The sequence below is a fragment of the Rhea pennata genome, chromosome 22 (assembly GCF_028389875.1).
Source record: "Rhea pennata isolate bPtePen1 chromosome 22, bPtePen1.pri, whole genome shotgun sequence".
In the NCBI taxonomy this organism is placed as follows: Eukaryota; Metazoa; Chordata; class Aves; order Rheiformes; family Rheidae; genus Rhea; species Rhea pennata.
In genome coordinates, this window is record NC_084684.1 from 3,638,236 (window position 1) to 3,843,666 (window position 205,431).

A 205,431-nucleotide genomic window follows, 5' to 3' on the forward strand; every position below is an offset into this window, starting at 1 on the left:
CACCTTGGCCTGTGCTGGGTTTGGTGAAGTGTGGACGCCTCTTGAGAAGGGTGGCTGCCTCCAGGAAGCGTGGTAGCCGGCTCAGCCTCCCGCTCAGTTCCCGGTTCAGGAATGAGCGTGGTGTGCCCTGATTTGAAGGGCGCCATCCGGTCCGAGCAGGCAGGAGTGGGGCCTCTTGGCCTGATCTCTGTTGCCACGCACGTTAGGGCGACAGGAACCCCTTTTGCAGGCCTCCGTTTTTCCCTCTGAAGAAAGCAGTAGCCAGGACACATGAGGGTGAGCTGAGGACAGAGTTAGAGCCTTCAGCTTGAATTTCAGTGCTTTTGTCATTTTAATCCAGGCCCTCCTCGTGTTGTTTTAACATCATTTTTCTTGTGTGAGTAATTTTTTAAGGGTAAGTAAAGTTTTCTCAGGCTGTGCATTCACAACTTAGCTGGATGGGAGTGTGTTCTCGGATATGTGCTGGGTGTGAATTAAAAACATTGATGTCTAGTCTACAAGAAAGGCCTACTCTACATGCTCTACCAACAAAAGTGCTTCTGTCCTTCAGGTGAAATATTTTATTCAGTTGCGTTCTCTATGGCTTGTGCTGCCTCATCATGCTCATATCTCACTACTTCCTAGCAGTGCATGAGGGAACATGACAGATACTTGCTTTCTGCGTCTTTGCACCCCACAGAGAACTGTGCTGTGTTTACACAAGCTGCAGACATACCACCCCAGTCTGGAAATCAGAGGACCCTGAGCAGAAGGGGGAACCATTCAGAAAGCTGGATTTGAGAGAGAAATTTCCGTATTTAACCAAGAGTTTTGGACAGCTGACTTAGAGAACAATCTAATAATGAGTTTGGATGTTATTATTGCTGGTTGCTGAATGATAAATAGCAGGAAAGGTGGCTTATAATTTCAGTCTGTGGAAATTTATTTGAAATATGTAGTTCAATACAGCAAATGTCTTATGGGCAGTAAGCTTGCAGCAAGCAGGCTCCCCAAGGGCAGCAACCACTGCTACAGCTACATGCTGCAGCAGCTAAAGAAAGACTGGGAGACCTGTTTGGAGATGGAGAGACATGTGGAACCTGAGCTACCAATGAACTTGTGCACCTGAACTAGGAATGTATCCCCGTTGGCTTGCTAAATGTTCAGGTGAGCAGCAAATGGTGAAAATAGGAACCAACACTGTATGAAGTCCCACTGGCAACAGCAAATGCTGGTAAAGAAAACAATAAGGGGGGAAAGGGAATGATGGTGATGTCCAAGTTTCTTTGTTTCTTTTTGGATTGTTTCCACTGTCATGCTTTATAGTTAAAAAAATTAAAGAGCAAAAGTGAGAGACATTTTGGTTAGAACTAAAAAGTTCTTCAAAAGATGTAGTTCAAAACAGATCCTGAGCAGAGGGCAGTTGAGCCTCCAGGGGCAAGAAGAAAACATCTGTACTGGCTGCTTCACAGCTACTGGCAGATGAGGAAAGTTGTGTCAGACTCTGCTTCTGTAAAGAAGATTTATTATTGAATTTGCCAGTACTTTTAAACCATTGCATAGATTTGGTGAGGAACAAAGCAGTATTTTGGTGGTCATCGGAGTGAAGTTTGGTATGTCCAGAACTGGAAAAATCCTGTTGGGATTGCTTCACTGATGGCCATACTGCTCCTTTCTTATTCTTTCTGTGTTTCAGGCCCACTTTTATGATGGATGCAGATGCCAGTGCTTATGGTTTGGGGGCAGTGTTGACACAAGAACACAAAGGACTTGTGGGGGTGGTGCCTTATTACAACACTAAATTAGCTAGAGAGAGATTACTGCACCACTTAAAAGGAACTCCTGCAATGGTTAAATCTATAGAAACATTTTCATCTAGTGTTCAACACGGAAGTAAAATTGCTTTAGGTTGATGACAGGAAGACGCTGCATAAATAGTTAAGCACACATCATTTGCAATTTTCTAAATTATTTTATTTCTATCTAGAACAGGCTGCGTAAGGTGTCATTACTTTCTGTTCTATCTGGTTTAGGAGCCATGCGTTCAGCAGCCTTTACTGGGACCCAGGGTGGCAAAGAGCAGACTGGGGCTGAACAGGGGCTTTGTGCAGGCAAACTTCGGAGGGCAGGGACAAAAAAAGTGGAGGGCTGTAGGGTACATAAGCTTGAAGAACGGGGCTCCAAAGCAAGTGTGGAGAGAGCTTTGGGGTAAAGCGTGGTTCGGAAGGAGGCTCGAAGCTGTCGTCAGAGTTTCTACGGTGCTGGAGTCGTGCCGCGTGCAGGGAGAAGGCAGGCCTGGGAGCGCACTGGCAGTTAGCAAGACTGCCGCCAAACACCCGCCTCGCACCCAGCTGCCCTCCTAACTCGGACAGCCCCACAGTGCTCCAGAATTAGCTAACTTCCAAGTGAAAGGAAGACCATTCAACCTGTATCCAGCACTTTGATGACAGAAATGCAGAAAAGTGAACAAGGAGAAAATAATAATAGGTAAATGCAATTAAAAATAACAATTCAATTTTAATTAAAGGGCCCTATTCTCCCAATGCTGCATTCTTAAGGAATGCCTCATAAGCGAAAGAATCCATAGCTTGCAACCTGCTCTTTTATACTTTTATACCAGAGGCTGGAATATTTACTTTTAGAAGTACATGGCTTTTAATCTGACAGTGTCTCTCTAGCTCATGAATTCAAGAAGTTTGGTCTTTTCACTTTCAGCAATTTATAAATACTTGCCACAGTTATTCTAACAATTTCACGTAGTTCTATTTACTTAAATTATCCCATTTTCTTCTCCATTTACTGCTTTCTTATTGTGAGCAGGTAAAAATAAATAACTGCAGAATCACAAATACCAAACAATATTCAAATATGCAAAAGCCCAGATTCTGCAAAGACACAGACACTTTAAACACTCTTCAGTATTTCGACAGAAAATTTTCGACAGTCTCTTCACTATAAATTCAGCCTGATTTGCAAAAGTTCATTCTTTACAGGGACCTAAATATTTAACTAAATAGACTGACATTGCTAAACTTGTGTCTTCAAAATTCCTGAGTCAGGCCCCCTGCCAGCTGCCAAACTACAGGATTTTCTCCAAAGATATTAAAAATCAATTTCGCTGAAAGTTTCTTGCTTGTCCTCTGGCTCCTGAGGCTTTTGGAAACAGTGGGCCACATTTGCAAGCTTTCTTGTGTAAACACAAGCGCTAGAAACATGTCATTCCAGGAGCTGGGGATCAAAGAAGAACACCAAATATTAGAAGACTCACAATAAAAGCTCAAGAGTTGGCAGCAGTCCGGCAAACACTCATGTATATGAGTCACTTTTACTCACATGAGTAGTCGCATTGAAATCAGAGGTATTACTCTATTATTATTAATTATTATTATTATTTATTTGTGTGGCAATAGCACGTAGGAGCTGTGATCATGGAGCAGGGCCCATTGCGCAAGGCACTTACAAGCCTTGAACAAAACCGTGGTTTCTGCCCCAAAGACCTTACAGTGTAAGCTCCAGACAAGAGGCAACTGGTGGAGACAGACGCAGACAGGGAAGCGCGAGGAAACGGCGCGACGCTCCTGCAAGGGGTGCTGCGTGGGCGTGCTGACGCACAGCTCCCTGCTCCACAGGAGTAAAGTTATTCACGAGTTTGCAGGTTTGCGCAGCTTGGGCCCAGGGCCCAAACCCTGCGAGCCGACGCCTTCACCCGCGTGCGGTCCCACGGGCGCAGTTCAGGCGCCCGCAAGGCTGCAGGCAGCACCCGGGGCCGTGAGCGGGGTGCGCGGGAGAGCGGGGGCTCTCCGTCCCTGCAGACGCAGCCGGGGACGAAAGGGTCTCGCCGGGACTGTTTGGCAGAGCGAGGCCACAGAGCGCACACGCCTAATTATAATATGTATATGAATTGGCTTAGTGCGATGGTAGAGAAAAGACAGAGCTGAAGAGAAGTAGTAGTTTCTTAATACACAAATATAATACAGGACGGTTAGAAATTCAGATGCGTGCAAATATAGGGGAACCCTTGGCTCGGACCCGGCGGAGGGACCCCAGAGCTGACCCAGTCCATGCGGTCGGCTCGCTTGCCAGTCCCCTGAAGTTCCCTAGCATCCAGACCTGCAAAAGTTTGTCGTATGGACAGATGCTAGCGGAGGAAGTGCTATGCACTGGCAAACCATAAAATACTGTCATAGTTGTTTACGCAGTGAGAGAGTAGTTCTAAACTAGAGTGAAATACAGACCAAGAATATAAGCAAAAAAGTAGCCAACTTTATAAGTTTGTAAAATGGGAACTAAACATTACACCTAAGGAAATCAGCTGGAGAATAAAGAAATAAATGCAGGGTAGTTATTCATGATCTCAGTTTAATCTCAGGAAACTAAGGTGAGCAGAGGTCATCAGGTTGCAAAGTAGAAATTTTTATAAAACTTGCAGCGCCTTGCTGGGAAGGAGGACAGGTTGCGCAGAGAGACAGCCTGGCCCGGAGGCAGGCCAGGAACTAGGAAGTTGCCCACGCTGTCTGGGAACCGGGGACACTTTTTTCCCTTGCCAGGGCAGGGCGATCCGGTCCGGGTTTTGCGCGTGCCCTCCCGTGCCTGGACGCCGTGCGTGCTTGGAGACCGAGTCCGTTCCGTGCCCGCGTCCCTGGCTCTGCCGCTGCCCCCTTCCCCTCCCCAGGCGAGCCGGGGGCAGGCGGTGGCCGCGCTCCAGTCCGGGTTTTGCGCGCCGCCTGCCCTCCTGTTAGAAATAGGAAAATTCAATAATCAAAGCAAAGGGGAGCGCGAGGAGGAAAAATCCGGGATCAGGGCAAGTTTGATGGCGCATGCGCGCTGCAGCCTCCATCCCAAACGCACACACATTTCCCTTGACTTGGAAAGTCACCCAAAGCAGCCCCAAGTGCAGGTAAGCCCGGCCGCCGCCGCCCGGCCGCCCCGGCGCTGCCGGCAGGTGGGCGCCGCCCGCCCGCGCCCCGCGCCCCGCGCCCCGCGCCGTGCCCAGCGCCGTGCCCGCCCGCGGCGGCGGCGGCGGCGGCGGTGCCCGCGGCGGCGGAGCCGGGGCCGGGGCCGGGCCGGGCCGGGCCGGGGCGGGCAGGCGGCGCCCGGCAATTCCCAGGAGTTTTTGCGGGAGCCGGGAAGGGGGTGCCGGGCAGCACGTGCTCCCGCTTCCCGCCGGGCGCAGGTAACCGCTGCCGCCGCGCCGCCCCCGGGGTCCCGGCGCGCCCGGGCGGCGGCACCGGCGGGCGGCGGCGCGGGCACGAAGTTGGGCGGGCGGCGGCGGGGGCGCCCGGCGGGCCGGGCCGGGCCGGGAAGTTTCTGCAAAGTGGTCGGGGCCGGCGGCGCGCCGCGCCGCGCCGCTCCGCAGCGGGGCCGGGGCCGGGGCCGGGGCCGGTGCCCGGCCCGCGGGCGAAGCAGCAGGTTATTTTTACCCGGTGGCATTTGCAGAATGCGCAGCTGATTTGCCCTCCGGAGCCAGGAAGCCCCCCCGTCCCCTGCTCTGCCCCCGGGCCGCTCTGCCGTGCGCGCCGCGGGCCGGGGCTCCCGGGCGCCGCTGCCCATGTTTGGCGGCCCCGCGGCCGCGGAACAGGTGTCCGCGCCGTCACTCAGCGCCGCGGCGCCGACAAAAAAGGAGCGGAGCGGCGCGGCGCGGCGCGGCCCCGGGCGCCGCTGCCCCGCGGAGCGGAGCGGGCGCGGGGCGCTGCGCTGCGCTGCGCGGGGGCCCGGCCGGCGGCGCGGCGCGGGGCGCTGCGCGGGGCCGCGCTGCCTGCGCCCGCCCGGGGAAACTTGGCGGCGGCGGCGGCGGCGCGGGAGCAGCTCTCGCTGCCGCAGCTTGGCCGGCGGCTCGGGGCTCGCCCGTGCCCGGCGCGGCGCGGTGCGCTGCGCTGCGCGGCCGGCCCGGGCGCCGCGCTCCGCGTGCGCCCCTGGCTGCGCGGCGCCCCTGCGCTCGCCTGGCGCTGCCGCCTCGTTAGCCACCCTGAAGGCGGCTTGGGAGAGTTTATGGGGGAATATTGCTGAACTTAAGTAATCAAGTTTCCAGATCTTATGCCTCCTGTTTAATTTATTAGACTAGTTATTTATTCTGTTGATGATAATCTGTTGCTGGTTTCTATGGAGATGTTAAACTGATCTCTTTCAGAAATCAAACTCCATATGCACTAAAACGTTTAAAGGAGCAGTGTCCCCTTTTGTTTTCAGACTTTGTACCTTTTCAGTGCTTTTATTGGGCTCCTGTATATTTTATATCTTAAAGTCTGAAGTTGAAGCTTTGTGTGAGACAGAGCTTATTATGGCTAACAGAAAGTCAGGGCTTTGATCCTTTTTTTTGCATCATCATTTAAAACAGATCATTTTTTCCCCCCTCATCACACAAGATAGCAGAACCCTTTCAAGATCAAAGAGTCCAGCTAAAAACTATTGTTTTAAAAAAATAGAAAAAAGCCTGTTAAATTAGGGGGATGTTTCCTTAATCTGCTTATTTTGTTCTAAAGATCTTTTTTTAGCAGTAAAAACAACAACAACAACAGAAACTTGTAGCAACTATATTGTTATTTTTATGCCTCTCAAGTCTTTTTAAGGCTAAAATAGGTTCAAAGTCAAATATCTCTAAAGATAAAGTGCTTGTTAGGGTGCTTTTATTACTTGGTTTCTAAATGTGGAAGGTCAGAATCCAGAAAGCTATTGCATTAGAGAAGGTTTTAATAGTCTTTGTCTCATCTTAATGAGAGAGAAAAATCTAAAAAACATGTTCACTGCAACATTTGTCAATTATTTTAAAGATCAGTATCTGCATATGACTCAATTTTCATTATTTCTTAACTTATCAATTGTATTGCTACCTTCGGTTTGGTGTGATACTACTTTTAAAAAAAGTAATTGAGGTGAGAAAAGAGAATTTTTTTTAGGCTTAAAATTTGAGAACTTATAGTAAGCTCATATGTTGATCAGGCTGATCACACTACAAAACAAATATGTTGTTTTGCTCTTTTTCTGGAGAAAAGTTAAAGGTTTGCAAAGAAACTGCTACCAACACAATGCATTTTTAACGCAGTAAAAATCCTTGTACTTTCTCGTAGTATATCTTCAAAATGTTCCGACTCCCTAGAACAGAGACCTCTTTCCTCTCGGCGCGCTTCTACACTAGTCTTAAAAATAAAAGAATAAACCTGGAGGATAATAGTGCTTGTGGCTGGTATAACTCATAGATGTATGTGTGTCTCTCTGTATATACATATAAATATATATGCACAAATATACACATGTATATACATATATACGTGTGCGTGTATGTGTATATTAAAAAAAAAAAGTGTGGGCTATAATCAATTCATACTAGATTCTATGTTTTTTTCTTCTTGTTAATTTTTCTCTCTCTTTTTTTGTGTGTGTGATCCCTAGTGCAGGGGTTCATTTTAAAATATTTGTTAAAAAATCTTTTGTTTATTTGTTTGGTTTGAATTGCAAACAAAATTGACTCTGACAAGTAAAAAGAGGAGGGGGGAAAAAAGAAACACTATGGCTTTAAACTCAGGAGTTTGCATATTCTCCTTGTATCTTTCCCCTTTGCTAATTATTGTGTTGTTTTCAGAGCAAATATGTCATATCCATGGCGACCAGGCAGGTTTATTGTCTTTCAGAAGCAATAGCTCACATAAGTAATTAATGACTTCTTTTTTTTTCCTCTGGCTTAGGTTAAACAGATCATTCAAGGAAAGTCATATCTCTCTCTCCCCCTCTCTCTCTCTTTTTTTTTTAGCCCAGTGACATAAGAACATGAGTTAGAACAAGAAAATACTTTAACCAAGAAGTCAACAGCTTATTTTTCCTCATTTCTTTTTAAAAGCTCCAAGTGTCAGCTTTCCACACACATGACGTTGTCATTCTTGCAGTTTCAGAGTGAAGCCTGGTACAGGGAAAAGCCACTGAAAGCTGCAGTTCGGTTGGTGGTTGTGCAGCTGGGCAAAGTGTGTGCGTGTGTGTCTCTGCGTGTGTATATGTGTGGCGAGGTATTATTATTTTTGCTTAAGGGTTTTGCTGTGTGCTGGGAAACACATTTCCCCCAGTATTCTTCCCCCCCCCCCGCAGCCATCATTCTATCTGTATTAAAATCAGTGTTAAAATAAAGGTGTGTTTTTGTATCTTACAGATTGTAATTCAAACAGTTTCCAGGAAAGAATTAGTAATTCAATTTTATATACAGCATATATACACACATGCTTGAGCTCCACCCAAAACAATCAAGCTAACTGGAAAAAAAAACTTATTTCCTTTTTCTTTTCAAGCCCAAGCAAACTTGCACAGTGACTTTCAAAAGCCTATTACAAATAGACCCCCTTTTTTGCCAAGAGTTTGCTGCAGGTATGAATCTTGTCCTTTCCCTTTCCAACTCTGTTTCTTCCTATTAAACCAGAATTTGCTATCTGCCCAAGCCAGGGACTGGTTACCCCCTGTGATTTACTGAGGCGGTGATTTTCTTCCCCCGCCCACCGGCACCTTCACCCCTGTTTTGTTTTTGCTAATTTCATTTTCAGAAGGATTTATACACAGTCCAGCTATATAAATTCCTCGTGAGATAAAAGCGCTGCGCACTTCCATAAACAAAAGCTTTCACTTGCATCTTGTATTCTCTTTTTCTTAAAACAGAATGGGAAAAAAACCTAAAATACAAAACCTCAACCCATTTGATTGAAGCAGGTATCATAAATGTATTCTGGTAATGATTCGGTGTTCCACAATGCTGCTACTTTAACTTTTTAAATCTGTTTTCTTTCTGGTTTGTAACATTAATCAAAGAACCGCTTCCTTCCAATTTTTCCACAGACTGGGGCTAATTAGAACCACTCGAATCATATTCTGTAAATTCCATGTGGATGTTCCTTTAGGTTTCAAGAACGCAAATGCTTCAGGTTCAGTCTGACTAGGCACTCTTAGGGTTATTTTTGTTAATGTTTCTGTCTCTAAAACCAATACACGGTTTCTCTCCATCTATGCGAAACAGATGTGGGGGTTCACACGTTGGGGTGCACAGGAAATAGGCATTACAAGTTAGAGGGGGGGAAAAGCCAAGAAGGAAAGAGATTTTGCAGTGTAGTTTCCAAAGAGCACCAGAGAAACCCCGAAGTAATGCGAAGCTGAGGATTCAACAGACTTGATAATTGAGCCCTTAACCTCCTGATGTCTATATCAGAAAAAGAGAGTCTAGCAGAGGGAGACAAAGAATAAAAGCAAATACTGGGGAGGAGGAAGCTGGGGAGATGACTGAAATATTGAAATACAGTCCGGTGTACGTATAAATCTCTATATTATGTTTCCTTAGGCTCTGTTTTCCCCTTGTGCAAAACATAGCTGGTTTAAAGGTGGCTTTGGGAGAACCCTGATGTTTCGAATGCAGCTGCGAGCCTGGTGTTTCTGTGGCGTGAACAGATCTAACTTGGAGAGACTTTTCTCAGAATTGGTGTTAATGCTTCTTCTCTTCTCCTCCTTTTTTGAAGGACTGACGAGTGATTTTTTTTTTTTGTTCTTTATGGAAAGTTAAATAGCTAGAAGTTGGGAGTTTTCAGCTTGTGACTATTAGGCTGTGCTAAAGGGATTTGAATCAAACCACTTTGAGCACCCGGCAGGGCGACTGCTTCCACGCTGTGCCACAGTATTTCTCCTCTATATATTTGTGTGCCTAAATAGGGCATCCAGGAATTAGGGGTGAGCGGGCTTGCGAGCGAGATCTTAAAGTTAACTTGCTTTCGGTGTATAAGACAGCAGCTTCAAAGAAAAGCATGAGCGCATCGTAAATTTTGCTAAAATTAATCAACCGTTTAAGAGCTCCACATTAACGAGGTTTTCCAGGCAAGCAGCTTTCTTCTCCTCGTCTTCGTCGTCGTCTTCTTTCTCGTTCAAAGTCCAAGAGGGTTGGGGTAGAGGGGGGAGAATGTAAGTGAAAAGAGGAGGGGGTGGAATTTGAGTAGAAATAATAAAAACAAAAAAGGCTGGATTTGTAGAGTATAAATCCTCGTGTGTCCTTGATCCATATTGTCAGTTTTTTTTTTTTTTTTGGTCGGATTTGTCCTGTGTGCCTTTGACGGAAAAGGCACGTAGAGAGAGAGAGAGAGAGAGAGAGAGAGAGAGCGACAGAGGGGGAGAGAGAGACGTGTCACTGCTTTGGAGCTCATTATCATTCTTAATAAGTCTTAAGGAATAAAGAGGAGCATTGAGTGTAAATGCTGGGTAATCCTAACACTCCTCAAGGTGAGAGGAGTCTCGAGGACACAGAGAAAGAGAGCGAGGAGGAGGGGGCTGGTGCAGGGGCAGGAGAGGAGACGTGCATGAAAGTGGTTTTAAGGAAGACGGCCGTGGGTTAGTAGGACTTGTGGCTCCTGGGCACTTCGGTTTTGTTCTGCAGGCCTATGCCGGGGAAAGTTGTCTCCAAGTTTGCATCCCAGAGACGGTAGGGAACACAGCTGGACCTTGAGGCTGAAATATTGGCCTCTAATGGCAATATTCTGTGCCAGACTTTGGTTGCAGAAACAAGCCTGCTGTCGTATTTTCTTCAGCCCGCGCTGAAGGGTCTGCGCTCCCGAGGCGGAGAGCTGGCCCTGGGACGCGTTACTGAACTGGGTGCTTTGCCAGGCCTCCAGGTTGGTTCCCCTTTCCTCAGCTCGGGGTGATGCCTAGCTGGCTTCTGGACCTGTGCACCCTTTTCTTTGCTCCGTTTCAGGATGTCACAAGTCCTCCTCTTTCTCTGAATTTCCTAAAGGATCTCCTCCCCATACCTTTCCTTGCGAGGGGAGGATGCATCCCGAGCGCACAGCTTCGGACACTAGGTGGCTTAAAGTATAGGAATGGTTCTTTAAGCCAGCTGCGAAAGAGACGTTCATTCACTCTTTCTGGTGGGCTCCTTTATTCAAACTTCAGGCTGGCAGCAAAACGTGGAGATGCCCGTGAATCCATTCTGGATTCAGATATTATATTATCTCCTTGGCTGGGCAGCGTGTTTGTGATCGCGTTGGAGGATTTGAGCCTGTATGGACATAAGAAAGAAGAAGTCGCTGATGAAGTGAATTCAGGGGCTAGGCTGCTTGCTCTGATGATAAGGAGTCAGGAACCTGCTTGTACTGCTAGTCCTTCTCTCTCCTGGCAGAACTCACCATACTCCTTTTATAGGGGGGTGCTTGTTGCTATTGGGAAAACATTTCAGGGTTGGCAGAGCTCTTCTTGTGCTGCTGATGTGTAATGGAGGATGCTGAGTCCTGAGTGATGCCCCCTCCTCGTTCTTTCTGGTCTCTTATCTCAAGTCCACTTACAGGCAGACCTAAAGAGCTGGGTAGAATGGCCCATGCATTTTTGTTCCTCCCATAGTCTATGCTGTCTCTCTGGTTCAGCTCATAGCTCCTGGCTGAAGCATGAGCTCAACCTTTTAAATGACTCCATGTAGCTTGGAGCAGGTCAGAGGGAGTTGTGGATGCTGAGTTTTGGTCAGCTGGCATGGTGAAGAAGCAAAATACAGTGAGATAGAGGTCTTGCTAAATGCTGATTTTCTGGGTCCAGGTGCTTGGCTTCAAGGTTAAGTGTTATGTTGTTAATATTATTAGGTATTAAGTTATTAGAAGCAGAACTGTGGGGCTTGCATGTACTTGGCAGAGAACTACTAAGAAACCGTATTAGGGCTGAGTTCGTACTGGTTTCTCTGATAGTGTCCTTCCAGCATGCCTCCACCCTGAGCTGGAAGGAGCAGCAGGGAACCTGAAAGCAGTTGTGGTAGATCATCTGTCTTCTGAACTCTTTGCTGAGACTGCTAATAAGTTGTAGCGAGGCGCGATGGACGCTTGTAGTGAGGGATCCACCTGCAGCCCCTTGCGCTCCTTCTGCCCAGGCCGTTGATGAGGTATCGGCTAATACCTTTCCCGTGTGATTGAGCTGGTCTAGAATAGGACCCAGAGGTGCAAGAGTTTGCATTCCCAGGACGAGCTCTAGAGCCATCCACCTGCTGAGGCTCTGTGTGTAAATGCTGTAGTAAAAGGGTCTGCGTTTGCAGAACTGTTAATTGTTCTGGGCCTTTGGTTCGTTGCCTGTGTGGATGTTTTGGGGTAGTTTTCACTCCAGAAGTGATCCTGTTTTTGTTCTGCCACCCATGATGCTATTTCGAAATAAAATGAGTTGCTTCCAAATCCTGAGCCAGAAGACCTGTCATTTCAGTATGACGATACGACAAGTCACCTCAGAGTTGGTCTCTGAGGCTGGTCCTGATCCTTCTGCATGCAAAGTCAGCAAGCAAGGTAGGCCCTAGTGGTGGGAGATGGCTGCTGAGAGGAAGCGTAGCTTTGCAGATACTAGCATTCGCTGGCCTTGGGAAGCAGGGGGGTAAATAAACTCCAGGGGTGTTGGGGGGACTTTTTAGTTTTGAATACCACTTGAAAGGATAGTTTAAACTGGAACTGGTAGGCTTAGCAGGCGGCTCCTTGTGCCCACCCCAGGGGGAAGGAGTACTTGGAAGTTTGCAAAGGGCCCAATTTTACTTGTGTACTAAAACATGTTGTGTAATGTCACTCAGGAGAGGCCTGGGTAAATCCTTGGGCAACAAGGGCTGAGAGCATGACCCTGACACACGTTTGCTCAGTGGGCTAGGAGAAGAGTTGACTGGTCGATGTTTCCTGAAAGTACAAAGGAGTCTGGTTCTGGTCATGACTTTGACTTGACAGTATGGATTACAGTTGACTCTCAAGTGGAAATAGGTTTATTGCTTCCTGATTTTGCTTCTGCTAGCAAAGGGACCAGGGCTTTTTATTCCTAAGTGGTATATCTGCCAGCTCTACACCTTTCCCAGTGTGGCTAGGTAGGGCTTCTGAATCACAAGGCGTGAGGGTAAGCGGCATAAAAGCAAACTGGGCTGTGTGATGGAGGCGTGTGGCTCCCAGGGTTCTCGCTCGAGCCCTGCTCGGCCCATCCCCACGCCAGTGAGAGCGAGGGTTGCCTGCTTGCTGCACGGTCGGGCTGGCAAAACAGCTCCCGGCCTGGCTGCCTCCCGGCGGTGGCTGTGTCTGCAGAGCAGCCTCCCCGTAGGGCTGCCGGTGACGCCCCCTCCCTCCACGGTGCCTCAGGCTGGCCCAGCTGTATACCGAGGGAGCAGTGTCCTTTCACGCTGGTGAGCCAGCAAAATCTCTCCCAGGGGTTACTGTAACCTCTCAGCAGCAAACAGGCATTCGGAGATAAAGTCTTGGTGCCGAGCTAAGGGCCAGTAGGGCAGATATGAAACGCGGCAGGTTTATGAAAGAGAAGGTATATGAAATGCAGCCTGCATCTCCCATTTCACTGCACTATGCCAAAACACACAGTTTCTTATTTCAGTCACTGTGATCTTTCAAGGAGGTTAATTTCCATGACGAACTCCGGGCCACGTGCTTGGAGGATTTATCTAATTAGACTGACACTTTTCTTTTTTAAAAAAGAAAATTAAGCTGCACCTTGGAGGACTTAAGTATTTTAAACTGTAGGAGCGGCAGCAGGCGGTGTGATCCCCTGCTCACAGAGCAGGAGGAGAGGAAATTTCCCCTTTTCCAGTCTCCTGTGTAAGACTTCGCCAAAGGTCCCCATTTACTTAATTTTCTTACATGGGGGTTGGATACTAAAAGAGTCTTTTATCCTGCCTGAGTGAGTCCCTAAAGCCTCAGCTGGCTCTTTAACTCATGTAAACTATTGATGTTCTGGGCTGTTACGTATTCAGGACAGAGTGGAGGGTAAAGGGGAGACCTGTTAATGCTCCTCAGGCGTGTCCTAGATAAACTGCATCTGTCCAGGATGGGGAATTGAGTGTCTGTGGCTGTGTAATGGCTGAGGTACGTATACGGTCCCTCTCATCATGCTTGAGCACCTCGTGCCCGTGCGTGTATGTACCTTTGAAGCTGCTGCGACTGTCCTTGTCTGTGTTCACAAGGAAAATTGAGTCCTGCTCTCAAGCAGTCCCATGAGGGCTCCTTAACCCCTGGTCAAGCCTCTGTGCAGTTTGAGCAGATTTGGGCTTCCCCCTGAACATGCCTTTCAGACGAGAGCTGAGACTGTGCTGTAATGAAAATAGAGGATTTTAGGCTGAGGCAGTTAGGCAGGCAAGCCCGGTGCTTCCTCTGGCTCGATAGCTTTCACACTTGCAGGCACAGCAAATGATGCTGGTTTTATTCCCATCAGAGGGCTCCTGGCGTCCTGGCTTATACGCGCTGCCTGCAGTTGCCCGTTACTTGGCAGGCTCCTCGCACCGTTGTCTGTGAGTCCGGGTTCGCATCGCTTCACGTCCGATACTGCTCCAGCTGCTTGCCCTTGCAAAGGGAATTGAAGGAAGGCACTGGATTTCCTGCCCCAAACTCCAGCAGCTCAGACTGGGTTTGCTTGCAGCCGGGCTGGATTGGGGTGGCATTTCTGGGCTCTGGACACTGCTGCACATGGGAGACAGTAGTGGGGGCATGGCGGGAGAGGAGAGTCTCCGTGCAAGATGTGCCAGCAGTAGGAGCACCCTTGCTAAGTCTGGCCGTACTTTATGGGGTCCTGTGGGGCTGTTCATGTCGGTAGACTCTGCCCAGAGTGAGAGAGACTACTACAGCCTTGTCCAAAGAGATGGTCATTGGCTGTGCTACTGTCCCTGGCCAGGAATCCATGGAGGATTGAAATTTGCCTTTGGTGAGGAAGGGAACAAAAAGGATGTTTCCATTCCTGCTCTCAGCCTCATCTCTCTCCCGCCTCCCTGCCTTTTCTAGTGCAAAAGAAAAAAAAGAAAGAAAAATAATAAAATCTACCAGGCGCTCAAAGGTCTAACCAATAAGAGCCCTGTTGGCTGGGGAGCGATCGTTCTGGCTTGGTCAGCCATCCCTAACAAGTTACGGGTTGTATAAACTCCCAGCTTACAGCTGTAAATTTACTCAATTTTGAATACAGCCACAAGCTGGCTCAGCAGGATCTGAAACCGTCTGCTCCAGTAGTCATGGTATGCTTGAAATTCACAGCTTCTGGGGGCCCAGCTTTGAACGCAAGCAGCTACGGAGGGCCAGAGCCCGGACCCGATCTCACATAGCCCTCCCCTGCGCTGAATTAGAAGGGATCTCACCAGTACAGGGTCGTGCATTAATTTATCCTTGCTTAGATTTAGCTCCCCTGTGTTAGGTGAATGGGCCCTTCATCTGCGTAGCTGCAGATCCACTGCCCCATTCCTGTTTCTCCCAGGCCAGGCTGTTCCCATCACCTCAACGCAGGGAGCTTGATGGGGGCAATGGAGACTTGCATACAAAAAGCTTCCAACAACTGTCGTTGCTGGATCATGTACCACGCGGACAGGATTTGGTCCATTCGCAGTCCAAGGCCGTTTCCTGCAGGGTCTGCTCAGTCCTGTGCTGATTTGGAGTCGCTGGGTGTTTCCTCGAGTGACCGAGAGCAGAAACCTTACTCTGACTTCAGGGATGGTTGTTGCAGAAGGGACCGATCTCTCTGAACACCTGTAGTGTTGCAACGTGTGATACTCCTAGAAAGCTGAACTTTTGGCTTGTCGACACCGATTCCTGCTGCAAATAGAAGTGCATTATTTGCACTGAGTGAGAATTTAGCCCAAGTATGCAATTAAATTTTGATCACCTCCTAAACGTTCAGAAATTGGACTATTATCAGCATTAGGCAGAAGCAATAGGAGGGAAAAGTAGTATCCCTTCCTGTTTCTGATCCCAGCTCTTCTCTTATTGCTTCCTATCCTTCATCATGTTTTTGATGGGGAAGTATTTGTCTAAGACAATTTCTTTTATCTCAGACTGAGGCATGGGAGTATGGCCATATTGCTACCACTGACACCTTAGCTTTGAGCAATACTGATGTGATATTTTCTGCTTGCTGGAACAGCCTTGGAAGGTAGGGATGACTTGAGGAACAGCCAACCCCAGACCACGACTCCCGAGCTCAATGTGCCCCTGGCAGCCTCTGCCCTGGGCTGCGGTCTGGCTGTCCGAACCAGCTTGCCGTCCTCTTCCTGGAGCAGGCAGGGTGCCTGGCTCAGGCTCCTGCAGGGGCAAGTGCTGTCTCTAAGCAGAGGAGAGAACCTGTGGGGATAACGCGGCTCTGAACATGGTGAGCGGTCACTTCTGATCTTGATTTCCTACCAAAAATGGGTAGATGCAAACAAGCGGTTTGAGAGGTTTGCTCTTTCCTCTCCGCCTTCCTTCCTCCTCTCCCCTGTGGTGTTACGCTTGCTTTGGCTCCCAGAGGGTTAAGGTGACTCATGCCCCTCTCACCAGATCTGCTGGCAGGAACGCTTCATACCAGCCTCTAATTGGTGGTGTTTGCTCTGCACTTTCTCGCTCTGGTTTTGATGAAAACATTTAACCGGGAGCTTAGTGTGCAGAGGCTCCCAGCTGACAGCCGCCGCACTGTCTTTACCAAGTTGTCCTTGCTGTGTAAATTCAGCAGCCTGGCTTAGGGGGAGCAAGGGAGGACGAATGTACACGGCTTTGCAGCCCTCTGCCACGCTCCTTGGGCTGCTCTTACTGGCTGTAAGGCTGTAATCGTTAGGCTCCAGGCCCTTATCTGCTCTGGTCCTCAGCTGCCCTTCTATACCTGGACATCCAACAGTGTTGGAAGCCAGTTTCGAGCCTTGGGCTAGACTGCACAGCTGGGGAGAGGGCTCTGGTCCTACCTGTGACTGTAAGGACAGCTTGCTAGGGCCGGTCGCAGACCACCGAGCAGCGATGCTGACTGTTTTTCCCTGGAGGACAGGCTCCAACAGGCTTCAGGCTGAGACCAGCTCTGTGATGTGGAGATGACCTGCTCGTTCCTTCCTGTGGTGCTTGGAGGTTTGTGGAGGGTTTCCCCATGCAGTCTTGCCTTGCAGCTGCTTCAAGGACTAAGCTGCTAGTGTATAAGCTCTTTTAATGGGCTTCACCATTAAGAAACTTCACCTCATTTTCGTTTTTGCCAAGCAAGTGGCAGAGAAGTTGCCATGTCCTTATGGAGACAGTCTTGAGAGCCAGCATGTCCAAGCTTCTCTGTTACTATGTTACCAGAACCCTTAGGCAGCAGCAGAGCTGAAACAGCCCCTGGGGGAATAGATGCCAGTTTATCTGTGTTGCTGCTGGAAAACACATTCAAATTTCTGCCCAAATAGGAGATTGTGACATGCAAGAAATTCATCTGAGCCCATTGGGGCTGCCACTGCCCTGATACTTCCTTACTTTTTCTTTCCTTATCTCTGGTGATCTACCCTATGAACAGCAAAACAAATCCAGATGGCAAAATGTATAAACCAGAAAATCTGGATTCTCTGTTCCTGGAAAAGCATGATTCCTTGTTCTCAGCCGCCTCCGTGTGTCATAGGGTCTGCCATGAAATGATGCCAGAACTGTTGAAAGAGGCCAGGGCTATGTCTGCCTTAAGGAAGCTTAGCAGCAGCGTGACACCCTGCACAAGTGTGGATTCCCGAAGGAGATGTGCTGCGTTGGCAGGTTCGACCAACACAGACGTTTGCCCTTTCTAGGTCCACCTGAGCACCTTGCCTCGTTCTGCTGAACTGACTATGCTCACGGAGGGGAAATTTCCTGACCCAAAGTATTGATGGTCTGGAACCAAAGACACATGTCTTGTTTGCAACCAAAAAGAGCCGGGCCAAGGCCCTGCTCCCTGCTGCGTACTCTCCGTTACCAGCCTGGAGAACGGGGAGTGAGCGGGTGTAGGCTGACAGTGCGACTGAGCGCGACCAAAGTGCATTGTAAAATAAACAAACTGCCGGTGCTCCAGCTCCCCCAAATGCACCATTGAGTAGCAGGGTCTACAGCGTGCTTTTGAATGTGCTCTGAGCAAGTACCCGCGTGGGGCACCGTTTAATTTGCAGCCAGAAATGGGTTAACGATTATCTGTGTTGTGGTGTTGCCTTGAAGCCCCTGGTCCAGTCTGTTGTGCTTAGAGCCGTAAGAGTGATACGAGCTCCCTGCCTCTAAGAGCTTCCAGTCTGCAGGGAAGGAACCCAGTTATAGGACTAACTGTGTGTGGGTCTGACTTGTGTCATGAAATCAGAAAACATAGGCCTGGATGGAGAGCTCAAGAAAGCATCTGGGCCTTCCCCTCCCACGAGGAAGGGTTGTAACTGTCTTTATTATGACCTTCACAGTCTTTTACAGTCTTCAGGGAGAAGCACATCCAGCCGTTTCTATGTTATGGCCTTTCCTCCTGAAATTTCTTAGGTGAAGATCTTTGTACCAAGATTTTATTTGATTTCTGTGCACCTTTTCTCACTACAAGAATCTTTTATTGCCCCTCATGCTTTGGGGCTGGCAGGGTTTGCAGTGGTGCTGCTGGCGTTTCACTGCATTTAGCAAAGCAGCAGCTTGGCTTCCTTTACCCCATCAGCAGCCAGTGCTTTAGTGTCTTGGTGTGAGTCAGATGCTGGAATTATGCTTACCCAACAATACCTTTTGTCCTTTACCTAAAACTCTTAGCCAAGAAAAAGTGAAAAAAAGGGGAGGGAGATAAAATTCTGCATTTAGTTGTCCTTTCATCACAGGTGGTGCCAGTTGATTTTTGCTTTATTTATACAGGGCGGGGAGAAAAGAAAAAGAAAACAAGGTGGAACTCGGACAAGGCCCAGGAAATGTTTGAGCCTGACAACAAACTTCCTTTTGTTTGGGGGGAGGGAGGAAGAGAACAGAAAAGAAGGGGCAGAAGACCAGCTGAAACCAACTACAACTTGATGCTCTTGCTCAGGTTTCTTCTTCCTATTCTTCTGGGTTTTTTGTTTTGTTTTGTTTTACTCAGGCAACTTGTGATAATTTTGTTTGAACTAGGGCCCTTGCATGCTGCCTTCTAGAAGGAGGATGGATGAAAGGTTTCCAGTGCACACATTTGTGATTTGGATGAGGAGGATTAATCGTTTGTTGTAGGGGTATCTGGTAGACTGATGCTTTGCATGAATGGGTCATCTTGGTAGGTAGAGGGGAAGGATGAAGGGCCCCTGCTTTTCAAGAGGAAAGACAAATCAGCTGTTTACAGGATAGGAGTGTGAATCATGGATTAAAATGAGGAAACTGGAAGACTTTTGGATAAGAAGAGGACCTTGAAGGCAGCTGTCAGGAATACTGCCTTGGGAACTCCTGAGTTTCCTAGCACCACCGTGTGCTAGGAAATACATCTCCCAGTCACAGAAACCTCTGTGAGCAGCATCTTCTTGTTGGCACAAAATCTCTGAAAGTTTCTGTGCATGTGAGATGAGGCTTCTTCAGTGATCTCCTGAGCCAGTGTTCCTCAGCCTGCCACAGAGGAGGTGTAGGGTGCCAGTCATCTAGGCTTTTGCTCTGTACAAAGAGATGGATCACCTGGAGCACTGCTCATCACGTCCTAAGACCAGCATTCGAAGTAGGAGCTCCTGCCACGTCAGTAGTAGCTATTAGTGGGCTGTTACCTGAATGTTGTGCTGGGGACCTTGCTGAATCCCCTGCAGTGCTCCTTCTTTCAGACCTCCTGGTGTGAAAGCTCTGGCGGGGGTGTACTGCAGCAGGGTGGTTACAGCCAGTTGCTTGGTGCTTGTACTGGGTACAACCAGGGCCACACAGTGCTCCTGCGCAGCTGGAAATGCTGTTAGAGTGGTTCGAGGCCTCCTCCTGCCAGACAGGTGGCCACGACTCTGCTGGCCGCTGGCAGTCTGTATGTTGGATAGTCAGTACAGCCAGGCTGGGCTTCAGAGCCACTCAAGACAACTGTTTTTCTCAGGAGATGCTTTTGTTTGGGATGCTGGGTGATACCTTCTCAACATGTCCTTTACTGCGCCTTAGCTGTTGACTGCATTAAGTGTTGCAGTGCTCCTGTAATGCCGGAATAGCTGGAGAGTGAGTGGGTTGGGATGGCAGGCTGTCGAGTCTTGGCCAGGATGAAAAGAAATTATACACTGCTTAATTCAGCTCTTGTTATCTCGTTTGGGCATCGCAAAGTGCTGTATCAAAATTAGTGAACGAAGTTGTGAGTATTACGTGTCAGGCAGAAGCTGGCCACGCTCTCCAAAGAGTGATTAAACGTTTTGACTTGGCTTGTAAGAGGGGAGATGTCCAATATTCAGCACGTGAAAAGGAAGAAAGAAGAGCAGAGAATTGATGTTGCTGTGTGGAGCTGGACTGCTGCTGTCTGATGCTCTGCTTTCCCGCGGTGTCTTACTGAAGCCTTGCCGTTCTTCTGATAATGGCCAAAAGCACTGACCTGCCCAGTATATTAAGGAAAAAAAAAAATCCCGAGATGCTGCTAATTATAGCTTTTCCCCTGGTGCTGGGGAAGTGGATACCCTGCATTGCACTTCCCGGGATTTGTGTCCTTAGCATGGTTTCTTTCCAGCACAGGTGCTCTCTGACTTTCATCAGCTGGTCGTGGCACGGCTCTTTGCTGAGCATGCTGCTGAATCTGTGGGTCCAGGACAGGTCCTGGTTAAGCAAGTCGAGAGCAGATTTGGTATTTAGCGAGTCCCAGGAGAACACTGCCACTACCAACTATGCTCTTGCAGATTTACGCTGGGAGCCACTACGCTGTTCAGACTCCGGTGCTCAGTCTTTGCCTTAGTTTTTGTATCTGTACAATGGAGATAATAAAACTTGTCTGCAGTGCTGCTTGTAGCTGAGAATTAAGGAATGGTTTCAAGTGCCGGATGAAAGGCAACTGTGGAACACAGGCTGTATTTTTACTGCTGGTGTATTAGTTTGGAGTTTAGAAACGGGGGCCTGCGTGAGACTAGCGGAGGAAAGGTGAACCCGCTTGCTGCCGCGGCTCTCCGGAGACGCTCCGGGGGAGCTTGCCCGGGCCCCTGGGGAAGAGGCCGGCACCGGGGCACGGCAGCAGGAGCGGCGGTGGCGAGCAAGCGGCTTTCCTACCGTCTGTTCCAAACGCAGGAAAGACTGTGGGGAACGATTTCAAAGCCACCACTATGGAGATTAAGGGGATGAGAATGTAAATCTCAAGTAAAAAGGTAATTGAATGTAATAGCAAACACTGCTCGGTCTATGTTAATTTTAGCTCTTCCCCTGGATACAAGGCGCTGTATTAGTGTTTTATTACCATTTTGTTTGCACTAATAAAATAGTAAAATTTATTTCAAGGAAGTTGAAGGATGGTTTTACAATGCAAATTTGAAGAAATTGGACTTTTCATTTACGCCACTGCTATTTTAAACCCTGAAGGGTGTAAATTAGCCTCTTGTGCCTGGGTGAAATCCACTGCTTCCATGAGCAGGGGGAGGATTTGATGTGGGGGAGAAAAGAACAAAACCAAATCATCTGAATATTTCAGAGAGAGATATCTGATGCGGAGAGAAAAAGCACTGACTGCCTGGGCCCACTGGGAGGAAGGGCTGGAGCAGAGTGGGGAGAGCTGTTTGCAGAGCAGCTCTCCGCTGATGACCTGCTGCAGCTTCTGTGCGAGCCAAGAAGGGGCCGGACGGGGCAGAAGATGTGCCAGCGGGTGCCGAGTTTGTGCCCGAGGCTGGCTGTGTATTGACCGCTGATCAGAGGGGCGCCGGTAAGCAGGGTCCGCTCATTAACAGCTGCTCTCCCGGTGGCAGATAGTTCCTAGAAGCGTGCGGGCTTCGGGCAGCTCTTACTTTCCAGCCCAAGGAGCCCCACGTCTCCTGTTGCCTGCACTTCTCCCTTCCTCTTGCTTCTGTCTCCGTTCCCCAGCGCAGCCGTGTGCGGCCTGCCCTGGTTCGCTGCTGAGTCACGGCACTGCCAGCGAAGGCTCCTCTAGCCCAAGAGTCGGGTTTAACGACCGCCTCCTGCAGTCTCCTGCTCTTCTGATCCCAGTTTTGCCACTGCTTGGCCTTGAGGTAAATGATGCTATAAAGGACAAAACTGCACAGAATTGGGTCCAGAGAGTGCTGTTTGGTTCCAAAGGCCGTGCGCTGAGTTGGCCGCCTGCCCCTGGGAGGCAGGTGTCTCAGGGCATGGAAGCACCCAAAGGTTAGCAGCTCTCAGAGTTTTCTGAGTTTCTCTAATGGGCCTGAAAATCTTGCAGGGTAACTTTGGGGGCTTCATTCTCCTTGTGTGCAAATCGAGGCTGAGGAGAGGAGGTGTAACATCACTTTTTTTTCAAATCCAGGAGGTCCCAATCTGGTTAAGGCTCTGAATTACTATTTTTTAATCATGTTCACCTTGCACATCAATCTTCAGGCGGCTTTAGCATGAAGGGAACTGTGCTGGGTTTCTCCTATATAGGTGGATTAACATAGTTTTCTGAATCTTCAGTGAAATTCTGCCTTTCTGTGTTTTCCTGAGGTCTTCTAGCACTGTGTGGCAGGATAGGTTGCTTTCTGGAACAAGTCTGTGTATTTATCATATGTTTCCCCTACCACATCAGACGTCTGCACACTGGCCGAGGTACTGATCTTGGTGTGAAGGCCTCGGAGGATCCTTTTCCCTCAGATACAGAGGGGAGCGATGGCTCCCCAAACATTCCTTGTTCCGAGGCATTTTCTGCCCACAAGCGGTAGTGATTTTGCTGCCGGCGCAGGCGCGCTGCTGGGGGCAGCTCCTTCGGCAGGCTGCCGTGGCCAGCACGCTCGTTCGGTGTCTGGTCTCCTGGTCTAGCTGCTGCCCTGCGTTCTTGGCAACGTGGTACAGAGTGAGCTGGAGAGGAAAAACTAGCTCTGTCTATCTGATCGTACAGACAGGTAGATCTCCCAGCTCTCCTCTGGATTATGAGTGTCATCTATTTGCCTTGTCCTCAAGACGCCTTTCGGGACAGAAACCAGGGTTACCCCGTGAGCAGGCAGGACGGCACTCTGGGTTAGTTGCATTTATGGTTCTGTTGGCAGCAAATCTGCTGGGGAAGTCGAGGCCAGGTTCTAGGACCTATGCTCTTACCGCTATACATCATCTCCTAGTGTCATTAACGAAGGCAGCAAAAGTTTGTAAACCCTCTCGCAGCTTCAGCCTCTAGCACAAAGCCACTAGCCGGTGGTGGTATCAAGCAGCCCGCTTAAGCTCCCTATCCTTCTCCTTCGGTGGATGTAGCAGAGGCTTAGCCAAGACTGAGGGCGTTACCAAAGAAAGCAAAGACTTATTTTTGGCATTGAAATGGTTTCCTATTCCAGACGAGTCTGGGGAGCAGTGCGGTTGTGTACCCAAGGATTTAAGCAGTGCATTAAGCAGAGGGGTTACACTCCGGGTGGATTTCAATCAAAAACTATAATTACATCAAATAGCAAACGGAAATGGAAAAAGAGGATTACCAACTCGACCCTGAGCACTGTTGGCTGCTGAACTGGCTCCATTATTCACACCCCCTCTCTTGCCTGGGGTGGGGTGTGTGTGTGTGTGTAGGCAGTCAGGCCCCCCCCTCCATTTTCCATTTCCTTCATCCGTTTGATGAAGTCAGAGTCCCGGTGTTGGTATCAGTGCTTGGAGGAAGTCTGGAATTTGCATGACTTGGATTTGGGACTTTGCAGGGCAGGTTTGATCTCCCTGCACTGCTCTTCCTGGCTCCAGGCAGGAGGCAGCCGTGGGAACCCCCATGCCCACAAGCTTTCTCTCTTTTTCTGTTGTGTTATCAGTCTAGTGTTTTGGACTCATCCTGGTTCACGGTTCATCATGATTCTCAAGGAAAGTGGAAAGCCCAAGTTTGGAAATGGGAAATGCTGTTTAACCTGGAGAGCTAGGTTGGTGTTTAAAATCCTTCTCAAGTTAAGAGCGCTGTTCTGTGGCCTGCAGTCCCGGCACGGGCGGGGAGGCTGAGGCTGGCTCCCTGCGGGTGGGCATCTGCGCTCTGGGGACGCCTTCTGCCCCCGCGCTGGGCAGGCACCGAGCGTGGCAGCAGGCATCAGCTCTGCTCGGCTTTTCTCAGACTTAGGGCTAAGGTACTTTGTCTAGTTTGAGGCTTGGTTTGGGAGACTCTAGCTTTAACACCGTTTCTGCATGTTTATGTATGTCAGTGTTGGTTTGGTTGTCTCTTGTTTTGGTTCTTTAAGCCCAGGTACATAGGCATCCCTTATCTCCCGAAGGAGACTGCCTTGCTCGGTGTGACTGCTCGCCAGCCCTTTCCGGGACTAGCGCTTCCTGCACGCTTACACCCAGAGCCTGAGGCTCCAGGGTTTGCTCTTTGGGCCAGGGTGGCTTCCCACAGTATTTTGAGCTACACCGTCAATTCTAATTTGTCACTTCTGCCATCGGGCGCTGCCGTACCTGTCACCTGCCTTCTGGTCTTTGTCCGCCTCTTGCTCCATGTGTCCTGCTCTCCCAGGCCCTCCTCATTTCTCTCTTTCTTCCTGTCATTGGCAATTTTTGTCTCTGCGTGCCTGTCGCACACCTGAGGTTAGGAGGGTGCATGACGAGCACGTTGAGGTGGCTGGAAGTGTCTACCAGACCAGGAGGACAAGGTGTCAAATCCCCCAGTGCCTTCTCGGGCCTGCTTTCTCAGACGGTTTCCAGCTGCCTGTTCCCAGGTTTCATAGCCCTTCTCTGTTCACGCTCAGCGGGCCGGACGGTGGGCTGGAGCTGTGCGCCTGTTAACTCGAGCTGCGGCAGAGCGCTGCACGGTGCGTTGCTGTTACGGCAGTCTGCTATACCCTGACCAAAGTTGTTGCCCCTTCTTCACCCGTCGCAGGCTCAGGATGGAGGCAGTCCGGTCCACGGAGGAGAACCCTCGAGCTGGTCGGCTGCACTGGGGAGACACGAGGCTCATCCGTGGTCTGGCAAGAAGCACAGGAAAGGGACATGAGCCTTTCCAAATCCTGGATAGTGGCCGATCTGTCCAGGGTGAGACTGCCAGCTTCCAGCCTCTGAATCAGAAGCATTTTAAAAGGCAGCCAGGGGGTGATCTGCTATATTAGCCTCGCGCCTGGCGTTGTCTTGTGCTTCAGCGCGGCATAGTGATAACGGTCGGAGCAGCCGCCTGGGAATCCTCGGCCTCCGGTGACCGTCATTTTGGGTCGGCTTGGGCCGATTCTCTCATTTGGCTTGTAAACCAGGAGCTACCGAGTCGCTTTCTTGCAGCGCTTGCCCGGGCCGCCTCCGAGGACGCAGGGTCGGACTGCGGCCTGCGCAGGCTGGGCTCTGTCCGAGTGACTGCGCAGCGCTTCCCTCCCGTGGCAGAGGCCCGGAGGCCTTGCCCAGACAGGTGAGGTGGCACTGCCAGTTGCCTGCAGATAGTCACGGGAGCTCTTGGGGCTGCTCTGCTTTTGTTTCGTAGTTTACGAGTGCCCCTGAGCCGGTGTCCCGCGGGCGGGAGGCGGCTTCCGCCGGCGGCGGGCCCGGCCGCGGCGCTCCTGGCCGCCGGAGGGGAGGGAAGGGGCCGCGCTGCCCTCGCCGCCGCGCTGGGCCGCGCCTCGCCCTTGTGAGCGGAGGGTGATGTTCGGTTCGTACGAGACAGGTCTTTGATTTCTTAATACAATGCAGCGGACTGCAAAAAAAATGCTATCCAAATGTAACTTTCATTGAAGATCGTTTCATTTTATACGTTAAAGAAACACAGTCTTAGTTAAAAACCGAAATCCCTTTTAGCAGGAAAGAGTAGGAATAGTGTTACTGATTAGACCAAACTTTTCTTTATTATACAGATGAGGAAGAACTTTCAAGACAAAACCGTGACTGAGACGGTTTCCCATTTATTGTTTTCTTGTGCATTTTATTGACTTCCATTTTAAATTTAATTTAGGCTTTCTCTGCAATATTTAGATTCCAGATATAATGGCTTTGAGGGCTAGTTTGGAAACCAACTGGTTCTGTCACTGTCCAGACAAGGTACATTGGGAAAAATAAATGATGAGAAATAAATTATATAAGAAAATCTAAAATTTACCTTAAATTCAAATTTAATTTGTTACCTAGAGTAGCAAATGTAAAAATCCAAATTTATACCAGATACCAAAAGGGACGGAATTGCCCCACTCTGTCCCGGCTCTGGGTGCCGCTGAGTCCTGCTCCTGCAGGCATTACTGAGCTGGAGCCAGTGACCTGCCCAAGCGTTTGCGTGTGTGTGTCTTTTCTAGTCCAGGACCTTCGTGGTTTTCATGGTCCATCTGTGACCCTTCTTCTGTTTCCTTTTTTCCTTTCCCAACATTATTTGGGAAATGACAACCCCTTCCTGTTCTCCTGTCCTTGTATGAACTACAGTTACCTTTCATCAAATGGTACAATCTCAGTATACATGAAATGAAAGGTTTGATTTTGAAGGGATGTCGTTTGCAGGTGCGGAAAAGTAGAGATAGAGGGTGGAGCTGAAAAAGAAGAGCAGCCTGTCGAGATCTGGGCGCCCGTTTCGGGGAGGTGTTTAACAGTTAGCGCTCCCGCTGAAGCCTCTGCCAGCTGCCGGCGCTCCGGAGGAGCAGGGCCGCGCTGTTGCGCAGAGCCGCGGGCACGTGCGGTCCTGGCTTCCCGAGACGGACGCGGCTGTCTGGGTGCGCCGGGTCGCCTGTACAACGCAGCAGGTCCCGTGGGCTTTGGTGGGCCAGCTCGGAGAGCGAGGCGCTGCCTCTCGGGAGGAGGAAGGGTGTTAGGCTGTAGCCCCCGGAGAGCAGAAATGCTGGCAGGAGGCATCTCACCTCGGGCAAGTGATCTTCATGGGTTACTAGTTTTATCAGCAGTACATCCTTTTATACAGAGAGAAGGAAGAGGGGAGAGAAAATCCATCCAGCTCTGCTGATTCAGGGGAGTAAAGAGGTAGAATTCATTAGGAAAAAAATGTTTACAGCACAGCTTTAGTCAGAGGTTCTTCCATTTTAGCATTCTATTTTTTTATTATAGATTATTTGAAAGACAAAGCAAATAGTAGGGGCGTCTTTGTTTTTTTTTCATTGCAGTTTAATTGCATGACTTATTATATGATGTAACTTCTGGAAATGCCTGTGGTAGTTGCTTGGAAAATGATTTTTGATTTTTTTTATGTTTCAATCTTTGGTGCAAGAGTGTTAAACCTCAAAGAAGTATTCAAACCTGCATGTGGAGAAGAAGCACACATGCACATATGCATGTATGAAAAAAAATATGCATACGTGTACACATATATAGAGAGAGGGGGAATAGGTCTTGGTTCATGGAAAAAAAGGAGTTGAAACTGCTGTGAGAGTAGAATCTTCTTTATTCTAAAGCTCTTCCACTACATCACTAAGGCAGAGACTAAGGGCCTTAAAATTAGTATAACTATAATTTATATCCACCTTAAGGACAGTCTTTGCCTCCTGATCAGTAATGGAGCTTTAAATATAAATGGATCCTCATCTTGAAAACACTCAAATATATTCTTTACTCACATGAAGAGTCAAGGAAGGGTTTGTGTAAGGAAAGTAGGGCATTTGCATAAGTACTCACAGCATCAAACAACAGAGAATTTGTACTGCTTAGACAGCATCAGTCACATTAAAATCATACTGCTTTAATAGTTCATAAAAATTACAATGAAAACACTGAAACTGTAATAGATGTTGCTGTCTGTATTGGTATCGATTTCATAATTTGCATTGTCTTAATCTTGGGTGGGTGAAGATTAAGAATCTCCACGTAGAGGTGTGTGTGCGCAATCAGCAGGTAGCGTCGTAAGCTGTCCTCAGCCTGAAGATGGTGATTTGAGGGCAGTACGTTTCCTCTGGAAACCTAGCTTCTGGAAAACAAAAGATCTTTACAGAGAAAATTCTTGAAAGAAAAACATCCGTTCAGCAACGAAGTGGGGGACAAAATACCTCAAACAAATTTTCCAAACTTTATTTGCAGTGCAAACTTTGTTGGCAGTAACATGACAGCAAAGAGACCTCCAAGTACACGAGTGAAACTGTTTTTTTTCCCCACTGTCCAGCAGCCAAAAGCCCGAAGGAAATCTAGTGCCTCAGGATTGAAAAAATGGAGAAGGTAGAAGATGTGTTGGGATTCTGTAATCTAAAGCCTCTTACATATAAAACATTTAATACCTATTTAACCTGAGATGTGATAGTTAAAATGATAGAAAGCCTGCATGGAAGCAATTATTTTGGGCTCAATTTAAATCAATTAGTAACAAGTTTCTACAAAATACAAATAAACACCTAAGAGAGAGAGCTTTGCATTAAACCAATACAAGTTTGTATGAGGTAACTTTTTACACACACCTTTAAAAAATGCCTGTGAAATGCATTAATCAAGTAAGAGAAACAGAACATAAGGCAGTTCTCTCCACAGAGCATTTGTGAACTAAGATCAACATATTCCTAAAATGAGGATGAAAAAATTGGCCCTAGTCACCGTCAGCTATACTTGAAGCAGAGTTGAACTTCACCAAAACAAGCAGCAGTTCACTCAGAGAGAGGGGAAGGAACCGTATCTAAAACTGCCCCAGCAAATGGTGGCGCTGAACTTCTGCCGTTACGTGGGAGAAATCCCTGAGCAGGCCCTTCTCGCTTCCCGTGGTTTGGCTGCCCAGCAGCTGGGGCTGCTTTTCACGAGAGTGGTGTGATGAGCATGTCCCAGTGCGTGCTGCTGCGCCCAGGTCGCGCGGCTGCTTCCTAACGCAGGTACGTACAGGTTCCTGAAAAGGCACGCGCTTTTTTCCCCGCTTTTCACATTTGAAAAAATTGTCCCTCCAATTTTGATTTTGTGGAGAATTTTTCATTTTTTGTTACTATACGTAGTTTATATGTTTGTGTTGTCTGTAAAGTTTGGTTTTGACTGTAAGTCGTTATCTAGCCCATACGGAAGAGGAGGTAGGTCTAGAACTGACCTCTAGGCAATTTCGTCCACCGGGCATTTGAAATGCCTTTGGGGGCTTGTGTGCAGAGGTGGCGGAGGCAGGCCGGCTGCCTGGCTTAGCTGGAGCAGGCTGCTTCTGTTCTTACAGGCCGTCTGGGTGGCGAGGGTTTCTCGGAGCCGTCCGGTCCGGTAACGCCAGCGTGGTCCTGAGCGATCCCCTGCTGAGCAGCGCCCCTGCTGTAGGGTGTCGTCTTTGAAAAAAGAACAAAATGCAAGTAAAAAATCCACCGGTGTTTAAATGTGAGAAGCCGTTTCCCGTCAGACTGAGAAGTTTATTTAGCAAAGAAGGGGATAACCTAGTGGCTAGAACATAGAAATTTTACCTTCTTCCTGCTTTTACTGAAATGCTGTTTGAGTTCACTCAGGTTACTTTAACTCCTTGTTTTCTCAACCTTACTATGAAGTGGGGAATTCCCCTGTGCCATGTCATGCATTAAAACTGTAGGTTTTACTCTTTGGGCAGCAGATATCTGTGTATACGTGGTGATTTTAGGTCAGAGATCTGAGAATGTTTGAGTTACCATGTACTTACTCATTTTTCAGTAAAATAACTCTGGCTTTTAAAACTAACAAAAGCAATTAGTTCACTCTGGGGACCAATAGGTGGAAACATACTATTTTAAGGAATGGATTTGGTTGTGCAGCTCTCGGAGGCTTTATATTAGGTTAGGGTACTTCTGCTGCAAGCGGGGCCTGTTGCCTGTGGGTGTTGTCTGTGCTCTGGGATGGCGGTCGCAGCAGGCTCGAAGTACGGCACATCACTTAGTGTGAGCACATGCATGAAGCAGACCTATAATGCATAATTATTGCAAGTAACTAGAATACTGCGTATGCACTTCTAAAATTGGCTGAGTTAATAAAATGTGCTCATTGCTCCCCGAGGATATCAAGGGACTGGATAATATCACCAGTTCAAAGCAGGGGCGAGCTGGTAGTGCCTGCAGAAGCTGCGCTGCGTCCCCGTGCGCTTTGCCCGAGTTCGAGTAGGCAGGTGTCTATAGCAGCACAGGGCCTACTTTGCTGGCAGTTTGATTAAAAAAGGAGGATGGCTGTATGGCTGCGGTACCGACGTGGAGCCTGGGAGACCGCAGCGCTATTCTGCTTGGAGATTCCTATATAAGGTTAAAGCTTAAAGCTGCTCACCTGTATCCTCTGCATTCATAGCAAGTCAGTCACCTTCTCTATGTATGGAAGCAAGCAATTAGTTTGAACATTGTACTGTATTTTTTAAAACAAAGATTATTTCCGTGTTTCCAGGAGAAAGGGGAGGTGGCGGTGTTTGGCTACTCTCTTGCTGGCTGTTCCACTGGTTAAAGGGATTCAGGGTGCCAATCCGTATTTTTCACCAGGACTGAAGCCACTTTGTAGCCTCCCTTGGGGGGCAGAATATCCCCAACGTACCTGCGCAGTCTCAAGCAAAATGATAATATGAGGTTGCCGCTTGCACCTCTGGGTGAGCAGAGGCTTCCTGGCTTTTTCAGCTTACGCCTTCAGGCTGAACACTTTTTAGCAGGGGGGCTTTTGTGGGTGTCACTGCTCCCACGTGTAGAAAACTGGTGGTTTCTGGCTGGGCTTGGTGCAGGGTCCTGCCTCTCCACGGCACATGGGAAGCGCCTGGTCAGGCGCTTGTATTTTTGCTGCCTTAGCTGCTGTTATAAATTCCTCACTCTGGCCTTTCACTTCTGATATTTTTCTTTCGGCCAAATCAAAGACGGTTTTGTTACCTCCGGCTCCCTGCGGACGTGGCAGCTTCAGGCAGTGAAATATGCTCCAGCCTTTAGAGAGAGGACAGGGGACCCGCTGCTGGGAATCTGAGGTGGAGCAGGCTTCCAGGAACAGGACGAAGGCTTTTGCCTTCGTTTCAGGGCTAGCTGCACCCGTGTGCATGTGCAGAAACAACAAACCTGCTAGTGCGTGCTGGAAGAGGAGGTAAAGGTGCTTGAAAGTGCTGTGGGATTTATAATGCGGAATAAAAACCACACAGCAGCATGTGGAGGCTGGCACTGAGACACCCTCACTCCCCCCTGCCACTGCCCACTTGAGGAAGCAAGGTCAGCACAGCTTCTGAATTAATGTATGCTGTAGTAAAGTAGACGAAGTGGGGAGCCGTTGTGGTATTTGTGCCTAACAGGAATAAAGCGAGCTGGGTGGGGTTGTGCATGGTTCCCCTGGGACGACAAGTGCAGAGGCAGAATCCCTCTCCAACATGGCTATTTTAAGCTAGAAGCAAGCGTACGCGCTAGGATCCTGGAGCTGTAGCTGGACGGTTTCCCACACGGTGCTGAACAGAACTCCTGTGATGAGGGCCAGAAGTTCAGACCCCTGTCCCTGCGGTGGAAACCATTCAGAAGCTTGCGCGTACCCGTTGCCCTTACACTGAGACCCAGCTGACAGACCCCGGTGCGCAGTGGGGGCCGGAGGGGAGCACTTTGCTGGAGTCGGAGGGGAGCTGTGAGGAGTTTGCTCCTGTAGCTGCTAACATTTGGTGTTTGGAAATGGAGAATCATGAGCCTGGCCTGAGCTAGACCCACGCGGTGCTTGCGAGGAGTTCTCTTCTTCCCCCATAAATGACTGACCTCCCTGGCAAGCAGTGATGCATCCACCTGGGACAGGAGGAGAGCCAAGTCCAACTTGACTGAGAGGATCAGAGAATTGCTGTGGAGGGTAGAAATAACTCTTCAGATCCTGCTGCATGATCATCCCGCTCCCCCAAGGGCCTGGTTGAGGGCCATAGGATTTGTTTCGGAGCTGAGAAGCTGCAGTGATGCTGGGGAGGTTCCCTGAGGCTGCTGGGTCAGGGCCCTTCACGCTCTGTAAGAACTTCCCTCTTCCACACACGTAGGCATGAAACTGCAGCTCAAAGAGCTGCTGTTTGAAGTCGAAGGGGAGGGCGGGAGTTTATCCTGGAGGGACTACCCCCGTCAGCAGCCTTGGGCGGGTGGAGGGGGAATCTGGCCGGCGAGCAGGCAAGTGCACACAGAAATGATGCTGGAAGCCAAGGCTAGTCCTGCTGATGTGGCCCTTTCTCCTGCAGCGGATCATAAAATATGGCTCAAATTTTCATTACGGGCTCTATTGATTATCTTTTGGGACAGATGAATTATAGGGAACATTAAATTAAAAAAAAAAGGGGGAAATATTTGAACGAGTTTGGGAGGTCGATGCCAGAAAGGCTGACGCACCAAGCCTTACCGGCACTCGCCTGCTTTGTGAGCCTGCTGGGCCCCGGGTCCCCGGAGGAGCTTCCCATGGTCCGCCCTCGGGAAGGGCCTGCCCCCCGGTCTCTGCTGGCTGCTGTGAGCAAGCAGTGCGCTCTGCCGTGACCATGGGCGATGGTCAGGGACAGCCAGACGGGGCACCCGTCTGCTGTTCCTGGGCCCTGCCTGGTGGCACGTGTTCTGGGCGGGCTGTGGTGCGGCCCTGGGGAGCCTCCAGTTAAACAGTCTGATGATGGGCAAGTGGAGATAACTTGGCCATCTGCTGTCCACTAGCTTGAGCTTCTCAAATGAAAGGAGAAAACAGGGGTCTGTGAATGGGGAAAGGCTGGGTCGTTGCATTGGGGGAGAGGGTCTGATCCGGCCTAAAGATTTGTGTGGAAGCCAGTGGACTGTCCCCTTTTTAGCTGGGTTTGACCGTGTGTTCTGGGAAGGTGGCCCTCTGGCAGAATAGAGGGGGGAGACGACACACTTCTCACTTCCGTTATGCTTCTCACTCCTTTATTTCTGTGGTAAGATGGACCTGCAGACCCTCTGCCCCAAGCTCTCGGAGCTGCTGACAGGTGAGCCTGTTTTCTCTTTGGCTGGATGAAGCTTGTCTTGACAAGGAGAGATTAGTCTCTGGGGTGAATAACAAAAGCAGTGATGGGCTCCGAAAGGTTTCCCTCCTTCCCTGCACCAAGAGAAACATCACTGCCCTCATAGCCCTTGCTCTGGACTGCACAGTCTCAGCCTCACCTGAGGACAACTGTGTGCCAATACCAGTGTGATCCTTAGCTGTGGCCTGGACTGCTGACATCTACAGTGTGGGGGGAGGCTGGATTAACACATGAGCTGGGAGATGGGGGCTGTTTTCTATGGCTGTTTTATGCTGTGTATCCCATGCCTCTAAGGATGGCTCTTCTGGACGGGTGTAGTAGCCTTGCTTTGGTCTCGGTGAATGGTGCTGAAATGGGGAGAAGTCAAGAAAGCTACAGGAGTACCAGCTGCTTTGGTCAAATCCTTTGTACCTTGAGGGGTTGGCACTCTGCTCTCCAGGGTTCACTGGGTGCTGGAGTTCATACTTGGTGGGGTGCGTGGTCAGGGACCTTTGTCACAAAGTAAGAGAAGCAACAGGTTCAAATCATGTCCCTGTCCTGCAGCGGACTGCAGTCAGAGCAGGGGAAGAAGTGTCTGGCTTCTGGCTTGCCACAGCCAGCTTTGATTTTGAGGATAACCTGGAGCTTTATTAGTTCTTTGGACTCCCTTTACGCTCCCTGTGCAGGTTCGGCCCTTCCAGGTTGTATCAGGGCCGCGATGTTCTGGGTCAGGCTGCAGGGCACGTGTGGCAGGGCTCTGTCCTCTGCTGGCTGCGCGGACTCTGGATTTGGGTGGAGGAGGAGAGGGCTGGAAGGCCAGCAGTGAGTTTACCCTCGTTCCAGGACTGAATTCCCCCAGTGTGGGTGAAATCCTGCAACAGGGAACATCCGTAATACTGGCGGCGTGCTTTCTGCAGCCGGCAGCGGGAAATCAGTGGTGTAACCTCTTTTAAAGGAACCGGCATTTGGAGTGCTCTTTCCTTTCCCGGTGGTAATGGCAGGAGCATCCAGGGGCTGACGCTCAGGGGAGCTCGATGGCTTTAAAGTCCCTTCTTCTCTCTCCGTTTCTGGGTTGGCTTCTGGCGATCAGGCCAGTGCTCCGGAGGAATTCACTGTTTTCTTTCCTGGGATTGAGAAGAATGCAGCCGGGGTCCCTCCCCAGGCACCCGCCTTCACACGCCACCTCGCCAGACAGCCACCCCCCTCCCGGACACTTGCCTGCATCCCGCCGCGGGGTCCCGCGTGGCCTGGTCCCTGCGCCTGCCGCCTGGGGAGACACCGGTCCTCCCCGGCCGCCGGCCCCGGCCTCCGTGCCGGCCGCGGCTTTCCCTCCAGCCCGGGCTGAGCGTGCGGGGCGTCCTCGCTGCGTCGCAGGCGTTGGCGTGTGTGTTGTGGTGGTGCCTTTTCTTCCGCCACGGGCACAGGCTCGCGATTCTCCGGTCATACGGCCCTTTGGCAGGGAGTTTCGCCGGCGCAGCCTGCGCGTGCCGGGCGGGCGCCCCTGTGTCGCTGGGGCAGAGCCGACTCTGGCCGCTGCCGGCTCGGACGAGCGCGAGGCCGTCGGCGCGTTGCCGGCTGGCTGCGTGCAGAGCGCCTCGTGTGCTCGCCGCTGCCTTCGTGCGACGCTTCGCCCGAAGCCGGCATTGCTGAAGCGTGGGCGTTCGTCCCGGCGCGTTGGTGGTGCGGGTGCCGGGGCGCGGGCCGCCTTTCTGAGCGCTTCCTCGCCGATGCCTGCTGATTTCACCGGCCTGCCGCAAGGCTTTGGCTGCGCTGGGCAAGTGCAAAAAGGTGCTGGCTGCCCGGGCACCCGGCCTCGCCGCCGCCACGCACCCTCGCCGTGCCAGCTGCCTCCCTGCGCGCAACTGGTTTTTGGCAAACGGCTGCGTAAACTCCTCCGACAACTAAACTGGAGAGAAAAAGCCCCAAAACCGAGAGAACGTGCAGTCTGGAGTGAGGCAGCCAACAGGCTGGAGCGACTCCCCCAGGGAGCTCTGTCCCCCCAGGTTTGGGAGCAGCCCGCGCGCCGGCGCCGGGCGGACGGGGCTGCAGCCCCTGCTGCACTTGCTGGGCTTCGTTTGGGGAGGCGCCGAGGCTGCTCCAACCCACCAGGCTGCAGTGAGCTCGCAAACACCGAGGAAAAGGTCATGTTATTCACTTTTATTTTTTCAAAGCTGCAAACATCTCTCTCTCTGGGAGGGGAGGCAGCACAGATGCCAGCTCTGATTAATTTAAATATTTACCAATCCCATTTTTTTTAATTGTGTATGTTTGCGCTCTGTTTGTGTCCCATAAAATACCTGGTGTTTTGGGCGTACCCAGTTTGCCGGGTGCATGAGATCACACTGAAAAAATGCAGTGAAAAACATTTTCATGCCACGACACATCAAATAGGATTTTGAATTAAGATGAGGATTTTTTTTTCCTTTTTTTAATCTCCGAAGTTTGGGTGAAAGGCTTTTTTAAAATTTCTTTTAAAAATTCTTATATTTCACTAAGAAGAAGAACTGCTACGGAAGTGTAGACGTTCCTTCTGCACCGTCTCGCTGTGCCAGTCGGGGCGGGTAGCTGCTCGTGCTGGTCAAAGCGGGTCGGCCGCAGGGCGCGTTCGTGCGCCCTGCTCCGGCCGACGGCCTGGCGCAGCGGGTGGGCAGCGGGCCGGGGCGGGAGCGGCGGCAGCCCGGAGCTGGGGGCGAGAGGAGGCAGCTCCTCGGCGCCCGGCTCGCTCGGAGGCAGGCGCGGGGGCGCCGCTCGGGGCGGCGCGTGCTGCCGGAGCCGCCGGGGCGCGAGGCCCGCTCTGGCGGGGGCGGGTTGGCCGTAGCGGCTGGTGCTCCTGCGGGAGGGTTCGAGCAGCGGAAGCACTGCTGACGGTCACCCCGGCTCCTCGTCGTCGTCTTCCACGCCGCTGGCTCAGCCTGTGGCCCCAGAGCTGCCCCGTGTGCAGGGGAGCGTCTCCGGAGCGAGCGTGGCGGCGCTGCGAGCCGGATCCGGGCGCCCCCGGCTCTGCCGGCGGTGTGCCGGCCGGGCAGAGCTTGCCTCGAAGCGCAGGTCTGTTGCTGGGGCTTTTCGTTTCCCCGTGCCTGTGAAGTCGCGTGGCTCCCGCTTCCCCAGGCTGAGGAGCGGGCCTTGAGACTCGGCACGGGGAGAGGCTTCGGGGCCGGGGAGCGGCCCCGCGGCGCGAGCGGGGCTCCCGGGCAGCGGGAAGTGGGCGCTGGGTGGGCAGGTAGCCGGGTGTGAGCTCCGGGGCGCCGCGGGCGCAGCCTGCGGGCTGCTCGCGGCGGCTGCGTCCGCGCTGGAGGGGGGTTGCGCTGGTCAGTGCGAGTGCCCCGTTCCTGCATGGCGCTGGGGAGAGGAGAGGGAGGGAGAAGGTCTGGGGAGGGCAGCAGCTGTCCTTGCCCGGGCCGTGAGCCAGAATCTGAAATTGGACCTGTTACTTTTGAGGAATGTAGGGCAGCGGAGGGGATGCGCGAGTGTGCACGGGGCTGTTGCTTTAGCGTCCTAGGAAAACGGCAGCGCGTAGGATGGCAAGGAGCGGTAATTACCCCACTGCTTCAGCTCCACCGCTGCACTCTTTGATCACTTATTACTTTTCTATTCTTTCTGCTTCTTGCTGTAATTGTTACAAAATCTCTCAGCTTTGGGAGGGGTCCAGGACTCCAGGGCCCAATTGCATCTGCCCTGATTCAGAAAGTGGGTCATGCTGCTTGGTCTGGGAAGAAGATACTCATCTTGCTTAGCATGATATTTATTAGGAGATAGGGAAGGGAATGCAACCGTGCTGTTGCCTAGAAAATTGCTCTGGGGGGGATAGTGAAGGGCTTGTGAGGGCAGAGCACCCTGTGCCTGCTGAAGCCGTGCCGCGTTCTCTGCGCCCGGGCGGCCTGTTCCCTCACGGGAGCTGGGCTTCGGGGACCGGCAGGGCCGCGGCGGGGCTGCGCACTCAGCGCTCCAGAGCACCGGTGATGGGCTCTTCACCTTCCTGCGAGTGGAGCGGGTGGGGGCGTGCGGAGGGGGAGACCCGGCTTGGTTTGATCCTGGCGACACCCGCCGTCACAGCAGCGAGCAGGGGCCTGCCCTGGTTTGGCTTCGCTGCTGGGCCGGTGACCGGCTCTGCTCTGCGCCCCTCCACGTGCGCTCCTAACTCTCGTGGCTGCCCTGAAGGGCAGCAGCTCCCCACTAGCAGCAGCTGGAAAACCTCGATCCAAAGCCCAGAGTCGCTTGCTCTGGGCTGAAGCGCTCTCACTAAATAACAGAGAGGAGGAAACTCGGCAGAAGCAGCAGCTGACGGTACCTAGCGCGGCTCCAGCAGGGTCTCGTGCTGGGGACTCTGCCGCAGACCGCCCTCCTCCGGGGGGAGAGGGGGGGTAGGAAAGCTCAGCTGATCCCGCCAGTCTGGCCGGGCCTGTGCTGCTGCTTGCTGAGAAATCACCCTCCGGATCAGCCGAAGGAAGAACTGGCAACTCCGGTAACTTGGAGGGCCGGATCCTCAACTAGTTTAAGTTGGCATGACTTCACTGAAGGCACCGAAAGCGTGCTGTTTTACACCCAGTGAGGATCTGGTCCAGTCTCTCCTACGAGAAGATGGCGAAGGGGGCATGAAGCGGTGGTTGATAGAGCCCACCTGCAGCGCGCGGGGACTTCGGAGCTGTCCGGCCCGGGGAGCGGGCGGCATTTCCTCACGGCTCGCGCGGCTCCGACTTGCTGCGGCCAAGGGGAGAGCGAGAGCGCGGCGCCCCGGGAGCTCTCTGGGGAGAGCGCAGTCCCTCCCGCTCGTGCCTTTCTGGCGGCGGAGTGGGGAAGGCGTCGAGGCCCATTCGGCTTGTTGTGAGCGCTGCGGGGGCTCGTCCTCGCGGGCGCGCTCGGGCTGCCCCGCTCTCCTTCGCGTGCAGCACCGCTGGTGTCCGCTGTGGCAGGGCTGCTGCCCCCGATGCGGGCCCGGGCCGCGGGCCGCGGGCTGCGGGCTGCGGGCTGGGTCTGCCGCCCTCCCCGCGCCGCTGCGCTGGGGCAGGAGGGAGAGCAGCAGCGTCGAGCTGCGCCGTTCGACAGCGCGGAGCACGCGCCGGCGGGCCATGGGGGGGCAGGCCCCGTGACGGGGCCGGATCCCCACGTCGCTCCCGCGCGGGCGGCGTTACGGGCCGTGGTGAGGACGTGGGGACGGCCCTGTGTGTTTGCGGAGGAGGCTGTTGGCTGCAGCGCGGGGCTCTGGGAGCTGCGGCGATACCCTGAATTGCCTCCAGCTGCCCGGCACGCACTCACATCCTGGGTGGGACTGAGCAGCTCTTCCAGCAACTCCCCGTGCAACAGTCCAGGACCGGAAGTGAAGAAGGGGTAAAATATCCAGCTGAAACTGCTGTAGGGTATAATTACCTGGGCTGGAGCCTGGCCAGGACACCAGGCATCCTGCACTGTCTGCTGGCATCCAGAGCGCCCGGTGTTACGGCAGAGGTGGCCGGCACCAAGGAGCGGTGGTGCAGGTGCGAGAGCAGGGCCCGCTCCCCGGCGGCTGCCTCCGCTGCCCTTCAGCGTGACGGCTTCCGAAGTTGCTTGGTGCTCGTTTCCGTGGCTGGTCTGTGCACGTACCGGGGTGCCAGGGTGCTCGCGGGAAACTGCAGTCTGTGGATGGATGGCCCAGTCCTAATGCTTATTTGAATGCACCTACTTTTCCATTTAAAAGAAGAGGGGAAAAAAAGCTTAAAACAAAAAGAAAATCAACAAGGAAAAAAAAAACAAAGGAAATTGACTTCCCAAAAATTACACGAAGCTAACACTGGAGGCCTGGCACAGATCCATCGCAGCCAGGAAACTCGGCGTTAACCAGCGCGCTCCCACGGCTGCCGGGAGGGGCTGCGCCCTGGCAGCCCGGGCCGAAGCCGGGGCCATCGGGGGCTCCGGGGCGCCGCGGCCGGCGTTGGCACGCGCCCCGAGGCCCGCAGAAAGCGGCGCTGAGTGCACGCGCGGCTTTGGGCTCCGGGGAGAGGGTTGATACCAGCCTCGTGGTGCTGAGATCTGACGGCTGATAGCGGCGCCTGGCCAGGGCCCTTCTCCCCCATGGAGGGCTGTCCCCGTGGGCTCTGTTGGCGGAGCGAGGCTGGAGCGACGGAGCAGGTGCCGGCAGGCCGCTTCTGAGGAAGCCTGTGAGTTTGAGCCCTGCCTCAGGTTGCAAGTGAGGATGAGGTTGACGCTTCTTCGTTCCCACTTGCGTGGGGCGCAGCGGGACATAAATCATTGCGATAGACGGCTTGGGTTCACTTGGCGTTAGGGCAGAAGGGGGACGTCGCGGGCTGGGCCGGGCGCCGGCGGAGGGCCGCGTGGGTCCCCGGAGGAGGCCTGGAGCAGCAGCCGTGGCTGCTGGGGCGGGTCAGAGGCGACCGGAGCTGGTGGCGCCGGGAGCCTTGCAAAACACCTGCTGCACTCTCCTCGCCTCAGGCCGGTGCCGTCGGAGCCCTCGTTTCGCCCGGCGGGCTGGGAAGAAGAAAGAAACGGGCTCCGGTACCTAGGGCTGCAGAGACTTGGCACCGCTGACGGAGCGGGACAGAGGTCCGGCCCCGCTTGTGCTGCTCCCCGGCCCGGCGGCTCGCCAGCCTGCTTCTGCTGGGAGTCTTTGCAGCTTTGGCGTACTGCAGGCAGAGGGCTTCGTGTCGCACCTTTGATAGTGGCTGATTTCAGGGGTTGGGGGAGGTAGGGATGTGTTAAGGCTGAAAATATTTACAGGTTTTGAAGTTGAAACGCAAACAGGAAAAGCCCTTTAAAAAGTGAGTGTAGTGGATATTCAAAACAGGGATTGCCATGGAAACGCCACAATATTTGCTTAAATTGACACAAAGGTTGCTGGTTGCAGGCTTCTGACTTCTTTGGCTCCATTTTCTTTGGCCCGGCACCTATCACAAATTGATCTCGACAGCCTTCTTTTGTTTTGCTTCTTTTATTTTTGTCTGATGGAAATTAAAAAAACAACAAAAAAACCTCCACTCTAGAAATCCCACCTCCCAGAAGAGTTCAGAGCTTCTGAGCTTCTGTCAAATGTTCAAGCTAGGACGTTTTTTAATTTTGTAAGTAAAGTAAAAGTTCTTGTTTTTTTAATCTGGTGTATTTATCCATTTCCTCCAACACGGGAAATGGAAGGGAATTGTCTTAACTGACTTTGGAGAGTGGAGAGAAGGGTGAAACCTGTTGCAAAGGTGGCAGTATGCATCCAAGAAGAACAGGAAGGGAGGTGGGACTTGCGTTGTCCAGCTCTTGGATTGAAATTTGAGAGATTTCAGTTCCTGGTTCTGCCACTGATTTGCCAAGTGACTTTTAACAAGTCACTTAATTACTGTGTGCCTCAGTAAGCTGGAAATAATAATTCTTCCTTTGCCTCGTCTGCTTATATTTGTACTGTCTTTGGGACTTTCGTGTGTAGGTGTACGAGGTCAGCGATAGAGCTCTGTTCTACTGGGGGCTGTAATACAAGCACAAGCGAGTGATCCCCCCGCAAAGGAGGGGTGGCATCGCAATCTTGGGTGTGCGAAATGCTCTGCTGGCGACGGAGGGCAGCTCTTTGTGAGAAGTGGTGTAGTACTGCAGCCTACTGCCTCTGTTCTCATTGCCCTGGACTTTTCTCGGGTTAGCGTGTGGCCCACTGCATGGTCACCGAGGGGGTTTGTACCTTGACATTTGAGTTGTTAGTAGCACAGATGGCAGAAAAGGAGATCGAGATGCAGTGTGTTTGGCAAGCTCTGGAGCTCCTTGCCTTGTGGGCTGCTGCGTGTGACCAAGGGCTGAGGTCTGTGGGTGGCTGTGGCATCTGAGGCCAGCGTCACTGCTTGTGCTCGTGATTCACCTGGGCTCTTGTAGTGCTCTGTAAGTAATATCCATTTCCTTTCGAACCTCTCCTCAGGGCAAAGAGACTTCACCAAGTGAAGGGAACCCATCAGATTCATACTGTCTTCACCTGAGACCATCTCCAAAACAAAGATCCTGACTTCTCTCCTGGCTCTGTACATTGGAATGGACCTTGAAACCTGTGACTTCTCAATACAAGGTACTAGGTTTTGTTCTGTAATCAGTCCCTCAGCTCTCAAGTAGGGCTGGACTGATTTTGGCTCCCCAGAGTATCTAGAAGACAATGTTTGGGTCATGGATGCATGGTGGGTTATTGGTTTGTCTTGGGCTGGCTCACAAGTAGGACTGGGTCTGTATCATGTCCCTGGCTTTGCTGCCAATTTCAGCACCTCCTGGACACAGCAAAGTGTTGGTTTGATTAGCTCCCCCTCTTAGTCACCTTTTTCAAAACAGGCTAGTGTGCAGTGTTAGCGATTAGCTAAGTGGTACGCCGGAACAGGCGGGCAGGGGAGTCCCCTGGGTGAGTACCGAGTGGGGCAGTTTCTGATTGCCTCGTCTCACAAGAGAATAGGAGTTTTAGGATGTCTGTGGTCATGGTGGGAAATTCAGCACGGTTGTGAGGGGGTGGGACTCTGTGTTTCTAAAAGCCATTTTACTTTCTTCACTGCTTGACTCCCATCACAGCTTCTCTACAAAGAAAGGTATGGCACAGCATGGCCTAGGAGAGAGCAGTTATAGGATAACAGTGGTATAATCTCTCTCTTCTTGATGGTTTGGGGGGTTGGGAAGAACCTGGTGGCACTGCCATACCGCATCGGGTAGGAGGAGCTGAGGATCCTGGCAGTGCCTGGGCTGTGTGTGATGATGTTATGTCTAATCTGTAGGAGGTGGAGGTTTTGTTAGGGAGTAGCTCCATACTGTGTTGACACCATTAAATGATGATGATGTCTGAATAAAGATCAGCATCCTGAAGTGCCTGAAGGGCACCATGTTGCTCTGACTTTTGCTGCCTCTGTGCCACAAATGATGCTGTGGCAAAGCAACGTATCCAAAGCTGTTCTGAGTTACAGATACAGCTGAGACAGGGCCGTGCTAGTGCAGCTTGAAAATCTGAACTAGAAGAACCAGGGTGGAGGGATGGTATTGGCTCGAGAAGAGGGAAGAAGAGGATAGTCATGGGGCTGAGATGCTAGTCTAGGGCTTCAGCTATCACTGACCATCCCTGGCCGTGTGCGGGGCGGGGGGGAATTTACTCATGTTCTGGTGCCTTACCTTAAAGAGCAACAGCCGTGAATCTCTAAGGCTCAGCAGGGCTTAGTTCTTACCTCGTGCTCAGAACCTGCAGAACTGACTGCTTTCAGTAAACCTGGCAGTAAAGTGTGCTTCAGGATGGGATATGGGTGAGCTGTGCCTTCCCACACCTTCCCAGTGCTGAAACTCCTCCAGGGTCTGGCATGCTTTATTTGGAGAGGCTCGTTTTGAACTATTAACGAAGGGAACTCTGGCCTTTATCCCTGGGTGAGCTGCAGTAATGCCTGCGTGCCCTCTCCGAGCAGCGGCAAGCGCCCTCCTGGGGCTCCAGGGGTGAGAGGGCTTGCCTAATCCGAGCTCTGCTGACGGGAGTACGCTGCTGCGGTGAGAGGGAGCCTTGAGATTTTACCAAGTAAGATTTACCTCAGATTTGACTGGGGCAGGTGAAGCTGCCGCCACACACCCTTATGTTTATCTCCAGAGGCACAAAATCGAGCGGGAAAAGCTCTGCTGAGGAAGCTGCTATGTAGGCTTTGGGTCCATTTTTCCAGCAGAGGGACCTTTTCCAGTGATGCCTCTCATAGCTTTCTGCTCGTGCGACTTCTGGCACTGAAGCCCTGGATGTCTGTCTGGCATGGACCTGGAATGAGCAGTGCCTCTGAGACAGGCAGGAGGAGGAGACTGGCACATCAGGAATGCCTTAAGTGCTTGCAGATCTGTAACCCCTTTCTGATGTTTGTCTTCTCCTCCTAGCACCTACGGGGTTCTTTGTCTGTACAGTGTCCTTTAGGGGCTGTTTTCTAAGGGACAGAAGCTCGTTAGAGACGATTGAAATATTTCCTTTGGCTCCAGTGCCGTCCTGAGGTTCTCTTGGTTTTACAAGCATCCCTTCAGTGAAAGGAGATGCCTCTAGCCTTTGAGGCATGTGGCCTTGTGATCGCTCGTGCTCTGGACTAGGAATCCCTGTGCTCCAGCACAGCCAGCCCTGGAGCAGCTTGTACGGTTTCCACTTTGAGAACAAGCTCAGTTTACCTTGGGCTACGGAGGCTGCCTGCACGGTCTCAGAGCCCATCCCTGGGCTGTGATTGTAGTTTCACTTTCTGTTTATAAGCACAAGCAGACTGTTTAGTCCTAGAGCTGTAAAAGCTGGAGGGATTTTTCTTGTTCAGTTGATGAACAGTTTGGGTATTGTGCTGTGCAGAAAAAAAGTCTAGATAAGTATGTGGGAAATTATCAGAAATACCTGCTTTATTTTTGTTTGAATTTGCAAATATTTCCCCATGCTTCAGTCCTGAAGTAAACCTAAGTTTGGGGGCAACCATGGCTGACTGTGCTATTTTGCCAGGCTCCTTGGGATCACTGTGCAGGCACGGCTGCGAGTGAAGGGAGGTGGGAACGCTGCCTTCCTCAGAAGCGCGGCCGGGCCCAGCCCAGCAGCCCCTGGCGGCTCACAGTCCGAGCTGGGCTGGGGAATATGAAGCAGCCTTGCAAAATCGTTGTGGAAATTTACCCGCCTATGTACGAAATCAACTTGCCTGCCTTTGCCAGGAGGAGTTTAGCTTGCCCATTAAAATATACATCTACTTATGTATTACTTGTTCTGTGAGAGAAAATTTTCCCAGGCAGTTACAAAACTCAGTCTAGACTGTAACGTGTGGCATCTGGTGGTAACATGCCATATACATATATCTGAATACAATATCTACTGTATCATCCTGGTTGGGAGTTAATAGCACATATCTGGATTACAGCGAGATCTTTCCATTTTCAGCACGCTCTCGCTGGATGAAAGCTTGGCCTCGTTCCTGCCTGCACTGGTCTGAATGGGCTCCGCTCTGCCTGCTTCCATCCTGATGAAGCAGGGCAGGTATTTCCATAATGCCTGTTCTGACCTGTGGCCCCGCGGTCCACCTAGGCTGGAGGCAATAGTTCTCGGGCAGAGCTCTTCCGGTATGGCTGAACGGGGGAGAGGGGAGATATTAAAAGCCTGTCTGGGATAAGAGCAGGGTTGTCACATCCATCTGCTCGGGCCCTGACGAGCAGCTGATCCATATTGTTAACATATTGCCTGCCATATGGGCTAGCTCAGCTCTCCAGGAACGCTTGGGAGACCTGACCTCTAGTGTGACAAGATGTGAGCATGAAGGACGGGTTGACAACAGCCCTTGGGTCTTGGAGTGTGAAACCATGTTTCAGCCACTTCCACTGCCTTTCCCTGCTCTCACTCATGCGCTGTTTTTCCCTGCGTCTCTCCCTCGCTCCTCTCTCTCTGAGGGTTTTTTCCTCCCTCCTCTGTTTTCCGCATCCCTGGTCTGTGCTAGATCAATGACCTTCACTCATAACCAGAGTGGACAGTTCTGACTCCCTCCCCCGGGCCTTCGATCAGATGTTTGGTTGGCGGCTGTGGAAAGCTGAATGGGGGGAAGTCAAAGGAGGGGAAGGACGATCATGTGCTCAGCAGGTCTGATAACCATCCTTAGCATATCTGGTCCTGGAATGGGACTGAGGCCAGATCCAGTAAGGTCCTTAGCACCTCCTATTTGTTTGGGTGATGAGGGATGCTAGTGTGGCATCCTGATTGAAGGCCCGGTCCAGCTGAGGAATCTGAGCAGGTTGAAAGGGCTCAAAGTTTCAGGGGAGGGCCCCGATGCCCACATTCAGAGGAACTTTTATAAGGCTCTTGAGTGGCACACGGTGACTGTGGTTTGAACCTGAAGTTAAGCACAGCCGCAAGCCCTTCAGAACCCCTCTGCTGTGTCAGGCCGCTAGTGATTTTGCACCTACAGCCGTCAGCATGAAGGGGAGCTAGTTGTCTAAGGGCAAAAGCTGGGCAGAGGTTTCCAGGTAATGAGGCAGTCATCTGGGCAGGAATCTGCCCAGTTGCTGAAGGAGCTGAGTGCAGGCAGCTGTAGCGTGGGGAGATGCTCGCACAGAGCTCACGAAGAGCAGCTTAGTCCTGAAGAAGCCAGGTGCTTAGGCAAGTGCCAACAGTTGCCTGGCGGACTGTCGCCTAGCAGAGCCAGCCTGCTCCCAAAACTCACGTGGAAGAAGGATGTTCAGCACTGCAGGGAACAGGGCTGGACCAGGCCTGCATTAATTCATACCTTACTTTCCCGGCTGCCCTCAGTCGTTCCTCGGAGCTTACGGTGCTCCCAGTCTCCTAGAGCCTCTGGTGATGATGATGGCCGTTTCTTGCTCGAGGCTTCTGCCTTCACATGTCAACTTTATGGAGGTGAAATCCTGGCACTACTAAAACAAGCATGAGTTTGCTATAAACCGCATTGGAGTCATGGAGGCAGGATTTCAGCGTTGGTTCCTCAGAAGAGATTCTCTTTCCCAGTGTATGTGGCCCACCAGCATTGTCAGAACCGACTCCTCAAGGCAGGACTTGTTTGTCGCTTAGTCTCCCCAAGTAAGGATTGCCTTTCTTCTTCTTCTTCTTTTTTTTCCTTTTCTTCTTTTTTTTTTCTTTTTTTTTTGGTGGGGTAAATGCCTGCCTTGTGAAAGTCAGTATTGTCAAAAGTCTGTCATTTCACCCTATTGCTCTTCATAAAGATTTTAGACTGTTTTAGGAGCTTTATCACTCTCCTTCCCCTATACTTGCAATTGCAATGAACATTAATCGTGTTTATTTGGACAGAAAGGAGCCCACTGAGGTATTGCAAAATAAAACAGTGATGAATCTTGGTTTATTTACTCAAGCTTCAGTGATGTAACAAACCTGATTTTATGCTAATAATGACTCAGAAGCAGAGCTGGGAGGAGAAGCCTGATCTCCTGATTTCTTTAACCATCTGACAGTATTTCTTCCTTCTCTCACTAGATCCAGTGGCAATTCTCTCAGATGTGATGCAGGCAGTGATATCAGGGCACCCGCATAAAACAGCTCCCTGAAAGAGCAGATTAATAGCGCTCAGCTAGTTTGCAAGGTTCCGCTAGACATTTAGGAACGTGTTCAAGTCTAAGAAGTTCAGAAACGTTTCTGGTCTCGGCTAGGGAGATGGTACGTGGGGACGTCGGGCGCTCAGTAAGCTGTCCGGCGTGAGCCAGCAGGGACGCTGACCTGCCGGAGCGCCGCAGGAAAGCACTTGGAGCAATCAGTGCTAAGTATGCACATGAGTGTTCGAGGCAAATGCATGTTCAAAATGCAGTTCTTGGAAATCTGTTGATAAAAACAAAAAATTTGAAAAATGAACAAATACCGTAAGGTAAATGTGCCCTCTTCTCTGACGTCTTCCACTGGGGCTTCATTCCAGAGCTAGTTTTCAGCTCTGGACAGTACTGGAAGTAAGGCTTATCTCACTACTTGAGTTTTAGCATATTGCTTCTGACAAATTATGTATTAGTGCTGGGCTTTTTTGTTGTTGCTGCAGTTATATATTAACTATTGAAAGCCACAGGTAAGCCATCTGCTGATGTAAAGCAGCAAGGCTGCATTTTCAGCCAGCAGAACTATCCTGCTTTTTTGCCACGGCAGTTTATGATGTATCCCAGTGTCTATCCTGTGATTCTTGCTGAGTTTGTCTTAGCTGTACATTAATAGGACATAGAGAAAAGAGGAGAGGACAAAGTAAGGTGGCTTTGAAAGTAAAATGAGGAAACAATATTGCTAGCCTTGTTTTTTCAAAAGTCAAAAACTAGTCCCTCTCCCAGTTAAAAATCTCGGTAATACCAAGGTTTCTGTGTGTTTAGGGTGCACACAGATCACATGTCAGGTTGCTCTGCCCTGTTACTGGGCGAGCAAAGGGAGCAGAGGGAGGGATAGCACTATATATATATATTGTCGTACAAAACAAAAATCTTACGTAACTTCCAAGATCGCAGGCTTTAAGAAAAACACCGAGCATTGCAAGGTTCACAAGAGCTGGCACATGGAGGCAATTCCTACCTGATTACTGTGTCCCTGAAGTGTGCTGACCTAGAGAGCAGCCTACTCAGGAAGCCGGTTGCCATCCTCCCTCGTCGGGGCTAGCTAGAACAGAGCTGAACTCAGCTGTCCCGAAGGCCGGGAGGGTTTTTGCAGGCTTGTTTTACCGGGGGCCGTTCGGCACCGGAGCGCTGTGAGTCCTCTCCCGAGCTCGCCGGGTGGTGCAGGGGGGCAGTCCCCTCCCTTGGACCTGGGTACCCAGGCAGGGCCTGGGCAGGGCAAGGGGACAGCTGGCTTTACCCTGTCCTCTCCTAGCCACTTCTTGCTTATTCCCCTGTGCCACCTTTTATGGGTTCACCAGAAAGGAAAGGAGATTTCTCTTTCCCTTGTTTGCTTCACTCCATTACTCCCATCTGTTCATCCAGGCCCTCGGTCCCTTTGTTTTTCAGAGTCCTGCAGATCTGAGCTCTCTGTTTGCTCTCTGGGATGCTCGTACGAACAAGGCTGGTGCGGGAGGGAGGTCTGGTTCACAGGCCAGCGCGAGGGCTGAGGGGAACATGCCTCTTCAAATTAATCAGTTTTCTCCTCCAGAAATGCTAATGGGGGAAAAGCAATTAAAGCAGCCTGTTTTTTATTAAGTAATCTGTGTTAAGAGCTTGTAATGAAGTTTAGTGCCGTTGTGACTCGATATTTCAGCTTCATCGGTCTGAGCCAAAACAATCCAAAGTGGGAAGGGAGTGAGGAGGTGAGCTGCTCCGCGGCGGCGGTGCTCCCGGCCTCGTGCTGAAGGTAGCTGTTGCGAGCTTGCCCGTATAACGCGTGCGAGACCCTTCGCTCCCGTTCTGGCCCAGAGGGCTGGGCTGCGTTTGCAAGGGGCTTTGAAACCTGCACACCCAAACTGCCTGGCTTCCTCTGGTGGAAGGTGCCTGCTCTGGGGTGGGCGCAACCGTGGCCCCTTGTCGTAGCCTTCGCCTCGGCTTGTTCTTGGGTGGTTGCGAAGGCTGAGTTTTCCGCAGGGAGCAATGTGTGGAAGAGAAACGGCGAGGGGCGGAGAGGAGCAATGAGACCGACCGACGGAGCGCGCGTCTGCCTCCGAACAGGTTCCTGAAGTTTTTCCAATATTTGGAAAAGTTCTAAGTGCCGCAGAGCAGGGGGAGCGGTGCCCGCCGTTCCCGGCCTGCGCGCCGCCAGGCCGGCGCTCCCTCCCCTCTCCGCGCAGCGCCCGGGGGCAGAGTGGCCGTCGGCCGGGGCCGTGCAGCAGCAGCGGCTGCGGCAGTGTCCGGTCTCCTGCGCCCACCCCCGGGGAAGGCGAGGGGAAAAAGGGACAATGTCCCTTTAAACAACTACATGCCAAGCCTTTGCCATCCTGTTTTATCTGAAGTCCAACCGCATGTTGTTCCAGGGCCGATCCGCTTTAGCTAATTAATAATCTGACAGGAGCCACCCAAGGGATTAGCTGCTGAGACGAGCTAGACCAAACCCCCAGCAAATGAGCCCCGCACTCCCTGGGGACTCGGAGGTGACTTTGGGGGGCAGGGGCTGCACCACGTGCAGAAGGGTGACGAGGCCCTGAAGGGGATTTATGGCATCGTGGAGGGTGAAGGGGGAGGCAAGGGGTTACAATTTATGAGATGTAAACTAATAAATCAGTTAGTTGAGGAGGGGAGAAGGGGAGCACCAAATTAAAAGATAACGTCTTAAAGGAGCAGTGTGAATTTATGGTGCTGCCTGTGGCAGGGGACCGACGGGACCCCGGGCAGCTTCCCAGTGCAGGCCAGTTGGAGCTGCCGCTGTGCTGGGCCTGACTGCTTGGGAGAGACGAAGGAGGCAGCAAGCCAAAAGAAAAAAGGGTGCTGGTGGGGAGGGAGGGAAGGGAAATACGTCTTTGCACAGGTTATGCAAACAGCCGATGGGCTGTTTTTGTGGCAGAGGCAGTTAGTTGAAGGAGGGCGTGAGGCCACCTCGCTGTGGTCCCGTGCCGTGGCCGGGACGGTGTGGTGGGTGGTGGCGCCTGGTGAGCCTCAGCGCTCGGCCCCGTAGGGGTAGGCTTGGAGCCGCCTTCGGCACCCTGCTGGCTCTGCTGCTGGTGTCCCGCTTGCGGCCTTTCCCGAAGGAGCGTGTGCAGGTCTAGCTGGAGAGGGTGGACTCGGAGAGCCCCCGAGACTCCCAGTTAAGCTCTGTTCTCGTGAAGGCAGCGTGGCATCAGCAGTGCCTCTCCTGCTGGTGTTTGCGGCGCTCAGCCTCGCTCTCTGGCCAGAACTCCGGGCAGGGCACTGAGGAGCAGCAGCGCTCTCTGAGAGCCGGCTGGGGGGGGCAGGCAGCAGTGGAAAGGCCGGGCTGTGAGGTGGCCTGTCTGCGCAGGGTGTCCTGTACGTGTGTCCCTGCTCCTCGCAGGCCCTGCAGCGACGGAAGCAGCCTGCGTTTTGCGACCTTCCCCACGCGCTCTGTCCTTAGACCCCTCTGATGCCCCGGCTGAAGTCCAGGCACTGCATGGGCTAGAAACTGGGTCTGGTGTAATGGTCCTGACCTGAATCGTTCACGAGTTGTCTGAGATGGGGCAGGGACCCCAGTTCCTGCTGAGATCTGTGGGAAGCTCCTGGCTGTCGTTTGCTCACCTCTTTGTTTCCCTATCTGTTCAGTGAGATTAGCGGAGTGGGTCTACTTGGAGCAAGACGAGTTGCTATTAGCAGAGCTGTCTGAAGACAGAAAGTGATATATTTTCCTCTCCTAATTTGCCTCTTAAGAGATTCTTCAGGCAGGTAACGGCTGGATTTGGAGTTTGCTCCTGAGGCAAGTGTTTGATTTTGCGCTGGAGGCTTGCAGAGGTCTGGGCTTCACTGCTGGGGAAGGACCACTTTGAATTCTCTTCTGGTCCTCATTTTGGGAGCTCAGTGCCTTGGGCATCGATTTTCCCCTGCCTCTTGCACTGACCATTCTGCCTGTTGCCTTTCCAGACGGGTCTCTTCGATGCCTTGCAGCCTCTCCCGGGCAGAGGTTCCTCTGAATGCGTGCCCAGACCTCAGCTCTCTCTAGGGGCTGCTGTAACGCAAACAGTAACACAAGGTGGGATTTCCAAAAGCCTTCTTAGGGAGATTTGTAGTCCCTGCCCCATGACGGTGCTAGACACAAGCTAGTGGATAGAGACCTGTGTGAGCAGTCCCAGTGCAAGTCTCTGAACCCTTGCCAACGGCCGAGATTTTGGTATTGTTCCCTGCAAGAGCAGGAGACTTTTTTCCCACTATTCCTCCGTGCCCACTTAGCCTGCGTTAGACCCAGGGCAGCGTGGCCCCCTTCCTGCTCCAGGCCCGGGAGCAGGGCTGTGGCTGCGGAGCAGCAGGCGGCCCAAGGAGCTGGGGCGAGCTGCTCCTGCCTGCCCGCCCTCGCCCCGCGGCACCCCGGAGCCCGGGCCGGCCCGGCCCTGCGGCCAGCCCCGTGCGAGCCGCCAGCAGCTCCGCGGCGGTCGCTGGGGAACGCCTCTTTGCCGGAGGGGTCATGGGCGCGGGTGGGAGCTGCCCGGGGCAGCCTAGCACGGAGCCTGCACACTGCTCTTCCAGTGGGGCGACTGCATTAAGCAAACAAGGCTCATCGGACTACTTCTTTTACATATCTCCATCTAGAGAGCTACCTTGCAGCTTGCTGGGTCGCCAGCGTAGACACGCTGGCCGTCGGCTGCTTCTTGCTGGGATCTGAAAAGGCAGGGAGTTGAGGGGGCAGCGGTCCTCTCTTGCTGGAATCGAACTGTGATGCTGAGCCACCGTCCTTTCCGAGCAGCTTTGGTAGGCGCTAGCTGAGACCTGGGCTCCCAGCGTGGTGTTCAGCAGTGCGAAACCTCTCTCTGCCCTCCTGCGGGGTGCCGGGGCTGCACCGTCCCGTGCCGTCCCGCCGCCCCTGCTCGCGCCGCCGCGCTCCTGCAGAGTCCTGCGGTGGGAGCGTGCGGGGAGGCTCTGCCGGAGGCTGGCAGTCGCGCCGTCGCAGCCTCTCGTACACACAGCCGCGGTTTGGCCTCCCTCCTGCAAAGCTGCCAGTGGCCCGCGCTGCCTCCTGACCAACATCATTAGTGCGGGTATTTATATTTCATTAACAACATTAAGCCAAAATGGTATTAAAAGCAACGCCAATGATAAATAGCTTATTAATAAAGAGGGAACCGGCTGCACCACGCGCAAATTCAATCCCTTCCTAAATGTGTCTCCTACCACTAAAACCAGCCATTTAACTCCTGCTATCCCGGAGGAAATTGAAGGCTGCTTTCAGGGAAGCTGGGAAGCAGATAAAAGCAGGGAATGGGGGGATAGAGCATAGTGCAGTCTGGTTCTCATTGGGGCAGCTGACTGGGCTACAAAGAGGGTGTAGAGCTCTCCAAGTGCCTCTTCCATCCGGGTGGGATGCTTTCGGTTCCCAGTGTGTTTCTAGTGTAATTGCTGTTGTTCTGAAACAGCAATAGTATAGAGAGCGCGAAATTAAAAAGCAGAGAGGTTTAAGATCCTCTCTGTGAGGTGGATGTCTGCCTTTGATTTTTTCATACCCTCTGCCCTGTTCCCCCTCTGCACATCCGCACACGTCTGCCAGGCTCAGGCAGTACCGTCCACAGCTGCCACCAGCCCAGACTCCCTCACCTGCACCAAACCCAGTCTCTCCCAGTGATCTCTGAGGACAGCCCTGTCCTCGTTCTTCCCTGGGTGTTTATTCTGAGGATTAAGAACGTTAAAAATGTGGCTTTTCTTGTAAGCTTGTCAGTCAGCTTTTTATTTTTATTTTTTGTTTTTGATTGCCCCCAACTTTGTATACTCTGAAATGACTTTCCATGCTCCTGCCCCACCCTAAGTACAAAGGCTCTTTTATTGCTCTTCCTGCTCCTTCTTTCAGCAGCAAATTAATTGCTTCAGAAACTTGAATGACTTTGGAGTCCGAGGCCCCCTCTCAAACCACCTCTGGGTTTCTCAGGGTAGAGGTTCCCCTCTCAGCACGACGTGTGGAGGACGTGGTGGAGAGCTCTGGCCATGCTTGCTCCTGCTCCTGCCATGCAGTGTGAGTGGCTGCCTCCTTTGCATGCAAACACACTCCCCTGTCCCCACGGTCTCCCAGCTCACCAACATCCAGTGCACGTCGGCAGCTTGTGCACCCTGCACTGCACACGCCGAGCACGTACTCTCCCGTGGGCACCCTGCAGACAGCAGCTGTGGGTGCTGGGCATGCCTGCTCCCTGCGTCGGTGTGTCATGAAAGCAGCTCCCAGATACAGGGGCAACTTTCCCGGCCAGCCCAAGCGGACAGCTGGCCATGCTCACGTGGGTTGCTCTGACTGCGTGCACCTCGATGACTGTAGGCGCAACGCGCCGGCTTTGCGGCGTCCCTGCTACGGGTCGGGTTGCTCAGTTTTCAGCTTGTGTCGTGCCAGGGCTTTGTATGAACGAGCAGAGCTCGCCGGGCAGCGAGACCTCTTCCTTAGCCTGGCTGTGCCTGGATGGCAGGCCTGGCCTGTGGCCAGCACGACACTGGGCATCGCTTTCTGCCCTTAGGTTCCGTGCTCTAGAGCGTACGTCTGTTCGCATGCGAGCGTGGCAGCAGCGTGGATTGCGTATCACCCAGATAGCACATCTGAGAGTTGTGTGTTCTTGTGTGTCTGTCAGGAGGGGGCACAGGTGGTGAAGGAGGCAGGAGTTTACCAGTGAACCAGAAGGGCCAAGGTGAGTACAAAGGCAAAAAGAGGAAATTTCCCCTCTGAAAAAGTGAAATATTGAAGTGCCTAGAGCCCAGAAGGGACTTTGAGGTCTGTACCTCGGGGAGCAGAGGAGGTCTGGGAAGCTGAGGGCAGTGGGGATGTCATGGCATAGTCTGCTGGGGCCTGGCAGTCTTGCTGTTCCTTTGGGATTGGAGGTGATGCCAGTGGAACCAAAACGGGGCTTGGATCCAGTCCCCCTGACCACAAGTGAAACTGGTTTAGTGGCTTCATTCCGGTTCCCTGTTTGACATAGCTAAGCTGGGAAGTCCTGGTCTGGAGTAGCAAGCTGCTGTGGGTCCAGACTGAGGTGGGCTGACAGAAATGGGTAGGAGCAACCCACGGGAGAAAGGGTGGTGAGCAGGTGGAAGGTGTCCTGGCAGAGTCGGGCAAGGGAGAAAGCTTGTCAGAACCTGTCTATTCCAGGCCCAGCTTATCCTAGCAAGGTCTGTCCTTTACTCACATGAGCATTAAGACACTCAGATATTCAAAGCAGGGAGGGGAGGGGGAGTGAAGGGAGAGAAAGCAGGCATCAAGATAATGATGATTTCCCCAGAGCCGTGTAGGGAACTCGGAGACTGATATCCAGCAGCATCTCTTCCGTCTCGCTTTTGCCACAGCATAGGGGATAAACAACAACAAAAAAGCCTGGGTGCTGCTCGCCTTCGCTAGTGCTGCCGCGCCTGGGGGCATCCCCTCCTGGCACCGCAGGGACCCCTCTTGCTGGCTCACGAGGGAGGGTTGGCTGCACTCGCACCCGTTTTCCTGGAGGCTTGGGAGGGCTCGGAGAGGGAAGAGGCAGCGCAGGAGCTGGGTGCAGCACTGTGCGGCTGTCTTGGCTGTGCACGGACATGGAGGGCCCAAGGGAGCCGGCAGTCTCAGGGTGCTGAGAGTTGCCCGGTGCCGGGCAATGGGAGGCTGGTCTCGAAGGTGGTGGAAAGATGGAGCAGGTCGGACGGAAACACCGCTGCACCCGTTGTAACTGTGGGCTCGTGAGGGGTTCTAAGGAAAAGCCCTTGGGATATATGTCCCAGAGGGATTCCTGGAAGTAGCTCCGTGGGAGCGTTGTTAAACTCTCTTGTCCCCGGAGAAGACCACTCTGCAAGCCTCACCCCCCCGCCTCGTGCAAGCTGTTTTGCATCGTTGCCTCTCTGAAGGATGGTGCCAAGGCTTCTTGGGACTGAAGTGATGAAACTGGTCTTTGCCCTTAGTCCTTCTCTCTTCCTCTGCTTTCTTTTAATGCTTGCTAAAGGGTCTCTGTTACCTAGAGGTTGCTTTTGCTTGCCAGATCTCAGGCGCTTTCTCTCCTGGGAATTACAAAACGTGGATGTGAGGACTTGAGTCCCACTTCTTTCACTGCAGAGAAGACTAGTCTCTGTATAAGAAACTCTTGGGTGGAAGGGAGCATAAGCTTCGCCCATCTGCTGAGGCATATGTTTCATAGGAAGTTCTTACGTGCTCCTGTTGGGAGGGCCCTGTCTGTTGGGAAGGAGATTATTGTGGAAGCCGTCTAGCGTCGGCTCTGTGTCTGCGGGATGAGCGATGGGAGCCGTGTCGTGTTTCGTACCCTGGCAATGTGAGAGCAGGTACATCTGAACTGGCGGTCTGTCGCTGGAGGGTGGCTGCTCGAGGGAGGCGCAGCCGTGTTGCAGGGGGTGGGAGCTGATCTGTTCTCCCAACTCCCAAACTATTGCGCCTAGTCTCCATCCCCAGCGATTTTGCAGACTCCACGAGCCGCCTGTTCCACTGCAGCTCTCTCTATGGAGCGCCTTCCCTTGAAAGGAATTTTAATCAAACTTGACTGAGGAGTGCTGAAAAACATGAGGAAGTAATTAGAAATATGAATTTACAGCCTTCTGGAGTACCTCCCTCTCCTTCTCTCTCTCCACGTAATGCCTGTGTTTACCCGTGTTTCCCTACCAGTCACATTCTTCAAGCCCTCCTCCACTTTACTACTTTTGTCCAAACCTGCCATGGCAGATTTGTGACCCTCATTGCTGCTTCAGAGGGAAAGGAAAAGGTAGAGCCAGTTGTGGAAGAAAACAGTGGACCTCCCTTTCTTCTGGGAGGTAGTAAGTGAGCCAAGTGGAGGACAGTCCCAGGAGGAAGCTGCAGGTTCCCTGAAGGAAGCTGGATGGAACAGCCTCCCAAATTGCCTGTGATTTCCCAGCGAGATAGGCCCCAGGGGCAGGGGGAGGCTGGAGCGGGGTGAAATCAGCCTGGAAATTAGGATGGGCTGGAAGCTGCCTCCAGAAGGTGATGTTCTCCGCTTTAGGCCGTTCACGAGGGTCTCTCTTGGTTTTCACATGTGCAGCTCTCATTCTGGGAAGACTCAGAGCTTGGCTGAGTGCAGGATCTGAAACCAGCTGCCAAGGAAGGGCTGGTCACACGTTCTAGCACCATCGACTCTTTCTCCCCGATTCCAGCTTGTGTGACCTTCTCTTTCTATTCCGTGTGTGCATGCTAAGAGTCTGAGGGTCATCTGAATAGAAAAGAGTTTTCAGGTGCCATTACGGGACGCACATCAGTGATTTTAAGACCTTTGCAGAAGGGAGAGCGAGGAGAATTGCACAGGTGAGACTTCAAACCCGATCCAGTTGCCTAGGGCAGGAGTTAAGGGGCAAAGTGTGAACTGTGTTGGGGGTAGCAGGAGAGGTGAAATACTCAGACCCTTCCCCTTCTCTCATCTTTACCTTGTTTTCTTCTTAAAGCAGTACAAGAAATCACTGATGAGTTACCTGGGAACTTGGCTCTGTGTAATAAATGCCAGCCTGCGTCGAGATTAGGGAGGGCTCTGAATTTGCTGGTGGAATTTATCAGAAGTGGGTAAATTAGATGCTTTGTCTGGATGATCCTTCAGTGGATTAAAGAACAAGCTCCTAACCTGTCGCCCTTTTTTTTTTCTGTTTTTCTTAAGAGGGCTAGGCCCTAGGGACAATTCATTTCCCTGGGCCCAAAGGGTCTGCAGAACCAGCTGTCTCGGTGCAGATGGGGGAAGGCGATGCCCCATGTCCCCGACAGGCGTCTGGCGTGGGGCTGAAGTGGAGGGGCCGAAGCCCCTGGGGGTTGCTCGGTGAGTGGTTCAAAGCTGAGTTTCGCCGCCTGGGGCTCTGCGAAGCAAAAGAAAACCGACCCCAAACTCTTTTCCCAAATTTGCTATCAAACAAGCTGCTCTTCCAGTCTAACCCTGGGCTGTTTGGTGGTGAAAGAGAAGGGGGAGTATCATAAGTACTCCCTCGGGATCCCCTCTTACGCTCTCGTTTTCCTGTAACTAGTTTGGTTTTTGGCTAATTAAAGACTCTGAGCAGTTTTCAGCCTGTGGGGCTTCTTTTATTTGGTTCCTCAGCAATTAACTTTTTTACTGAACAAAGTTTTGATGGAGTTGGGTAGGATCTGGGGCCCATGTCTTGCATTTAGATTTTAAAATCCTTTCTCCTTAGTCCTGCAAGGCCACGTGCTTTCCTGTCCTTTTAGAGGCCCAGCACAACCTTTTCTGCCTCCACTGACTTTCCTCTCAGCCTCATCCTCTGCCTTGATGCTTTCGGCTCTCCCTTTGCTCTCGGCGAGCTCCTCAGCGCTCTCCACCTTCTTCTGCAGAGGAGAGCAGGACCCAGGAGCCTTTTAGCCCCATCTTCAGTGGGCCTAAGAGCTCTGCTCGTAGCAAGGTTCAAAGGCTTCACGCTGCGCGGCGGTTTTCCCGCAGCCTGGCCCTGCGGGGTTGGGGGTGCAGGACAAGCCGGTCCGCGAGCCGCGGTGCCCGTCCTGCTCCGGGGTTTCCGGTGTCGATGGGCTCAGCTCCCTCCTTGCCGGCTGCCTCAGCCTCAGCGTGCCTCCTGCTGCGCTCCCCTCGGGAAGCGCCTTCTGCCCGCGGTTCGCTGGGCGGAGGTTGCCCCTGCCTGGGAGCCCCGCGCCCGGCGGCCGAGCTCCGGCCGGGCAGCGCCTGCCGGAAGCACTTGTTGTTCTCGGGGCCGGGGCCTTTTCGTCTTGTTTTCCCCGAGAGCTGTTTCCGCGGCTGCTGCACGGCAGCTCTCGGTAAGGAGCGTGGGCACCACCGTCCCCAGGCTGGTTTCGCCCTCCCTCGTGCCCGCCACGCGCTGCTGGTGGCGCGCGGGCCGGGCCCGGGCCGGTGCCGTGCGCGAGCCGTGGCCTGCTGTGCAAACGCGCCTGCGTGGCGTGCACGCACCCGCACCCGCACCCGCAGGCGCGGGCCGGGGCCGCCGGGCACGCTGCCCCGCGCGCCGCCGAGCCTCTGCCGGCCGGCCGGGCTGCCCTGCGCCTCCGGCAGCAGCTCTCCGCCTGCAGGCACCTCTGCAAACTTCTTTTTAGAAGGGAAAATGACAGCTGTTTGCTTCCAGGAAAAAAAAAAAAAAAGGCAAATGAAACACAAGTTAAAAGCCCAAGCCACCATGCTGCGAACTTTCTGTCATCTGTGGAAAATACCCAACCTCGTCCCCAAGCGCTGGAGGTCTGAGACAGTCGGAGTGCAGGAGGGAGAGGAACCGTGGTTTCCAAGGACTGATTAGATGGCATGCCAAGTGTATTAAATTTTGCAGACATTTTAACAGCAATATGCTAGATAGTTGGGTGTCCCCTGAGGCTGCTGGGTTTTTTATATCCTTCACAGAAGGTCAAAGCCCTCTTCTGCCTGCGCCCTCCCTCCCTGGCGGCTCTCGCGCGCTCTCCCTTTCCTGTCGCTCGACGTCCCTTTCTCTCTCCGCCACCGTCCCTCTTGCCCGTCCTCTCTCTCCTCTTTGTGCACTCTCGTCTTCTCGTTCGCTCTGTGCACGTCAGAGAGAAGACCGGTCGCTCGCCGGCGAGTGGAAACGCGCGCTCGCCGCGGCCTCCGCACGCGGAGGTGGGCATGCTCACGGTTTCCCCTCTCGGCTCCACGCTTTGGTTTGGGGAAAATATGTTTTCCTCCCTTCGCTCCCCAAACATCAGTACTCCCCCCCCTTTTGTATTTTTATAGCGAAAAAAAGGGCAGGAAAAGAATCCATCTGGCCCATGAATAATTGAAATGGCTCAACTCTGTTCCTGTTGCTGTTGTTTGCTCTCGGTTCCTCCTCCCCCCCGCCCCGCGTAGCTCCCCCCGGGGCCGGCAGGCGAGGGGGAGCTATCCGGGAGCAGGGGCGCGGGGGTGCCGCGGGAGCCGGCTCCTCCGCAGGCCCTTCCCAGGAGAGCGCGCGGTGCCGCTCGGCGCGGCCGGCCCGCGAGCCGTTCCGGCGCGGCGCGCGGCGAGCGCGGCAGGGCAGAGCCTGGCGCCTCGCGCTCTGCCCACGGCATCGTCTTTCCCTGCTCGCCGCGGCGCCCGCCCGTGGGGCATCCCGTCCGACAGGCGCTCTGCAGGGAGCGTCCCCGGGTTCGGCCCGCTCCCCGGCCGAGGAAGGTGAGAGCAGCCCTGAGGCGCGGCGGTGAAACTGCTCGGCAGCGGGCTGCCACCGATGCCTCCTGCCTCGCGGCGTCGGGCCGGTCCGCGGCTTGCGCCGGCGTTCCCCGGCTCGGCCCGGGAATGTCGAGCCTGCCGCCTTTCCCGAGCGCGGAGCCGGCCCCGCGCAGCCCGCTGCCGGCGTCCGGCGCGCAGCGATCGCCGTCGCTGTAAAGCCAGTCGGGGCAAACCCGAGGAAGGTGAGGGCGTTCGGCGTGGATGAGGGCGGCTCTCGGGGTGACGGCCCGCTCCGCGTTCCTCCCCAGCGGGCGCCTTCCCGCCTCCTCCGCCCGGGCTCCGCCGCTCCTTGCCGCCTTCGGGAAGGAGGAGCTGGCGTGAGCTGCGTCCCGGCCGCGCTGGCCGGCCGCCCGGCGAGCGGCCGCTCTGAGGGGCGTCCCGGCTGCGGGCGCCGGGCTGCTGCTCGCAGGCGGCGGCGCGCGGCCCGGCGCGGCCCTGCGCGCCGCTGGCGGCAGCCTGCGCTCGGCCTCTCTCTTGTGGTTTGGGTGAGAGGTGTGTGTTTATCAAGCCGCCTGCGTGTGTTTCTGCGCCTGCAGAAAGCGTCTGCCTCGCTCTGCGTGCGTTTTCCCTCGTGTGGGGCCGGCGTGGGAGCTGGGCTCGGGTCTGAGCGACCCGTGGGCGCCGGCGGGACGCGCTCTGCGCTGCGCGCGGTTCCGTGCGCGGCGTCCGTGGTGTTTCCCAGCCCCGGGGGGTCTGCCGTTCGGAGCGGTGCGGTTTGGCGAGGCCCGCGCGGCCGGGGGGCGCTCAGTGAACGTGCGTGTACAAACTTCCCGCAGGGACGCCAAGGCGACGGCAGCAGAGCAGCCGGGGAGGGGAGCTTGCGGCGGGGCTCGGGGCGCGAGCGTCGCCGTGACGGTGCTTCTGGAGCCCGAGCGGTCCGCGTCCGGGAAGACGCTCTCAAATGGAGAGCAGATCTCTTCTTCTGTTTAATCTTTGTTTCAGTAAAACAGAAAAAGGGCAAAAGGGGAAAATATCTCAGGTGGCGCTCAAGTCAGGTTCGTTTGCATGTATGTTTATAGAGAGGTCTTATGTAAAGACTCCTACACACAGTATAAAAGTTGCACGTAAAATCATTGGCAGCCCAACACTTGGCACAAATAATCAGATACTTGTATCTAAGAAAACTGGTTTGATGGGGAAATCGCTCGCTTCTGTGCAGATTTCCATTTGAAGGCAAGTTTCGCTGCCTGGGTTTGTTTTTTCTGACACTAAAGCCTAGGGGTTGGCACCGACGGAGCACCGTCGCCGGGCACAGCTGCGGAAGCGAGCCGTGCCGGAAGGCCTCGGAGCTGAGCGGGAGGGCAGCGAGGCCCCGGCTCGGGCGGCATCACGGCGGGCGGCTGAGCGCCACCAAAGCGCCGTGAAGCCCGAGTAGCAGAAGCGTTATCCTGGGGGAGCCTTTGGGCCCCGCTCCCCCCCGTGCCGCTGCACGAAGCCTGGCCTCGGCCCCGTGGCGGCAGCGAGGGCGCCGCGGGCGAGCGCGCCGGCGGTGGCGGCAGCGCCGGGCCGGGCGGCTGGCGGCACCGGCTGGGCCGAGCGGGGCCACGGCCGCCTGCTTCGCGGCCCGGTAAAACACGTGTGAGCGTCTGCTTCAAGTTTCTCGGGGTTACACGAAGGCAGTTGTTCAGACTTGGGCAATTTCACATCTTAAGACTTTAAAATAAATAACAGTTTCCAGCGAGAAGTTGGTAAGTGCAGAGACTTTTCATTTAGAAAATACCCAGATGAAATATTTGGTTTAAGAAAAATAGGGATTTCTTTTTGTAAATGAACAATTACGTGAAATTACTGTGCATTTGGGACGAGTTTGACTATTACTTCACTTTTTTATCTCAACGAGTTTTTGTAAAAATGTGATTCTGCTTGAGTGGAAAGATTTTTATCTAATATATGAAAAACTTCAATCAGTTTATATGCCTGTAGACTTTCATAATCGTCCTGACATAATCTAGCATTGCATCTGTTGATTTCTGGAGCTTTTTCGTTCGTTTAACTGAACCAAGCACCGTTTGAGAAGGCTGCGATGGGCACTTCCCGGGAAGGCTGGAGTCCCGCAGCAGTGGGCTCGCTCTCCGAGCGGCTGCAGCGCCCAGACACACGGCTTTAATCACGGGTGGGGCTGTGCACCCCGCACGGCTGAGCTGGGGGACGGCCCAGCGCTGCGGTGGGGCGCAGGCATCGCTCCGGGTGCGTGTGCATCGCTCCGGGCGTGTGCACACAGCTCCCGGTGCGCGTGCATCGCTCTATGTGCGTGTGCATTGCTCCGGGTGCACGTGCATTGCTCCGGGTGCGTGTGCATCGCTCTATGTGCGTGTGCATCGCTCCGGGTGCACGTGCATCACTCCGGGCGTGTGCACACCTCCCGGTGCGCGTGCATCGCTCTATGTGCGTGTGCATCGCTCCGGGTGCACGTGCATCGCTCCGGGCGTGTGCACACAGCTCCCGGTGCGCGTGCATCGCTCTATGTGCGTGTGCATCACTCCGAGTGCACGTGCATCGCTCCGGGCGTGTGCACACAGCTCCCGGTGCGCGTGCATCGCTCTATGTGCGTGTGCATCGCTCCGAGTGCACGTGCATCGCTCCGGGCGTGTGCACCCAGCTCCCGGTGCGCGTGCATCGCTCTATGTGCGTGTGCATCGCTCCGAGTGCACGTGCATCGCTCCGGGCGTGTGCACACAGCTCCCGGTGCGCGTGCATCGCTCTATGTGTGTGTACATCGCTCCGAGTGCACGTGCATCGCTCCGGGCGTGTGCACACAGCTCCCGGTGCACGTGCATCGCTCTATGTGCGTGTGCATCGCTCCGAGTGCACGTGCATCGCTCCGGGCGTGTGCACCCAGCTCCCGGTGCACGTGCGTCGCTCTATGTGCGTGTGCATCGCTCCGGGTGCGTGTGCATCGCTCCGGGCATGTGCACACTGCTCCCGGTGCACGTGCATCGCTCTATGTGCGTGTGCATCGCTCCGGGTGCACGTGCATCGCTCTGGGCGTGTGCACACAGCTCCCGGTGCACGTGCATCGCTCTATGTGCGTGTGCATCGCTCCGAGTGCACGTGCATCGCTCCGGGCGTGTGCACCCAGCTCCCGGTGCACGTGCGTCGCTCTATGTGCGTGTGCATCGCTCCGGGTGCGTGTGCATCGCTCCGGGCATGTGCACACTGCTCCCGGTGCACGTGCATCGCTCTATGTGCGTGTGCATCGCTCCGGGTGCACGTGCATTGCTCCGGGTGCGTGTGCATCACTCTATGTGTGTGTGCATCGCCCCGGGTGCACGTGCATCGCTCTGGGCGTGTGCACACTGCTCCCGGTGCGTGTGCATCGCTCCAGGCTTGTGCACGCTGCTCCAGGTGCGTGTGCATTGCTCCTGGTGTGTGTGCATTGCTCCAAGTGTGTGCACACTGCTCCTGGTGTGTGTGCATCGCTCCGGGAGCATGTGCATCGCTGCAGGTGTGTGCACACTGCTCCCAGTGCGTGTGCACTGCTCCAGGTGCGTGTGCATCACTCCAAGTGTGTGCACACTGCTCCCGGTGCGCGTGCCTCGCTCTGGGTGCTCTCTGCGTGCTCGGAAGGGCAGTGTCCCTCGGGAAGGCGAGTGTAACCCAGCAGGCAGTAACATCCCTGTGGACGCGGCGGCCTTAGCTCCGCGCCGGGTTCACACGGAGGTGGGGGGGAGCCTGCCAGTGAGCTTAGGGCAGCTGCTCCATCAGCTTTAACAGCTACTTAAAAAAAAAAAAAAAAAAAAGAAAAATTAATTCACAGTCCTCCCAGAAGAGGAACAAGATCTTGGTAATTGGCACCTGGAAATGTCAGTCAGATTTCTCCTCCTCATCTCCAGCACTTTGATGGTGTGTTTGCTGCTGGATGTGACTTTAACAAAAAGTTAAAGAAATTAAAAAATAAATAAAATAATTTTTTAAAAAACCTTCCTTCATGCATATGGAGTTTTTTGGAAAAAAAAAGGTATTTTAATGCTTTCTATTAAATTGGGACTAAAAGTGGTGTCTTAATTTGCATTCATTAGCATATTTGCATATAGATCACTGAAATGGTGGAAGAGGAGAAGAGCCTATAAATGAAAATTCTTTTAAAGACACAGGCCTCCTTTTAGTTACTCCCAGGCTCGCTCCCCCTGTGCAGATCTCCGCGTGACCACTGCGTGCCCGGCGTTGGCGGCGGGGAGCGGGCCGCGGCGGGCGGGCGGGCGGGGGGCCGCGGCGCGGCGCTGCCCCGCTCCCCCCGCCGCTGCCGGCGGCTCGCTCCGCTGCGCCGGGTGTGGGAGAGCGAAGGCGGGGGCCGTGCACGGCCGGGGACAGGGCAAAGAAGTTGCTTGACTAGTTAGTCCTGCGGGCAATATGCGCTCGGGAGCGAGCGCCGTCCGTGCGGAAGGTGCCGGTCGCGCTCCGCTGCCTTGGCTCTCTTCCTACCCGCTCTCCCTGGGGTCTCGCTCGTAAAGGGTCTTTCTGCGGGGGGGAGCAGCTGTAACTTCTCCCCGGAGTTCCCGCTGATGTATTTAGAGCGAGTTGTAACGCTCGTGGGAAGTTGCTCTCCTCCACAAACCGCCGTGCTCGTGTTTCGCTGCGGCGCGGGGTGCGGCGCCGCTGCGTGCGGGCGCTCTCGGCCGAGCCCCCGGGGACGCGCCGCGGGCTGCCGCCTCGTCCCCGGCGGCGGGGGTCCGGGGACCCGTTACCTCGGGTAGAGGCCGTAGGGGGGAGGAACCGGTAATGAGGACGCCCCGGGGGCTGAAAGAGGGGAGCGGCGTGCGCTGGGGGATGCAGCGGGTCGGACTCGGCTCCGCAGCCTGGCTCTCGCCGGGCCACGGCTCGCCGCGGGCACGCTGCGCGCCGAAGTTCCCCGGCGGTCGGGAGAAACAACGCGGAGAGGACGCAGTCCGCCGAGGCGGGGGCGGCAGCCGGGGCCGCCGGTCGCGCGGTTCCACGCGGCTGCGGGTCGGGGCTGGTTGCGCAGCCCGTGCAACGAGCTCCGCGGGAGCCAGCCGGGCCGGCGCGGCGCGGCGCCCAGCAGCGAGCGGGGGATCACCCGCGCTGGGTTGTCGCCGAGGGGCCCGAGGCCCCGCTCGCCTCCGTCCCCCCGCGCCTCCCTTGAGCTCTCGCCGCGGCCGGCGGGGCGTCGGGAGGCCGGTGAGGCTCGGCGGGCTCCTCCAGGCTCCGGGCGCGCGGGGCGGCCGCAGCGGGGCCGCGCGCGGCTCGGGAAGCCCTATCGACCCGGCGAGGGGCGGGCGCCCGCTGGCCGCCGCGCGCTTCCCCGGCCCCGGGAGGCGAGGGGGAGCGGCGGGTGCGGGAGGGCCGGGGCAGCCAGCGCTCCACCGCTAATGAAAATCGGAAACCGATTGAGCGGCACAAGGTGCCCAGGCAGCAGGTTGTGGAAATGAGGAGGGGAAGGGGGAGGGCTGGGGGCTAATGGAAGCTTCTGCGAAGCGGATGTCGTATTGATTGCTGTGTGTCTATATTTATATATTATCAAGTATATAAACTTCAGCAGATGTATGGCGCATAGATAAATAAAATGCATGCTGAAAAATTAATGAAATGTACATGCAAATCCACCGCCATCGATCACGCCGGCTGCCAGGGCCAGAGGGCTTTTTACTTTTAGGCTTTTTCCTTCCTTTCTCTCGTATGCTCTCCCTCCTTCCCCTCCCAAAGGAAAAGAAATCTCCCCCACTTGAGAAATTCCTCAGCCCGGGCCCGGATGAAGTGTGGCAGGATTCCGGGAGAATTGGGGCGTTGTGTCTGCGCAGCGCCGCTGCCGCCTGCGAGCTTCCCGGGCAGGGCAAAGCGGCAAGGCAGCGGCGGCAAGCAGCGCTGGCGCCGGGCTTCCCCGGGAGGTGCCCGAGCGGCCGGCCCGGCGCGGGGTGGCGGAGTCTCGGTAGGCCCAGGCTGAGCCGGAGAGCGTTTTGTAAGTGCGGAGGAGCTGTGCCGGCCGTGCGCCAGGGCCCGTGCGCAGCGGGAGGGCTGTCGGAGGGGCGCGCGGCCGGGCCGGGGCGCGCACCGCCGCGTGGGCCTCGCACCTGCCCGCGGCCTGCGAGGCGGCCGCGGCGCGGAAGGGCTCCGGCAGCCCGTTCCTTGGCGGCAGGCGCGGACCGCCGGCGTCTCCCTTTGCCCTGGGGCGGCAGGCAGGCCGGGGGGGGAGCTGCCCCGCTCCTGCCGCCCGCGCTTGCCCGGCCGTGCGGCCCGGGGCGGCTGCGGGTGCGCCCCGGCTCCCCCGGCCGGGCTTGCTCCAGGGTCCCCCGGCTCTGCGGAAAGCAGAGCCGGTCGCCGGGATTTCAGGGCAGGAAACGGAGGACGCTGGGTGGCGGGCTGGGCTCCGCCGTGTCCTTTCCTGGCAGATACGTCCCTCCCTTCCTGGAGAGCACGCTTGTCCCTACGCTCGCTCCCCCCGCGGCGAGCTGCAGCGGGCCGAGCCGGCCCGGCGAAGCCGCCGGCTCTGTGCGGAGCCACGTGGTGCCTGGCGCAGGCCCGTCCCCGAGGAGAAGCCAGCGGCTTCCCGTGCCGGGCGGCGCGCAGGCGAGCGCAGCGTCCCGCTCCTCAGCGCCGGGTCGCAGCCGGACTCGGGAACTGCTCTACCTGTCCGCGGGCCGTGACCGCCCGCTCGGATCCCCGGGAGCCGAGCGGAGCGGCTGCGGGGGGGTGGATGCGGCTCCCGCCCGCGCCCCGCTCCCCGGGGCTGCCAGGCTGCTCCGCGCAGGCTGGCGCGGGATATTTTTAGATGCTCTTGTTACAGTTGTTGTTGTTTGCTGGTAGCCGCGTCCCAGGGCGAGTGGCAAAGCTCAGCGCTCGCCGAGGGTCACCGAGAGTTTAATAGAGCAGCCACCCCGCGCCTTGGCGGCGCAGCTGGCGAGCTGCTCGCAGCTTGATGGCCGGCTGGCTCCCGCCCGCGCCGGGCCGCCGGGGGGGAGGCGGCAGCCGGCTCGGGGCCGCCGTAGAGCGGCCGGCTGCGGCGGGCCGCGGGCTGCCGGGGCGCGAGGATCGCGAGCCGCCCCGCCGGGGCCGGCGCCTCGTCCTGCCCGCCGAGGGGCCGCAGCGGGGCCGCGCGGTGCCGGCCTCGCTCCCCTCCGCGGCTTCCTCCGAAGGCGCGGAGGGGAGGCTGAGGGAGACTTCGGGTGACAGGTGGAAAGGAGAAGAAAACCCCCTGGAAGATGAGCAGCAAGGCAGCGCGTTTTTCCCTTTGCCACTTTTTCATTTCCCCCCCTTCTGCGTCTTCCTCCCGGTGTTTCCAGGAGACTCTCTCGTCGGCTCAGAAAGCTGCGTAGGCCCGTGGCGGCTCAACCTTTCCCTCTCCCCGAGCCCCGGTCTAATCAACCCCTATAATTTATGCAGAAAATATGATTTATATTTAATTTCACCACACTTGCATTGTTAATTTGAGATGTAATTAACCCGTCGCTATGACAACTAATTTCGTGATGCCGTAAATTACCGCCGTCTTTTCATCAAAATTCAGTTACTTTGGCTCCTGTGTGCAATGTACTGATGCAATTAGGTTGCTAAGGGCAACCCAAAAGTGTTCGATTTCTTTTGTGTATCTGCAGTGGGGTAGAAGCTCTGGTGCGTTATCCCAAAGTCCCGTTTTCTTTGGTGAGGAGCGGGGCAGACGGGTCCGTGGAGGAATGCGCGCGAGGGAGGCGGCGCGGCGTGTCCCGCGCCGCGTTCCCTGCGCCGGCCGCGCCACCGCGCGCTCTTTCTCTCTCTAATTGTTTGAGCAGAGCCGGGCTCCTGGTGGCGCAGGACCCTCCGTGCGCGTCTTGAGCCGGGGCTGCCTGTCTCCTCCCTCCCTCTCGCCCAGGCTTTCCGCCGGGACGGTTTGGGGGGAAACGGGGCAGCGAGGGGAGGCTCTCGCTGCCGCTGTCATCCTGAGCGCCAGGAATGAGCCTCGGTCCTTCCCAAAGAGTTTGGGTCCCTCTGAATTTGCGTGTGCGCGCAGAGAGAACTTGTTTATATAGATCTTCCCCCCCCGCCTTCTTTATTTAAAACAAAAACCCTCTGTGTTGCTTTTGTCACGTTAATTCCCATTTTGCCAACACCAGGGGCCCAGGCAGACGAGTTACCAAGGAACACAAAATTTTAATTAGTGTATTTTAATCATTCAGGCTTTCCGAGCTAATCCACATACCCTAGAGAATTCCCGAGATGCAGCACTGCTCTGCTTTACCATTTATTGTTGAGTCTATTATAATTACTGTTAGCAGGTGGGGACTGGGAGATGTTTATTATGAGTTTTTCATCTTTAGTATAATTACCGAAAAAACAAAATAAAAAGATGTCGGCGCATTTTGTTTTCCTAGAGGTTTTTTTTGGTATTTTTCCCGCTTCTTGCAGGCAGGTGCTCACCAATTAGTGCCTCTTTCTCTCTTTTTTTATTTTGTTGCTCACTGACTCGCCTTTTACTTTTCCAGGACGGAAACCAGAAGCCAGTGGCTCCTGGCTGGCGTGAGCTTACCCTGTTTCAGGCGAGGGATTACGCTGGGGCAGAGCTAGAGCCGCCGAGGAGCGAGCGGCCGGGCGCTGCGGGTGGGCAGGGCGTGCAGAGGAGGGACGGCGCCCTTGGCGCCAGGGGGCCTGTGTTCTGCTGCCCTGAAGCTGTTTCTCGAGCAGGCCGGTTTTGAGAGTGGGAGAGGGGTCGGGGCAGAGCGCTCGTGTGCGGGTGCGTGTGCAAGAGCCGGCGCTGCGCGTGTGCGGAAGGGGAGGTGGGCGCAAGCGCGCGCTCTCGCGGTCGCTCCTCTGGGTCTCTACAAGGGTGCGGGCGTAGTTGCATGGCGCGTACGGACCCTGGCGCGGCCCTGGAGCTTTGGGGCCTGGAGACTGTTTGACGTGGCGAGTGGAGCGGGGCGAATCCCTGAGCTCGGGCTCGGGTGAGCCCGGCCGCGGCAGGGAGATCGCTTCCTTTCGGAGCCAGACTTCTCTGTGTGATCCTTGGAAGTCCGGCGGCTTCTTCCGAACGGCAGCTCGTGGCAGGGTGGGGAGCCTCCGCGGGTGCCTTCCGCGCCCGGCCACGAGGCAGTTGCCTCCTCCCAGCCCCAGCGCCCGGGGAGGGGAGAGGGGGCGCAGCCCAGGCGGCAGGCGGGTGCTTCCCTGCACCCGCCGGCTGCGGGCTGCGCAGAGCGAAGGTGAGGCGGTCCGAGGGCTTCGGTTCCCCATTCCGTGCCGTATAGCTAACACTTTTGGGGTCTATAATCCACGGAGTTCTCCGTGTTTGATCCCAGCTTGAGTTTCAAACGGACTCTTAAATGCCCAAGCAAAGCTTGGCTCAGCGTCTTGGAGAGCTGAGTGTCGGCTGCTCCCACGTCTGCTGCATGCATTGGCCTCGTTCGGGTGTCTGCTCTCGTACGGCTTCAGGAACGGGCTTGTTGCAGGCTGTCTGGGCGCCGGCCGGCCCCGGCCTCTGCAGAACGGGCTCCTCCGCTCGCCTGCCGGGCTCCGATAGCCTAAGCGAGAGCTGCTTGGGGTGCAGCGCTCAGACGGCGCTTGCAGCTCTGCGTGTGTGTATTTAAACCTCTCCTTTCCATATCCAAATCTGGAGTTTGTTAGGCATCCCCAAGCCAAATTTCACCTGTTTGGGGGCGTCTCTGGGAAAAAGCCGTGCTGATAAGGCAGCTCTAGTCGAGGACGCTTGAGAGCTATGCCACGCACTCACTGCCTCTCTGTCTGATGTCTGAAACAGAGCAATGAGCCCCTTCTCCAACTTACACTCCAACGGCTGAGTACAAACATTTTCTTCTCCTTGATGACGATTTTCAAGTTTTCCTGGAAAATTCCACATCTCTGCACAAGGCCAGGGCTTGGCTGGGGTGAGACCGAGCAGGATTAATTAATAAGCTCAGGAGCTTACAGAGGAACGCTGTGATATAGCTGTCGCCTCCGTGAGAAGTGGCCCGGGAGTGAGAGGAGCTCTCCCGCCCGGCCCTGCTCGCTTCGGGGCTCCTCGTGCGCTCGGGCTCCGGCCCAGCGCCCGGGAGCCCCCCGGGGCCCGGCTCCCCGGCGCGAGGGCCAGCTCCTGGGCCGCGCTGGCGGCTGCCCCGCTCCTCCGTCGCCTTGCCTGCCCGCTCCGAGCCACCTCCCTCCTCCTCCGCTGCGGCCCGGACGCCGGGGCGAAGCCGCTGTGCTCCCGCGCCCGCCGCCGGCCCGTGCGCCCCGGCCGCCCCCGCGGCGCCCCGCTGGGCGGCACCGGCTGCGCGCCCGACGCGGGAAAGTGCCCGGAGCGGGCGCCGTGAAAGGGCCGGGGCCGGCTGGGGCCGGGGCCGTCCCCTAGGGTGAGAGCACTTTGAGCCCGGGCCGCGGGGGAGGCTTTTCTTCGGATTGCTCCAAACTTTCCCAGCGCGGCCGCGGCGCTACAAAGAGGCCCTGGCCCCGTGCGCGGGGCCCTCCGCACGGAGGGGTCTCGCCAGCTCCTCTTTATTGAGTCTTCAAGCGCTGGCAGGACACTCCATTAAAAAGCCATTCGCTTTTATGTCCCCAGGCCCCCAGCCGGCTCCCGCTCATGTGACACTGGCCACAGTTGTAAAACAACAACACACATAGTTGGCAACTACTGAGGGTTTTTTTAAATCGGGGTCGTCATGGCAACTCTCCCCGTCAATCACCGGCGAGGGGGTGCTCGGAGCGGGCGGTGCGGCGCCCAGCCCCGCGGGCGGCCGGGGATGCCTCGCGCCGGGGCTTGCCAGCCGGCTGTGACGCCTTTTGCCCCCTAAGCGAGCCAAACACGAGGAGTCTTGGCCGTGCGGAGCGACTGGAAGGGGCCGAGTCCAGTCCTGGAGCCCAGAGCTTCCCTGGGCCTGGGCCCAGCCGGCAGGGTCCCCGCTGGCGCTGGCGCGGTGCCACCGGGAGAATCCCTCAGCCCCCGGCACGGTGCCAGAGGGGGCACCCGGCCCCGGCTTGGCGCCACGCCAGGGGGGCACCTGAATCCCCCCTGCGCCTGGCGCTGCGCCGAGGGGCATCTGAGCGCCTCCGCCGGTGGCGCGGCGCCCAGTGGATCGGAACGCGGCGCGGCGTCCTCGCGTGTGGCTCCGCGCCAGGGCCGCTCGGCGGTGTCAGCCACCGGCGCGGCTTGCAGGATGCAGGACCAGGAAATGACTTGGCACTCCTGCGGGATCCTCGCCTCGGAGGCGGCGCGCGATTCCCGCCGGGCCTTGCGTGAGCAAAGGCAGCGGCGCGGCCGCGAGGGGACGGCGCCGCGCGGCCGGCGGGCTGCGAGTCCCAGCTGCGCCCGTGGGTCCGCGCGGCCCGTCGCCGCTGGAGCAGAGCTCCGAGGCGCCCCGGCTTCGTGGTTGCCGCTGGAGCTCCAGGTTCCCGCGTAAGCTTTCCTGGCCGGACCGCGGGAGCAAGCAAGGGGCAGCCCCGTGCTGGGCCACGGCCACCCTGCCGCCCCGGCAGAGGCGGAGGCAGGGGGACCGCTCGCCCCGGGGCGGGCAGCCGCCGCGGCGTGCCCCTGGCGCTTCCCTGCGGCAGGGCTTCCTTCCGCAGGACCGACCGCTCGCGGGTCGGGGCCTCTTCTGCCCCGCTCCTGCTCTTCGGAGAGCCCCAGTGCCGCTGCGCTTTTATGGCCCCCGTGCCCTTTCGCTCGCATCCTGAGCGTTTCCTGAGTCTCGTGAGGCGCCAGCCCGCCGCGAGCTGCCGCGAGCCGCGGCGTGCCCCCGGCGCTTCCCTGCGGCAGGGCTTCGCGCGCAGCGGGCCTCGGGCTGCCGCTGCTGCCTCGCCTGCCCCTGCCCGCCGGCCCCGGCTGCCCCGAGCCGCTCCGGAGCGCAGGGGTGCTGGAAGTGCCCTCTGCAGTAAGCTGGCACCGCGTGCAGCCGCCATGTGCTCTGTGCCAGCGCCGGGGAGAGCGCTGGCGAGGCTGCGGCTCCACGCGCGGCCCTGCCCCTGCCGTCTCGCTCGGCGTGGCGATCGCGCGGCGGCAAGGCGGCGCGGGCCGCGCGGGAGCTCTGCTGCCCGAGCGCCGCTGGGGAGGCGAGGGATTGCCCGGCAGAGCCGGCGGGGGCAAAGGGGAGGCCACGGGCCCAGGGCAGCAAGCCGGGATGGCGCCAGGCGTTTTGGTGACTGCGGCGCTCCTGCGAGCGCCGGGGAGCGGGGCACCCACGCAGCAGCGCCGCGGGGCGCGCGAGCTGCTCGGCTGCTGGGAGAGTGAGGCTCCGCGCGGGCTCCCGCCGCCGCAGAGGCCACTGCCGGGCGCGGGGCTTGCGGCACAGCGCTGCCAGCCTGGCGGGCAGCGGGGCCCCGGCCCCGGCGGGTCTCTGCCCCGGGCACCCCTTCTGTCGCCCTTGCTTGGTCGTTGAGCTCTACGCTCGCCCCGCTGTCCCGCCTGCTTTCGCCTCCTTTCGCTTCTGCTTGCTTGCTGCTTAGTTTCCTTCCTGGGCTCCTCTCGCCAGGCTTCTCCTTCCCGCCGTTCCCGTGCGGTGCCCTCGGTGCCCGGCCCGCCGCGGCCGTTGGCCGTGTTTGTGCCGTTGCTCCCCGGCGGCCGCGGAGGCCGGGCGCCGCTTCCCTGCAGCGGCAGGGCCCGCTCCTGCCCGGCGGGAGCGCGCGGGCTGCCGCGCAGTAAATTACCGCCCTCCTCGGCACCCCGGCCGGCACCCAGCGCTGCTCCGGGGCTGTAACATAGTAGCTGCGTGAACTCTGATTCAAAGGTTAATATCAAAATCTGGAGCGGATTACCTAAAAATTACTTACAACACCATTAAAATTCTGAACTCTTTTTGTTGTGGCTGTAAATTAATTTAAAATGTCAGTTTTTTTGAGAAATCCAATAAGAAATTGAGCCAACGGAGCAATCTGTAAACTGTCTGGCACAGAGGAAAGTGTGTCTTTTCAATCGACAAGAAAAAATATGGGGCTTAACTGGAACCATATGGCAGCGCACTTGAGAGAAATCTGCTGAAGGGGAGGGAGGGGAGGGGGAGCCCGTGCCGCGGGATCGGCGCGAGAGCTGCCGGCTCGGCGGGAGCGGGGCCGGCCCGCGGCACGGGCCGCCCGCGGCGCAGGTGCGCGGAGGCGGCCCCCGGCCGGCCCGCGGCCCGGGCCGGAGCCCCCTGCGGCTCGCGGGCCGCCGGTGCTGCGCGCCCGGGGTGGAGGGGCTGCGGCGGTGGCCGGGTGCCGCCGCCCGGACGCGCTGGCGGGGGCTGCGCGGGGACGGGACGGCAGGAGGGCGGGTTGGGGGTTGGGTTCAGGCGCGTCTCCCCGGCGTCTGCGGCCCTCGGCAGCCCGCCGGCTCCTTCCGCAGCCTCCCGGCACGGCCCTTCGGCCGGTGCCCCGCCGCCGGGACGCAGGCACGCCGTGGCCCGCGGCCGGCTCCCTGCCCCGACCCTCGGGCCGGCTGCGGCTGCGGCAGCGGCTGTGGGTGCGGGTGCGGGTGCGGGTGCGGGTGCGGGGAGGCTGGCGGGCGAGGGCCACGCTCCGCGTGGCCTGCGGCAGCCCCCGCGCCGCAGCGCGCATCCCCGCGGCGCTCCGCGCGCTGGTGAGAAACCCGGCTTCCCTGCCGCTCCTGCCTGCCGACATGTGTTACCCATTAGGCCTTAATTTCAGAAGATTTACAACACATTAAGTAATTTGTAGGTTATTTCAACTTTAATCTGCTGAAGTCGAGAAAATCAAAATTAAATTCAAAACACACGGATCTTCAAAGTGCTGGGATTGGGGGCGGGAGGGGGTTGTTTACCAGCCCTTGCTTGTCTCCTCTCCCCTGCCCCTGCCTCTGTGCCCGATGCCCCCTCCGGTGACGCCGCCCTTCCCCGGCAGCGGCGATGGCGAGCGCTGTCTCGCCCGCGCGCGGGGACCTCCTGGTTTCGGCCAGGGGCAGCGGCAGTCGCAGGATGGTGCCTTTTGGAGGGCCTCCGACTGAAGGGGCACGTCACGTTGCCTGTGCTGTCCACGACTGCGGCCCGAGGGGAAAGCAAGGGGCCGGGCAGCTGCTGCCCTCGGGGCGAGCGAGCCTGTCCGCAGCCTGCGCGGCTGCACGCCCCGCAGAAGGGCAGACGGGGACTGCTTCTCTCCGTGCCTCCGTTCGCTGCCTCTTCGTCGGGAAGAGGACCATGCCCTGGAAGACTCGGGGTGGGGCGGGCAGGGGCTGTGGAGAGGGAGGCTGTCACCCCCCAGGAGCTGAAACAGGAGACGGGACCGGGGGACCACGGCTGCGGGGGCTTTTCCGCTGCCGCTGCCCCTCTGTGGGCCCAGCGTGTCTGCTGCGCTGTCCTTCGCGGGACCTGTCCTCTCGCTGAGGGGTGGCTGCCGTGGTCCTCCTCTTCACGTGCTCTTCTTCCATCCGCGGGTAGGCTCACAGGAGCGCTGCGCGCCTTCTGGATCTGCGGTTGGCGATACCGCTGCGGGGCTCCCCCAGCGCTGCCGGCGCACACCGAGCGTACCCCCCACCCGCAGCAGAGTCGGTCATCGACAGCTTTCGGAACGGGTCTGCTGTCCATTTTGGTGATGAGGGAAGGCAGAACGGAGATCTTCCTTGAACTCGTGGGGAGGGATAATGAGCTGGTTGAATCACGGAACTGGGAGTCTTTTCTGACAAACGGAGGCTGTTATTGCATTATCTTGGGGCTCGGGAGATCTGAGATTTGTCTCGACTCTCTGCTGTGCCAAGTTTTTTGTTGACCTAAAGCAAATCGCTTACCCCATTTGTGCCTCAGTTCCCTGTCTGTACAGTTGAGCAAACATACTTGGGGGAGAACGGGGAGGAGGAGTGTGCTGAGGTGCCAAGAGCCTGGGCCTGGTTCCTCTCCAAAAGAGTGGGTTCCCCAGGTGGTCCCCGTGCCTCAGTTCTCCCTTCTGCACCTTGAAAATAAAAGTTTTTTTCTTCTCCTCAGAGTCTGATGAATGGAACGAGCATGTGTCACAGCTCTGCCATTTAGCACTGATCTCTCCACCCCCATCCCAGAGACGCTTTCCGGGTTCTCAGCCCAGCAGCCCCCCACGGCGTCTCTCCGGGGGCCCCTTCCCCTTCCAGGTCAGCGCCGCCCTGCCCCGGAGCTGCGTGGCGGCGTGCGGCACGCAGGCCGTTTGGGAGCGATCCAGGGCTGCTGGAAGGTTGAGCATGCTGACGGGTTGCATTTTGTGCGTCCCTGCATCGCAAGGGTGCTCAGCCCAGAGCTGACTCTGTTGCCTTGACTGTCTGTGAGCCAGATCCCCTGGAAGCCAACTTTATCAGGAAAGGTGTCACTGAGTTACACTTAGGGACACAAGCGCTTTGTAGGGCGATGCCTCTCGATCTGCTCCAGCAAGGAATCTGGAGGTGCAGGAAGTCCCCGAGCATGTTACGCTTCATCTGCATCTGTAGGTTTTCCTGCTTCAGGCCTGAATACCTGGCTCTGTCCATCTCATATTCTTGCCTGTGCTGGGAAATTCTTATCAGTACCATCACAGATTTGTGTTTTCTCTAAGATTACTTTGCTCCTTCCGCAGCTGCTCTGACCTGTTTAAGGGGGAAGATGTGGATCCAGATGTGGAGTGCAACTCGTGTGTTTCTTACAGACCGCTGGGCAGCCATCAGAGTAGTAACTTTCAGTCGCTTTTGGTCTGGGTTGGTTTTAAACCAGATGTCAAAGCATGTGTGGTTTAAAACAGAAATTGTTTTTCTAGTCTCTGCAGAGTTCATCTCCTGGGCCTTCTCTTTGCAAGGAAGAAAGAAAAGGAATTGGGTAGAGCAGTTTTTTGCTAACTCTTATGAAAAGTCTTGTGTAGAAAATGTAAAAATTAATTTTGATATGTATTAGCTGGTCAAACTAAACCCTAGAGAGCACCTCAGATTCACACTAATAAGCTAAAACATGTTAACGCTACAACTTGCCTTATCAACATGAGGGATGTCTCTGTTCAGGTGGATGGCAAAACTCCTAGCGACTTCATTAAGACCCGAGTTTCGTTTCGGAGCTGTAATGCTGTTAGGAATCTTCCTTCTTCCTTGATGCAGACCTGTCCTAGGAGCCTGAAAACAGAATTAACTAACACTGTCCACCCCCAGCGCACTGTGCTGTGGGTGCTGGTGCAGACCGGGGCGTGCTAGGCCAGGAGGGGCTGCCGGGAGCCCCCCCCACCCCGCTCCTCCTCCTCCTCCTCCTCCTCCCAGGCGCACTGCTGCCCCTTTCAGCGCAGGAGCGCGTTCAGCGTTATTTAGCCGGGGCTGCGGGGCGCAGGCTGGCGTCTGCTACCGCTCAGTCCTTCGGCTTCCTCCGTGCCGCGCTCTGGGAGCAGACGGGGTGGTGACGCTGCCAGCCTTGCAGGGCCGGGGGGCTGAGTTGGGGAAGGTGCGCAGAGAGTTTCAGAAGCCTGTGGTGGACGACGGCATGGTGGGGCATGAGCTCGCGCCCTGACGGTCATGGTGCCGTTCGGTTCGTGTCTGGTGCCCTTGATCCTCTGCTGGAGATCGGTGACAGCTCAGACTTTACGCAAGGCAAGTGTGTGTTATTGCCCTCTTCAAGCAGAGGGGAAATCAAGTCGCAGGAGAAGTAAACTGAGCAATTTACAGGTGTTCCCGAGCCCTTGGCAGGTCGGGGAGTGGCGCTCGAGCGCCCACCTCTCGGTCCTGGGCTCTGACTTCCAGATCAAACGTTCCCAGACGTCTTTCGGTGGATGGGAGGCAGCTGAATAGAGAGTTGGCCTGATTGATGCCCTTTCTGTTCATAATCACAGAATCTCCCTGTGGCAATTCCAGCAATTGCTTACGTGGGAGGTAATGGCAGGAAAATACTCACAGTAGGATTTGTATGTGCTTTGTGTTCGCCTAAACCTGATCTCCTTGAAGTCCCAGAAGTTTGGCTAGCCACTTCAATGCCAGCAGCGCTGACCCTGATGCTGGGCTTTTTTGCAAATTCCAGTCTTTTCAATTGCTTTGAATGCAGGTAGGTAGCTGGGGAGAGGGAGGAGGAACCGTCCCTGCGTGAATAGTCACTTCTTCATCAGATTTTCTAGGACCAGTATCGAGATGAGCACCGAGCAGCTGGCCACAACTGCTTGGCCGGCGATGCCCAGGCTGGCTGTTTAAAACTGTGGGGTGGACATGGCCTTGCTGACATGCTGAGCCTTTCCTCCCCTCTCCTGCTGGCTCTGCCCTGTACTTCCTGCTCTCCGGTGGGTAAAGGGATGGTGCTTGTTGTAAACAGCACATGGGCTTTGTGTGGGCAGGGGGTGGCTGAGACCAAAGCAAGTGATTTGTCCAGCTAAGTGTCCAAGGGCATCTGGGAGAGTTTGTGTGCACACTTCCCCAGTCTGACGGTGGGTGCTGCTGGGCCTTTGGATTAAAACCACTTCCAGGTTGCACTGCTGAGTAAGGATGAGTTCTTGGAGTGCACACTGTGATCCAGATATGCCGAGCTGGGCAGTGGAGGCGAGAGCCCGGTTAGGTGCATCTGCTGCAGGCTGCTCTGCTTGAAAGTGCAAGGCGCCTTGATGCTTTCTGGCCACGGCTCGCAGCAGTGCAAAGAAAAGAAGAGTGACTCTGGTAACTCTAGTAACTCTGGAGGCGTCAGGGGGATGATGGAGCGGCCTGCCCAGGAAGCACGGAAGGGTCATGAAAAGCTGGCTCCGAGCGGCTCTGCCAGTTGGGCTGGGGAGGGGAGCAGGCTGGAGGGGCCTGGCGTACGGCGGGAAGGAGGCCCCGCTCATCCGAGCGTGCCAGGCAGGTAGCTGGTTGCCCTGTTTCTCCTTGGTGTCTGCTAGTCGCCGAGTCCTGGTTCACAGCTCCCTGCAAGCCAGGGATGGAGGAGATCCTATGAAAATGATGATATGTGACAATCAGTCACAGCAATTAGTGTTTTGGTTAACAGGCCTTTTTTGTTTTCTCTCACCCAGACAGAATGTCACAAATAAATCCTCGCCTGCATTTGCATATTAATTGGATCGGAGACGTCAAGCATCTTTCATTAAAGAAAATGATCTGCATATTTGGAGACATAAAATAGTTATTTTGATGGGTTTTTTTTCATAAGATCAGGGGGTGGGGGAGGAAGGTGATGGGAGCAGTGGAAATTGAGGTAGAGTGAAGGCAGAGAAAGCAGCTTTTGTGGTTAACCCCTTCTGGCCCGGAGCTAGCTGGCGCTCAAAGAGAAAACAATAATATAAATAAATAAATACGGGGCTCAGAACGGCTTGTAGAACACGTGATTCCCTCGAGGGCTTTGATCTTGGGGCCGTGGTGATGGGGGCTGGATGCAAATGCGCTTCCAAAATGTCTTCGCCTGTCAACTTTGTCCAGTCGCGGGGCTCTGCTTAGCATCTCTTCCCTTCCCTGAGAGCTCCGTGGCCGTCCTGCTGGCTGCTGCGTCTCTGGCCGTGCTGGCGTCCGGCCTTTCGGGCGGCGGGGCCGCGGGAGCGACGAGGGGGCCCCCGCGGCCGGCGGAGGGCCGCGCGCAGAGCTGCGGCGGCCCGGGCTGAGCCCCGTCCCGGGCCGGGGCCGCGGGGCCGCGGGGCCGCGGGGCGCAGCGCGGCACGACGCGGCGGGTGCGCCCTTCCTGGCAGCCCGGCCGGCCTGGCCTACGGCATCTGTTTGAAACCGTGGGACAGCTCGTCCTGCGTTTGGCTGCCCTGTGGCTGACTCGGAGACGCAGAGGCTTGATTTGAGGCAGGGAAAGAACTTTCCCAGTGCCCCCAGTCTAACGCAGTGGCGGTGGGCGGTGGACAGGAGCGCTCGCTCCCCAGCTCCCAGCTTTCCACCCCCGCCTCAGGCGTGAGTAGCTTTGTGCTCCGGCTGGCAGCAGCGCTGCCCGGCCGCCCGGGCAGGATGCGAGGATCCGGCCCTCTGCCTCTGAAGCTGCCTGGGCAGTGCCTGCAGGCAGCGCCTGGGGGTGGGCTCTGGCGGGACGCTGAGGTGACACCGCGGTGGGATCCGAGGGCACGTTTGCTTGAATATAAATGATCACGTTGTGGCAGATTAGCAAGTTCCCGCCTGTTAGCCGTACTGCGGTGTGGGCCTGCGAGCACGCTCCTTGCCTGTTGCAAAGTCCACGTGAAATGCGATAACCCGAACCCGCCGTGAGCGTGGTCTGGGCGCCCGGGCTCTCCTTCGCAAGCTGCCGCCGCGGCGCGACGGCCCTGGCTCTCGAGGGACGGGAAGCAGCGCCTGCTCCTCGCGGGAGGCCTCCCTGCCTTGAGCCTCGCCCTGGCCTCGCCTGCCGCTCGGGAGGAGCTCGGTGCGGACCGGGAGCCTTTCCAAGCATCGTCCCCAGGACTAGCTCCTTGAAGCTCTCGGGTGCGGCAGCGGCTTCGCCTCGGAGAGGCCCCCAGGAGCCCGGCCGAGGAGTGCCGGGGCCTCCGAGCTGGGAGAGTCCCGGCCAAGCAGAGGCTCTGGTTAGGCCCGTACTCCGGAGCCGCCTGTCACGGAGCATGGGTGAGGGGGCTGCTGGGCAGGGCTGAGAAGATCAGCCGGGAGTAGACGGGAGATCATCGGGGCAGGGGAGCGCAGCGGAGAGGGGCTCGCCGGGCAGCTGCGTGGCTGCCGGCAGGCGGGGAAGGACAGCACAGCCTACTGGCTTTCAGAGCTGCTTTGGTGGCCCGGGCCTTTTTCTTGGCTCTGCCACAACCTACGTGACCTTAGACGAGTCACGGGAGATGGCTTGGACAGGTCATCGAGAGCTGAAGCCAGCTCGCCGAGCCCCGGTTTCCCTTTGCCGGTCTCGTTTATTCAAGCCCAGCCTGCCCCGGTCGGGGACTGGCTCGTCCTCGTGCTCCCCCGCTGCAGCGGAGGCCGGACCTCGCCGTGCGGCCCTGATGGACGGGACGAGGTTGCCTTCTTCCTCTGAGCGTGAAGTCTCAGCAGGAAATGCCGTGGCACACGGTACATCCTTCGAGACGCTCTCCTGAGCAGACAGCTTTGGCTTCCAGCCCCAGAGAGCTCCGTCCTCGAGGAAGTTACTCTGTTCCGCACTCCGGCGCTGCCTTGTTTCACGGAAAAGCCTGCAGTTAGCTGCGGCTCCCCTCTTCACCCCACACATCGAGGCATGTTGCTGTTTTTTTTTTCAGAATCCTGGTCCTAGGAAGCCATCAGTATCCAGGGAACTTTATCACACACACTCAAAATAACCCAGAAAGCTGCCAGCCCCATATTAGGGAATGAATCCCTGTCGGAAAGTAAAGTGAATGCAAAATTTATTGATGGGCTACTGTGACTGCAGGCGGTTTGTGACCCAGCCCCCTCCTTTGCCTGCCCTCCTCGCAGGAGCAGCAGCCCACGACCGCCCGCCAGTCCCGCAGCCTTCATGTTTAGCGTGCGCAAGGTCCCTTGTCTCGGCTCCTGGCGCTTGCGGCGCTCGCAGGAGCTTGCTGGGGAGCGCCGTGCAAACCGTGGGCAGGGAGCGCTGCACAGCGTCCTCCCCGTCCGCTCGCTCGGCACAAAGGCGAATGTTCAATGGAAGAACAACACCTGTCAGCCTCAAAACTTTTTTCCGGAGCTCGCTCTGGGGCAGTTCTGCCCTCGGGGTTTGCGAGCGAGGCGGGCCGGCTCCGGGGTTGGAGCTGGAGGTGGGCAGGCGCGAGCTGCGCCTCGGCTCCGCCGCGCACGGTGCCCGCCTTTCCCATCCCTGCCGCCTCCAAGTGCCGTTCGTGTTGCTGGAGGATCTCCTGGAGAGGTTCTTGGAGTTTCTGGAATTTCTGCTTTTGGAATGTAAAATTCTGCTTGAAGCCGGGATCTGGGATGTTTCGCTGTTACTTCTAACAGCAAGTTCTGTGCATGGCTTGGCTCTGCCTTTGCCTCTGAGGAGCGGCAGACGCCCTGTGAGAGAGCGCGGGCGGCTGGGGCGCGAGCTGCGCTGGGGAGGCGCCGTGCCGCCGTCGCGAGCGCGGGCCGGGCTCCGGTACAGCGGGGCGGGCGGGCGTTAGCGCTCCGCAGAGCCGCTGGCGCTGGAGGGCGAGCGGGGCCGCCGGGCAGGGCGGCGGCGCTGCGCGCGGAGAGGGCGGCGGCGGCCGGGCCGGCTGCGGAGGGCTGCGTCTCTGCGAGCTCGAGGCTCTGGCAGAGGAGGATTTTGTGGTTTGCGGTGCATTCAGCTCGGCGGACGGGAACTACAAATTGTCTCTCTTCAGCGCCTGCTGTCCTTTAGCAGTCGGCCGGCACCATCAATCACACCCAGACACCATCAGGAAATGATTCCCAATCAATTATAATTGCTCTTCACCTACTTCCTGTGTAAATCACTGATGCTTTACTGCAGATGCCGATGAAACGGGGGAGCGAGAGTCTGTTCCCTCAACTTTGTGCGCGTCGGCCCCGCCGCCGGCTGCCTCGGGCTGGCCCGGCCAGGCCCCCAGCAGCGGGTGACTGGAGCGTGTTTCGTTGCTGCCGGGAGCAGGAGCGCGCGGGACGCCTTTCCCAGCGGCATCCCGGGCAAAGTTTGTCGGACAGGTGGTCTTACTTCTGCCTTCCTTCTTTCCCTCCTCCTCCTCCTCTTCCACTGCTGCTTCTTTCTCAGCTCCTCCGGCTTCGCTGCCCGCTTTCCTAGGAGAGGTGCTGCGGTGTTCAAGCCGCGTTGGGCACGGTGCAGGACCCGGCTGCAGTACCAGACACGGCCGTGTTCGGTCTGCACGGTGCCCAAACCGCACGGGCTCTTCCGCTGAAATCCCGGCAGCACGCGGCGGGGCGTTGCGTACGGTGGTGGTGGTGCGGGCGGCGGCAGTGCTGCGGGCGGTGGTGCTGCGGGCGGCAGTGCTGCGGGCGGTGGTGCTGCGGGCGGTGGTGCTGCGGGCGGTGGTGCTGTGCGCGGTGGTGCTGCGTGCGGCGGCATTCCCGCGCCCGGCGGTGCTGCACCCGGCGGTGCTGCCGCGTGCGGCGATGCCGCGGGCAGCGGGAGCGGGGCGCCGGGCTGCGGGGGCGCCTGGCGAGGCGCGAGCGCGCTGGGGCGGGCGGCCGCGCTCCCTTCCAGGCGAGTGGTTATTTTATGGAGTCCTCAGAAGTCCAAAGTTATGTGTGTTTGTTAAGCGCCGTAACGCTGAGTTTATTTAATGTGGTTTTAACTGCCGCACGCTTTTATAAATCAAAATAATTAAAAATAATAAATTTGAAGGTTAAACAACAGCCTGTGCTGTGGCAAAGAGGCGAGCGAACGTCTCCAGGCAGCGCGTGCGGGCAGGGAAGCAGGGAGGCCGGGGCGGCCGGCGGCGCGGCGCAGCGCGGCGCAGCGCCTGGGGGCCCGGGCCCGTTCACGCCCGGCGCGGGAGGGGAAGGACGGTGCCGAAGTCCAGAGCGCGGCGCGGCGCTGCCTCTCGGCCCCGTGCCGGCCGTCACGAGGAGAAGCAGCCCCTCGCTGCGTCCGCCTGGCAGCCCGGGCTCCCTGCTTCTCTCCCCCTTCTCCTAGCTCGGAGGCACCTAGAGGCGCTTGGGTTTCCCAGCTTCCCCATAGGATTTTCCAGCTATCGATACCCTTCTTGTTGCAGGGCGTTTCTATCGATGCCCAGCTCAGCCTGCGTCGTGTGCCCGGAGCGGTCGAATCTGCCCCGGCGCCCGGGACAGCCGGCAGAAGCAGGCCTTGCTCTTGAAAGGTTGGGCGGGCAGGTCCCCTCGCGGCTTCGGCTTGCCGCTTGGGCAGTGCAGACCCCCCCCCTTTCCATTTCAGCTCGGAAAGGTTGCGCGGAGGCGCCTGGGAGTGGGAAGTGGAGGGTGCTGGAGAGTGTGCGTGTCTCTTTAAATGCTCTTTGTGTCAGCATGATAAGGAATTTGATGGCTTTATCAGAAATACCAAAGCTTTATTTAGCAGGGTGAGGCGAGCGCCACTCGGCTCCACACAATCTGCTGATAAATTGGAAAAAAAAAAAAAAAAAAAAAGAGTGAGCAAGCGGGAGCGGGGGGAGGAAAGTCTAAACTTTCCCTGATTGCGGTGAGGCATGGCCCAGCCTCCAGGGCACGGGGCAGCTGGGCACGTCCCCACGTCCCCACGCCGTCCCCACGCCGGTGCGGGTGCTCCGGGCGAGCAGGCCAGGTTTGTACTGCTGTCCTTGCTGCAGACCAGAGCTCCGTGTGAGGGCAGAAGCAACTTGTTTTCTCTCTGCGTTTATCCCATTTCCTCTTTTGGTGTCCCTGCTGTTCACCTCCTCGTATTCCTCACATTTCCCTTTCTCTCTTCTTGTCCCCTGTTTGCTGCCAGTCTCATCTTGCCTCCTCCCTTTTGCCTCTGACCATGGTACTCGAGCCGGTGACTTTTGGCCGGCGCCTAGCGCGTGGCACTGCCTTCCGATGTGACGGCCCTGGTAGGCCCTCTGCCCTCCTGCGGCTCGGGGCGGCGAGAGGAGGATTGGGGCTGGCCGCGGGAGGCCTGCTCCCGGGGGACGCGCCGGGCGCGGGGCGCGGGGCGGCGGAGGTGTCCCGCGGAGCCGCAGGCACTGCTGCTTGCCCTGCACGGTGCCGGAGAGCCTGGTGCGAAACGGGAGGAGGGGGGGCGGGCAGAAACGGAACCAGGGGGGAGGCTGAGATTTCCTCCCTGCTCCTGCCCGGGGGCAAATGGAGAGCGCAGGCCTGGCCGGTTCGGCGGGGGGCTTGTGGAGGGTCCCTCCTGCAGCGGGGAGGCCAGCGTGGCACCGGCAGCAGGATGGGGAATACCCCGCAGGTCAGGGCTGCCTCCCAGCCCGCACCCCTCAGGCAGGTGCCCGCGGCCAGGCTGGCTTCTGGCGGGCACGTCTGCTGGGGACCGTGCAGGCCCCTCCATGTCAAACTGAGCTGTGAGGCCACGGTCTCCTTGCCAGTGCTAAGCCCCGTGCGGCGGCGGGCATGCCTTCGAGGGGGAGGAGACCTGACCGAGGAGCTGGTTTGGATGAGCTGCTGGTCTCCTAGAGGGGTAGACATGTAATCCAATTTAGACTATTGCAGACCACCGTACCATGGGAACCCCCTGCAGGGAAGGCAAAGGCAAGTCAGAAAAATCTTCCCTTCAGTCCACTGCTGACGGGCTTACGGGAGGCAGCGCTGCACGAGGAGGCTGCTGCGGACGGCCGTATCCTGCTGACACTGATGGTGTTATGCTGCTTTGCCTGTAAATGGGCTAAACCTTGATTAAGTGGTTAAATCACAGAACGAGGAGTCCAGCCTCCCGCGTTCCAGTCCCAGCTCCTCGCCCGATTCCGGCATGGAAACCTGCTCCCTTCTCCTTGCCGCGGTGAAATGGGTCTGTGCATGGGAGCAGCGGCAGTTGCAGGGTTTGCAGTGCACGGAGAATGAGTGTGCAAGGGTCTCCCCAGGGCGCACGTGGGTGCAGCTCCACCGCAGTGCTGTACCGGCACAAGTCTGCCCCATGTTTCTGCAGCACTTGAAGTCCAAGCTGGGAGGACTAAAGACAGGCCTAGTATTTCTTCTGGCTTGTGTTTATCATTAACAAACGACATGTATTATAAATTGTTACCATGCCTTGTTGTTGATCGTGTGCCTGCAAGGGGCCACACACACTGTGACAGTTCTGGTCCCTTCCTGATCTCGTGCCTCCACACCTTTTCTTTCCATCCTTCTGTTCATTCCTACTCCTCCTTTTTCCTTTCTCTCTTTCTTTTGATTCTTCCCCTCTCCTCTGCTTGCACGCACGCACACTCACAAACACATAGACGTACAGAGCCCTTTCGCAGTTGGATCATCTGTTCTTGGCTCTCGCCCACATCTCTTTTTGATGTGGTTTCTAGCGGGCTTGGACCAAGTCCCCCATTTCTCTCCCTGTCATCAGGAAGCCTGCTGCAGTCTCTGATTCCATCCGGATCTGGTTAACTCTCTCTTAGGAAACCTTGCCACCTACCAGAGCAAGGCTGGTGCTGCAAGCCGGACCCGAGAGGAGAAGGAGGGCTGGAGCTGGTCCAAGTTCCAGCCGGGAATGCTGGCCTGTTGCTCGTGATTCACGCTGGCATCGCTGCGCGCAGAGCAAGGGCCTGGGCTGAGGCAGCGTGGACCGTCGGCGGGCGCTGCCTGCTGAGCTGCTCGCTCACGCAGAAGATCTGCTTCCCTTGGCTAAGTTGCATGGTGCTGGCTTCTCCTCCTGACCAAAGCGGCGTGCAGAGGGGCAGCGCCCTGGGTCCTGGCTCTAGGGAAGGCTGTGGCTCCCAGCTCTCTTTTAGGGGGTTCTCAGGAGCATATAAAGCATGTTCGATCTTGGTCTCAGCCCTGGGCATTTTTGGCTTGCCTCAAGCCCCATCCGGTGGTATTGCTCTTCCTCTAGTGCTGGATGTGAGGGCAACTTAACTTAAACACCACGTTGGAGTGAACTGTGGTTCCTGAAGAGTGCGGCTCTACAGGCAATCCTTTCGCCTTGGGAGGGCAGCTTAAAGACCGGGTAGTTGTGCCCGTGTGAAGGTGCGTGCATAGAGGAGGCTTCCCAGCAGCTAGCTTCGAAAGGCCCCTCTTCTCTGGAAGGTGTTAAAACCCCCCGGCAGCTTTGGGGAAGAGAGGCTTTCCTGAGAGCCCTGCCTCTGAACTGTCCCTCTGTGACTGCAGCGCCTCGGAGTCCCCGGGGGGCTGCCGTTAAGAGTTGGGCTTTCAGCAGAAGACGGGTGGACTGGGCAAGGGGGCAGGGCCGGGGGCACTCAGCACCTCTCTCCTCAGCACCCTTCTTGTAAACTGCCTGCTCAGACTGCCTTGGGTCTTGCCTCAAATCCTGTTAAGTCGGTGGCAGAACTTTCACCAGCCTCAGCCCGTGCAGGCTTGGGTCCGTAAAGAGCAGACGTTTTCCGTGGGGTCGGCTCCAGGGCCAGGTGTGGTTCGGGCAGAGGAATCCTTGCGAGACAGCCCGCTCTGGGAAAGCGGGGAGGGGAGTGGGAGCAGATCGCTTTGGGCATGAGCAGTGGGGCATGGAGACCTCGCCGGCTGCGCCGGCGCTGCGAGCTCTGTCCTGCTCGCTCAGGCTGTGGCTGCCTCTTCTCCTGTCTGAAACGAGCCCGTCATCTCAGCCCACCAGCTAGCAGGCTTGTGTCCCCTGCCACAAAGCATCTTCCAGCGGGGCGCCGACGAGGGCCGCGGGGAGGCCGCAGGGCCGGCGGAGCCGGCGCCCCTCGGGCGTCTCCCGCGGCGCGGCGCCGGGTGAGCAGGCTTTGCCCCGCCGCTGCCCCGTGCGCGCGGCCGCGCCAGGCCTGCCGCTTGCTGCCGCCGGTGCTCGGGGACTACGCTTGTTCCTTTCTGAAAGAAAAGCGTGAGTAGGACAAGCTAAAAGGCCTCGGGCTCCCCCAGCATGGGCCTGGGGTGCTGGGACACCGGCGCTCCTCCCCGAAGCTGGCTAATAGAAATCAGTCCTGATTAGGATTAGTCCAGCCAGCACTGAGTCGGCAGGCTGATAATCTAATAAAAATTCCCAGGATTGGTTTACTCTGGGGAGGATTTGCTGTGGACGCGAGAGGAGCAGGATTAGCCCAGCTGTGCCGGGGGAGGGAGGGTAGCCGAGGGTGGGGAGCGAGGCAGCGCGAGGGTGGGGGGAGCGAGACAGACAGCGGGAGTAAGTGGAAGTGACAGGGTCAGACCGGGCCTTTGTCCTACAGCCTGATTAGAGAGTCTGCCCCCAGTTTCTTACACTTTGGGATGTTGTCGGACAAACTGGAGCTTAAATCTGTCAGAGCGCAGTGGAGATTGGAGTTGACGTCCCGGGAACATATTCCTTGCTGTGCAGAAATCCCGGCCCCGCTGGGAGAATGTGAAGTGCCCGTCCCAGCCCCCTCTGAGCGGGCAGATGCGGCGATGTGAGCTCCGGGTTGGCCCCCGTCAAGCCACCTTCTTCCTGCGGTTAGGTCGGGCGCCGAGCCCGAGAAGCAGCGAGGCTCGCTGCAGGAGCGAGCGCACCCGTGGGTGGTCGTGTCCGCCTCCGGACGGGGCTCTCCGCTTCCTCCCTTGGCCGAGGGGAAGGCCCAGAAGCCAGGCTCTCCGGCTGACACCGGCGGGCTCGAGTGACACAGTGGCAAAGGCACCTGCCACACGTAAGCGAGAACCCGGCGGGAGATGCCTGTTCCTCCAAGGGAGCTCGGGGCGGGCAGAGCCACTCCTCTGTGGTGCAGGGAGGAGGAGGCCTGAGGCTGCGGGCTGTGGCTCTTCGCCCCTGAGGTGCCAAGGGCTCCTGTGGCTTCCCTCACTGGGGAAGACCCCGAGCAGGCGAGGCTGCTGTTGCTTGGCCGCCCCGAGAGCGCTCCGTCTCCCGAGCCGCCCGCCGCGCTGCTCGGGGGCCTGGTGCCGGGCGTGGGCATGGGCAGCTCCAGCCAGCCCTCCTCTGGTGGCAGCACCGGTTAGCGGGGAGGGCCCGACCGGCCTTTCCAGTGCAGGGCTCCTCGGTCCCTGGAATCACTGAAAAACAGACATAACCCCTGGAACGTGCCTGCCCCTTCCCATAGTCTTAAAGCAAAAAATGCAGGGAGAAGGCAGACTCGCAGTTTCACCTAGATGCAGTGCAACGTGACCCGTGGATTTTTGCAGCCTGGTCAGGAAGGTTGAGAAGCCATGTTCTGGTGCATCATCTGAAGGTCCCCGGCGGCTTCCTCTGGCTTCCTCGGCTGTGGTGTTTAGTGCCCACGTGGTGCTTCCCTGGACATGGCGGGACAGAGAGAGCCTCACAGCCTCCCGAATGCACCCTGTAGCTGTTACTGCCCTCTCCGTCCTTCCGGCTCACGCTGACTGCCGCTTCTGGTGCTTGCCTGGGAAGTCCACCACAAAATCCCAGGCTCTCTCAATGCATCCGCTCCCTCTGGGGCCGTTGCCGTTGGGTGCAGAAGCCTGCAGAGAAGGCCCCTTGGGGGCGTTAAGTGGGGGGTCCTGCGTGGAGCAGAAGCACCAGAGCAGCCGCCCCGAACGTTCCCAGGCGCGCGGCAGGAGTCGTGCGGGATGCAGACCCCTCCGGCCTGAGCTCCACGGAGACGGGCCTCCCGGCTCTGGAGGCTGCGCCGTGTGCGAGGTTTCCTTCCCTCTAAGCGTTGCAGCCAGGGTGATGGGCTGGAGCCGTGCCCAGCCGGGAGCGGGGCTGCCTGGGCGTCGAGGGCCCGGCAGCGCCCTCTCCCCGGCAGCCCCACGCCCCAAAAGCGAGAAAGAAAAGGCCTTTAAGATGAAACCAAGGTAACTAAAAAAGGAGAGCACTGTCCTCTCCAGGCTCGGGTAGCTGCGTATATGATTGTCAACTTGATGAAATCCCCCCGGATGTAATGAGCTGATTTTCTGCTGTTAATATTGCATCTGCTGATGAAGGATTCGTTAGGATAATGGAACGAAGCTAAAATATAAATGACTCGCTGTCAAGAAGCAGCTTTTGCTTGTGTTCTCCTGACAGTTCCCGGGCCGCGGCGAGGGAGCTGAGCGCGCCCGGCACGCGTCGGTAGGTGTGCGCGGCGGCCTGGTGCCGCGCGGCGGGCGGGCGCGCGGCGCAGCCCCTTCCGCGGGCCGCCGCTCCGGAGGAAGGCGCCTGCTTGCCGCTGCCGGAGGCTGGCCTGGGAGCGAGGGCAGAAAGCGACGCTGCCGGGAGAGGGCTGCGCTCTTCGTCCGGAGCCTGTTGGTAGCTGGACTGGCACTGTCGTTCTGTTTTGTTCCGTTTCCAGAGTTGCTGGGTTTTTTTCGAACAAGAGAAAATAGTTTCAGCTTGTTATGAAGCAAACCTGGTCGTGGCTCAGATAACTTTCTGAAATACAGAATATTATTTTCTTTGGAAAATATAAAAATATTTTGATAAAAATGGTCCTGCTATTACCAAGTAGTAAGCTTATATCTGTGCATGAAAGCTCAAAGTTCAGTGTCTTTTTTGAGAAACGGGATGGTTTGTCTGTACTAAAAGTAAAATGCAAGTGGCTCCGTCATTGAGGGGGTTTCAATTTTAGCATGATTTTGTGTACGCTTCCCTAACACTAGTTTGCTCATCCCTTTTCAGGGTTGTGTGCGCACAGGAGCATGCGTTAAGTCTTTCTTATCAGATAAGCCCGGAGAGGGACCTAAGAAATGGTTACGAGTGTCCTCGGCATTGCGGGCTCTCTGCGCGTTTCGCTAGCCGAGCAGCGCGGTGCCAGCCCGCGCTTCCCCGCCTCTGCGGACGTGCGGTGTTCTCCCTCTGCGTCCCTGCCTCTGGACACAGAAGGCTGAAGGAGGATCTCAGCTTTCATTATTTGTTTGGGGTTTTTTTTTCTTTTAATCACATTTCTAGCTCTTCTGATTACCAAGGAGGAAAAAAACCCAATGAAAACATGAACAGTAATGGCTCAAAAATGAAATTAGGAAAAAGCCTTGCCTTCTATGTTTATTTTTTAAATCAACTTCTGTAGCCAGTGACCCGGGGGGCCAGAGGAGGCCTGTTTTGCAGGCTGGGGCTGACGCCGCTGGGCGCGCTGCTCTCCGGGGCGCGCGAGCCCGTCGCCCGCGGCCGCTCCGGGCCCGGCGGGCGCGCGGCCGCCGCTGCTCTGCCCCGAGGCTTCCTCCCGGAGCGGGGCGGGCGCGCGGCCCGGATCGCCGCGGCTCTGCGGCCGTGCTCGCTCTGCCAGGCGCCGGGCGCGGAAAGCGGAGCCCCGCTCGCCAGTTCCCCGCCTCCGCTGCGTCCGAGGAGCCCGGTCCCGGCACAGGGCTCCCCTCTTCCCCGGGCTCGCGGGCCCTCGTTGAAGTGTGCGCGTGTGTTTCTGTGCAATGGATTTATTTTTTTCCGGGGTCCCCTGCTTCATCATTATCTTAATCACTGCTGTGTTAAGTTTCATGCTTCCTTTGACCTTTATTTTCGGCCTGGTTGTGCTGTTTATCTGCCTCTGACACTTGTCCCCTGGTGCTATTGCCAGGGAAACCCAGTGCAGAGGCCTCCCCCCCTCCGTCCCTTTCTGTTTAATTTTTTTCTTTCCTCTTCTTTCTTTTTTTTTTTTGTCTTTTAACATGGTTTTCCTAAAAAGTTTTTTAATCAATCAAATTTGAGGCAGAAAATAGGCTTGGTCACGCCTGGTCCTTGGGTCGTGTGACACTCGCTGAGGGTCCTGACAGCTCCTCAAAAGGGGCGGCGGGGCCGGGGGCGGCGGGCCGGGGCCGGGGGCGGCGGCGGCGGCGGGGCGCCCGGGCCCGTTTCCATGGTGCCGCCCGCTCGCCGCCGGCCGCCCGCCTGGCGCGGGCCCGGCGCTCGGCGAGGGGCCCGGGCCGCGGGTGGGCGCGGGGCGGCCTGCCGGCGCCGCTGACAGCTGCGGCCTCCGCTGCCGCCGGAGCTCGCGGGGAGCCCGCCGGCGCGGCAGGAATTTGTGCCGGCTGAGCAGGGCCCCTGCCAAATCCGCATAATCAGGGGCTTTTCAGCGACGTCCCGATTCGCACGGCCATCGGAGGCGCTTGCTGCCGGGCAGCTGGGAAGGCCGAGGCGGAGGGGCCGCGCGGGCGCAGCCCCGGCTCTGCCCCCGCCCTTGCTCCGCTCTGCCCGCAGCCGCCTCTCCCCGTCCCCGTCCCCGTCCCCGTCCCGTCCCGTCCTGCCGGCTGCCGCTCGGCTCCCGCTCGCCGGCTCCGCCGGGACTCTGCCGCGGAGCGCTGCCGGCGCCGGGACGCCGCGGCAGGAGCTGGCCCCCGCGCCGCGCTCGCCCTGCTCCCGCGGGCCCTGTCCGCCGCTCACCACGCTGCCCGGCGAGGGCGAGACCGCCGGCCCCGCCGCGGCCCTGCCGGCCGCCGCGCTGGGGCTTAAGGCCCCTGCCTGTCTCCTCCCGTCTTTCTCGAGCTCTCTTCTCCTGCCCTGTTCCCTTGTGCCCTTCTTTTCCCCGTGCCCTTTGCAGTGCTCCATTTGTGCAGGGTCTTTCCCTCTCTTTTTTATAATTAATGATTACTTTAATTGGTTTGCTTAGGCAGCCTGACAGCAAATTAGCAGGAGGCGACTCGAGGCTGCCGAATGCCAAGTTTGGGGACGGCCGTGCGTTCGAGGGTCGGGCCGGGAGGGGCAGCGAGCCCCTCGGGGTGCTGCCGGGGCGAGGGCCGGGGCCGGGCGGCGGGGAAGGGCCGCGCTGCGGCGCGCTCCGGGATGGCCGCGGCGCGCTCCCTGCCGCTCAGCGCCATTCTCCTCCTGCCTTCGCGTCTCCTGCGCTGAGCTGGCCGCAGCTCTGCTCAACAGGTCTCCGCGGAGGCGGGCGAGAGGCGAGAGGCGGCGCGGGGCGCCCCGGGAGCGGCTGAGCGGCAGGTAGCAGGGAGGGGGCAGAGGGGCAAGGGGGGCCTGGCTCTCTTCTTCCTTTGCAGCGACTCCCCTTCACTTCACTTCGCCTTTTTTATAGCTCCCATTTTTCTTGTTTACGAGAGAGAGACTGCAGGGTTCTCCCCGGGCTGGGAAGAGCGCTCGGTCCCAGGCCGCTCCCAGGCAGATGGAGGGAAGCGGGGAGGGCAGCGGGCCCGCCGTCCTGGGAGGAGAGCTTTCCCGGCCGAGGAGCCCGGGGGCTGGAGGCCAGGACATCGCCGCACCGTGTCCTGGACTGTGACCTGTTTGGGATGCTCCTTACCTGCATTTTGAGCATAAAACTTTGCGCTTTGTAGAGAGACCTGGTGTGCAGGATACAGCAGGGCCAACAGCCGTGTTATTTACAATTTGTGGATGTCATGGGTTCATATTACTCTGCTGGTGTTGCTTGTGATAGCAGCCAAGAAGAGGGGGAATGGGGAGATCCCGTGAGTTTCCCTCTCCGTAAGCCCCTGCCTCCCCCCGGGCAGCTGGGATGAGCCGGCGCGGGCAGCCGGGGCAGCGGCGCGGCGCGCGAGGCTCCGGCCCGGGAAGGGGGGCGGCGCTCAGCCGGCTCTCCAGCCTCCCCCGTGCCCAGGCCAGCCTCGGGCCGGCCTGGGGAAGGCTCTGTGCCCCTGTCCCGCTCCCTCGCTCCTGCGGAAGGTGTGAACGGCGCTCCTCCCGGCATCAGCGCCCGGCAGGCTGCCGGAGGAGCAGGGCAGGGTCTGAACCTGCCTTTGGCTCTGGAACACCCCCGCGGCGGAGGACGAGGCCCGGCTGTGTCTGTGGAGCGGCCCCGTCTCCTCCAGATCGTCTGTGTGACTGGGAAGGGCTGTCAGGCCGGGACCGCGTGGCGTCACCCTGCTCCCCAGCAGTCCCGGGCCTTCTCGCTCGCCCTTCCCGGAGGTGTTCGTGGGTGCTTTTGCCCTTTCTGGAGACCATTCCAGCCCACCACCCGAGCGTTAATACAACATCTGCCTTTTTACGGTCTCCAGAGCACTCGCAGAACTGAAATCACAGGGATCTGCTGTCTTCCTGGGATTTCTGTCATGCAGAAGCAGCTGGTCGCAGAGGTCCCTGCTGCCTTCCAGATTCAGGAGAGAGAGAAGCCGGCACAAACACGTCTGCTAGTGCAGAGCCGCCTGTTGTTCGGCTGTGACCGTACCGGCGGACGTCGCGTTGTGATACCTTGCTTGGGCCCCTTCCCAAACGCCGTGGGTTTAGGGCTCGCTCAAGTGAAAATGCTGGTAGTAGAGTGGGGCTGTGGAGGCCGCCGCCGAGGCTGGGGGCTCCACCCCGGGCTCGCTCCTCTGCCCTGCCCCGTTCAGGACCTTCGCTGCCTCAGTCCTTCCTGTCCTTCAGTGCGCTCCCACACGGCTCAGGTGCACCCCGGGCCCCAGGGGCACCCTTCCAGGAGGGCCTCTCACGGGCTTGGCCAGCATTTTGGACCTTAGTCAAGCCATGGGCCTCTTCAGAGTGAGGCTAGGAATGAGTCCTCCTTTTCTTGGGAGAGTGGGAGAGAGATGAGGGAGAAACGTGAGAAAGATCTGCTGGAAAACGTGTGGAGACCTCCCAACTCATTCCACTTCTGCCTGGTCCTGGCTTATCACCGCCGCTGATGTCCCCGGTGTGCAGCAGCAGAGGATGCTTTCCAAGCGCTGCAGAAACTCCATGTCCTGAGCACTTGGACGTCCTCTTTTCCCCTTCCCATGTGCACCCTCCTCAGGAGAGTTTTAAGCCCATTTTCGCTTTCCTGTAGGCTGTTTATGTTTCATTGCACTTCAGCAAGCCAGAAGGGGCTCAAGGAGTTGGCCGTCCGCTGTAGGGCCTCTTGTGCCAGCAGGACTGGGACGGATCCAGCAGCGCCTGCTTAGGGCCCAGACTGCGTGTCACCGTGGGCCAGTCGTGTGCTGGCGGTGCAGAGCAGGCAGTCGCTCAGGCTTGCCTTGCCGGGGGAGGCTGCGCCGGGCCAGACGTGCCGCCACGCACCCGGACCCTTTGCCGCGGCTCCTGCTGCCGGGGCGCTTGCGGCACTCAGCGGGGAGCCCGAGGACCGAGAGGAGCGCTGCCTGCGTGCCCAGCGCAGCTCTGCGGGCACGCTGCTTGCGGTGCTCCTCACCAACGTTATCGTTGCTCTTAGCTTGAGGAGGACATCTCAAAAACATCGGTAGTGCCGCCGGTGCGGGTTAAAGGCCGGCGCAGCTCCGTCCCCGTGGAGGGCGGCCGTCGCTCGCCCTGGGGTCAGAGCTGTCCCCCTCCCTTCTCCGTTTAACGCCGTGGGTGTCAGTATCCTGCCTCTCCCTTCGCAGCCTGGGGGACGGCACGGCTGTGTGGTTCTCGGCGACTGAATGGACGTTGAGCTCGGTAGGGAAACTGAGGCGTGGGGCTGAAGGCTCCCGAAGACACCCGCTGGTTCCCCGGGCGACTCAGCGTGGGCTTACGAGCTGCGCAGCCCGGCCGGCGCGGCCGCCGCCGCAGCCGAAACGCGGGCGGCAGCGGGCCTGCCCCGGCACGCCGCTCTGCCCGGCGCTCGCCGTGGCTGCCGCCCCTCGGCTCGTCGGCGCGCCGCCGGGCGCAGCGCGGCCGGCTCCTTTAAGGGCGGCGCGCCGGGGGAGTTGCGCGCGGTGCCAGCCTTCGCGGCGCGCGCCGCTCCCGCTCCCCCCCGGAAAGTTTCCTGCCCAATTGTTATGTGCGATCCGATCTGAAAGTTGCTCTCTAAGCTTCTTGTCACATTTTGACTTAATGAAGTGCAACTGGAGTGGGAATTGGGGTTCATCACGCCAGTCTCACTGCGCTCCCTTGTTGTCAGAAAACAGGGGCGGTTGGGGACCGTAATGCAACGCTGCAAGTCGTTATCATTCCGGTCAGTCTGTTTAACACAAAATTAAACAAAGAACTAATTAGTGCCTCATGAATTAATAAATGCGCAGTTGCCGGGTAGGAAGGGGAGGAAGGAAAAAGGTTGTTGAAGGAAAGATACTGAAAAAGTCGAATTAGGATGTTGTGTCAAGGGGAAAAAAAAAAAAGCCTGAGTCCACTTTGGTGAAGAGTTTGGGTCCATCGGTGTGCTTGGAATAAGCTCCCCTCCCGCTTCGTCCCGCTGGTCTGCTCGCGGCAGGCTCGGCGAAGAGGCCGTCTGGACTTCTTCACGCTGCTCCCTCCCAGCCGGAGCTGGGATCCGTCGGCCAGTGGGCAGACACAAATACCGATTCGAAGCGCTTACGCCCGCTGCGGGGGCTCGAGGGGCGCAGGGGGAGGCCCTGCGGCGTGGCGGAGGAGGCTTCGCGCGGTCGAGGGCGAGCGGGGCCTCTCCCTCGGCCCTTGCCTCTGGAGCTGGCCGCGCCGCGGAGCCGGCTGGCGCGGCGGGGCCGGAGCGGGACCCGGAGGGCTCGTCCCCATCCTCCGTGAGGGCCGGGGCCGGCCCGGCTGCCCCAAAGCCGGAGGAGGAGAGCGAGGGCGCCTGGCAGGGCAGAGCAGGGAGCGGGCAAGTACCGGGCAGAGGCAGGAGGGGAGGGCGAAGGGGCAGGCAGCGGGCGGGAGGAGGAGGAGGAGGACGGAGGGTGAGGGGGCGCAGGCAGGGCGAGGGACCCGGAGGTGGCGGTGACGGCTCGGAGGTGGCAGCACGTTGCTCGTTTCGGTGGAGAATTCGGGCCCGTCGCAGTAACAACGCGTGATCTCCGATTAAGTACGTCCCAGCAGCGCCTGGCTCGCTGCCGCGGGCCCCCGCGGCCCGGCCGCGCAGCCCGGCCGGCCGGCCCCGGGCAGAGCGGCGGCGCGCGGGGCCGGGGCGCGCGGGGCGCCCTCCCCGCCGCGCACCCGGGGCGGCCGGCCGGCCCCCAGGTGCCGCGCTGCGAGCGAGCGAGCGAGCGGCCGGGCTCTGCTCTGCTCTGCCCTGCCCGGCTCGGCTCGGCTCGGCTCTGCCCCGGCGCGCCGTCAGCCAGGGAAGCAGGCAGAGCTGGGGGAGGGAAGAGTCCATCCTTAAGAGGACATGTCAAGTACAATTAGCGTTATCTGTCTAAATATGTACTGGGAACACAGAATACAAGAGGAGGCCTGGCTGGCTTTAATGGAGACATATGCAAGGTCATATTGCCTCATACAATCCCCCAATCTGATTTGGGGATTACACATTCTAAGTAAATTGGCGTTATTCCTCTTGCATCATTGATAAGCTGCGGCCGAAAGAAGGGGAGTAAAAAAAAAACAATTAAAAACTCAGACCCCGGAACCGGGTGTGCATGGGGTGAGGGAGCAGGGCCCGGCAGGCAGGGAGAGGGACGGGGAGAGCTCGCGAAGGGGGAGAGGACAAAAGGGAGCGCGAGGAACGGAAGGAGCCTGACAGAGTGGCAGGGGACGCGGGGGGGCGAGCGAGGCAGGGGAACAAAAGGAGGCAGAAGGTGGGAGAGCGGGCGAGGGAGCCGGAGCGGAGTGCGGAGAGTGCCGGGCGGGCGGGAGGGGGAGGCCGCGGCGGAGCTGCTGGCGCCCTGCTGCCCGCAGCCTGCCTAGCGCCAGCGCCGGGCTGGCAGCGGGCTGAGCCGGGCGGCTCGGGCGGCTGCCTCGCCCGCGGGGCCCCCTCCGCTCCGCGGCCAGCCGCCCGCCCGGCACCTCTCAGCAGCTCCGTCCCGCCCCCGCCCCGGGTCCCCGCTGGCGCCAGGCATCTCGGGCATCTCCGTGAGCGCCGGGCGGAGGCTGGCCGCACAGGACGCGCGGGACGCCGGCCCGGCAAAGGCTTCCGCCGGCCCCGGCGCCCTCCTCTCGCTGCTCCCGCGAGGGGCTGAGCGGCGCGCCGCCGCCTGACGCCTCTGCCTCGAGCCGTGGGCTCTGCGCAGCCCCCGGGCCGGTCCCCCCCTGCCGGCCCTGCGCCCAGCTGCCTCCCGCTCCCTGCCACCTCGCCGCGCCCGGAGCGGGAAGCGCTGGCTGGCTCCCGCGCAGCGGTCCTCCCCCGCCGCGAGCTCCCCTCCCGCCGGGCCTGTGCACGATAACCCCCTCCGGAAGTCTCACGGCACGGCTTTTATGCTCTGTCACATTTTTGGAACATATGGTTTTAAATAATTCAATTTACTTTTCATGTGTTTTGCTGTGACTTTTTTTCCCGTATCCCTTTTCTCCTTCCTCCTCGCTCTCTGCGCTCTCAGGAGCGGACACGCACACATGAGTGGATAAGGGGTTTCAGCGCCTTGTGGCCCCGTCCTGCACCCCGTCCCCTCGAGCCCCAGCGGTGCATGAGGGGTGGCAGCGGCAGCACGCTGGGGAACCTCGGGGGAGAGGCGGCGGCCGGGCAAGCCGCCGGTTGGGAAGGGGAGAAGGGGGCATGGAGCAGAGGGGGCGCTTGGGCCGCGGGCAGAGCGCGGTGCAGGTTGGCGTGACGTCTGTCTGTGGCGCCTGGGAAGTGGGACTTAGCCCAGGAGCAGCTGCTCTCTCCCCCCTAAATTATTTCCAGCCCTCGGCGGGAGTCCCGTGCACAGTGCAGCGCAGGACCGCTGGGCGTCTAGTGGTGTGCACGGCGCTGCACGGTGCCCGCAGGGGCAGGAGGGCGCCTGGTTTCCCTGCAAAGCCTGGATGTCCCACGCTGGCCCTGCCTGTAGCTGGGCTCTCGCCTGCCCCCACGTTCCAGCCGGGGCCTCTATGAGTCTCCGAGCCTTGAGTGCCCAGCTCAGGTGCGTCTCGTGTATTAACTGTATCCCTTCTCTTCCCTCCCCAGGATGAAGTGAGTTAGAGCTAAAAACCAGGCAAGAAAGCAGCCCTTGAAACCTCCGAAAGGTAGGAGAGACTTCAGACTGCAATGGGTATGTCACTACGCCCTCCTGGGTTCTCTTTTCCTCTGCGTGTCTCGCTCCTCATGGCCTGCTCTCGGAGGCTGTGTCTGCACTAGAGCTTTTGGGGCTGGGCTCCGGCGAACTGTAAAGAGGCCTGAAGAGGGAGGAAGGTCTAATGCAGACACGGCCCCTGTGTGTCCTGATCCCGTCTTTGTCCTTGTGTACCGGTTGTGCTGGGCACCTGGCTTTGGTGCCGTGGGTTCTCCTCGATTTCTCCTGTGCTGCCTCTGTCTTTACAGATACAAGCGTGTGTGTGCCTCTCTGTCCCCATCTGTGCGGGCTGGTGGGAGGCGGGCGCGGGCCTCGCAGGGAGTCGCGTGCAGTCTCTGCGTTCCCTGTGAGGTTGAGTTGAGCTCAGTTCACGCAGAAGCAGCTTTAGATGGCGTGGAGTTCGCTCCTGTCCTCAGCTGGCACGTTTTTACCTGCTCAGACTGCAGCACATGCTGGTGGGATGGGAGCAGGCCTGCGTCTCCAGCTGAAGCCTGAGTTCTCCTGGTTTTCCCTTTTCTGAGACCCTCATGGTCTCTGTTACTGCGGAAAAGATCCTGCACAGTCTCCCAGAGCTGCACGGTCACTTAGTCCGGGCCCAGCAGGAGCTGGAGGCGTAGAGCCCAGGGAAATGAGCGCTGTGTGTCTCTCTTGAAAGCCTGCTCTCCGTGTGCGAGGTAACAGAGCTTCTGCCCCGTCCGTGGTGATGGTCGCTGAAGCTCGCTGCCGTGCCGGGGCTGTTCCTCTCCCGGAGCCCGGTGGACCGCGGGGCTTCCTCGCGTGTCCCGCAGAGACGGGCAGCACCCCCGGCATCGCTGCACGGTGCGGCGTCGCCCGGGCCACCGCTCCTTTCCGAGCACTCTGGCGCTCCCGGGGTCTCGCCTGCTTGCTGGTACCTGCAGGTCTCTGTGGCTCCCCGGGCACTCGCGGGACCTCCTCCCTGCGGGCCGGGATGGTCCCCCTTGGTCGCGCAGCGGGGTCCGGGGCAGCGGCAGGGGAGCCTCCCTCTGCGGGACGGCAGCCCGGCGGCCCGGGAGCGCGTGTGCGCGGTGCTGCCGCCGCGCTGAGCCTGCTGCTCGGCACCGCCGCGGCCCACGCCAGCCCTCGGTGGCCGGGTGCCGCCGGGGCCGGCGCTGCCGCCGCGCTGAGCCTGCTGCTCGGCACCGCCGCGGCCCACGCCAGCCCTCGGTGGCCGGGTGCCGCCGGGGCCGGCGCTGCCGCCGCGCTGAGCCTGCTGCTCGGCACCGCCGCGGCCCACGCCAGCCCTCGGTGGCCGGGTGCTGCTGGGGCCGGCGCTGCCGCCGCGCTGAGCCTGCTGCTCGGCACCGCCGCGGCCCACGCCAGCCCTCGGTGGCCGGGTGCTGCTGGGGCCGGCGCTGCCGCTGCACTGAGCCTGCTGCTCGGCACCGCCGCGGCCCACGCCAGCCCTCGGTGGCCGGGTGCTGCCGGGGCCGGCGCTGCCGCCGCGCTGAGCCTGCTGCTCAGCACCGCCGCGGCCCACGCCAGCCCTCAGTGGCCGGGTGCCGCCGGGGCCGGCGCTGCCGCCGCGCTGAGCCTGCTGCTCGGCACCGCCGCGGCCCACGCCAGCCCTTGGTGGCCGGGTGCTGCCGGGGCCGGCGCTGCCGCCGCGCTGAGCCTGCTGCTCGGCACCGCTGCGGCCCACGCCAGCCCTCGGTGGCCGGGTGCCGCGGGGGCCGGCGCTGCCGCCGCGCTGAGCCTGCTGCTCAGCACCGCCGCGGCCCACGCCAGCCCTCGGTGGCCGGGTGCCGCGGGGGCCGGCGCTGCCGCCGCGCTGAGCCTGCTGCTCGGCACCGCCGCGGCCCACGCCAGCCCTCGGTGGCCGGGTGCCGCGGGGGCCGGCACTGCCGCCGCGCTCCCGGTCCGGCCGGCAGGGCCCCTTGCTGGGCGGCGCCGGGCGCCCGGAGCCCCGCGCTGCGCCGCTCGCAGGCCGGGGTGTCAGAGGTGGCCGGTGGAGGGCCAGTGTTATGTAAATACCGCGGCGGCAACACGGCGGCCTGAATGGCCTGGGCGTCCATCCATCACTGCCGGGAGCAGCAGCCCGGCGGGAGCGCGGGGCCGGCGGCGCGGGCAGGCAGACGCGGGCAGCATGTGCCCCGCTCGTAAACTGCTTGGCTTCGGGGCTTTGTGTCTCTCTCGTTTCGGGGCTCCCTGCTGGGGGCAACTCTCTGCTTTGTCCTTGCAACCTCTCCCCCAGCCTTCGCCCCCCTCCATCCCTTCCTTGTCCTCCCTCCTTCCCCCCGCCCTTAAAAATACGGAGAAAAAAAAAAAAAAAAGAAGTCCCCTGTTCCCATTGCGGCTCCTTTCTGCGACTTCAAAGGCGCCCCATCATTGTTCGGGCCCGGCGGGCAGTGGCCCTGAAAACGTGATCACAGCCGGGCACGGTGTAGGTCAGCAGCGAGCGCCGTGCTCCGAGCGCTGAAAGGAACAGGCAGATTCTTCCCTTTTCATGCTTCACAGCCCTGGTTACAGGCGCTGGCGCGCCCGCGCCGCCCGCTCCTGCGCGCTTCTCCTGCTTTGCCTCCCTCCCTCGCGCCTGCTCTGCCCCAGCCGTCGCCTCTCCGCCTGCTCGCTCGCGCCTGCCCCGCCTGGGCCCAGCGCCGCTCACTCTTCGCACTTTCCTTTCCTTTTCGGTTTTACTGCCTTCCGTTGCACTTCTGCCTCGCTCTCTCTTGCGGGGCATGGCGCAGTTTCGTTTCCTGTTCTCCCTCTCTTTTCGCTCTGCTGCTTTTTGTGTCGTTCACCGTTTTCTCCCTCCCTTTTCGCCCTCGGACAGATGAGGCTGGAGGCTGGGTCTCCCCGTCGCCGTTCAGCAGCCGCCCGTGTGCCGGTCTCGCCCCGTGCTAGCCCTGAGCTGCGGCCGCGCCGCGCTCCCCGGCTGCGCGCCACGCAGCCCGCGCGCCGAGGGAGCCCCGCCGCCCGGGAACAGCCTCCCTCCGGAGCCGCTGGTATCCCGTGGGAATGGTGCCGCGTCCGGATTTGCGGAGCCAGGCGCTGGCGTGGCGTCAGCCGCAGAGAAGCGGAGGGAGCGTGCGGGCGGCGCGGGGCGGGCGGCGCGGGCGCGAGGGGCTGAGGCGCGCGGCAGGCGGGGGCGAGGCGGCGCGCAGCGGGCGCCGCGGGCGGCCCGGCGCGGCCCGGCGCGCAGCGGGCACCTCCTGCCCACGGGGCGGCCCCGCAGCGCCGCGGTCCGCCGGCCCCCCGCGGGGCAGCGCCGCGCCGGCTCCGCGCCCCTGCGGCGGCCCGGCCTGCGTGCGGCCGCCCCGTCCGCTGCCCCCGGAAGCGCAGATCACGCTGCTTGAGCCTCCGGTGATTTGTGAGGTTGTTCTAATGGCGAGGAGCCCACCAGGACTTGTCTCTTGCTAAATAGGCATATTAAGGGACATTGCGGCAGGGGTTATAGAGTAATAATTTGTCCTAATGAGCTGGTGTCACGTTCTCCCAGGCCGAGCGGTGCGCGAGCAGAAGCTGCGCTGGGAAGGGGCTGCGCTCGCTGACCCGCCAGCCCCGGTTAATGAAGTAGCACGCTGCTCGGGGCTCGGAGAGCCGGCGCCGAGGCAGCCCCGCGGCAGCGCCGGCGGCGGGCCGGGCCCGGGGCACGCAGCCCCCCGGAGCCTCGCGGCTGGCCGGGTGCCGAGGACGCGGGGAGCCCGCTGCCGGCCCGCCGAAGGAGCGGTGTCGGGGCACGCCCGTCACGCGGCGTCCCGGCGGCTGCGGCCACGCCGCGCGTCCTGGCGGGGCCGGAGGAGCCGGGAGGGCAGAGCGCCGGGCTGCCTGCGCCCAGCCCCGGCCCCGGCCCGCCGGGCCCCGCGGCTCGGCCCGGCCCCTCCGGGCGGGGAGCAGGCCCCGGCCTGCGCTCTGCTCACGAGCCCCGTGCGCCCCCTTCCCCCTCCTCCCCCCACCCGGCGCTCTTTGCTCTCTCCCCTCCGCCCTCTGCTTTCCTCTCTCTCCATCTCTCTCCCTTTCATCTACTCGGAAGGCTTTACTCTACTTCCTTGTCACCCTAATTGATTGCATTAACCTTTCAGCGTATTGGATTTCCCCAGCACCGTGCCGAGAGCCCGGTGCAATATGCTTATAATCCGGGCTGTAATGGACAGGGAGCAGTCAACGAGCCCCCGCTCCAACAGGTTCGCTGACAAGTTGCGCGCGGGCGGGGGGAAGGCGAGACACTGCGGCGGGGCCTGCAGCCGCCGGCCGGCCCCCCGCTCCCGGCGAGCGGTGCGAGGGGTGCGAGGGGTGCCGCCGGCGCCCGCGCGCGAAGCCCTCCGGCAGGCCCGCAGCTCGGGCGCCGGGGAGCGGCGTCGCGCGCGCTCCTCTGCCCGTCGTCGCCCCGGTGCCCTCCCTGCGCCGTTTCGCCCCCCCCCGTCGGCAGCCCCTCCTGCCGAACCCGTGCGCCCTTTGCGTTTGGGAGCTTGCGTTGGGGAGGAGGCAGCGCGTGGAAAGCGCCTCTCTTCCCGAGGAGCTTGGCTTCGCCTTTCATTTCAGCGTGAGTGGGGGGTGCGGCGGAGGTGGACCCTCTTCCCGGCGGGGGGTTGCGCTCAGGAGCGCCCGGGCGCGGGAGGCGGGGAGGCAGGAGCCCCCAGCGATCTCTCGGGCTCAGCCCCGGCCAGCCCCTTCCCTCGTGGCGCCGTCGGTGCCCCGGGCTGGAGGAGCCGCGTTCCCGCGCTGCGCCGCGCGCTCCCAGGGCCCGGGGCTGCTCCCGGCCGGCGGCTGCGGCGGGGCGGTGACGCTGCGCGGCGAGGGGCTTCGAGCAGCGGCCTGGTCTCGCTCCAGGCAAAGCCGTTCCAGCGCGCGTTCACACGTTTCGTTTGGCTGGGGCTCTCGGGCGGGACGGAGAGCCCGCGCGCTTCTGCAGTTCCTGTTAGCCGGAGGAGCCTTCTTTCAGGGTAGCAGTACTGGAAGGATTTCTGTGGGCTTGGCTGGTCTTCCGCTCAGCGCCGAAGGCGCTGCCCCGTCCTATTAGCCGCAGAGCTCCTCTTGCCCGTCGAGGCGAGGAGGGCGGCCTGCTCCGCCGCGCCGGCCCTGGGGCGGGCGGGAAGCGTGCCGGGGGCGCAGGCCCGCGCCTGGAGGGCGGCCGCGTCCCCCCGCCCCTCCGGGGACAGGGCAGCGCGGACGGGAGGCTTTCCGAAGGGAAGGACTTCGAGGCAGGTGGCGGTGGGAGGCTCCTCGCGAGCCGGGAGGTGCTCGAGGGGAGGGACTTTGGGGTAGGCAAAGCGCGGGAGGGATGGGAGCAGGAAGGAGCGAGAGCGGAGGAGAGCGAGCGCGAGCAGCGCCTCCTGAACGGAAGAGTAAACAGGCACTCGGAGGCATTAACTTAATTGATTGTTCTGCAACAGGCTGAACGCTGTGTTATTCTGTCGCCGTGGCAACAACCCCCAAAAATTGTCAGCCTGTTTGGATGAAGTGAAGCGAGACATTCTCTAATTTGCGGTGATCCGGGTGTTTGTTTTCCTTCCGAGGAGGCGGGGGCTCCACTGAGCTATTGTTCGCGGGGAGCCCGGCGGGGCGAGCGGGGCCGGGGGCGCCCGCCCGCCGGGCCCGGCGCCGCGGGGGGCCGCGGCGCTGCCCCTCGCCCGCCCGCCGCCGAGCCTCCGGCAGCAGGGCACGTCGCGAGGGCGAAGCGGCGAGCGCCGACGGGCGCTTCGGCCCTTGGCGCGCTCCTCCCCGCGCGCTTGGCGCCGCGGCCGGCGCCTCTTCCGCGAGGAAGCCGCTTGCTGGGCCGACCAAACTCCCAGCGGCTCCCAACGGAGGCGGGCGGCCGGTGCCTCGGCACTTGCTGGGATTTCTCCTTGAAGGCCCCAGGCTGCAGTGGCGACGTTAGGGGAAGGCAGCTACCGCCGGCGCGAGGGCGGCCCTGCGGCCGAGCCGTGCCCGCGCGGGGCCGGGAGGAGCCCGGGGGGCCGGGGAGCGGGCAAGGCCCCGGCAGCGGCGCGGAGCAGCCCCGGCCAGCGGCAGGCCGGCGGCGGCTCAGCCAGGGGCTGCGGAGCTCGGCGGCATGTGGCCCCTCTCCTCCGGGCCCCGCACAGCCCCCCCCCGGCCTCGCCGGCTGATCCCCGCGGCCTCGGGGCGAGCTGCAGAGGACGTTGGTGCCGAGGGCCGGAGAGGGCGGCTGGGGGGTGAGCGGGGAGCGAGCCGGGGCCGTTCCCACGGTCTGCCCTGCTCCCCCTCCTTTCTCCGCTGCCTCGGGGGTTTCCTCCTCCGTTTGCCCCTTTCCCCTCTCGCCCCCTTTTCCTCGTGAGCCTCTCCCTGTGTCCCCCTCCTCCGTTTCCCTCTCCCCATCCCTTAGCTCCTCGGCTCTGCTCGTCCTCTCGCTGTGGCCGTGGCCGGGACGAGGGACCGCAGCCGGCGGGCGCGCGGGGCTGCTGGGGCCGGTGCCGGGGCCGCACGGGGCGGCGGGCAGGGGAGCCCTCCGGGCCCCCCGGTGGAGCGCGCCCTGCCAGCGGACGCGGGGTGGCCGCCGGCGGCGGGAGAAGCGCCGTAACCCTGCAGCGGGTGTGAAGGTGAATTCACGGTCCAGCGAGCGCTGGAAATACGAGAGGGCTCCGAGACAGGCGGAGCGCGGGGAGGGGCGGGGGCCTGGCCCGGGGCTCCGGGCGGCGAGGGCCGGGCGCGGCGCTGCCCGGGCCGCGGGGGTGCGTGGCGCGGGGTCTGGCGAAGCCGCCGCGCTGCGGCGCCGGGCAGTCCCGTGGCAGGGCCGGGCGCGGGTGCGGGCGCAGCCGTGCGGGCCGCCGCGCCGCGCTGCACCGCCGCACCGCGCAAACCTGCAGGCAGGGCCGTGCGCGCGGCGCGGGCCCGCTGCCTCGCCGCCGTGGCGGGCCCGCGGTCCGGTCCGGCTCCTCCGCCGGGGAACAGCGCTGCGGCCCGGCGGGTCTGGAGCGCCCGCGCTGTGGTCCTCACCAGCGGGGAGAGGCTGCTGCCGGGAGTGCCAGGAGACCTGCGGAGAGGAAACCCCCTCCAGCTCTTCACCTGGAGCTGCTAATCTCCCCGCGCCGCGTCCCTGGGACGGGGGAATCGCATCTGAAGCTCAGCCGGGGGTGATATAGTGCGAGACGTTTGCAGAGGAGACTTTGATTAATTCGTAGTCAAATCGAGTCGCGCCTGGGTGCCAGCGCCACATTCCAGGGTGAGCCGACGACCGAGGTGCGCGCCGGGCCGGCTGCCAGGGCCTGAGCAATCCCCGCGGAGGTGGCAGCGCCACGCAGCCCGCAGCCTCTCCCTGCTTGGCCTTCTTGATTATTAATTTATTTTTCTCCCTTCCTTGGCAAAAAAAATAGTATTTGGTAACGACCTCAAATTGCAAAATGCTGATGATTTGGAGAATGTGTCACAGAAGCTCCAGGGTGATAAAGGGGAGACGAATCCCAGCCAACAATCCGGCTCAGCCAGTTTGCCTATTTATTAAAGAAAAAGCCCAGATCATTAACTTTTTTGTTGTTGTTCTGTTTGCGGGCACCTCCCTGCTGGCAACTTTTGGGCGCCCGGTAAATTAAACCGAGTATCGGCCTGGTTCGGGGGCAGCCGGAGCACCTGGCGGAGGGGCGCTGCGCTCCCGGCGGGCTGGCGGCGGAGCCGGCCGTCGCTGGCCGCGGCCTCCCGCGCTCCTCTGCGCCGGGCGCGGGCTGGCTGCCGCCTCGGGGGCAGGCCGTGCCCGGGGAGCTGGGCGAGCTCCTCGCCCCGCCGCGCGCGCCCGCGCGCCCGGCTGACCGCCCCGCCGCCCCGTGGCGCGGCGCTGCGCGGGAGCGGCCGCGGGCGTGCGCCTCCCCGGGGCCCGGCTGCCCGCCGGCTGCGCCCGTGGCTGCGCCGTGGCTCGGGGACGGCCTTGCCCGCCCGCTGCCGCCGTGGCCGCCCGTGCTGCCGGGGCAGGGGGCCCACATCCCCCTGTGCCGGCACGGCCCAGCGCTCGCGTCCCCCCGCGGTCGCGCCTCTGCCGGAGGCTCCCCAGCCCCGCGCTCACGTGGGTGCTCATGGGAGGAGAAGGGTATTTTTCAAGGTTTCTGCTAGGTTTTTTTCTTCTGAAATACAAGGATGTGCAATTTTTTTAGTTTCAATTTAGCATTGGAGAATTTTATAATTTAGTAATTAAAATCTCTGATAGGCTTTAGAAATTGCAGCTAATTGAATTTAATGGGAAGATGATTTTCAATTTTATTTGATTACCCGGACCCCTGGCATTGGTATTTATGGGAAAAAAATGGGAAATGTGCTGTGTGGGCTAAGATGGCATAATTGAATTAGGGCTAATCGGATTTCTTCGTCATGAATTTCACTATAATTTTCCTATAATTTTCCATTAGATATCTAGTTTACAAATATTCACAAAGAAATGAAGCTCTTTCGGAATGGAGATTGCTGGCTAACAGGATTAGGGGGACGATAGCTCGGCACTGCCAGCCCGGGCTCCTGCGGTAATGCAATCGCTGCGTCTGCCTCACACTTAGCGCCCGCCGCTGCGCCCTCGCCCCCCCGGGCCCCGGCCACGCTCGCGCTCCCCCGGGGTCCTCCCCGCCGGCGGGGACCCCCGGCCCAGCACCCCTCCGCCGGCGGCAGCGGCGCTGCCCCCCACCCGCCCGCGCACGCCTGTGCCACCGCCTCTGGCTCCGCCGAGCGTGTGCGCGGAGCAGGAGCGGCCCTGCTAAAACGTGCCGGACAATCCCTGCAGCCGGCGGCCGGCAGAGCCGGCAGGGAGCGCTTGCAGCGGCTGTGCGCCCAGCGCCCGGCAGCGCTTGCACGCGCGCGTGAGCCCCGGCGTGTGCACCTGCCGTTCCGGTTTGCAGCCGGGCCCGCGTGCAGTGGCACAAGCCGAGCGGCAGCTCTTCAGGCGGGAATCGGTCTGCGTTTGCCCGGGGCTCTGCTGCGGGTCCTGCTCGCCCGGGGCCGCCGGGGCGCCCGGCGTGCGGGGCGCCGGGGGGCTGGCGCCGGACACGCTGCCGGCGGCCGGCCGGGAGCCTGGGCAGGCCGGTGCCGTCGCCTCCCGCCCCAGCAGTGCCCGGGCTGCAGGAAATTGTAGCTAATTGTCGGCGTATTGCTCCCCACCACTCCTTCCCGAAGCGTTCTGGGCCCCGGGGCGCGCGAGGACGCGACGCGCGGCGCGTGTTCGCTGCCCTATGGCCTGCTCCTGGTAGAGCAGGTCCCTCCGGGCAGCGGCCGGGAGGCGAGCTCGCCCGGCGCCAGCACACGCCGGAGCTGTGGAGCGCCCGGAGGAGCAGCGGCCCCGAGGCGGGGAGCGGTGTCAGAGCGCTCGGCGAATGCCGGGACGAGCGGCGGGCAGCGGCCACGCTGCCAGGCCCCGCCGGCCCCGGAGACTCGGCGCAGGCCCTTCGGCAAGGCTTGCGGGGCGCCTTGTGCCGGTAGAGTGATTGAGACTGAGCTGAGCAGGAGGGAGCGGAAGAGAAGGAACGGGAAAGAAAGCACGGATCGGATCGCCTGCTCCTGCCGCCCAGGCCCCGAGGCCTCCGGGCGCCTCCCTTGACGAAACAGAAATCAAACAAAATTACAGAAATAGGGCAAGAGCGTTTGCCTAATAACTCCACGAGCTGCCAGATGTGCAACCTGCAATCCGGGAGCGAGCGCAGCGCGCGGCCCCGGCTGGGTCGGCTCCAGCGCAGCGGGCGGCGGGGGCCAAGAGCACGGGCCGAGCGTAAGCAGGGAGGCGGGAGAGAGGCATGCGGGGGGATGTCCCCCGTATCGGCGTGACTCACCCCTGCGCAGCCCTGGCACGCGGGCTGCGGGGAGAGCGTTAAACTGTAATAATAATAATAAATTAATCATCCTTCCCCCTCCCACTGCACTTTTCATCGGAGGCTCTCGGAGCACCTGGCAAGCATTAATTACCGAGCGCTCCTGACGCCCCGGGGAGGAAGGGAAGGGATGAGGAGGGAGGGTTTGCCCGCCGCCCAGGGGCAGCCCCCCGCAAGGCTGCAGCGGCCAGCGCTGCGCTGCGCCCGGCCCGGCGAGCGGCCCTGGAGCCGCCCGGGGTGCCGGCGCCGCTGCGGGCCGGCTGCACGCTGGGCTGAGGCTGCGGCGCCCATGGGGCACCCGGGGCCGGAGGGGAGGCTGCTCTGGCGGGTTGCATGGGGGTGCCCCGAGGCCCCGGGAGGGCAGGAGCAGGTTTCCTGGGGAAGAGGCCACGGGGAGCCCCCGGAGTGGGGCTGGGGCCGCCCGGGATGGGCGCCCAGCGGGGCCCAGCGAGGCGCTGGCCGCGGGCGGGCGGGCGCCGCGGGGTGCCTGGGCTGGGCGCAGTCGATGGCACGGTGAGAAACCCGCAGGGGAAGGTCAGCGGGAGGCCGCTGGTTTTTAGCTTCCTCTAAAGCAGCAGTCGGACTTCGGGGAGAGGTGGCACGCTGCACCCGCTGCTCCCGCTCGTGCCGCCTCCTCCGCGCGCCACGTCGCTCTGGCTCCCCGGCGGGGCGGTGGGGCGCGTGCCCCCGCACTGGAGGCTCCCCGCTGCCACGGCGCCCTGGGCCGGCTGCGCCGCTTCGGCCGTGCCGGCCGGGGCCGCGGGCGCCGCCGAGCCGCGGGCCGCTCCCCAGGCGCGGCGCCGGCGGGGCCCGCGCGCTCCCCGGCCCGTCCGCGCAGCGGGGCGCTGCTGCTCGCCCCGCGGAGACGCGCTTTGGGGTCTGCCGTCGGAAGGAGCGGGGAGCTCAGGAGCTGGCTGCGCCGCGGCCCGGGGCGCAGTCTGGCTCTGCCAGAGGCCGGGGAGCCAGACACGGCGGGTGCGCGAAAACAGCCTGCAACCTGCGCAAAACACCTCCTGAATCGGTAAAGAACCGGGCCGATTGTCTGAAGGAGGGAGGCTGGTGTCTGTGTTTACCCAACACGCCTCTCAGAACCGCCCTCGCATTCTTTGCTACTTAGAAAAATAAAGCAACAAAAAATGAGGAAATTCACTGCAAAAAAAAAGGGAGAGAGAGAGAGGAAAAACCCCCCGTGGGCCGCGCGGCCGCGGCGGAGCGGCGCTGACTTCCTGCGGGGCGTTGGGCAAGCGGCGCCGGCGCCGCGCTCGCCGCGCCGGGGGCGGCCGGCGTGCGGGGGCGGCCGCGGCCACGCGTGGGGCCCGCGCGGCCCGGCGCGGCCGCGGCACCTGCCCCGCGGCGGCGGCGGCGGCGGCGGCGGCGGCGCGGAGGGGCGCGGAGGGGGCGGGGCGGCCGCGGCCCGTCCCCGCCCCCCCGCGCCCGGCGCCCGCCCCCGGCCCCGCTGCCAAAGTGACTCGGGCAGGACCGGCACGGCAATGACATCAGGGCTTTAAACAACTTGTTATTCGGGAGCAATCAGCTGCAATTAGGTATTAATTAAGTATTATGAAAGTTGATTATTTAAGTGAATTCGGCTTTCGTCTCTCCGACTATGGTAAGTGCAGCACAACTGCCCCGCGCTGCCCCGCGCCGCGCCGCGCTCCCCGCCGCCCCCGCGCCGCCGCCGCGGCCCCCCGCGGCCCGGCCCGGCTCGGCCCGGCCCGGCCCGGCCCGGCTCGGCGCGGCGCGGGGCGCGGGCGGCGCCGCCAGGTGCTGCGGGCTCGCCGCCTCTTTCACTTTTCTTTCGCTCGCCTCGCGGAAGTTGCCGCCCGCCGCCGCCGCCGGCCCGGCGCGTCCCGCGGCGGCGGCGCTGCGCGGGGCCCTGCCCGGCAGCGGGCCCGGGCGGCGCGGCTCGGCTCGGCGCGGCTCGGCTCGGCGCGGCGCGGCTCGGCTCGGCGCGGCGCGGCGTGGCTCGGCGCGGCACGGCGCGGCGCGGCGGCCCGGCCGGCCGCGAGAGGATGCACAGGGGAAGTTTATGGGGGTTTTGAAAGGATTCCGCGTTTGTGTTTGTTGTAAGTTGTGCGGGCTGTTTTCTCTTTCATTTCTGTCCCCTCCTGCGCGCTGGCGGCTCGTCGGTGAAGGTTGCCTGTCAGGTTCCTGCGCTGCCTAAATGGAAAGGAATTTAATTTATTTGGGACGAGGCAGTGTCAGAGGCTGAGGCTGCTTATTACGCGTAATGAGTATTTTTTCTCAGCCTGGGCATATCTGGGATGGGTTTGCCTGGCCCTTCATGCGCGGTGCGGGAGGCTCCCCGACGCCCTCACCCTCCCGGCAGGGTGAGCGCTGGCCCGGCTGGGGCACTGTTTTGGCCTGAGATTACAGGTCCCAGTGCTGGGACTGGGTGGGAGCTTTTTGTGGCCCGTGCCCTGGTTTCCGACGTGGTGTGGGGATGGCGAGGTGGGGGGCCGGGTGCTGCGTGGGCCCCGGCCGCGCCGGCTGGCTGCGGCGGCGCGGGCGGCTGAGGCTCCCGGCGTCGTTGCTCCCGCGGGAGTCGGCGTCGGGCTCAGTGCCGCGCGCCGTTGGGTTTCCTGGCCCGTGGCTGGCCTGGGGCAGAGCTCCGTTCAGCCTCAGGCCGTCGGCAAGCGTGGAGCTCGTGGGACTCGCTCGGGCCATGCCAGCTCCCCCGCCGCTCTGCCCCGGCACCTGCTAACAGAGCCGTGTTCGCTCCTCCAAAGCGATCTAAACTCCCCTTCAGCCTCCCGTTTAAATGGCAGTAGCAGGCCGGGCCAGCCTGCCCCGGTGGCCCCCGTGTTTCGGGTGGTTGTGGCAGGAGTGTGCATGTGTGTGCATGCGTGCGTCCCTCCTTTAATAAGGAGCAAGATGGTAATAAACTGGTTGATGATTGACTGGGCCTGACCTATGTACTCTGGTATTTTGATTGAAAGGATAATTTTGTCACTGTTTATTTATTTCTATCATTGATATCAGGAACCAAATGGCTCAGGAAGCGCTTCCACTCCTGAGCACGAAGCGCCGGCCGCGGGTGCGTGCGGCAGCCTCCTTCTCGAGCAAGGAGCCGCGAGGCGGCGTGGGCGGCCTCGGAGTTACGGACGTGGAGAGGCGGAAGGAGGGCAAACGCTCGAGCGAGTAGCAAGCCGTGATCCGCCGCTGGGCCGCGGCTCGAGGCGCTGCGGCGGCGGGGCGGCAGGCTCCGCGGCGGGGCCCGGGGAGGCAGTGCGCCCTGCCGGCGCGCCGCCCGGCCTCCGCGCGCCCGCTCCTCCGTGGCTCGTTGCGCGCGGCGCGCCGGCGGAGCCCCTCCTCGCTCTCGGCAGCGCCCTTGCGCTGGCTTTCCCGCAGGCTGCGTGGGTTTCGGCGCGCTCCTGTGGGAACCCGGGCCCCGGTAGGCCGTGGAAATGAGGATCTGGGAGATCTGTTTAAGTCAGCAGTACAGCCCGTGTGTGGGTGAACCCGTCTTGTCATGATCTCAGGGCAAAGACCTGCCCCATAATCACCACCTCTAACCCTTATCTGCTCGGACCAGCTTATCTCCCTCGGTCGCTGCCTCTTGACTTCTCTCCAAAGCCTCGGGCTGCGGCTCCCCGGAGGCAGCGCCTGGAGGCTGCGCGCACCGGCTGCCAGCTGGCAGAGGCAGGCCCGGGAGGTCCCGCTCCCGGACGGGTCAGGACGTGGGGCTGAAGGTCTGGTCGCGCTGAGGGCTTTCTCAGCTCGCCCAGTACCTGCGCGGACCTTCTCGGGCCAGAAGCTTTCGCAGTGGTTGAGGACTGGGAAGAGTTCATGGACCAAGTCCTTCTGCCCGGGTTCATGACAAGATGTTCCCTACACGTCACCTTCTGCAAATCTAGTTGTAAAAATGAGTGACTGGGCACCTGTCACTTCCTTTGGGAAACTGTTCCCCAGCTTAATTATCCTTGGTGTGAGATTACAGGAACTGATCTCAGAAGAGGCACCGGGAGACCTGTGGCAAGCGAGTCGAGAAACACCTAGTTTTCCACTCAAGGGGTCATTTTGTGACTTTGTTTTGTTAAATCGTTGTTGTTGTTTGAAACACCCAGTGGACAGGAACACCTTCTCTGGGCTGGTGCCAGCTGCTTTTTGACGGCACAGATTTTTGGAGACACTTCAGCTCAGTCGCTTATCATTCCTGGGCAGAGTTCGCTGGCTGCAGAGGGTTCGCGCGTGGTTTGGTTGGATGTTCAGACCAGTTTTGAGCCTTTGTCCTGTGAGGTGCCTTTGGGCACGAAGCGTTGAGGTGACTCGGTCTGTCTAGAGAAGACTTCTCTGTAGGAGAAGAGTTTCCGTGGCTGGAGATTCGCCTCCCCGTAGAGGCGCTGAGCAGGGCCTGGCTGTTACGGGGAGAGCGTGCGTCGAAGCCCTTTGAAGTCCGTCGGAGTGTTTCTACTAACTCAGTGCTAGAGAGCAAAATCTTGCAGAAACGCCAGCACATCAGTCCCTGCGTTGAGAAGTTTCTGCTTCCCTGCCGGGTTCACGTGCCCACGCTGGAAAGGAGCGGCTGTTCGTTACGTGGCCTCCGAGCCGTCTCCTCCTCCGGGCTGTTCGCGCTCCCGCCCTGAGCCCTCCGTGCCGCTACGGGAGAGGACGGCGCAAGCCGGCAGCTGCTGCAGGGGCTCGTCTGGTCGCCCTCGCCGGGGCGCTCGGCCGCCCTCGTAGCGAGAGCCTTTGTGGCCGCTTTGACTCTCCCTCTGCCGTCAAGCCGTACCCCTAGGCTGCTGTGTAGCCGACAATTTAGGTTTCCCTCTGAAAAGTTGGTTGAAAGTATCAGGAAAGTAATGAAAAGTCCTAGGGGAGATGAAGACAACCATCGCCTGTGCTGCGTCTCCCACCTCCGCCTGGCTCCTTCCCTCCCTCCCAGGGAAGACGTGTTCATTCCTGGCTGTTCCCAGGGTTTGGAGCGCTCCGGTGCCGCCCGGGGCTCAGCTCCCACGACATTGCAGCAGCCGCGCTGGCCGGTCCGGCGGGGGTTTGGGAGCGCCGACGTCCTCGGCCTCAGCTGCGCTTTGCGAAGCGAGGAGGGGGCAGAGAGGAGCCTTGGCTGGAAGCAGGGGAGGGGCAGAACCTCCAGCCAGGAGTCCCACGCGGCACCGTTTCCTCCCCTCCGGTTCAGCGTGGACTGGATCAATTTGGACGTCTTCAGCAATAAAAAATGCCGATGTCGTCCTAATTCACCAGGCCCCGAGATGACAGCAAATTTACATTTTTTAATTAAACTAGCAGCCAGTTTTTATGAGAGGGGGCTGGGTTATGCAAATCAAATGGTTGTGTACGAAAGATTAGGAGAGTTTGGGAATAAATTCCACAAATGCTAATAAAAAAAAAAAGAGAGAGAGAGAGAAAATGAGAGGGGGGAGAGAGAGGGACATTTTTCCATTAGCCCCTTTTAGACTGATTTCCCTGGGGAGAAAGCAGTGAGGGGGGGTGAGAGATGGAGGCAGCTTTCAGAGACAGGTAAAATCCATTTTGAGGATTGAGAGCTCTTTGGACCAGGACCTTGCTGCTCTCTGCTTCCTCTGCCAGGGCTCGCGGAGGAGATGGAGATGGACATCAGTAGCAAAAGAAAAACTTGTAGCTTCTAATCCCCGTTCCTGCTTGGCTTGCGACCTTAGGAGCTGAAACGCCAGCAGGGGCTGGGGAGCTGTCCTGGGTCACTCCGCGGCCGGCTTCGGGTGGGCAGGGTGCTTGGGGCTCGGCGGAGGCAGAGAGGCAGGCGGGCGAAGCGCCGGCACGATGACGCTGTGTGGAGATGGACCTGGCCCGGTGACGGGACGGCCCCTCGGCGGACAAGAGCCCGAACTCTGGAGGCAAGTGGGCACTGAAGGGACTCAGAGCTACCCTGGGTGGTGACAGTTGTCCTGGACGGGACACAGAGTTGGGCCAGTAGCTGAACTAGGTACCCTGGGGCTTTCTGTTCTCATGTGCAGCTTTTGCCCGGTGGGGTCCTGGCCCACGGCGGGAACTTTCTGGCACGGCAGCACCAACTGCAAGCGCGGGGCTGGGCTGCTGTGCACAGGCTGAGTCTGTGGAGCAGGTGCCCTTTGGAGAGGGATGGTGACATTTTTCCCTCCCCAGCCTGTGGACCCCGCTGTCCTCCAGCAGTAGGACTCTCAGCAGTCAAGTCCGCCAGCTAACCTCCCTGTGCTGGTGCATTAGCCTGACTCTGACCTTCCCCCTTCTTTCTGGGGAAACTTCCTATCTTCCTTGGTGTGATTCAAGAAAGTAAAACATTCTGTCAAGCCTTCTGGAGAATTCGTAGCTACAGTGGACCCAAAACATGCAGTTCACTCACGTAAAATCTGTTCTTGACTGTAGTTTCTGAAGAATTCTTCGCTCGGGGATTTTCTGCCCTCCTCTCCTGGCTATCGCTGTGCATTCTCGTTATGTTTGGGAGTTAGGTGTGGTGGCCCAGGTACCAAAGCAGTTGTTTGCTTTGCCATGGAAAAACACAAGTAGAAAATTTCTTGAGGCTGGGAAACTGCTTAGAGCTTCCAGTCCTAGGGCAGTTTCATGCTCAGAATAAAAGCTGAACAACCCGTGTAGGTTGGTAAGAGAGAGCAAGAGGTGGAGAGAATGAGATACAGGGAAGAAGAATGGGAAGGCTGAACTCATTGGGTGCACTTCATGGCAATCCCCTGAGGATTTGGTGCCTCACTGGGGAGTTTTGCCACCCATTCCTGGTTTTGGGGTGTGAAATGATGATTCACCTACATGCACATGTTTTGCTTTTGGAGAGGTGACATTTTAGCAGAGCCTCTTGTGAAATCAGTAGGAACAGCAAGCTCCACTGGAGCATTTCTGGAGGTGTTCCCCACACCCAACACCCACATCTCCATCACCCTGTCCCGCACGTGCGCATCTGCCCCAGACGCCCTCCCACCTACTCCTGCTCCCGGACGGTCGCCTGCCCCGCGTTGGCGTTGCGCTGAACTTTGTGTTTGGCTCTTGAAGGAGTTGGCTTCCCCTGCCCTCCAGTTCGGCACACTGGCATCATCCGCGATGCTGAGAGGAGCTGCCTTAGCAACAGGACGGGACCGGCGCGGTCGGTGCCCCGTGTGCTCCGCGCCCCCGCGTCGGCTGCAGCGTGCCCCACGCCGTCGCGGCTGCGCAGGGGCAGCCGGGCTGGCACTCAGCATCAGCACGGCAGGCAGCTGTGCCAGGGCTGAACGAGGGCCAGAGTCCCTTGGATCCGGCCACGGAAGCTCGGGAAGAGGGCAGAGCCGTGGCAGAGTCTGCGGGTTTGGTGTGGGACCAGTAACTCCTGATCTATAACGCGGGCGTAGTGACCGTGCCCTGCAGAGCCCCGAGCCGGGGGCTGAGCCCGAGCCGCCTGCCCACCCGCGCCACGGCCCCGGTGGGCCCTCGGCCCTCCGCAAGGAGGGCTCGGAGAGGCACCGCGTTCCAGCTGGGCCTTTCCACCGTGCCCAGGGCCGTGGGGCCGGCCCCGCTCCGGAGTGGGCTGGGGCCGGAGGGAGAACCGGGAACTTCCAGCTTCCATTCATGGGAAACCGTCGAAAGCCAGGTAGCACCACCAGCTTTTGTCTGGTATTTCCAGAAAAACCTGGCGGGACTGGCATCCTAGGGCATAATTTATTATGGAAAAATAAAATAATAAAGTCCCAATCCCTTTGAGGCCTGAGTCATAGAAGCATCTTCTCATTAAAGCAGCTCCACCTCTGTGCGTGGCGCTTGCCGGCACGGTGCCGGCGTGATCCACTCCCTGCGCGGGCCGCCCAGGGCGCCCTCCTGCTCCTCCTGCTCCGCCGCCGCCTGCTCTTCCCCGGCGCCCCTGCGCCAGCGCCCCGGCCCTCGTCGGGCCCCGTCGCGCCCCGCGGGCGCCGGTCGGGCCTGCCCTGTTCTCTCGCCGGCAGCTCCGCCGGCAGACCGCTGCCCTCCACGCCGGGCTCGCGCGGGGCTGCCAGCCCCGGCCCCGGCCCGTCGCTGGCGGTTCTCGCCCCAGCGGCCCGCGGCGAAGGGGAGGAGGAGGCTGCCCCGGAGCCGTTACCGTCGCGTGCGGATGTTTTTAACAGAGATTTTCGCAGGCGATCGACCTGCTTGGGAGCTCACAGGGAGCGCTGCTGGACTCGCGCGCGCCGCTCCGGCGTTCGCTCCTGCTTTTCTCAGCCTTCTCCTCCGCTGCGCTGTTCGATGCCTCCCGTCTCTGCCTTTCCTCTCCGCCCTCTCCCCTTTCCTCACTGCCACCGGCCGGTCACCGGGTCGCCCTTCCCGGTCTTCCCAGTCTGCCTCTCCTCCTCTTGTTTTCTCCTTCCTTTCTCCTTCCCCCTCCACCTCCCTTTCACTATCTTGCTCTTTATTTCTCGCTTGCCCGTTTGTCTGTGGGCAGATATTCAGATGAGCAAACTTCTCCCACTTAGAGGAGGTCATGAATATTATGATTTTCTATCCAACAATGAAATATGGCTCAAATTACTATAGAGAATAGGGCCCTTTTCATAAACCACCTGCTGTTTTTTTGAAGGCAAGCACAAGCACTCGCCTGTGAGCCGCGCGCAGTTGTCTCTGCCCCCCCCGCCAGGCTCTGCGTCTGCCCTCGCCCGGGCTGAGCGTGTTGCTCGCCGTGCTGCGAGCTGCTCTTCCCAGGCTGCCAGCGCCGGCGCGTGGGGGTTTGGACAGGTTGGGGCAGGACGGCGGTGCTGGCACGATCCTCGCCACTGCGGATGATGACTTGTGATGGAGCTTTTTGGACTGGCACGTATTTGTTTGGGGGTTTTGTTCCTGTGTTCAGCAGCGTCTGGGGCTGAAGCGGGTTACTGCTGGGCTCAGCTCAGAGAGGGGCCTTGGGTTCAGACACAAGTGCCCGGGCGGGCGAGGAGGTGCGGGGGCGCCCCGGCTCCTCCTGCCCTCCTGGGGCAGACGGGCGCTGTCCCGCGCTCAGGAGGAGCCCTGCGGTAGGAGACGTCCCGGCTGGGCCCGCAGGCCAGCCCGGGGCCGTGCTGGCGGCGCCGGCGGGGGCCCGGCTGCGCTGAGCCTGCCCTCCGCGGCCGGTCCCCAGGGCTCGCTCCGGCGGGGAGCGGGCTCCGCTGGCGGGCGGCGCGCGAGGCGAGGCGAGGCGAGGGCTGCCGCCGCGGCACCCAGAGGGAGCGCTCGCGCGCGGGGCGGCAGCGCGGCCCCCGGAGCCTGGCGCAGCAGCGCGGCCCCCGGAGCCTGGCGCGGCGGCGGCCTGCGCCGCCAGCCCGGCCGGTCGCTGCGGGTCGGAGCCGCTGCTCTGCCTCGCTGCGCCTTGGCCTTTGCAGAGCGACGCTTGCTGCGCGCGCGCCCGCGCCCGGGCGCCTGCCGCGTGGCCCTGCGCCGCCCCGGGCCGGGCCGCCGGCCCCGCCGCCCTCCCCGGCCCCGGCAGCGCTGGCCAGGCTCTGCGAACGCCGAGTTTGTTTTGCCAGGGTGACCTGTTTAATCATCTCATTTTCTGGTGGCCGTTTATTCCTCGTTTCCACGGTTACGGCCCCATTAAGAGCAGAAGCAATAAGGCAGCGAGTCAAACAGGTAATAAAAACATTAAAGCCATGTGCGCACTGGGAGGGTGGGCAGGCGGCGCTCGGCGAGACGAGACGGGCCGTGCCAGGGAGAGAGCGGGGCCGTGGGGCGCCGCGCGCGCGGACACCCGGCCCCGCTCCCGAGCTCCGGAGCGCGCTGGCCGCCGGCGCCGCTGCCGCGTCCTGCCGCGCCGCCGCGCGCGCTGCTAGTGGCCAGCGCTGCTCCCGGCGGCGGGCTGCTCTGCCCCTCCGCGCACGGCTAGCGCGGAGCCGCGGCGCCGGGAGGCGCTTGAAACCGGAGCTCCCTCGCGCCCGCGTTCGGTGCCAGAGCTGTGGCGGGCTGGAAGTCCCCGTAACTCGCCGTCTCTTTTCGGTTACGGCGATAGTGGTGGACCCGGACGTTTGCCTCTGTCGTCACTCTGCCCAGGCACTTCGCTTGCTCTCTCTGCGTTCGGCTGCGCTTGTGTCCTGAAGGCTGCGGCTCTGCGGAGCTCGCTTCAGCACGGTCCCTAAAGCAGCGTTAGCCGTTCAGAACGCTGCGGGAGCGCAGTTACAGCTAGCAGCCTAGGACAGTAAGACTTAAAGGATCCTGACAGTGGTTTGAGGCTTTCCTGGGTGAACTAAGTGTACGCTTATGGAAGGGCAGATTGCTGCAACCTCCGGGAGAAGGTCAGGCTCCATGGAAACAGCCCGCCGAGGCACGAGCCCTCCTTCCCCGCTCCGTGGAGGCACGTGGGCGGCCAGCAAGCAACCGCGCGCTGGAGAGCGGGCGGGAGCTGCTCTCCGGAGCCGCGGAGCAGTCGGGCTGCCTGGTGCCCGCGGCTAGAAGCCAGGGGAGCGCCACGGAGGGCGGCCAGCACCGCTGTGACTTGCCTCTCTCCCGCTAGCAGGCAGCCCCAGGTTTCTCCTCTTCCGCTGTGGCCTCGGGAAAGGAGAGCAGCAACCTTACACAGCTCTGGAGAGGGGCGAAGGCAGAGCCCTGCTGTCCCAAGGGAAAGAAGGGGGCTGCTTTCGCTGCGGCGCGCTTCCCTGCACGTCCCCGTTGTCCCCGACCCGTCTTGGGGAGCAAGGAGGCTCTGTCCCGTGGGAACCTGTAGGCTAAGTGTGCTCTGGGACCTAAAACTGTGGCTGACTGCAAAAGCCAGCAGTTACTTTTCGTCGTCGTTTCCCGGTGGCCGTGGAAGCCACGCTGCGTTTGGGCTGAGCTGGAGAGACGTTAGCTAGCGATTTGCCGCCCGGCGTTCTCGCGAGGGCCGGTAGCTGTCGCTGGCAGTCGGGTGGGGACGGGGATTATGCCACCTGGAAATGGTTTTAGTACTCCTTGGACCCGGGGGTTGGGCTTTTCGAAGGTACACCATGTTGGCCAAATTTTGCTTCCACTGGAGTTGGAGGTCTGTCAAAGCATCGCGCCGCGGCGGGGCGGGGAGGGCGAGCTGGCTCTGCGGCGGGGCCGAGGAAGGCCCTCCAGGGCCCGTTCCTCTCCTGCGCGGCCGCGGGGGCCCCGGCCGCTCCTGCGAGGCGGCGGCAGGCTCCGCGTGCTCTCCGGCCCCGCTGTGCCGCGCACCGTGCTGCCCGGCTGCGCCCAACGCCGCTGCTCCGCACTGGCTGCTTAGAGCCCGGGGCGGAGGGAGGAGGAGCAGGGCCTGCCCCGCCGAGAGCCCCCGGCGCGGCCGGGGCCGGCTCGCCAGCGCGCTGCTGGGCGCAGCGCGGCCCGGAGCGCCCGCACGGCTCCGGCCTCGCGGCGACGGTGGACTGCAGCGTGCGTGAGCGGCGGAGGCTCGGCGTGAGCGTCTCCCACGTGTAGGTGGCACAGCCCTGAGAGCAGAGCGAAAAGATTCGGGAAAGCAAACAGGAAAAGGGGAAAATAACGATGAGGGTGCAGGGAAACTACATAAACTAACTTCAAGTGTATTTTACCTGCTAGCTTCCTCTGTTGAACTAATTTACCCTATTTCAGCCCCTCTTTGCCTGTTGGGATTTTTTTTATTATTTCTGACATTGTTTGGGGTTTTATAGTTTCTTTTCTCCGGACTTTATCAGAAAGCATATTTGTGGTGAGCGCCTGTGAAAGGATCTGGCTTGCTGAGTAAATATTCAACGTGGAAATGAGCTGCGTGACCTTGAGGGGGGGAGAGGGAGGCTGGCTGAGAGAAATTCATAAAAAGCTGAAAAAGAAAAGAATGAGGAGAAGGGAGGGGAGAGAAGAAAAGATAAAAGGCCTGGCCGGGCTGGAAGAAGTCACCAAGGAGAGAAACGTTGCTCTGTCCTGCTAGAGCAGCGGCTGGACGTGCAGCGTGGGACGATTCTCGGCTGCGCCGAGCACCGGCGCGTCGAGAAAGCAGCCCATTTAAGGTGACTCCAGTTGGGCAACAGAAGTCAGTAGTCACTGCAGCTCGTCTTGGCCTGTGCTCAGAAGGGTGCATTTTCTCCCTGGCGCGAGGCCAGCGGGAGGCCTCCGCGCTGCTCCGCTTCCCAGAATAGGACGTGGGGTGGCTCCCAGGCCGCACGGCGCTCCACCAGCGGCGCTCCGCCGCGTTGCCCCCTGCCCGCCCAGCCTCGGTGCTTGCCGGGCAGAGACGGGCCCGAGCTTCCTCGCGAAGGGTCTGGGAAAGGTCGGACGAGAGCCAAGAGCCTCCGTCCCCAGCGCAGGGACGGCGCGGCAGCCGCGCAGGGTCCCCGCCACCCATGGGCGCCTCGGGCGCGCGCGGCTGGCCGGAGGCGTTCGGCTGCTGGGAGGCAGCTGGGGTCTCAGAGAGGAAAGACCCTAAAAACACTTTATTGTGAGCAAACGCAAGAGAAGCTCTGGGTCGAAACGTGCTGCCGTCACTACTACCGCAGAGCACCGGAGGGGGAGTCCGGCTGCAGCCCCGGGTTTGAGTGTCCAGAGCTGCTTCGGGTTCGGGCTCCCACCGAGTCCTGCGCTTAGAAACGTCGCTCTGGGAGCTGCAGAGAGGAGCCCTGGCCTTGTGCAGCTGCGCGGGATGCTCCCGCCGCGCGGCCGCAGCGTCTCGGCGCCGGGAGCCCGGGGAAGCTGCCGCCGGCCGTTGCGGCAAGGGGCGCGAGGGGCTCGGCCCCCGGCAGCGGGCGCCCGGCGCTGCAGCCCTGCTCTCCACGTGGCCGGCGGCTTTTGCCACTTTTTGTTCGCTGGACACTCGAGAGAGGGGCCAACATGCTTGGGATCTGCTCAGAGCCGTTCCTCAGCTCCCCCCGCCCTCCGCTCCCGGGGGGAGCAGGGCCCGGCCGGCGTCAGCGCCCCGGCACGGAGCGGCTGGGCCGAAGCTGAGCTGCCCGCGCCTGGAAGCGGCGCCGGACACGGGCCGGAGGTGCAACGTGAGCTCCCTGCCGATAGGTCTTGAGGGTTTCCCTCATTCTGGGGCGGGGGGGTTAGCTCTCCTAGGCAGCCCCAGAGCAGTAGGAACAGCTTGTCACTGCCCGCAGGGGAGAGCCCTTCTGCGCGGCGGAGGGGGGCCGTTCCGTGCCCTCTGGGGTGCGCAAAATGGGAGGGAGAAGTCCTGGCCGGGGCAGCAGCTGCAGGAGCAGCGCGACGTGATGCGGCCGGGCTGCACGGCCGGGCGGCGAGCGCGGGCAGGGGGCCGTGGGTGCCCGACGCGGCGGCGGGAAGCAGCCTCCGTCCAGGGCCTCGAGAGGAGCTGGAGCAAAGTCACCAGCGCGGGTGCCTGGGCGAGGGGCTGGGACTGCACGTTCGACAGCTTTGGATGTTTGCTTGTGTGTGACGGTTGCTGTCCAAGCAAAGAGGCTGCAGGAGCCCAGACTTGCGGGGAATTCAGGGGTTTCAGTGGCAGGCACGTAGGTGAGTATGGGTGGCGCGGGGCGGGAGCGGGCCGCGAGCGCCGGGGCGCACGCGGGGTGCCGAGGGAGGGCGGGCGCGCCGGGCCGCCGAGCGGAGCCGGCCCCGCCGGCGCGGGAGGCGCGAGGCACCGGCGGGTTCTCGCGCTCCCTGCTCCGGAAGGGAAGCCCGCCGGGTGAGGGGCAGCCGCCTCGCAGCGAAGGTGTTAACAAATAGCAGGTGATTAAACATGACAAGCAGTGACATTTCTGTGTGGGGTTCTCAGTACCAGCAATGCCAAGAATGAAGCTATAAACCCTGACATTTTGTGTTATGCACTGAGGTTTTTAATAGACATCTTTGCCTCCCTCCCCGCTGTTTATTTCTTTGATTCCTTTCCTCGCTTCGGTCCCCCTCTGCCGCTGCCGAGCGGGGCGGCCGCCCCGCAGCCCGCCGCCCGTGCCGCCCGCCCCGCCGCCCCGCGCCTGCCCTGCTCCCCGCTCCCTCGCCTCGCCAGGCTCCCGGGGCCGGTGGCTTCGCTCGGCGGGGGTGCCCCCCACCCCGTTTTCCTTCCTCAAGCTTTCTCCCCCTTGTGGCATCGTCCCCCCTCGCCTCCTGCTCTCTTGCCCCCTTCGCCCGGGGCTCTGCCGTACGCGCGCAGGCTCGCAGTGCCTTGCTCGCGCGCTCCCGCGGCCGCACGCCGTTGCACACGCGCTGCCGCTCGCAGCACGCTGCCGCGCTCCCCCACGTGCTCCCCGTCTCTCACTCGCTCTCTCCTCGCTCTTTCCCTTGTGCGCTTCCCCTTTCTCGCTCTCTGCCTGGGCTGCTCCCTTCCTCCCTCCCGCCGCCCCTCCTTCTCCGCTCGCCCCGTCTCCCGCCCTCCGCGTTCTGCTTTTGGGGCCTGATGTAATGCGCTAACCACGGGCAGCCGGGCCAGTTGCTCGTCCGGGAGCAGGTGTCCCACCCCTGAGTGATGTTTTGGTTAATAACATTTTTGCCCTGACTCAGAAGCTGGCGTTTTGGAGATGGGTTGCTGGGCCCTTTTTAAGGACGGGAGCTGAGGAGGCCGTGCTTTTGGGAACAGTTGCCGGGTTTGTGCTAAAAGGACCGCAACAGTTGTTCTGCTGAGCAAGAAACGTCGGAACAACTGCAGATTCCCTCTCTCGACATATCTGGCCGAAGGGCGTTTGGAGGTGACGCCCGACGCGCCGGCCCCCTTGCAGCCGGCTCTAATCGGAGCCGACGGGCTGCCGCTGGCGCTTGGCTTTGGGAGCGGGGCGCTCCGGCCGCCGGCGCAGAGAGCCCTCCCCGAGCTGCCTCTGCCGCCTTCTCCTCGCGGGGCTTTGGGCGCAGAGCCCCTGGGTGATGAGGGCGTTGGGACGCAGAGCTCCCCTCTGCCTCCCGGGACAGCTGCTCCCCAGGGCTCGGTGGCTGCGGGCCCGCTAAGGGCCGGGGCGGAGGAGAGCGGTCTCCGGGCGCGGAAAGGCGGAGCAGCTCAGCGGGGACCTCTGCTCCCCGGCGTGCGCCCGGCTCGGCCTCTACTAGCGCCCGCCGCGCCGTCCGGCTGCCCGCTCGCCGCGCCGTCTCCTCCGCGGGAGGGCCGGAGGGGTGAAAGCCGTCGCGAAATGCCCCGGGGACGCGAGGCCTCTGCGGGGGCGGGGGGGGGAGCCTTGGAGGCGCTCGGCGAGTCCTCCGCAGGCAGCTGCGGGGGGTTGCAGGACGGCTCTGGCTTCCCAGCCCCTAGGCTTTGGCGGGGCCGTGGCCGGGCAGGCGCGGCTCCGGCGGCGCGCGGGCCGGCCGGGCGCTGGGCCGGCTCCCACGCGCCGGAGGTCGCTGGCGGCCCGGGGAGAAGGGCTCAGCAGGTATCTGAAGCGACTCCAAACTAAACTGCAGCTTCAGTCCCAGTATTTTCTCTTCCTCAACTCTGCAGGCGCTCTGAAAATCCAAGTACTTCCCCCTCGAGGCCCTGCCCTCCCGTAAAGGTGCCTCTCCCTCCCCGGCCGCCCAGGTCCTGTTGATCCAGCACCGCAGCCGGTGGCTGCAGCTTGAGGTGCCGAGTAGGGCAGATGGACAGAGACTCGTATGGGAGTTTGGGCAGCCGCTTGTCCCCCCCCGCCCTCCCGGCACCCCTCCGGGGAACGGCTCGGCGAGAGCCGGGGGACCGGAGCCCTCTCCTTAGGGCTTCCCCCTCGCCTGGGGGACGAGCGCGAGGCTGCGGGGAGCGGCGAGGGCACACGGAGAACCGGCGCGGTTCACGGGGAGCAGCGCGGGTGTCCTGCCGCCACGCCGGCCTCCTGGCTGGCCCCGCTCTGCCGCTTCTCCCTGCGATGGCCCTGTCCACTCCGGGCGTCCCGGGACGGTCCCAGGGCACCGCAGCGGCCCCGGAGCAGCGCTGGGCCGTTACTGCTTGCGCAGCTCCTGTTGTTGCGCAGGAGCCTCCATGTCCCTCCTCTGCGCCTGCATCGAAGGTAATCCCGCGCGCGCTGCCTCCCCGCTGCGGCCGTCCGCGCTGCTGTCACCTCTCGGCGGAGGTGGAAGGCAAGGCGCCGTGACTTGAAGTGACTTACTGCAGGCCGGGGAGGGAGGCAGCGCCGCAGCTGGGATCGGGGGCCACGTTCCTGGCTGTCCTTGGCCCGCGCGCGGGGCCCCGGGCAGTGCCTGGGGACGGCACCTTCTCCCGGCTCCTGGGACCGCCCCGGAGCCTTCTCCAGGAGGGTCCGAGGGGCGCCGTGGGGGGAGAGGGCACGGCGCCGGCAGCTTCCCCGCTGCGCCAGCGGAGTCGAGGGCAGGGGGGAGCGGTGAGCCCTGCCCTGGGATGCGCCTAGCCCTGGTGAGGCCTGCTGGCTGCCGAGCCTCCGGCAGGTGCCGAGCGCCGCACTCGGCGAAGTTAATGACAGGAGTGTTTCGGGGAGCTGGGGGGAGGGAGGCTCTGTACTGCACCCTGGGGCCCGGGGTTTATTAGTGGTGACCTGCCGTTAAAGACTAAAGTGCTAACCTGGTCATATTTAGCAGCTTTGAGCGGTGTCCCAGTGGCCTCCGCCTGCAATATCAACGCCTGCCTCCCCCCGGCAGCCCCAGGCCGGCAGGAGCTGACTCCGGAGTTTCTCTGCTGCGCGGAGGCTGGTGGGAGCCTCTGCGCTGCCGCCGCGGCGCAGATTTCCACCCCCTCCCGCTGCTCGGAGCAGCTTCCCCTCCTTGCTGTCAGCTCTTGCCAGGCAGCACTTGGAGAGCGGGGCCGAATCCTGCCGTCTGCGTGATGTCCTTCGCTCTGCCCGCCCGGGGTCACGGAGCGAGGGGGCCGCGCCGGCGCGGGGCTCGCCGGTCCGGCCGGGGGCAGAGGCACGCTCCGGCCCCGCAGAGCGCCCGCGCAGAGCTCCGCGAGCGGTGCCCGGGGCGCCGGGGCACCGGCTCCGCCAAGCCTGAGTGAAAGGGGGCTCGAGGCTGGGCCGGGCAGGGGGCTGCTCTCGCTGCTGCTGGTCCAAGCAGGGCTCGGCGCTTGCAGAGGGCTCCGTGAAGCCGCCTCTGCGCCTGCTGCCTGCCCCGAAGCAAGGCCCTGGGCGCCGCAGCTGCGACTGGGCTGGGTGCGCGGTCCAGGGCGGGCGAGCAGGGGGCGCAGCAGAGTCTCTCGCTGGGCTGCCCGGGGCTGCCCGCCCGGAGCCCCGCGCTGTGCGGGGCAGGGGAGCTGCTGGACGTCGCCGCCTGCGGCCGGGCGGCCGGCCGGGGCCGCCCCTGCCCTCCGGCGCTCTGCACTGCCCCCAGGCCGGGGAGCAGGGCCGTCAGGGAGGGCTCTCGCCGCGGGCACCCCGGCTCCCTCGTCCTCCCCGGCGCCGGCACGTGTCGCGGCCCCGCTGCCGCCCGCTTGGCAGCCAGGCCGGGGGCAATCCTCGCTCCCGCGCCTGGCTCTGCGCCCCGGCTGATCCGCGGCCAGGTCTCGCCGTAATCCCTACATCCTGTTGCAGGTCCTTAATCAGCTGGAGCCAGCCCGAAAAAGAAAAGAAAAGAAACGAAACGAAGCGAAAGCCGCCAAACCCCTCGCTGCCGGGCGCGGGGAGCGTGCGGCGGCCTCCCCGGGTGCGGGGCCGCAGCGTGGGGAGGGCCGCGGCGCGGGGAGGGCCGCGGCGCCCGCGCTCGGCCCGCAGCGGGGCAGGGCAGAGGCGCGCGCTGGGCTCGCGGCAGGGCCCGCGGTGCTGCCGCCTTGCAGGCGGGCTGCCTGCGGGTCTGGGGCGCGGGGTGCCCCGCTCCGCGCTGGCAGCGCCGCCCGGGCCGGTGCCCGCCGCCCTCGCCGGGCGGGCTCGCAACTCCCAGGGCTGTTGGGGGGTTGTTTTTCTTCCTGTTTAATGCATAGAATAACACTGATGGGTCTGAACAGCTCCAGCCAGGCGACGAGGGGAAAGAATAACAAGCTCCTGAATGTCAGGCGAAATTATGGGCCACTGCTATTTAGGGTGAGTCTGGTGGATTTAGGGCCTCTCTGTTCTATTGTCCTGGCCGCTCCGAGCGTCGGAGCAGGCGAGACACAAGTCGGGAATGTTACTGCGGATCACGCGCGGGGCGAAGCAGGCTCTGAACGTTTCCGGAGCTGAACAGCAGCGGGTGATAGGGACAGTGCACGTCGAAAAGGCGCTGAGCTGCGACCCCGGTGCTGGGGGGGGGTAGGGGGCCCCAAGGGCAGCGATCTCCCGGGGAAGAGCCCTCCTGCTCCCGGCTCTCTGCCAGCGTCCAGCTCCAGGTGCCCACGAAGCTGCCCCATCCCGCGGAGCCCGGCGCGCCGCCCGCGCCGCCGCCGCGTGCAGAGCATCGCCCTGGCGGCTGCCCGCCGCTCTGCCCTGGCAGCACGCGAGCCCGCGCTGTGCGGCGGCGCCTTCTCACCCGCCCGCCCGCAGCTGGGGGGCGGCGTGCCGTGCCGTGCCGTGCTGTGCCGTGCCGCGCCGCGCCGCGCGTGGCGAGCAGGCTCGGGCTTGGGGTGCCTTCTCGTGGGCTGCCGCGGGCTGCGGCGCCGGGGCCTGCCGGGCGTTAGGGGAAGGGCCGGCGACGGCGTGGGGGCGCGCAGAGCGGGCGCGGGAAGTGCCGCAGCCCAGCGCAAGGGGGCCGTCCGGGGATGAACGGGGGTGTCCCGAGCTTCCAAATCCTGGCAAGGACGCGGTGTCCCGTGCCAGGGAGAGCAGGAGCTGCGGAGAGTGAGAAAGCCCCTCTCTCCCTGCCCTCCCTGCCGAAACGAGACTCGGAAGGGTGAGTTTTTGGCTTCTTTGGGCTCTTTTTATTTGACCGGATTAAAAAGCCTATTTGAGTTTCTTAAACCATTTAATCTGAAATCCCCAGGTAGATGCGACACTGGATTCGGTTTTAAGCTTATAAACAAAATAGGTCTGTGTTTGGCTTGTTGTTATTTTGCCCTAAAGAAACGAGGGGTGCCGTGCCCTCCCTGGCGGGCGTCGGGCGCCCTGCGGGACGCTCCCGCTTCCCGTCCTTCGGGAGGAGGCGGCTCCCCTCGCGGCGCGCGCTGCTCCCGGGCTTTCTCCGCGCCCCGGCGTCCCTTCTCCTGCCCGGCCTGCGTGGCCTCCTCGCTGCCGCTCCCCGCGCTTCCGAGCAGGTTTCGTGGCGCGAGACCGGCTGCGGATGCCCTCTGCCCGGCCGCGACGGGCCGGCGCCTGCCGGGCCCTCCGAGGGGAGAGGTGCTCCGGGGCGGACTCGGCCCGGCCCTGGCGGCGCCCCGGGGCCCGCGCCGGCCCGGCCTGCGGCCGTGGAGCTGCTCGGGGCGGCCGCCCTGCCCCGCGCGCTGCGGCCCCGGCCCGGCTCCCGGGAGGTGCCTCTGCCGGGCGCCGCTGCTGGAGCGGGAGACGGCGGGGGGACGGGCGCCCGGCCGGCGGCGGCTCGAGCGCCGGGGAGCCCTGTCGGCTTTGCCCAGGGAGCCTCTTTCTATATGGAAATGAAGAATTTAGGCTAATGGAGCTCAACCATCTCTAATTTTGCGATGGCAGGAGGATTTTGATTGAAAGTAATTAAGCAAGCTAGCTGTAAAATTAATTAAAGCAAAAGGGGGGGATTTTTTTATTGGATTGGATAGCGATATAGCGGCTGTCAAACGGGGGACGGATGGGGGTGACCTGAATTCTCTGCCCTCCCTCCTCCCACTCGGGACGTTTATGTCACTTTAATCTCCTTACAGCGGCTGGTGTGCATTTGTTTGAAATAATCAAGGAAATATGGTCAGAAATTGTCAGCTTTCAGATCTAATTTACCTGACAGCCCTGCGCGGACCAGTAAGCCTCTGTGTGCATGTGTGAGGCTGTGTGTGTGCGGCGCGGGTGCGTGTGTGCTTGTCGAGGACTCCTCCTTTCTCCCCCCTTTTTCTTCATTCTGTCTTTTCTCTTGATTCATAGCAAAAATAGTTCTGACACATCTGGGACCACCATACACCTCTCAGGAAAATGAGAATAAGTTTAAGAATTTTCTTGCAGTCCCGTCTCCACCCCCACCTTCCCGCCGCTGCCTCCTCCCACCCTGCTGCCTCATCCTTGCACCATAACCAGCTTTAGGGTTTAGGCAATATAGGATTAGGGGAGGTGGCTGTAATTCTTTATTCCAGATGGCTGGCAACTGCTAAACCCACTGTCACAAGTACCGAGTTATAAAAATACTTAAATTAGGCCCTTTGTTTGAGGCCGCGTTGCCGCCAGGCGGCTCTCCGGGTGTCCTGCCGGGCGCTCAGCTCGCGTCGCCCAGGTGGGGGATTTGCAGCCGGGAGCACAGAGGTGATGGGGAGAGGCTGCTCCGGACCCACACCTGTCTGCGTTCCCATGCGCCGGCTTCTTTCTGCCTTCAGCATTTGAAAGAGAGACGCTGCGGTGAACCAGTTCAGCGTGGCGTAGTGGAAGGACGGACGCGGGCGTGCTCACGTGGCAGGTGTAGCTCCCGATCCGGGGCTGCTGGGGCAGCAGCGCTCGCACCTTTTGTCGAGGGTTGCATGCTGTTCGGCAGCAGATCCCCGTTTTCCCCGCCGGTGCCTGGTGCCCTTCGCTCAGCGTGCTGGAAGCTGGGGAGCGGAGGCACCCGCTGCGGGGCAGTGTTTCTGCGGGGCCGCTCCGACCGTCCTGCTGCGGTGGCTCTCAAGGCTGTTTCGTACGGCTGTTCGTTAGGCGCTGGCGGAGCTGGGCTCCCCTGGTTCGGCTCGGGTCTCCGCGTCGAGGCCGTGGCGGAGGCGAGCTGCGGTGCCCAGGCTTCGGGCGCTGTTAGGGTTGCCGCCGGCGGTCCTGTCGCGGGGGTCCCGGGAGGTCTCTCGGGACAAGGGGTTCTGCAGCCTTTCCTAGCTCGGCGCGCCGGCTCCTGGCAGGGAGAGCGCAGGGAAGCCCTTGGCGCCAAGGAAAACCCCTCTGCTGCTTGTGCTAGGGGATCGTTAATACACAGATGGGTCAGGCTGGGCCTTGCTGCAGGGATCCACGTGGTCAAAACGCAGGGAAGCTGATTTGGAGGGAGGAGCAGGCGATCCATCTCTGCCACCACCTGCGCAGTTCCTGGGCATCCGCCAGCCTGAGGCTGTGGCCGCTGGGTGTCCGGCAAGCCGTCTGTCCGTCTCCGATGGCACGGGCCGAGTGTCCGGTGTTCTCGGACCAGCCGGGGTGGCCGTTCCCCTCGGCGTCTCAGCGCCGCGCCTGGCCCCGGGGCGCTGCTCAGGAGGCGTGCGGAGGGGCTGTCCTCGGGGGCGGCCGGGCCGGGCCGGGGCTGTGCCCGAGGAGCCGCGCGGGGCTCTGCTGAGGGGCCGCGAGCTCATCACCACCGTTGCAGGGGGTTGTTTCCAGCTCTGCCGTCGATTAGCTTCGTGCCTGTGACCATGCGAGTCCGTAGCTTCGTGCCAGGGCTTCCTCATCGGTGCACTCGGTGCAGTTGGGCTTCCCTGATGGCAGACAGCACCCAGCGCTTAGCGTGCTGCCAGGCTCCTTTTGTTTGTGTAGAAGCCCTTTCCGAAAGAGAGTGTAAGACAGATTTTAGAGTGCTGGTTCCCATATCGTATTTCAAAGACATGCTGATTGCAATCTCTGACATATCAAACCCTTTTCTTGTGGGATAAGTCTGCTGTGAAGCGTTGGCTTCTCATAAACTCAGCAGAAACAGAGTTGGGGGAGATCGGGTGCCTCGAAGGGTGCCATCTTCCCCGAGTTCAGCGGAATATGGGGACTGCAGGATGCAGCACCGCTGATCTTCTGAGTTAACTGCAAATATAACAATGTAATTTCTAGAATAGTCTAAATAATTTCATGGCCTGTTAACTGAAAGAGAGCGGGAGTTCTGGGACATGGACCAGGCTGCCACTGATAATGGTATCTGAAGTCAGTGGTGTCTGGAAGCAGGGTCATTCTGTGCTGGCTGCTCCTATTTCCTTCTGTAGATTGCAAGACCAGATGACTAAGAGTGCATTAGATAATCTTCTACCATAACATTCCCTACAGGCAGCTACTGGCATTGCGGTAGAGACGTCCTGACCGACCTGTTGGAAGTGCGCAGGACAGTCTTTCTGCACTGTGAAAATGTTTGAGACCCCCCATGCAAAGCTGTCTTCAGTTCTGACTTCAAGTCTCCTTAGGCATGGTCGAGGAAAAGCATGTGAGTGCTGACGTGGGGCACCTTCTGGTGGCTTGTACCTCTTCGGCAGAGGTCCCCTCGCAGGCACTGCCGGTCGGTCAGTGGGTCTGGAGACCCTGACTCCAGCACAGCCAGGAGCTGGCAAACCTCATGCAGGCGGGTAAATGGGGTGCAGTGCTCAGATTGCCTTTTCTCCCAGTTTGAGGTGAGTGGCAGTGGAAGGCAGTAAGCTCAGTTCTCCCATCACTGATACGGTGGCAACAGGGAAAATGACTCTTCTGAGTTTAGCAGAGTGGCGTTTGTGTGAGACCCGTCAGAGGGGGATCAGCCTGGCAGGTCTGGGAGCGGGGAGCTGGGGCCCTGGGCCCGGAGGAACTAGGGTATTCGGCATGCCTGGGAGGTGTGTGTTCATTTTGCTTGCTTGTGTTCAGGGCTGGAGATGTCCTTCAGAAAGCAGACCGGCAGCTCAGCTCACAACAGCTCAGGGAAACGAGGGGCTTGGGAACGTGCAAAGAGGAAATATTGAGGAGTGAGACACAACGGAGACACCTGTATCTGCCTTTCGCGGTGAGGCAGTTCGGGCTGTGGAGCTGCTGACTTGCGCAGCATCCTGCTCCAGCCCTGAGTGCTGGCTGCTGTTCCTCTGCATCCAGCTGGCTCGGGGCAGGAGAGGGAAGAAAAAGCCACAGCCTGAGACTCAGCTGATGAGCGTTTCAGGCAAGGTCGCCCTGCGTGACTTGCCATGGATTCGGGGGCTCTCTGTAGAAACTGTCTCCAAGCGCAGGTCTGAACAAGCCGGTGACACTTACTTTCCCATGGAGACAGAAAAGCCACCAAGAAAATAAAAAAGGAAAAACCCTTGAAACAGATATTTTAGGGATAAGAGGGGAATGGCATTTCTGGCCAAGCAAAAGTGTGTTTGATGATGTGTCTGTCATCCTGCTTGCAAAGGAGGGGGGGGTATCAGTCCTTTACTGTCTGGACTTTGGCTGCTCCCAGATCTTCCTTCTTTTAGGCGTCTCTGGTTTGAGTTTGACTGGTGTCTAGGAAAAGTCATCTCCAGCCTGACACCATTTGTAAACAAATCCGTAGGTGGGCAGCAGCTTTGAGCAGTGCAGTCCTTCAGCGGCGGCACGCCGGGGACCCAAGCCTCAGGCAGCAGCTCTGGCTCCCACCACGCGCGGCTGTTGACAGGGCACGCGGAGGACTTCCCTTGGTGACCGTAGCTGCGGCGTGTACGTGGCGCGAGGAGTCGCGCAGGCTTTGGTGGAGACCCGCTGGGCGGCGAAGCAGGGCGCTGGGGGTGCAGGACGGCGAGGGTGGCCTGCAAGGCCGTATGCCACACGTGTGGGGCTCGCTTGAAACTCGGGCGTAAGGAAAAAGGGTGGCAGCGTGTTCCCATTCCCCTCTCCCTTCCCCCTCCTTCCGTCCCGCATCCTCCCTGGAACACAGCGCAAGTTTATCAATTCACACCAGAATGCCGTGAAGTCTCTGGGGGTTGCCAAGGTCCTGGTTTCATTAATTCTGAGCCCAGACCTGGCAGCCCCCCGCTCTGGCCCTTGTTTGCAGGGCGGTTGCTGCTAGTGCAGGCTCGCTCACGGCTTATTAAACCAGCACCTCTGAAACCCGGGCTGAATTCAGATTCATAACGTCTGATTCCCCCATGCCCCTCGCTCCCCAAGTGCCTAGAAAACAGCTTATTAAAAATCCCCACTGGTAATTGCCTGGGAAGCCGTGTTTTTAAGTTTCCTTTGGCTCTCGGGGGTTGAGCTCCCCCTTCCCAGAGCACAGCCAGTCAGAGCTTGGGGTAAAGCACGACCACCCCTGCCAGCGACGCTGGGCTTCAGAAGGCTTAGAAGCGTTCCCGTAGGGCCACCTGTGCTCTGGGAAGCCACTGCGACCCGGTGGCCGTGGTCTCTGCAGGGGCTGTTTGCACTGGGCCAAGGAGCGATGGTTCCAGGGTGGCAGTTCCCCGGGCTGCCACGGGATGCCGCGTCCGCAGGGAGCCCCGGCCCGCCGCCTCGGTGAGCGCCGGCGCCCGCAGCTCCCTTCCTCGCCGGGCTCTGCAGGTGGTGCCTCGTGGAGGAGCAGGCGCGGGGAGGCGCGGGGAGCAGGCCGCTCGGCGAGCGGGTCGGGGCTCCCCCGGGCTGGGGAGCTGGGCTCGCCAGGTGGCCGCAGCCTACGCGCGGCGCTTGTGCCCGGAGCTGGCCGGCCCGAGGGCCGGCCCGGCCGAGGAGCAGCTCCGGGCTCGGCGGCGGCGGCCGCTTCCGTGCTGCCGGATACTCGGGAGTACGTGACAAGGCTGAACTTGAATCAGGTGGAGATTGGATGAGAGGTGGAATGAGACTGTCGACTTCGAGGGGCTTGAAATTTGTCGCACGTTCCCTTATCTGTGCTCCGAGGCGCCAGTACAGCAGTTGCAGAAACAAGCTGGTTGGTGCAGCGTTAACGCAGCAGATGACAGTCCCGCTGCTAGCGGAGGGGAGAGAGGGAATCCGCTTCACGGGCAGCTCTGAGCCCCGGGGCGCTGGGGGAACATTTCCATTGCGGAGCGACTTTGCAGGACGAGCGCGCATCCCGGAGCTGGCCGGAGGCGGGAGCCGGCGCGCCGAGCCGTAGCGTCCCCCCTTGGGGGGCTGCGCCGGCGTGACGCCGGGACCCCGGGGGCATCGCGGGTGGCTGTGCAGGCGGCAGCGCGCGGCGTCGCGGCCTGGTGCCCCCCGAGCCCCGGGCTGCGGCGGGGAGGAAGCTGAGGGAGCCTGGGGAGCGCCCGGTGCTTCGCGGCCCCGCGGGCGGCGGGGGCAGCTCCGGAGCCCGGCCAGCCCGGGGTGGGGTGGGAAGAGCCGAGCTCGGCGGAGGGCTCGGGGGAGAGGGCTGGGGGCAGCACGCTGCGCGGCAGACGGGCCCTTCAGGAGCCGTCTTTTTATTTGCAGACTGAGCACTTGTCCTGGAAGAGATTTAGCAAACACGGGACTGCACAGTGCTATGCACACTGAGTCACACACGAGGGTTGGAGCCAGCTAGCGCTGTGAGCTACCGAGGCAAACATTTGAGAATAGTTACAATGGGCACCAAAAATATCTTCAAATGAGATCTTTCTGCATTGCTGCTTGTTGGGCAACAGGGAGGGCTGACAGCCTGAGCTGGAACTCTGCCCGCACGCTCCGGAGCTCGTCCTGGGCAAGGCAGGCAACCGGGGCAGGAGCGAAACGCGAGCAGAAGCGGTTTTGCTCCTAATCAGCCCGTTCCACGCAGGCTGGAGAAGTTCTGCCCCGGCGGGGGAGACGGGGTCGTGGTCCCGGGCAGGCTGCGGTGCCGCGCTGCCGCCTGCGCCGGCCGGGCCAGGCTCGCTGCCCGGGAGCTGGTTTGCCCGGTCTCGCTGTAAAGCTGCCGCGCGAGGGGGCTGCTCCGGGGGTCCCCTTGGCCGGGAGAGTCTCCCCTAACTGCGCTTGCGTTGCGGGGTGCCCGCAGCGGGTGGCTCTGCGGCTGCCGGGCCCTGCCTAAAGCCGCAGGGCGGAGGAGATGCTTCCCCCAGGTCCGGGCGTGCTGCTGCCCCGGCGTCACCCAGCGCCCTCTGCGCGGCCCCGCGCCTCCCGGGGCCCTTCTGCGCCCTCTCCCTGCGCCCGCCGCGGGGCCGGCCGCTCGCCCCGGCCCCGGCTCCAGCCCCGGCCCCGGCCCCGGCCGGGCTCCGAGCACGCCAGCTCTCCCGCTGGTTTTGCAGCCGATTGCTGCTGCCAGCGCAGGGCACTGAAAAGTGCTGGCACTGCCAAAAACCCTGTGTGCACTACGACTCCCCAAACATCCCTTTATTTTTATTGTTCTGTTAATTACTGTTTAAACTTTAATAAGTCACTTCGTCAGGAGGGGGGACCTGCAGAGAGGTTTCTGTGCAAACACTGGGCCCGGCAGTGACTCTAGTGTAACATAACCCTTTATACAATGTGGGAATGTTTAGACTGTAACAGAAACTTGTTATTTTAATGAGAGTTAAAGGGGGGAAAAAGAAAGGAGCAAATGAAAAAGGGAAGCAAGTTTGCTGGGGAAGTGGCTCATCTCAGTCTCTGTCTGGCGTCTTCTCTCTGGGCTTTCCCGGTAGCTGGCGAAGGAGGCTTTACGGCCGTGCCGCAGCGCGCCGTGCCCCCGGGCTGCCCTCGGCGCGGCGGGCGTCCGCTCCGCTGCGCGGCGTCCGGCGAGCAGCCGGGAGGCGCTGGCGGGGCCGCGCGCCTCGCTCTCGCTCCCGCTCCGAGGCAGCGGCAGGTGCCTGCGGCCGTCTGAGCCCAGCCTCGTTACGCCGACCCGCGCGGGAGACCTGCCCCTCCTGCTCGGAGCCCGCGCCGCTGTTGAGGTGCTTTAGCAGCTCCCCGAGGGCAGCTGCCGGCCCGCTGCGGCCGGGGGCCGCGGCCCGCGCGGAACCGGCCCGCCAGGCTCGGGAGCGCTTCGCCCTGGAGCGCGCGGCGGGGCTCCCCTGGCGCCCCGGCCCGGCGGCGGCGCGGCACCTTGCCGAGCTCCTGCCCGAAGGCCAGCTGCCCCGCGCCCGCCGACAGCAGGAGCCCCGGTGGCGGCCGTGGGGAGGGAGGGCGAGCCCGGAGGGTGAGCCCGGAGGGTGAGCCCGGAGGGCTCGGGCGCCTCCTCGGTCTCGGCGGCGCGGCGCCTTGCGGTGGAGGCGGGGGCCCTGCCGGGGCTGGTGTCCCCGCATCCCACGGCTGAAGTCACCTCCAGGTTTGGCTCGGCTATATTTAGCACTCGCTATAGACAAGACAGTATAGAGAGTGATATATGTGATCTGAAAACCTTCAACTCCTGCTGACCTCTCTGCTGCTACAGCAGATTCACCGAAACCTCTCCGGCGGGGAGCGGAGTGAATCGAGCCCGGGCGACGGGAGCGCTCTCAGCGCGCCCCGGCGGCCTTTCCGGCGCCCCGGCCCAAGGGAGTCGCCGGAGCACCGTGGCCCTGGGCGGCGGAGCGAGAGGGGGGCGCGCAGAGGCCGAGGCGGGGGGAGCGGCCGGGGCCGGGAGCCCCCTCGTGCCGCGGAGAGCCTCTCCTCCCCGCTGCCCGGCCGGGCGCCTCGAGCCGGAGGGGAGGCGCCGTGGCCTTTCGGGGACCGCCGCTCCCGGGCGGGCGGGCGGCCGAAGCTGCCGGGCCCGGAGCGCCGGCGATCGCGTTGGCTCTTCTCGGCGCTCGGTGCTTCGTCCGGCCGAGCCTTGGCTGCCCCGTCTGGGTTTTTGTTCGGTTGGTTTTGGTTTTGCACCTCTGCTTTAGTCCGCAAACGCCTCCAAGCGCCGCGCTTGCCCAGGGGTGCGCGGGTGCCCGCGCGGGGCCCGCGGCAGGGCCGCCGGCAGCAGTGGCGTTTTCCAGGTTCCTCTGAGAGGCTGATGGGGTCCCGGCCGCAAAAACACCCGGCGGAAGCGGGGGCGGCGGCGCCACGGCCACGCGCCCTGGGCAGGGGCAGCTCGCAGCCCCAGCGGCGCCCGGCCCGGCTCCCAGCTGCCCCCGGCCCGGCCCGGCCCGGCCCGGGGTCACTTTGGCTGGAGAGCGCGAGCCGCGCTCAAGGATAGAGCCCCCTGGACGGAGCCAAGGAGCCGCTGTATAAAAAACGCTGAGGTTTTCCTTTTCTGTACAGCGCGTTTCCCTAAATTGCCTTTGACTGTGTGCATCGCTAATGAAAGTTTATGCCCTTGTTAGAAGGACAGGCAGGTCCGTTCCAGTTAGGGCTGGGTCTATCCTTCTGCCAGCGGCCCTCCCCGGCACACGCGCGCGGGCTCGCGCTCGCTCGCTCGCTCCCTGGTGAATAAGTGGAGGCTGTTATAAAAAAAAAAAAAAAAAAAAAAAAAAAGAGAAAGAAAGAGGAGGGGAAAAAAATTTCCATATTTGTGTAAGTTGCTTTAAAAGCATTTTATCATGTCATAAAAAAAAAGGAAAGTACTCTCGGAAATTGATCCTGCACACGAGCCCATTGGACAGAAGGACGTTGGGATGTTAATGGCTATTTTGCTCCAGGGTGGCTTATTAAAAAATTTATACATAAATGCTTAAAATTGCATAAATTATTAAAAAAAAAAAAAAAAAAACATAGTAAGCAATTTGCAGTCCCGATCCACTTTTCCTCCTTTTTCTTCCTCATCATCCTTTTCTTCCCTTCTTTCTTAAAAAACCCCTTCCCTCTCTTCTCACCCTTGTCCCCTCCCTGTCTGAAAATGCGATGCATCCAAAACTGCATATGCACACGTGTAAAATAAACGCGGTTTTAAATGTGACCCGCCACTGCCCAGAGGAGCGAGCTGAGGGGGGAAATAAAAAAAAAAAAAGAGGGGGAAGAGAAAAGAAAAGAAAGAAAGAAAGAAGTTTGGGTATGATGAGTGTTTCTCGCAGGCGTGGAATGTCACCCACATATCCTGGAGATTGTACTGGGGAGGTTTATGATGGTTTCCCATTGATTTGTTTCCCCGACGCAGCTGCCGACCTCTATTGAGGGACAAACATAATCAGCACTGACGCAAATTAGATGGTTATTCGTTTTGAAAATTGACAGAAAAACAATAAAAAAGATGAAATGCTCCCAAATCAATAGATATAATGAAATTCAAATAATCCGAGAGATGAGGTCTCCATGGCAACTGATAATGTGGAAAAGAAAACAATTTAATAAAGGACAGACACACTTTGAAAACAGATTGGGCAAAGGGAAGGCGGGGGGCGCGGGAGCAGGGGGGCGGCGGGGGCGGCGGGCGGGGGCGGCGGGGGCCGCCGCGCCGCTGCCGCGCCGGTTGGCTCGCGGTGCTGTGGTGAAGGATCACTGTCCATCCCAAGGACGCTTGCCATAATTAAGAGAGGCTTTCGGTCCAGAAAGTGCAGATTCAGGTTTTAATACACAAAATTATTTCAGGAGCACTGAATCGGAAAGTCGTTTGTTATGACCTTCCTGAGAGGCCTGGAGCAGGGCATGTTGGAGGCGCGGCGGCGGAGCCAGCTGAGTTATGGCATATTTGTGTTTTTATAGTGCGGAGGGGAGGGGGAAGGGGGGGAGAAGGTTAAACAGTATTTACAGCTCAGTTGTTTTCCGAAAGGAAAGAGAAATAGAGTTCATGAAAAGATGCGAGCGCAGGAGAGGCGAGCAGAGATTCCCGGGCGGCCCGCGCGCCGCCGCCGGGCCGAGGAGGGCTCCCGCGGGGCCGCCGCCGCCCCCGCCCCGGGGTGCCCCGCCACCGCCTTGCCCCGGACGCCTCGCGCCGGCGGGGCGCGGGCTCGTGGGCCGCGGCCGCGGGGCGCCAGCTCGTGGGCCGCGGCGCGCCCCGGGGCGGGGGGCCGCGCGGCGCCGGGCCTGGGCCCCGCGGGGGCGCGGGCCGGCGCCGCCGCGCTCCTGCGCGCCCGGGCACGCGCGCCGTCCCGCGAGCCCGCCTGCCTGCGCCCGCCCGCGGCCGCCTGGGTGCCCGCTGGGACGCGCGTGCCCCGCGCGCAGGGGAGCACCTGCACGGCCACGGTCTGGTACACGTGCGCGCTCCCGCTGACGGGCGTCCGCAGCTAGCGGGGAGCGCCGGCACGCGGACGGGCTCCCGAGGACGCGGCAGATAAGAAGATGAGCCTTAATGACCAGAAGGAAGAGCAGCAAAAGGCAAGACAGAATTAGCGTCGGCGTGAGCCGCAGAGCGCGGGGCGAGCGCCGCGGCCGCCGGGCTGTCTCACCCAGGCTGCTTTGCCAGGCCGGCGGCGCGGAAGCGGCCCGCCGAGGAGCGCCGCTTTCCCGCCGGCGGTCAGCTCGCCCCGCCGAGCCGTTAACCTTTGCCACGCGGACAGGATCGGCTGGCGCTGCTCCGGCCCGTACTGCCCGGCCTTTGTGGCTCCCAGGCTTTTCCTAGTGGTCCTGGTGCCGCCACGTTAGCTGCTCGCCGGGGGCCGGTGCAGGGCGTCGTGCAAGCTGGCAGGCTGAGCTGCTCCGGTCGGCGCTCGGTCCTGCAGCTCCGGCCGGGGCCTGGCCAGCTCCTGCGGGCCGGCCCGCTGACTCACTTCGCGGGGCCGGGAAGGAGCACGGCCAGGAGCCTTTTCCGGCCCTCTGCTTCCCAGCGGTGCAGCAGGTGCTCGGGCTCCCACCTCCCGTTTGTGCTCCTGACTCCCCCCCGCGATTAACTGGGAGCCTGCGCTCTTTGCTGCGTCTGAGCTTATCGGTGCTGGCAGGGGCCAGCGTGCCGCCGGCGGAGCCCGTCGCTCCTGCGCCGCCCAGCCAGCGGCCGAGTCTGGGGGTCCCCGTCCAGGAGCGGGCTCGCCGAGCCCCGGCCGCGGTGGCGCCGAGCCCTGCCTGAGGGCACCGCGCGGCTCTGCCCGGGCTTCGGCAGCTCGGGGTTTCGCTTCCCAGTGGAGGAACTTGTTTACAATAGGTCACCGAGAGGGGCTGGAGAAAGCGGGAGCGATTCCCTACCAACCCGGGGCGCGGATCAGCAGACCCGCCCGGGGCCGTTAAGGGCCCTGGCTCCCCGACAGCTCTTCTCTCCCGCCGGCGTCCGGCGCTCGCAGCCGAGGCCGGTTCACGAGCTTGCCCTCCCTGCCGTTGCTGGCTGCGCCGGCGTGGTGCGGGCTGCGCCAGCCCGGCAAGGTGGAGCTGGGCAGCCAAATCCTCACCTCTTCCCCCGGTCTGCGCTGAGCAGCTCCTCCCTCTCCTGCTCGCTCCTGCTGGAGACTCAGGTGCTCCCTGCTAATCCCAGGTGATTCCTAGAGGCCTGGCCAAGGCCTGGGGCGCGGGTCCCATGCCGCGAAGCGGGCATCCCTCAGGGGACAGATGCAGCTGCTCAGGGCAAAACTCCAGGCTGCTTTGCGGTGGGGGGCAAGCCAGGGAGAGCAGGGAAAGAAAATCCTTGAAGCGGAAATCGGAGGGGAGGAAACTTCAGTTAGCAGAGCAAGGAGCTGTTTGCCAAGAGGCTTAGCTCAAAGTCTTTGCCAAGCCCCCGGGGCCCCTCGCGGGAGTTCCCTGGAGTGGCCTCTGCGATTTGTCCGTGCCCCTGCTTTTCTAGGGCTGCCCCGATTTCTTGCCGGGCCCCTCTCCACCGTCCTCACCTTCCCGGGCACCCCTTGCCCTGGCTCTCCCGGTGCTTACGCAGGGGCCCGCAGGACGTTTCGAGGAGGCCGCGTCTCAGCCGCCTCTTCGCTGCGGGGGAGCCGGCTCCCACGCCAGCCCTCCCGGCCCCGGGCGCTTCAGCAGCCGCCCCCCGGCCCGGTCGCGGCTCCTGGGGCGGCCGCTCGGTCCCAGCTCGCCGCTCGGCTCCCCGGGCAGCGCGGCCGCTTCCAGCCGCGGCTTCCCTGCCTCGCGCTGCCTCCCGGCACAGCATCCGGAGCGAGGGTGCCTGCGAAAGGGGAGGCTGCATACTGTGCTGGCATTTAGTTGCCCTGACAACCTGTCCGGCTTCCTAGGGAGTTTTCCAAGGGCCACAGCCAGCCTGCAGGGACCTGGTGGCGATGAGCTGTTACTTTTCACTCTCCCTTTTGCTGCTTTCCCCTGTGTTTTCTTCACAACCTGTGGGGAGATTGATGGCTGCACTGTGATGTAGATGGTAGCAGTTCGGCTTGATTTATGGAGTTACTTAGGCTGAGTGAGGCCACTTAGACTCGTCTCAATAGTAAACCTTTTAACTGGACTAAAAAATTAATAATAAATAAATAAGGCAAGGAGGAGAAATCGGATCAGAAAAGCCGATCCTCTTGGCTTTACGTTATCTGAAAGAAAGACTGAAGACAGGAAGCTCCCAGGGAGCAGCCTAGGGAGCACTAAAATCCGCTTTCGTTCGGAGCTCCAAGAGCAGGTTTTCACGGGACCGAGAGGAGGAAACGGTTGAAATGTTTCATCACAGATCCTGCACTGGCAGACGAAGTGGAAAGGCGGCTGCAGGACACAAGGCAGCTTTGAGCCTGAAACTGTCCCGAATCCGTGCTTTTCCTTTGCTGGTGTAGGTGTTGCAATAGCACCCAAAAATCGCGGAGAAGCTAGGGGCTCGCTAAGCTGGGCGGGAAGTCTTTGCCCAGGTGGCTCCTGACGGAGAGGAAGGGCGACGGGCTGCAGTCGCCTGCGCGGAGGAAAGCGCTGGGTCGTCCGCCGAGCAGGGCCCGGACCAGACCGCCCGGTCGCCCGTCGCGCGCCTGCGTCCCGTTCTCCCCGCGCCGCTCTGCTTGTTCCTGCTGCAGGGTCCGTATGTTACTTGCGCGTGCAGAAAGGGCGACGGCTTAGCTGCCTCCTCCCGTGTCCAGGGCAAGGTGCCGGCGAGCGGGGCCCCGGGGCGGGCAGGGCCGAGGAGCCCTCCTGCCTCGCGTGGAGCCCCGCGAGGGGAGCAGCAGCCCCTGGCCGCTCGCGGGCCAGGCGAGATCAGAGCGCACGCGGGATCAGGAAGAGGCCCGGCTCCGCGCTGCTGAAGAGCTGTGAGCGAGGGTTAGTCCTGTCCTTGCTCGCGGTTAAACCACTTTCCCCGCCAGCTGTGCCCAGTGCCCGTGCCGAGCTGGCGGAGCAGCGGCAGCCCCGTGCAGCGGCAGGCGAGCAGCCGGCGCTGCCGCAGAGCCCGGCGCGGCGGCAGGCAGCGAGGCCGCCGGCACGCCGGGGGCTGCGCGGCCCGGCCCGGCCCGGGGCGGGAGGGTTGTGCCGCGCGAGGCGAGGGCGCCGGGGCGGGCGGAGGGCCCGTGCCAGCGGGCTGCGGCGGCGGCGGCGCAGCGCTGGGCGTTAGCGGGCACCCGCCCTGCTCTGCTGCCCATCGGCCCGGCCCTGCTCTCCAGAGGGACTCGGCAGACTGGAGGACTTGCAGTTGCAGCCCACTGCACCATTGCAGCAGGAGCATCCATGCTTGGGCTGAGCTGGGGCCGGCTCGCTCCTAGTGTGAGGTCTGTGCTGCCTTTCTCTCCCTGGCCAGTGATATATGGCATAAATTAGGCCTCTGAAGGGGGATACTGCATCCTTAAGAAGAAATATGTCCTCATTTTTCTTAAACACCGTTTGCACTGAGTGAAATGTTTAGAAGGGACGCTGAGGGATAACTTTATTTCTTACTAGGGAGTTCAGAGCCGTTCAGTTAAACCCATAAAACACTGGGAGTAGGGAAGCTGACAGCCTGCCCGTGCATTAGAAAAGCCATTACTCATCCAGGGGAAATTCACCCCATGCTGGAGCCGCGCGTTGCCGGTGGGGTGGTCCAGGGCAGGACGCAGGATCGTCCCCGTGGCCAGCCAAGGGGTCAGCAGGACGCTGAGAGCTAGAGGACGCCCCATTAGTAGCAGTGACGGAGCACCGGCCTGGCGATCTCAGAGCACTGAGTGAACCGCCGGGGTTCACCCGCTGCGTCATCGTCCTCCCTCCCCGCTTCCTCCTCCACCTGCGGAAACTGAGGCACAGAAAGCTGGAGAGACCTGATGGTTATCCAGCGGCTGAAGCCGGGACTCCTGGCTTCGACCCCCCTGGTTAAATCCCGAACCCAAATTCCCTTCCAGAAGAAGGCGGAGAAGCCCGGAGTGCCGACTCCGGTGCTGCTCCCGCCGCAGGGCCGGGGGGGTTCCCAGGGCGGCGTCCCGGGCTCCTGGCTCCAAGCGCGTTGCTCCGAGCCTCAGCCCTTTCCTCCTTACAGGGCGTTAGAAAAGCCACTGAACGCGAAGACGGGGTCTTATGGGTGGCGGGCTTGGGACGGGGGTTCCTGCCTCGGGTGAGGCCGTGCGGCACGGAGAGCTGCTGCGGGGGCGCCTGGGTGGCCTCCTGCTCTCGCACGCCGGCGCCTGGCCCCGTCGGGGCTGAGTGCTTCCCAGCGTCACGTTGTCCAAGGGATGGGGCTACAGGTGCCTGGCTTAACGGCAGATAGAGCGTCAGCCGCCAAGAGGGCGATGACTTTTTATTTGATATTTTATTTTGGAGGCTTGACACCGAAAGATTTAATATTTGTTTGAAATGAGAAACAGTTCTCAAATGAATTTGGAGAGCTTGGGAATTAATGTCAGCACCCCCCTTCCCTCCCCCCGCTCGCCCCCCCTCATCAGCTGAGCCCCCCCTTTCAATTTCTGAAGCCTGCTGATTTGAATATTTATAAATATCAGTAAATTATTTATTGTAGCAATCTGCTATGCCATTTCACCGATCGCCGTTAACCCTTTAGGGCTCGCTCTTCGGAGGCCGCGGCGGGAGAGAAGGGGCACCGGGGGCTGCGGAGGCCCCTCGGCGAGGGGCCGGGGCGAAGCCCGCGCGGCTCTGGCGCCGGGGGCCGCCGGCGCCTGCGCGGTGTGCGCAGGCCGGGCCCCCGCGCCCAGGACCCGTGCTGCCGGGCGCGCAGGCCGCCCGCGTGCCGCCCGCTGCAGCGCCCGCGGAGGCTTTGCCCCGCGGCGGCAGCGCCCGCGGCGGGAGGAGGAGCATGCGGCCGGCGGGAGCCCCCGGCGCAGGGCGCTGCTGTCCTGGAGCGCAGGCTCGCGCTCGGGCCTCTGCCCCGCGCTGCCCGCTGCTGCTTTCTGCGTGCTGCCCCTCGCTGTCCCCAGCAGCTTACAGCTTAGCCCGGCAGCTGGGAAGGGTGAGCACGGGGAAGCAAGAGAGGCTCGCTGCAAAGGGGCCAGTTTTGGCCTCCACCTGCCTTCTGCCAGCCCCTGGGGAGCGGGGTTGAACCGGGCTCGGGGAGCCGGGACGCCCTTGGGCGGATGGAGGAGCTGGCGTTGCAGGCAGGAGAAGGTCGAGCGGTGCTGGGTGCGGGCAGACCACGCCGGGGCTGGGGCGGGCGCTGGCCGTGGGGACGGGCGCGGGGACCCCCCGCGTCGCCCCCGCAGTTGGCGGGGACGGGGAGCCCGGCGGGCGGGTGGGCGGCCGGGGAGAGCGGGGCGCCCGCTGGCGGTGCTTTCCTAAGGACACCCTGGCTGCTCGCTCCCTTCCTCCTGCCACGTCTTGGTTCTCCGTCTCCCCCCGCCCAGCGCCGAGCCGGAGCCCGCCGGCCCGCTTCCACGCCGGGGGCTTTCCCTGGCTTCACGCACCCGCAGCCGGGCGGGATCCGCGCGTGCGGGGCAGCAGAGGCGGTGGAGAGCCTCTGCGAACTCCCCAAGGTCGGGCAGGGAGGCAGCATCCACTAATCCAAGGTCACTTCCTGGGCTAAAAGCAATAAAATGTTTTATTGATAAACCAAAGAGGGGAAAACACACGCACTGACTCCACTCTCCCGCCTCGTGGGCCGTGCCTGGGGTGATGCGGGAGCCGTCGCGCCAGGGGCAAGGTGTCCTGGAGCGGGTGGCTGCCTTGCCCGGCCGCGGGAGCGCGCGGAGCTAGCGGCCCGGCAGCCCTCTCTGCGGAGGTCTGGCTCTGCCGCGGGGCAGCTCGAGCGCGGAGAGGAGCCGGCGCAGCGCCCCGGCGCCCGCCAGCCCGCCGGGCAGCTCCCCAGCAGGCCAGGGTGCCGCGGGCAGGCCTGCGCCTCGGCGGTTGAAAAGAACAGCGCTGTGCGGCGTTCGGGTCCTCCTTTCCCCCCCCTCCCGCCCCAAATAATGCCGTTAATAATTAATCGAGTGAGAGCTTGCAGCTCCTGGAAAGCTGGCGCTGGGACCTCCCTCCTGAACAGAGCTGCTCAGCTGGGCTTAAAACTCTTCAACCGCAGCCTGAAAGCTCCATCTGTTCGGCGCTGGCGGCCCCCTGAAGCAGCCGCGCGCGCTCCCTCCCCAGCCAGCACCCCTCTCCCCGCCGCCGGCCCACGCAGGGAGGGCCCCCGGCGCCCCTCCTCGCAGCCGGAGCGGCGGCCCCGCGCCCGGCCCGGCCCCAAGGCTCGCCGCTGCTGCCCTGGGAGCCTGGCCGCCCCCGCAGCGCCGGGCCCGCGCTGCGCTGCCACGGACGCCTCCGTGGGGGCGTCCCCGGGGCAGGCGGCCGGCCGCCCTGCTCCGGGGCGCGGGGCGGCGAGCGCCGGAGGGCGACGAGGCGGCAGGACGGCGGCGGCTCTCGCCCCCCGCCGGGCCCGGGCCTGGCGGGACTGCTGCCGTCACGGTGCCGATGCCGATGCCGATGCCGCGGGGCCTGCCGCCGCGCAGCGCCAGGCGGCCGCGGGGCGCGGGCAGGGGGAAGCCGTGTAAACTCCCGGCGGCATTGTTTTCCGAGGAAGTGCTCAGTGTAAATAGAGCATGTGGGAGAGTTTGTCCTGGGCAGAGATGAAAAGTCCGTGTGACAGGCTCAGGTTATAAACGGCTTCCTCAGATTGATGCGAAATCAAAACATTTCTATTTAGAAGAAGAAAATGAAGGGGGATGTTTACTTAGCCGGGAATCTTTAAACAGTGCGGCAGAGAGGCAGGGCGGCGTGGGGCGGGGGGCCGGGCCCCGGGGTCCCTGCCTGCCTGCCGGGCCCCCGGCTGCTGCGGGCCCGGGCGAGGGGAGGCGTGCGGGGTGCCCGCGCGGCCGCTCAGCTCCCCGCGCGCGCTCTGCCCGGCTGCGCGGGACGAGGACGCCCGCGGCGTTCCTCTGCCAGCTGGGCTTCCCCCGCCGCTCGGGTCGCCGGGCCGAAGGAGGGGACCAGAAACGCTGGTTCGGTTAAGGTCCTTCCATCTCACAGCGTGGAGAGATAAAAGGATGTGTGCAGGCCTGCCGAGAGCTGCCGGGAAGTTGGCAGAAGGAGCGGGCAGCTGTGATTGCCTGGCGCCGCAGGTGGGGGGGTACACGCGAGAGCCCTGGCACCGCAGAGTGAATCCTGTCTCAGGAAGGTCTCTGGGAGGGGTAGTGTTATATTTCTGGGAGAAGGTGAGTGTCAATGAATTTGCTGTATTTTTAACTTGGAAAAAATTTGGAAAAGGGTCTCAAAATACTGACAAACACCACAGCTGTGCTCAGAAAATCTCCAGATGCAAGAGGAGGGACAAGGAAGGGGCCCAAGGGAGGGCACGAGCTGGGGCAGCAGCCGTGCGGGCAGAGGGCAAAGCCAGGGGGTGTGAGAGGGCAGGAGGCAGGAACGGAGAAGGAAGACAAGTTGCAGGCTCCCGGGAGCTGCTGCATACGCAGCAAGTGCAGCCTCGGGAACGGCTCTTCCCCTCTTCCTTTGGATAAATATTTATATATTCATTCGCCGTCTGGTGCACGCACTTGGCTGCTCACCTCCAGCCCAGAATAACGGGAGCTGCCCGAACTTGGACGAGAAATCGGCAGGCAGCGTTGGGGAGAGCGGGGCCGGTGATTCCCTGCTGACCCAGTGCCCCAGCACCGCGCCAGCGCGCTGCCCTGGCCACCTGCAGCCACCGGCGCTTTGCCGGCCCTCGGCTGGCCCTTCGCCCAAGCGTACAGGCATAACCTGCCGCGTCCTGGCTGCGCTCCAGCTGGAGGCACAGTGGCCTCGCTGCCTCCTGAGATTCCCTCGGCGGGACCAGTTGCACGTGGGATCTGCCTTCGCTTTCTGCCCTAAATAGAGCAGGAATGTGATGGGAAGGGGAAGGTGCCAGCGCACAGACACTTCTGCAGCTTTATGGGCTTCTGCCGGTGCCCGTCTGTACGTGCGAGGGCTGCGTGGATGCGCTGGGGGGAGTGTGAACGGGAAAGCACGCAGGTCTGCGTATTCGGGGGGCACGGGGGGTTTTACGCCATCTGCGCATGACCACATATGTGGAGTGTGCAAGTGCATATACACAGCTCTTGAATAGCGTAATTTCTGGATGGGGATGTGTGTGTTTGGGGGCTACATGTGCTTTGCCTGCACGAAAGCACGAATGCGCATGGGTGTTAGTGCCGGAGGGGGTATGCATTTGGAGAGCGTAGGAGCACGTTTTGCCTCCCTTTGCGTGGGGGGCTGATATATTTGTCGGGGGGTTATTTTTCTTGCGGTCCTTGACAGGGAAGCGTGTCTGAAGCTGTCAGGAGTTTACGCTAAGCAGCCACTCTCTGGCTCTTGGACGGCGAGTCTAAAGTTTCAGTCTGTTTGTATTGGGCTGTCATGTTACAGGATTAGGGGCTGTCACGATGGCTTCTGGATGCATTGTAGGGGGTCTGATTAATCTCACTGCACTGCTGCGGAGCAGCACCTCCGCGCTGGTGACAGCGAGGTGTGGGCTGAGCTGCCGCAAGGGACGCTTGTGCGGCGAAGGAACCCGTTTTCGCCATCGGAGGTCTGGAGGAGACGGTTTCTCCTTGCCACGGGCCCCTCTTTCAGCGGGACGCGAAGCCCGGAAGCGTGTTGTGGGGGCCCGTCCGGCACCGTGCCCATGTTAGCTCCAGTGGCTCAAACAGTAACACGGCCCCTGGGCTCAGACCCCGCTGGACACGGGGCAGTGATTTAGGATCCGTTTTCTGCTTTTGTTTGGGATGAAATCTTGTGAAGAAGTGCTGCTGCAGTAATTATGCAAGTGACTCTGTGATAGGGACCATTTAGTTCCAGGCTCTCCATGACCTTGAAGTCAAGACCTTACCTTCTTCCTTCCTCCCCCCACTTTCTCTTACCCCTCCTTTACTAGCTGTCACATATGAATAAACTACATTAAAATAACAAACCCACACTAATTAGCTGATTGTGCTGGGAAGTGTGAGAGCAGAATTTCCTGTGTGAGAGCGAGCGAGCAGGCAAAGGGCCTGATCAACTGATACTAGCCCAGCGTGCTTTTCTCCCGCACAACTGGGAGAAAGCGTAGTGCTGGCACCGGAGCGGCGCTCAGGGCGCTGCCTCCCAGTGCCCTTAGCCTCTGTGCTGGTTCTCTCTGGCGCCGTACTGAGACCACGAGTAAACCCCACTGAGCGAACTCCTCGCCTGCTCTGGGGTTGCAGCGGGGGAGCTGTGCTGCGGGTGCGTGGGGCCTTGCTCACATGGGTGCAGTTACGGGCGGGTGTGATTTTGGCAGCTGTCAGCTTGGCCGACACATCTGGGACTGAACGGGGGACCTAAAAGCGGGTGGTGCTGCAGCTGGCAAGACAGAGCAAGCTTGGCTTTGAGCAGATTTTGTATCCTGCGTGAGCCGGGAGCAGAGGCTGGTCTGTACTACTGTCACCTGTGGGCCAGGCAGTTAAAGCCAGGATGGGCTGCTCGAGAGATTCGGGGCCATCTGAGCCCAGGTCAGTCCCGGCACAAGTAGCGCTTCTCCCTTGAGGTCCGCGGCACGGCATCCGTCGGTGCAGCGGTACCGAGCGGGCCCCGCACCGGGCTCTCCAGCCCGGGCTCCCCGTCAGGGCTTAGGAAGCAGACGGCAGTCCCACCTTCCAACGAGCAGTGCTGGCCGTGTGTTAAGGCCAGTTCAGTGGGGATGAGCCATTTGCTGTTTGGGTTCAAGTTGCCTGTTCCCACTAACACCTCTCCTTGCCTCTGTCCCCTCTCTCTTTCCAGCTGAAAGAACTATATGCACTGACACAACCTCAGGAAAACCCACGATGGCTGCCAAGCGCAAAGGTGGCCTGAAGCTAAATGCAATCTGTGCCAAGCTCAGCCGCCAGGTGGTCTTCGATCACGGGGGAGCTGAGCAGGCACGCGTGGACAAGGGTCCCCAGCGGGAGAGCAGCAACAAGGACCTGCCGCAGCCTGGGACCAAGGAGCTGGGGGCTGAGTTTTCAGATGGACTCGGCAGGAGCGTGCAGAAGATCGAGGAGGACAAGCGGAGGGAGGTGATTGAGAAGTGGGTGAACGGGGAATACGAAGAGCCCTTGCTCGGCCGCGCCGAGGGCAAGGAGTGTAAAGGCTGCGAGAGCACGGAGGTGCCGCCCGAAGGGGTTTACATGGTGCAGCCCAAGGGCTGCAGCGACGAGGAAGACAACGGGGACGAGACAGATGCCCTGCGGGGCTCGCAGGACAGCAGCTTCCTGGACGACAGGGACTCGGACGGGCCGGCTTCCAAGGATGACAGCTGCCGCTCCGCTGGCGGCGAGACGGCCTCCAAGCTGGGCGGAGGAGCCACCTCAGGTAAGGCCTCGGCAGGGGCACCCGGGGCCACTGCTTTCTGCAGGCGGAGCGGCGCACCCGCCAGCCCGGCGGAGGGACCAGAGCAGCCAGATCCCCTAGCGATAGCCGGCCCGGCCGCTAGGTGTTTGGCTCCTGCGACTGCCCCTGCCCCAGAGTCACCTTCTGGAGGGGGGTGGGTTTCGCCCGCGCAGCTCCCTGCCTCCAGCAGCTCTGCCCCGTCTCATGCCGTCCCGGGCCGGTACCAGCACTGCGCGCTGGCTTCGCGCTGCCGCTTGCCTGCCAGGGGCGGGACGCACGGCGCTGCCCTCGACGCGGGGTGCTCGCGGCTGCAGCAACGCTGGGGGCCGGGGCTCGTCCCGCCCCCAGCGGCCGCCGCAGCCCCGCCCTAGCGGCCGCCCGAAGCCTCTGGAAGCCGCGGCGGGCGCAGCCCCGCCCCTAACGGCCGCCGCAGCCCCGCCCTAACGGCCGCCCGAAGCCTCTGGAAGCCGCGGCGGGCGCAGCCCCGCCCCTAACGGCCGCCCGAAGCCTCTGGAAGCCGCGGCGGGCGCAGCCCCGCCCCTAACGGCCGCCCGAAGCTTCTGGAAGCCGCGGCGGGCGCAGCCCCGCCCCTAACGGCCGCCGCAGCCCCGCCCTAACGGCCGCCCGAAGCCTCTGGAAGCCGCGGCGGGCGCAGCCCCGCCCCTAACGGCCGCCACAGCCCCGCCCTAGCGGCCGCCCGAAGCCTCTGGAAGCCGCGGCGGGCGCAGCCCCGCCCCTAACGGCCGCCGCAGCCCCGCCCTAACGGCCGCCCGAAGCTTCTGGAAGCCGCGGCGGGCGCAGCCCCCCGCGCCGTCCGAAGGCTGTGGGAGCCGCGGCAGCGAGGGAGCCGGCGCCGCCGCTGGCCGAGGTAGAGGCGGCGGCTCGCCGGGCGGGCGGGAAAGGCGTGCCGCCCCCGGAGCGCCCGCCGGCGCGGCGGCCGGGCCGTGCCGCGCGTCCCCTCCCGGCCCTGCGTGCGGGGGAGGCTCGCCAGAGCAACCCGAGGGGATGCTGCTTAGCAGCTTGGTAAGGCTTCTTTGCTTGGACTTGGTGCTGTGATACGCTTGCAAAGCTTACAGTTCGGAGTGAGCTGGCATCCAGTGCTGTCCTCCTCTTTTTGTTTATTTATCCCCCGCTTTGCGTGTCGGTTTCAGTGCCCTTTCATTGCTGTCAAATCCAAAGCCGTGACAGAGGTGTTACACATTTTTAAATACAGTCTCATTCCGTCTTTGCTGGCATGGTTATCCTTGCTGGCGAGGTGGAGGGGGTTTCTGCTTACCACAGCGTGGAGTCCTTCGTAAGGGATTCTGTGGGAATGTGTCCTCCAGCATTGTCTGTGGAGGTAATGCACATTGAGTTCAAGATCTTACCATGCAAAGCTGTTAATTACAAAACGTGCGTATTCCTCACCACTTCTGTAATGGATGCTGGTTTGTATGCAGTTGCAAGGTGTTTTCCTCCAGGCTGTGTGTGCATCTCTTACTTTGAGATAGCTTCAGCTTTGTTTCTGTGGTTCATCCAAAAGCTGAATTCAGCAAGAGATACTGGGGAAAGCCTGATCTGAATTTCTTCCTTATTTTCTGATACCTACGTCCCTCCAGGCTGTTCTTTTTTTTTTTTTTTTTTTTTTTGGCCTGTGCAAGTGCTAAGCCTCAGTAAAAGCTTTGGACAGATTGTATTTTATTAGGGCAGAGCAACTCACTCCCCCTAATTTGTTACACAGTTGGGTTGGATTTGCAATAGAAAGATCTCCCCCTAATCTGTTCCACCTGCACACCCTCCTCTTCTGATCTCAGCACTTTGCAAATCCATCAAACTTTCTTCGTTTTGTGTGCGCGCATGTTTTCCTCCTCCTGTTAATAATGCAGCCGAAACTCATCTCTGTCTGTCCATTTGCCTTCTGGAGAGGCACATTCTCTAGTCTTCACGAGTTCAGTGGCAGCGCACATAATTATGCATATAAGATATAAACAGAGCTGTTTAATTATCCTTCGCCACATCAGTGACAGAGTAATTAACAAACATTGCAAGATCAATGAGGAAAAGTGTGACCTTCAGTTTCCTTTGATAGGAAAGCCCTTGTCGTTCCCAGACACAAGGTGATTGTGCCTGGACTCAGTTTTTAGTTTGTTTTAATTGCCCTTCCCCCACATTTGCAGCTTTTATTTGCCGGAAAGCTGGAAGAGGGGGAATCTAGAATGTAAAACTATGTTACCAACCTGTGGAAAATGAAAAGGAAAAGAGGTTTGCCTTTGGGTTAGGAGTTCTCAGTGAAATGCATTTTTAGGGCAGTATTGTCAGAGGATTATACAAAAATGCATAAGCTTTCATGGAGGCTGGAGGCTCATTTATGTACAGAGCAGGTAGTAGCACATGCAGGGTCCAGTTTACATATGCAGGCACATGGGATTAGACTTGCACACGGAGGTACTGTCAGGTCTTGAGCTTGTGTTTCAAGAGCCCTCTTGTAAATGTTGTTCATAACATTTCCCTGAAAAGCACAGTGAAACATAAGTTGCTTTAGAAACGTTGAAGTTCTTTTTCTCTCTGTTTCTAAGGCAGTCTTCCAGAAAATAGATTTTAGGCTGCTCCTGACTGAGTCCCCTCAGATCTGGTGTTACTGAGTGCAAGTTAAAGTATTCCAGTGAGATTTGCAACTACCTACACCAGAAGAGAGTTTTTTTCCTGTGACTTCGGGGGGGGGGGGGGGTGTAGAGGAGGAAGACACAGCGGAAGGCAGTCAGATCAAAGGAGAGCAATACAGCTCTTCCCATCCAGGTAGTGTGGCTTGAGGGAAGTTCTTGCAGGAACCTGGTTTTGAGGGTGTTGGGTGCCCGTTGCACTCTCTGAGGACATAGAGCTGTGAGTGCTCAGCAACATTTAAAACTGAGCCTGTACTTCTTTGATCAACTGGAAACCTAGGCTAAAAAGCAGGAGCCACACAGGAAAACAGATCTTGCATCTAGCAGAGCTTTGTAAGTCAGTGAGAAAAGTAATCCTAATTATATGGGCTTGCTGCTTCCTGGAGTCCCAGTAAGTACACAGACAACCTGCTTCATGGACTACTTCAGCTACTGTTCGTGTCTTTCAGTAGCACCTCCTGCAGTCTAATGCCAAATTCCTGCGACCATTATTCCATTCTGGGGTCAAAGAACAGTGAGGGTTGTTGTGCATCGTACAGGCGTTTGCTGAGACTCGGTCCATGCTGTTCAGTCCTCATGCTTTAAAGAAAGATAGTTCTTTCACCATGGGGAACATGCATATGTGGGGTCCCTGTTTCTTCTTCTGGGCCACTCCTTGGTGTGGGGCTCAGCAGGGCTCTGCAAAAGTATTGCCTTCTATATCTCCCTCCTATATCAGCTAGGGAACATGTTCAGGAGCCACAAAGCTGGTGTCCGTCACGAGACAGGTGTCAGACTGTGTTCTGGACACGCAGATAAGTTTCCTCATTCATTCACTTGCCCTCTCCTACACTGACTGACCAATACTTTTCTGTGCGCCTTTATATATAGCATTCAGATTTCCCAGTACAGTCTCTGACAGATCCCTTTCCACAATCTTTCACTGATGCACAAATACCTAGGAAGATTTTCCTATACAAATCCATGTTCTTTGTTCTGTCTTTCACTTGCATAGAGAGCTAAGGTAGTTGCCAGCTTTCCCTTGTACTAGCTTTCAAAGTTTTCCTTCCTTTTCTTTCCCTGTTGGCTAAGTCTCTCAGAAACTGAGTATTAGCGCTGTTCTCAGCAAGGGTTTTTTCTTGCTCCTAATTTCCTAGGGAGAGGGAGGACATGTGTGAAGAGTGCAACTTTGGTGCTTATTATCCTGTATCCCCCACATTTACATGTTTCCCCTCCCAAGCGAAATAAAGGACAGAGCCCTGCCTGGGATGCCCCATCCCCCAGGATCCAGACCTTACACTCCATTTGGGCTGTTTTGCTTTTCCTTCCATATATAGTGTGCTGCTGCAGGCTATTTTTAGCCCCTTTTTGCTAGCTCCGGATCCTTTGTGATATGATAGCTGCTCTGAGACACACAGATCTCTGCTCTTTGGCAATGCCCACAAATGGAGAGTAGCAGCAAGGGGAGAGGAAGCCCTTTTGTTATCACACAGAAGAGGAGAGAAAAATGTGATGCAGGAGGAGTGGGGGAGAAGACGTAGTGCCAGTGGTTCCCGGGGCTGGAGATGAGCAGAAATCTAGGGCCATACACTTTTTGCAGGGTTTGTGTCCCAGCTACTGTCCTGCTTCAGTTCTGTCTGTGGGTGGATGTGGGGGGAGAGTTGTTTGCTGGCTAGATAATAATAATTGCCTGTTCATAGTTGTTCCAGGATGTACATGAAATGAGTTGGCTGCATCTTACACCATCTTTGTGGTGAGACAGATCCCTCCCACAGGTGCTTTTGCTAGAAGAACCTCTGGCATTTTGGTTAGCTACTTGTGCAAATAAGTGACGGTTGTCTTGGCTTCAGGGGATGTGTTGGTGGACTGATGCTGGAGTGGATAAAGGTGTGCTCACTAGGTAGTGAATAGCGGGAACTGGTGAGGGTTTCACTTCAAATGTGGATGAAGAAAGGCTGAGTTTTGCAGCAGCACTGGCAAAGCATTTGATTAAAAAGGGTAGTGTCACCACCCAGCACCAAATTTGAGGAGAGGAAGAGCAGAATGCCAGCTGTCGTTGGGGGTGAGGGGGGCAAATCCAGGGAAATGAGATCTGAGTTCAGCCCCAGACTTTGTCAAAGCACAGAAAAGACCTGAAAACTCCCCTGTTCTGTGGTCTTGGCTCTTGCATCTGATTATTTGTACCAACTGAAATCTTAACCAGATGGATACCAAAGATGATTTCCAAGCACAGATATGCAGATGAGAGAGGTTTATAAAGGAGCTGGGCTCCTACATCATTTTCTTTGTCCTAGTACTACAGGGAAATTCCAGGTTTCCTTGAATTCCCTCTCTGGTTTTGTAGTGTCTTTGGGGCCTGAACCAAGCTGGGATTTGTAAAACTGGTTTGAAGTGTAGGGTTGAGAAAGAGGGTCTCCCAGCTATGTGCTGTTTTTTGTGGGCTGCAGGTTAGAAAACAGAAGGAAGGGGCTGGCTAGTTTTCAGGGCAGCTATTAAAGCCAGCAAAAATCACAGTTCATAGTTTAATTTCCTTTCATATCCTCTCTGTGATATTCTTTCTCCCCTCACAGTTTGGCCTAGGCTGACAAAGGTTTTTCTGTGCAATGCTTGGAAGTCAGCATTGTAAGGGAGGTGAGGGGATTGTTTTATAGGCCAAAAGAGAGATGAAAAAGAGAACATGGAAGACAGATACAGCAGAAACAGAGAAATCCTAGACCCAGTAGGGATTTCATGAGTTTAATCACTTTTTTGGGGGTGATAGGGTTACACTAAAATGAAGGTAGAGAAGAGAGAGAGACAAAAAGCAGAAGAGCTTTAAAATGAGATGAAGTGATTTAATGTCTGTGTTTGAAGGAGAAAGTTTATGGCTTTTATAGGGTGTTGAAGGGGCCACAGGAGAGTGGTCAAGTTGGGAAGCACAGGTGAAATGATCCTACATCTGAAGATGGAGTAATGCAACCTTTCCTTCAGATTTGCTTCTGACATGGCGTATTGCTCATCACATCATGTTATTGAGCACTGTGAGGCCTGATTCTGCCTTAGACATACTTCAGGATTAATACTGATCCATAAGGTTGTATGAGGGGGAAGAAAAACTAGGACCTGAGTGTGACACAGCAGGGGCATTGTCAGCCCATTCTGTAACTCAGAGAGTGTTTATTCTGAATCCGGGCAGCGCAGAATCCCGTTCAGGGTACCTGGCATAAATGCTCAGCAATGGAAAGTGATTTTGTGCCGAACGAGATCGGAACACCCAGCAGACATCTCCATCCTTTTGCTTGCAGGCTTCAGCTGTGTTCTTTTGGCATTGTCTTTGTCGTGTACCATGCACACTGGTCACTGGTGCAGCAGGATTTCTGATCTGTGAACCCAGCTACATTGGGCAATACTGAAGCAAGAATATGATCCTGGTGGTTTTACAGATTTCTGGAGCCTGTTGCAGGCAGTGTCTTCCTTTGTACAGTGCCGAGGAAACAGATCTGTGGAAGCTAATGGCTACTGAACTAGGACTCATAGTGACTGGGGTTTGTGTGTACAGAAATGCTCTCGTATACGTGTGTGCCTGTGTGTATAATAGCATCATGGCTGTCAGATGCCCAAATCCTAGAGGTCCATTTTAGTGCTTTGGATCTGTTGACCTGTTCTGCAGCTATTGCTTGATTCCTCTCTTTTCTGCTGTTGTTTCATGGCAGTGTTAATTTGATCAGATCTCTGGAACCGGTGCCTGGAAACTCCCTTCTGCTGTCAGAGTACCTGCCTGTGTTGGCTCTGTCTTTGTGAAAGAGGGTGCTTGCCCAGGAGAGCTAGAGTGATTGGAAAAGATGACAAGGGAGGTTTGAAGGACTCCTGCACACAGTAAATCTTTACTCTGCAGGAGAAGGCAAGAGGAAAGGAGGAGAAGAAGGAGGGGGAGGAATGCTGTGTCAGACTGGAGCCTGAATGAGTCCAAGCTGGCACATCAGAGCAATCTTTATTTCCTCCTTGACAATGATACTGGGTGACCTCCAGAAGTATGTTCTTGCCCTCCTAGTGGCCAGTGAAACTGCCTGAAAGAATTGGGAAGGGAGGGAGAAACCCAAGGAGGGACAGCTTTGCTTATACTTCTTCATTATGATCTCCCCCAGGTAGACCAGCCTTTCCTGCCCCTTGCCCAGGCTGGGTTCAGGAGAAAAGGCTTTCTCTCTCTCTATGTTGCCTTACCTCAGGAGGATGGCTTTTTCTGTCCTCAGTCCAAAGCCTGATGGAGAGAAATCTGTTTCTTAACAAGTTTGCACCTGTCTTTTTCTCTCCTGGTCTTGCAGACAGCTGTTCATAACTGCTCAGGACATTGGCAGTGGGTTTCCAATGTCTTTCCAGAATTCTTCCCCTTTTCACATGGAGCATAGTACTTTCCAGTCACTGGAATTAAGAAGGAAGGGAGCAAGTTGGCTGAAAAAAAAAACTTAGAAAATTGATGGGAAAGTGAAGGACTAGAACAGCTATGAGGAACTACCCTATCACTGTCCTGCCTTCTTGTCTCCTTCCCCCACTCCTTGCCATCAAGCTTCTCACACATACAGCCTTTGTAGCTCTTCTCCTGTAGTCCAGCTCCACCCCTGCCACTTCCCTTCCCTGCACTTTTTCTGCCCTCCTTCCACTCCACCCCATGCATTGTTCTGCCCGCTTCTTTACCAGTTTCACACCATGCTCCCTTACTTGCTTTCATTCCTGCTGCTCACCAGCACAAACATCTAGCTAGCTGTTCCCACATTTCCACTCCCCTTACACACACAAACACACACACACGCGCGCACGCGCACACACACACACACACATATGCTATAGCCCCTCCTCCATGCACCTCCTTTCATATAAAAACACACACAAGGACAGAACTGCACAAACCTTGGCATATTGGTGTTGGTCTCACTTCCAGTAAAATTACTTTTTCTTCATATTAGGCCAAGGCAAGAGTGCAGAGACATTTATGAAACTTTGTTTAATGTACTGAAAAGCCATCGGCTAGAACATTTAGGAAATTGATTTTCCTGGCATTGATGAACTCTTTTTATTTTACCCCAGTATTAATTACTTTTTTTTTAAACAAATTAATTTAAGAGTCGTAAAACCTAACAAGTGAGCCAAACGTCAGTAGATCATATTCTCCTCTCCCCCTACCCCCCCCTCCCCACTACCAGTGCTGTTACAGAAGGAGAAAAAAATACCAACCTATTGCATAATTCTCCCATTCTGACTCTCACAGGAGAAGCTTCATCACTGCGAGATTATGCCGCTACCACCATGAATGAATTCCTGGGCATGTTCGGTTATGATGATCAGAACATGCGGGATGAGCTGGCCCGCAAGATCAGCTTTGACAAGCTGAATGCTGCTACCTCAGAGGCCACTGCAACTGCTGCCTCCCTTCCTGGTGAGGATGCCATGAGCAAACGAGCCCGCTTCTCTAAGTACGAGGAATACATCCGCAAACTCAAAGCTGGAGAGCAGCTCTCTTGGCCTGTACATTTGGCCAAATCTGAAGAGTTGGGCTCCAAGCTAGGCAAAGAGGCTTCCGCAGTGCTGACCCAGCCCATCCGGATACAAGGTCCAGATGCCTCCCTGCTGACAGAGACCAAAGCCACCATCCTGCCTCTGCCCTCTCCTAGCAGTTCCCAGATGCAGGGCCTGATGTCACGGGCCTCCAAGTATGACTTCTTCATTCAGAAACTGAAGACAGGTGAGAGCATCAGGCCACAAAATGGCAACACTTACAAGAAGGCTTCCAAGTATGACCTAGAGAATGTCAAGTACTTGCACCTTTTCAAGCCTGGAGAAGGAAGCCCAGATATGGGAGGAGCCATTGCCTTCAAGACAGGCAAGGTAGGCCGGCCTTCCAAGTATGATGTAAGGAACATCCAGAAGCTTACTCCAGTAAAGGCTTCAGCACCTAGCCTGGCCCCTCCTGTACTCACCGGTACCCCCAGCAGTGCTCCTGTGGCTGGGCCGGAGCAGTCCGTCTCATTGCCATTCAACACTCCGGAGTACCTGAAATCAACATTCTCCAAAACAGACTCCATCACAACTGGAACAGTCTCTACAGTAAAGTAAGTGTCCTCCCAATTTTTTTCTTTGTGGGGGAATATAGCTAAAGTCTGAGGGTGAATCAGTGGGACATGATAGTTGGTGTGCTGAGGAATACTGCACTGGTAATATGGTATTTCTTTTTGATCTCTGTTGGAGTGACTGGTCTTCTGTTGCAGCTCACATCCATTTGTCTTACTTGTGCTAAGGATGTGGACTGCCATCAGTAGTCACAGCCATGAATCTAGAGCTGAAATGAAAAATACAGGGGTGTGGTGCTGTCAGTGCTCTGAGATCAAGATCATAACTACTTTACTTCTTCCTTGTTCCAGTTCCCCATCATCCAGCTTTGTCTGCAGTAATACCTGATTCTTGCTTCCATTTAACTTGGTGGCAAAACTCCCACTGACTTCACTGTTAGCAGCATGGGGCCTTTTGTTTTCATTAGGTTGTGTCACAGAACTCCAAAGACGTTTTGGTGGCTGAGTCCCATTAATTTCATAGGAGTTAGGCAATACATACTTCTGTGGATCCAAGCCTGTGTCCTCTCAATTTGTCTGTTCCTTACAGAAATAGAGGTGATAGAATTTTCCCCAGAGCAGGTAAACTCATTACTCCAATTAGCACTAATAATTTCATACACATATATTGTTGGCAATCTCTGTGGTGATACCACTGAATAAATGGCAATACCTGAAGGCCTTGCCAACCTCAGATTATTTATACAGTGGTTTCCAGGTTGTAGCTGTAGAAAAGCTGCATACACATATGCGAGGGGCATGGTCACAACATGGTGTTTTACACACTAGGGATGATAGTGATTATATGCCATGGCACAATGAGAACGCGGGGGCTCATGGGCTGTTTCTGTCATGAAAAGTTCGCTGCCTCGTAGGGAAGGGTCAGGTTACATCCAATTTCTCCTGATTTTATAGTCTCTATCAGTGTCAGGCTTCAAAAGAGGGAGAGGGAGTTACCTGCTTTCAGTCGTGGTCTGGATTTGCTCATTTCTCACTGTGGACCTAGCTGTTGTTGGCTATGAATCCCTTGGAGTCATTCGTAGCAAGTCCGGGACCTCTGGCCTGCACCTCTGCAGTAAATGCCATCGCACTCGCCCTTCTGCTTTGTCCTTTGGTAAGGAGGATGGCTGTGTTCTGGTTAATATCTGGACCTAGGAGGACTTGCGTTGCTCCCTACCTGGATGCTGTAGGTAGTCTTGGACAAGTCTCTATCCCTCATGTTCTGTGTTTCCCCACCTGGAAGGCAGAGCTAATGATGCCTATCTTCCATGTAATAAGGTCATTTCCCAGCTGCCTGCAGACAGATTTGGTGGTTTCTGTGATGGGGGTGTATGGGAGAGGGTTGAGTATTGTTAGCATTTGCATGCAGCCCCCTCTCAAGATGAATACTGTAGACCATCCACATGTTAGGCAGGAACTGCTGTTACTAAAAACCTCTGTGCTGTAAATACTGCTGTAGGCACAGTGTGTTACTGCAATGCATCAGTGGCTCTGTCCCTGAAGAGTCTCTAGGACTTTGAGCTGCCTGGTGTTCAGTGGCTGTCCTAGAACTGCATTTGGGGAGCCATGAGCCCCTTCTGATCTGCTTTAATGTTGCATTGGGATCCAAGTTTGATTTCCTTTTTTTCTTGCTCATTTCCTGCCACTTGCAAATGTGCCTTGGCAGCACAGTGGTAATCTCTTGTCTAACTGTAGAACTTCCTCAACTGGGTAGGGGTGATAGGGGTGCAGCCAGGATTGGGGTGACCTAGGGCTTCAGCCTGGCTTCTCCCCTTGTCCTGATGGCACATGGAGCACAGAATGGCCTCTGGTTCCTTCTCATTGGGGCTGCTTACTAGGTACAGGCTTTCTTGAGAAAAGAAGGCAGCCTGTTGTGCTGGTGGAGGAAGTGCTAACTATGTTACCTGGGATCTGGCTTTGCATCCACAATCTCCTCTAGAACCTCATAATCTATCAGGAATTAGCCCTTACTCTCAACACATGTGCAAATATATCCTAGCCAAGGGTTTTTAGCTTTATAACATTTAATACCATTAACCTGGCCTGAACTAATCTACCTGCTTCAAGCAGACCTTGTGCAAAAGTGTCCTTGTTTAACAAGGCTACAAAGCTGGCAAGAGTAGGAATGGAGTTTGAATGGAAGGGCAGAATTGAGAACGAAGACCACATACAGCCTTGTTCAGATTGTGTTGGTGCGCCACTGTGTCTTGAGTGGGATAGAGCCTGACCTATTATCTTTTTCTCCCTCTGTTGTTCAGCTCAACAAAGATGTAATTTCTGTCTGTTTCCTAATAATTCTGTGTAATACAAGCTGATACACCAGTTGAGTGCACTTAGGTTGGTTTTCGGTGATTTAAATATATAGATGCCTTTGTAACACCATCTGCCTATTGGAGTTGGAATACCTATGTGAAAAAAACAGGCAGTTAAAGCCCCATCTAGCCTGCAGCTGCGTTGCCAGGACCAGGTAACAGATACAGTGTGCCTGCTGGTGATAGGAAATGAGCAACAACTAACAGCATCTCAGAACCATGAAGACTCTTTTTTCCCTCAGTTGAGCCAAAGGCTGATACCTCTTGATGGCCCTTCCATGTAAATAAGCACGGTGCTTGAGGGAGGTCTTTGTTTTTGTGTGGCCATCACTTGCTTGTAGGTGGGTAACTAGTTTTATCTGTAGGAATGTGTTTTAATGGTTGATCTTCTCAGTGCTTCTGACAAATTGAATCGAGTTCTGCAGAGAGAGAACTTGCAGGAAGGATGATGGGGCTATGCAGATCACTAGAAAAAGATCTGAAGGGTAAGAGGGAGGGAGGTTAAACCAATGGGTGTCTTTGCTGGCTGCTCTTCCTAGAGCCTTCTATCCTGAGAAGGAAGATTGGACTGTGCCCTGTTCCTGCCTGCTAACCAGTTCTGCCCTGTGTGTTTCTCATTAGGAATGGATTACCCACTGACAAACCAGCTGTCAGCGAAGATGTAAATATTTACCAGAAATATATTGCCAGGTAGGCAAATCTTTTGGCTTTCTTGGGGGAGGGATGGAGGGAGGAAGAGTGGAGTGATGGTGGGAGAGAAGAGGTAGTGTCTCTCTGGGCAGAGTATATAAACCAGTCATGAGCACTCATTTTCCTCTGACATCTGTGGTTACTCTGTTCCCTTGCTTGGGAGAGCAGTAGCTGTGAGAGATGTGTAGGCATGCCAAGAGCACCCTCTGCTCCTTGAAGCTGTTAGACTTTGCAGCAAACAGTGGAGAAACATTTCACTGCGGAAGCCTAGGTTGTAAATGGATTCTTTGTCTCCTAACTGTCATTCTTTGTGTCCATTGCTCTGCTGTCCCCAACCTTTTTTTCCTTCCATGTTCATTGTCTGCAGGGGGAAAGTGGAAAATATCTCACCTCTGAGAGACTTAAGATGAGAGTATTCACACATGAATTGAGTTCAGGCAGGTCGCAGCATCAGTGTGGGATGTTAGAATATTGGCAGCTCCTTTATATGAGAAAGGGGTGGTGGGACAAAATGAATAATGTCATCAGAGCCAAAGGGACAGAAGAGATCATTGCTTAACACCTGCCTGTTTTATAACTCACCATGTAAAGAGTCATCAGCTTCTGTCCATGGCTTGCCGAATGTTTCATCTGTACTGTGGGGAAGCTAACTATGAAAGCACCTTGTATAGAGAAAGACACCCACCAGGGAAAGCAAGCAAACAAATCTTCTCTCCAGAGATAAAATTGATGGGTTGTTCTCACTAGCACTTGAGCACTTAACCAACAAGAGGGAGGAGTGTGTGTAATGTGCTTTCCCACTTTGCCAGAATCTATAGTAAGGCTCCCTTCGGGAGGGAGTCAGCTGTGGTTACGCTGCTAGGAAGTAGGAAGATACTACCAGGATCTCAGCATATCAGCAGGGGAACAGTATTCTCTCTAGCTAGAGAAAGGAAGGAGGGGTGATTTCCATCCTCTTCTCTTTTGCCCAAATCCATGTTGTAGGAGAGGGAGGAAGTAGATAAAACTTTATGTGCAAAGGGAGGAGAACTGCACCAACACAAGGAAGTCCTCTAGTCCATCTAGAGATGCCTCTGGTGCATATAGTAAGTCACCTACTCATGGGACAATATAGGAATGAAAGCAAGGGTTTAGGTCTGTCTGTGGGGCAGAAGGAGCAGTGCTCTTCCATTATTGAGATAGCGAGAGCTTAGTTTTGCTCTGCTGAATATCAGACCTCTGTTTTGAGTCACTGCATGCTGCCAGGAGATAACAGGGGAGCACTGAGGATCTGAAGATTTATTCTACTATTGGCTGCACACTGCAGGGATCACAGTGGTTGCAGTGAGAGAGGAGATCCCTCTCTGTCTGTGGTTCCTCTCTCAAGCAGAAAGCAGTATAAACACTACGCCCACATCCACTGTTTGTAGTGCTCTGCAAGCCCCTTCCCCTGGGTCAGGCAGGTAACTGAGGGAGGCTTGTGAGATAGCTAAGGGACACCACATCCTGCCTAAAAAGCTCCGCAAGCCGCCCGTTGGCAGCACTGCTACTTCCCTTCAATTTACACACAATTTTAAAAACAGTTTAAAGTCTTAAAATCAAGGGGGAGGGGGACACACACAACACTGTATGTCTGTACTGCATAATTAGCTTAATGAGTTTGCCAAAACCACTGTCAAAAGCTGCCCAGGGATAATCCATTCTCTCATACAACAAAACAAAACCTCTTAGCTAGCTAGTTTGCGTTGGGCTGTTTGGGTTTTTTTTTTCCTAGTGTATATTTATAATTAAAAAAAAGACCACAGAAAAAATTATTATTATTATTATTATTAGTGCCTCAGCAGATGGTGCTTCTAGCAGCGCTTGCTTAAATATTTATTTCTGTATGGGTTTTCTCCTCCTTTATAATTGGGGTGGGGTTTTTTTCTTCCTTCTTTCACATCATCGTCACAGAGTAATGAGTCTGTAAACACTCACTAAGCACTAACTTATTTATTTATTATTTTTATTATTGTTATTTATCTTCGTTTTCCTTGCTAACTCTTGCCAGATAGGGAATAGTTTCTTCTGGGAAAAAAAAAAAAAAAAAAAAAAAAAAAAACAGTGAACAGATTAAAATAAGGAAAGGGAGGGGATTGTACTTGTGAAAATGACTCTCTGTGCCTCTGTGCACAACTTAAGGTTTGGATTTGCATATCAGCGTGATGAAATGGTCTGTGAGCTTACAATCAGGTGTGTGTGTGTTCATGTCTGTCGAAGTGCATGGAAATTGTGGGTACATTCATGTAAATTAATAGGGGTGTTTATGTACATTACTGCATGTGCAGTGAATGTGTGTATGTGTATATGTGTAAGTGTGTGATGTGTAAGCTTTCCTGTTATGAAAAAGCTAAACAGATGCTGTGTTTTAAAAATTAATAGCTTTGAACTGTTTCAAGTGTCAGAAGAAACACAGGATAAATATAACCCTTTAGGAGCCCAACCTTACAGGCTGAAAAAGCAGAAATTCCCCTTTCTGCTATCTTTACTGCTCCCCTCCTTCCCCAAGCACCTTGTACTGTAGAACAGTTCCCCCTCTGTTCTCACATTGTAGATACCACACACGTGCACTTCTCTGTGGCATGGGGAAGGAGAATAGGAGTTTGAAGTGCCAGAGTGCTTGCTCAGCTGTTGCATTCAGAGCTGAGCCTCTGAGTTACGCCTGTTAGGAGGCTTAAAGTAGCTCATCCTATACAGTCAGATTTCTTTAGTGTCTGGTTGTTTTCTTACTACGTTTGGCATCTCTGATCTTTGCGTGCCCTTAGCTTGGACAGTCTTGTGGACCACTTCACTTGAAAAGTCTGTGTATTAGCAAGGCTATTATGTTCTTCTCCTCTTTACCTGGCCTGCGTTCCCCAGTTCTGTAGCCCTGTGTCGTTCTGGTTACCCTTTGCTCTCTCTTCCCTGTCTCATCAATGGAATTGGGAGCAGGCTTTCCAGAGCAGTTTCTTGGTCCTTCCTTTGAAGGTACTGGTAGTGCTGCTGCCAAAACAGCCGTGGTCTAGGTGGACAAGTTGGTTCAGTCTGCTGCCAAGACTGTGTTCATGGTTAATGCCATGGTGACTCGGACTGCTGCTCGTGCCCTGTCATAGCCTCACTATTGCCCCAACATCAAGCTGGAATTGCTTCTTCTGCTTTCAGTTCCACACCTTTGTTTGTGCAGCCAGCATTGCTGTTTGTCTTGTGGTTTGTTTTTTCTCCACTGCTGAGGTTTGTTCCAGTTTCTCAATCACCTGTTCTGGCGTGATCCTGATTTCCTGCAGTATTTCTTCTCCTTCCCCAGGGAAGGGCATGTCTGCTTCTGGCATCTGTCCCCATCTCTCTTTGTGAATGCTGAGGCAAAGAAGTTTTTTAATTTTTTAGCAATGTCTATCTATCTTTTCTGTCAATTAAGTCCCCGTTCCATCTCCTAGAGGCCTAGAGGCCCTGCTGTCTCCACAATTGACCTCCTCTTCTCTATCGTACTTCAGAAATGCCTTATTTAGTACTGCTTTTCATCCCAGCTCCTTTTTTTTTTAAAAAAATCTGTTACTTCACATTTGATAGTTCAAAATCTTCCCCACTCCTGCCCCGTTCTGTGATTGTCCCATGATACCCCTGCTCCTCTCTCCTTTGCCTTTTCCCCTGTTGCCCTTCTTTGTTTCTTTCCAATGCCCTTTATCATATGCACTCCTGGCGTGTTTAGCACTAAGTGACGTGAGGAACCTTTGAGCAGATGGTAATTTATCTTTGAATGTTTCCCCTCTGAGTCCCCTTCTCTCCACTACTTTCCATTTCAAGCTCTTCAGCTCTTCCAGGTTCCCTTACAGTATACACCAGAGAGTTCATCACACTGATTAGCTTATTTTTGGGTCATCCCTTTTTGCCAATTATTGATCTGTCTGTCAGTCAATATATTCTGTCTGTCTCTTCAGTATGCAGACAGTACCTGGCCTTTCTGTTTTTCTTACTTCCTCCTCTCCTCACATGTGAGAAATTCCCAAAATTGTTGTTAGAAACACTTAGTAGTCTGTAAAAAATGGCCTGATAGCATGTTGCTGGCTGCTGATTCTTGTGTCCTAGTGTTGATTACACTCAAAGGCAGATGAAAATCTCATGCACTTGCCTTTCACTGGCCTTTCACTGTTTCTTATTGTGAGCAAATACTGCAAATGCCACATGGAAAATAATGACTGGCAGGGCCAGAGAGTGCTGTTGAGCATGGGAAAAGAGCTGCATACAGGATAGCTTCATCTGACTAGATGGTTTGCTTGTAACACCACGTTCTTGTTGATTCATCTCTAATAGTTTCCCATTAATCTGTCCAACCAATTGAAAATCCCTGTATAATCTTTCCACGGTGTTCGATTGTCTTAGGAGCTTACCATCTAAACCACTGGTTTGCAACCTTTTACTGCAGTGTGACCCCGTGTTGTATCAAACAAAAAGTCTTGGGTCATCACTCATACAAATAAATGAGTGCCTGTGCTTCTCTGAGGTCTCCACTCTGCATTCTGTGGGAACAGGTGGACTTTGCTGTCCCTTTGGCTTTTTGCTCTGGAGGAACTGAGAGACACATGCTCATCTGCAACTTAATCTGCTGCCTGCAGCCCTCTTTCGCTCCACTTTCTCCAGAGCCCTTGTTTGGCTCTTCGGCTGAATACTGCATTATCCAGTAGTGGCACTATTTCACAACTGTTCCAAGAGCAGCCTTGTTAGTTTTTTGCCTGAGTTGGGTTGGGTAGGAAGAGGCTTACGGAAAAGAAATTAGTGGAAGGTGATGAAATGCAGAGGAGATCTAATGCTCTGCCATAACCTTTTCTTCCAAGAAGTTATGTCAAAACTTTTTTCCACTTTACCTGAAGGCTGAGAGTTCATCAAGGCCAGAAGGAGATCCAATGAGATGAAATTAAAAAAGAAAAGATACCATGCAGATTTGAGATGTAAAGACTTCAGGGATCTTGGTGAACTTCTTCCCTTCAGCACTGAAAAATACTTTTAAAGTAGGGACAGATGAGAAAGGGAAGGCGGGAGGCTGGCCATCCTTGGAGGTGATAAGGAGATGGAGTAAAATGAAAGCAAGAGTCAGATTGACTTTATTTGTACGTTGCTTACAGACATTACTGTCATGAGACTGCTTAATTCTTTTGCTTGCTTTCTTCTGTACTCCTCTCATGCTTGCAGGTTCTCTGGCAGTCAGCACTGTGGACATATACACTGTGCATACCAGTATCGAGAACATTACCACTGCCTCGACCCGGAGTGCAACTACCAGGTAAAACAATGGTGCAAAGGTACCAGCACAGGTACCTGAACCTGAAGGGGTACAACCTAGGCAACATATGTGTCCCCCTGTACTTTCCTCCCACATACATACACATGCCTCTTCACTTCTCTGTTCAGAAAGAGATCAAGATATATTTTGAACCTGTTGGTTAACTGGGAATAAACAGGATTCCAAACCTAACAACATTTAACTCAACCCAGACCACTATAACTAAGTGCAGAATACAGATCAGCTGAAGTCAGTGAAATTCCAGATTTAGGTCAGTGAAACCAAAAGAATAAATTCTGCCATATTACTGATTGCCCCTGAAAAATAGGGAATGCTGATTTGTTAGCCTGTCTCTCTCTCTCCTGCTGCCCAAGTGATGTTGCAGCAGCAGTAGCCACAACAAAACGCCCAGTAAGACCAGCAGTCCTGGATCTGTGGGGAGAACGTGGGGGTAGGAGCATGTGTGATGCTGTAATTACTGGGAAACTTGCCAGGGAGGCGAGGTCAAGCCAGCTCTGAGTCACGTGCTGTGTTTGTTTACCCTCTTCCCAGGTCTGTGAGTTTGACTGTGCCATTTCTGTGGTCAGGCTGTGTGTGTGTCGGGGGGAATCCCGTAGTTTGCCTCTGCTATGCATCAGGCACAGCTTCTGCCCTACCCCAGGAGACCTTTTGGTCTCAGAGGAGTAAGTCTGACCACAGCATGGGAAGTTGATCTGGCTCTGCTGAGCTTGACTGTGGGTTTCTATTGATCAAAGGAGTTTTTTTTTTTCCTCTGGGGTGCTTGTAGTGGTCGTTTTGGCCCAGTGTTTGGTAATTGAGATGAGCTTGTCCCACCTGTGACATGGATACCTGTGCACCAGAAGAGAAGCACAAAGGATAGAAAGACAGAAAAACCTATTATTATGATTGGCTTCATGATTATTTCCTGAGGAGTCTAGAAACTACTTGCAGAAGAGCTGTCTGGTCTCACAGGGAATAAGGATTTAGGCTGCTTTTTTAAGATGCAAATTATTTTATGGCTGAGATATATTTTATAATAAGTAACGCTCTGTAATAAGTGGGCACAAATTAACAATGATTGGCAACAGCAATCCTGTACATACACCCTGGGAAATCATACCTTCTGCCTCCAAGGGATTCCTATTGAAATCTATAGCCATATATTCCCATGCCAATACCAGTGGGATTGATCAGGATTGATATTATAAGAGGAAAGAGTGGAAGCAATAATAATTTGTTTCCTATGAGGGAGACTGGAAAAAGTTGTTAAACATTAGAATACAGGCCTTTTCAATTACTGCTCAAAGTAAATGGATATTGATTTCTTTTAAAAAATCAGATTTACTTTCCCACCTTCACTGTTAAATATTGATGTCTGTGGGAAATGGAAATGAAAAGCTTCATTTTTAAGGGCACTTAGCTTTCCGTGAGAGTGGGATACCCCTTACTCGTCCAAGCAGGTAGAGGAATGAAAGGGATTTTCTAATCATCCAACTTTTTAACTCTGAGCTCTACTACAAGCTTTTTCTGTGACTAGAAGAAAGTTTTGTATCCCTGTTGCTCTACTAAAGCCATCTTACCTTCTAGGGATGGCAGGAGACTTAAAATTAATGGTGAAATACTGTAAAAGAGCAGAGTGTTTTCCTCAGTTCTTAGTATGACATGAGTGTGGCAGTCAGTGTCTTGCTAACCGCAAGAGTGAGTGATTTGGAAGCTTGGATTATTTTCTTGCAAGCCATTTAGTTCACTGATTTCCTTTCTAACTATAGCAGTTCTTGAGATAGTAGCGCTCAAAATTGTATTAGAAGAATAGCAGTCTTTAATGCTACAGGGAACATATCCTGGACAACACACTACTGTCATTTTTACTCTACTTAAACTTTTTATTTGCATATACTTTCCCGTTACCAAAATAATATGTGCACACAATTCCTCTTTCATGTGACTCTCTTAGGGTGTCTACTGCTGAGCTTTAAATTCCTGGTAACATAAGTATATTAAAGTTTATTAACAACAACAACAACCCCTGCCCCCAGATTACTCACCCACTCCCATCACGTGTGTCTAACTCTGTCATTGTATCTCTCCAGAGATTCACTAGTAAACAGGATGTGATTCGGCATTACAACATGCACAAGAAACGTGATAATTCCCTCCAGCACGGCTTCATGCGCTTCAGCCCCTTGGATGACTGTAGCGTGTACTATCATGGCTGTCACCTGAATGGGAAAAGCACACACTACCACTGCATGCAGGTAACAGCTGGACTGGGAAATAGATGGTGGCACACAAACAAATGAAGAAAGCAGAGCTGTTGTTTGAGATGTGTTCTATCTGGGGTCAACTGAAAGGATCCTAGCACTCAGGTAGCCCAACACTTCCTTGTTAGGACTCAGGGGCTGTCCTGAGGCAGAGGGGTGTAATTCAGACTGTTCTTAGCCTCTCTTGCTCACTTCTGGTGCAGGCACCTCTGTGAAGAGTCTGTACCCTCTTCTCACAGCGTTTGTCCTGCAGAGAGCCTTTCGCCCTGTTTGAAAGAGTGAAGGGAAACACCATTCTCTAGAAGCCTGGTGCATGCAGCGGGGAAAGGGGGGACTTACAGAGGAGGCTCGTGGCTTTCTCACAGTCTTGGACTTCACTTGCTCAAGCAAGGCCCTTTCTCTTGAGACTTGAGGACTTCTTTGAGATGTCCCTGCACTGCTTCTACCTAAATCTGACATGATGCTCCCTTGAAATCAAACTTCTCTGTAGAAGATCTGCCCTTCAACGCTGGTTCAGTTCCTCCATAATCAGCATCTAAAGTAATTGAACTTTGATGTCATCTATCTAGATTTAACCCCCGGCTGTCCCTTGGTACTAGAAATTACCTGTCTGCAGTGTAGATTTTGAGCTTTGTATTGAGAGCATGGCAGGCTTCAACAGTGATGCAGCTGGAGGTGGAATTACTGTGTAGATGTGCCTGTAACCCCTTCGCTGTTTTTTGACAAGGACAGACCAGATCGTTTTGTGCCTCATATTAGAGGTTTTGGTATGTACTTGTTTCATCAAAATTGTGACCTAAAGCATTGTCATGAGAATGTGCTGTAATTACAAGCTGAGAATATTCAGACACCCTTTTTCTGAAAGCTTTCCTATTCTAAGAACTTAGGTCTTACTTAAATGCTTTACTGGGGTGGACTTAAGTGTGTTTTTGACTTTAAGTCAAGTCGCTTTTTGAAGTCAATGAGGTTTAAGCATATACTTAATTTTAGGCACGCACTCAAGTTCTGTCCTGAATAGGGGTTGATTTAAGCATATGCTTACAAGCTTTTGATGAATTGAGGACTTCATGTGACTTTCTGTTGAGGACATTTTCTGTTATTCTTCCATAATACCCGTTGCTCAGTTTCTTCAATTGACCGGGATGAGATTTGCTTTTTTTTTTTTTTTTTTTTTTTTTTTTTTTTTTTTTGAGTACAATGAGTATTTCACAGCTTTAAGTCACTCCGGGTTTAGATAGAGACCCTTGTTTAAAGAGCTATATATGGGTAATTCCATCCTGTGCCCACTGTCTTCCAGTAAAATAATGCCCATGTAAGCAGTGTCTTACAGGAAAGGTGTCTGAACATAAACTCCCAATTAAAGAAAATATTGCTTAAATGGCAGGATTTGTGCCATCCATCTCGTGGGGTATTTTTTTCTTTATGTCCATAATTGGTGTGGATAAAATTCAGTTAGTTGTTTATATAAACTGACATTTTTTTCGGCTTTAACACCAAGAGCTGCATTGCGAATTATTCCTAAGGAGGTTTTTGTTTAATTCTTTTTTTTAATGCCGTGCAGGGTCTGTCTTTTTTCAAGGTGTCAGTGTGGGGAGAGAGAGGCTTTTTTATATTGGAAATAGCTGGAGATCCTTTTTATTTTTTTTTTCTGAGTATTTGTCATGGGTTTTGTTATTGCCTGTTTGAATCAACCTGGGCTGAACTGAGAGGTGGTGTTTTCGTTCTCTTCTCTTCTGATATGGTGCAGACATTGGCACATGTTGTGCTAAAGAAAAGAAAAAAAAATCCTCTCTTAGCAGGGCTGAGGACGTTTTCAGATTCCAGTGGTTTTTTACTCAATATGGCAAAGTTGCCCGCTTTACCCAGAGGAAGGCAGGTTTTCAGCATTCTGTGCTCATCGCACATTTTCATTTTGCTGCACAAGTTTAAAACTATTGAATTGATAGTCTTAAACAGTGATGGGAGAAAAAGCAACCAGTTTGCACAAATCAGCTGAACACAGGATTTCTCTTTTGGTAGACTGAACCCCATCTGTTACAAGCTCAAAGGATTGACCTCATGTTGCACCACCCTGCCTTATCTGCTAGAACGATAGCTCATTCCCAGTCAATTCCATGTTCCCTAAATAGGTGAAGTCCTGCTTCATTCCCTCCGGCTCCAGGATGACAAAAAACAATGGCATCTGTCAATTTGTTCTCTTCTCCTTAAGAGCAGGAACCTTACTCTCTTTCTCCCTATGCAGGCATGGTTATCTGTAGCTTTTCTTCTATGCTTTCACATCCTTACCTTTTTTGTTACTGTTTCATGTCCAGAGTGTTGTTTTTTTATTCTTTTTGTTTTGTTTTTCTTTTTTCATGACTGTTCTGTCAGTTTTTAGATTGGGAGTTAAAGTGATGACTTAATACTCATAGGAGAAATGCACAAATGGAACTGTTAAATGTTTGTATGCAGCGCGTGTTTATTATTGCTGATGTTAATAAGATTATTAAAATGTTGTGTTGATGACTCCCTGTTTTGGTCTGGGTTAGGTGGGTTGTAACAAGGTCTACACCAGCACCTCTGATGTGATGACCCATGAGAACTTTCACAAGAAGAATACACAGCTCATCAATGATGGCTTTCAGCGGTTCCGTGCCACAGAGGACTGTGGCACTGTGGAATGCCAGTTCTATGGGCAGAAAACCACTCACTTCCATTGCAGGTGAGACAGCAGGGAAGGGGAGGGATTCTGCCTGAGATGCATAGTCTGTTCCCCTCCTTCTGCTAAGTTGTGAATTCAGGAGTGTGCAAAGGGACTCAGCTTTTCCCTGCTCTGACCTTCTCGGTATCTCTGTTGAGAGAACTCATGCTCCAGGGCAGATGTGATTTCCCCGGTCTTACCACAGAGCACTCTGAAGGCAGGAGATTGATTCACTGGCCTGTCTGAGGTGATTGAGGGAAGTATGCCCACTAGGAAGCATGCAATAGAATCATTTAGGGAAGCTATCACAGTCACAGTTTTCGCTGTCAGAGCCCGACTGAGGGGTACCATTAATATGCTGCTGATGACACTTTCCTGCTAGAGTTCTCTCCAGTCAGCAGTCAGCCAGCTCATCCCTTTCAGGGCCAGACTACGCCTTCTGTTACACAAATTCTCTTCTATTGATCTCATCTTCTCAGAAAGCACGGTTTGTACCTCAGTCCCCTTTCAGGTGCTCTTTTGGTTGGAACTTGCAGAGTTGGGTACCTGCTTCCCCACATCGTATTGGCTGCTCCTTAGGGTGGAACCAGCTTTCCAGCTCTCTTACATGGCAGCATTTGTGCTTGCCTTGGCATCACAGGTTAACCTACATAAAAGGTCCTTGAGCCCATTGCCACCAGGGCTGCTGTCTCATGCTGGCCCCAGCCCTTATTCCCAGAGGGAGGCAGGTGACAGCAATTGCATTATGCTCCTAGCTCACACAGCCAACCACCCTCCTGTCCTCGATGCCCTTTCAGGCGACCTGGGTGTACATTCACATTCAAGAACAAGTGTGACATTGAGAAGCACAAGAGCTACCACATCAAAGATGATGCCTATGCCAAGGATGGCTTCAAGAAGTTCTACAAGTATGAGGAATGCAAGTATGAAGGCTGTGTCTACAGCAAGGCCACCAACCACTTCCACTGCATAAGGGCGGGCTGTGGCTTCACCTTCACCTCCACCAGCCAGATGACCTCCCATAAACGCAAGCATGAGCGCCGGCACATCCGGAGCTCAGGAGTGCTCGGCCTGCCTGCCTCTCTCCTAGGATCCAAGGATAATGAGCAAGAGGAGTCCAGTAATGATGATCTCATTGACTTCTCTGCCATGAGCTCGAAGAACTCTAGCCTGAGTGCCTCCCCCACCAGTCAGCAGTCTTCCATTTCTCTCATAGTCCCAGCCACACCCTCCTCTGCTGCTGAGCTTGCTTCCTCACAGGCCAGCAAGCCTGCCAGCAGCATGACACCAGCCACCAAGATCTCTGGCCTGCTCTCCCAGGCTCTTCCCAGCAATATACCCTTGGCCCTGGCACTGTCCAACTCAGCACTTCCTGGAACAGCTGGATCTTTTTTCCCCATCATCCCCAGCCGGGTCTCTACACCACTTGCTGGCAGCTCAGCTAATCTGATGACTGTTGGTTCTTCTGGCACAAATCCACCATCGTCTGCTCCTACGGATTCCTCATCCCAGGCCATCTCAGGATCTGGTGACCCAGCAGCTACTATTTCTCCAGCTCCAGCAGCATCTATAATGGAAAGGATCTCTGCTAGTAAGGGATTGATCTCTCCTATGATGGCAAGGTTGGCAGCAGCTGCACTCAAGCCATCTGTGGCACTTGAAGCAGGTGAGTTACCCTCATTGGTTGTGCTGGTGGTGGGAGGAAAAGGGATGCCTGATCATTTGGAGAGGAACAAAAGAGAAGTCACTCAGTTGTCCAGTGGACTGGAGGTGGGGAAGGGATTCGTAAAGGAACATAAATGGGAGAAATAATTTGGTCATTCTTAGAACCCTTGAAGAGGACAATCTTGGCATGATGTCCTGTGGAACCTGGCTATATTTTTTAGCCAGAAGAGAGGCAGGAAACTTGCAGCTGTGCCCAAAAATGGAGTAGGTTCCTGTCAGACCTGAAAGAATAGTGTTGCTGTGTCTATCACCTGCTTTGCTGTAGCTGGAGAGGGGAGCAGCACTGTTCTAAAAAACGACCTGGAGAAAAGCCTTGGCCAACCTTTGCAGACTGTACAGCAGCCTAAGCTTTCTTCTGCAGGCGTGCTGTGCCTTAGTCCCTCGCTCACTTACCTGTTCCTTCTCTATTTTGCTTTCTTTGCTCCTGGGGGAGGGAAGAGCTTTTCCCATCGCAGTATTGGTGGATTTCCTTAGGAGTCACTGCACTGGCTCTCACAGAGCGCCTTCGGCCTGCTGGGCAGGTAGCTCCTTTTCCTATGGCTCCCTGAGCTGTAAGGAGCAGCAGCAGCAGCTCTGGAGAGCATTATAAGTATAGGGGAGAAGATGTGAAAGAGTTGTTCGTGGCAGCCCAGACCTCTGCCTGCTGCCACCTTGAACGTGTGCCAAGTCCTGCCAACCAGAGGATCCTGGAGAGCGCTGCCTCAGCTTCCGCAGAGGTTTGCCCAGGGGAGGCTCTGCTCAGCAGCACCCAGTGGCATCAGGCTGTCCTACAGCTCCCTTGTTGAAAGGCCAGAGCGGGCTACTTGGCCATGGGTATGAGAGAGCTGAGATGTTTCCTCCCGCCAGAGAGCAAAAGAGGGAGTAGGACGAAGTGATCTGATTTAAGAGGGAGGGGAACTTTCACATACTTTGAAAATTATTATTTGAAGAATTGTTTCCTAAAGCAGAGAAAGGTCATTGAGGGAACTGTTTTCCTTTATTTTTTAATAAAATGCCACTTGCTGTCTGTGAAGCAGCTCACCGTCAGCTGTACTGCCTGAGGGTAAATTAATATTTTAGTCACTTGGGGATTGTGGAAAAAACCTCTGCAGACATGTTTCTGTCAGCAACTTTTTTTTCCCTCCTTTTTTCTTTGCTTTTCCTCATAATTTTTTTCTTTAATTTGTTCTCTTCCAGTTTTTCTTCTTTTCCTCCTCTTTTTCTCTTCCTTTAATGTTAATTTCTATTTCATGCATTTGGCATGAAATTTTTTTTCTCCCCAAAGAAAAAAAAATCCTCCTTTTTGTGGGGACAACCTGATGGGGGAGAGGTCACACAGTTTGAACCGATCTGATTGGCTGTCACCTTCGATAGCACCAACAGGGCAGATGCTCCTGCTGGGCACGCGCAGTGGCAGGCCATCGCCGTCACTACAGCAACGCTGGGATTGGGGATGGGAAAGGGGGCTTGACTAGCAGTCGAAAGCTGCCACATTGCTTCAGCATTAACAGAGTCTTTAATAAACGCTTAAGAGGCAGCCCCGCAAATTAGTTATGACAGTTTGTGCAGAGAATCAGGTCTCCCCCACGCTCCTTCCGCCCTTCTCCTTTAAAGGGCCCATAGCCTGGACAACTTTGACATAATTCTGCAATAATTATCACTTGAAGAATTTCCACACTGGAGTGGACGTCAGAACCCATCATGTCAGCCTGGCAATAAATGCTGACCAGCAATCCTGGCACTTCCATCCCCCCACACTTTTTCTTTGCTTTTTCCATTTATGCAGTGGTGATAGCAATTTAAATTTTTTATTTGCCATTGTAACCTTACTCCATACCTACATTTTTCATATAATTTTTGCATTCCATTTTGTCTTTCTCAAGCGGGGAATGGACAACCAACAGTTCCTGGACGGTTCAATCCAGTTCAGGTGAAGCAGGAGCCTGTAGAAGCCATGGGATCATCATCTGCTGCCACTCAGGACTCCTTGCAGGAGCACAGCTTGGACTTAAGCGTCAAGGATCATGGGTGAGAGAAGCGAGCAGGCAGACACATTTAGCTCTTTGCAGCCTGGAGCTCCGAGAATTTTCTGTACCTGTAACGTGAAAGGACACAATATTTTGATCAAAGTCAGTTTCACAGTGGCTGAGTTAGATGTCCCCAAGCAGGAGACAAGTAGGCTCCCTCAGCTTCCCCTCAAGGGTGTGTTCTGCAGCAGGTTTTTTTGAGCACATAAACAACTACTTACTTTCTCACAAAAGAGAAAACCTGTTCCCCTCTTTGTCATTGGCAAAGTTTTTGTTTCAGTTAGTTAGATATTTCTGCTGTTGTCATCACCAGCTGATGGAAGACTGCTCCATTGCCACATTTTGCCACACAGTTAGCAAGAGCATTTACATCGATGTAACGAGGCACTGGGTCAGGTCTGAGAGAGGCACCTTCAGGAGAAATTGGATACACAGGACAACTGCTTGTCTTGTTAACGCTGGCCTGAGTCCAGCATGTGCTCATCTATAGCTGTGGTGATGTATATTTGCACTGATATGAATGCACCTATCTTAAAGCATCCAGCCTGCTTGTCCAGTGTTTCTGCTGAGAATAGGAGTGTTTGGGGATTTACTGTGTGGAAAACCTGCAACTAGGACAGGTAATAGGTATAACTGTGCCTGGTCCATTCTAACACTTGCATAGTCTTCATACTTTATTTAGCCAAGCCTCAGTTAAGCACTTCAGCACTTGTAGTCAGCTAGAACTGCTACTGATGCATGTGAAATACGAAGGTTGCCTTTCAGTGTGTTCAGCTGTGGCTCTGATAAAACCAGAGTCTTAAACGTTGTTGCCTTGTCTTGTCCTCTGCTGTAGAGAGGGCCTGTGTCACTGGCAGTATGAAACCTAGTTCAGCATCCTCCATGTTTTTCGTGTATTTTGGAAAGTTCTAGCAGGATGAAGGACTTAACGCTTTGGGCGGGCTGTGCATGAGCTAATAGGAAAGTGTGGTGTGGACACTGGCAGAAGAGGTCTGGACTGTTTAATTGCTGAAAGAACTTAATTCTGGAAACTTGTGACCCTCTTCCTTTCCACCTTGGCTATCACAAGTAAGAATCTGACCTGCCCCATGGGAGGGTGGGCATCATTTTCTTCTGCATGCAGCAGGTGAGGAGTGAAGCAGCTTGAAGGGAGAAGAATTAATCTCGGTGCTCACAGTCCCTGTGCACATCTTAACTAAACCCTGTTGGTTTGTGTGTTCCAGTAATGAATCAAATGGCCACACAGTCTCGGCAAATTCATCTCTTTTATCCTCGCTTATGAATAAGGTAAGAGCCATCCATCAAACGCCTTTCATTTCCCCCCACCAAGAGAAATTAAAGGCGCGATGCGGGGGGGTGGGGTGGGGGAGATGCGTTTGTTTTTTAATGTTTTGCCTCTAATAAGATGAGTTTGTACCATTTAAATTTTGAGACCATTTTTCATCGGGTATAATTTCAGAGCCACTGCTTACGAATTAATTTAATGAACTGGCTGAAGAAATATATTGCAGCCTCTGACACCTTTTTTTCCTCCTTTTTTTTTTTCTTTAATCCTTTCTAGACAGAGGAGAGTTCTGACAGATTTTTTTCCCCCGTTTTTATTTCTAGAACCTGGCAAGTTCTCCCTTCCTCTCTTTTTATAGTTACTCATTTTATTTATTTACTTCAAAACATTTTCTTTCACTGGGGGAGGGAGAGAGGAGTTATTTGTTTTTATGAAAGAGAAGAAGAAAAAAAAAATAGAAGTTTTGAGCCAAAATCATCAATTTCTGCCTTTCTGGTTTGAGTAATGGTGTCCAACAGAGCCCACTTTGCCATATTCTAGAATATTTATTTTAAATAATGCATAGTTTCTTTTTCCTTACTTTTTCCTTAAATTATACATCATCTTAGATATACTTTCCCCTTCCACGTGATAAATTCTGCTGTAGCAAGATTAATTTTGCTGTTGTATACAACTGCATTAGGGAGCAGGGCAGCCTTTGAGCCATACTTTAACATCCTATTGTGTGATATGTTTTAGAGGCATTACTATAGCCATCCCCTTGGCTATGGGCATTACATGCACCAAGGCTATTTAACCCGCAGGAGGGCAAAGTGACTTTTCTCTTTTTCTTGTATTCACTCACCTCCTTTCTCTTTCATTTCATCACTCTCTTTTTTTTCCCTACATTAATTTCTACATCACTCTTTTTTTTTCCCTACATTAATTTCTACTTTTACCCTTAAACTACTTTTCTCCTCCATTGACTCTCTTGTTACATTGGGGTTTTGGTACTTGCTTTTAAAACTTCTTATTCATTCCTACATATTGTCCCTATGGTGCTTTCAAATGTGCAGCTCTTTCTCTAGTGAGTAAACATACTTAATCTGTTCTCTGGGATCCTGAGTCCTTCCAGAGGCCCCCAGCTCAGGAAAATACTTCTGTAGATTCTTCACTTGAAAATCTCCAGTGCTAAATGAGATCTAAGCATATGCTTAGAAGTAAGCATTTGTTTCTGTGCAGCCCTCTGTAAGATTCCTTCTTTATATTGTGCAGAATAAATGCAGCACAGGTATAAAATACTAGTTCTTCAGGTTTGTTCCTTTTACTTACAGAAGGAACAGGATTAAACAGTGACATAAAGGAGCAAAAAATAAGAGGCTGTTCCAAGACGAAGGATTGCAGACTTGAGCTGTGTGTGCTCAGCATCATGCTTGCTTCTTCCCCTTGCTACACGTGATTTCTGTTCATAGTGAAATGCTTCTGTGACATTATTTGTCTAGGAAAAAAAAAAAAACCTTTACAGAAATTGTATGCCCAACACCAAAGGAAAAAGATGAGCTAAATTTCTGACTCCAGCCATGAAGAGCTGCAGTCTCCACATAGCAGCAGGGGCTTTACCTTCAGGGGGCATTGAGAGAGCCTCGGATAACCAGGGTTCCTGTAGCGTTGTGCAGTTTATTTCGGGGGGCTGTCAGGCTTAATTAACTGATATTTATAAAGGGCTTTGAGGTCCTCAAGTGGGTGGAGAGGTAACTGAGAGACCAGTAAAGCAGGAACTGTGTTTTTTTTTTCCTGCTGCAGAGTTGTTGCACATTTATTATGAAAGATATTTTTTCTCTCTAAGCACTCTTCTTAAGTAACTTCCTTTTTCTATCCTACACATCCTGGCCTGAACCTTTGAATCCTGTGTGTGTTTAGAATCTGTTTGAAGCCTTTCACACAAGGGAATCTGTGAGTCCAAGTCCTGTTTTGTGGACTCTCCATTAGCACAGAAAGTGAAGTAATTTATTTTCTGAAGGCATAAGAATTTTGCGAGGACTTAAGTGGAGCCAGAATTTTGCCCAAGTTGAATGAGAGTTTCTTGCCTTCCTCTCCCACTCCAAAAAGCATACCTAATAGTCATTTAAAGGAGACATTCTTGTGGCTATAACAAGATGATTCTAAATAAACTAGAATTTACCAGTACTACTGGCTCTGTACTGAGAGAGCAGCATTTCACAGGTGCTATGTAGAGTTGTTATTGTTCCAGCCTGCACAGGAGTCTGTTCAGTTTTTCCATGTTCAGATAGGGTATGTCTTCCTTCACCTCAGTTTTCTCATTTTTAAAATAGACATTGTGCTTCATTACTTTACAGGAGAGCCGTGAATATTACTAGATGGGCACCTGAGAACTTTTTGATAGTTGGGTGGAGGATGTAGAAGAGGGAGGTGTTACTAGGTTGGGCTGATGCAGATGGCAGCCTGTGCAGACTTACTGTCTTTTAATCTTCAGAGACACAGCTTTCCATAGGACAGTCCTGAGGGTATCCAGACTGGCAGTGTGCTGGGCAGTGTACTATGCTTGATACCATGTTGCTGTTTTACTCCAGATGTCCAAGACCAGTGCTAACCTTGGCAACCTGCTGAACTTGAAGACAGAAGGAGAGGGCAGCCAAGCGGCAGCTGGGGAGCCAACACAATACTTGGGAAAGGCAGTGAAGGCACTTGTTCAGGAGAAACTCTCTGAGCCATGGAAGATGTACCTGCGCCGGTAAGAAAAGCATGGAACTGGGAATAGGAGACAAGGAAGTGATTTTTCTCTGCCAAGTGTCTGATTTGTGTAGTGCGCATTTGAATGCTGAGTTGTCTTGAATTCAAAGGCCTAATTCTGTGATAGGCCGATCACCTTCTGGAGGGCATTTAGTCCTCTCAGTCCTGACTGGCTGCAGTAGGTACTAAGATCCTACAAGCAATAACTGTGTAAGTACAATTATTTTGCAAAAGGAATTAGAGAGCCAGCTAGGAGCGCATATCTTCACATAGTGCTATCAGCATGCACTTTACCTCAGGCTTTTCTTCATTTCTCCAGTCTGCAAGTCCTGGGGACCTCCTGTGCGCTCTTCAGCACTGAACCGGTGTTAGACCGTCTTCAGTTACTACACACAGATCGCAGAAACCTTAAAATGCTTGCTGTGGAATTTTCTCTTTTCATAGGAGTAGGCTACAGAAACCAGACAGAGTACAAGGGGTATGGGAACTGGATGGTTTCTGCTGCAAGAACCGGTGTTTTTACTGTAGACAAGGAGGCTTGAAAAGAAAATGGAACAGATACAGAACTCACCCACACACAGGCACATGCACATACGTGCCCAGACAGACACATGCTTTGAGCGTACACAGATACACCCAGGCAGCCACACAGGGGTATGCGCTCTGACACAGATAGTTGCCTGCATGTGCCTGTGGACATTTTGTAAATCATAGACTTTGACAATGAAAAAGACTAGAAGGTCTTCTTGTCCATCTGCCCCTGGCCAATGCGAGAGCCTTCCCTGCAGGCTGTTTGCTAGCATTTTGTCCAGCCTAGTTTTAATTATGCCAAGCAGTGTGGCTGTTTTCTTGTCTCTGGGAGCATTATTCTACCCCATAATACATTTCACTGTCAGGATGTTGGGGCTTTTTTCCTGGTATACTCCCTGAATTTCACTTTCCGTAATTTCATTGCAGTACTCCAAATTACATGCTCTTGAACCACAGCAGATAATTCTGCTCCTCAGTTGGAGTTCACCCCCTTCAGATAGTCAGGGACCTCTAGTATATCACTTAACAAAGCTTATTTACTACTTTTAATCTGACTTTATAAATTAGTCCCTTCAGTCTACTGATTCTGTTGTTATTGTCGTTGTTCTTACTCCAAATGTATGCAGAATTGAACTGTCATTCCTTTGTCACCACTCTAGAGACGACAAGCTTCCTGCCCAATGTATGCAGCTTACAATTGTGCTGCCGTCTCTGCATCCATGTTGCATTTTACATATACATACATATATATATATGTATATGTATGTATGTATATGCTTACCATCCACTGTTAAACTGGATTGCTTGTAATGTTGCTCTCATGAGTTCTGTATGTGTAAAATACTCTCTTCTACCCCCAGATTTATTAGCTGTTTTCTTTTTTTTCCAAATATGAATCTGTCATTCTGAACCTTCCCACTTGCCTTGCAAGGCCCCCCTCTGTGTTATTTCTCTCCTCTTGCACTGGTGTTTCCAACTCCTCCCAGTGTAGTATCTTCTGTGAATTTCATTAACATGCTGTTTACTTCTTCTCCTAGATTACTAATGAAGATGTTAAATAAGCTCAGACCTAACCAAAGTCATCCTTGCAGCATTCATGAGATGCCTCCTCTCAGCTCAGTACATTGCTATTTGTCATTAGCCTTTGTTTACGGTCCTTCAGCCAGTTTTCAATCCATATAGTAGTATTCATATTCAAGTCAATTTGAATTAATTCTAAGCATATGCGAAACTGTATCAAAACGCTTTACTAAAATCCAAATATATTGCATCCCTTCATCCACTAATTTTGTAATTCTATCAAAAAAAGCAATTAAATTTGTCTGGCAAGATTTATTCTTTATATTCCTGATGCTGTTTATTGCTCATGGTTCCTTTATCCTCTAGATGTTTAATGATTTTCTCCTCCCTCTAAATATTTGTTCCATTACTTTATTGGAAAGAGAACTTAAGATTAGAGGTATGAAAATTGCCAAAGATCACTTGCCTCCTTTTTTGTCTTAAGGAATCATTACCTAGCTTAGTTTTGCCAGTTTCCTAGTACCTCCCTGATCTGTATGACATAAAAAAAAAAAAAAAATAGTAATGCAGTCAGGTTTTGTGTTAATTTCCATTGCACTTCAGGACACACATCATCCAGATGGGTTGATCTGTGTATAGTCACATTTTCTAACCAGTTTCTTTCTGCTGTTGTACGAGGTCTTTATTTCATCTCTAATTTTTTATTGTGTCTTCTGTCCAGAGCAGATCTCAGAGGGGCAGCCATTCTTGACTCATCACTTCCCTCTTGTTTTTATCCAGCCTTCTTTCTAAGTATAGTACCTCATGTCGCTGATAAAAACAAAAACTCTTTAGTTTGCATTAACTTGATTCTTATCTCTTCTCTTATCATAGCCTTACTTTCCTTTATCTTCTGTTTGTGAGCCTTAACTGACTGCATGTATTCTAGATCTGCTGGCCTTTCTCTTTTCCAGTACCAGATTTTTTTTCTTTTAACCTCAAATTGTTAAGAGGTCCCTCCTGGGACCACACAGGCTGGTGCTTGTTTCTTGCTTTCCTACTTGTCAGAGCAGCTGTAGTCTGTTGCACCTTAATTATGCAAGATTCCCTAGCCAGAGTGTTCTAAACCCTTCCTCCCACTGCTTTTTTACTTCATTTCTTGATACCCTATGATTCTGGAAATCCCTGGAATCCCATGCATTTGTGCTGTTGTTGCTAAGTATGGTGAATCTCAGCAGTGGCTGAAACCAGGCTTAGTTGGTTTTGGCTGCTTGACTGGTTCCTCTGAGATGACAAGAGGCACATCTTAGGCTGCTTTTCCTCTGGCTTCTGCATTGCAGCATTGGTTCTTCTGTACTTCTGTGCCTTTGCTTTTTTCTCTTTATGCATATTGTGTTGCTTTATAGGAGATACTGTGTCTCTCCCATGTATGTGGTATTTTGTGGTTTCAAGCAGAGGGCGAGAAATACAAAGGATCTGGAGTCCCTTGAACCACTAGAGTTCCTTCCTTTTTTTTGCTACTTCCAGTATATTCAAGCAGAAAAAACGGACCAGCAATGTTTCAGCAGTGTCCTGTTGGTCTGTATTTCCCTTGACTTACTAACCTTTACTTGCTCCTCAGAGCTCTAGTTTTTGTACATAGACACTCAAGGACACTGTGTTTTTCATAGTTTTGTTTCAGAGCAGATCTGAATTTTGCACCTACTGAAGTGAATGGTTGTTTCTTGGTCAGTTTCAACTAGAAAGAAATCAGGTTCTTGATCAGCATGTTCAGATCTGTGTAGCTTTATGCAGCAGTATTGTTTGGGCAGCCAGGACAGTTTCATGAGAAACCAGGCTGGAAGTAGAATAATTATAAAAAAAAAAAAAAAAAAAAAACCCAGAACATACTTGTCCTCCACCATTTCTTCTGGGGCCTTCTGTAAAATGTCTGCTTGTCTGTTTTGGTCAGGTTTGGTACCAAGGATTTCTGTGACGCACAGTGCGACTTTCTCCATAAGGTGCATTTCCATTGTGTTGTGGAAGAATGTGGTGCCCTCTTCAGCACCTTGGATGGAGCCATCAAGCACGCCAAGTAAGTGGGAGAGCATTAGTCTTGAGGAAACGCTAAAATACACATACTGCAGGAGACCTTACTGAGTGCGTAATTCTCTTTAAGAGTGGGACTGTATGCAGTCATGAGGCCAGCCACATGCATCTTGTGTAAATGCCTAGCTAAATTTTTTTGCAGAACACCATGTTCCTCTTTAATTTTGGTTGACAGTAAATGTGTTCAATATGTGACAGACTTGGCATGGTTGAGAGCTGGGCATTTGTGTTTTCACAAAGTGTGCAGAGTCCTTTTTAGGATTTAGTCTGGACTAAGTTGTTTTCAGACTGCTGCCATGTTCTTTTTGATGTTTAATCAATGGATTTATATAACAACGGTCAAGAGTTTGTCTAAATTGCACTGTTTTTGCAGTTTTCACTTCCGAACTGAGGGCGGAACTGTGAAAAGTAACTCCGAGTCTCCCTTCCCAACTACTGCTGAGACTAAGGTTTCATTAGCCCCAGCGTCACCATCTGCTACTTCCGTCACCATGGCAAGTGCTCCTGCCCTTGACGTGCCCGCCCCGAGCCCAGCTACTGTGCCCTCTGCCCCCACGTTGCTAGCTTGGAAGCAGCTAGCTTCGACCATACCCCAGATGCCTCAGATCCCAGCATCAGTGCCTAGCCTGGCAACTTCACCCTTGGCAACGACTTCCCTGGAGAATGCCAAGCCTCAGGTCAAACCCGGATTTCTTCAGTTTCAGGAGAAGTGAGTTGTTTCAAGATGCTGCTTGCCTCCTTGTCCTCTTCAGCCTTGTAGTCCCCCCGCATTTGCTCAGAGTTTATTGGTATACCTTTACCCACCCACTGAGAGGGGCTTCCTTGCAGAATGTACTCTGGTCTTTTATCTTGTAGAAGAGTTACTTTTAGAAAAACCAGGATTTTTTTCAGTATATCTGGGATTACTTTTAGATACAAGTTCGGAGGAGCAAGAAAGTTACCTGACATCTTACTGGAGCCTTTTATACCTCATGAGAGGTGAACAGAAATATATTTATCTTCGCAGTATTTGTGAGGTTAAAGGGTATGGAGACAGCATAGCATCTTCGAAGTTTTCAGTATGAAGCCTGACAGCGGTGTTCAGATCTTGCTTAAACCTGAGACTTACCATGATTTTTCTGTGCTCTCAAAAATCACTGGGCAACTGAGTGAGTGCTTGGTCATGCCAAAGGTGAGGTGTTACTGCAGCAAAGTCCACAGAACTAGCTAAGAGTAGATCTTTACAAATTGCTGAAAAGGAACCTTGCTGGATTTCTTCAGGATTGGCCCCAAATAAGATCTGCGGCTTTTTCATACAAATACCATCTGTAATTCAGTGTAATATAGCTTCATTTTTTTTCGGTGAAGACTGAGGAGGTCAGATGATAGCAGATGGGAAGCAAGGTGCTTTGTTTCAAATTTTTTTTTCACTTTGTGTGAAATTCTTTTAAAACATCTAAGTTATTTTAGAATGATGCTGTGATGATGTTTCCAGTATATAGATGGCTAGAACAAGGCACAGAAGATCTTTGGTTTGCATGAAGCCATGGGAGTTCAGGGTCAGGTTAGGCATTACACCTTACTTAGTTAATAAGGCGGTGGAGCATATCTTTCTGGGTCTGTATTTACAGGCATTTGCCTCCTTTCAGGTAAGTAAGTGTATTAAGTCCATAGCACGTATATGATTGAGTAGCATTGAGTACAGTGATCTGAAGCCAAGAGATCCACGTTCAGCTGTTTCTAATACTACCTCTATTTATCCAGTTAGAAATCTGTGGAGGGGGAAGGAAAGAGAATATCAAAACCGTTTTGCTGAATAAACATGCTGCCATACACAGAGTTTAACTAAGGGAAGCTCCCTTGCATTGTGCATGGCCAACAGTTTCATTTCAGATACACAAAAATTGCTAATCCATTGAGATAAATACAGGCAGAAGGGAAGACTCAGCGTTATTCAGAGCTGAAGAGCTCTCCAATTTGAAGTGCAGCCCTCAAAAGACTACAGATCCCACCATGCATTGCTGTATCTTAATAAATAACCTTAATAAGAAAGTGCACTGCTTGCTGGAATAGTAGTAGTGTCTGCCAGCATCAGTTCTACTAAAGAGGAAGGTGGCTGTGGGGAATCTGTAGGCCATGTTTGCAACAGAAGCTTTAGCTAGGCTCCCCTTGAATTAAATGTTGGCAAAGAAACAAATGTGTCAAATGAGTGAAGGTGATGATGATTAGATTTTGGATGTATTCCAGTGATCCCTGCCTGGCAACGGACTGCAAGTATGCCAACAAATTCCACTTCCACTGTCTCTTTGGGAACTGCAAGTATGTGTGCAAAACCTCGGGCAAAGCAGAATCCCACTGCCTGGACCACATCAACCCCAACAACAATTTGGTGAATGTGCGAGACCAGTTTGCTTACTATTCACTGCAGTGTCTCTGTCCAAACCAGGTAAGAGCAAGTCAAGAAGCTATCAGACTATCCTGAGTATGTGTGCTGGAGAAGACAAATAGGAAATAACAAGTGGACTGTTACTGGAAGCAAGACTGAGTTTGTCTCTGGTTTAACTACTGAACCATGGAGAGTTCTCAGTTACTTAGTCTAGTAAAACATTTGGTTTGCATCAAATTGAAAAGCGCACTGCTTTACGTTTGTATGACTTACTTAGATGAACTGGACAAGGAAACTAGAGTGAGCTAAGAGACATGAGGAAATATCTATGATGAATGTAAGGGAAAGCCACATGTTAGGGGGTAGTGATGGAATCTTCACTGTGGTTTAGGGTAGTTCAGTGCAGAATAGAGCAATATGGAATACACGACAGAGCAATACAGAATACAAAGCAGGGAACAGATTTGCATTGTGCCTTGTGGAAGATGGAACGGATGTGATCTAGAATACCAGTTCGGGCCTACCATCTCATTGGTTCAGAGAAAAAGCATTAGGAGCAGGCAAATGAGACTGCCTTTATTTTAGATGCAGTTAATATAACCTACTTGTTTGCACCCCTCTAGCACTGTGAATTCAGGATGCGAGGACATTACCATTGTCTTCGTCCTGGCTGCTATTTTGTGACTAACATTACCACCAAGCTGCCCTGGCATGTGAAAAAACACGAGAAGGCAGAGAGAAGAGCAGCCAATGGCTTCAAGTACTTCACCAAGCGAGAAGAGTGTGGCAGACTCGGTGAGTTTTCTCCCCCTCACCCATCTCATCTAGTCTTTCCTATCTCCAGACTGAGAATGCCATTAGTTAGTCTACTAGTTAGGGTAAAAATGTATTTTGCTCATTAAAGCACAAAGCAAGAAATAAAAGAAGACAAAAATCTGTTGCTGATCTGAGATGAAGCATAAGGGTTCGTGTTTTCCCATACAGGTCCAAGCTAAGTGGACAGAACCTGTAACAGTTTCATGTATGTATTCGTTGGAAGATAAAACTTCTTTGTGTTTTCTTTTTGATCTAATTGTCAAAGGCCTTTTGTACTTTGCAGTCTTCTGTGCCTACTGCTTGTCTTGGGCAGAGGTGAAGGGTGCTTGTAGGAGTAAGAAGAGTGTAAGCGAAATGTCAGTTCTGATGAATCTCTTCCTTTTGTTTAAGGAGAAGTCCTGCTGCATCATTTTCCAGTAGCTGTTCTGCCTCATTCCAGACAGCTTTAAATGAAACCTTTTTTTGTTGTCGTTGTTGTTTGGTAGGTGTTGCCAGGGCTGCGTATTGAAAGTCCAAGGGTAAATATTCTGTCTGGAGATACAGGTATAGGAAAGGGTGCTCAGTAAACTTCTCCTTTCTCTTCCTACTCCAGTCTCCACAGCCAATTCTCAGCAGCAGGGAATCACAGGACCAGAGAAATACAGCATCATTCCTTTATGCCAGCCTCCTGCCAGAACGCGGCTCAAGGAAATATCTAGGATGTGGCACAGCACTCGGACTAGGGCATGCCCATTGGCCAAAACTATCAGCTGCACTGCAGTACTTAATTAAATCCAAGGGCCTCTCATGTAACGCTGGAAAAGCAGCTGCATAACGGAAAGTAGAATGAATTTCTACTAGGGGGGTCCCTAAAGCTAACCCTGTCAGAGTGCCATCCTGAACTGCCTGGAATTCACTAACCCTTTTAGTTGTGTTTTGGCTCAACTTCATCGCAGACCCAGTCTTTCCCGAGTCTGTCTACCCTGGCTTAAAGTTACAACAAAACGGTTCAGAAAAATACTGCTTTCCTTTTTGTCCATACTGTCCCTTTCCCTGGATGCTGGTATGTGTTTTTTTTTTTTTCCTAGAATTACATGGAAACAATTATCCACAATAACCAGAGCTGAACTTTCCTCTTACTCTTTGAATACATAAAGAATTTATACCCAAATGGTAAACTGCTTGTGGTAGCCAAGGCAATCATTGTCAACACTCCACAGTTAGTCCTTACCTAGGTCTCATTTACACGTCAGTAGATTCAGTGCAGTTGCTGTTATTTACTCAAGTTTTGGTGTTTCAGGTGATAGCAGGGCCTAGACAAAGCAGGACAATGATATATGACACCCAGCCTACACTGCTGCCGTAGCAACGGGCAAGCCTTCACCTGCCCTTTGCTGATACTGTTTCAGTCCCGCCAGCACTGTTTGTTCTCCAGCCCAAAGAACAGCACACCGTGATGGGGAGGGCAAACGAGGTGGGGCTGTGGGGAAGTGGAATACCTAAACAAACATACACTTGGCATGCACATAAAACACTCTCACTGAGCTAACGATGGGCTGGCCAATTCAGGAGCTGTTTGGCAGCAAGATATCTACAGAGTGTGCGTGTGTCAGCAGTGTGTGTGTTTGGGGAGTGGAGGGAGTATATGTATCCAGCAGGATGTACATATGCCTGTAGCTTGGGCTTGCCATGCATTAAATGTACATTTAGCTAGGGCTGTGTATTTACTCGTGTAGATAGAGACAAGCATGACAGGCTGGTGTAGTTAGATATGTTTGTGTAGGTGTCTATGGTTATACCAACATGTAAGTGCATGTCTGGTTTTCTGTACATCTTTGTTCTTTGGGTTAAGGATGTGTATAGTAGGTGCAGAAGCGCTGGTCTGTTTCAGGGTGTTGAGAGTTTGTGTGCATATATATATATATATATGTATGTACATATATATATATATATATATGTATGTGCATGTGTGTATAAATAAAAAAGTAATGTGTATAAATAGAAGGGTTTTTATGTGCACGCACACATTTATACGTAGAGATAGATGGATATGTGTGTGTGGAGATCAGTAAAAACTGGGCTTGTCTGCTGCTCTGTACCTACATATACATGAGGATATTTACAGAGGGTGATGGAGACTAGATACAGCAGGACTGTTCATATAGTTGTGTTTTAACTACAGTAAGCTGCCATTTATCAGATATGGAATGTAGTTTCTTTAAGATTGTCTGATAACAAAGGTGCAAACTCCTGGTATGTATGGCAGTAGCCACAAGGAACAGAATGTGTCAAGTGCCGTATGCCAGAATTGTTTGTTGTTTTTAGCTGCCCATATTACACAACAAATTTGGAGTGGCAATAAGCACTTCCTGGCTCCTTTCTATCTGAATGGAAAGTATAAACCATCCAGCTATAGAGCTTTTAAGAAATTGTTCTTCTGTTCCTAAGAGTATAGTTGAAGGGGGAAAAAAAAGAAAAAAGAAAAGAAAAAAAAAAAAGCTAGTTGGAGCTCAGGCCTACTTTTTGAATCCACATGCACTGCAGTCCTTTCTTGCAGTTTCTCAGCAGATGAAAGATTACAGTTTTCACCCAGGACTGTTCCTGAAGAACGCACGACCACTGAAACCCTCCAGCCCACCAGAAATGAAATGTAGCAGCAGCCCTGCCCTGTCTCCAAGGCATCTCCCCTACTTTCATGTACTACGTAAATTGGTTTTATGTTTGCAGGTTGCAAATATAACCAGGTGAACAGTCACTTCCACTGCATTCGAGAGGGCTGCCAGTTCTCTTTCCTGCTCAAGCACCAAATGACATCCCATGCCAGGAAGCACATGAGAAGGATGCTGGGGAAGAACTTTGACCGTGTTCCGACTCAGGTGACTCACTGGTTAAGTTGTAGATTTGCATGTAGTGTTTGTTCTTCTGGTTGCTTACTGCAGAACAGCATTAGTGCCGAAAAACTCGCACCCAACCTCTTGAGAATATATCTGCATTGCAGCTGGGATGTGCAAGTTCACCTGAGTTAGCTTTAGCTAGTTTGGCTTCCATTATACTAGAAAAGATGATGAAACAGACATCAAAGCATTACTTAGTCTGAACAGCCTTTCCCAGTGAGTTGTAGAGAAAAATATGTGAGAGGGCTAACACTGTACAACATTAACAACCTGCACTCCCTCCCTGCTCTCTCAGTATACACAAATTGGCTTATTAAAATGCTTAGTCTTTGGAAGAAATTATCATTTTGGTTAAAGTAAACATACTGTGTTGCAAATGTAGAATTATTTGCTGCTACCACCTAGAAGGGGAGAAATACCAGTCTAAAAATTTCTCTCCCCATAACTGATTTGGAGTTGAGATAAGTTGGGACTTCCCTTATCCTCTCTCAGAAAGCAGCAGGGCTGCACAGTTACTTTCTTCTAACATAACTGAGAGCAACTGGCAGATTAGGTTTGGCCCTGTTCTGTGAGCAAATTGAAGAGTCTCAACTGCAGCACAGTGCTGCTGCTCAGAATGGTAACAGTCCTGTAACCTCCTGTTTTTTCTTGTTCCTTAGTTTCTTTCCCATTGACCTGGGATGTGAAACAAGCTAGCTTTATTTAAACCCCTGTGGCTGGTCTGGCCCTAGGGACATCTTTTGGTATATGAAAAACCAAAGCTGCAAAAGTAAGAAAGATGGGAATCTCCTTTCATTCTACCATATGGGAGTGGGAGGTCCCTGCTGGTCATCAAGTACATTAAATAAGTTAACTGTTCCAGTTCACTGCTGTTGGATTTAATGAGTTCGCTGTGTGACATGCCAAGGAATTGGTATTACTGTTATAGTAGCTTATTGCTCCTTATATGAAAAGATTAGGTAGAAGACTCAAACTTAGGAGAGAGAAAACAAGTAAGTTTGCCTCCACTATACTGCTTTTGTAACTGTTTCAGATCTCTAGTACATGCTGCGCTGAAAACATGAGTTTTGACCTCCATCTCCTTCACTAGCCAGCCTGTGTCACTTTAGTAGGGGAGAGGTAGTCACCATTCACAAAGGAATCCTGGGAGCAAACAGTGCTAGTCTGCATCTGTTGCTGTACTTAGCCTATGCAGCAGTCCAGCAAATAACAAAAAGAGGCTGAAAGCATAAGTAAGTAATACCAAGTGGCAAAGCTAAGTTGCTAAATACTAAGTTGCTGTGTTTAGAAGTACTAAGTCCAGTTCTCGCACCTTGGTGGTCAGTAAGCACTTAATGGTGCGCTTATGTATAAATTTGTTCTTGGTACTTACCCATGTGAGTACCCAAAGGAGATCATGCTGTGCCAGACCCCAGCAGCTGCGTATGTATAGAGCGTATCAGGATTTACACAGAAGAGCACGGGTTTCAGGCTACGTTCCTCTGTTGCGATGGATTGGCTTGCAGGCACTAGGGCAGTCATGCCAGTAGTCATATTCCCAGGCTCTACATGCAGCAGGACCTACACAGTAAAGCAGTAATGCCAAGATTAACACCTCCTGCTTTTGAATGCATCAGAATCCACACACCAGGATATTGGTGCCAAGATTAACACTCCCAACCTCTGAATGCATCACAATTCACATACCAGGATGCATGTGCCAAGATTAACACTGCGAGCTCCCAGTGAAGCAGGATTCATGCTCCCAGCCTCAGTGCCATAGGTTCCACTTGCAGACATGTTCCAGCTATCCCCCAAGAACAGAGGCAGAGAGGAAAACGTGCAGACAGATGGTTTTGGTTTGGCATCTTGCTTTTGGTGTGAAAGTCCCCATTCTGTTTTCTTGCTGCAGGTTATTGGCCACACTCCAAGAAATGAAAATCTCCCCCATGTTGGCAGCATGGCACCCAGCCCAGCTTCATCAGGAACCCCAGCTTCCTTTCAGGGACCCCAGAGCATGATGGACACTGAAACAGATGAGTACATGGATTATACTGGTTGTAGCCCTGGGGGGATCTCCTCTGAATCTTCCAATATGGACCGCAGCTGCTCCAGCACTCCAGTGGGCAATGAAAGTACATCAGCAGGTAATACAGAACAGAGGGGAAGTGGATTATCAGTCATGTGCTCTCTTGAGAGATAAACTCATAAAGAAAGGCTAAAGGAAACGGCACCTTAAAATGTAAACTGCCCATTCAGCTTCAGATAAAGCAGTGCCTTCTGCTAACCCGGTTCCCAGCCATCATTTTCAATAAGAGCTCCATCTAAATGTATATCTCAAGCATCCATGAAGTAATAGCATATCTTTCTTTTTCTCCCTGAAGAGAGGTTTTTATCCCATATCTTGATGCTGGGTTATTCAAACAGATCCAATCTTAAAAAAAAAAAAAAAAAAAAAAAAAAAAAAAAAAGTTGTGGAGCTTTTTTGTCCCTGGCATTTTCCCTGATATCCTTTTGCATTTCTTTGTGCTGCATCTGAAGTCAGGCATTTTCCTATACTCTTGAGGTTCAGAAAGACTGTACAGTAGCAAATGTTATATGGGGGGAGGTGGGGGGGGAACTACCACATCTTCAGAAAGCAACATGTAAAAGCTCACTGACCTCCTTTCCTCATACAAAAGACTCAAGCCTCTTGTGCCACTTTGTGCAGTGTTGCACAGAGGAGAGCTCCACCATCCTCCTCTTTCTGGAAGTAAGAATCTGTCATCGTTTCCTGTTTGCAGGACCACTGGATAGCCATCTCCCACTGCCCTGTGTTACAGTTACCTTCTCAGGAGCCAGATATCCATTATGAATTCTGTATCATCCAGTGGTGACCCAAGGATCTCTTAGCTGTCCTTCCCAGGACAAGGTGTTGCATTCTAGAAAGGCTGCCTCAGTGTGTTTGCTTTAATTTCAGATACATTTTCCTACTTTTCCTTCCCACACCAAATAGATAAATGATACCATATAACACATCTTAAGCAACCTTCCTGTGAACACTGCTGGGTCCTGATAGTGGTTCCCATGTGGTATCCTAGCTCCTCCAGAGAGTTTTTGGTGGGACAGCAGTTCCTGGGACTCTCTCCACTATCAGCACACCATCCACACACCTCCGTGTAGCAAACGGTCTCATGTGTCCAGTGTGCCAGACCACCTTCACAGCAATTGGTTGGTATAAGCTGGCACCATATCAATGAACAAGGACCAAAAAAGCAAGAATTTCTGCTTGAAAGACTGTAGTGCTTCCCTCATGCCACTAAGGCCACTCCTTACTTTCTGCAGAGATACCTCTCCTCTTCCTGATGCTGTCAGTTCCTCACCTTCCATTTCCTCTCTGTTACAATTCTGTTTCATACATTTGTGAATGTATTTTCCATTTTCATCATATTGCTTCCGCTCTTGGGTTCTCATTTCAGTTCTTTTGTTTTTCTTTTTTGTTTGTTGTTTTTTTTCCCTTTTTTTCTTCTTTATTTTTTCTCTCCACATTCTCCAGGCTGCCTGGTTCCTTCTGCTGCTGCTGCCGATGATGCTACCCACAATGCACCACAACCTCAGCCACCACCTCTGCCTCCATCTTTCTCACAAGCCCTGCTTAGGTCTCCTCTTCCCACCCTTCCCTATCTTTTCTCTCCATCTTGTCTCCCATACTCTCTGCTCAGTGCCACTCTTGGATCCAGCAGGGGCATTGTCATGCCTGCCGCCAGCAGCTCTGGGTTTTCGCCCATCATTGCCACTCCAACTCCAGTAAAAAGTGACGTTCCCTTAGTGCAGGATGCAGCAGGTAACAGTTCTTCTTTGCTTTCTCTCTTAGTGTTCCTTGCCCATCTCCTCCCCTACTCACCCTGCCCGTGTTTTTCTCTGCTCCTTGGATTTCCTTCGGGCCAGTTAAAAAAAAAAAAAAAAAAAAAAAAAAAAAGAAAGAAAGAAAAAAGAAAAAAAAAAGAAAAAAAGTAGTATGTCACTGTCTCATTCAGATTTATCCAAGGTGCTCCATGCCTACTCCATTTGATTGCAGACACAGTGACACCACACTGTAACCATAGCTAAGGAAGGTAACAAAAAGCATAGCAAATCATTGTGAAAAGTCAGATACATGCAAGTAATTTCCTTTTGATCCCAAACTGACAAAAAAAAACCTAAAAATCTGTAGCTAAAACTCACTTTTAGTCTCTTTGTAATAGTGAGGTGGGCACAAAGCAAACTCTTGACCAGGTAGTATTAATGGGACTTGGCCTTCTGGTTTAGATCTTCTAGGCTACCAAGCTCAGTGCTTAGCACAGTCTGCTGCACACATCTTGGCAGGCAAACGGCTGACAGCGTACCCGGTTCCAGGCTTGCTATAGGTACTTTCAGCTTCATTGCTTCCTATTGCTATATAAAGCCGTAAAAATCAGGGCTGCTTTTCCCAGCACAAGTAACAGAGACAGAGAAGTCCATTCAGTGTCATTGTGATGACATCATCAGACATCTCAGGCTGTTGCTCACACTCACTGTTACTTGCATCTGCTTGTACAGCTGCAGCAAATACATCTAGATTTTTAGTGTTAAGCTGCCATGTTTCCCATGTGTGACTTAAGATCAGAGATGTCTCAGGCAGGGGATTCTCATTCCAGTTCAGAATGGGTTTGAGGGTGTGTCTCAGTTTTGGCCTCTTTCTCCAACTCCCAGCTGTTTTCTGGTTAATTAATAGCATATTTATGCTTAAAGTTCACATTTTGGAGGATTTGGGCAGCCCAGAAATGTCCCACTCATTCTTCCTGCCAGTTTCAGCGTATGCATGTGTACTAATGCACAGACCAAGGTGAATGGTGATGACTTGGCTAGAGGACCAGCTCTACTTGGATGTTCAGAGGTATTGTCGTAGGACTTGGCAGGAGAAAGACCCTTCCTCTCTCCAGAGGAGCACGTTCCAGTGAACAAAATACGACATAAAAAAATTAAGCTTTGTTTTGTTTTGCTTTTAAACTGATTTGCATGCAGCCTGAAATACCTTACGTTAGTGCTGTGCTTCCCTCTAATTATTGTTGTTATTTCTTAGGTCTCCTTTCTTTTGCCTTTAGGTTTTAAAATAGTTTCCTGAGTTTTCACGTCATTATCAGTTAACAGGACAGGCTTAAGGCATGCACTTACCATTGAGATTTGCTTGGGATTAAATCTCTTTAGGTTTGTAACGTTCAGCTGGTGGTTAAGGACTGAGCATTGTCTAGTGTCTAGAGGAAGAGAGAGAGAATCAGGTTGTCGTCTTTTCTTTTTCATACCTTGCTCTGAAACTCTTGCCTCTATGAGAAAACTGTTTAACAAAACTTTTAAGCAGGTGTATTTGAACTGTTGTAAAAGCTAGTAGATACTCTGTTACAGTTTAAAACAGTTTAATTCCACTTACTCCTCAGATATTTTGTCCAGAGTCTTGTCCCTAAGATGTTGTTCCCATAATAATGTAGACATGATCTGCATTCATGGTGACACTAAGAGACTTGATGGTCTTGATGTAATAATTTTCTTTCTAAAGGAGGAATAAGGAATTGGTCTAAATAGCAGGCACCAATGCGCTCGTCACTTGGAAGCACAGAACTAGATTTTAAAATACAAGATGTGGGGGGAGCAGATAGTAATTGGTCACAGATACTATAGCTAAGAGCTTGCTAATTTGAAGTCTACAGTGATAGAAAGTTACTTTTTCCTTGAGGGCAGGTTAAATTTAACCAGCCTTAACATGCTGTTTCCACCAGCTGCATGTCAGTAAGATGGTCTCACCATGGATGCCCAAGCTGGCTTCCTTATTTGCAGTCTGAGCCAAAGTGCTATGTAACAAACGGGTGTGGAAATTTTTTTGCCCTTTGCTCATTCTGCAATCTGTGAAGCCCCATGAACCAAATGGGGAGTTTAAGTTGCTGCTACCCATTCCATAGACTTAGGTCTTTTAGTACAGTGTCAGTTCAATTTTTGAAGGCTTCTTTGGGTAATCACCACCTTCTCTTAAAAGGTTGACGTTTGAAGGGCCAGATAGGGCAAAACTAGCATCCATCACTTTTAATACCTGCTTATCAGCCAGAAAAAATAATTCTACAACATTCAAACAAACAAATGACTGCTTCACTCTCCTAGACAAGGATGCAAGCTAGTCTGGATGCTCAGGCCCCAGGCACTACATGTCACAAATCATGCCTCCTTTTAACAGGATGGCAGTTCCAGCATGAAGATGAAAAAACAAACATTCCTCCACCCCCCAAAAAATGTTTTAGTTACAAACTATAATTTCCAGTTACACTTACAGTTTTGCACTTGGTGAGAAATTCTTCTTGCCTCCAACCTTCTCTGTGTTGCATGTTGATACTGGAGGTTGTGGTTTGATTCTGGAAACAGCAAGCAGAGAAGAAAAAAAAGTTAATAGATACAGTGGGGTCAAGTCCTTGATTCAGCTTGATCCTAGGGGATGTGAGCACTAGTTGGATTATGCTGGTCCCAAAAGGAAAACTGGAAGATAGATGAGGGCTCTTTATTTACTAGGGGTATCATGTGATTTTTGAGACCCAAGGGAAAACTCTAAAACTGTATCTTCTCTAAGAGTTTGCTGGCTAGTGATGATGAGAATTAGCCCCATTGAACATCTGTCCATCTGTCTGTCTAAGTGCACTCATTGTAATACGTAGGCTCATTACAGTGAGGGATGTTCCAGTCTCCTGGCCAAAGTCCATCCTATTTCTGTAAATCCCTCCCTCACACTTTAAATCACACATGGGATCTTCCTTTCCTTCTTGCCTGTGCATGGCAGTTGTAGTGTATTACTTGTCCAGCTTATGAAGAGTGTGGAGAGGGGAAATTAGTACACATGTACAGATTTTAGAATACTTAAACGTGTTTGACACTTTTATCCCAATAAAGCTGTAGTAAAACACCTCAGGCCTTGCTTTAGAACAGGCCAGCTCCTCTGTGCTGAGAGTAGGGGTAGAGATGATAAATAGAAAAGGCTGCGAGACTTGCAAAACACAGAAGTAACAATTCCTATTTGGACAATATAAGTATACAAGACTTAAAGGCAAGGTGAAGTGTGCTCCAAGTTGAGGATGTGATGTGCAGCAGGCACCAGCCAGCACACGATCCCAGAGTTCAGGCTTACTGGGAACTTGAGAGATGAGCTGTGGGGTTGGAACAGTTGCAGCATTGTGTACAGGGCTTGCCGGGATGTTTAGAGGAGATAAACAGCAACCTATCTATCAGATAGTCAGCAATACCACTCTCCCTTTTTCTCCTCAGGGAATACCATCACTATGCCAACTGCCTCAGGGGCCAAAAAGCGTTTCTGGATTATTGAGGACATGTCCCCATTCGGCAAGCGCCGTAAGACTGCCTCCTCGCGTAAGATGTTGGATGAGGGGATGATGCTGGAGGGATTTCGCCGTTATGATCTCTACGAGGACTGCAAGGACTCCAGCTGTCAGTTTTCTCTCAAGGTTACCCACTACCACTGCACACGGGAGAATTGTGGCTACAAGTTCTGCGGCCGTACCCACATGTACAAGCACGCCCAGCACCATGACCGTGTTGACAACCTGGTACTGGATGATTTCAAACGCTTCAAGTCTTCACTGAGTTGCAACTTCCCAGACTGTCAGTTCTCTGGCAATAGCACACACTTCCACTGTCTGCGTTGTGGCTTCCGCTGCACTGACAGCACCAAGGTGACAGCCCACCGTAAGCATCATGGCAAGCAGGACGTCATCAGTGCTGCTGGCTTCTGCCAGTTCAGCTCAAGCGTGGACTGTGAGGTGCCTGACTGCAAGTACAAACTCAAGTGCTCCCACTTCCATTGCACCTACCCTGGTTGCAAACACACAGTGGTGGGAATGTCTCAGATGGACTCACATAAGCGCAAACATGAGAAGCAGGAGCGGGGGGAGCTTCCTGCCATCTCTCCTGGTCCTGAGGGCCTTGCCCACTCCACTCTTGAATATGACATCCAGAACTCTTCCATCAGCCTGGACAGTTCCCTCAACCTCAGCACTGACAACAACAGCTCCCTCTTCTTCCTGCAAAATGCGGCTGGCGTGGGCCTCAATGATTCCCTGGACCTCAGCAAGAAGCCGTCGGAAGTCGCTGAAGGTCCATCACCAAGCAGAGCTGGGGCTGCTTCTCAGGAGAGGGGAGCAGTAGCATCTGGCTCCGGTGATGTGGAGGATGAGGATGACTCTTCCCAAGAGGATGAGGAGGATGAGGAGGAGGAGATGAATGAAGAGGAGGAGGAGGAAGAGGAGGAGGAGGAAGAGGATGATGATGAGGATGACGAAGAGGAAGACCTGAACACAGATTCTGAAGAATCGCTGCCTGACCCGGAGGGCCTGGCCACTAAAGAAGATGGGGAAACAGAGGAAGCTGCTTCTTCCACAGACCATGGCGATGCTTCCAGGTCACAGGGCGAGCAAGCCCTGGCCCTTACTCCAGCCCCTGTTCCTACTTCAGCTCCGGCTGCTGCCCCAGCCTCTACCCTTGCTCCAGCAACTTCTCCTTAACCTTAGTGACAATAGCAGCAGTGGTTTGGTTTTGCTCTTACACAGAACTACTAAGAGGATCCCACATGAGACAAGAACAAAGATTGGGATGGCAAGTGAAAAAAAAAAAAAAAACTCCGTGCCACATGAGAGAGAGGAAGAAAGGAAACTCATGCTTCACAGGCCCCATAAGAGAGACAGGTTTGCAGCAGAACTGGTGCTGCATCGCTTCATTTTGCAGAACACAGAAAATAAGGGCAGGATGCAGCAAAAACAAATACCCTTTTCTACAGACATGAACCTTGAGGGTGCTAGCTGCTTTTCCTTGCCCCTGTATGGTGCGTGGGGCCTGCATCCATCTGGGGACCCTTCATTATGGGTGGGGTTCTAGCCCCTCATTTTCCTTTCTGTTTTTTTTCCATGTTTTCAGTTGTACAATATTAATAATAAGCTCCACTTCTTGGAGGGGGGTGGGTGGGAACAACAGGTAATGAATTTTAGAAATATATATTTGTGTGTGTGTCTCTCTCTCTCTCTATATATATATATAATGTACACACACACACACACATATATAACGTGCAAGGAATGGTGTCACAAGGACAACTAGCTCAGCTTTTGCCAGTGGGAAGGAGGGGCTGAGGGGTGTGCTTGCTCATGCTCTCTCTCTCTCTTTCTCCCTCTCTCTCTCTTCTTTCTCCAGCATTAAATGAATGGCATCAGACAGCAAGGGTGGGAGTGGGTATTTATTGTCACATAAATAAGGACGCATTAATGAATGAGCAGGGGTGGGAATGGGACACTCCTCTGTTCTTCCAGATCCTTTTTACTATTAATGATAATAATTTTGAATGCTATTTATATTGTGAAACTTTCTCTGTCTAGTGCTGTTAGGGCACCTTTCCCCATCCCTACTCTGCCTGTAGGGATTTAGCTGAAGTAAGTGGGAGAGGGCACAGCAGGCAGTTAAGGGTCTGTCACACTGGAGAACTGGGGTTAATCTCCCATCCAGTTCCATCTCATCCCAACCCCTAGGTGCTTCTCCTCTGTTGAAGGCGAGGCTTTTTTTTTTTGTGGTGCTTCAGTATCCCCATCTCAGGAGGACTCAGTCGAGTCAGGCGGTTGCGCGCTGACACTCTGTGCCATGGTGTAGCACAAGGAACACCATGCTTACACAGGTGCGTCCGAGCCCTTAAAGCAGCCTTGTAAATACTACTTGCTCTCTGACCCAGGCTGTCTTACAGTGACAGGTATCCCCCTCCCAGCCTTTCACTGAGGAGAGGCAAGTCTGTGCGCCAGCCAGCACCTCTGGTGATTTCTGGGAGAGGAGGAAGGCACCACTGCAAGGGAGGAGACAGCAGGGCCCAGTTCAAGGAACTCAAGAGCTCACAGCTGGATTCCCTGCTCAGACTGGGGGGGGGGGGGGCGACGCAGGGGTGTTCCTTTGCTCAGCACCATGTGGGAGGACTGTTCTGTGGCACTTGCAGAGCTGTTGGCCTAGTCGTGGTTATCACAGCCACAGTACATGAGCCTGCTGCCACCTGTGCGGCACAGAGAACTCAAACATTTGTGGGGGGGCAGCTGTGGCCAGAATGTAGCCCAGCTTAATAAATGCATTTCTGGGTCCACGCTTACAAATTTTGCCATGCTGGACTAATAGCCTGGGCACAGCATGGGCAAATGCAACTACTCTGCATTTAGCCCTCCAGTACCTTGGGCTTTCCCCTGGTTACAAGCGCCCCTGCACTCTTCCTAGCCCTGCCTGGGAAGGCACGCAGCAGGAGGCTGCCCAGGACCTGACAGCTGGGACAGTGGCTGTTGACCAAAATCCTCACCTGAGTCCAAGAAAGAGGGTTTGGCTAAAATATACATGGGCTCCAGAACAGCTAGCAATATGAATTAATTCTGACAGTAGTGATTTCAGTGCCAGCTTGCAAGTATACCAGCCTACCAGAAGGCTCCTTGTGTCTGAGGCTTGTCACATGCATCTCTGCCCCTTTGCTTTTTAAATTCTAATTATTTTTTCTGACATCATGCAGGCACCCCCCACACACACACACACACTTCTGCGCTAAGGAAGCCCCGTAATTTGTTTTCAACCTAAACAGATACTAAGGCTTCAAGGAGTTTAGGTTCTTTCATGCTACCCTCCTCCCCAAAAAAGAACAGGTGCAGGTCATGTCTGATTTATAAACAAGCAAGCAACTCAGCCATGTAAGTAAGTAAGTGTGGCAAGAGAATTTTCAGACAATTTTTCAAAAGGAAAGGCAAAAAAAATGAAAAAGTTGTACAGTATTTTTTCCTGTAAAGATTATTATATATAGAACAAAAGAGAAAATGCCAGGGGGATTTGGGGGGGGGGGGGTCACCTGCCTTCTGGATAGCCCTTAGATATGGTTAATTGTGTGCAATTTTTTTTTTTAATTTAGTGTGTGTGTGTAGGGGGTTGGCAGGGGAAGGGTGGGGGGGGCCTTAACCCTGGTTTGAGGCTGACTTCACTCCTAGCACTGACTGGAGCTGCACGATTCCGAATTTTAACTTGAATTTTATAGAGGAGATGAAACAAATGAAAGCAAAACAAATTTTGTTATTACTAGCTTGTAGTTTATTTAATACTTTGGAGTTCTTTTCCTCTATCAGTTATTTGTGTGGCTTTTATTTTTCATAAGGTTTCATTTTTTTGTTTTGTTTGGTTATCCTCTGCCCTCAGCTGCGTGATTTCTAGCACACCACACTTCTTGACTATAATGAGGCTCACACTCCTGGAGGCGGAGTGAGGGCATGAGGGCCTGGAATTTCTAGAATTGAAATGGGGCAAAAAGGACTGTGCTTGAATGGCACTTGCTACAGGTTCTGTATACTGGTATATTTTCCCGTACTCTAGTACTTAGATACTACGTTGATGGGCTCCAAGAGGCACATCTATGGACTTAACAAACCCCGTTTTGCAAAAAACGTTTTAATTTGTACCACTGAACTCAGCATAGTCTACATCACGGACTTTGCAGGAGCAGGATTAAGCCACCTGCCTTCAATACAACATCCTGCAAGCTTTAATTTAAACCTGCCTGTGTTTTTAAAGTGGGGGGATGGAGGTGGAAGGTGGTGTTCAGTGGCAAGGTGGGGAGCTCACTTCACCCACTTGCTCACACGCAGAACAGGGAGGCTGTGGCCTGTTGGAGATCCTGCCCTGCTGGTTTGAGCTGGAAACCAACACCATGGTACAGTGTTTTTACCCCTCTCTTTTTTGTATCTCAGAATTTGCGGACTGAACCATCACAAGAATGGTGGGAGAAAGCAGAAGTGTGCGGAGGAGAGGGGTAAAAATAATACCAAAAAAAAAAAAAAAAAAAAAAAAAACCACTGTAGCTCTGCTAATGCCAGCCCACTTTGCCCAGAGTTGGCCACGTTGCAGCCTTAGGCAGGTGTGGCCAGTGCAGCGGCACTAGGCCCATGCTAGAACAGGGCCCTGTCCCTCGCCCTTCTGTGGTTAACTGTTCCAGAGGGGCCTGTGCTCGGCTAGGCACACCATTCTCTCCCCCAGGGCATCCTGCTTCTCCCTAAGTTCGTCGCCTTTCTCCCAAACCTTTATCACTTCTTCAGGAGCTGGCACAGGGAAAGGATTTCTTTCCTGACAGGCTACAGCCCAGTTCAACACACAAGCAGGGCCTGAGCCCCACGAAAGGTGAGGTACCCTCACAGGACCATGGCTGCCAGATGGGTCCTTCAGGTGGCTCGCCCTGGCCCTAGGGGCACTTCGCATTCTCCGCTTCCGTAAACCTCTTACTGTGTCTACATTTGCAACAACAACAAAAACCAAGAAAGTTAAACTCAACCTTTTTTATTCTGCCACGTTAAGGCTTTAATTCAGCAAAACTCTTAAGCACATGCTTTCTGAATAGGCATAGATTTAAGCTCCTGCCTAAGTGCTTTTCTGAACAAAGGCCCCACTGCACAAATCCCTATTTCAGTTAGGTGGAGCTTTTATTCCCACTTCAAGCTACCATATCAACAGGACTGCTAATACTATGGAAATACATGCTTAAAAGAATGTTACTAAAGTGAGGACCAGAGAAAGAGAGAGAGATTCAACCAACTGTACTAGGAGGGGGAAAGAGGAGAGAGGAAATGGACCTATTCTGTCCAAAACAAAATAAAAACCAAATAACATGAGCCTTGAGATGGACCCTCCTGATTCTGCTACCATTCACTACTGAAGAGCAAAAAAAGAACTAAAAACTATTGACTAGATTGTTCATTCTAGCCACAAACTCAACTGGATTAAAGTCTGTGTGGAAGGAATTTTGTAAAGAAAAAAAAGATCTTTTTTCCAATGTAGCAAAAAAAAAAAAAAAAAAAAAAAAAGCCTAAAAAAAAAAAGAGGGAGAATTCTAGCCTTTTGTAATATCCATATTGCACACTAGGACTATAAGCCATTGCTAGCTCATTTTGAATTTTAAATGTGTAATTTTTTGTTTTGTTGTTGGTTTATTTTTTTCTTTCTGTGGGGGAGGGGGGAAAATAAATGCTTGAACCACCAATGCTCTTTTTAATGTTTTATAAATATGTATGTGTATATATATAAATACAAAAATAATATGTATGCACATATATATGTGTGTGTATATATCTATATGTATATACATATATATAGATATATAGATATATATATAGGTTTTGAGACAAAAATGCAGAAAGTGAAAAAAAAAAAAAAAAAACACCCTAAACAGGATGGTGTGCTCTGATTTACTTGAATCTGGTCTCTTCAGCACCTGCGTTAAGAACTGAATATTTTTCCACTTGAATTTAGTGCTATTAGAAATTTAATATATGTGTTTTATTTATTTGATTTTTTTTTGCATGACTGATGCAAGGTTTGACATTTTCACTCAATAAAAACTGGAAAAAAACTAAAATTTCAAATGATCAAGTTGTCTTCTTGATTGAGGAGCTGTTTATTTTTTAAAGATCTAACAAATATTGGAGCAGTTAGGGCCTTTAAGCACTAGATTGCTAGTAGTCATCCTGCACCCATGTTTCTGCACTAGCGCTACGATGGTAACTGCAAAAGGAACCGAGTTCTGTTTATATGGACTCTGGCCCCGTAAAACTTTCGAGCAGCCCTGTGATTCTGTCTGAAGTGTTCGCTGGGGCCTCTGACAGAAGCGATGCTTGCGCCTTCACAGTTTGCCAAACTGGGACCTGGATTTATAGATGTGACTGCTCGAGTTTTCCCTTTCCTACCTCGGCCTGCAAACTTGGCGGGTAGTAAATTGGGATCTGCTCTGGAACTGTGCGTACTGTACCCCAGGTGAAACCTTACAATTGCATTCAAACCCCACTTAACGAACAGACATCTTTCATCAGCCTCAGCTAAGTTTGCACAGCAGCCTAGCAATACAGAGACGAGGAAACCTCACTTCGGCGTGGAAGGGGTAGGGACGGGGCTGGGAGGACTATCAGAGGGTGGCTTGTATGCCAGATGTTAAGGAACACTAAAAGCCACTAAAACGCCATGTTGAAGCCATGTACTTGGACAGTAATTAGCAAGAACACACAGAACGGTACGCCAGGCATCGGACACGCATCCGACAGCAAGCCTCCCTTACCTGGCCATTCTGTCACTTCCTCCTGCCGCCACGATACGCATACGCCACGGGCCCTTGCAGAATACGATGATCGCCTTTTGGGATGAGAAAGTCCTTCTCGGGCAAGAAGGCATCCTGACATCCACAGTACAGTCTAACACTGCATTGGTGCAGGCGATTCAGTAGCTGTGAGTGCTGACTGTAAAGAAACAATAGTTCAGGTAAGACCACTGGAGACTCAGTATAGCTTGTCCCCAGCATAGTCCTACCTGACATTCATGCCAGGCCCGAGTCTTTCCACACCAGAGGAAGGCCTAGAACATGCTTTCATCACCAGGTCTCTCTCTCTGCTCTGAAAGAGGCAGACAGGACAGGCAATATATGACTTCCTACGAGACAGCAAACAAGTTACCTTGAAGAATGACTGTGTACCCATAGCATGGCAGGTGCTCTAAAGCAAGCACCCTCACGTTGTTACCCTCCGGGCAGTGGCATGCACTGAGGGCTAACTCCTGATCAGAAGCACACTGTGGGTTCACATCCTCGCGTTCCCTGTAGTAATTCGTGCATGTATCAAGACAAGTATGCACAGAGCTCCTCAGGGAGGGTGTCGAGGGGATCGCGCTGAACTCTTTTCAGTGGTGCCCAGCGACAGGACAAGAGGCAACAGGCACAAACTGAAATGTAGGAAGTTCCACCTGAATATAAGGAAAAACTTATTTACTGTGAGAGTGATAGAGCACTAACAGTTTTCTCAGAGAAGTTGTGGAGTCTCCTTCTCTGCAGACATTCAAAACCCGCCTGGACCCAATCCTGTGCAATGCGCTCTAGGTGACCCTGCCTGAGCAGGGGCGTTGGACTACATGATCTCCAGAGGTCCCTTCCAACCTCAACCATTCTGTGATTCTGTGCGGACTGTGCCCCCCCCCCCCACACACACCCCCCAACTCATCCCACACAAACGTTGCTCTGTCTCTGCTGAGGCATAAGGGCCACACACAGACCAGTACACACCCAGCTGCCTGCCTTGACAGGCTGGGCTTGAGTGCCCTGGAAATGCAGCGGGTTCCACACCGACTGCCAGGACTGGGCTGTCAGAGCATCCTTTCCCTCTTAGCCTCGTTCATAGCCACTTCAATGCCAGATGAGCTGCTCCTCCTTCACGCTGGCCTGGCATACAACACTGCTCTGATGCCTTTCCCACAGAATCCGCGGGGGGGGGGAGCAATAGTGATGCTCTTTTTATACTTTTCTTTCTTTAAGAAAAGGAAACCTCTCCTGCTTTGTATTTGCCCACCATCTCTGAGCAGCTAGGTGTTTGCACCTCACTGTCTTTCCTGTCATCCACCAGAGGACCCAAAGCTTCCCAAGCCTGATGCCTTGGCAGCAGTCACTTCCTTATTAGCAGAGAGGATAAGGCTCCTCTCTCTTTCAAAGCCCCCTGGTTGCTCTGCTGCAGCTCCCAGCCATCATGTTTTCAGATGTCATTATCTGAACACACTCCTAATCCGACCTTGGAGCACAGAAGTTTGTTCTCACTGGAGCTCTGCCCACAGCACAAGGGATATTTACATCACTGTATTTCCGGGAGGGGAACAACACAACTCGGTACTTGAATGCTCTTGCTGGAACTTGCCTTTGGAACTTGGAACTTTGTGGAACTCTCACTGCACTTAAATAGAAGAATGACTTATGTTATGGGAGAAGTAGCAAGATGACAAATCAAAACCTTACTGCTGCATTCATTCCAAACTCTCGCAACTGGTGACACTGCAGTTTGGCATCTGCAGCTCTGCATCCAGCCCCTGCACTTCATGAGCCATGGAGAGGGAGAGGGAAATCAGTCACCCAGGGAGGCTGCTTGTTTTAAAGTCAGGAAAAAAAAACAGCCAGTTCCCACTACTACATTGAGTATATCAAGCCTATCCTTCTAGCAGCATTTTTGAGAGTGCAGGATCCTACAGTTGCACATATGTGCACACATATCCACAAAACCACACTGCCTAGATCGTGCATGACATTGAGTATCTACACAGTGCTTTTCAGCACACTACCAAGTCTTGTGCAGCAACCACTAACACAGGCATCCACAAAGGGTGTATCCTTTGGCACCAGCCCAGATGTGCAACTCAAAGAGAGAAGCACTGCTTTCCCTTTTCCAAACAATTCACAGACTTTAATCCAATAGATGCAGCAAAAGTTCATTCTCCTCAAACATAAAGAAGCATTCAAGGTATTTGAGGACACAGAATGGGAGACCAGATGGTTCCGCCACTACTTCCAGTCACCCTATTCTTTAGATGTCATTATCCAAACATGCCCACTGCAGCCTTAGCACACAGAGAACTGTCCTTGCCGAGGCCATAAGGACCAGCAATGACAGAAATACAGAAGATAATGTTGGCCTAAAATAAGGGTAATGGCCATTATGGTGGCACAAGATGACCATGATTATTAGTCCAACTGCTTATCACAGACAGTCTAGCAAGAGTATTTATAGCAATTTATAGATATTAGAAAAGTAATACTTCAGGTTCTCTCTCTCATTATCCCTCAGATATACAAGGAACAGTTTTCACATTGTGCAAGAAGAAGATTTAGTTTACAAGAATCTTTCTTACAAGTCTTCGTCAGATCCCAGCTCCTCTTTAGTCACCCCAGTAGCACATACCATCTCATAGGGAGCTGTAAAGACCAGAATGCAGAGCAGTCAGTGTCAGGGCCAGCAGTCATCCCTGAGCCATACCATCAGGTGTGCAGAGCTGGTGCAAGTGTCCAGAGAAATTCTCCTCATAGCTTTCTCAGCTGAGTACAAAATGCAGTGAAACATATTCTGCTCTGGGAGGACATTCACTTGGGCAACACAATGCCTCCTACACCCAGGCAGAAGCAAATTCAGGGCCCTGATGCTCCCTGGTACAAAGGAAAAGCAAGTTGTTAGGACACACAACATATACTAGAGATAATTTAGAAGAACCAAAACTCAACATGTGATTCCCAAGGCATACCAATATAAAGAAAGGCCTGAAGACTTGCAAAGGAAATAGATCTGTTAAATAAGCCTACCTTCATGCCTCTAGACTAAAGAGACAAATTTGGAACTAAGCAGGATTTTAGTGTAGAAGAGCGGTAGTTGAGTCCCTAGGTCATGAGTCTGCCTGGGGAGCCCATGGGAGCCTGATTTCAGAAGAATTCATCGAGCTGGAAAGGGGAACTACACGTGCTGCAGCTCAACCTCCTACTGAGAAAGCGGGACATCCCTCTCTAATAGGATGGCAGAATTGGAAAAATCTCAGTTCTCTGAGAAGATCAGCAAAAATTATTCTAACATGGCCTCCTCCCTATAACAGGGCAAGAGAAGAAGAAGGAAAAAAAAAAAAGAAAGTCACACAACAGAGAAAAGAAGAGGAAAAAAAATGGAGCCAACGTTTTGGTACTGTCCATGCTATGCTGCCCAGGTATGTGAGCTAGGATGGAAGCCAGCCTTTAATTTATAATAACCAGCAAATTAATAATAAATTCCTCAAGACTTCATGGAAATCTTTTTTTCACTGAGCATTGGATATAATAATCCAAATCAAGAGAGAAAAATTATGACACAGAAGTGAAGGACAAGAAAGCAGTTTTGACCAAACATTTAACATCTAAGACCTTCACAATCAATCTCTGAAATTCCCCTCACAGTTCCCTGCACAAACGCTTTCCAGGGGTTAGCGTCACACTTACACTTCTGCACTCAGCCACAAAAGCTTGTTCACACAGAACTTGCAGGTGCCTTTTTTAAAGGACGTTAGAAGCCCTTTTAAAGAAAAAGCTCTTTGGGAAGAGGGAAGAGGAACTAGCCAAATCTCTCCCTTCCCTCAACTCCCAACCTGCATGCCACAGAAGACTGAAGCTTTAAAACATCACAATAAAATCTCAAATCATCTTAAATGGGAACATGAGCTTTAAAGCCTTCTCTGAAAGTCAATGAGGAGCTTGTACCTATTCTAAACAAAAAAGCATACATGCTGCAGGCAATGTGTTAGGAGTTTTGCACACACACATACGTACATGAACTCACACACAGATGAATAAATAATTCCTGTTTTTCTCTAAAAAGTAAGACAGAACTGATTTGATCAAACTTTGAAAGAGTAAGAGCATGCATGAACATACCTGTTGACAAGTCTTGCATATACACACAGTAAAATATACAGGTTTGTATAATACACGTGTGGGACAAGGGCAGTATGCCAGTCTAGGTGAAAGCACACACTAGCATGTGTGAGGGAACTGCCCATGTGGTGTCTAGTGTACCTGCTATATTTTACAGGTATCCATAAACTAACTATTCTGAGGGCACATGATGACATACTTGTATGCTTTTCCATGTGCAGACAACCTTTTTTTTTTTTTTTTTTTTTTTTTTTTTTTGAATACTTTCTCTTGCATCTCACACATTGGGGGAGAGGAAATGTACACACTAATCTATTTTCTAAAGTAGACTATGTAAGAGGCTCTAGAATTATATGTACATGCAACAGGTTAGGACAGTCAAGATGCTTTTTAGTCTCTCTTGTAGACACTGTCATGTATCTAAACACACCACTTTGGCAGGGAGCCCCAGCTTTTGTAGTCTGTTTGCTCTCTTGAACAAACTTTACCAGCACCTGAAAGCTGACAGCACCTAATTCTGGAGGGAGCAATCTCTACAAAAAAAAAAGGGGGGGGGGGAAGTGGAGACAAATGCACTGAACAGCATTTGCAGGGAACATGGGTGTTTGACAGGGTGACAAGATCTTCTCGCCAGCCCTGGGGCAAGAAGCAGGCCCATGAGAAGCCCCAACATGCACCTCCTTTACCAGGGCCTCTGATTTTCTATGCATTTGCTTAGAAGGTAGTAAGGAGGCCCCCTCCAGAGGCTGTTCCCTTCACTTTGCCCTGGGAGGTAGGGTGCTCTGGCTCCTCGACCTGCTCCTGCTCTTGCCCTTGAAGTGCCCCAGCCCCATCCTGGCAGAGGAGGGGCAGCCAATGGAGGCGGCTTCCCGCCTTCCTTTTGCTCTTTTTTGGCAGGGAAACTTTTAAACAAACAAATGAAGAAACATTGAGGATTTAAGTAAACAGACAAAGATTTATCTGACAGGCAGACTAAGGAGCCTTTCCCTGCCCCCTTCCCTTTCCACAGGGCAGGGAGCTGCCTTGTGCTCTCTCTGTGAAGCCAGCAACCAATGGCATTTGTCCGAAGCCCTTGCTGTCACCAGCCAGCCCCTAGGACCCTTGTGTAGTCCCAGACCAGAATCAAACTCTGCCTGAACTTCAGAGCTCTGCAATCTGAAATATTAAAGAGAATAAAACGAAGTCATCTGATCTGTGGCCGAAGCAGGTCATACAGCCCCTCACAGGGAAAGCAAGTTCATTCAGCTATCAGACACAAACTTGCAGTTACATCTCCGGAAGAGCCCGTTACACCCACAAGATGCAGAGGAACCAATTCTGGCCTGTAGCTAGAGGTCCACACCATAAGCACCAGCAATGGCAAGTGAGGGCCCCAGAGTCGAGCTCCCTCAGTCAGCAAACCCCAGAGCTCACCACTATAGCCACTCTGCATCCCTCCACAGAGGTCTGAAGGGGCAGCAGCCTGCTGCCATGGGCACTCGCTACACTTGCTAGAGTTTTCCTAGTGTTTTACGCAGATAATTAGACTAAGTCTGCTCCCTTCCCCCCCTTTTTTCCCTGTTAAATAAAGAGCTGGGGGAAAGGAGGAAAACCAGATACAAGGCTCCAGTTCCAGGCTAGATGTTAGGCTGCAACTGGCTGTTTATGGGGAACAGAAAAAATTTCAAAACAAGAAGGCACCCTGTTCTTCACCTTGTGCCCAAAACTTACTGCCTGCAGTGATGGAAGAGCTGGTATTACCGCATAACAAGGAAGGGATACAAAAACATGGAGGTAAGCTGGCAAAAAGGCATGCAGAAATGAAGTCTGCTGTTGATACTGTAAGAGGGCAGGAAGCAAAGAAAGTTCATCTATGTAGGAAAGTTGCAGCAATTTAGCGCACGGCCTTTCGTGCATGCACATATTTCAGTTTAAACTGCTTTAACTAAGACAAGTTCATTCAAAGAGATGGAAGAATGTCTACCCAAGAATTTGCTCTAGTTTTAATTAAGTTATTTAACGAAATTAATTTTAAAGAGGTGTTACTCTGGCTCCACATAGATAAAACCTCAGTATGGGCTTACAGAAGTAGGGGGATAAAGTTGGAAGCAATCTGTTTCTGAAGCGCTACAAAGAAAAAGGGAAGGAACATTAGGAGGCAGACAGGCATAACAGAAGACAGACAAACCGACAACAGGGATGCTTCACAAAACAGACATGCCAAGCAGGCAAAGTGATTGAGAGACAGACAAGCAGGCTGGTAAAGTGACAGACACAAAAAGAAAAACAGGCAACAAAAAAGCCAATTGTACTTCTAGATGTTCTTAATCACACCTACCCAGTCAATCACCTCCTCAGTCAAGAAACAGTCCTAGAGAAAAGCAACTATTTTATCTAAACCAGAAAAGAAGTCCTATCCCCACCTTCCTACCCCTTCAGACATGTTTTTGTGGCTAGCATCATAACAGATCTCTTGCTATTTGTACACATTCAGAATATAAAAATCCTAAAGGGTTAAATCCTCCAGTAGATGTAGAAAAGAGAAGCCTGGGGGGAAACTGGGGGTATTCTTCTAAGATGCTCCATAAGTAAAGTAACCCCTGAGCAGTCCTTGCAAAGCATTTGGGGAGATTTTTAGTCTGAAAGACACTTTACAAAAATAAATTGTAATTGAGTTTAATAATCTTCCCCTTTCCAGAAAGGGCCTGACAGATGCTGCCTAGTGCTCACTTCTGCCCCATTTCAAATATTTTTACCTTATTTGGATGAAATATATTATTTTTCTAATGAAAGGATTTTTTTTTTTTTTTTTTTTTTGACGAAGAGCCGGTTTTCCCTTCGTCCAGCTGGTGCCTTTATTAGGTTAGTGCTTGCTCCCTTTTGGGGATGGGATTGTTTTTTTCCCCGAGATGGGAAAGACCATGCCAGCCCCTCAGTCTACAAGTGCGCAGTTCAGAGCTTCTACTGCACAGTAAATCAAGGACTTGGGTCATGCCTTCCATCCTCTCTGTCCCCTGCTCCCCCCACATTCAGCTTCAGTACACTTTAGTTTGTTTCACTTTTAACAGCACAGGTGGCAGTAGGGGCCAGCCTTGCAACAGCATACAGGTGGACCCAGCTCTAAAGTTAGCCCTACAGGGACCAACTTCTGTGCAAGCAGCATAGTCTAAGAGGGTAAAAGGAGAATGAAGCAAGCTGAGAAGCTCTCTCGTACTCTTATGCAAATCACTTCCCGTTTCACCTCCCAACATTGCTATACTTATATTCTAAATTGCTTGATGCAAAGCCTGTCTCTTACTTGGCACTTGCATATCACCCAAAGAGACAGAGCTCCAAACCTGGCTGGAAGTCTCTCAGCTCCAGCTTGGTATCTGTTTTTGGTGCACAGGGCCACTACTGCATACAATTTGTGCTGAGCATAAGGCAACAGAATGCAGGAACTCCACAAGCTGCTGGGTGTGGAAGGTCTAGTCAGGCACTGAGATCAGATTTGCCCCCCAAAACTACCCTGGGCCTGTTGTCAAGCCTTCATTTCCCCCAAGGGACCCACTACCCCACCAAAAAAGGCAAAGGCAGCTTCCATTTCTTGTCAGGCACTGCAAACGAGAGCACCAGAGCACACACAGACTGGGTTTTTTCCAATTTCAACATAGCTCCCTCTCTCACCAAGACAGCAGCCCAGCATGTACCACACTTCCTTCCACCATTATACATCATGGCAGCCCCCCGGTAACAACAAAACCCCAGACCAGGATGAAGTAGCCATTGGAAACACAGCCAGTTCCCCTACTGCTATTGGAAACAAAGGCAAGAGAGAATATATGTATTAAAAAACACTTACTTGCCAGAAGAAGCTGAGCTGCAACAAAGAAAGACCAGGTCTAAAGCAGCAGCCTCCAAGCTAGGGCAAGCTTGCAGACTGACCAACACACACAGAGACGAAGAAGCCACACCAGGAAGGTCAATGCAACTCCTCTCACACAG

At 55.5% G+C, this 205,431-nt stretch overlaps 1 protein-coding gene and 2 long non-coding RNA genes across 7 annotated transcripts; 1 reads left to right on the forward strand and 2 right to left on the reverse strand.

Moving 5' to 3' along the window:
* Positions 1 to 4,321: 4,321 nt before the first annotated feature.
* On the reverse strand, positions 4,322 to 5,439 carry LOC134150004 (uncharacterized). The gene is made up of 2 exons (XR_009960562.1): positions 5,400 to 5,439; positions 4,322 to 4,711 (listed from the first exon to the last, which is right to left on the reverse strand). It is a non-coding gene; the product is annotated as an uncharacterized LOC134150004 (long non-coding RNA).
* Positions 4,754 to 192,185, forward strand: CASZ1 (castor zinc finger 1). 5 transcript variants are annotated; one of them, XM_062593431.1, is made up of 21 exons: positions 4,754 to 4,876; positions 40,322 to 40,465; positions 94,305 to 94,389; positions 143,297 to 143,866; positions 151,745 to 152,585; positions 155,516 to 155,584; positions 160,766 to 160,856; positions 162,947 to 163,111; positions 165,646 to 165,818; positions 166,595 to 167,463; positions 169,385 to 169,529; positions 170,752 to 170,815; positions 173,384 to 173,544; positions 177,025 to 177,147; positions 177,535 to 177,870; positions 179,388 to 179,586; positions 180,150 to 180,321; positions 183,049 to 183,197; positions 185,107 to 185,341; positions 186,730 to 187,017; positions 190,491 to 192,185. In XM_062593431.1, exons 3-21 carry the CDS (start codon positions 94,386 to 94,388, stop codon positions 191,741 to 191,743), a joined length of 5,907 nt encoding a protein of 1,968 aa, XP_062449415.1. In that variant the 5' UTR covers positions 4,754 to 4,876; positions 40,322 to 40,465; positions 94,305 to 94,385; the 3' UTR covers positions 191,744 to 192,185. The 5 variants fall into 5 exon arrangements, with proteins under 5 accessions (XP_062449415.1, XP_062449414.1, XP_062449413.1 ...); XM_062593430.1 differs by lacking the exon at positions 4,754 to 4,876 and adding an exon at positions 39,443 to 39,491; XM_062593429.1 differs by lacking the exons at positions 4,754 to 4,876; positions 40,322 to 40,465; positions 94,305 to 94,389 and adding an exon at positions 105,692 to 105,771.
* LOC134150003 (uncharacterized) lies at positions 185,011 to 189,587 on the reverse strand. The gene is made up of 4 exons (XR_009960561.1): positions 189,509 to 189,587; positions 188,620 to 188,739; positions 188,367 to 188,446; positions 185,011 to 185,221 (listed from the first exon to the last, which is right to left on the reverse strand). It is a non-coding gene; the product is annotated as an uncharacterized LOC134150003 (long non-coding RNA).
* Positions 192,186 to 205,431: the final 13,246 nt, after the last annotated feature.

What these genes read in the sequence shown, in the direction of transcription:
- CASZ1 (XM_062593429.1), top strand. Translation starts at nt 105,723, where the DNA reads ATGAAAGTTGATTATTTAAGTGAATTCGGCTTTCGTCTCTCCGACTAT. An exon ending in GGAGCCATCAAGCACGCCAA is followed by an intron (nt 177,148 to 177,534) that starts GTAAGTGGGAGA and finishes CTGTTTTTGCAG; the next exon opens with TTTTCACTTCCGAACTGAGG. An exon ending in CTTAGTGCAGGATGCAGCAG is followed by an intron (nt 187,018 to 190,490) that starts GTAACAGTTCTT and finishes TTTTCTCCTCAG; the next exon opens with GGAATACCATCACTATGCCA.